General features: G+C 45.0%; 20 protein-coding genes and 2 long non-coding RNA genes across 37 annotated transcripts; 14 read left to right on the forward strand and 8 right to left on the reverse strand.

Annotated features, from left to right (window-relative positions):
* Window positions 1-27,667: 27,667 nt before the first annotated feature.
* LOC135387547 (endothelin-converting enzyme homolog) lies at window positions 27,668-36,120 on the forward strand. The gene is made up of 2 exons (XM_064616700.1): window positions 27,668-27,740; window positions 33,283-36,120. The coding sequence occupies exon 2, from the start codon at window positions 33,334-33,336 to the stop codon at window positions 35,380-35,382; it is 2,049 nt and encodes a 682-aa protein (XP_064472770.1). The 5' UTR covers window positions 27,668-27,740; window positions 33,283-33,333; the 3' UTR covers window positions 35,383-36,120.
* Window positions 36,121-39,039: 2,919 nt separating this feature from the next.
* On the forward strand, window positions 39,040-43,184 carry LOC135389768 (neprilysin-1-like). Its single transcript, XM_064619798.1, has 3 exons — window positions 39,040-39,582; window positions 40,281-40,421; window positions 40,749-43,184. The coding sequence occupies exons 1-3, from the start codon at window positions 39,040-39,042 to the stop codon at window positions 42,852-42,854; spliced, it is 2,790 nt and encodes a 929-aa protein (XP_064475868.1). The 3' UTR covers window positions 42,855-43,184.
* A 1,143-nt stretch (window positions 43,185-44,327) lies between these two features.
* Window positions 44,328-46,300, reverse strand: LOC135388984 (perilipin-5-like). The gene is made up of 6 exons (XM_064618877.1): window positions 46,195-46,300; window positions 45,493-45,883; window positions 45,281-45,430; window positions 44,885-45,187; window positions 44,571-44,825; window positions 44,328-44,512 (listed from the first exon to the last, which is right to left on the reverse strand). The coding sequence occupies exons 2-6, from the start codon at window positions 45,856-45,858 to the stop codon at window positions 44,405-44,407; spliced, it is 1,182 nt and encodes a 393-aa protein (XP_064474947.1). The 5' UTR covers window positions 45,859-45,883; window positions 46,195-46,300; the 3' UTR covers window positions 44,328-44,404.
* A 9,125-nt stretch (window positions 46,301-55,425) lies between these two features.
* LOC135388988 (uncharacterized) lies at window positions 55,426-57,188 on the reverse strand. Its single transcript, XR_010421554.1, has 2 exons — window positions 56,854-57,188; window positions 55,426-55,755 (listed from the first exon to the last, which is right to left on the reverse strand). It is a non-coding gene; the product is annotated as an uncharacterized LOC135388988 (long non-coding RNA).
* A 2,074-nt stretch (window positions 57,189-59,262) lies between these two features.
* Window positions 59,263-62,330, reverse strand: LOC135388986 (protein bric-a-brac 2-like). Its single transcript, XM_064618880.1, has 4 exons — window positions 62,223-62,330; window positions 60,906-61,717; window positions 60,718-60,847; window positions 59,263-60,652 (listed from the first exon to the last, which is right to left on the reverse strand). Exons 2-4 carry the CDS (start codon window positions 61,695-61,697, stop codon window positions 60,390-60,392), a joined length of 1,185 nt encoding a protein of 394 aa, XP_064474950.1. The 5' UTR covers window positions 61,698-61,717; window positions 62,223-62,330; the 3' UTR covers window positions 59,263-60,389.
* A 124-nt stretch (window positions 62,331-62,454) lies between these two features.
* Window positions 62,455-68,922, forward strand: LOC135388987 (uncharacterized protein C15orf61-like). Of its 4 annotated transcripts, none has more exons than XM_064618883.1 (3): window positions 62,455-63,520; window positions 65,638-65,988; window positions 68,726-68,922. In XM_064618883.1, exons 2-3 carry the CDS (start codon window positions 65,658-65,660, stop codon window positions 68,851-68,853), a joined length of 459 nt encoding a protein of 152 aa, XP_064474953.1. In that variant the 5' UTR covers window positions 62,455-63,520; window positions 65,638-65,657; the 3' UTR covers window positions 68,854-68,922. The 4 variants fall into 4 exon arrangements, with proteins under 4 accessions (XP_064474953.1, XP_064474952.1, XP_064474951.1 ...); XM_064618882.1 differs by lacking the exon at window positions 62,455-63,520 and adding an exon at window positions 63,694-63,773; XM_064618881.1 differs by lacking the exon at window positions 62,455-63,520 and adding an exon at window positions 63,725-63,807.
* Window positions 63,726-65,000, forward strand: LOC135388985 (threonine aspartase 1-like). Its single transcript, XM_064618878.1, has one exon. It carries the CDS (start codon window positions 63,726-63,728, stop codon window positions 64,959-64,961), a length of 1,236 nt encoding a protein of 411 aa, XP_064474948.1. The 3' UTR covers window positions 64,962-65,000.
* A 571-nt stretch (window positions 68,923-69,493) lies between the features above and the next one.
* On the forward strand, window positions 69,494-76,396 carry LOC135388989 (uncharacterized). Its single transcript, XM_064618885.1, has 8 exons — window positions 69,494-70,151; window positions 71,512-71,694; window positions 71,745-71,911; window positions 73,089-73,228; window positions 73,740-73,881; window positions 74,439-74,527; window positions 74,677-74,744; window positions 75,767-76,396. Exons 2-8 carry the CDS (start codon window positions 71,518-71,520, stop codon window positions 75,878-75,880), a joined length of 897 nt encoding a protein of 298 aa, XP_064474955.1. The 5' UTR covers window positions 69,494-70,151; window positions 71,512-71,517; the 3' UTR covers window positions 75,881-76,396.
* A 6,090-nt stretch (window positions 76,397-82,486) lies between these two features.
* LOC135388990 (focadhesin-like) lies at window positions 82,487-101,215 on the forward strand. Its single transcript, XM_064618886.1, has 35 exons — window positions 82,487-82,656; window positions 82,778-82,852; window positions 83,172-83,329; window positions 83,403-83,504; window positions 83,604-83,705; window positions 84,067-84,232; window positions 85,347-85,544; window positions 85,616-85,706; window positions 87,319-87,815; window positions 87,893-87,997; window positions 88,467-88,681; window positions 89,048-89,174; window positions 89,242-89,300; window positions 89,400-89,613; window positions 90,173-90,317; window positions 90,765-90,950; window positions 91,034-91,152; window positions 92,060-92,250; window positions 93,437-93,478; window positions 93,749-93,974; window positions 94,751-95,002; window positions 95,480-95,553; window positions 95,985-96,129; window positions 96,848-96,964; window positions 97,051-97,173; window positions 97,267-97,344; window positions 97,416-97,581; window positions 97,649-97,729; window positions 97,797-97,913; window positions 98,344-98,459; window positions 98,547-98,684; window positions 99,403-99,707; window positions 99,766-99,910; window positions 100,799-100,972; window positions 101,031-101,215. Exons 1-35 carry the CDS (start codon window positions 82,603-82,605, stop codon window positions 101,175-101,177), a joined length of 5,250 nt encoding a protein of 1,749 aa, XP_064474956.1. The 5' UTR covers window positions 82,487-82,602; the 3' UTR covers window positions 101,178-101,215.
* Window positions 101,216-101,308: 93 nt separating this feature from the next.
* Window positions 101,309-106,542, reverse strand: LOC135388996 (centrin-1-like). The gene is made up of 3 exons (XM_064618897.1): window positions 106,091-106,542; window positions 101,615-101,953; window positions 101,309-101,555 (listed from the first exon to the last, which is right to left on the reverse strand). The coding sequence occupies exons 1-3, from the start codon at window positions 106,487-106,489 to the stop codon at window positions 101,379-101,381; spliced, it is 915 nt and encodes a 304-aa protein (XP_064474967.1). The 5' UTR covers window positions 106,490-106,542; the 3' UTR covers window positions 101,309-101,378.
* A 219-nt stretch (window positions 106,543-106,761) lies between these two features.
* Window positions 106,762-114,058, forward strand: LOC135388994 (RAB6A-GEF complex partner protein 2-like). Of its 7 annotated transcripts, none has more exons than XR_010421555.1 (9): window positions 106,763-106,964; window positions 108,329-108,450; window positions 108,535-108,692; window positions 108,772-108,855; window positions 109,298-109,666; window positions 109,752-109,879; window positions 111,015-111,192; window positions 111,632-113,214; window positions 113,289-114,058. XR_010421555.1 is itself a non-coding variant. In XM_064618892.1 (9 exons), exons 3-9 carry the CDS (start codon window positions 108,329-108,331, stop codon window positions 111,847-111,849), a joined length of 1,257 nt encoding a protein of 418 aa, XP_064474962.1. In that variant the 5' UTR covers window positions 106,763-106,964; window positions 107,602-107,665; the 3' UTR covers window positions 111,850-114,058. The 7 variants fall into 7 exon arrangements, 5 of the variants coding, with proteins under 5 accessions (XP_064474965.1, XP_064474962.1, XP_064474963.1 ...); XR_010421556.1 differs by having other exon boundaries at window positions 111,632-111,969; window positions 113,134-114,058; XM_064618892.1 differs by adding an exon at window positions 107,602-107,665 and having other exon boundaries at window positions 111,632-114,058.
* A 628-nt stretch (window positions 114,059-114,686) lies between these two features.
* Window positions 114,687-116,104, reverse strand: LOC135388999 (alpha-ketoglutarate dehydrogenase component 4-like). 2 transcript variants are annotated; one of them, XM_064618900.1, is made up of 4 exons: window positions 116,027-116,104; window positions 115,693-115,759; window positions 114,896-115,056; window positions 114,687-114,827 (listed from the first exon to the last, which is right to left on the reverse strand). In XM_064618900.1, exons 1-4 carry the CDS (start codon window positions 116,054-116,056, stop codon window positions 114,810-114,812), a joined length of 276 nt encoding a protein of 91 aa, XP_064474970.1. In that variant the 5' UTR covers window positions 116,057-116,104; the 3' UTR covers window positions 114,687-114,809. The 2 variants fall into 2 exon arrangements, with proteins under 2 accessions (XP_064474970.1, XP_064474969.1); XM_064618899.1 differs by having other exon boundaries at window positions 114,896-115,083.
* A 48-nt stretch (window positions 116,105-116,152) lies between these two features.
* On the forward strand, window positions 116,153-118,564 carry LOC135388997 (nuclear receptor 2C2-associated protein-like). The gene is made up of 4 exons (XM_064618898.1): window positions 116,153-116,388; window positions 116,797-116,887; window positions 116,971-117,150; window positions 118,353-118,564. The coding sequence occupies exons 1-4, from the start codon at window positions 116,354-116,356 to the stop codon at window positions 118,461-118,463; spliced, it is 417 nt and encodes a 138-aa protein (XP_064474968.1). The 5' UTR covers window positions 116,153-116,353; the 3' UTR covers window positions 118,464-118,564.
* Window positions 118,565-119,118: 554 nt separating this feature from the next.
* On the forward strand, window positions 119,119-123,476 carry LOC135388995 (probable electron transfer flavoprotein subunit alpha, mitochondrial). The gene is made up of 10 exons (XM_064618896.1): window positions 119,119-119,290; window positions 119,986-120,132; window positions 120,206-120,287; window positions 120,423-120,505; window positions 121,487-121,586; window positions 121,656-121,766; window positions 122,526-122,630; window positions 122,711-122,862; window positions 123,019-123,221; window positions 123,284-123,476. The coding sequence occupies exons 1-9, from the start codon at window positions 119,249-119,251 to the stop codon at window positions 123,211-123,213; spliced, it is 1,017 nt and encodes a 338-aa protein (XP_064474966.1). The 5' UTR covers window positions 119,119-119,248; the 3' UTR covers window positions 123,214-123,221; window positions 123,284-123,476.
* Window positions 123,477-124,172: 696 nt separating this feature from the next.
* On the reverse strand, window positions 124,173-130,492 carry LOC135388993 (asparagine--tRNA ligase, cytoplasmic-like). 2 transcript variants are annotated; one of them, XM_064618889.1, is made up of 15 exons: window positions 130,471-130,492; window positions 128,625-128,707; window positions 128,493-128,555; window positions 128,206-128,388; window positions 127,341-127,490; window positions 127,169-127,255; window positions 126,972-127,058; window positions 126,830-126,886; window positions 126,610-126,765; window positions 126,434-126,555; window positions 125,368-125,503; window positions 125,115-125,276; window positions 124,846-124,929; window positions 124,460-124,591; window positions 124,173-124,397 (listed from the first exon to the last, which is right to left on the reverse strand). In XM_064618889.1, the coding sequence occupies exons 3-15, from the start codon at window positions 128,550-128,552 to the stop codon at window positions 124,266-124,268; spliced, it is 1,548 nt and encodes a 515-aa protein (XP_064474959.1). In that variant the 5' UTR covers window positions 128,553-128,555; window positions 128,625-128,707; window positions 130,471-130,492; the 3' UTR covers window positions 124,173-124,265. The 2 variants fall into 2 exon arrangements, with proteins under 2 accessions (XP_064474959.1, XP_064474958.1); XM_064618888.1 differs by lacking the exon at window positions 130,471-130,492 and adding an exon at window positions 129,213-129,353.
* On the forward strand, window positions 130,000-145,316 carry LOC135388992 (integrator complex subunit 3-like). Its single transcript, XM_064618887.1, has 29 exons — window positions 130,000-130,161; window positions 130,785-130,868; window positions 131,383-131,466; window positions 132,613-132,726; window positions 132,804-132,888; window positions 133,370-133,436; window positions 133,537-133,678; window positions 134,121-134,250; window positions 134,442-134,587; window positions 135,550-135,781; window positions 136,256-136,335; window positions 136,418-136,509; window positions 136,637-136,731; window positions 136,819-136,941; window positions 137,058-137,190; window positions 137,256-137,313; window positions 137,398-137,501; window positions 137,573-137,617; window positions 137,716-137,944; window positions 140,766-140,825; window positions 140,911-140,979; window positions 141,223-141,298; window positions 142,419-142,532; window positions 142,678-142,726; window positions 142,997-143,161; window positions 143,273-143,364; window positions 143,812-143,884; window positions 143,961-144,159; window positions 144,651-145,316. Exons 1-29 carry the CDS (start codon window positions 130,087-130,089, stop codon window positions 144,723-144,725), a joined length of 3,090 nt encoding a protein of 1,029 aa, XP_064474957.1. The 5' UTR covers window positions 130,000-130,086; the 3' UTR covers window positions 144,726-145,316.
* A 445-nt stretch (window positions 145,317-145,761) lies between these two features.
* LOC135389001 (sorting nexin-2-like) lies at window positions 145,762-153,388 on the forward strand. Of its 2 annotated transcripts, none has more exons than XM_064618903.1 (10): window positions 145,762-145,885; window positions 147,238-147,259; window positions 147,418-147,605; window positions 148,584-148,836; window positions 149,393-149,667; window positions 151,274-151,367; window positions 151,424-151,629; window positions 152,412-152,555; window positions 152,630-152,791; window positions 152,859-153,388. In XM_064618903.1, exons 1-10 carry the CDS (start codon window positions 145,799-145,801, stop codon window positions 152,907-152,909), a joined length of 1,482 nt encoding a protein of 493 aa, XP_064474973.1. In that variant the 5' UTR covers window positions 145,762-145,798; the 3' UTR covers window positions 152,910-153,388. The 2 variants fall into 2 exon arrangements, with proteins under 2 accessions (XP_064474973.1, XP_064474974.1); XM_064618904.1 differs by lacking the exon at window positions 145,762-145,885 and adding an exon at window positions 146,214-146,386.
* A 183-nt stretch (window positions 153,389-153,571) lies between these two features.
* On the forward strand, window positions 153,572-157,033 carry LOC135389000 (protein fem-1 homolog B-like). The gene has a single exon (XM_064618901.1). It carries the CDS (start codon window positions 153,696-153,698, stop codon window positions 155,583-155,585), a length of 1,890 nt encoding a protein of 629 aa, XP_064474971.1. The 5' UTR covers window positions 153,572-153,695; the 3' UTR covers window positions 155,586-157,033.
* An 824-nt stretch (window positions 157,034-157,857) lies between these two features.
* LOC135389003 (ubiquitin-conjugating enzyme E2 Q1-like) lies at window positions 157,858-171,003 on the forward strand. 2 transcript variants are annotated; one of them, XM_064618906.1, is made up of 10 exons: window positions 157,858-158,164; window positions 163,559-163,663; window positions 163,739-163,840; window positions 164,196-164,302; window positions 165,007-165,185; window positions 166,450-166,601; window positions 166,676-166,783; window positions 169,013-169,114; window positions 169,567-169,633; window positions 170,664-171,003. In XM_064618906.1, exons 1-10 carry the CDS (start codon window positions 158,003-158,005, stop codon window positions 170,693-170,695), a joined length of 1,116 nt encoding a protein of 371 aa, XP_064474976.1. In that variant the 5' UTR covers window positions 157,858-158,002; the 3' UTR covers window positions 170,696-171,003. The 2 variants fall into 2 exon arrangements, with proteins under 2 accessions (XP_064474976.1, XP_064474977.1); XM_064618907.1 differs by having other exon boundaries at window positions 169,013-169,108.
* Window positions 171,004-172,798: 1,795 nt separating this feature from the next.
* On the reverse strand, window positions 172,799-188,736 carry LOC135389004 (receptor expression-enhancing protein 5-like). 3 transcript variants are annotated; one of them, XM_064618909.1, is made up of 5 exons: window positions 188,461-188,736; window positions 176,562-176,655; window positions 176,343-176,481; window positions 174,326-174,491; window positions 172,799-173,099 (listed from the first exon to the last, which is right to left on the reverse strand). In XM_064618909.1, exons 1-5 carry the CDS (start codon window positions 188,585-188,587, stop codon window positions 173,071-173,073), a joined length of 555 nt encoding a protein of 184 aa, XP_064474979.1. In that variant the 5' UTR covers window positions 188,588-188,736; the 3' UTR covers window positions 172,799-173,070. The 3 variants fall into 3 exon arrangements, with proteins under 3 accessions (XP_064474979.1, XP_064474980.1, XP_064474978.1); XM_064618910.1 differs by lacking the exon at window positions 188,461-188,736 and adding an exon at window positions 183,287-183,414; XM_064618908.1 differs by lacking the exon at window positions 188,461-188,736 and adding an exon at window positions 176,838-177,477.
* A 1,135-nt stretch (window positions 188,737-189,871) lies between these two features.
* On the reverse strand, window positions 189,872-211,068 carry LOC135389002 (uncharacterized protein DDB_G0284459-like). Its single transcript, XM_064618905.1, has 7 exons — window positions 210,849-211,068; window positions 210,263-210,356; window positions 208,121-208,259; window positions 201,262-201,407; window positions 198,711-199,998; window positions 194,151-194,586; window positions 189,872-190,000 (listed from the first exon to the last, which is right to left on the reverse strand). The coding sequence occupies exons 1-7, from the start codon at window positions 210,985-210,987 to the stop codon at window positions 189,993-189,995; spliced, it is 2,250 nt and encodes a 749-aa protein (XP_064474975.1). The 5' UTR covers window positions 210,988-211,068; the 3' UTR covers window positions 189,872-189,992.
* A 45,370-nt stretch (window positions 211,069-256,438) lies between these two features.
* LOC135387548 (uncharacterized) lies at window positions 256,439-263,447 on the forward strand. Its single transcript, XR_010421185.1, has 3 exons — window positions 256,439-256,518; window positions 262,303-262,375; window positions 263,361-263,447. It is a non-coding gene; the product is annotated as an uncharacterized LOC135387548 (long non-coding RNA).
* Window positions 263,448-282,450: the final 19,003 nt, after the last annotated feature.

Below are 282,450 nucleotides of genomic sequence, written 5' to 3' on the forward strand. Positions count from 1 at the left end.
ACGAAGATGTGATTTTTTAGCAGTTTTCAATTTGAAATTCCGTATGGTTTTAGTGAAGATCCCCTGGCTCTTCACTCTCAAAAAAAAAAAAAAGAAAGAAAGAAAGCCTAGGGTGACGTAGTATTGCAAAGAAGACGGTCGTGAAAAATGCCGCCCAAGTCAACTGTATTTCCCCTTTGACCTTATGTTTCAAACGCGACGCGACGGCTATCTCAGCATCAAGGATCGAGCCCATGAGAAAACGATTCTGAGAAGTTGAAATTGCAGCGATCGGCTTACAGGCAGGTTTTTTTTTTCTTTTTCTTTTCGAGTCTTTTTTTAAACACTGCCGAAAGAAGACATCTAACGGCCAGAGCCGGATAGTTGATGCCTTGCCGGCTTCCTTCAGGAAATATGCATTCGGGAAGCAACCTTTCCACATACATTTTTATTTTATTTTCACTAACTCACTCTATATTTATAACGTAACCGAGCTGGTCAGGAAGAGGTCGGCGTGAGAACGCTCATGGGAATAAAGGGGCCTAGCAGCAGGCTGGTTTCAGAAATTCGTAAAGGTGAAAAAAGACGTAGCGTCTAGAATATATATTAAGAAAATTTCTTACATTACTGCGATGATAAGCAGAGAATAACAGTGGTATATAGAATGATTGCGTTGATTATGTGTAGATTGCGTCCTATTTCGTATTGAACATTGTGGTCGCGCATTAATGAAGCCACTGTACTCATATCCTAGGGGATCGTTGTGCTCTTCAATTTTTCTGCAGAGCTGAATTCCGACAACCATCCTAGCTAATTGTTGTGGCAAGATGCGATACGATATCACGAATACAAAATGTGCGGAATTGTACGGGATACAAAAAGATAATACCTGACCTTCCATAACTGATTATAACATTTCTTGTTATATTCAATTATTATTTTATTTGTTCAGCTCGTGTTATGACTAAGGGCTTTGTACACAGAATGTTTAACAGCAGGAGGCACCAACGTACGATTTCGAAAAGAAAAATTTCAGACGGGCGCACATGCTGCCGCATTATTACGACCTTAAGAAAATGCCAAGGCTGAAACACAGCCCCGGGAGGCTGACAGATGGTATCCGTGAAGGCGTTTTGCCGATGATGACTATAGCGATAAACACATCTGCGAACATTGAATGGAATATATTGAAATCACAATCAACCAAACAACCAATAATCAATATTTCTATGAGCACTCGGAAACAACGTTTGGTTGGCGCTCAGCAATGGCATACGTCAACAAACGAGATTTGTTTGAATGCTATGTTGTGCGCGCAAAGTTTTGGATGCCGATGACACAGAGCGCAGTGGTTCGAGGGTATCACTACTGACGAGATCGAATGAGGAGCAAAGTGCAAAAAAATAAAAATAAACATCCGAAAACCTCAAGGCGTTGAACGCGAAAATAGTTGGCAGGACATTACGTCTCATAAGAACATTTTATTTCGAATTGGAGGAAATCTGCGCCATCTTGTTCATGGAGTTTGGTGATGAGGCTTTCGCAGTTCCGAGGGAACGCCGTAAACTGTCTTGCGGGAAGTCCTTACATCTCAATTTCTTCGCAAAGGCCGTATGACTGCCCGTCTACCAAGAAGTCAATGACCGTATATGCACTTACGGCCGTAAACGTTTAGGTCGTAAGTGCGCCCGCCTGACAGGGGTATTAAATTGTCCGACAAAACCCTTTCAATGGCGCAGGATGGTCCAGAGAAACCAACAGCAAATTATTTCTTTTTGGTGCAGTGTTAGGTAACATTGATCTAAAAGTGTCAGGAGGAACAGAAATATATCTATCTGTATCTCAAGGAATTATGCTACCTTCATCTGTATCAGCCAACTGATTATATAATATAATCTAACAAGCTCACGGAGACGCACTGTACTGAGTACACGTTTGTCTACACAGCTACATATTTTACATGTTAGCTCGTGTACATTCGTTTGATCGATAATCACAGAGGAAGAAAGAAAGTATAATTGATATTAGAAATTCTGTGTTTCGCTAAGTGAACTCTTTCGAAAAGCACTACCCCACTGAGCAAAACGCAGACACGAATCAAACTTTCATTGCAGAATAGCTGAACCACCAGTTCCTCGAGAAGCTTGCAGAGAGCTCTTTCAGTGCAAAAGGGCTCCGTTATTCGGAATCGGAATGTGTGTTTGCCTTTTATCGAGAAGAAAACAAACGAGGTACTGCGACCATCCACGCTATTTCGCTATCGTTGCGGGGTACAGCCACCTCCTTCAAGCATCTACAAATAATGGTGACCACAAAAAGAGCCTTTCATTTTCAGTGAATCGCTTCTCTCTCTGATCTCTTGAACTGCTTCCTGTGTACACTGCATCGGAAAAAGGCAACAACGCAAGCGTAACAATGGTACGGGCCAGCCATAGAAAGTAAACGTATTGACCCTAAAGCAGTCGGAAATCTAAATAAAAAAATATGCATGCCTGTGAATACGCTACAATGGAGACTGTATCGACCTGAGTTCGGAAAGTCCGTAAGCGCGCCTTCACTGGTAAATGCATGAATACTCGCTCATGAATACTCATGAATGCATGTATGAATGACTCGCTCTGTCAAGACTTATCTTATCTGGTCGGTCGTGGATCACGTTGCGCCGATATCTCTAGCCTTCCTTTTTGTTACTGTCATTTGCGACACTACGGTGGTTGATGTTGATGTTGATGAAAAAATAATAATAGGGAAAGATTGAATTAGTCAGAAGACAAATTCTGCTACTTCCATAAACAGACCCGGTGGTGGTGGTGGTTGACTGGTTGACGGTGGCACACTAGTTTGACTACGGTAGTTGTTTGCGGAAGCGGCGGGACAGCAAAAAAGGAAACCAGAGCGAAAGAGGACAAATGAGTGATCATAGAATGATTTCATTGCAATTCGTGTCTCGCGCTGAGTGAAACATGTAGGGGCGTGCTACCTGAATGGTCGAGGTTTGGATAGGGTGCATAATAATCAAGCTGTGCAGTGGTTTTCTTCTACATAGCCGAAAGTCCTGCGCAACGGACCTTTTTCACATACGCGTCATGTCCTAGCGGGTCTCCAGAGAACCACGCTCGGCGCGGGCCAAAACTTATCCACGTGTGTAGCACAAAGGACCAAAACCGGTCCGGAGTGGGACCGACGAGATCGCGCCGTTCGTGCGGTCTGTCCACTGGTCCCCACTTCTGTCGTCCTCATACCGCGCCATCTAGTGACGGCGGAGATATCGCTCTCCGGCGCCTCAAGGTCATGCGCATAGAGCGTTGTGAAAAAGGTCCATTCAATAATCTGTGCAAGGAGAAGGCAAAAGGAAAATGCATGCATGCATGAAAGAACAATTGCAACAGACGTCACTGATAACTTTCGGGAACTTTTTCCTTTTGTGGAAGAACCGCATGAAATAAATAAAATACATATGAAGAATTGAAACTTAATTTCAGAGAACATGGGACACGCGGCGGGCACACAACACGTTCTTAGAGAAAGGACACAATGTGACATACACAGAGAGAAAAGTTGTCCTGGCTTGAGGCATACGGCATAGTTAATTTTAATCCCTCTCCGTCTAATCTAATCTCTTACATTTAATAAGCTAGCTAACATAAAAGGGCGCTGTAATTTAAGACAAGTACCGGTGCATGTTTGTCGATGACGATAACGCACAACACGGAGTATTGGTGAGCTTTAGTTGATCGGAAGGTGCTCACGATAACGGTTCGAAAACATAACATTTTTAAGTAGCTCACACGACGTTCATGATCTTTGATTTGACACTGACAGCGCCGTTTATGGTAGCGTTTTCGTTGAAAGCTTCCAAGGCGTCTCCGATTTACTAAAACTACTGCTTAAGTGACATACCGTCCACGTCGATAGGTTACGGTCAGCTCTTCCTGCCTCAAAGGCAAAGAGACATCGCGTGAATGAACTCTCAGAGCAGACGATTGACTCCGTTGTCTGCGTTGACACGATTCCTACGGGAGTCTGAACTCTTGGGCACACTCTGATACCTCCTATATGACTGTCTGCACAACGATTAGTGAAGGAGCTGTCTTTTCCTGTATTTCTTCATAATTTTCTGGGCCCCTGGGGGGGGGGGATATATATTTATTGAATGGGCCCCTGCTGTTTTTATCTTCGTTTTGTTTGTTTGTTTGCCTTTGGGAATAGCAAGCCTACATCATGGCTAACCTTCCTTTCTGTATTGTTTCTTATGAGCATTAGACATATCCCCCCCGTTATACAGCTTATTATTCGGTAATTAAGTGACCTGGAAGCCTTTTACGTCATACACATGTACAAGGGTGCAAGCGCCTCAAGTTCCGCGCCTGAACGTAAAAGCATTCTAAGCAACGTATCTGTGTAACACTTGCCCAGTCAGAGCTCGTAATGTTAATGGTTCTAAGTGTAAAGTGTGTGTGGGTTGGGGGGGGGATATATGTTTATTTAAAAAAAAGAAAGGAAAAGTTAGCCGGGCAAAGAGCCGGCTTGCTATTCCAAAGAAGAAAGAGTGGGCTTCGCCTAACAGTTGCGAGCATAAAAAGGAACCTACATTCTGCAACACCATTTTCTAAAGTCGGCTTCATCGAACGATTGGAAGCATTCCGTAAGCTAACCCAACCCGGACAAGTTCGCGGTAACCCGAGTTAACCTAACCTAAGTATGAGGTGAAGCCGACTTGTGAAATGACCACGCCGACCGAAAAGACACCAATGTGCATCATTAGAGATATTTACTTTCGACTGGGAGGTGGTGGGTTCGAATCCTACCACCGGTTGTGCTGTTTGAGGTTTTCCAGCAGAGTTTCCAAACGAATGTCGGCACAGTTCGGCCTAAACTTTGCCCAGGACGCATACTGATCCCCCTTGTACCACGTTCCTTCCTGCTGTCCTCTCTCCACACTTGTTTGTCGCACACAGCCACATGGGAGGGGGGGGGGGGATATGTTTATTAAAGAACAAGAAAAAAGGAAAGGTCAGCCACAGTAGCTTCGTGGCGCTAACACGGAATAAAAAAAATAATTTTCTCAAAACGTTCTTCCTTTTTAGAGACGTGCCAGCAGTGTAGCTAGCAGTAGATGTCATGGAATGTCAACTATTGCGTATTCAGAAGAAAGAAGATCCTAAATCTTCCGTAAGCTAACATAAGCCTTGTGAATTTCGGCTAAACATGAAATGAAGCCGATTTACCGAATAACGATCTGGACCGAAAAAAAATGTCTACGGGGAATATGACAGCAGCATTAGATATATCGCTTTCTTAAAGCGTTCTTCCTTTCAAAGAAGACACTGAATCTTCCGTAAGCTAACCTAAGCCTTGTGAATTTGGGCTAAACCGGCTTAACCTAACCGAAGTATGAGGTGAAGCCGATTTGCCGAATAATGATGCCGACCGAGAAAAATGTCCACGGGCAATACGACAGCAGCATTAGAGATATCGCTCTCTTAAAACGTTCTTCCTTTCTCCTGACGTAGTAGCAGTGCATCGTAGCTGTCGATATAATTGGAAGTCAGTTGATGGTGTCTTCACAGGGAGAGAGACACGGAACACGACGTCACGGACTCACTGCTAATATTGACAACAGGAAATAATGTAGCAGAGAATGTGAGCTGAGGCACCGCCGACATTGATATCACGATTCGAGAACGATGCTCGCTCCCCATTTTTTTCTTTATTCACATCACATCACATCACAACGATGCTCGCGGCGTCTTTTTCAAATGTCCTATGTTACCGAGCTACTGGAAGCGAAATTGCGCTTTCATGTCACGTTTCCTCCTCATTGCGTTAGACTTTCAATAGCAATCAACGTGTTGCTGTGGAAGCACCTTTGCTTCTTCAGGCTGAACTTGTCGCATCGGATTGCTATGGGCGCGTCAATTTTCCCCACCCTTCAAGGGATAATCACCGACTTCACCATGAGTTTGTTCCCGCCTTATCAGTAGCGAAAGCCTATACCGCGTGAGAAAGACTGACTTCTGTCAGATTGACAATACATCAAGCAACACCGCCATAGGAGCTTTCATGAGTGCATCCTCCACATGTTGTTGCTAGGGTGTCAAACGTGATATGGTCATTCGCAGCTGTGTAAAAAGATAAAACACTGAAAACTGCTGTTTATTAACGTACAAGCTTTCTTGCAGTAGGCGGCATTTCGTCAGGTACTGAACTCGGCAACTCTGATGAAGATAGAACGAGTGTTTACACAGCTAATAAAGAACCTCTCAAAGTCATCAACGCTTTGCGTGCGCCTAGCTATGTTTCAAATGGTCTTTTGCGCTAATGAGGAGTGAATAGATTCGTAATTACCTTGCGTTGACGGTTTGTGTGGCTGCTATAGGCCGGCCAACGCGTCCCAAAAGGACATAATTGAGCGTCATGTTGAGACACAGGAATTGGCATGCGTGCCTGCAGCTCGAGGTCGGCCTGATTTTGTAACCTAGGGGTACCAATAAAGGGAAGAAAGGAGACAAAAATGACGGATGAGGCGACATAGGGTCGGAAAAAAAAAAGCTGAATAGCCGTTTTAGGGCATGCATAGGATGGTGTCCAATCTACAACGCTTTTCGCAGAGACGAAGGAACCGCTATACGAACTCAGAAGTGCTGAATGTTATTATGGGAAACCTTATTCGTGGCGGGAAGTCCGTAGCTTTCGCGAACTCTCAATGCAACCATGCCACGCCTCGCCTCAATGGTGCTTTCACCCCGCAGTTCAGACACAGACAAGGGTACGCTTCAGCCAGCTCGTGTTCTAACTGCGTCATGGTGGCAAGCATTCAACACGTCCTCATCGACTGCCCTCTATACAGATCAGAGAGAGCAATGCTCCAGTCCCAACTGACCCGTATAAACAACAAGCCGCTCAAGCCTCGCCGCAATCTTGAGTCCTTGTTCTAACCCTGAGAAGCACCGTCAATGCCTGCACTCATTCTATCTGTTCTTGACGTCTACCATAGCCTGCTTGAACTCCTCTGACCTCAGAGCTTTTGCCACGAATGCGGAGATGTCATCTTCACAACACTACATCTCCGGTAGCCGACAGGATGAACTACTATATCCTCACCAGTTACGACGCACACGCGTGCGTGATATCTGATTTGCGTGTGTCATGTGTGTGTGCGAGTGTGTATGCCTCATCTTTTTCATAGTCATTCCACTCATATATTAACCCACATGCACTGAGGTATGGTACCGCAAATGTTGCGGCGAATCACCACATCCCTTCGTCATTCATGCAGTTGTTGTTGTTCTATATAACCACACACGCATACACACACATAAGTGGGATGATGATGTCGTGGGTCATTCTCCGCTGTTATGGCGGTACACTGCCCCATTGCGCTTGTGGAAGGGATGAGAAAGTGATGACGATGGAAAGGTGTCCTATTACAGTTCGTTCATTAGTCCAGTGCTGGAAAGGAACTCAGCAACAGCTCGTAGGCCCTGCATCAGATGTGCGGGGTCCGTCCATGGCCCGAGAATTTTGGCTAAGTGGAACTGGCTTTGATCGACGCGTTGGAGAGCAGTTTCCATGAGGGCGCGCTCGCGATCGTACTGTCCGCAGACCAGGAGGATGTGATGGAGGCCCCTGCGCACGTCACACCTGGAACAGAGGGTAGATGCACCGAGGAGTTGTTTGAAAGCCGGTGTAAAAGCCACATTAAGTCTCATGCGGTGGAAGACTGGTAAAGGAACGGGGCATTCGGCGAGGGAGAGTAAGGGGCAGTGCGGGGTCAACGGAGTAAAGCAGAGGGTGGGTGGTGATGTCACGCTGCCATTGAGACTGCATCATGGGGCCAGTGGGGCTTGAGACGAGGTAACCGCGATCCCTCCGAGACAAGATGATTGGACCACGCCGGGTGTACTGGTGCGCGCCTGCGGCTGTTGAATCTTCGTCCTCGTTTCCGTTGATGCCCACATGACCCGAAATCCAATGGAAAACGATAGAGTGGCTCTGCGAGCTTGCTTTCTTGATACTTGCAGAATTTCAATGACCACAAGACTGAGGAAGCCGCGAAGTCCCATAGTTGGCCACACACTGCAGCGCAGATCTGGAATCCGTAAAAAAAAAACACCCAGGAGCGAATGGGGCTGTCGGTGATTTTCCGCAAGGCGAAAAGAATAGCATAAAGCTCAGCGCATGTTGACGATGTCCCATGGTCTATATAACCAGAAAACAAGTTAGCAACGGAAAGATAACGCACAATGGCGGCTACAAACAGCAAATCGTTTTCAAGCTCTCCTCAGTCTGCACAAAAAACATAGTCGCATCCGGGTTCACTCCATTAAGCACTCTGAGAGCCAAAGAATCCTGGGCTTTCACGAAGGCGGCGTAGCTCCACGGCAGTCGCTTTGAATGGGCAGAGAGCAGAAAGAGTGGAAACGTGCACCTTTTCCCAGTGAGTTGCATTCTTTCCAGTAAAGAATGAAGGATTTTCTGTGTGTGTGCACGCGAACCTTCAACAAAGAATTCCTAGTAACAATGCGTCATCTCCACACTTGCGCTATTGTGAGAAACACAGAATGGATGCAGAGCAAATAAATCAGGAGTGTATATCTAATGTTTCCAAAGAAAAAAGGCCCTTTTGTTCGTCAAACTTTAATATAACAGACCGGTATTAAGGCGATGTTCAAACTATTTACGTATTCTTCAAATAATAGACGGACCACACTCCGAAGTCTGGGTGTATGTCGCGGCTGCGAGTTTTCAAGATCGCGAAGATTCGCGTCATTTGTGCAGCAGGATATTTAGCAGCATTCTTTCTCGTTATGCCCGCAGGAACAGTCACCTGCTGAAAAACGGCCATTACTTTGTGTAAACTTCCTCGTTACTTCTACCCTTGTGCCTCGTCTTTGAGTAGAAATGTTCAAATAAAACAGCCTGCCTTGGGCATAGGGGAAGAGCAAGGACGCACAATTTGGCAGCCTATTTTCATTTTTGCCGTGCTTAGAGGTGTCGGATTTTGGGTAAGGCATCAGGCAGAAGTCGTGGTCTTGGGTTCTCTTTAAAGCCTAGGCGTTAGCAGTTCAGAATCCTCGCGTTGTGTTTTGCCATTAATGGTCTTCCGGTTGTATAAACTGTCAGCTTGACAATCCGTAAGACATCTTTTGTCCGATCTCAACACCTCTGATCGGCATCCAAAAACCTTACACTAAGTTGGTAGTTGCTACTGTATAAAGGAGATCACGTCCGATCTGCACACAGAAGCGTTATCTTTTAAGATAATAGTGAGTTTTAGTATACCGTTGATAAGGTTATCGTGCCCATGGGAACCAATCGCAGTTGTGCGTGACTCAAAATCTTATCCAATGATTGGTTCCGGTTGATACGGTTCGACGCAAGTCACATTATCAACGGTCTGCTAAAACCCTCTATTATACCTCGTACTACCCCGAAATTCGTGCACCTATGCGCAAGAGTTTCGCAACTAGGAAGTAGACCAAAATATCCTCATAACTTCTCAAACCAGACATGTCGCAATGAAGTTGACACATAATGTTTGGCGTAATCATTACCACGCAAACGTGACATCCCAGAGGCACACCAATTTCAACCAAGTTCCCGTGACCTTTTGAATTATACGCAAATGATTATTTGAATATTTGGATCAAACAGAACAAGACATAGGCTGTCAGGGTTTTATAATCAACGCTTCTTGGCGTGTTCGCGAAGCCTTCTTTTTCATTTTCGTAACACTGTTGGGTTGTCACAGTTCAGTCCCCACAGTAATCATAAAGCTTTTGGATTTCTGCCATAATGTTTAATCACTTCGTCAGTTAGTAAGTACTTCCTACTGGGATGAGAACATATTTCCAGCGAGCAGGGATGCGACAGGGGCTGGATGAAGAAAAAATTGCCTTCTGCTGGAGTAGTAACTTTTTCGTGTCCGCCTTCTAAGACTCTGCAGTGAATTTTGATTAACGGTTAATATGAAGAATAACGTGTTCCCTCCGGGCAATACTCTTTCTAGCATGAACAGCCATATATTACAATGAAGGGATAGCGACAGTATTCTCAAGCATTGTAAACACTCAAAGAGGTCTCTTTCGACGGGAAGAGTGCTGTACTATATGGATGGTATACGCCAGAGTATGACAGGAAGAAAGACCAGAGACACGAAGAAAAAAAAAGAAGGAAAAGAAAAAAAAGGACGAATACCAACGCTATCTCAAACACAGCCTGTCATCGTGTACCAGGTAGTCTGCGCTCTCTGCCACCTATCGAAGCTAGAATATTTCTAGCACGCCATATAGCTGTGCGTTTGTGTTTCACTCCACACACTTCACAAGATGAGCACGCGAATATTTTCACAGCTTCTCCACGGATATAATATCCTCCTCCAGCAACAACAACTTTATTTAGGGTAATTGAATTAGGGCATCGACGCTCCGCTGTATGTATCTGTACCTCATCCCGTAATCATTCATGTAGTTGTTGTTGTTGTTGGTCCTGCAGTGTAAGTTCTGCACCATACGCGTGCTTGCGCAATCACTAATACAGGAACATAAAGTGAAGGATATGTTTCTTGATTAGCTTCACAGAATGTGTATATCGTACGGTATCGTTTCGAGTGTAAGCGGTTAGTGTGCTGCTCTCCAGTGGTGAATCACCCCAGGTCATGGTGACGATTTATTTGTTGTTGTTGTATATCGTAATGTCTGGCTATATGCAATACAAGCGCATTTAATGGCCTTTCTTCCTTCTTCCCCACTCTTCTCTTCTTCACTTGTTTTATGTACTAGATAGTGAGCCCTAATTAATGCGTCATTGAGTAGCAAGCCTGGAGTGTTTTGGGACTAACATCTCTGTTTCTTTTTTTTTTTCAGTCAATCAATCAACACAACTGATAGACGTCGGAGTGAGTCAGAGAAACACGTAAGAAAATGCTCACGCAGCCTTTGATTTGACAACGTGAATTGGACTATCCAGTCTAGGCCGTGTCGGAACTAACGCTATCCACTAACTAACTATCCATGCTTTTCTTCAATATCTAATCTATGCTTTTAATTTCCTCGCAGATCATGTGCGATATACCGATAATATTGCGCGGAAAGACAGTACCTCCACGAATGAAACGGTGGTGGTGGTGATGATGATGATGATGAACTGTTTGCCGTGGTCGGCCACGCTTAGGCGGGCAGCGTCACGACTATCGCAGGGGGGAGGGGGGAGGAGACCCATACGTCCTGGGCCGACTTCACAGGGAACTTCTGCGCCCACATTTGTCTCAAAGAAAACCTGCATGGAAAAAAAAACTCCCAGACAGCACAGGGGCGCCCGGATTCAAGCTCTCAAATGAAACGGTGGTGGAGTTAATGAAAAGGCTCGGCGTTTTTCGGCCTCACAGAACTGGGCAACGTCGCGACTAGCGTTCTGGAAGAATGTGCGTCCTGGGCCGATTTCTAAGGGAACTTTACCGACACATGTCTGGGGAAAACCCAGGAAGAACCGCAGACAGCACAGCCGGCACCGGGTACCTCCCAGTCTCGACGTGACATGGCCAGCACGCTAACCACACAGTCGAGCTCAGTATAGCTTGCGGAAGGCAAAACTACAAAAATCACCCAATAGGAAGAATGCCATTTTTTTTTTATCACACGTCACGTCGAGGATTCCAGCAACACGTGTCCCCAGATGTCGCTCCTCCAATCATCTTCACAGCAACATCCCCTAACGTTTGTCTCAATACCCTTTTTACCGTCTCTGGCGTCCACACAGCACGCAGCATAAGCGCGTTTCTTGCACGATTCCCTCCTAACAAAATTCCCTTCCGTGTTTTTTTTTTTGCTCCTGACCATTAGCTGGATCCTCGCCAGGATGTGTGCGTACGCTACACCTGAGGCGGCCAACTGAAGCGCGATCGACCGCCCTCCAGACCCTCCCGGTCGAAGAGGAGAGATCCTATTAAGGTTTCAGCTACACTCATGGAACAATATAAAGAAAGGCGTGCGTAGGGCCTGAATCGTAATGGGCTCATCACATCCAAGTTGATTATGCAGGTAGATGCCGAATGCGGAAAATGGTTGTGATCTTCTCCCTACACTCTTTAAAAAAAAGGGTGTACTTTAACTACTCTTTCTTGCCACATATATCGCTCCCTTTTGGAGAGTACAATTACTCTCAAAAAGGAGTCTCCTCACTCCCACAAGGGAGTAACATTACTCTCTTACTCCCTACCGGAGAGTAATATTACTCCTCAGGGAGCTAGAGCGTAACCCCACTCCCTAAAGGAAGTGAGGAGACTCCTTTTTGAGAGTAACTGTACTCTCCAAAAGGGAGCGATATATGTGGCACGAAAAGGAGTTAAAGTACACCCTTGTTTTAAGAGTGTAGGCTGGTCTGGCACCTCCACCAAAATGTCACCCAGTTATACTGTAAGAAAATTGGGTATAGTAAATTGGGGAGTAATTAAAATTTTTAGCCTCCTAGGTTGACCCCGAAGTTTACTCCCTTAGCCCTGCAAATAATCCACAAACTTCGCATAAACTTCGCATAAACTTGCGTCTCGTGTCTGGAAATTGACTAAATGGTTGTGGCGCTCCTTCTTTTCTTTTTTTTTTCTTAGTTTCTTAGAGTGCATACTTCTTCATCATTAGCTAGGGTTCGGGACTTTATGCACAGAAATCTTCCGAAATATGCACGCAAATATGCGCCGCGAAACGTCTAAATATGCACAAAATTTGCGAAACTATTATTATGATGAAATATTATGATGTCGCTCCTGAAACTTTTGTGTAGCTTGGAACTGTATAAACGGGTAAGTTGTCAAAAAAGAAAAAAAAAAGTTCTACAACTGAAAATGCACGTTCTTTATGGAAGTTTGAAGGTACGTTCACACACCCGTGCACACGCAGTCACACCTCGTTGGTAATTGCAGTATACCACTATATTCATACCCGGGTTTTCATGATTGCACACACACCCGTCCATTTGCATATTTTTATGCGTGGGATGATGAAAAGCTTCCTGTTTGGCCAGTTAAGAAAGCCACGTGCCGCAAAAATGTGTGCTGTATGTCGTTGGATGTTAACATGGGCCCATGACCTCCATTTCTGTAACAACGTGAGCAGTGAAAATGGAAACGACAAACGTTAAAAAAATTATTCAGATAATGAAATACTTGAAATATAATATAATATGCGACAAAATGGCGCCGAAATATGACACAATATATGCAGCCGTCATAGTATATGACAATAAGGAAGAAATATGTCGAAATATGCAATTACATGACACAAGGAACATTGCAGAGTGATGTCGTTGTGATCTGTAATGGGTGAAGAAACCTACTATAAAAATTATATTCATTTTGCGTGAACTTCCGGGCCGTAGTCATTATCGTCGGTGTCCTACGTTGTGTGCTGATAAAGCCAAACGGTGACCTCCATGTTGAAAAACCTTCCTCTCCCACGGCAAGACAAAGTGCCAAGGCGCTGTGACGTACAGTCTGACGGTGGCTGCTATTCGCGATACCAAGAAAACTCAGGCAAAAAGAATCCAGAAGGAAAGATGAAAAAAAAAGAAAAAGACACCGGGTCGATTTGAGGAAAAAAGGGCAGAGGGAGTTGCTTATTGATGGCACGCTGAGCTTTATATACCACAGGTGAGACGGCTCTGTACAGTCCAAGATTTGAATATGTTTCTCGGATTTAGAAGTTGAAATGTCTGGAGGAGCATTCTTCTTGTTTCTTCAGAATAAGGAAAAGGAAAGGGAAAGGGGAAAACGTACGCGTGTGTTGGGAAATAAAGTGCTGTTTATATGTGCTCGTCCTCTCAAGTCACCAAAAAATAGCTGTGCAAGGGGTAAGATGGCTTTGACTTTCACTAGGTAGTTTGGGCAGTACATTCGTCACCGTTTTGTCTGTATGTGCGTGTTCTTGTCTAATAGAAATGTAGTAGAAGTATGCACGAAATTTGCAGTGGGAACAAGTAGGAAGATGACTAGAAGAAGAAGAAGAGGGACGATTTTTGTTTTTCTTATTGGTTCGAGCGATAGGACGATAGCCTGATACTCGAACTTTACGTGTAACGTCACGGCACCACCATTATTCTTTCATTATTATTATTCGTAGAATAAATTTGTTGTTCTAGAGGTTGGAATACTTCTGTTAAGGTCTGGGTGTAACAAGGAAAAAAGTGGTGCAGAAATCCGGGACAAAGAGAGGCGAAGGATTCCTAACCACCTTCGAAGTATCAGTGTGTCAACGGCTTGAAGGTGGAACGGATGTAAGGCCTAAGGAGGCGTCGCTAAGGTCTATGAGGTGCGCCGACTCGAATTGTCAAAGAAGCTACAAAGAAGCTTGGCGACGTAAACATTATAGAACAGGACATCGAAGAACTTGTTGCTGGGATAAAGAAACAGACCGACAGCTTAGAGAAAGTGGACGCTCAGCTGGAGCCTCTGTGTTCAGAGGAGGTCGTCGACGCGGAGCAACAAGAGAGCCTCAGGTTTATCGACGGGGCAGCTGCACTGCTCGCACGGCTAGAGCTCGGGCAAGAGCGAAATTCTACAGCCGGAAGTCAGGCGTTAGATCTTCAGTCAGAGTCGTGACAGTCGGAGAAGGCTGGAAGGATGAACCAGCAAGGGAACCTGCCGAAGCTGGATCTCGTCAAATTTAACGGTCAACTGAGAGACTGGTTCGCGTTCTGGGAGCAGTTTCACGAAATGGTTCACGACCATCAATGACTAATCCAGTGGGACAAGTTCCACCATTTAAGAGCAGCGCTTACCAAGGAAGTGGTATCAGCTATCGTTGGGTTGTCACCAACGAAAAGATGCTACGACGATGCTCTGGAGGTCCTCAAACGGCGTTTTCGAAACGAGACGCTGAAGATCAGACTTACGAGCCTGCAACCGGTGAGGACACATCAGGATGTGAGAGGATTGAGAAAGTGCGAGAGCATTGAAGTCACTGGGTGTAAGCGAGGAGTCCTTCGCATCTATGCTGTACTCAATTCTGACTAGAACCTCAAGAGTTGGTTGTCTACTTCAACAAAATGGCATTGTAAACAGAAGTTGGGACGACGACCCAGAACAGGAACGGCAAAGAGGCAGACGACGACGACATCCCAAGCGCGTCCAAACAGTTAGCATGTGGTCAAACTGAATAACTTCATGATTTTCCTCAGGGTTAAAGTAGAGAGCCGCGAGAGCTCCATCATTTCTCGTAGGGGAGAATGGAAAGCGCCTGCGGGATCACACAAGGACAGAGAAGTTAAAGGACACGTGAGGAGGTCCAAGAGACCGTCATTCGACGTCAACGTTGCTGCACACGTCAGAGAAGTACTCAGAAACCTCCTTCTGCAAAGCAAAGGATCACGTGACGACGGATTGCCAAGCGACGTTTTCAGTAGAAGAAAATCTATACGCAAGCTCAAAGAAGGTGGGCGATGCTTCAGGTGCACCTTGCAAAACCACGTTTCCAGGAGGTGTTCGCTTAAAGTACATTGCAGCCAGTGTCAAGGAAGACACGCTGCTTCTGTGTGTAATCCCAGGGGAGACAGCTCGATCAGCACAGGCAAGCCGACGGCTGAATCGTCGCAGTTCAGTTTAGAGCTGATTCGACAGACCAAAGACCCATAAGCTATACTATAAACAGTTGTCACTTGGTGTAAAGCGCCGGTGGGAGCGATCAAAGGCAAGATAATGTTCACCACTTGGAGTCAGAAGGCCTTTGTTTCTCAACAAATCGCTCAAAAATGTGAGACAGTGGGCCATGAACGACTGAAAGTAGGAGTCTTTAGGGGAGGACAAGAAGAAAGAACGTTTCGGAGTGTATCCCTAAGGCTTCTCAGTCTACAGGGTGGCAATGAGTACAACATGGAAGCGCCAGTCAACGACGTCATCAGTGACCGAAACACACCAACGCCACGCTTTGTCATGATCGACCAAATGAGAGGGAAAAACCTTCCAGTCCAGCAGCTGGTGTGTCCAGAAAATGAAGCGCAAATACAGGTGCTTATAGGCATCGACCAGTACGGGAATCTAGTGACCTGCAGAATCGTGCGACTAGGCAGCAGCACGACAGCAGTGGAGACACGGATCGGCTGTATGATACATGGAGTGTCACCTAAATTGCAACACAATTCTAGGGACAATTGGGACTGTTCAGCATTGCAATCAAACTCTTGTACTCCAACTGTCAGTGGACGAAAATGGAGGAAATGCGATGCTAGAAAAGTTTTGGCAGCTCGAATCCATCAGCGTGGTACCAGACACCGGTAACGAACAAGGGAATCTGGTACTACGAAGGTTCATCCAAAGTGTAATACAAAAAGGGCAGGGGAGCTATGAAGTTGCGCTCCCATACAAGTAGATGCTGAATTTGTTAAACAATAAAGGAGTGGCGCTGAAGAAGATCACACAGTTGACTGGGTGATTGTCTCGCAAAGAAGAGCTGCTGAAGACGTATGACGAAGAGATCCGGATGTACGGTGACAACAGCATCGCGGAGAGAGTAGTTGACGAAGAAGAAAGCGTCGTGTACTATATAATATATGCCACATCAAGCCGTTTTAAAAGAATCGTGTAGTATTTCAGTAGTAATTTCATTTTAGTAAATTCAGAGTGGTGTTTGACTGCTCATCCAGTTGCGGCTCAGCATAATCACTTAACCAGTGTCTGGAAGCTGGACCAAATTTAAACCAGGATGTTGTGGGATTACTGCTGAATTTCCGGGACAACAAGATCGCCTTGGTGGCCGGTGTAGAAAAAGGCTCTTTTGCAAATAACAGTGAGAGAAGAGTACAGAAACGCCTCACGGTATCTGTCCAGATGCGGGAGTACCACTACATACGGTAGAAAGTTGGAGATTGACGAGGGTTCCCTTCGGCACGACGGCAAGCCCCTTTTTGCTCGCGGATACTTTGCGCAAGTATTTCAAGATGATGGAAAAGGGGTATCCAGCGACAGCAAGATTCCTTAGTAGCCACATGTACGTGGATGACCTCATAACCGGAGCGAATGACGAACAGGAAGCACAGAAGATAGCAAAAGAAGCGATGGCGATCTTGGAACGGGCGAACATGAGGTCGCATACGTGGGCAACAAATCATAGCGACGTGCGCGAATCCCTTCAAGTGGAGTCAGGCGAACGAGCGTTGGGTGATCCCAAGGATATGCAGAAAGTTCTAGGAACATCGTGTTTGCCGTGAACGACGTGTGGAATCTACAACATGAAGGTAGGACACGAAGCAACGGGTCTTGCAAATCATAGAATAGCACCCCTCAATGATCCACTGGGAATGTTGGCACCTTTTACGATACGTAGTAGAGTATTTTTCCAACTGTTGTGGAAGCGCAAGATTGGATGGGAAGACATTTTACCCACGGACCTTCAACCAATGCGTAGCCGGTGGGGCTCAGAACTACAAGAGCTACCAGATATAAGAACACCAAGGTACTACGCAAGGACAAAGACGTCGTGCAAGTTTTGTGACGCGAGTCCCACTGCTTACGGTGCGAGAGCGTGCAGTTATGGAAGTCTCGTTTGGCGCAAGAGCCGCAGCGATGTTGATGGCAAAGACACGGCTCGCCACCATAAAAGCGCTGACAATACCTAGTTTTTATGAGTAATATACATATAGAGTTTTTTTATTATTTATAATATTAAGTTTTTTATGAAAAATCTGTATCGAAAGAAAAAAAAAAGACACACCCTGTATATAGACTCCCTCAGTGGCCCACGGTCATTTTGGTGTGAAGAAGAAGAAGAAGAAGAGGGAGAAGGTGGTGCAGAGTCTGAGGAGTGCCCGTACTTCCTCTGCCGAGCGTGCGTTGCTGAAGAAACACATGCACGTGCTGAGGGATGTCTCAAACCTTTTATGAAGAACCTTTACCTCCGAGAACGGTATTACAAAATGTTTGGAGCTCTCTGTCAAATCTAAGACTCTGACGGGATGCAGGTCATCTTGAAAGGAAACGCCGTAATGCTGGGAGAGCTGGCACTGACGGGGGGGACGGTCACGTTTAGGAGAAGTCACGTGACACTGATCGAAGGAGGGGGAAAAATGGGAGAGATGTCTTCCACACCTCGTGTTTTCTCGACGGTCGGAGAAGTCGGAGGATCGGTCGGAGGATATGTCACGCGGGACATCACTAAACGGAGTGCAAAAAGTGAGCCCCGCGGAAGACGCGAAAGGCAACGACTGTGCCAGATGAGAGCCGGGCTCGCTGTCGGAACGTAACATGACGACACAGCTCTGAAAAGTAAAAATTAATTTTCTCTAACTTTCACGTCACGTAGAGCCCCAATACTTTGCAGGAATGAAAAGTGAGGCACGAAGATTTCAGTAGCATAACTTTGGTAGGATTCTGAAGACACCAGATTTAGTCCGTTTAGTCCGATTTAGTCCGTATTGTGTTTCAATGCGTTCGTCAGCGTAGCGTCCGTCCACGAACCGACGTAAGCACCTTCGAAAGTGACGGGACGCGTAGGACAAGAAATACCTGTCGTGGCCCGGTAACCGTGCCGCCGCCGCGCGCTCGTATCTTCTTTTACGTCACTTCACGTAGTCGGCTATAAGGTGTTTCTCGTAAAGCAGCCTCGCAAACGTGCGGACGTCAGTACGAAACCCATGCGTCCGTCACACAAAAACGGTAACGGACGGACGTATTGAAACGCAATAGTGCGGACCAGGCTTTACTCGTAGAACAAATTTGCTGCTCTAGAGGTCGGACTTCTGAATTAAGGTCCAGGTGTAAATTTACGAAGTAGATCGCAGTCCTGTATATGCAAGTAGCGCGAAGTCAGTCGAGGGGTTTATTCTTATTTCTTCCCAATATGTGTCGCTAGATTATTATTTCAATTTTTTCTCGTGCGCATTAACGTATTAACGTTGCGCCATTATTTGGACAGATCAGTATTTCCTAGAAACTGACGATACTGGCAGCAAGACAAGATATGCGTATTACCATTCGCACAGTTCAACTTTAGTTTGCTTCGAGCCGTTGCTTTGCTCGTGTGGACTTCACATCCCAGTCTTTATGCACAGTCCCACCTAGCTCTATCAGAGACCATTGTGCGAAGCTGCACGGTCGCGATATAAGCTTCTATATCATGTTTGTTTTCGAATGCCGCGGACCCTGTAAAGACTGGAAGTTTTGCTCAGATTCTACACAAATTTCCGTAGACACAGTCAGCCTATCTGAGCAATCTCCTATGCCATATCGGCACGCAAACTGCTCGGTGGATAACGGCATCACCGCGACAACACAAATTTAATTTCGAAAGAAATTCATGCTTTCCATGCAACGAGCCGACAATGAGCCCTTCCCAATGAGAATGGTTCGGAAGATACATTGCACACTGGGCTCCAAAAACTAAGAGAGAGTATATCCAGGAGACAGTTAAGAGAGAGCCAAGATGGGCTTCTGAGTGCTAGACCCGCGGTCACGTTTTCACATGACGAGGTCTTCGGCGGGGTCGATAAATAGCCGCCCGTCCCGGTGCATTACTTGAACGAAGAAATTGTTTAGCAATTTCGACTGGAAAATCGCCAATTTTCCGGATGAATTGGCGAGGCACAGTTTGTGATGTTTGTGGTTATAGTGCGTGCCCAAGTATGTGTCCATTGAAGAGTAATTTGTGTCACGTTTCGTTTGTGCTATCCATCTTTCGGTTCTACTGCCAGTCTTGTGAGTGCACGGAAAATCTATATAAATGACCACCTTCGATGTATTTCATCCCGAATACGTCTTTTTACAGATGGCTGCTTAGTGTACAGATCCCTCAAACTTTCACGGACTATTTTACTCTGCAGAAAGACGTCGACTTAATAAGCCAATGATGCACAAATTGGTGAATGAACAACAACAACAACAACAACAGATATATTCTGATGATGAAGTGGGGAGGTTTTCCACTCTAGGAGTGGAACGCTACCCCATATCTAGGGGGTCTAATATGAGTGGTGACAATGATCAGTGATGACGATGATAAGCGATGACGATGAGAGATGACGAGCATGATCGGAGCGGCGATGGCGATCCTGATCGTGATCGTGATGGGGGGGTTGTCCGAGAGCGCTGCTGGGGTCACAATGGGTCCTTTAGGTCTGTCGCCTCAAAAGAGCCAACTACATGACGTAAGGCCGGCCGCCCTGGAGTGGGCCGCGGTGTCCCAAGGGCCGAGGATGCTAAATTGAACTAAATGCAAACATATCCTGTATTCCTGATGACGATAGTCATCTCCCAATTCATACTCCGCATTGGCACACCTATCGAGAGAGTTCGATCTTACAAATAGGAAGGAGTTCACATTACATCAGATCTTTCTTGTACTGATCAACATCATATCTTTCTTGGAGCATACATATCATCAATATGGTTTCTAATGCCACATACTGCTACCAACGTTTAACGCATAGCTAATATTGTCTTCATTCGTTCCAAATTAGAATATGCCTGCTCTGTATGGGATCCACACCAACAATATATTTGAAATGACACCGAACACATTCAGAACTATGCTGCTCGTGTTATCCTCCGTGATTATTCGCTATGGGCCTCAATGCAAGCTCCCTCTGCAGAAGGAGCTAGTACGCAGGCACCCTATTATTCGCCATACTCAAGCGCCACTTTCCTGAAGCACCGAGCTGAGCCCCCGGAACAAAAAAAGAAAAGACGCGTCAAAAGCTGCAACGTTGGTCACTCTACCACCTTTTTTATCGCTCACATCTACCTCGTGGCATGTATGTTATCACCCCATCGTATGTATACCGGCCAGATGACCACGATTATAAAGTTAAGTCGCTCCAATGCCGTCCAACATCCTTCGTCAATTACCTCATCGGACTGGAAGTCTTCCACGCCACATTTAAAACAACTGTTGATCGCAAATAATTCATTGCCGCTATCACTTCACATTTCATGTCGACATATTAACTACGTACTTTGACCGTTACTCTGACCTGTAGTTTGACAACTCTTATTTCCTTTGTGTTTCCCAACCTTGGCTGTGCATATTTTGGGCAACAAGTATGTGTTCCACTCCCTTCTGTAATGGCCTTCTAAGGCCCCCTGAAGGAATAAATGAAATGAAAAGAAAGAATAAAAAAACAACTGATACAGCAATTCGTCATCATGAGAATCACAACAGTACTACTCCTTCGTACCTTCGACACAACTCTCACCATACGCATGGAGTAAGAAGTTGTTTTACTCCTCCACCTTTTTTTTTTTTCTTTTTGTAAATAACCCACCCATTTAAAAGCGACATAATTACGTTGATGACCATGGTAGCAAGGGAAAATATGCAGCCAAACCAATATCACAAGCGCAACACCCGACTCAACATGCAACTCGATTCTCAGGATGCCAAACTTGCTTTTCCCACCTACAATATTTCCTGAACGAGTGATGGTTGTGGCGACAAGATCGACTTGGTGTTGTTTGCGTGTACGAGTAAAATCGGTTCCCAAGACTGCAGCCCAACAGGAGAATGGTATGCAATGCATGGAATTGCTGACTGGATTGTGTGTGTAATGAGATGAATGGAATGCGATGCAATCTCGATGGCGCGCATATCAACAGAAAGTTACTGTCGTCCCTCAAGCAACGGACGGATGAAGCGCAGACCGTGTTGTAGATAAACTATCGGAGTCTTTACATTCTATCGAACGTATGAAGTTTACATATGCGTCACTTATCTGCTTGCAACACTGTAGTTTTTTTCTTCTGGTAATGAAATTAGACGTCATACAGTCTTGTACAACGTCCTACTGCATCTTTTAAGCGGCTTATCCGGACGTTTATCATCTGAAAATTGATAAAATAACGAATAATGGCTTCACGTCTGTTCAGCCTTTACGGCACTACATCTCATGTCGTATATGATTTGCGTGGTTGCATACTAATTTTAGGCCTTCCTTCTTCTTCTTCTTTTTTTTTTTTTTTTTTTTTGAAGTGGCTTCAATACTACTTTGTCCAAATACATGTAAGCCTGGCACGAACAATCGTGACTTCAACGTTAGAGCGATGTTCAGTATTTCACATTCTTCCGTAATAATTCGATATTTTAGGGCAACATTTCTCGCACGTGTCGCGCATGTTCCATTTGAATAACATGTGACGTAATTTTGAAGGCAAAGTTCTCGTGCCTAAATATCGGCAGCGTCGAGAGAGTTTCAAGAAATGTGCGTTGCTTTCGACCTCGTGTCGTTGTTTCGACATTTCAACGGCGAGCCACCATTTGACTCTGCATTTTTCATTCCTGAAGTGAGCCGTTCAACCTCTCCGCACATAAGCGGACGCAGGAACAAAAACAAGGAAGTGACATAAAATTTATTCCTCTGTCCCTCTGTTATTTCGGTGAAACGGACCTTGCCTGCTGTTCTGTGTCGCACAATTTCGCGGGCAACGGGGGCTGCGGAAATATGGAACGATACATCTTGCGTCCACGTGGGCCCGTGTATCGCGGAGAAAACAGGATATCGAGATTCTTGAAAAAAAAACTCATTTTACTGCACGGTACGCACTTTAGACGGCGCAGGCTTTATAATAACACTGTCATTTATAATACTGGTCGGTATTTCAAAGTTTGCGTTACGAAAGGCAGGAGCCAATCATATTTCGCGAAACGATGTAGCTCTGCTTTCGTCGTTTTCTCAGCTGATGAGCCTCTAGTCCCTTTTATGTGATGCCTTGATGCACTTTTCTGAGATTCATTGAACCGAAGATGGGCTGCGTTATTCCAGAATACTTGCCACAGAAGAAAGAACATTCAGACCACCACCCGTTATATCTTTATGTTGCACGTACTCCGACACTTTTATTCAGAACGTGCCAGCTGGACTCCCAACCCGTTCAATTTGTAAGGCAGGAGCTAACACATTCTGTCCTTTGTTATCGACTGCCAGCTATACGACGCACACCAGTGACACTCCAACACTGCCTGGCTGGTCTGGAGCTTTCCCCGCCGGCAACGCGCTGCCGATCTTTCAATGTGACACGGAATTTCTCTTAAAAACTTTGAACAGACATATGAGCAGTAACCAATGAACTTGTTGTGACGACGCCGATACACTAAATAACTCAAAAGTATGTTCTCTTCTGCTTCATTTTGAGGAGTAGCGGGTGGTCTGCCTAACCCAAGCAGCACAACATATTGGCCCAATATCGAACCAATATTGGGGAAAGATGTCGCGCTGCTTGGGCCCATCTCTTTTTGTAATACCTAAACATAAGCTCCGGCCCTTGTCGATTGGTACACTCCCTTCGGTAATCTGGTGCCTTCGATTTTCGGGACGCAGCTCCACGATAACGCGAAAGAAAGCGAAACACACCAAGTGCATTTCCTCGACGGATACGTGTGACATGTATACACAGCGTGAAAGCGCTATCGATAGACGTGCAGGGTACTGACCTGTGCCGAGAACAACAGCAGGAAAAACCTTACGGGATTATTGTGCGTTTGCTTCTGTTATAGTTCGCCATACTTGTGTTGCGTATACACTGTTAGCAAAATTTATACCTTTTGGGGTATAAACGGTTTGTCCCAGGGGGCATACCTGTTGAGGTATAAACGCTATACCTTCCTCAAGGTATACTATCTTTATACCTCCCTGAAGGTATATTATTTGCACCTCAGGGTATAAGCATATACCTCCTAGAGGGTATATTTTGAATACCTTGCGGTATAATTGATGAAAACGGTAATATTCGATTTGTTTCAGCGTCATATCCGAGTGGCGGCTCCCCAGCCGACCTTTCCCCAAATTAAAAAAAAAACAAAAAAGAACCAAAGGAACGATAACGAAACAAGAAAATACCCGGAGACGCTCGTGCACAAACTCACACAGGATGGATGTGAATAGGAGAGGAAAGAAATGAAGTAACAATTAGCATCAAATTGGAAACCAAGAAGTAACACCAACAGATATTAGGAAAAATATTTCCAGGAGCAGTTGGCATTAGCTGAAGAACAGAATCATATACAATTAACGCACCGCGGCTACGCAAGATTGGAGACCATCCTTCGCCCGGGAAGCAACTGAAGAAGTGAGGGCGTGTAACTTATTTATTTTGGGAACCAATAATAGGCTTTAGATGTCACTGCCCAACCTAATTAGAATGCTACTGTATCACTGGCTATGTTTTTAAATTAACTTATTGTTTAACTGAGCTGATATAATCGCCGTCACATATTAATGTGATCCCACATGTTGCGGAACAAAAGGTATGCAAAACACTGAAGTTACACAAAGTTAGTGAAGTTACATCGAACGGCAACGCCACCACTCTGTTTTATTAGCACCAGTTTAACATCACCAATATTGTCGCTTCTAGCCCACACGAGGCTGGGGTTACGCGTTACTCATAGACTTCCCGTTCAAAGTCGACCACCGATACCGGCGTCGAGTATATTACCCACATTCATCACACACAACCTCACACCGCATTGGTACGCCTCTGGAATCAATGCTGCAGCACATTCGTGTTCATCCTGTGCAAAAGTACCCTGTAGTACCTGCGCCGTACCCTGTATACCCAGCATACCCTGTAGCGTCGACTACCCTAAGCTCGATAGCTTAGAGAAATGTCAGAACTGGGCCTCAAAAAGTCAGCAGAAAGTGTTTAAAATGCGCTCCGCTTGTGGAAAGCACCTCAACGCACTGAGCATAAGCAGATATATAGAGAGAGTAGCTTACTGCGGGAGTAGTTGGGATATATACGCAGTGTTCTTTGGATATAAAATTCGCCCAACTAATCTTTCATCAAGTAACGGGAAAAAAAAACGTAGGACACATCAAACGACAAACACTGACGCTCTAGCGAGGAGAAAAATTGCTGCCAAAGGCAGAAATAAAACCAACTAAAAAAAGGGTGTACTGGCCGTCGAAACCTCATACCTACCCGAGTGGGTTACGGAAGTGAGCAGGTCCCTATAAGACGCTTCTTCTGCAACTTCTTATGGCCACCTCAATGTTGGAGGATTTTTAAAGGAAGACTTAGCAACCAAATGGAATTCAAGCTTGCGGTACTCCCACAATCATTTACACGAACTGAACGCGGTTGTGAAATGTCTCACTTGAAAACGAAGCTGGGATCATAAAAACTATTTTTGAAATTTGAAAAAGTCTGGCTCCCACCGAGCGTCCATGGAAGTACTTCTTTCTCTGGTCGGCCAACGTCACCGCGCATTAGTCATATTCCTGCGCTGTTTCTTGACTCTCAGGAAAGCACGCGACCGCTGTTTCTGTCCATCAGTGTCTGAGTAATCTGATCCCGAATTTTGGTCCATTGTCTAGTTTCGGGAATGTAACACAGCGGCTACGACCCGCGTGGTATACTACTTGTCCGCTCCATGCAGGGTGACGTAACGCGTTGGCCTTCGGAGGGGAAAGTTTCTGCGACTCCTCTCCCCGTTCCTGTTTCGGTTTGATTGTTCGCTTATTTGATGCATAATTCTTCACATGAGAAAGAAACAAAGTTGATGGCAGGTAAACTGTGGATATTATGCACCAACCGTGCTCCCACTGCGGAGGCAGTGTTCATACCTTATCCGGTGTTAAGGGAACTCCCTTTGGACCATAGCGAAGGAGGTCGTCAGGATAACATCTGCAGGTGATGGCCTGACCTCCCTTGGTGGTGTTGGTACAGCTACTGCAATGGGTGTCACGGTTACACCCCACAAATGGAGTAGCATGTTACTCTCCTTAGGGGGTGTGACTATTACTCCAAAAGGGAGTGTTCCTTGGAACAATCGTCGTTGTCCACGTCGTTCCACTTCGTCGTTGTCCACGGCCCGCTACACCTCGATATACGTCAGGAGTCAATGCAATCCTGTTCCCAAGGGAGGGACGCAGATGCTCATAACCAGGGCGAGGAGTACGATGCCAGGATAGCGGCAGGAACCGTCGATATCTGACTTGAGTGATATCAGCAAATATCCACACTGGGCAAGGCCTCAGGCGTGATCTAGCCAAGGCAGGCAAGTAGGTAAGACCTCAGGTAGGTAAGACTTCAATCATCTGTCCAGGCAGGGAAATCGTGGCCAGGCTGTCCGCTGCCTCACTGAGTGAAAGCCAGAAAGAGCAGATATAAGTCATATAACTGATAGCAAATCGAACAATATAAGTACCATGCTGAAGGCTACGGGAACTTTCTGGAGGGGGGGGGGGGTAGAATCATGGCAGGCAACTCACTTTTGCAAGAAGGTGTGTAATCTGGAAGGTGAACAGGAAACTGGTAGCCCAACTGAGGAATGAAAAGACAGGCACCAACCCGCTCCTCTGAGAGAGAAGCGTCTGTCGCGATGGCAAGGTGATCGGGAAAATGATGGAGATGTTCAGTCTGCATCGTCTGTGGGATCCGAAAGGAGCAGTTTTGAATGGTAAAGCGAAGCATGTCAGTGACGTTCACCGTGGTTGATGTTACTCGGGACACAAGTGGAGAAAAGTCCACGAGTGACACTTTCAGGGGTGTCTGTAGTTGTTGAGCGAAGACTTACTGAGGAATGTTTGATTTACGCCAACACGCTGTTAGCCAAACGGAAATTTCTCTGAAAGAAGCATTGCTTCCGGTGACAAGAGAGCTCTGACACTGGGAGAGAAACTCAGTGCGCAATTGAAAGCGGGCCTTAAGAGGTGGCGTACGGGCCTCGTATAACGCATTATTTGGAGTATGCTTGGGAAGGTCTACGCAAAGACGAAGTGTGTTTCTCTACATGATGGTACAACCAGGTACAAACAGATGGTACAACCAGATTGTACAAACAAGGTATAACCAGACTCCGGTATAAGTCGGATGTAGCATTTATGCAAGAAAAGTAGGGCAGTCTTACGCATTCCAACACGAACGCTGGAACAGCGACGTATATGATGCAGAGAGTCTTAGCAGCTTTTGTGGTCAGATAGTCAATATGATGGTCCCATCTCATCGTGTCATCATACCAGACGCCCAGTCTGACGAACAGACAACATGCCAATCTTCAGGTCGATATTCAGGGCTGAAGTGGTTGCGGGAAATGAAATCACTGCAGACTTCTGGGCATTCCATGAGAGGTGGACCTAAGACATCCATGTAATCAATATATCTAGGTACGCTTGGAGTTTTGCATGTAGCATATGTAGCAACGAGGAAGAGGCAAAGGACGCTATGTTGTAAGCATGCATAGGTAATGGTCAGAATGTCTGGGTCCAAGCGAAGGAAGCCCATTAAAATATTTAAAAAAAACAGTGGGGACAGAACACTGGGGAATGTGTCTGAGTTGCGATTGAGAGGAGGAAGCAAAATGGCCATCAGAACAATAACAAAAACCTATCCGAAAGAAAATTTCTGACCCACGAGAGTATGCACGGTGGAGTGTCAGCCATGCCCAACCGTTGTAACAGGACGCTGCACTCAATGCTGTCATCAGCATTTGCAACGTCTAGAGTAACGAGAGGAGAAATTATATCCCTGCGCCGGGCGAGACGAATCTAACTCTCGAGGTTTATATCAGCCATCCCGATAGAACATCGTGGACGAAACCCAATCTGACTATCGTTGAGAATTGCTGAGAACTCCACATGCGCAGACAATCCGCGGTGCATAATGTGCGCAACAATCTTGCTGAGGACAGACGTACCATCATCAATTTAGTATTTGCGAAAAAGAAAAAGAATTTGAATGCAGCGACCTTCTGCGCATGCTGTGGTGGGTGACGGGAGCACTCAGAAGAAGAAAAATGACAGCCGCGCTTGTCTCTTGCATTGTAAACAGCGCCGTGTAATTCCCTGTAAGTCTTGCACTTGCGCTTTTCGTGTACTCTTGTCTCATTCTGTCACTCGTCATGTTCTGTAACGGTAGCCCTCTCAAGGGCATTCTCCCGGAGTTGCCCCTTGAGGGGCTGTTCGCAACACGAATGATGGTCTGGTGGCCCTCGTCTCCTTTTGGCTCGCGTTAAATAATATAGAAAACTACCGGTGACGTCCGAGCCTTTACTCGGCATGATCGTTCGACTATCCCAGTCGCACTGCTTCCCTCCAACGATTCGCATGTGTCCTTTGCCAATCCGTGTTATATTCAGCGTGGGCTTGACTCACTGACGCGGACGCTGTTGATGTCCGTGGGGTCCTTATTCGAGGGGTGGTATACTTCATAGGATCTCCAATCCACTGATTGTTTTACATTTCATTATGTGCTCCAATTTCTGCTGTATCCCTGCGCGCAGCTTCACTCCTCCCCACCTCGCGTCTGTCAAGGGCATCCTTCGCGATGTGGACTTGTGCTTGTCGTCCGCGTACCTGATCGATTTAATGCTCCCTTGTGGTACAATTTCTGTGCAACGATATAGCAAGCTTTCCGAAGGCTCATCTGTTCCCGTTGATTCAGTCGCCGTGACATTTATGGGTCACGGTCGCCCTCTTGAAATAAAATCCCGCGTCGGCATGCCGTGCTCGCCAGTTACTCAGAGCAGGCAGCACATGGTGTTGTCTACTTATGAAGCTCACAAGGACACTGAGCACCGCCGCGCAAAGTTGTAATGCGAAACATTCGATTCTCGTAGTCAAAACAATCAACAATGGATCAAGCAATGTTGTGAAGAGCAGTTGAGACGCTGCTTCCAGGCGGCGACGTGTCGTAGCAGGTGCCAGCCGGATGTAACTGCGATTTTCATTTCACTTTCGTGTAACTGTCGCATTTTGCTCCCGGAAGGAGTAACGTGAGGAACGAAATTGCCGACGTAATTAGCGAACGGCAACCAAAAGGGACATCGTATGCTTACTGAAAGACAGTGAAATAACATAACGCGGAGGCGTCCTTGCCAAAGTGACACGCGGCACGTCGTCGTCTGGGGACGTGCGTCTCAGGCTCTCAGCTGCCCTTGGCAACGTCTTGGTTGTTGGGGTACGTGAAACGCACCTTTCGTGTTATAACTTTCCGTCGCGGTGCTGAATTACCATGAGCTTTATATGTAGACAACACAATGTGCCACCTGCATTAACTAATTGGGGGGGGGGGGGGGTATGCCGGGACGTGTAGACTTTTATAAGGTAAGTCCCTGTATATGGCCTTGTGTTCTCCGTGTTAATGAATTCATCAGGTATCCGCTCCAGTGCAAACAATGTTGGCGTTTTGGTCACGTTTTGGTGCAATAAATTTCCACAAGATCATGTGGACGCCTTCTGCCCCGCTTCACAACTCTTGTGTCGTCTCGGTAAGCAATCACATGTTGGTGATTCCGATGCCTGCCGAGCGAGGAAGGCGGAGGCCTCAGTATAAAGCACAACTAAGAGGCGTCAGTCATAGGGGTCAGTGAGCAAGCATCCGCAAATAAAGCACGGGTTGACTGACTGAATATGATGACTACGACTCGGACCACCCTACCCCTATACAGTGTCGGGAAGAAATGGACGACGCTGGTCAGCGACTCATAACGATAATCTACAAGAAATCCTGAAAGCCAGTCCGTTACGCTAAGGCCGCGTTCACACGGGCAAACTTTCTGCACCAGATCGAACCAACGTCTTGTGACCAACTTCAAGACGGTGCAATATCCGCGTTCGCACGTATAACCAACTCGGCTCCACCGACAAACAACCTTACGATAATCGGAGGCTGTGGGTGCGAATGCAACTGATGATGCCTCTTCGTAAACTGCTCACTGCGTACGTTTATTTAACCAAAAGAGTAGCGACGTATATCAGTGCTCCTCTTGTTGATTGGCTGGAACAACACCAACTTTCCGGTGCACGTGCACGAGCAACTTCTCAAGATTTCGGTCGGGGAGGTTTCCGGTGTCGGCCGACTAGCAGCGACTCTAAAACTGCTGATGGTTGCTGGAAAAGGTTGCCCCGTGTAAACGCTGCCTTATGATTCTACAGACCTTGTGGTCGCTCGACTTTTTCTCGGGTCCTGCGCGATTTGGTCTCCTTAGTCGACAGTCTGCAACGCACCTGTCAAGATTTTTATCACCTACGTCAGACCCATTTGGAATTTTCTTATTTCTCCTTCTCTGCGTATTGAAACGTCTCACACAAAGTGGTATATTTACATCTGATGCATTAAAGTATGTTTGTCAGTCAGTGCTTCGTGTTTGTGTCCCTACGCTGAGGTTTTATCGCTTTTAAAACTAACTCCCCGTCCCCCTCCGCTCTTAATTTTTCGTGCACGTGCGCAGCCGTCTCCTAGTTGCCCAGATTGCCCGTGTGATGACACAGTGAAACACTTCTTTCTCCGTTGTCCCTTTTATGGTATCTAACATGGCCAAAAACTGCTGTCATCTTGTAAAGCAGTATGTGAAAAGCATTCCCACAAAATATATCTGTTCAAAGTTGTTTCATCACGGTGCAATTAATTTGAAAAATCGCTGTCGCCGTGACAGGCCGGAGCGCTCCAGCTGCAGACCACACCCACTCTACTGTGGCGTAGGTGGTAGAGAGCCCCTCATTCGTTCGTAGGAAAAACCGTCTGCCACGAACATTGCGAGCTGTTTCTTGTTGACTTCTATTCTTTATATGATTTATATCACGTTTTCTAAAAAAAAACAAAGCACATATGCATCCTGAGGAAATAAGATTACGATCACAAGAGTAATATATCCGTGGCTTCTGTGCAATCTCAGAATTCACAGTAGCAGAAAGCAAGCGTTGGCGGCGGTATTGTGGCACCACCTATTAGCCACTGACCCAACTGCGCGGTGAAAACGGTCGGACAGGCTACACACTGCATGTCGGTAGGTAAGCACGGGGTTTTCGCTGTACAAGGTCAGTTAATTTCGGGCTGCACCACTCGTTCGTCCCGTGGTATCTGCGGTCCCAAAAAATCGTGGTGGTGTCGTGGACAGCCTTCAAACCCTCCGTTTCGGACATCACGTAGCCGGAGAACGCATGGCGTCTAGGAAGCGGTAGCAGACGCTCCGGCCTGCGCGATGTTGCTCACCTCGATCATGTGATCCCAGGTCCAATTAGGAGTGTCCTTTCCACTTGCGTCACATAGTGACGCGCGTAGTGGTGCTCATCACGTGCCAGGAGGGTGTTTCGCGCACTGGAGGTTCGGGGAGCTATTGCAGGCGTCCCAATTTCGCTACGGTTGCACTAATTGTGCGAAAACTGTTTTCGGCCGCCTAATATTCCATACTGACCAAAAATAGAAACAAAGTTGTGGGCCTTTAGACTGCTCCTCTAAACATTTTCCGTTCCCTCATCTCTACCTACTATTTTGTGTTTTGGTCACACCGCGGACACCACCACTCCATCAGCCGTCTTCCGTGCTATCCTGTCGTTCATCCCATCGTCTAATCGTTTTTAATCTTCAATCTCATTTCTCATTTTTGATCCTCTAATTCGTGCACCCATTGACCCTTGCGGCCTATTGCCTTCAGCTATGTGCCACACCTAGAAGTAGAAGGAGCAGTTCCCAAGAAATGGCCCCGCCAGATGGAGGAACTGGAGTGGAGGTTAGTTCAGTGTAAAACTCGGCTAGAGAATTTACTTTCAGTTCGTTTTCCTGCCATTCGAATCTCATGTTCTGTCACTGCGCTTTGCGGATGGACCTCGATATTCCCGATTGCGAGATCCCCGATATAGAAATTCCCGTTATGGTGTATTGTCATCAGGCAGGAGAGCTACCTATGGAGGTAGGCTCCAAGAAAAATGAAGGAGAATGCTCGATTGCTTCGTAAGATGTTATATGCCGTGTTTAAAACCCCCACCCATTTATAACCACCCAAGTTAACGGGTTTTCGAAGTCTGTTCAAGTCGTTTTTGCGAACGAAAGCCAAATTTTAGCGGCCGTTAGGCTTAGCGAGGCACACACCACGGAACACCACGTTGGTTAGTTCATTATTAGGTTAGTCCAAGTTTGGTGTTTGCATTTCTCTGTCCAGGTTAGTCCCTAAGTTCGCTGTTGACAGTACCCTGCGCGCGACTGTGCATTGTATAGTGAAATAACGTTTATTTCCAGTAGTTTATTGTGCAGCGGGGATTTCGAGGTACACCTCGCTTTACATGTGGAAATTACGTCATTCAAGATACTTTCTTCAGAGCACGTAGATGTTGTTAAAACTTGAAAATCATAGCTATCGAGGGATAAAGACAGGGATATAACCAGAAAAGTTGCCCTTGGGGGAGGGGGGGGGGGGCGAAGAAGCGCGGAGGGGGGCGTGATACTCCACTAGACGCAGGACACGCGAAATAGCTCGCTTAATTCCCGTTCGGCAAAGCTAACAAGATATTTCTGCATTGTTCTTGTTGAGACCTTGCGTGTGCTTTCCTATATAGCTTTGGTGCGATTCCAAAATCACGTCCTACGCCTACACAGTATCATGTCTATGTTTCCACGTATTACACCAGTCCAGAAAACTACACCATTCGTTCGCAGAGAGCCTCAGTCAAACATAGTTCCCTCATCTACTCTAAGGCGGTTTGTGACATGGCTCCAAACGGTAGAACGGTGAAAACGGTGATGACTCAAGACGTTTCTTGTATACCGTGTGGGGAATGTAAAAAGTATACTTCGGAAACCCGCCCCTAACAAAATCCACCAGGCTGGTGTTCTGGTGTTGGAACCTGCCGTTACTTGGAACCTTTGGTGTTGTGATGTTGCATCGTAATTAACTCGTGTGTCTCTGGTAGAAGAGTGGTCGTAATCACTGTAACATGGATTGGAACAGTTTCTTTTATTTTGATTTTGTTGTTGTTGTTGTTCATCGGCAGATCACTTGGCCAGCCCAAGACAGTGCCCAAAAATAATGGACTCCCGTGCAACTGGGCTCTAAAAGCGCTATTCTGTTGGCATCGCGCTCCACCTTATAGTCACGGCATGCATGGTCAGGCATAAATGGGAAGACGACGTTGCCTTCCCCCAGTTTGTTGATGGCCGGTGATTGTAAATGCGGTGATGCGAAGTGGCTCAGCGGCTGCATCCCTTTGTCGTCGTACCACGTTTTCATGTCTTTGCTTTGATGCCAAAGTGTTCTGGTTTCAACGGAGAAAGCAGCTTCCGTCTTACGGGCAACCACTCTCTGATCTCCTCGATCTTACAGGCAACCCTGATCTCTGATAATCCCCTGAATCTGATCGCAGGATATCGGGGCGATTCTGATGTATCTCCCAATCGTACGCGCAGCAACGCTTGTTTGCTTGCGATATTTTTCGGCCTTTGAGACTTCATCTCTCTGTACGCATCGGCCTAAATTTAATTGGCGTGAGCTTAAAATGTTATTCAATGTTTCGATTAATCGTTTAAATAAAACGTATTACCGTTCAAGAATTAGCGCAACAGTCGTCAACCTGTGTATTCAACTGGCCTCAACATGCCTTATTTTTCTTTTTCAGGTGAGACCAGGACACAGTGAATCGAAAACAAAGCTGCATGTTCTTCTTGGAATGATAGCCATCGCGTTTGCTCTGGCGCTGGCAGCCATCGCGTTGGCCGTGATGCTGAAGAAGGAAAGAAAACCAGAGGGCGACACAGTCTGCGATACTGAAGACTGTCAGTACATGCGTTGGCTCATTGACGTCTCAGTGGACACAAGCAAAGACCCTTGCGCAAACTTCTACCTCTTTACTTGTAGCGGGGCATTCAAGGAATTGTCTGCGCTGTACGATCGCTTGAAATCAAGCAACTTGGCTATCATACAGCATAATACCACATCCAATATTCTGGAAAGCCTGAAAAAAGTCAGCATCCCGACAACAGGACAAACAGCATACCAGAAATCGGCTGCATATTTTCGGCATTGTGCAGAGTATCATAACGCAACGGCCCTCAGCTCTATCAAAGCGTTTTTAACTCAGCACGGCATGGATGCTACAAAGACCATGAATTTCGACATCCTCGGCCTCACGTTGAAATTCATTTTTGTCTTCAGAATTCCTTTAATATTTGGAATGGGACTATCACTGAGTCCTCTTCCAGCTTCGGGATTTGTTAGAACCAAGCCCGGAATCGTTATGTTATTACGAGGAAGCTTCGTCGACTCCATGCACGAATATAAGCAAGAGAGCAAGGAGCAACGTGAGAAACGTGTCAGCACGGTTTTATCGGCGATATTTCCTGGAGAAGTCTCGTCAGCATTGGTGAATAGCATTATGCAAGCGGAAGACAACACTGCCAGTGAATATGGCCACCACTTCGATTTCAAACGCACGGGAATGGATGAAGCCAAGGCAACGTTCGATTTTGTCTTCCCGTTATCCAAATTAGGTCTCGAAAACAACGACACCGCCTTGGCGTCCAGGTGGCATGAAACCCTGAGGGACATGACGGGCTCAAGGCTTCCCCGGGACAAGGAAGTCGCCACGACGAAAGAACACGTTTCTTTTTTCTACGGCTTGTTCGGAAAAGCTGCAGTTATTTCAGAGGGCGATACCAGATTGTACTTTGCCTGGAGAACTGCGTTTTACCTTTATACAACGGCACTGTTCGATCCCGAGGGTAGCTACGAGAAAGCGTGTCTGAAGAATGTTCTTCAAACTTTTCCGAACGCAGCATCATCTGAAGTTCTGTTCAGCGTCGTCAATGCTTCTAGGATTAACTTCGTCGAAGAAATGGCCGACGTCATAACTGAAGAAGTTAAGGAGTCGCTCAAGACCTCCCAGTGGATCGACGACATAACCCGTCAAAAAGCACTGCAGAAGATTTCTAGTGTGGAGAAACTAATCGGCTACGTTCCAGGGTTCAACACTCCAGCAAACATCGACGCGTTCTTCAGGGACCTTGCGGACCTAAGCGGCCCTTATACTATGGATTACATCAATGTCTTGAAATTCGAGACGAAACTTTACTGGGACGCTGTGCTGGCTGACTCGCAATATTTGGATCGAAAACTTCGTCTGCCTCCAGTATATGCCGCTAGCGCTGTCAACGAGATCACCAAAATCACAATCCCCGCAGGCGTTATGCTCCCACCAGTCTTTGCATATGGTGCTCCTCCAGAAGTGAACTATGGTTCGCTTGGGCGTGTCATCACGAATGTGGTCATGGAAACGTTCGACGTGATGGGCATCTATGGGGACGCTTACACTGTCGATTCCCAATGGTTTACGAATAGAAGCATTCAAGAGTACAATAAGCGGATTCATTGCTACAACGAGAGCGTCGAGCATGCTCCAAAGGCGAGACAGTACAATCAGCATTCCGCACAAGAGTATCTGGCCGGTGTTCTGGGCTCTAACACGATCGTGAGGGCGTACCAGAAAGCTTCGAAAAACTCCACTGCGTCCCTGGGAAACTTGAAAGGATTCACGAAGGACCAGATATTCTACATTTCCTTCTGTCTGGCGTGGTGCGGGCGTGGCGAACCAGACGCACCTCATCCGCCGTTCGATGAGAGATGCAACGTGCCACTCATGAACTCTGAGCACTTCAGTGAGACTTTCTCATGTCATAAGGATTCGCCTATGAACCCGTCAAAGAAATGTTCTTTCTGGTAGACTTGTAGTGTAGATTGTATAAACCGAATTTTATTGTGCAGACCACCGCATATACAGAGCGTTGTGGTAAAGGCATGCTGTCAACGCAGTAAAGAAGTATATATAAAGAAGTAATACGACGTTACACGTAGTCAGAGAATGTGTGATTTTGTCATTTGATGCACTTTTCGTGCAATCGCGTTGAATTGGATTTCTATGAATCCCCTTGTGGACTGAACAGGCTTCAAGCAGCCAAAAACAACAAACAGCTAAAAATCTAACTTCGAACTGGTTGGAATCGGATCAGCCATTTTTGCGCTTCTTCAAAGAGAGAGGAATTGCCCGATGCGCTAGACCAGGAGAATACGCCTGCCTGCTTCTATCAGACATCACTGCGATCACTGTGTGATCAGTGATGTCTGAAGCATGGGAAGTTGGGTTGAAGCCATGTAGTTGGTTGACGTTAGGGATTGTTCTTGTTAGCCGGGATTCAACGATACTAGCGTAATAGGCATAGGCTCAGATAGAACTGTTCGTGTTCGTGAAATTCTAGAGGTGTTCCACATTAGTTTACATGGCAACACGTGCATAAGTGTACCATCACTTTCCTTAACTCATCTGGAAAGAGATTTCTGTGCTTGTTAAGATTACACATGGAAATGCATTTTGTTATCGCTCCAAGTGCTATTACTGTGTTGCAGTACGTTGTTTGCCTTGTGTATTGTATATATTTGTCCCCTTCCATTAAACTTCTGCTAGTTACGAGTCTGCAGGTCTCCTGCCGTTTATGTTTTAACCCGCTTGTCTGCGTCCTTTGCTGCAGTTCCACTCAAGTATGTTCAATGACTATACTTGCAGTCCTGAGGAGTAAATTGCGGGATCCGGGAACTAAAATGGGAGTAATTGCAATCTAGGGGACACGAACACTCTTCAAATACGCCCTAGTTTACTCTTTTTCTCTCTCTCTCTCTCTCTCTCTGTTTATCTTTTTCTTTTTCTTTTCTAAGGGTGTGTACCTTCCAGCATTTAGGAAGCGAGCCAGAACGGCAACAAATGTTCGTAATTGAAAGATAACGATTGATTAAAACAATAGATGTATTTTTTTTTTTTTTTTTTTTTTCGTATTTATTTCCGAAGGAAAAGGGAGGTACAGCAAAAAAGCTGCAGAGGCAGCTTGACAGCAACCGTACCCCCAGATACCAGGGTAACAGCAACAGAAAACACTCTATACAAATCAAGAGTATATCAATCTACGCAACAAGCATTAAAAATATTATGGCAATGCACCACATGCTGCGCGCGCACATTTTGTACACAGTTTTATTGAAACTGAACTGCATCTGTAAAAAAAAAAAAAAAAAAAAAAAAGAGAGAGAAATGTTTAAGCGTAACATCCTGACCTACTTCACCCCTGTGACAAAGTATTTCTTTAGTTCTCTCTGTGGCATTACAGATATGGCTGACCCGGCGTAAAAGTATGTATTTAATATGCGCGGAATATTGTAAAGTAACATCTGTTTTCCGTATTCAGTTCTGACTGTTGGGGTAACCCACCTGCATTCTTGTCGCGTGTTATATGGTGTAGATGTTTCTCGTACATCTGCTAACCTATTTTAGGGTGGCTGTCTCACTTACGTTGCATTCACTTCTAAGCACAGCATCGATGGGTTTACGCGTGATCGTCATTAACCGGCGAGGTGTTCGTGGAGGAGAGCATGCCCCAAGATGTCGTCGCAGGAAAAGAAGGGTATCCGAACGAGAATCCATTTTTATCTCCATTTTGTTTGCACTGTATTTGTTCAACAAAAATTTCACAAATTGTAACTTGATAGCAAATCTTGAAAGTACAATCACTTACCTTCTCGAGTGTTTAATATCCTGCTCAAATAATTTTGAGAGCGAGTGCTTAGTACTCTACTCAGTAACTTAACTTTACAAAATCGGCTAGTTTTCCTATAAGTAATGTAATGCATACATATACTAACTTTCCTCAGCGAATGCAATAGATAGTTGTGATGCCGTGTTAGCACCGCGAAGCAACTGTGGCTATAAGCGGGATACAGACGTGGACAGATGGAGAGAGGACAGCAGGAAAGAGAGGGGGTTAGTATGCGTCCTGGGCCGACTTCATGGGGAACTGTGACGACATTCGTCTGGAAAGTCTTCGGAAAACCCAGGGAAAATCTCAGACAGCACAGCCGGTGACAGGATTCGAACCCGTGTCCTCTCCCAGTCTCGGCGTGGAAAGCGATCATCCTAACCACTATGCCACGGGAGCTAGTAACAGATAGCTGTGCTCGCTACGTTGAATACAATTGCAAATTTAATTTTTTCAGTAACGATCTCTGCACTCCACTCTATACCGCATGCACTTGTTCCTTATACTTTAATGTCTTTGTCTTTTTTATGGCCCTACTTCCTGCTCACGTATTCGAGATCATCGACTGGCCCGACATCTTCTACCACTGACTGAATCATTACGTCGCACCGGATGTAAATGTAGAATGCAGTTGCTTGTGGCTGCGCTTGTGCAGGAATAAATGATGTTATATTACTGGCATATGGAACAGAAACAACGACTGCGAAAGCAGATTCAGAAATCAAGACGACGCGCAGAAGGTACGTCCACCAATGTTTGTTGTATACGTACATCATCTGTTTACGACATCTGTAAGGTAAGCTGTAGGCGAGGGTTAGATTGTTGCTTGATGAACATGAGCCGGACACATAGTCGGATAACAAAGGCTTTCGAATATCTCCAAACATCACAACGTTTTAGTCCAATATTGGCTGCATATTGGCAATACCGGCCCAATACTTGACCAGTATTTCGAAGACGTTGTGCTCCTTTGGTAATTAACGTAACGTCAATGCGGAGGCCGAATCGACAATGAGGACAATCATGACAGTTAAGCCTATCTCGGGGATTCGTCATGAACGTGAGTGTGCATGGAAGAAAATGCAAGAGAGGATGTGTGGCGAGAGTGATTATGTACCCGTGTCTTTCTGGGCGAGGACCTATGTTAAAGAGAGCGCAATGTCGTCGTATAGTGTAGTGGGAGACAGACCTGACCAGCAATCAAAGAGGTGTTGGTTCGATCCCTTGCATTCACAGACTTTTCATCAACTACCGTCCTCGAGAATGTAGGGCATGCTGGTGTACCAAAGCTGATGCAACACAGTTCAAAGCTGAGAAAGCTTGCAATAAAAGCTATGCAGTGCGAGCATGCTGAGGAACTCTGAATCGCAACATAGCAAAGAAACATACAAGTACCATAGATGTAATGACATGATGCGAAACATCTGACATTATACACAATCCAACACTTCAAAGAACTGGAACGTCTGGGATGTGCGCAGCTAATAAAGCGCAGCTCTTAAAGAGTCTAACATTCAATAACCATCCTTGTTTCAATTCATCAGTTTCAGCATTTTTTATGTCTTCAGGTCAGCGCAATCAACGCTACAGCAATGATACCCCTGAAACTCCACAAGAGCTCCGCCGAACCAACAAACACCTTTTCATTCACACATATGGTGCGGGTGCTTCTGCTTCTGCTCAGACTTCAAGGCTTAACACCGTTTGACGAAGAAGCGAGTGAACAGCCTCGTCACAACTACAAACACTGGCGCTGCGTGAAGCCTAGACACGTCCTCCTCGCTTCCATCAGCGTCTACATGGTCCACTTTGTAGCAGCATCTTGCACTGGAGCCACGAGGAACCGCGGCGGCGTCCTGAGTGTCTTCTCTGACCTGTCGTACGTGTTCCGTATCGTTATATCCGTCGCTACTACGTTCCACACCATGATGCACCGGCGAGTCATGTCCCACTTACTCAGGATGTCGACAGAGATATTTCCCCACGACGTTCCGGACCAATGCTTCCGGCAGGTTCGAAAATACTCTCTCGTTATGACCACTCTCGGCGTTACAAACCTCGCTGTGTTTCTTGGAAGCAAGGCGACGGAATTATACGCTCTGGGGTTTAAAAAATATGCAGAGTACAACCTTTACAACAGCTCTTTCACATCGGCGAGTCCCGTACTGGGATACACTGTACCCGTTATTGATATCCTCTTCTGCAGTGTCATATCCACTATGTCAATCTGGGTGATGGGATTTTATATCTGTTTCTGTAAATATATCAGTGGACTGTGTACAGCGTTTCACGCATTCGTCGAAGAGAACGTTTGCGGACGTGCTTTCATCGATGTAGCTTCGGTACGGAGATGCAGAGTTTACCACGCAAAGCTCTGCCACTTGATCTTCCAGTGTGATCAGATATACAACGCTATGCTATTTGTTTGGTACGCCGACATTGTACTGAGTTTCGTTTTATCGATGCCCACGATATTAGGGAAGATTGGCATAGAGTCACCCACGTCTTATGTGTTCGCAATAGCGGATGTGTTGTGTAGCATCGCGCTCTTGTTGATATTTAACGTTGCAGCCTCTGACCCGGGGCGCCTGATAAGGAATTCGATGGTCCATGTATTGAAGATCGGAACGGATAAAGATTCTGCGGATGTAAGGGCCGTGTATGAAGTTCAGTTGTTGGCAGACGCTGTTCAGTTCGCCAAAGTGGAAATGACCGGTTTCAGTTGTTTCGATGTTGATAGGAGGCTAACGATTACAATACTGTCCATGTTCACCACGTACGTCGTAATTGTTTATCAGTTTCTTCACCCATCTAGTTAGCTTGATTGTATAGCATGTAGCGTGTACATCTGTAGCACATGTTGTTAAGTTGAATCACAAATAAAGAAAATGCTTTAGCGTTGAATGTGACCATACGTCACATAATTCTTTTTTTTTTTTTTTGAAAGCACGCAGTACGTAGTCCGCAGACCCCAATGGCTTTAATGCTGACAGTGTACATGCAGAAGTCACTATATATGGTTAAATGACATCATGTGTAGGCAATAACAGCAACGGCATCGACATCAACCTCAACGGTGCAGTCCAGTGCCCTTTGTCTTCGTCAAGGCGTCACTGGCGTTCTATTTTGTTTCATCGGACCCTATGGAGTTAAGGCTGGTCCGGGGCTCAACGCTCTCATGGTAAGACCTGCCAACATTTATTAGTAGCGTAAAGCATTGTCGTGCTTACGTTTGTAGAGGTGTAATAAGTCCGCTATGCCCATCCCAGCTCTTACCGCTCGATCTTACCGCTGTCGTAGGCGACACCAACCTGCTAGTGCTTCCAATCGCGACTATAGTGCGATAGTCTAATTTGGATCATATGGTCCAAATTATAAACTCTCGCAGATATTCAAAAGCAAGCAAGTATAACGACGAGCAAGTATAACAAGGAAGTATCTCACGTTTCGAACCCAACACAGGTGACGACTATGGGTTTACACCTTTTCTGTTCCTTTTGTCCTGCAGATCTCTGTTCTACTGCCACAAGAGAGAATCATGCGCATGATGATGAGAGTTACCATTTGTGTACGGCTCACTCTTTTTGCTGGAGCATCCTTGTGGCTTCTCTCGCGTGTTCTGAGGTCGACTTCTTACGGTGACCACAGGAAACAAGAAAACGGAAAAAACATCGACACGCAAGCAGGCGGCGTTTGTGTTACGGAGGACTGCCAGTACATGCGGTGGCTCATCGACATCTCCGTGGACAATAGCAAAGAGCCTTGCGACAACTTCTACACCTACGTCTGCACTGGAGCACAGAAGAGGTTCTCAGAAGACTTTGACTTTATGAAAGGAGGCATGCTGAATGTAATGAGCTTAAACATGACGAGGAACATCTACAGGCACTTAAGGTTTACGGTACTTCCAAAGACGGGACAGACACAGTTTGAGAAAGCAGCTGCGTTTTTCCAACATTGTAGAAATGCAAACATGCGTGAAAACGTTAACGCTATCGTGCAGTTCCTGGAAGAGCACCGCATGTCGTTCGCTAAAGGTCTGAACTTCGATCCATTGGACGTTCAAGTAGAATTCTTGGTGAAGACAGACATTCCGCTGATATTCCATATGTCTTCATTACTTCTACCCGGTATGAACGAATTCATATTTGCAATGTTTCAACACGCAGATTTTAATGCTTCCAAGGCAATGCAGCTGCAAGAACGACACCAGCGAGGAAAACGTATTAGTGCTATCTTGAAGGCCGTTTTTTCTGCTACGATCGACGAATCTCTCCTAGCTTCTATCATAGACGCAGAAGATAAGCTAATAGAGATGTCCGAATACCCGAACTCTGCAACGAACACACAATTCGAATTCTTCGTTTCCAACTTAGGAGACATTATGGAAGACAGCGCTCTGTCACGAAATTGGATGACCGTTCTTCAACGCCACGCCAGGAATGGTCTACCTGGAGACAGAAGGCTCACCATGACCGCATCAGACATAGCCTTTTTTCACTCAGTGTATGGAAGCAAAATGGCGATACCGTCCAGTGATTTAAAGATATACATCGCTTGGAGGACAACACTCTACCTCTTCAGCACTGCTGGCTTGCTACACACCGAAAACGTTAACGATATCAGGTGTCTGCGAATCGTTTTCGAGACATTTCCAAATGTAGCAGCTTCCACGGTCGTCTCCTCTACACTCAACCAGACAAGAATCGCCTCGATTAATAAGATCGTCGCTAACATATTTGAGGAAGTTAAGGATTCGTTCTACAAATCGTCCTGGCTCGACGCTGACACTCGTAACGGAGCCCTGGTCAAGCTGTCCTTGCTGAAGAAGCGCGTTGGCTACGTTTTAGATCTCAATTCCTCCACGGCCGTTGATGCGTTCATCAAAGATGTCCCCGATTTGAACGGTCCGTTCGTCGCCGACCTCATTAAGGTGCAGACGGCGGCAACGCAATCGATATTGTCCAATGTACTTAACAATTCTGTAGATCATATTCTAACCCATCGACCTCCGATGCCTATCTATAGCGCCAATGCAGCTTACACAACGCAGCTCAATGCGATTTTTATTCCACCGGCTATAATGCACAGACCTGCTTTCGCGTATGGAGCTCCTCCCGAAGTAAACTACGGCGCTCTGGGGCACGTGTTGATGCACGAGATCATGCACGCCTACGACGAGAATGGTCGCTATTTTGACGGTTTCGGCGAGGGATCCGAGTGGTTGACGTGGAAAAGTTCAATAGCGTACGAGACACGTGTTCGCTGCCACAACGTAAGCATGCGGTGGGCTCTTAAAGGCAAGTTGTTGGTTGACTACCAGAACGAGTATCTCGCAGACATTATGGGCGAGATGTCTCTCTTGAATGCGTACAAGAAGGCCTCAAGAAAGACGGCCGGATCTCTAGGTCAAGTGAAGGACTTAACGAGGGATCAGATATTTTACGTTTCCTGGTGTCTCCTGTGGTGTGGGAAGAAGTTCCCGGATGCCAGTCACCCGCCATTGGACGAGCGGTGCAATGTTCCTCTTATGAACTCTGTTCACTTCAGTGAAGTTTTTTCTTGTGACAATCGTGCTCATATGAATCCAGCACTGAAGTGCCCCTTCTGGTAGAGCGTATAATAATGTGCTGCGTTGTAGTGCAACTACAATTTATTTATTTATTTACATACCCTCAAGGTCCAGAGGGGCAAGTAGAGGGGGTGGTGGAGTTACGGAAGAATTGGGCAAAAATATAGGATAAGATAAGTGGGTAGTACAAATCATAATATCTAAACATCAAACACAATCAACATACGACATAATCAAACTGTAACAGTCAAAAACATCACTTATAAACGTCCTGATCATTGGTTGTGAGCATAGTATGATGGTTACGGGGCACAGGCATGAACAACAAAGGGGAGAGTGCCAAGAACCAAAAGGAACACATCGAGAGAGATGCCGGCGTTGGTCACAGATTGAAATAATCTAATAGACCTAATAATAATAGATCAAATAATCTAATACTCTAATGGTAAGAGACCCAATGCAAAGCATTTTGACACGAGCGGCGTGTACAGTAGGTACCACCATATGCTCGTCACTTCCAACTACCCCGGGGTGGAATATTTGTAGTGATGGTTTACCTGCAATACATTCAATGTTCGTGAAAGAAAATATATTACTTATGCGCATAGGCATTTCTCTCGTGCTTCAAATTAGAGTCCGCGAACCAGCCTTGTTCATAATCGTGCCAGGGAACCATACTCTGGTGTGAACTAAAAATACTCTTAGCGAGCTGTAAGCACGCGCATTCTTATCTTAGGAGCGTCTAGACAAGGGGAGGCCAGAGTTCGCCTGCTTATCACCTTCGGCTATATCGAGTAGCCCGGCGTTCCTGGCCACATCCAACATTAGCATACCGGGCGCACTTTTCTACGTTAACCAACCCAAGCGCCACAATGCATTGAAAGTACATGAGGGTGGCTTGCAGTTGCTTTAAAGGTGTGGTGCCTTCTTCCGCCACGCTGCCCATGAAGAACAAAACCTCGACCTATTCGTTCGCTGGTCCTCTCAGTACATTGCGCTGCTCATGAAGTGTGATTAGTGCGCTTTAATGTATCGTACGCTATCGCCTTTGCGTACGTAAGGGATAGCGTGCTGGTTCTGCGCCCTGCGCGAAGCTCTTCATGGTTTGCGCGTGCGCAGCTACAACAAAAGCTATAGTTTCATTTGTCTTGAGCGCTAGCCTGACACGACAGAGCGAGCCGCAACAACGTCATTTTGTTTCCTGAACTCCCTTAGAAAGAGTTCGATAGCTTGCCTGTTGTCAAGGGTTACATCCCCGATACCTTTCCTGCTCACCGCAGTCATTTATATTTACGACTTGTGCAGGAGATGTGATAAGTTTTTGTGAATACACTACATAGTGAAGAAATGATAAGCCCAGAGTATCCGCCACCAAAGGACTCAATACATATGTACCGTTCACACAGAGGCTTTTCGATCACGAAGTTCATCTAGCAGCTTGTCTGAGACCTTTTGATCTGTGCAGTGAACGGGGATCATCATCATGAGTCATGATTTGTAACAGTGCGGAGTCAGTTTGTGGTGTAAAAAAGACAAGTTTAATGAAAACCAGTACACTGAACAAAAGGCGTTAAATAACAGGATAATAGAAGTTACTCTGAAGACTCCTCAGAATTCGTTTCGAAATCTGACACAGCATCGGTTGAGGTGTTCGGAGAAGGACTTTTGGAGGTAAACTTGTCCAGGATAGGCACGTACACCTGAAAATGTGAACAAAAAGTATCAGAACTGTCCAGAAAGCAAATGCGAAAAACTTACGAGGAAGCTGAACGCGAAGTCTGTGGCCTGAACGGTAACCTTGAGGACCTGGTCTACTTGTTGCTTCAACTTTGAAACCGCGGCGGTAGCAAGACTCGTAACATCGTCGTGAGGCGTATACTTCTGTATTACGACAGCGATGCGCGAAGATAGGTCATCCTGGAGCTTCTTGACGACTGGAAACTGGTTGCCGAGAGAAGCGTTGGTTTGGTTAACAATGTTAGACGCGACGACGTAGGCCTGACGGGAAAGGGTCTGTAAAAGAAACAGGCGTATATTTGAACTGTTCGAAGCAGCGATGTTTAGGTACAGACCTGGGGTGCATTAGGGTCGGGATCCGACAGAACAGTCTTAAGCCACGCATTGTTTTTGCCGAGTTCCCTCAAGACTTCCTGGAAGGACTTTTCCTTGTTTAGAAGACCTGCTTTCATCTGTTGAACGACTTCGATGGCTTGGCTTAATTTGGCGACGGAGTCGTTGAAGTGGACAACCTGTTGGTGGGCGTGTTCCGTCAAACAGACCTTGGCTTTTGAAGACAAAGATCCGAGACGGGACCGCAGATCCTTCGATGTTTGGTTGTTTTGTGTAGAGGAATCAATGCCCAAGTTTTGCATATGCTGAAAGATTTCACAACATTTTTTATAAATGATACGAGTGCATATACAAACGGTAGGCATCTGAAATGACTCAAAATAGTCACATGAACGCACCTTTGTGAGTCCATCCTCGACAGCTTGTAGAGCATTCTCTGTGTAGTCGAAGACCATGGTACTGTAGGCCGTGTAAGCAGTAGAGATTGTCTCACGTGGGTGACTCAGCACGTGCAGAGTTTGGGACGAGTACTGCTTCAAAGAGTCCAGCTAAGAAGAAGTAAACGTTATCGACGACATAGGAATGTGAGACTAACGCCGTAAGGACATACCTTCGCCGCCCCATACTCCACAGCATTATCGTATTTCTTGCGTCCGAAGTTCGCTGCCTCGGCGACAATCTTTTCAGGTGGGTTCTTCACAAGCGGGAAAGATTCCTCAACCTTGTCGAGGCCCTTACATGCGAGCCCGTCAACATACTGGAGAGGACCAGCGAACTTCTCTAGAAGTGGCTTCGACTGATCCACAGCGAAAGACGCAGAACGCTCGGCCGTATCAAGAGCGTAACCCAAAAGTCCGTTGAAGTCCTTCAGGTGGACATAGGACTGCTTCGCGGTATCCAAAGCGGACGTCACAGCCGGAAGGCTGGCAAGCCGGTTGACGAATTGGCTTTGAACAGCTGGTTTCGCCTCTGGCATCTTCGGGTTCCAGTGGGTTAAGTTTCTGAAAGAACGATCAGAGCGACAGGTGAAAGCCCAGGTCGTTTGTTCATTCAAGGTTCGAGAGAGATTTGTTGAAGTCGTGAAATACACCACCACTTAGGAAAACATGAATGAATTCATTACATGTTAAGAGTACCCTGCTCGTTGGAAAGTGTAAATGACCTACCTAGGTTAATATAAAACTGCGTAAACGTCAAGACTAGCATATCTAATTTATAATTGACCCGCTCACGTGCCTATACATAGCGTACACTATACCTCCGCACCAACACATACGGCACTTTCTTTCAAGAAACGAAAACACTCTCCTACCTGTAGAATGTAAACCACTGCAATCCAGCAAACACAACAAGAGTGAGGGCTCTGCCGCTGCCATCCCTTTATATAGGCAAGCGTCAACGGAAGAAACGTAACACAACGTATCACTTCCGTTTGCATATTCCAGCCAATGTGCTTCTTCCGTGCAGTGCGATATGAAATCGGAATTCCCTACCCCCAAAAAGCACGCGGGAAAGCAACGCTTATCTTCTTTTTCATAAGTTGCTCAGGTTCTTGAACGTCGGCCCCAAAGAAGATAGTGGTTGAGCTTTGATGAGTGAGCTCCTCTTATTTAGAAGGACGATAAGGTAATCTACTTAACATGACGGAAATAGCTGCAAGCCAGAGTGCAAGAGCTGACGCAATTACAGGAAAGCGTCTTCAAGCGCGCGATACAATTGTGATGGCATGCCTAATAGAAGTGGCATTAGACTTTGCATTCCAAACGAAAGCCCGCATTACTTCAAGATGCACCTACCGGAGCAGCGCAATGTACTGAAAGTCGGGTCAATCGGGGTGGGCGAATAGGTGGAAGGTCTTGAAGAGACCCGTAGAACTAAAGAACATTGATAAGACACATACCGTCTACCCCCTTGCACTCCACTTTCAGTGCATAGTGCTGCTTGGGTAAGGACATAAGTACAGCCATGAGCATTCGGGAGTTTTAGTATATGCCCCGACAGTGTGTTTCTACGGGTGAGGTGGTGGTGGGTGGTGGTGATGAAAGGGCTCGCCGTCGTCGGCCTCACAGAGGTGGGCAACGTCACGTCTGACGCCCTAGGGAATCCGCGTCCTGGGCCGACTTCTAAGAGAACTGTGCCGACGTATGTCTACGCGTGAGCGGAAGAGCGGTGATATATGACTGTCCAATGAGGGGGCAAGGCAATACAATACAATGTTAAAGCACCATAGTCGATCCGGTTTTACAATCCCGGAATTTCTGGATTTTTTAATGTGGATTCCAGGACGGAATCGGGATTTGTTCGCACCGATCCCCAGGATGTCATATAGGAGTACATCCAAATGCACATCCATGCTGTCATAAACTGCGATACAGTGCGCGTTTCCTGCCACCCCCACGGAACATTCTAGTGGAAAACGCAAGAAGAAAAAGAAAAACTGCTCACGCGGCAAAAATCTCGTCACGTATCATACTAAGCATTCGTGCCGTACTGGAATATCGACTTTGCATTGGAGTGCGTCTCTTCTTGTCGTCTGCTATGGAACTTTCTGTGTCTGCACCCCAGGATATTTCCTGGATATTTCAGCAGTTGTACAGCTAAAATCAACGACGCTTCTCGTATGTTCCACTGGAATATTCTGGGGGAGGGGGATATGTTTAATGGAAAGAAAAAAAGAGAAGGGAAAAGGGAAGGAAAAGGGAAAGGAATATTCTGGGGAATATCGCTTGTGTGAATACATTAAATGATGCGTTTTGCTCTTCTCCCTTTTTTTCATCCAGAGTATAACTGTTGCGTTCTGGGGAGCGGCCGGGTCTAGTTTTCTGAAAGGCTGTCTCCGTTTTCTCTTTTTACTTTCAGATATACGTTATTCCTAAGGGGTCAAAAGAACACAAACAGAGGTACTGGTACTGCAGACGCAGATAGAGACTCTGCAATATTTTTGTAGACTTTTGGATAGGAACATACACTACTCCGCTATGGCTATTGGCTTGCGTGGTTCACATGAGTCAGCAGCTGACGTCTTTGTCACGTGTTCTGGACGACGAGGTTCGTCCGGTTTCGAATTGCAAATGACATTTTTCCGAGAAGAGACGCTAACCAAAAGTTCGTAAGACAGCGTTCTTTCATTTTCACTCGTTCCACCGAAGAAAGCCGAAATTTATTCTCCTGAAGCCACCGGATTTCGGGACATGAAATTATGCCGAAATCCCGGGATCAGAACTCTAGTCTGAATAATACCACAATGGTACACTTTATTGGGCTACTAAAGCATCTTTTTGGTATTGTCGGTATCTGGCTTCCATAGGGCTGAGAGTACTAAAACCACGACCACGACGCGAACACGTACACACGTATACCGTGTTCGTCTCGTTTTAGCGCTCTAGTCCTATATGGAACTTTATTGAGCTGGGTAGTGCATTCGGTTTACCAGGGACATGCGCACAGGAGGACAACTATACAGGAACGAACCGGTGCGCTTGTTCGGTTTACCTCTTCTCCGTAGCTGTCGTCGTCTGCGTTGGGTTACGTTTTAGGTGACTTACTATCTAGGTACATTAAGTAAGGAGCTCCTCGTGATTAGTTGAGGCAGAGCGCGCACCTTCTGAACAACATCAACGTCCAGAGTTGTGCCTAACTCGTTACAAGTAACTCGTTACTTGGTAACGGTTACTTTTTTTGGTAACGAAGTAACGATTCAGTTACTTTTTAAAAAATTGTAATAGTAACGGAATCAGTTACAAAAATTGGTAACTCGTTACTGACGTTACTCGTTCCTTTTCATGAGCACGGGGAGCACATTTCGGCATTCCGTGCGGCGCAATGCCTGCAGATTTTACCTGCGTGACGTGTGACTCAAAGTATTATTGCAGTCCCTCACTGGATGTGTTGTTGTCCTTTCTCTTGTTTCCGTAATCTCCGACCATCACTCCTTCCCAAGAATGGCCACCAATTGTACTATGGCTAGAAGAAACGCGTTTCGACTTTCGTTATCTTTGCTAAGCTTCTGAGCGCTCTAAATTATGACGCAGCTTCTCGTCTGTTTTGGGGAACCGTTGGTGATCTGTGGCACGAAAACCAGTGTTTTTTTCTTGTGTTTTCGTAATCTCCGATCACCCCCACTTCAGAAACAAGGGAGAAGGTCCAGGCAAACTGATATAGATTAATGGTAACGGCCCGAGAGACACGGAACACGAAGGACGGACGACAAATTTCGAGTATCAGCTCCTCCTCAAGTGCAATTCCTCATTAATAAAGAGTTGAAGGAAAGTGACGGCGTGTTTGTTGGCTCCTTTAACTATGCTGCGGTAACGTAAAAGTAACTCGTTACCTGTGAGTAACGAGAACTAGTTACTTTTGTATGTTGGTAACGAGTAACGTATTTAGTTACTTTTTTCTGAAGTAACGGGTAACGGTATTTAGTTCCTTTTTTTCGGTAACGGGCACAAGTCTGTCAACGTCACTACTCCAACATTCTTGTCTCTCTGAAACCTTCCAGTCCGTCGACGGAACTCCACCCCGATTACGCCCTGTGCATACCAACATGATATATCTCTGTATGTCCCACTGTAAGTTTTAACAACCATTAGACGTAATGGTTCTACAATCACGGAACAAAAGAAGAGCGTCCAATGTTCGATGCGCCAGCAATATTAGCAGTGACAGGATCGCTGGACTCTGTTCACATGATAAGATTATTCACATCCTGAATTTGGAGTAGCCGTTATCTATGACGCACGTGATCAATGAGCGCATGTGCATGTGTATGCGCGTATGCACTGGCTTGGAGAGACAAGCCAACAGAGCGGTTTGCTATTTTGCGTTGAACTGCCACCTTCTTTCTGTCCGCGCGATAACAATAGCAGTAATAAAGCTCTCGAATGTTGCCCAACACATGGCAAGTTACATAGGTGTTGATAACGGTAGGACACCTACGTAAAGGAAGTGAACGTGTCACCCCATACAATGAGTACAGGTGCACGCGTACCCAGTATCGCGTGCCACACTTTATATCAGACAATGGGTGCGGAAAGTCGACTATGATCATGGTGAGAGATTACATAAGTGATTGAATATGTCATTGTAAAGATGAATGAAAACAGTAGTGTATTATTATATTCGTCATTTCGACGTGCTCTGGTTGAGTGAGGTGATCGTGCCATTATAAAAGTCCCTATGTTGCGCCCCATTCCTGTATACATTAAAGTAAATTGCATCATAGACTGCAATAGACCTCTCCCTGTTTGCAAACAAATGACGTCATAGTCTTCGACAGCGCCACCAATTTGGTAGAGTTGAACTACGCTCGAGGCGAGGGGCGAACAAGGTCGCGCCCGAAAGCCACGGTCTTGAGGGGGTTACGACGGCCCCTGAAAGGGACGCGCGACCCTCGGTCCTACTTTTCTTTCAATAGGAGGCAGCGAACAAGTGCCCATTCGTGGAACCCAGCCCTCCCCTTCCGATTTGTTTCGGTTTCAGTCTGTCTACCAACGTCATGATGACGTTTCTCGGATAGAGATCCATAATCTCGTGCACACGTGTGAGCGTGCATGGAGGAAAAGCAAGACTGAACGTGCAATGGACGTTCAATGTTGACCGATACTTTTATTTCTTTAAATATAATGGGAAATCCGGGAAACACCAAGCTACGTCAGTTTTTCACCGTGCGCATACCGCTGCCTCGCTGGGGAAACTCTCTGATGGATTTTGTGTGGGAAGAAGAAGTGGGCTGTTGCCGTAGCCACTGCAGGACATTTTTTTTTTTTTTAAGTGCTTCATCGGTTTGGAAGGTTTTATTTTTATTTGTTTTTTTTTTTTTTCCGCTTCGGGCTAAATCTGGGCTGTGTATGGAGCAAAACTTCCCAGCGCATTTCGGCCACGGTTGCTATCCTCAAACTAGCCGTGTGAGGCCGGGCATTGTCTTGAAGAAGAATGACCTTTCCGGACAACGTTCCAGCGCTGGGCCGGCCATGTCCCGAACTTTTACTCGCCGGTTCTCGAGGATGGCTCGCTCAACGCCCGCGAAGTTCAACTGCGAGACTGCAGTCGAACGAACGTGTCCATGTGGTTCATTCGTCGCCACATCCCGTCCTTTATATGGCCAAACTTTCTGCACCTTTCTTACACTCTTCCCCTTTCAGACATCCGTCTGCCTCATATATTGCAAAATCTCAGCTGAGAGAAGCGGAAGCCAAAGAAAATCGTGGGGAAAACGCCGCTCGAGGTGTACGGAGCACACAAGGCGGAAATTAGACCAGATAAAATTTTTGATAACACTAGATGAAGCGCAATGCTGTTTGAGACCAGAGCGGGAATGCTACGAACAAAATCCGATGTAGCCTGAACATTGCGTTCCCTTTATTCACAGGTCATCATAACACCATGATCCTCTGAACACCCGCACAGTCGGCAGCGTCCGTCTGCAGGAGAAGTAGTGAGGGGGAAGCACGCTTTGCCCTCTCCCCTCGATTCCATGCCATTATATCCAACCAGTGATTTATCCATAATCCCCCTAAACCCCCCTCCCCCAAATGTTCAGTGACTCCCCCCTAACTTTTTCACCTGTGTACCCCCTACAGGGGGTGCCCTAGCGATTTCAGCTTTACACACATGTCGCTAATGATATGTTAAGCTGTAATGACGTAACTATAATAATGACCCCCCCCCCCCCATTTTTTCCGTGCTTGGGATTCTGGATAAACCTCTGCATCCAACACGCCATTACCTACCATAAGATGCAGTTCCTTTATTTTTCTTTACAACAACGCAACTGAGAAGGTTTATGCGCAGGATGTTATTGCGATACCTTCTTCTAAGAAATTTGGGTAGTCCCATAAAGCATCCGAGGTTCCCTCAGCACCTTTCCATTGAGAAGAAGGGGTGTGCTAACCTTCTTGCTCTGGGATTTGGATAGTCCAAGAGAACTACCCACCACAGAAAACATGCGTGCATCACTCAGTATAGCCTTCATTGGGATGCTCCATGTACCACGGCAACCACCAGAATTATTGGCGAAGTTACCCCATCGGTATAGGGCCCAAGAGTGTATCACAAGGTCGCATGTCAGGATATATCTTCACGTAAGGTTGAGAACTTCACCAACTGAGACTCATTTATGCAAAACTATGGAATACATATCAAAACTGGGCCAGCATATGCACGGCTGCAGTGTAGTACACAAGTTTCACAACTCAAAAGTCACCGTACGAGGAGGAGGTGATGTCACGTATAACTTGTTGATTAGAATTTGGACGGCAAGAGGGAGTAATTCTTTGCACTGATGGAGTTACACGGCAAATGCAGATAGAAAGAGGGAGTAAGCGACTGAGAGGGGGAGTACAGGTTATGCCCTGGACGGTGTTGTATACAAGAGCATACTGTGGAATAATAAATTGAAAATGCTCAATTGAAGTGTGAAATTTCTCATTAGAATTCGGATTTCATGTTCGAAATTCCAAATTGCAGAGCCAAATTCTAATTGAAAATTCTCAGTTTACATTCTAAATTTCAATTCTAAATTGAAGTGTGCAATTCTACATTGCAAGCTACCTTGTCCACACCGATTGTTTATATTTTATGAAAATTCTGTGGACAAGCGGAACAATGACTGTCCACAAAGGTCCCAGCTCTCTGCAAGCAGGAAGTGGTGTCCTGATCTATAGCATGTGGCCCAAAAGGGTTGGTTCTTTTTTTTTTTTTTTTTTGAAGATTATACCATGGACTGTGTTGTACAAGAGCATACTGTGGAATTATACACTAAAAATTCTCATTTTGCATTCTAAATTTAAGTGTGAAATTCATCAGTAGAATTATGATTTCATATTCAAAATTCAAAATTGCAGTAACATTCTGAACCAAAAATTATCATTAAATACAACGAAATTATCATTTTTGTTCTAAGTTCCATTTCCAAAAGAAAGTGTGAAATCCCCAATTAAAAACTCTCATTTTGTGTTTGTATAATGTGCAACGGGTAAGAAGGTCCCCTCCCCTTACCAAGTCCAAGTTGCATTATTTGTTCCTTATTTGTGCCTTCAACAGACCCCATGCCATCTGCACAAAAGTGAGCGGCACAAACGTGCACATGTTTTCATTGTGGGTGTAAGCTGCTGCCAGTCCACAGGCCTGCACGTGTGTGAAAACGACACCTCCTTTGTTGGGCAGGCACAAACATTGCCTGCCGTGCTCCAGTGAGTGCCTGTTGAAGCAACGTTTCACTAGCAATTTCACCTCGAGGCATCAAAATGCAAATTCGTACACAGGCCGCCAGGCATCAAGAAGGCACTGCCCTTGTTCACACTGATGGTCAATATTTCACCTAAATTCGTGGTCAAGTAAAAACAATGTGACCCTACGCAAGCAGGAGAAAGAGCTCTTCAGTAGAGAAGCACAATGTGTATTGTCCATTGTTCACTTCACTGAAGAGCAGGAACCTCCTCCCATTCACTTTTCACAGACCACTGCAACACATGCAATGGACTGATTGCGGCCTGGAAAGTGTTCGATGGCACACTGTCAAATTTGAAATTGAAAATTCTTATTTGACATTCTAAATTCTCATCATAAATTCAAATGTGAAATTTGTAAGTAGTTTTATGATTTTATATTCAAAATTCAATGCTGCAGTGAAATTCTGAATTGAAAACTCTCATTTTACATTCCAAATTCCAACTCTAAATTTAAGAGTGAAATTTCTCATTAGAATTCTGATTTCATGTTCAAAATTTCAAATTGCAAAAAATTCTAAATCGACAATCCTCAATTTACGTTCTCATGAAAGTCTACAATCAAGTACGATGAAATTCTCATTTTTTGTTCCAAATTCAAATTTGAGATTTCTGGCAATAGACCTATCCCTGTTTATAAACAAATGATGTCAGATGGTACAACAGCTCCACCAACTTGGTAGAGTGGAACTACTACAGCAAAAAATAAGTCACAAGAAAGCCACGTTTTAACGTGGCCTCTCATACTGTAAGATTTTTCGCAATTCTTTACATATCATTAGTTGCATGGCCTTGTTCTGCTCCATTCTTCCGGTAGCCCTATCTTTTCGGTAGCCCTTCCTAAAGGTGGCTACCGGGCTCTTCCATCTTCTGGAGCTTGAAGGGCACAAGTTTTTCTCGGAGTTCACATGGCGTCTCAGTACAAAGCAAGCGCAAACTAAGTCCCAATAACAAACCACATTCCGCACAGGATTACAACGCTGACATGCAGACGACGCAACTCTTGGATGAAGCCTTCGTTTCCTTCCGCGTTGGACCGGGAACGCAAATGAAGACACGAAAGCCACTAAAAACGTCACCTCATTTGTGTTTTCCACCAATACAAAGAAGCCACCCGTGACCTTTGTGAAGGAATATGGCTTTGTAAAGCGACGGTGTTCTCCGCCAGCACTGTTTCGGTTTCACTATGTCTACCGACGTCACGGTGACGTTTCTTCGGTAGAGGTCTATTTGCATTTTTACATTGTGCTCTTTGTACGCTTTCCACCTTACTTGGTGCTCCACTTTTGGGATCAAATATTGCCATATGAAACATGTACTTCAAATCCTAGAATTGAAGTTCAGAATTCTATATTCCATTTCTTCATCTTCTCTCCATCCACCTTTCAATTCCTTTGATCAGGGATCAGAACCGAAACTGAACCCGAACCGAAAACCGCTAAAACCTGTATTTTTTTCTGAGCCGAACCAAAATATTGCGGTTGCTGGTTCGCGAAACGGTTCAGACATAATGAGCGTCGTGAGAGATCAGAACTACGATTTACACAGCAGATTGAGCCACATTGAAAACAAATTCAAAACCGAAACAAAACTACAATGCAAGTGTAATCCTTATACGTGCTTCTTGTCGTCCAGCAACCCCCAAGTTTCCATTTTGGGCTGTGAAAATAACGGCCAGTCCCTGAGCAGGATGTAACAGGGCGTATAAGATGAGTGAACGTAGAGGGTACAGTATGCTACCTTAACGTTGCACCTGAAATGCAGATCTGTAACATGCGGTTTTGCTCTGAACATTCATCATCATTCACCACCTTCTTCCCCTCAAGCAATGGGATAGGGTGCAGCCTCAGCGGCGAAACATTCCACTACATAATCATCACTTATTTGTTGTTGGTGTTGTCGCTCTGAACCACTGCTGTGTCGGCAACAACAACAACAAAAGTACATTTGTGTTGTTTGAGAATCGTAAGGATGTGCTCGCTTTTAATCCATTTCAATCTGCTCAAAATTCACTTTCCTGAACTGGTTCGAACCGATATTTTGCGCTGCTGCGGAGCTGAACCCCAACCGAACCAGAAAAAATAACGGTTCCAATCCCTGCCTTTGATGAGGTCCTTGACCAGTTGCAATTGTTTCTATTTCTACATATTAATATTGGTTTCATTGTGTCCTGTCGCTATATTTTGTTCTCACGATTGTGTGTGGTTGTTATACACCCATAGCTTCTGGTTGTGCATGTTCATTTGTGCTTTGTTGTTGTGCTTGATATTTATTTTGTTTTTGCTGCGGGTGTCCCAGGGCTATTTACATAGCTCCAATATTGATTATAAATTTAATAAAAGAGTAATATACGTTACAGGCGCACTAATATGTACATAAATATGTGATATTGCTGTCCTAAGCAATTACAAGCCGCAGTACCTCTGGGCTTTTGTTAGGAAGGTTGATCTCCCCTGCCTGGAGTCTTTTCCACAAGGCAGAGGATCGAGGGGCCTCCTTCTTCTGCCACTTCTTTTCCCGCTTGCGTTGAACAGCGCCATTTGCTGCTTGGAGATACCCCACACGTTGTGCTGATTCGATCCAGTGCAGCGCTTCCAAGCAGGCGTAGATATTTGGGTGGGGGCCCGCCCACCACTCTCTTGAGTTTCCTGCAATAAGCCGTAGCGTGTTAGGCAATGGATATTGCAGTGTGAGGGGATTCCCCAACAGCCATGAGCCAGTAAGAATGTACGGTCTGTTTATTATTATGCTTTTGTTTACACCTCCATGTTGCATGCATTATATTATGGCACGTGCTGTATTGCACTGGAACCTTGTACTCAAACAATCAGTGGCTTCGCTGGGGGATGCCTAGAATCCCTCACCCAGAAAGCATGGCCAGAAGGCTGGGCCAAGAGACACTTTCCAAAGCTTTAGAACCCCAGCATAGGCTATTAGTGAAGGAAGGGAGACCAGAGGATCAGACTGCATGTATCGCTATGGGCTTGACCCAGGTACCCTCTGTGTCTTGCTTCTGACAATACAATGTGCACACCAGATAGAGCGTATACGTGATAGTCAACATGTCTTCGTTTCAAATTGCTAACTTCTCTTATGACAGGCTATTTCCGTAATTAATTTAATTGTAGGTATCATTACTACATGCTATCACTTTTCTTATGCCCACAATGGGCTAATAATAAAACATTAAAATGGGTTGCCTAATGAGGTGTCATTTAAAGGTCAGCAGTATTAGGTAAAAATGCAGTGCCACCTGTGCCACAGTCCAAAACTTTGCCACAAGTTAGTGGTAATCACAACTGTGATAAGAACAGTGATGGCCATAGGATCCAGTGTTAATCCTTCCACTGGCCATCCCTCCCGGACCTTTCCTGTCAAAATAAATAGATCCCCCCTTTCCACTTTTCTGCAATCACGTGTCATATTTTCTTGTGTCGAATTCCAGTAGAAATCTCACAAAATACCACGCAATTTCCATTTCGAAACGGTATGTTGTGACCATGACATGAAAGTTTTGTGTACAAAATTATCACGTTTGTATGCAAATGATCTTGTTCAATTAATGTCACTATGGTAATTAGTATAAGACTTAAACACAAACAACCAATGTGTTCTGGAATTGTATATATTATGCAGGTGATCTTGAATTTTTATCTCGAGCTGCTGCTTTCAGAATTGCCACACCTTCGATCAGGCACCCTTTGTGTCCGTGTTGCTATAATGTGGAAAGAGTAAGAAGTTCATACCTGTGCCACGATTCTGTTGCATTATTTGTCCGTGCACCCCGACTTTCTCACCAACACACGCACATTTTCGTTTTGTGTGTAGGCTACCACTAGTCCACAGGCCTCACGTTGTGCCAAATGGCCTGCCCAAATTGAAAATGGCAACGCCTATGCCGTGCAGGCATCGCAGGCATGGACACAGCCTGCACCGCACCAATGAGTTCCTGTTCAAAATCACTACTCGTAAAATCCAAAGATGATGCCATTTCCTGCAGAAGCCGTCGAAATGCAAATTCGTAGGCTGCCCCGCTTCCTCTCGGCATCAAGAAAGCCGGCGCGCCCGGCGGGGGCGCGCATGCGCCAGAGCATGGATTGGCGTGGATGGATGGATACTGTGACATTTCCCTTTAGAACGGGCGGTAGCTTTCGCCACCTATCCTAGAATTGACACATTACTGAGATGAAATTACTTCGAATGATCCTAACTATTCACACTGCCGGTGTTAGCATTGGGGACAAAACAAGTATTTAAAGAGATTGAAACATTTATTTTATTGAAGAACGAGCTTTCGGACGGAGTCCGTCCTCCATCAGGTGCGATACATTGAACACTTGGTAGAGATATTTATACTAATGTACATCAGAGAAAGGGGACAGCGAAGGTATATATATATATAAATATATAGTATAAGTATAAATACCAAGTGTGCAATGTATCGCACCTGATGAAGGACGGACTCCGTCCGAAAGCTTGTTCTTCAATAAAATAAATGTTTCAATCTCTTTAAATACTTATTTTATTCACTTGCGAGTGCTAGACTTCTCCCATTTTTGCCTGTTAATTTCCATTGGAGACAACTATATTATTCCTATGCCACCAATCACTTAGTCGGTCCTTTATTTATTAAGAAAAAAAAAAATGAAGGAAAGCCAGAGACGGCTTAGTTGTTATTCAAAAAAAAGTGAAAGGGGGAAGACAAAAGAGGCAAAGAAAAACGGAAGCAAACGAAAACAAAAATGAAAGAAAAGGAACAGAAAAATGAAGAACACAAAACTAAAGCTGAAGAATCACACACTCTGGTGGGATCCTATGATGTATGCAGAACTGGTATAGAAATAAGAGGAAGGAAGAACAGAAAAAAAAAAAAAAAGAAGGAACAGAGAGAACGTAAACATGTGCACAACAGAAGGCATTACGCCATTGAAAACTGAGTGCAAAAAGAATGCATTGAATCCTCGGTGTTTGACCCGAAATGCGCGCAATATAATGAATATGGTCAATGAAATGGAGCAGCTGGAGTTGAACCCGCTCCCAACGGATATGCGTTGTGAAGATCCTACCGTTACACCTCACTGGTAGCCGCTGGTACCTTTCCGACGGCTTCGTTTCATTGATCTGATTGCTTTGGGCGAAATTCAGGGCTATGTGTTGTGTAATTCTCTGTTTCTTCGCCTCACTTTCTACTGTGATAATGAGTATGAGTATGGTGGGCGGATGCATCTTTTACAAATTGCAAGATGCATTTTTGGGGTTGGTGCCTCTTCGCTGTTTTGACCCGGGCGCGCCGAGTCCCAAAGGTTGGTGTCAGTCTCTTAGCGGGACTTCCCGGGGGAGGCGGCGCCCCCCCCCCCCCAGTTCATGTTCCTGCGGGGTTCCTAGTCCCTGTTCTTGCTCACTGCGGAGCTCCCAGAGGATGGCACACGACGAATTTTCCAGCGCGATCAGTCAGTCAGACGAGAGGTTGGAAATGGTAGAAAGAGATAACAGACATAGCTAATCGCGTCCGGCTTCGGCCGTACATTCTCTCCCGATTTCTGTCATTCTGTGGGCTGGGTTCCCAAGCTCCTTTCGTGGGACTGAGACTGATAGTGACTGCTCTCAAAAAGTGGTCTACTCAAGTGCTCCGAGAAGCATGATGTTCGGTCATTTCCAAGGATAGGATAGATCCTGAAAATCACCAAATTAGGAATTTGAGACGTCGACACGTTCATGTTGGTGGGTTAAAAAGTTACCACCTCTACTTTCCGTTCAGTTCACCTAGTAATCAATGCCGTTGATCGCATGATTGTTTATCAAAATGCAGCTGGTGGAAATTTTTATATTTGTCCCTGTCGCCACGGCAGACTTCACCGTCGCACGTTACCCGCCAGTTGCGGTCTAGTTCGTCCGCGGCGTACATCTATCGCATTTAAAGTATATTAGACTTATTGTTTATTAGAAAATGTAGCGTTAAGTCTCGAATGTCAAACGTGCCTCTGTTTCGGTTCTTCCTACCTCGAAAAAGTTTCTTCTGAAATTATGTTCATTCCATCGAACCCAGTTGTTCATGAATGGAATTAGGAGATACCCTCAGAGTCCATCCATTGCTGAATCATTCCCCCTCCCAACACAGGCCCAGAACCTCTAGTAGCAGCAAGACTGAACACATCTTAGGGCAAAGGGACGTTTATTGCACGCGCCAAATGATAATGGAGGAAGTCGAGGAAGTACAGCAGAGTAACTTCAGAATTACACAATACTACTCTTGCCACGAAGCTGGACACAGATGCCAAGGCAGCTGCAAAGAAGTACAAAAAGCAAACACTCCTGACCTAGTGGGGAAATTTAAGTGTCCTGTAACGTTGTCTTGTGAACTATGTTCCAAAGAACTTAATCTGAAGCAATATACAGTGAAATATCAGCCATGCTGGTTAGTGTACTTGGACGAAGAAAATTCATGTCAAGCTAATCTAAGCATCAATGTCATGTACATGAACAATGCAAGCCCCATGTCCATGTGAACGCTTTCACTCTCACATGCATTCAATCACTCAAAGCTCACTCGCTGCTTGCATCATTGCACACACCAGAAATAAGACAAATGCCGTCCCACTCAAACCCAGATTTAATTGAAAATCCAAAATACAGTGCATTACAGACAATAGCATTCCTAACGGTCCCTAACACACCCTAACCAACAGGACAACACCAAACAAAAATGGGGGAGGGGTGGAAATTATACTCACCAAATACTGTGAAAAATCCAACGACGGAGGAAGACAGACCATGAATGCCGGACGGGCTTGGAAGTGATCGCAGGTCGCGAACTTTTCCAAAGCCGAGACGCGAATTCTTGAGGGACGCACGAAACGCGAAGTCTTGGATGATGGCCCAGGCTTGCAGAGGAACCAGGAAAAAAAACCGCGCGGAATCGAACGCATCCTCTTGAGACTTGCTGCGCTCGCGTACCGATGAGTAACTCACACAAGACACGTGAACAAGTGACTGGTTCGATAATTATTAAAGGGGGAGAAATATCCTTTACTTCCGGTGTATTACAAGAGGTGACATTACAATTACATCGAAACCCTAACCTTAGACGAAAATTACGTGAAAATGAACACTGCAACCTCGCCGCTGTCAAGCGAAATTTAGATTTCGAACCTGCACTCGTCAAATATACCTAATAAACAGAGGCAAGGAGCAGAGTTCAGGACAACATATTACCCTATCTCAAACCGGATACGGGTTTGAAAAGTTGGGAACGCAAAAGCACGAGTACAATTGCGCTCACAACTTACCATGACAAACTAAAAAAAACGCACAAAGTGGAAACGCGGTGGGTATGCTTACCATGAGAGGGCGTGGAAGGCTGCTTGTCCGAGTGATACGTACTCGGGCCAGCGATGGCAGCTACACCGGAGGAATCCATGAAGAAGGAACCACCCGAACTTCCGTCCGCTGACGTAGACGCTTGTTGAGAAGGAACTACAGGCGTTGGAACCACGGTGGTTGTGGTATCGTTGTAAGGTACTAAACTAGATGGATTTGGTTTGATGTCTGAAAAGGAGAAAAACGAAACTTTCAGAATCAACCCTACCAAAAGGTTCTATATACGGGTATACCTTGTGTTTGAGATATGGAGATGTCTGAAGGCAATGAGGCAGGAATGACTGAGGTGGCGTCTTGCGATGACCCTGTATGATGTGGTGCGTCAGGTATTGTAGATGACTGGATTTCAGAGAACACTCGAACCTGCAAAAAAGGGCAATATGATAACACTGCCACACCCACACAAGATGGCAAAACCCACGTTTTCCGTCGTCATGGACTGTTCCATGAGGTTGGAGGCGTCGACTTCGAACTCTACGTCGTCCGGAGACCCCGTCGCATCGTCCACCGTCATGGAGTCCTCCCTTACGGTGTCCTTTGCCGCCGAGGGTTCGGACGGCGCCGCGGGTAACGACCTACTACTCGTCGCAGCCACCTTCGCTGGAGAAGGCACCGCCAGGCGATCACTAGACAAACTTCCATCCTCGATGATTTCCGGACTTTCCGGAGCCCCCTTTACCCTCGTCGCTGCACTACATTGGTCCTCAGAGTCACTTCGGTTAGAGTCACTCGCCGATCGTCTCCGCGGTCGACCCCTTTTTCGTTTACCTAAGGGCGGACTACTTGCTCGAGGCGTTAGCGTCCCTTGCGTCTCACCGTTCGTCGACCCCACGGGAACTACGCCCTGCTTGTTCTCGCCCGTCACTTCCGCGAGTCCTTTCACTTTAAGAGTCTCTGCCGTCTTGAGCAGTGCTGAGAGTTGATCTTGCGACACATTCACTTCTCCCCTGTACATGAACTCGACGATCGCCTTCAGATCCATGTACCGCGTGTCCTTAAGGATGACGATGGGATGCTTGCAAGGGTTTTCCACGAAGAGCGCCTGGAAGAACGGACTGCACGCGGAGAGCACCATCTTGTGCGCTTTCAAGCTCAGACCCTCGCAGGCTAACGTGACGTCCACAAATGCTTCATTCGATAGCAGCTGCTCGAACACCGCCAGCATATTCGACTGGTGGTTGTTCCATTTTAAGCAGAACTGCTGCGAACCCATCTTGCTATGGAGTGGGCTACCTGAATCAAAAGAAACAAAATTAGTTAAGCCTATGCAAATGTTGAACCTCTGACAAAGACCCCAACACCCGACCAAAAAAAAACCTAATTACACAAGCTAACAAATGAACGTACTGAAAGTATGATACCCAGGACAAGTCGAGATAAAGAAAAATCGACGATGTGGCAACCAGCCAATATGGCGGCCATTCAACAAAGGACAATGGCGGACCGTGCAGACGGCAGTAAGGGGAGGGCGAATACCAGATTACTAAATCGCTCAAACAAAATTTGGACCTTCATTGCACACTAAAACTGCAAACATGATTCCGCACTTCGATACGATGATTATCAGTAGTCGTTGACGTAGACCCAAAGCAACAGAGGTGAAACGACCCCGCCATTTTGTTTGTTCCAAGACCGGAATTTCACTTACTAAATGCCAGTTACCAACTTCTAACGTTGGCCTTACAACTAACACGCGCTAAATTCACCAGTTCGCAACATGAAAAAATGCCATACGTACCTATTCAGGATGAGTATCTGGCGTTACGTTGCCCCGCATGGAGACGTGCGACCTGTCGCCTTCGCTTCTCCAGCACTAATGAACATCCTGAGGGGTAGCGGGAGAAGGAAAGGCGACGAATCTGTGTCTGTGCGCATGCGCCACTTTTTTGTACGCATGCGTAGTAAATTTTGCGCCGAAAACTTGAGAGAGGGCGACTGTTTTTGCGGGGAGGAAGGGGAGGAACAAGGAACCCTCGGGGAAGCCGATCTCAATGGTGGGGCTGGGGCAATGGCGATTTAGGCGGACATGAAGCGGCGCACTTTTTTCTTTTTTGTTCCTGTATGCCTTCAATTATGTGTCTACTGATCAGCGTTGATATCAGAACAGACGTCATTAAAAAAGAACTTTGTTGTTGCCTGAAAGAAATATTTCGTTAAAATCTACATGAAGTGTAGGGAAATTGACAGTTTGAGTAGCACGCATTTCAACAAAAGGCCAACGTTTGTCCACCTTCAACCGTTTAGGTTCAGACGAATGTACCGAATTCACAAACTAGAAGCTAGAATACTACAAGTTATGTCCTGTACGGAGTAGAAATACGTATTCATGTAATCTCAGGTCGGCTACTTCCCCCCTAGCCGTCGTGCCGCCATGTTCATCTGTAGCGGGAAGGGTACCGCGTACCGCCATGTTCTTTGTATCGCTTAGGAAATGTTCATGCGGAAAAGGTGTGCCTCGGAATGGTCACAAATGTTGTACTTCGATGTGGCATTTCATAAGCTTGGCAATGGATCGTTGTAAAGTAATAGGAAAGTGCGACATGGATCGTAATCGGTGCGGTTAGTCGTGTTGGGCAACGCCTTCGAATGGGATCGAATGTTTTTATGGTTCAAACCCGTTCAAACTGCACTGCAACGTCGTGTACCCTCATTTACCTAATTGGGTATCCTAAGAAACACGTAATTTGTGTTCTTGTGTAACCTCACAGCGGTCAGCATGATCTTGTTAAGCAACTAACAATTTCGAATTAATGATATTCCTCTCCTTTTCTGTTCGCCTGCAAGTGGTTTACGCTGTCTTCAAAGAGCGTTCTAATTCGCTGCACATTGGTAAAGCGTACACATGCGAAGAACTTCGCATTTGCGTAATCTCCAAAATCCACTGCAAAATCTGAATCCTCAGTGTTCCGTGGCTCTGAACCCCTGTGTTCAAAACACAACGTATTAAAACTTTTAAACTTTGGATTTGAAAGCGCATCTTTTGTTTGAGATGCACCTGCCAGCCCAGCTGCACGATGAGGTGAAAGAATACATTACGTAAGTGAAAAAATAAAAATAAAAAGTTAGCGCCATTTGTGGCGGCGGCTGGAACATATCCGGCGTCTTCAAAGCCGCCGCCGCCTGTCCTAAACGATTGCTCCAAACGATTCCTTTCTTTTTTCATGTTTTAGACGATAATAAATTTGCTCTGACGCTTTGGTGTTCAACTGGTTTAGCTAGCGTCCGCTGCAGACAACATGAAATGCATAACCCACGTGGGCGCACCCCACCAAACGCTCCTTGTTTCGAGGTACAGACAGATTTGTTACTTCGTCGCGTCGACGGTATGTCAGCAGTAGCGCATTATAATACAGATTACGTCTATACCGTACGTCATTGCCTGTTGTACTGTTCTGTGATACGACACATGATGAAAGCGGTTATTGCTGTACATGTCGGCGCTGGGTATCACTCGGAATTGAAGTTGCCCCAGTACAAACGGGTATGCAAAACTGCTTGTCAGAAAGCGACCGCCATGCTCGAAAACAGCGAGTGTACAGCAGTCGACGCAGTGACAGCCGCAGTGACAGTTTTAGAGAATGACCCCATCACAAACGCGGGATTTGGCTCGAACCTAACCTTGAAAGGAACTGTCGAATGCGATGCTTCAGTTATGGACGGTCGTTCCTTGAATTTTGGAGCAGTTGGTGCCCTGTCAGGGTACAGCAATCCCATCTTGGTAGCAAGAGAGATCTGTAATCAGCAGGTTAGGAATAACTTGACGTTTGGCAGGTTACCGCCATGCTTTCTTGTTGGGAATGGAGCAGCTGAGTGGGCTAGAGAAAACGTCTTGACTTCGGAAAAACAACAACATTTAGTTTCAGAAGAAGCAAAGAGAAGTTATCTGAAGTACAAGCGAAAGATTGAGAGACACGAAGAAGGAGGCAGCGCAGGAGGAGAGGTAGAAAGACTGGATACAGTCGGTGCCGTCTGCTTGGACAAAAGTGGAAATGTGGCGTCTGCTGTTTCCAGCGGAGGAGTCCTTTTGAAACACCCAGGCAGAGTTGGACAAGCTGCAGTGTATGGCTGTGGTTGCTGGTCGGAGTTGTTCGATTCATCCTCTGCAGTTGCAGTGTCAACTTCGGGTGGTGGCGAACACTTGATCAAGACTATGCTGGCACGTAGGTGTGCAGAAGCTTTGCGGACTAGTGACAATGCAGTGCCTGCACTGAGCGACTGTTTGAAGGAACACTTTTTACAATCTCGCTACTTGAAAGGTGTCGATCAAAAGCTTGGAGGAGTTCTTGCTCTCAGCGTAGATCACCAAGATGCAGCCTGTGATGTCATCTGGGCTCACAGCACAAAGAGTTTGTGTTATGGGTACATGGAAACTGGCGGAAGGACCGCAAAGTTTGGTTGTTCTCGGCTCGAAGAAGTAGACGTGGGACGAAACGTAGTCGTTGGGGGAGTTACGTTGCGACTTTCATCTCTGACTTAATTGCATTATATCTGCCTGCAATAAAGAAATGTTGACAGATTTGACAATTCGTTCCTACAGATTCTAGGGAATATAATAGTCTTCGACTCGAAGACAACAAAAAAAAGGGTTAAATTTACTCTCCGTGTTTGGGAAAGCCATGGGGCACAAGCTAATCATGTGACAACAAAAAGCTGAAGTGCCCGCCATGCAAGAGAAATTTCTAGCGTTTTACAGCATACTCTAGAGCAAAAAGCTAGAAAAGCTGCAACCTGAACAGGACTGAACTCAACTCTTCGACAAGGCAAATAAGAGAAATCTCTGCTCTTGTTCAAATGCTCAGGAAGGATTGTAATTTGGATGTTAGTTTAGTACTATCGACACACGCTTCGAAGTTACATTTTGGGCTCGCGTGTCTAAGTAAAAAAATATGTTCCGCTACGCAAAGTTTCCAGGATGCGCCTCAATTAATTAATCTGGTTGTCATTAACGCTAGGGTACATCTTAAAGGAAGGAGGAAACTTTGCCTCTGCGAGGGCATTGGTTTGTAGGAGCCTGACATCCCTCAAAGGCATTCTCCGAAAGTTGCAGAACACGTCATAATCACCTTCACCACATCTTTGGCTTTCTGTGCCGTTCCACCCGATAAGCCTGCCAGTACAACATGCATTAATTAGCACCACAACTCTTTCTTCAGGTTCCCCCGCTTGAAAACTGATGCCCAAACCCAGATTTGGCCCAGTCACACACGTCAGGAAATTGCTTGGGTCTGGGAAGCTGCACAAGAGGCCTGCTGTGTCCGAAGTTCTCACAAACCACCTCAGGCAGCGACGAAAACCGCCATGGACGTCGTTCTTTGTAAAATATTCTTCAGTGACGAACGACCAGTTTGGGTTGTCCCACTTCAACTGGGTGGTGGATGATGCAAACTACCACATTCTCCGAACGGGATGCTACCCTTACATGAAGTACCACTGTTCACAGAGGCCCCATCAAGACCTTTCATTTGAGGATGCATTCTTTCGTGTTCTCAAGGTCATGAACTTGGGTAAGAAATTCATTATATTGAAGAAAATTGCGCGCAGGAAACACAATATATTTATCCGGTACCATGTAACGAGAATCAATACATAACTATAGAAAAATGACATTTGTTATGTGACAGTACAGAAGAGCCCGTTTATGATGATCTTCGATATAACGGTAACCCCCCCCTCGGGAAAATCCTAGATCCGCCCCTGATGGTATCGGCGATTATCTCGTTCTCGGGAAAAGGTGTTGACACAACGATGTGTCAATTTACAGCTAGATAAAATGCTTTTGCGCTCTCAAGAAACGTACACGTTCAGCCGCGTTCTATTAGTGTCGTTCTATTTCTACAGACCAGAGAGCATGTGAAAGCTCGTACATAACGCCAACTGTGGTATTCCGATCGGATTTCGCATTCCCTTTCAATATCGTTTTAAACAGGCTCGACTGTATATTGCCTGTTTCACCAAACACGTTGAAAAAATCATGATGAAAAGTATATTTGACAAAATAATGTGCAGTCAACCCTGGTTGCCTTGTTACGAGGGGTGTTTCAGCTGTTCCAGCTTTATTTTTGGAGTTGAACTCAAGATATCTCTCAAGGGATCCTTCAATTAGGCAATTCTACAAGTTGACTTCCACAACATAATTACCCCCAATGTAGACACGCGCAATATAAAATATGCATCAGGTGATACACAAAAGAAATCCTTTGCTTCCTCACGTATGCAGACTGTATTTTGTCACATATTTGCAATGGTGTCACAGAAATGCCAGCGAAATGTTGGTGTTCTTACTTCACATGATTTGTAGATCGTCTTGAGGGTGTTTGGGATTAAAGGAGTGTGTAAAATACAGGGGGGGGGCACAAGCTACAACTACGCGGCTCTGTAACAAGGTTGTCCCAAACCGCTGTTTTTCTTTGTGGGATCCACCGCCAATTTCTTTGAGTAGAAATAGAGTAAAGAACTTCATGAACAACACCATCACCAGTAGGTGGCCGGCTTGACACACCCTTTGGCCTCAGATTGTTGGGAATCGTTCAGAACCTGCTATGCACCTTCACAAGAGGATTTTTCATAGAGGAGTTTTCATGACATTTCATCTTACGAGAGGTGAAAGAAGTTGTAATCCGGTTGTAATAGTGTGCCTTGCCTTCTTTCCGTGTGGGTCTCTTTCTTAGCGAGTTGAAAGCCTTCCAACTAGCCTGCTCCAATAATGGACTTTTTAAACATTGATTTCCATTTCCACATACAAAGATGGTGGTAGCCCTGGACAAAAGCCTACCACAATGTAGCTTGTGTAATTTCTGTTCAATTCAATTCATTTATTTTCCCATTCAGCGAGGGGTAGGGCTGCAAAATGCAGCTTGATGAGCCCACCAACCCCTACAACAGTAGGTGGCAGCAACAAGGGAGCATATACTAATACTATAGAACTATACTATAAGTAGAGCCTGAAGTTTTAGGGTTTATCCCGATTCTTCCCCGAATTGAAGGTTGTATCTTTAGGGTGACACCCGATTTTTACCCCTCGAATTTAGAAAAAAAAAAAAAAAAATCCTGAAAACCTCAGGCTCTAACTGTACGGGGGGCGTGGGGGGGACTCACCTTACATGTAAATCTACTACTAATTAAATTATACTATAAGGGAACACTACCATACATAACTTGTGCGGTCCAATCTGAGTAGTCGCACTTAAAGGAGTTGCGATACACATCATCTCATGTATTTCCGGATGCAAAAGTGCAATGCAATTATTCACATTCATGTGAACCTGTACTCCAAGTTTTACAACATAGGCAAGTAATAGACGCGTAGAAGACTGGCATCACGAATATCGAAACTCGGTGTGTCTGTGATGTCACAGCAGGCGGTCCCGTGCTATATTGACTACCAATGGGAATGACCGGAGCTGTGATGTCAGAGCTGGACGAGTACATGTCTTTAAGGGCTTACGTCTTGCCAAGTACGGCCTGCGGAGAAATAATTCTTTTTTCCCCTCAATACTCTACTGTGCAATACAATGTGTGCATGATGTAATGAACCACATCTATCAAAGTGTCTGGTGACTAGCATGACTTTTGGGAACTCTATAAGAGGGTGGTGTGGATTCCTGATAGTAGTGGCAATAAGGAAGTCCAGTAATGACCACACACCTAGTACAGCACATATCACCACAACCTTTCACTATATAATACGAACTGTGGGTCCCTGTCAGTGCAAAAAGCTGTTGAAAATGCATGACCTGCGGTGGTCTGAATTAAGTGTTTCCACCTTAGCTGAGGTTAACACCTCGAACGATACACTACACTTAGAGTGAAAGAAGGGAACAGATCTCTATGCGGGATATGCTTCACATGAGCAGAACCTGGGAAGCAACAGTCACTCGCGGTGTCTGGGGTGTACTGAGAGTTTAGTAAAAATATCTCTGAAGTCATAGAAAGTGTCCCATATCAAATGTCAGAGCTGGGTACGATGTACGGTGTATCTCAAGGCTGTGACGCTAAACACAAAATTTGATCGTGTTTGAAAGGAACATTACTATATATCTCTCGAAGAGCTATCTGATCTCTTCCTACAGGAAACGATGCAGAAAGTGTGCTTTAAGTTACGGGAACTTGGATAGTTTCAGCACTAGTGTGGATAGCTGGAGTGCTGTGGATAGCTGGAGTACTACACGTTGCACGACACGTTGCATGCACGACACAATAAGTGAGCTTAGGTACTGAATAGGAAATGTTCCTTTTTCGCAGGACTTCCTACCCTGGCATATGGACTGTGTTCTGTTTCAATGATTAAGCACCGAGAAATTGTTCGCACGGAACAAGGTCCCGTTACACTGTACTTTCTCCTGAAGGAAGATGAGGGTGCCATGTACTGACGCCCTGATATTTGCCAGTGTCCGCGTTTTAGAAATAGAATTATAGGAAAATAAATTATTTACGACCGATTTTGATGTCACATGGCTGAACGTAAAATTTGTTTGACACCGCAGGAAAGTTGTATCTGTCTCTAGGGGTTACTTGGTATTTCCCGTCGATTGCTCAGATCTGCGCATGCCGCTTCTTTTATTTTTTTATTTTTCGGATGGACTTTATGAAGCGTGCGATTGTGTTTCGTTTTTTCGAAGATCTGCGTGAGCAGTCGTAAAAAAAAAGAAAAGAAGCAGTAAATTAATTATTTGTATGGTCATCAGAAAGAAAAACGTGTAGCTGTACGAAATTTAGTGGGAAAATACGCCGGTATAGGTAACAGAGTCGATAGTGCCCGTTTCGTGCCTGGAAAGTTCGCTTCGTCACAGTGTGACGCATACGACGGTGAAGTGAGCTTTACAGGTTGTACCGTTGTTTCGGATGCGGAAGATGATAGTCCCGATCTTCCGATGTTGAGTCGAATACACGCGTATCTGTTTGTGTAAATATTCAATACGGATTTTCCACGCATTCATATTTGCCAATTTGTACTCACACTCTTCTCCGCAATGTTTGAAATTAATACAACTCATGGTAACACTGATTATCTGAGTGCTTTCAGGATGGATTACAAATGATGCCCACTAATTAAAACCCCTCACCACCGGAAAAAAAGAAAAGAAAAAAAAGAATTTTCGAAAAGGCCCCGTTTCAATCAGCCTAGCAACCTTGTGCAAATGTTTATATGCGACTGTGATTATTGTACCTTTGCCGTGCGATGCATTAATTTCACCAGTTTAGCAAAAGGCTGCCGGAAATAATAACTCCCCCATCCAGTATGAGTATAAAAGCTGGATTTGGACACCGTAATTGGCAGGATATCCGCGCCTAACAACCTAAGCCTCGCAGAGAAGCGGACACGGCGGTGTGCGACCTTCGGTCGGGGTCTGGTCGGGACCGCAGCGAGAACCATGTAGGCAGGGGTTTACGAAAGTGGTGCGTCAACTGGTACGCGATTAGGCTTTTACGTGTTCGCCGTGACGGAACCGCCTACCGTATTTTGATGTGCGCGAAGAGTCTATCTTATCGTGACCGAGTCTCGGGTGGCCTCTGGTATTTAGGAAGTGCGGTCGAGGTAGCTTGAAGAATCACGCGCGAGCTGAAAGATCAAACGTTGATAAATGAAAAGAAGAAGACATCTGCTTCTTGTAAGCCAAGTTCTATGGCCTCTTGCATTGTGTCCAGCGCGTGAGGACAGTTTCAAAGGGTAAGCTTGCATACTTGATTTAGCATGTCTGTTGAAATGTTGGGAAGCATGCTCATATTAATTTCGTGAAACAAGCGATGAATTTGGTGGATTGGAAGCGACACATTTCAGTGGAGAACATGGGTTTCAGCCTGTAATGAGAGACTTCCTGTTTCTCCTGGATCATATGCATCAGTGCTTTAGTGTATAATAATGTGTTCCAATATATGCTTCATGCAATAGGTTTGTATTGAGTTAAGAATGACATTGTAAGCAATTGTCATTTGAATTTGCAAAATAAGCCCGTTGGTGTACCTTTCGGTTGGAAGGCATAGTACTGCGAACTGATAATGCTGATTAAAAAAATATAGCTTTTCCCGACGACCTACCTTTATTTTCATTTATTAATTGATTGGAATGCAAGAGTTATTACGTAGCTCAATAAACAGGTCACAAATAAGACGCAGTTCCCATATATAATTTGATGCAACAGAATTATAATAATGGGGTATTAATAGTGTATTCGTGTGAACCTCATTCATTCAATTGACGACTAAGGTCAAATTAAAAAAAAACTGGAGCTGTACGAGTATGAAGGGAAGTACCTCAGGATAAGAGCCACCAACATTTTGATCAAAGGCTGTTCTTCTTCGGGGCGAGTAGGGAAGGCCCAGAAAAAGAACAGCCTCTGTTTGAAATATATCGGCGGCTCTTATCCTGAGGCACTTCCCTTCCTAGTTCCTTACCGGCTTGCTGGATTTCTACCCATCTACGTGGAGGTATACAAATTTACTTGTGCAGCTGGCATGACTATTGCAAGTCCTGCAGGTATCGAAGCAACCCCCACATTTGCAATGTACATAACAGGGCAGTGTTGACCAGGGATTGGAACTGGTATTTTTTCGGTTCGGGTTTCACTCCGCTGAACCGAAATTACCAGCTTGGACCCGGTGCAGGTATATCGATTCGGTTCAGGTTCGGCTCAGAGAGAACCCCCCTCCCCGCACACACACAGACAAAAAAAAATATCGGTCAGCGGTCGGGACATTTACAGGGATTCGAACCGTTACTTTTTTCGGTCCCGGTTTAACCGGTTCATGGGCAGTAATTTTGTAATTAAGAGAAAGGTGTGAGATAACCGTTACTGGTGATTGAAAGAAAGGTCGGTCAGTAGTACAACTATTTCACCTCTGAACCAATTCCCGAACCGGTAACCGTATGAATTTTTTTTCGGTTCAGTTCCGGTTCGGTTCAGGAGAAGCAAAAAAAATTTTCGGGTTCGTCAGAAAATAACGTTTTCTTCCGGTTTTTGGTTCGGGTTCAGTTCCGGTTCTGATCCCTGGTTTTGACTTGAGTGCTTCTCTCTATATTGTATTTGCAGGAAGCCATGAGTAATAGTCAGGACATGCTGATCACCTCATCCTGCCATCGGTGTTTCTTGGTCAAGTCTTCCCGGGACCACGTAGTCGTGGTGCCATCTGGCTCAGGTTCACAAGACTATCACCGACTCCTTCCCTCACTCTTCAGAGACGTCTCCACCATCTCTACAAAGTCACTCTTGAAGGTTGGTCACCGTGCAGTTGAAAACGATCGTTAACCCGGTCTCTTCCGCAGCTTGTTCACGAGCTGTCGAGCATGTTGACCGAGCATTCGTTGCTGATGAGGTCTCTGGGAACTCCAAAGGACGGCCTCCTGCACAGGAGCCGAATGGGTTGCCTACAAAGCCGCGCCTGTCAGATGATCCACTGCATGAAGGTGCACTTTACAGACACCTTCAGGAGGTACAACGAGTCATACTTTGCAGGGTGCTGCTTGCAAAGGGAAATGTTGTGGTCAGGGATATTCCCAGCATACCCACACACACACCATTGACAGCCCCTCAAATTACAAAATTACAATAACTGCCCCAGCCAAAAAAAAATAGGTATGGCTGTCACGTACCCAGGGGCAGATGCCTTGACGTCCCCCCTGCCTCAATTTCTGTCGTCATCGTGTGCTTTAATTGAGCTTAGGCATGCTGTCCTGGACTGGACCCCACCCTCAGAAAAATACTGGATCTGCCCTGCATACAGAACCTGCAGAATTCCAACACCTCCCCGAGATGAAACAAGAACTACTTGATTTTATGACTATCGTTGGGGTCTTTTATTGCCAGGGGTGATACAGTAGATAGATTATAAGGAAGAAGAAAAAAAGGGGTAAAGGTTGCAACTCTGAGCAGTCATTAAAGGTGATATAGTACACCATTGATAGTGGTAATGGTAATTGATTGGTAATGTGGTGAAATCCTACAGATTCATCCCGAGATGAATACCCTACAGAAATGTCTGCTTAGTGGTGCATAAACCACTTTTTCTACACACTAGACATGTTACTATAAATTGTTTTCTAGATGCTATCGTAATAAGGAATTTTAATAACTTTTCACGTTGAAACACAGGGCTCAGAAGCAGGTTATTGGAAAGACGAGCTTTGGGTGTTCCACCACCTGTACTCTTGCCTTAAGTAGTGTACCTTCCTTGGACTCTTGCCTCTGGTAGTGTACTTGTAAAAAATAAATATTCCTCCCTTACGATGAGTTAAATAAACATTCCTCCAGATGACGACCGCCAAAACTGTATTGGCATTTGTTCTAGGTACTGCAAATAGCTCTGTAGCAGGGAGCATTCAGATAAATGCTGCTTCTGGAAGAGTTGAACTAGGACAACAAGGACTTGCCTGGCAGTCCTGCACCTCTCTTATTCACTAACATAAAGATATGCACACAAATTTCATGCCAGCACCTCTCGAACTAAGTTGTAGCCCGCACGTAGGATGTGCACCAAATTTTCAGGTCATCCTCCCCACCCCATACACACACACATTCACAGGGTCTGCATAAACCTGTGTGCACATTTATTTTGTCCCATGTTTTATTGAATAAATAACAGTAAGATTTGTTTTCTCCGTCTCGTCCAGCATGGAAGTTCTCTCAAGAGCGGACTTGGCGGACCTCGGGAAAGCATTCCGAATATACTTGGCTTGTCTCCACTCTCTAGAACAAGATCTGCGACAGGCCTTTAGCCTCTTCCAGCTTTTCCCCCTCCATCCAACTCCAGGTACAGTATCAACTACTGTGACAGTTCTTTTTAATCGCGACCGATGGCCATCTAGCCGAGTCCAGCCGAGTCTAGCGATGGCCATCTAGTTCTGTTGAGTTCATTGGCTAAGGCCACCGTTTGTACCAAACCATCACCGTTTGTACCAAACAAGTACAGTTCATTTGAGTAACTGAGCCCGATTTCTCCCCAAATTTAGCGTACTGGAAGTTTTCCCCCCTGAATTTGCATGAATTTAGAGCAGATGTTTATTTACCCGATTTTTACTCCCCGAATTTAGAAAAAAATATTTCCCGAAAACTTCATGCTCTATGTATACATAAGTCGACCTAGCTTCACTTTGCAAGCCCCCATTGTTTCAGGATGTAAAGGGTAGTTATTACCCCCTTCCCCCAATAGATCTAAATTTCTTTTCTTAGCCAACTGTGTACCTCCACGTTATGTCTGCATCAGAGTCCAAGGTGTTTTCGCAGATAACTAAAGATAATATTATCTTGATTTGTGCACCAAGATGGCACCGTAAAGCCGCAGTTCGTCCATACGGGAGCCACAGGAGGGATGGAACAGATGTTCAGCGCCGTCTGCGAGTCGTTGCTCCTTTCAACAACCGAGCAATTTAGGCAAGAACGGGAGAGCTGGAAGCAACTGGAGAAGTGAGCTCCGTTTTGGCACTGCATCTCCTCATGTGTCGTTTTTCTTCGGCAAACATACTATTTTGTTACCGCACGGTCTGTGAATATGATTAAAGCCCGAAATTTTAGGGTTTAACCCGATTCTTCCCCAAATTTGCACCCCGAATTAAAGGTTGCCACTTCAGGGTGAAACCCGATTTTTACCTGGCAAATTGCTCTCACTTAAACATCTGTAGGAATGAACACTAGTTTGTTTGGCATTAAACATAATTACATCACCGTTTGTACGAAACCATTCGTTTGAGTAATAGATTTCTCTCCAAATTTAGCACACTGGAAGTTTTGCCACCTGAATTTACATGAATTTAGAGCACATGTTTACTTCCCCAATTTTTACTCCCCAAATTTAGAAAAAATATTTCCCGAAAATTTCAGGCTCTAAATATGATGTCATCTTGACCTGCGATGCAATGCATGGATTCTGCTTGCTGAGAAAATACCGTAAATTAATTTGCAAAACCATGCGTTGCTTGCGATATCAACTCACAATTATTTTTCTTTTTTCCCATAAACCACAGGCTTATTAAGGACATAAAGCTTCTGGACTTGTCTCTTCACATGGACTCTGTACTGGGGCCTATCGTTGACTATGTAATATTCCACCCAGGTAGGTAGTTTCGTGCGCAGCAAATAATGATGGCTTGTTTAACTGTCTGCATGTACCTTCATGTAGCCTAACCACAGGGCCTTATTCGCTTTATGCTTTTTCTAGCTGGTTGCTTTGAGCTTTGTGTAACGCCTTTAATTGGATTCCAGAAATAGCAGAATCAAGCAATTTGAGACTGTTAAACCCAATGTCAACAGCATCATCACAAGAAAGCATTGTAAGTTCCACACGTATTTAGCTCTAAATAGAATATGACATCAATTTGCACAGTGAACTTTTTAGATATTTGAATACTGTTTTGTAACGTGTACCCGAAGCGTCTGTAAAGGTCTCGGAGAACTTTTCAAATCAGTTATAATTTCTAAAACCTGAGTACCAGCGACTGGGCCGAGCAAGGTAAGGCGTCCCACTCGTTGGTGGTAGCCAAGGTCGTGTCGAAGACTGGGAGGTGGTGGGTTCGAACCCTACCACCGGATGTGCTGTCCGAGATTTTCCCTGGGTTTTCCGAAGACTTTCCAGACGAATGTCGGTCCAGTTCCCCCTGAAGTCTGCCCTGGATGCATACTAACCCACCTGTCCCCCATTCCTTCCGCCTTCTGTCCTCTCTTCATCTGTCCACGTCTGTGCGCTGCTCATAGCCACCAGTTGCTTCGTGGCGCTAATACAGAATCAGATAAATAGATAAAGTTAGGTAACTTATCGATCTCACGACATGCATAATCGGGTAAGTTGTTGAAAGCTGGAACACAAAGAAAGGAAAAGATAAATGTGCGAGCTTGCCTACCGTGATGTTAACAAAAAAAAATCGGGAAGACCCGATAAATAAAGGCACACACACACGCAGGTTTGGATGAAAGGGGAGATGGGGGCAACCTGGCAGGGTGTAGACCTGCCCGGCCTCGTTACAAATAAATAAAACCGGAATGCTCCTGCTAGGATTGCCGCAGTTTGATTGGACTAGCGCAAAGCAAGCTTGCTACGAGAGTGAAGGACTGACAATTCATTGTTTTGCAGCTACAGTTGATCTTTTCTGTTCTCAACCATGTTCAGCCCATTTGATGCATGCTACTGCAATTTTCAGTGGTGCAGTTAGTAGTACTTCCTTTGCCCCGTTGTAGTCCTTGCAACTTCTGTCAAGATTTACCGTAGCAATATTTTTGCTGCAGTGAACAGCGTGTTTTCTTTTTCTTTTTATTTTTAGTAGCTTGTGTGGAATCAAATGCACTTTCAATTCTGCAGGCCATCAAGGAAAAGCCAGCCTGCCGACTCCTCTGCCTGGTCTTCTCCATTTTCCTGGTGGTGTGCATCGGCGCTGGGGTCATGATGGCTGTGTTCTTTCTAATTTTCTCTTAAAGTCAGTACTGTTTTATCGCCTGCGGAAATGGCAGGACATTGCCTCAATGCTCAAGCCGAAAGTGATAAAGGTTTTTCGTCTTCTCCTTCGTTTTACTGCTCTCACGATGGCCTTTCTCTCGACTCTGCTGCATTGGAAGTTCACAGCACTGGTGTCCTTTCATAGTGGTTCCAATAGGATGACTCTGAATGCGACGGTAGCAAACCTGAGTCGTGGTGAACGTTACTTGTAGCCAGTGAGTCATAACCGTAGACCGCAAACTTTTTAGGAGCCCTTGCCTGCAGTTAGGATGCAACAGTACACATTTCAGTGCCTCCGTTGAAGCATTCATTGCTTTGAATAAGGAGAGGGTGTATTTTGAAGAAGTTTTTTTTTTTTTTAGAGGAAGCGAAACCTCAAGAAACACAGTCCTAAATGTCTGCTGTGTGGGCAGGACTTTACTACCGTTATTCTTTGTCATTTGGAAAGTACACCAGTTTTTTGTCGTCCTACATAAAGATAGTATTATAGTTTTACACCTCTAGTGCTCGTAGCTTTCATGACATACTTCCTGAATGACTATGTGAGACAGCCCTCATGATTCTGTTGCTTTGCGTGTTCTCGAAAATTGCTCGCTTTAATAATTTCCAAGTTTGACTCGAGCAAAATTTCAAGACCAAATACTTGGCCACATAACATCACCAAGATTCAGGAAGACGTGCATCAAAGAGAGTATCTTAATCTTTTTTTTTTTCGGGAGTCCTGCCGGAATGCTGCAGCAACATTTTTGGGGCAACTGGTACATGGCGATGATGTATTGCTCTTGGCACCTGTAGACTCTTCATTGCAGGACCCTTTCCTTTTAGAGGGTGCATCACTATTATTAGTATTTACAACATAATGGTTGGCATTCACAAGTAGTACATTTTCATAGCAGTTGCTGGCTGACAACGAAAGTACCATTGCCGCATATTTTGAGCTTTGATATAGTTATGATTTTTTTTTGTTGTACTCAGGCTAATGGATGCCGTATTACAATATATTACTAGGGGCACTGACAGGTGCCATGCCTGTAGCAAACACTAGTCGAGTTTCTATAGTACCTTACGATAGTAATTCTCAAACCTCATTGTGGTTGGTTCATATATGAGGCACAGGTTTCTGTAAGACGCTATTGTGATAGCATGATTGTGATCTTAAGTTTTGTTTTCTAGTCATTCTGGTATCTTGCTGAAGTAATACCTCCTTTACAGATAAATACCTTTTTTAAGTATCTCTCAGGTATTTTACGTGAAAAAGGTATGTCCCATAAAGTATAGTACTCTATGTGTAACGTGTACACTTATAGCTTCCATTTCAATAATTACATTATAGCTTCCTAATTGTAAACAAAGAGTTTTGCAAGTGATGCTGGAAGTCTTCCCAAGACCAGTACGTATAGATCATTATACACAGAGAAGAGGTTTGAAATGTTACAAGGTCGCCGGGATGCTATAATGCCTGTGTACATATGCATAATAGGATAATGTAATGCGTGTTTCATTGCAGATACTTGCTTTTTTTTTTTAAAGAAAAGTAGTAGGCATTATTACCTCTTCATTTTTTAGAATGCATGCTCCCTACAGTTTCCTCGCACATCATGTGTATTACGGGATGAAAATTTATGTCCTCTGCTTCGATCTCGTACTATTTGTTGAAAAAATTTTGACATTATTATGGCTTGATGGAAAAGTGATAAGGAAACAAAATACATTAAAGCAGTCTTGGGTAGTAACTAAGATACTTCTAACTTGTAACTGTAACTAGTTACTTTTGGGGTTAACTAGTTACAGTAACTAGTTACATTTCCAGAAAAGTAGCTTTTAACTGTAACTAGTTACTGTTTCTGTAAATGTAACTGCAAAATGTAACTAGCTACTCGAATAAATGTCGATCCTTTTTTACGTACGTACACACGTCGTATTTTTCCCTGCGGGAGAGCCATATATTGACTTATACAGCTTCCGGTTAAGTGCAATAATACTTTTATTGCACTTAAGTAAATGTAAATAAATGTACGTTTTTAACGATTGTATCACCCTCTCATGGTCATTTTTATAAAAAGTAACTGTAATGTAACTAAGTTACTTTCTCTCAGTCACTGTAACTGTAACTAGTTACTTGACCATGAAAGTAACTATAACTGTAACTTATATACTTAACCAAGAAAGTAACTATAACTGCAACTCAGTTACTTTTTAGAAGTAACTTACCCAGGACTGCATTAAAGCACTGTATTTAGCAGCACAAGAAATAAATACTTAACGGCCATAGCCACCACCATTCACGTGCAGGTGCTTGCAGTATCGCAAAGTATTCTTTCAAGCCCTACTTTGTCATGAGTTACTGCTCGATACCAAATTTCTGTTGCAGGACCCCTAACTTGTGTCCACCAATGCGTAAAATGCACACACCCACCTCTGATATGGTAGCATTTCACTGACCCCTAATTTCTTGCATATGTGTAACTATTGATGAAGCAAAGTATGTAATCTTCAGAATAGATGAATAGTGATTATATAACTGCCCGATCTCAGTGAGCGATCTGGAATTGTAAATATTTTACACTAGAAGGGTGAATGCTGTATTGCTCGTACTTGTATAGTTTGACGACCCGCGCACATTTTTGTGCCGCGGACATTGCGTTGTTTCTCTTTTTGTTACATGTTTAACATGATCTCCGAGGTAACGTTGCTACTTAGAACAGTTTTAGAAATGAAGTGTGAGACCATTTTCTGAGTACCTGAGCCAGGGGTCTGCATGAGTGACGCAAAAGGCAAGCTGGGCCTTTCGCGTCTGTGCTGGAATTTGGCTACCGTTGTTGCTTAGCTCCTAACATTCCCCACAGTGAACCCCATGCAGACCTCTATAAATACGCAAGCCTGTTCAAAGTTTATGTTCAGAATGTGAATATTTTCCATTGTATAGGTAACATTGTCATAATGTATTATTGTAAAGTGATGTAGACAGCCTTAATATTGCTTTTCAAGTGTCCACTCCATGCCTGCGCAGCATTTGGGAAATGTCACCATTCTTTAGCTATTAGCATGTCTAGGACGACGCCATAAAATAAGCTGTGTCTCCGTAGGCTATGGCATGTCATATTCGTGTGACTGTGTTGCAGGGATTAGGATGACGCAGGAATTGCGAACTGGGTCAATAGAAACTAGCGTTCCAATTCCTATTGAAAGGCATACCTTCGATAGTCGCACCAGCCGTAGGGAGCTGCAGACAAGTGCCAACGCCACCTAAATACAGAAGGCCTGCTTATTGCCTCCTCTCCCTCCTTCGCTACGTGGACATATATATAGTCAGAATTTGTCTGCAACTGCGATTCGCGCTTCTACGAATTCAAGAACCCGCAAATGATTGCAGCTCACTTGGAACCTGCAGACCTAAATATTTAGACAAAAAGTGCAGGATGTTTTCAAGAAAATCCGTTTTGAGAAAGATTGGGACTGTTTTGCGCATTATTTCCGAGTTTTTTCCCATTTAGTACGTGGGAACGTTCAATCACCACTCGCAGACGACGGTGGTTCGTCTTCATGGCTACGACCGGTAAAAGCACGTTCGTGATTGGCTGCCACCGTCGAAAACATGATCCTGATTGGCTGACCATGAGCAGGCTTTCTCTACCTAGGTGGTGTTGTCAGTGCACATGGCATGTCCTTTCCAATGGGAGCTTCACGTAAACACATTCCACCCAGTCGGCAGCTTCGCGACACTGTCGTAGTCGGAAACATGTCTTACTGCGCAAGTATCACCCGTGGCCCCTTGCCATGGCTTCTTCTGAGCAGAAAATGATGCATCATAGCCCGTGGATTTATAATAAGATGTACAGGTGTTAACATATGAAGAAATAATGCATATATATATATATATTTAGGAAAAAGTCAGAAATGTTACATAGTGAGTTCCCGTTTACAAAAAGATCTCGTATAACTTAAGTTAGGAACGGAGGGTTACAATGGATGCCTGTCGCAACAGGGTTGTATTATGTGACAGAATGCGATCCCATAGAAGTTGAGTGTTGTCAATGGGCTGTTGTGATTTTCCTCCTCTCTCTCTCTTCAAAGTTGCTGTACGTGTCAGTGATCAGTGTGTAACCGTACTGTATGACAGAGTATGTGCCTTACTTCAAAGTTGAGCATTAATAAGTGAAGCAATTCAGACAAGTGTTCAGAGTTATGTTCTTGTTGAGTTGAGTGGGCAACCTTGTGGAAAATGCAAGAGGGTCTCAATACACTAATATAGTTCTAATGTGACACAGTTTGCTTTGACACTTAATTCTTGAGACAAGGAGTACAATAGGCAAAAATAAATTAGAAAAGGACACCTGGGAGTTTTGTGGATGTAGATTGAGTATTTTGGGGAACATATGCGTGCAGTTTATTGGCCAGCCGCAAGCCTGTCTACGATCGTTCTTCTACACGGTGCACACTTTTCAACTGTTAGTTTCTCAACATCTACAGAGCACGTGCACCATAGTTAATAAAAAGAGCAGGTGTTGACTTCTATCTTGTTGACAGTTTGCTAAGTACAACACTGCGAAATCACAAAAGCGTAATACTTGCTGAAATTTCACTTAACTAGAAATGTGATACAGGGTTGACCCGTTGCAGTAAACAGTAAAAAAAAGTGTCATCAACAAATGCCGGTAAAAACTCCTCTTCACATGTCTGCTTGCAAGTCTGTGACTGACATCTTAACGTTAATGTAACACTTTGTTTCAAAATCAACATCAAAGGGACCAAAGATCAATGTGCTCATGAAAATACTGTACATTACTGTAAGATCCCATGTATATGGTAGCCCTCAGAATATTCCCTCTTGGCTTGCTTTGGAAAACAATTTCTCCTGTAGTTAAAACCATAAATTACTGTCACGTTTCATTTTCAGTTAAATGGTCTTGTCAAAGTTAGTTAGTTCTCCTTCCAGAAGGTTGTCAACTTGAATTTATGCAAGCTTTTACATGGGACTTTACAGTTTGTAAAATACGGAAAGGAAATTGAACGATGAGAAAAGGTGGGAGTATAGTCACTAGATCACCCTCCCGCAATTCAAATTATAGAGTAATTTACCATAGGCAGGCAACCAGCTTCTCCACGCATAGCAATGTATTTATAGTGCAGACTCATTGTATGAGGCAGAATTGCATAGAGTTCTATCTTTTCAAAGCAGTACGAACAAATGGTCTTGCTTTTATTGTGGTTTCGTTTCATGTATACTTAACTGTACCTCTCTGAAGTGCTGATGTATAGAATGCATGTATGATGTCTAGATCAGACTTTATGCATGACCCTAGGTGATTTCAGGAAAAAAAAATGTAATCACTTTTTTAATGGTTATGATTGTTAATAAAAGTTTTATCGAATCAAATTAGTACTGCTCATTTGTGATACTTTTAATGTCAGTCATTGCTTTTGCAAAGTTACTTATGGAAAGGAAAACATGGAAAACTGTTTCTTTCTTTCTGTCACAGTGCTCTACATTCACTTTTTGTTTTCTAAAATTTTCTAAATTTGCACACAGGATACCAACATCTACTTGAATTCCTTCAATCAAACGTGAAGAACATTTGTTCGGACAAAAACACTCTTTGTACACAGTATGGTTCGTACTGGTTTGCACACAGTACAGTCCGTTTGCTATGAGGGGGCAAATGTGGAAATTTAAGGCATGTTTCAGTGGCATAGCCAGAGTGGGGTTTTGGGGGTTCAACCCCCCTGAGCTTTGTAGTCCATTTGGGAAATCAAAAGTGAGCATAAAATCCTCTTCTCTCGTGTAAAGTGCCAAAACCCTCCCGAAATATTCTTGCTATGCTGCACTTTGATCACATGCTTGTTCAAAAAATGTGGTAGCAGATCAGCTAAAAGATGACTGGTTCTTCATGAGCTTCTCCAATGAACCATTCTTTCCAAGGGGGTCGTAAGATTTGAAATCTTAAGTGCATGCAAATAAATTATCTAAAAAAAAACGCGCACGCACACACAAAGTAAAGCTTGAAAAGTTGGCCAAATTGCCTTTCAGGAGAGTCATATCACAAAACACTTACTTGGCTTCTGAATTATTAGCATAGCTCAAAGAAAAAGAAAAGCAGAAGAAGAAACTACGAGATGCATAAAATTTCTCATGCATGCCTCTGAAACTGAGAGCGCGTGTCAATTGCTAGCTGAAAATTCTTGCAGACGGTGACAGCGGTGACGGATCTGCTTGTCGTAGCCGGCTATGCTTAGGCGGGCAACGAGGATCGTGTGCCCTGGGCCGACTTCACAGGAAGCTGTGCCGACATTTACACATCTGACATCTGAGGAAAACGCAGGGAGAACACCCAGAACGCACAGCCGACGCCCGGATTTGAATCCGGGTCACCTCAATAGCAATAAGGTGATAGCAATGTTGAGTCGTTGAGAATTGGTCGAATAGATGTCTGTCTGTTTGCCATTGCCTGCAGCATGCTGCTCAGCGCTCAGCTGCTCAGACTTTGCGTCCTGGTGAATATTCTTGCATCAGTCTAAAATATTTTCGAGATTTGTGATATCGAAACTGGCATGGCAAATGCGCTGTTGTCTGGCAACACTGGACACCGGTGTCAAGAAAAAATAATCATGGCGGCTGTGTTTCGTTGCGAGTGATGAACTGTAGGAATAAACGAGATAATTTCTGAGCATGTTACTGAAGTAGTAGCGAGAACTTTTCAGATATGGAGGACCTGAAGGCTATGCTGAACTTCGACAACACTTCAGTTCAGTTTAAAGTTAGTGTCACGTCTCTCTTTACTAAAACTCCTTATTTGAAAGATCGCAGTGCCGAATCTTTCATTAGACATCACCTGATAGTGGAAGAACCATTATAAACTACTTGTTATTCCTGCTCAGGTGGTGAAAAAACTTGTACAGAAGATAGCGGAGTCAACTTCAAAAGGCCAGCCCATTTCTGCAGAAAATTCAAAGGTACTCCCTCTTACCATGATGAAGACGCCTATTTTATTTATTATCTTATTCTGGGAAGCTATTTTAGAAGTTAATCCCCAGCTACGTACTGTGTGCACGTTGTTCACGCTAACCAAAAAGTACATGTCAATTATATATGGGGTGTGTTACACCCGTATCTTCTGGCCTTTCGGGATTTTTTTGCCTTCCTGTAAGTATTTTGGGAGTGTTAACGCATGGTTAGGGGTGGTGGTGATTCTGGCGAAATCCCTGGAAAGTACCAGTCATTTGCCGAAAATGTGTAAACCTAGATCTGTCATTGCTTTCTGCCCCCATACAGAAACCACTGGAATTAGACTTTCTGTTGGAAAATTGTTGCAGCAGCAATGCAGCCATTAGTCACAACTCTTGCGAAGCTGTGCATTACCTCGTTGTCCATGGACACATCGATTGGAAGTTTGCCGTGACGCAGCTCTTAGGAGTGCTGTATTCATCAGAGTGAGTTTCTTTTGGTATCACTGCGTTAACACGGAACCTAATGCCCTTCCTTATACTGTTTATCCATTGGCAGACATGTCAGTGCCATCATACTAATCATTGGTAAATTGCTGTTCACTCAAATGCGTGGAGAAATTCAGGCAGGAGCCAAATACAAATGCCCCTTTGGACTAAGGTTAGTAAGAGGCAGTGTTATAAACGTGAACACATTTACAGGTTTAACAGCGGGGCTATGGAAGATATTCGTGACCATTTTGTCATATATCCTCTGCAGGAATCCTACCCATCCTTTTGTGCTGATACTGAGAGAGAAGCCAGACTCCTGGATCTTCCTGCTTGAGTCAATGGAATTGTGCTTTAAGGATCACCAAGGATGGTATGTGACTTACACATAATGCTCTGTGCTAAATAGCTAGCACAGTACCACCAATGTATGACACATGATGCAATAGAAATTTCTGCATTGGATCAAATAGAAACAAATTCAAGTCATACTGAGGGAGGTGATATAGTCATATGAAAAACAGGGTGACCTTCTGTAGAATTTATTGATTTCTTGCTTTATCATCTCGCTATCATTAGTGGTTTCTACCACTCTCTTAAGTGCTTGACTTTAAAGGAGGATGCAGGGGATGTTTTTTTTTTTTTTTTACACTTGCAAAGAAAAAGATGTTTACTCAATAGCATATGATACATGCTTGCAGAATATTTGAAACACCTACCTTACTTTTTTGCAGGGAGACATTTGAGATGTTTTCTCCTGTGTTCACGTACGCAATCTTAAACCCAGGATGGTCCACAAAGCACGCAATGCTCAGAAGTAAACTTTTTCATAAAGTTTCAAACCTACCTACTTGCCCTCGTCATGTACATTTTCTCAAGTGTGCTCTCCAGTGGTTGCCAGTAAGTATCATCCTATGGGTTACAATTGCTGCAAAACACTAAATATGGAACTGCAAAGATGTGGCTTGATGCAGAGGTTATCTTTGAATAGTTGGAACTGCCGTCGCAGACCGATTTTTCGGACTTAAGGAGCCACAAAATCAGTCGGAATTTTTAGACAAAAGGCTTAAATCTGCAATATTTAAAAAAAACTGAATTGAGCACTCACACTGGTTCGAAATAACTGTCGAGACGAGTTTCCTCCGCCGCGCAGACATGGGATAGCGCATTGCGGCAAATTTCTGCTAGCCTACCTTGCCATGATACCCACTGTCGTCTGACCTTTCCGGCGCCAGATCAAGAGCCTGGCCGACTATGCACACGTGTGCAGTGCTGGGTCGGCGCGCTTCCCTTCGTGGCACTGTCCGAGATATCGACTCCCAAAACACACTGTAACGCGCCTGTTTTGGCTCTTGGAAGACGAAGAGTACGAAAAAATAGGCATGCTCCGAAACGTGTATGAAAAACCGGGCAGTCCGTTCGAAGCACGGTTTGAAATATTGTAAGCAGAAATACATTGATTCTATGGGAAGTTTGACGGTCAGTTTTGTCAGAAAAATTGGAAAGTCCAGATTTTTAGAGTACGAAATATCAGTCGGTGACTGTATATAAAATTTACGTATGTACAATAAAAATGATTGAGATTACCACGTGTAGAGGTGACGGATTGCTTTGCCTCTTATCATCACCTGAAACTCGCAGTCAAGCAATCTATCATTGCAATAAATGGCAGTTAAATGCAGTCGCAGCTGGGAGGGGAAGCTCCTTCCCACCGTAGGAACCATGTAAGATAAGATAAGGTACACACACTTGTGTGTCTGCCTTTCAAATGAGCAGAGTAGCAGATTTGGGTCCTATAACCCTGGGGCAAGATTCTCAAGGCACCAGACCGTGCATTGTCCTGAGCCTTGTGATGTCCTGATGTCCTCAGATATTGGCAACGTTACAGTGTCGTTCACCGCAACATGTTTTGCAGTCTTCCACTAGCCTCACACGATCTCATATCTTATCCAGATAGAATTTAAACTTCCTTCCTTCTGATAACAGCAATCAATACATTCTATTCTCATTGCAGCTGCAAACTGAACAAGAGCTCTCCCATGTTGTTCTAGTTTTAGAAGAATGTCTTCCGACCTTAGTCGGTCATAACACGGCGTTACAAAGCTGGGTGTGTGCTCTCGGAATATCCGTTGCTTACGAAGCGTGGAAGCTGCAGGTGAATTCCCTGCCTCTTCTCCAGATTCTCAGCAAAGTGTTCGGTGGTCTCAAGGAAGTAAGTTGCTTGCTGTATGGATACTACCATGCATTACGTGCGTGTTATGTAATCTTAGTAAACTCGTGCAGTGTGATTTCCTGACTGACGTGTGCTTCGTCGAGCTAGCCGTCTGCCTTACCAGAGTGCCTTCTACCTACCTAAGCAAGTTGTTTGATATCTGTGAGTACCACAACGGCGTATTCGGGACTGCTATTGTGAGACTGGCTTCACAGAGCGAGAAATACAGAGGCGGCGGCTTCAGATTTGGGACGGGAACTAGAGCCCTGCACGGGCCCGTGCCCCCGACCCGGCCCGTGGGCCGAGCCGGGCTTGTTATTGTCTGTGTGCTCCGGGCCGACAAAATACGCTAGCACCACGGGCCGGGCCCGGGCCGTTAAAATACGCTACCACTGCGGGCCGGCCGGGCTCTATTTGCTTAGATTCCGGGCCGGGCCGGGCTCTATTTGCTTAGGTTCCGGGCCGGGCCGGGGTGGGCTCTATTTGCTTAGATTCCGGGCCGGGCTTGGCTCTATTTTCTTAGATTCCGGGCCGGGCTGGGCTCTATTTGCTTAGATTCCGGGCCGGGCTCTAGTCACTGGGTCACCGGGCCGGGTCGGGCCGCGTAAAAATATGAAGGCCCGGGTCGGGCCTGGCCATTTTTCCATGCACCCGGGCCGGGTCGGGCCCGGAAAAGTTGGCCCGTGCAGGGCTCTAACGGGAACTGTGAGGGACACAAGCACTTTTACGCAACAGTGTTTTGTGACACCCTCTGTGTGCGCTACCGCCAGTCGATTCAGGAAGGCCAATGATGATGCAAAACGGTTGCTACATGCCAGCTCATCTGAAAGTGATCGAAGGTTTTTCAGAAAGGTTATCGGTTAGAACGTGTCCAAGTACAGTAAAAATAGCTGAGCATCTTCTGAAGTAGCTTGTAAACTACCGAAATTTCACGCGTATAAGCTGCAGGACCCGTCTCTAGGAATGTTTAAAAAATTTTTGCCAGATAAGCCGCGGGCAATACGACGCAACTGATTTGGGCGACAAAAGAGACCATAGAGAAGGCCATAAACCCTTTTTTCCATACTAGGGGGTCGGCATGGTGTACAAGAAAGGAGGTCAGTTCTAGTGTTCTACCCAGATTGGATTGTGCCCTTGTTATGCCCAATCCCCGATTCAAATCAACAAAAAACAGGGCTTAACCCAATGTTTCCCCGAAAACTGCTGAACCAGGGGGAATCCAAAGTCATCACAACTAGTAACACAGAACTTTGCAAACTGTGTTGTAAATGAATAAATATGCTCATACAAACTGTCTATACAGAGACCCCACTGCCTCTTAGATGCATGGACTAAATGTTGATACTCTTGTGTCTACTGGTGTGTCTTGTGGATTATGCTGAATAGACCGAAGGTTTACACCTGATTCAATCCAATTCAATCGTAACTGGATCGAATCAGGTTTAGTTCAACCCGGTTACACCCAAATTATTGAAGCAAAATATAACCTGATATTTAACCTCCAATGCTGCTGAAAAATATGACCCGAAAAAGTCAGGCCCTATCTATCTGTCATCATATTGTCACGTTTGCTCCTGTAATGTGGGCTGTACGAAGGAAAGAAAAGTAGAGTTATATATTGATCTTGTGGATGAGCTGTGCTCATATCTCTTGTGTGAAAACATCATGTAGTAAATTTCACAACAATGAAAAACTAGTTTTCTTTTTAGGCTTTTGCACTTCTCATTTTGCACTGTAATGTCCCCTACACATGTACATAACTTTAATATTTCAGGTGATACATTACTGGACAATGCAAGGCCATCTCCAACGGTCGCATCAATCTTGCTGCTCCCACTTGTCCAGATTTTTACGCATCCACCCGACTCCTTCGATCCTAAGAACCAGCAGACCAAACTCCAAGCGTCTGCCGTCAAGCTTTTAGGCAAGGTTGAAAGCATATGTTACAATTCCGCTTCTGGCGGAAGCGCGAGACTCTCACTAAAGAAACACATCATTGAAGCAGCCATCAGTATCGCAACTTTATCAGGAGCTACGTACGATGCTGTTCTGGTGGCAAAAGTCTTGCATGAGTTTGATAACATTCAGAGCATCACAGATAAGCACCGTTATATAGAAGCAATCGGCAGTGGTGTAGCGTCCAAGAAACAGAAGCCTGAGCTCTTGGTGGTGTTATTGGCCTCGGCTCTGATCGCCACTGCAGACGACATGAATATTCTGCAAAGTGCGTTAGACATTGCCATGAACACTGCAACTAGGACAAAAGATTTGGTGAGCAAAAAATTCTACTTCATTTCATGTCAAGAGGAACCTGCACTATGATGCAATACGGGACATTTACACTACAGGGTCCTTTGCTCTTCTCTGTGGTCCTGTACAAGCTGAGCAAAAGCACAAACCCAGATTTCATCATGGCCCTGCTTTATGCCCTTCCACAAACAGCTGTTCACAAGGTAAGTACGCTAGAATAGGATATAGGACAAGGTTGGGTCGGTATATATGCATTTGGCAAAGTCTGACGTTTCAGACTTTCAAGTTTTCAAAGTTGCCGTTAGGTCATGCCATGCTTTGTGGATTTCTTTTTTTATAACTTTATCGATTTTTGGTGGGTGCACCAGCCATGGGGAAGCCCTCCCAAGAAATTCTTTACCACAGTGGCGTAGCTTACCTATATGCGTAATGTAAAAACCCCAAGGCTAGGGAACACGAAGTGGGGAACACTAGGGGGGCTCGTGTTGTGTCTGTCCCTTCGTGTTCCCTAGTCTCGGGGTTTTTACATTATGCATCATCTTCACCAGCTCGCTTGCTTCCTAGCCATTTTTTCATTAGCTTACCTAATTCTGTAATTTTCGTACAATCTAGTGAGCGGCTTTAAAAAATCTGTAACTTGGAACTGCCTGACTGCTTGCATTTTCATTTCAGTACTGTATTCCACCACTTCACAACACCCTGCAAGCCCTTTCCGTCAATCCCACCTTGAAGGCGTGCTGCATCGTGTGCTTTACCGAGTTGTACAAGAGGCAGCCTCAGTGTTTCCCATTACTGCTGAAAGCAATAGGAGAAGAAGAGATTGATGGATATTGTGATGATGTCTTGCTTTCTAAAGCTTCTGCTATCCTAAATGTGATTAAGCACGAGTAGGTGTTATATTGCAACATTTGATGAACGTATGGGTAGACAAATTTGCCATATAGCTATTTGTAATACTCTTATTTAGATGCAGTGGCGTATCTAGAGCTACCTGCGCCCATGGCAACATGGTTAACATGATGTCCTTGGGGATGCGTTTTCGTATGATCCGCACTAGGTTTCACACTACAACTTCTCTAATGGCAGGTGCTTTAGATCATTTATGAATGTGCCAGGTTGAGTGCCCGACCTGGCACATTCACACCCGACCACATAATGGCGCCCCTGTTCACCTGGTGCCCATGGCACCTGTCCACACCTGCCACACCCTAGATACGCCACTGTTTAGATGTACTTTATTTCTTCTTCTGCAGCTGCTCTCTTCATGGAGTTGATGTTCTACCTTTTCTGTCTGCCATAATCAACAAGTACAAAAATCATCATCAAACAGCTGCAGTAGTTTTAGCTCTACGGGGAATCTCTGAGCTTTGCAAGGCTGAGGTAAGGCAGGCTGCTCCTGCTTTTTGCGACAGTATACCTGTAAGCACAAAAATAACTTTCTTTTCAGGTGATTGACATAAGGTCAACACTCGATGCCGTCATGCCGAAGTTATGGAGAGATGAAAGGCATGTGTCTACCAAATGTTCTGGGCTCAGTGCACTACAGAGTACAACTTGTTTGTCTTGTCACGTACATTTTGCTTAAAGCAAGCGTATTTGTTACAGACCGCTTGTTCTAACTGCTTTATACCAGCTGATATCAGTAGTGCCTCAGTTGTCAGTGCCTTCACTTGAGTATGAAAAGTACGAGAAAGAGCTTCTATCAAAGCTGTGGAAAGTTGTGATAAGAGGCAGCAATGATGTTACTACTGGAGGTGCTTACAGAGCATTGGCAGAATTTCCAACCAATTACCACTCCTTGAAGGTCATACCACCTGAGGTAACTTTACCTTGTCATTATCATTCTCACTTTATTTATTTTTTTTGTATTTTATTTGTCTATATCCCGCTCGGGACTCTGAAGACCACAGTTTTGAAACAAGCATGTCTCTTCTGTCGGCAATAAGTACTACAGGTTTTCCCGGCGATTTTAATCCAAGTGCCAGCTAAATTAATCCATGCCCCATAAAGTTTGCATGGCATTTGGATTAATTTAGCTGGCACTTGGATTAAAATCGCCGGGAAAACCTGTAGTACTGTATTTACATGCATTAAACATAAGATGAAAAAAATTGGGACTCTGTACTCAATAAACACTGAACTTTGGTTTTGTCACTAAATTACAGAGTTGGTGCCCTGTCATGAACAGGCATTTTCTTGTCACGGCTCGAATTATGCTCTTTTCATGCGAGGTCATTTTCTGTCGGAGGCTTAAGATATTCCAGTTATTTTGGAGCTTTGCATAGTATCACGGTAGTTAAAAATCACTCCGCACCAGAACAGTCCACTCACAAACAGCCTAGTGGCTGCCGTCATGCTAAATTACTTTCCCACCACAGGCCAAAAAGAACCTGAAGATTCCGATCTCAAAAGCCTCCACTCCTCTAGAGCTGGCTCAAAACCCTGAAGACGTGCTACCATACACGCCAGGCTATTGCTTCATCGATCTGCTTCAGAGCATTGAGAGTGAAGACGTCTTAGATGGTATTTATCACTCTCTAGACACGTCGAATGATGTACATGTAGAGCCTGAAGTTTCAGGGTTCTACCTGATTATTCCCCGAATTTGCACCCCGAATTGAAGGTTGCCTTCTTAGGGTGAAACCCGATTTTCAACCGGCAAATTGCCGTCCCTTATGTCTGTAGGAATGCACTAACTTACTCGTTTGGCAGCAAATCCAGTTACATCACCGTTTGTACCAAACCAGTACAGTGAGTTTGAGTAACTGAGCCCGATTTCTCCCCGAATTTAGCATACTCGAAGTTTTTTCACGCCGAATTTGCATGAATTTAGTGCACACGTTTATTTACCCGATTTTTCCCCCCGGATTTAGAAAAAAAAATTCCTGAAAACTTCAGGCTCTGCGTATTCGGCAGCTTGAAAGCGGGCCGTCTTAAGATGCCGTCCTTTTTTTCCGCTCTCCGTTTCAGACTACACTTACTTCCTGTCACAGCTGTTGGTGAAAGAAGTGAAGGAGATGCCACGATCTGCATATTCCCTCTCTCAAATGAAGTACAGGGACACGTCGAAAGACCAACAGCGGAGAGTCGTGCCTCAGTTGCTGCAGACATTGTATGAGACAAATAAGTACCCGGGGGTGCAGAGCAGTATCGCAGGTGCGGAGAAAGTCGTATTGTTAGCCTAGTGTATGAAAATGCTCTTTCCTGGCAAGGTTGGTGAATGCGTAAATTGTTTGTAGTTGGAGTCCTCCTGACGTCCGAACCCCCGGTGCAGTTAGACCGCGAGGGCAAACCTCTGAAAAAGTCTCTGGCAGAACAGTGCAAGTTCTACGAACGGCTCATCTCAACCCTCCTTCAGGTACAAATAGAGCCCGGTGTTTTACGGTTGGACACGGTAAAAACCGTTTTTATTCCCCCTATTTTATAGCTCCTGAAATGGACACAATAGAGCCACTGCAAGAAGTATGATTAGGGCCCTGTGTTTTCGGGTTTTATATTTTTTCAGAATTTGGGTGGGGTAACAATCGGGGTTTTATCCTGGAAGCTATAAGACGGGTGAAATCGGGCTATATCGGGTGAAAAAAAAACAGAATTTTGGGTGAAAAAAAAGGAAACACGCATCTCGCATTTTGTATGAACACCAAATGCCCAGCGGCTGTGCTGAGTGGGAAGTGTTGTATGTGTGGCCTTATTGAATCTTTGGCGATTCACGTTTCCGGGTTTTACCCGAATTGATGATGATGCCAATTGGGGGTAAAAACAGGTTTAACCAGGTTTAACCCTAAAACACAAGGCCCTAATTATAATTAGGGCCTGAAGTTTTTGGGAAATATTTTTTTCAAAATTCCGGGGGTAAAAATCGGGTAAATAAACATGTGCTCCAAGTTCATGTGAATTAGGGTGAAAAAACTTACATGTCACATGGGAAAGTGAGCCCCCGGAAGACGCGCAGGGCAACAGCGTTGCCAGATGCCTCTCTTCTCCTCTACGCTGTAAAACCTTCAACCTGCAGGTTCACATTAGCGCAGAAAACCGTCTTTTATGTTTATCTTGGATAATTTGAAACGACCTGTCGCAACACCTTTAATCTCCCTTGGCTAAATCAAAGAGTGATATTAAATGGTGGGACCGTTTAATATCACTACTGTTTAATATCGCTCGTTGATTTACTCACCACCGGCAACTTGACATCGCCTATTTTTTTGCCTTCGCATCTCCCTTGGCTACCTAAAATTTACAGCTGATTCTTTGCCGCGTCCTTTCAGGATGTGCCCCTAGATGCAAACGACTGGTATCGCACGCTGCTTGCTACCAGTGCTTGGAGCATGTTCATGAGGCGAGCTTTCCATGCGGCAGAAGAGAGCCGCAGAGTGGAGCTGGAGCATCTGCGTTCCCACGGGAAGTTACCAGGAAGCGCGGAAGATGTCACTAGGCAATTCAACAGGTCATGGCTTTGGTAGGTGGGCTCCTGACTTTGTACAAAGCAAATGTCACTGTATAATAACGTGTTTCAGGTATGCTCTTGTTCGTGCTAGACTTACATAGCTCTCAATGGGCTTGTATGGCTTACAGAACCAGTGGGTAATTTGAGATGGGACATATACTCAAATCGAGGTTTATGGGAAAATATCAGTGAAGGGTACAGAGCTATGTGGATATATTTGAATTGGTTTCGAAATTGGGATAAAGAATTCATTTTGCAGTGTCTGTGAGATATTTGTATTAGTAGATTTGGTTTGGAAATTTTGCCATTCATACAGCATTCACGGGGCATACATGCTTATCTGTGGATGTACAGTAAAAATTATTTTTACAATGAAACAATGTGTTGTCTCATGGAGCTCATCATTCACAAGAGTGTTGTTTCTTATGGTAATGCATAGTTTGGAACAGCGCCCTTAATTGGTGCTGTAAAACTGCTATAATCAATGATGACGTATGTCTGTGCTTATCACGCGCAGTCGTTTACGCGATCTATTTATCGTGCACGGTGGTATCGTGTTTCGCTTGCCATCGAAGGAACGGACTTTAATGGAGGCCGTACACAGCTGTGTGCTAGTTTCAGTTTCAGTTGGTGAGTGCGTAGCGATGTATTCGTAGATTAACATAACCTAAAAAAATCTGTGTGTCAGTTTGTACTTGTTGTACTATGCATGTTCGTCACTGTTCCCGCAACGTACAGATTGAACCGCACAACCCGCAACGTCTCGGTAGTAAACCGGTACGATATTCAAAAAAAGTTCGAATCGATTTTTGAATATGAATCCAATATGGAAAATATTCTATTTGTATTCAAAGTTTAGAATATTCGCACAACCCTACATTAAATCACATGCCACAGCTTCATGAACCCCTGCATTGTACAAAAGTCAATAGTGCCACCACTGTATCGTATCTGCATATAAACGGTGCACTGCTGTGCAGGCGTACGCTGTTTGTGGGCACAATTATAAATAAAGTATTATTATTATTATTATTATTACCATCATTATTATTATCTTCTTCTTCTGCTCCTCCTCCTCCTTCTCCTTCTTCTTCTTTTTCTTCTTCTTGTTGTTGTTGTTGTTGATGTTGATGATGATGATTACTTAGTGTATGATTTTACTGGTCTCACTGCTCGAGCGTTAATTTCTTTCTTTCAGGGCAAGAGATTCATTGACAGAAGCAATCAAAAAGAATTGTTTGTAAGTCGTCAACTTTATTGCGATTCTGAGCAACACAAACAAAATGAAACATGGCAGTCGTCAAAAAAGTTACTATTTGTCGAAAAAGGTCTTTGTTGAAAAAGTTTCACTTGTTCATGTTCTTGGACACCTTGAGGCTTGTGTTGTGTTTGTTTGTTGTGTGTGTCGGCCTCAGCAGCTTTCATCACAAACAAAAACATGCAGACAAAGGATTTTTTGTTTGCTTTCGTCCCCTGGTCTTATGTCTGTGATAAATTCCATGTTGTCTAGTGGACGGGCAACTCAACAGGCCAACGCTCTGCTTGCTCTCTCGGCATTATTGGTAACAGTGTCGGAATACCACAGTGGGCTGGATATTGCGCTGAAACAGAGTGCCGCAGACGATACAACACATATTCCACCTTCGGAATGGACCAAAGCTGTACTGGATCTTATCATCTCGTGCATCGACAGTGATTATGGTCATGCTGTCAAGATGTTTGACTGGATATTCAAGGTAGGGAAAAGTACCGTTATGACTCTTATCATGCTTGGCTCCCTATGCTCCCTGTTTGCTGGTGATCATTCAGCTGATAGCACTGCTTAGTGCCAAAGTTGTTACTGTTTTACTTTTCTGCATTTCCGAAGTGACTCGCAGTCCCCTGTCAAAACCATTGAAGGACATAATTGTTGCAACATTCGCCATGAAATATTCGCCCTGAAGCGCATAACATTTAACAAGGTGTTGTTGCGATTCCCCTTCAAAGTAAAGACAATGGAGCAGGTTTTACCAGAGCTCTGGACGTTTTTTTAATGAAGATAAAAAGATAAAAGAAAAGGAGGGCCAAGCATGTGCTTCTGGATGATAGAACAGATAAGGCCTCGTGCAGCCTGGTTTTGTCCCCTCAAATGCCATTCTGACTTTGGCACCGAACTACCATATCACCGCGCATTTCTCGGCACGACAGATTTTGTGACGTGGACCAGATTTTCGAAATCGCACCACTGATCTCGTACCTCGGCATGCTTCGAAATACGAGTTTTTCCGGCATGCTGGTCTGGTGCAGCAATATGGTGATTCTGACATTTGTACTAAGTCATTAAGAGCTTCATTACAATTTTGTGGTATATCTCACTCCCAAAAGTGGCTGTGAGAGTCTTACAGACAACTCCGAAGGTATTCATTTCTAAGATAAATGTCAATAATGAAACACAAATGAATGATTGAAACACCGCATCAGCACCAATCTGAGTTGCTAAGTTACAGTACCAGGTGTGTCTGCCCTTATACAGAGCTCTACAAAGTCCACCTCGGGTGGCTCAACGCTACTGCGCAGTTGTGCGTCTGTCAGTGCCAGCTGGGTGGTTCCATACCTGCATCAAAAGGACCCTAAGCTGGTTCCCAGTCTCCTGGAGAAGCTGATGAATCAGCTGGCACTTGAATCATCTAAGCCAGCCCAGCTGTTGCTCGGCATTGGGCTGGGGTTCTTTATCCAGGCTACATCGAGGGAAGGTCTGCTTGAAAGTACCAGGGAATCGGGAGGCGTAAGTACTTCGCCCGTAAACGGTTGAATGTTGCTAGTGTTGGGTACATGACTAGACCCTGAAGTTTTCGGGTTTTATTTTTTCCAAATTCGCGGGTGGGTGGGGGGGTAAAATTCGGGTCAATCGCTCGATGTCGAAAATTCATGCAAATTCGGGCGGAAAAATTACCATCAGACTGAATTTGGGGATAAATCGGGCTCTGTTGTTGAATAAACGTTCGTCGTCCAGCCTATCCAGAGTATCAGACGTTGAGGTCAACCGCGAATTTTGTGAAAAATTAGTATGTCATTGCTGTGAGGTGCCTACCTTAGGTGCAGTCTTGTGGGTAGAAATCGGGTTTAACCCTAAACCGGCGAACCTCGATTCGGGGTGCAAATTCGGGGAAAAACCGGGTTTAACCCTTAAACTTCAGGGTCTATACATGGCATAGGGATCGTGGAGAAACACTCTTTGAAGATTTCTTTCATCTTTTCTCAGACGAAGGGGTTGGTCAAGTACATTGTGAAGAACTTGATGTCTTCCTGCTTTGACAATGGAGACACTGAACCAAAGTATGTCTTATTTTGCTGGATGTTTTTTTTTTTATTGGGTTATCCGCACAATTTTTAACCACAGTCCTAGAGTTGGCCCAAGAATACTGCAGGTATTTAGTGCCGGAAAATTTCAGCTCTGCACAGAGATGCGCTTCTGTTTGAAGAGGTGTCATTTTCTCATTCTAAACAGTCGAGATGATCTCAGAATATATCTGCTTCCTCAAAAAGTTGTGAGTAAAATGTTCAGGATTCGTTAAAACATTGTGGTAATCAGCATGCGATATTTCAGTATAAACAGGCTCCCCAAGGTTTCCTAGGTCAAGGGAACATCTACCTTAGATATGCAACTATTAGTCTGAGCATCCAAAATACACACAAAAATTACACACAGAATCACCACCAAAACAGAGGACTGACTAGGAGAAGTCAGGACTTATTAATGCTTGCAGGGCTGGGGACCTCCTATGTCTCACGCTCTGCTTATCAGGCCTCAGCCAAAGCAGGGACGAAGAGATGAGGAACCTTGTGCTTGTGGCATGTGCTAAGTTCTGTGAAGTGCTTCATGCAATGGACTCCAGGATGTGTTCGTTTGAGGTAAGCTCTGCATATCCCACGCCCTGCGTAGGGTTTTCCAAAGAGATGAGACCTTATGTATCATTGTATCATATGTATCATTACATGTATATATTACATTACATTACATTACATTACCTTGTATATTTTATATACAGGGTGTTGTTTTTTTTATATTGAAAAATTTTTGCAGTTGCGTTATATGGCCAGGCGAACATTCTCTGGAAAAAAGTATGTAACTACAAGATCGCTAATTACCTAAACTTCATTAATTAACTTCAAGTTAACCTCAAAACGTGCGTACCGTAGTTCTTGTTTCGGCTCATTTACGGAGCGATATTAAGCGATGTATATTTCAACACATGTGCGCATTTAATCGTTTTTTAAACATGGAATGTCTTTCAACGAGGAATATCTCCTGTTCTGCTATATCGCTTTTGCATGAAATCCCTTAATTAAAGAGTTAATGAATTTTAGGCAGTTAGCGATCTTGTAGATACATACTTTCTTCAAGAGAATGTTCGCCTGGCCATATAACTCAACTTCAAAAATGGCATCTATTTTGCTCTGCTAGTTTATTTTATAAAAATTCTGTAACAAATAAAAAAAATACACCGTATACTATTACATTATTATTACATATATATTATTACATTACATTACATATTATTATATTACATAACATTACATTTATTACATGACTACATACATACATGGGACCTTTTACTCGTTTATTTAGGTACACTGCGTGTGCACCGCTGTTTTGATTTGCAATGCTGCTTCTACGTTGTTGACGATGGATAATGTCGAAGAGCTTCTTCTCTGGTTTGAGAAACGGCGCCAAGAAAACGCACAGGTACTTTCTCTACTGCTAATAAATCGTAGAGCTTTTTTGATTAAATGAATATCTACAATTAGACAATGCTTTTTCTTTTTTTTCAGTGCGTTGGCACTTCAGTTTCTCTGGGAATTCTGGTTTGTATGTTGCAAGAAATGAACCACCCAAAAGCGGAGATACTCTACAGATCTCTGCATAGTCATTGGATATCCATTTTAGGATCAGAGGTAACACTTTCCACTTGCCCATTTATAACAATAAGTAGCATATTGTAGTTTTAGATAAACCTTAAAAAAGAAATGCCATTGACATTCTTCCAGAGCCAGCCAACCCTATCTCGTCTTGCCGCAATAAAGGGTCTCTGCATCATGTCGAGTGGTGGGCGACTTTTGCTCATGGTATGCTTTGTATATTATCAACATTTTCTTCGGCGAAACAATATTTTTTTAAGCATCCACTTTTCTTGAAGGTGAATGCTAAGGAACAATCTTCTGAAAGAGGGCTAAAAGAAGTTTTTGACCTGCTCTTGAACATGATGAAGGTGTCGAAGGATACTGGCTTACTGAGTTGTACGGCATGGCTACTTGGGGAATTGCACATTGTTAACAGCGGCCAATCGCAGAACACCTCTTCGGGTCTGTTAATCTGCTTCTCTCTTTTGTGGCTGGAGGACTGGACGTTGACAACAGCTTTCTCCTGCAGTTCCTTCAAGTTATGCCTACCTTGGAGAACAGAGCATACTCTGGCCCCTAACAAATTTTGTAGCCACATCCATCAAATCTGGTAATATGGTATTATACGTTGCAGTTTATGACATCGTAAGGCTCGTGGAATGTTGTATGATTTACAGGCAGCATGGATGTTCACCTGCAAGCTTGTATCAAGGCTCTGAAACATGAGTTTCCACGTGCGCTTCCACCATTCAACTGGACTGCGTTGCTCACGCCCCTGATGACAGCTGAGGACGGTGAATACAATATCGATTAACATCATGGTTAACAATAGTTAACAATAATGTCGGGTTATTAGAAATTGTCAACTAAAAATTGTTATTAAAAATAGTTAACAATCACATCAGGTCATTAAAAATTTTTAACTAAAAATTGTTATTCAAAAAAAGTTAATCATTATTTTAAAATCATCAGGTTCTTAAAAATAACATCGTTAACCATGACATCAGTTACAATATCAATTAACATTTTGGTAAATGCAATATAAATCAACAATACTATCAATTAACATCTGCGATCAATGGCTTCATTTTTAGACTGCCTTGACCCTGAGCAGGTCGTATGCCTCAGAACACTTAGTGCAGCCGGATTGAGAGAATGATATTTCTATGAGACAGCTGGCTCAGTTCACAGGTGCTCAAAGTTCATGAAGTATCTTTTCTTCAGCACCAGCACTTCCTCCACTAGTGATCAGTGTTGCACTACAGAACAGCTCATCATCAGCATCTATGTGCGCTTTCCTGACTACGTGCGTGTCGGAGCCCCTTCTACACAGCCTTACTGTATGCAGCAAATACTTTTCTTTGCTTTGGCTTTGTGTAATGGAACTCTGCTCTCATTGGACAAATATGTGCATTTCATATCAACAGCCTGAATGTGTGAACATGCTGCTGTCATCGATACCCATGGTCGCAAAAGTTGTTCCTCCTGCGAACTTGAAGCCATTCTTGAAGCTGGTGACCATAAGGGGTAAAGCATCTACGACAGACATGGAAGCTATTGTTAAGGTATCGTGATTGAAAGGAGCAGTAGGGTGTTGACATGCTGATGCAAGGCTACAAAAGAATCAGGTATCAAGACAAGGAAAGAGAAATTTCTGTGCGTTGTCTCTTTCCTTGTCTCGAGTACAGTCGTTTTGTAGTTAAAGGGGTTGTGAAACCATTTCCAAACATTTGAAACAGTAACGTTTTAAATGTTGATTTACGTGAACTATACATGCACATGGAAATGCTATGTTTCTGCAATCCCGCGTTACGAAGCTACTGCACTCTTAAGGCCGCGCTTGCTCAGTGAGCTCCTGCGTCACTCTGAGCTCTTCATCTCCTTTTCCGTTTCTATGGCAACGTAGGTGGTTGCAAGAGTGGGCCGGCCACCAGAGAACTGCCTTCGGTATGGGTGACATTGGGGCACTTTGCACTAGCTTGCACTACAGTTACTATACAAGACGTCACTTCCCATTTGTCTGCCGACCTCTCTTGGCGCTGTTTGGCACCACTGTCCACGGTGGCTTGAAAAGATAGTAGTTTTAAAAACATAATAGTTAAAAAGCCATTCAAAGGAGGGGTGTCGAATCCACGGACTGCAACATATGAAAGTGAGCCATACACTTAGTGGGCTGCTTGTGGTTTCTCAACCTCTTTAAGGTGCATTTGATGTATTGATGAAACAAATAGGGATAGGCAGCAGAATAGAGTAGTAATCTTCTTGCCTTTCGTTCACACATAGGGGATGATCAAAGTCCTCAACATTGCTGACCTTCCCTCAGCCACAACCTCTCTCGTCAACGCAGCCATAGTAGAAATCTTTGGGAAGGCTCAGCAGCTTTTCAGCGCTTGTCTGGAATCCGGACTGATGTCAGTTTTGTGCGAATGCTTCCTGCTACTTTCCGAAATGTGCCAAGATGGTATATTGGACAGCTTGACAAACATCCCCATGGTAATCTACCTCCACACCCGCTTGTGTGTGAAGGGCAGGAGACCCATCAATGCCACGTGCAATCCATTTAAGGCAGCATGTAGCATACCACAAGGGTAGGTAGTGTACTCTCTTGTCATCGTGCGAAGTCAACATTGCCAACATTGTGCGCAGGGAACGGCTTGACATATTGAAGTTGCTACTGCGGTGCCTGGAATTCGACGATGGTGAAAACTGTACGCAGGAAGTGATCAGATGGTTTGTGGACTGTTTGATGATGGTGAAAGAAACTGCAGAACAAACTGCCCCAAACATCCTGGTAAGAAAGAGTTCCATATTGAGGTGTTCCTATGAAAGACTCAAGGAATGAAGTTAGTTCTCAGTCCTGGTCTACTCCCATTCCGCCCCCCATCCAGTAAAGTATAATGACACACTACAGTCGCCGTCCGATTTTTCGGACTCTGCGGGGATCGCGCAAGAGTCCGAATAATCGAGCCGTCCGAAAAAACGAATTTTGCTTCAAAATAAACTTTACAAAGCCCTAGTAGGCTGGAAAAATTTGTCGATGCTTAGCTAACGCGCTTCCAGCTCTGCCTGATAACATCAGCTTCTATTTCCCGAAGCGACATTTCGTCACTGTAAGTACACTGACAGAGGCACCGCCGTCATCAAGTCCGCAAGTCGGCTTCACCTAACGCATGCGTGCATTAGGTGAAGCTCGCTTTACAGCGCTGTCGCGCGACTCGCGGGCGAACAGCACGTGCTGGGCCGTTGGCCAAAAACGAAGACGCAAAAGCGCTACGACAGACCTCTTCTACTCAGGGGAATGGAAAATCAACAATCATCACTGCCTCTTTTTTTTTCTTCAATATTCTAGTTGGTTGATTTCTTTTGATACGAATTTCAGATGATACCTATGTTTTCCTTCACCCCATGAGACAAATTCGCGGGTTGGGCAAACAGAGTCCGAAATATCGAGCGACGGAGCTGCACGACGTCCGAAATTTTGGACGTTCTTATACATCATCTCTATGGGACCCGCGGCCGTTCCGCGAACGAGTCCGAATAATCGAGCATGTCCAAAAAATCAGAGTCCGAAAAATCGGTCGGTGACTGTAGTTCCAAAGGAATGCTCATTTTACAAATGACCCTTTTGGGCCACTACTACTAAGAAATAATCTCACTGTATGTCTTGTTCCTAATCTAGTTTCTACAGTACCAGTTGCAGCTGGTGTCTCTGGTGGCAACAGCACTTAGCCGGCTACACATTCAGCACAACCTCATACATCACCATGACCTACCGAGCACCCTTTTATTGTTGTTGCCAAAAGCACTAGTCTCTCTGCTGAGTTCACCTAAGTGGAACGGCATCGTGCAAGTGGTGAGCATTGACATTAACCGGTAGTAAAACACGAATGTACCAAGCCTTCCCATCCCAGGTATTCGACTGGCTGTTGCATCTTCTCGACAAGCCACGGCTGCACGATCTTAAGCCACAGCTCCTAGGATGTATATGCAATTTGAGATCTACTGAAGAGTACAAATCATCCATGTGGGTGCAGTCAGTGTCGCATATAACGCAATAAGCTTTGTTTCATAAAAACTTTCTAGAACAACTTGACTTGATCAAAGTGTCAGAGAAATGACGTCTTGCATGCCTTGCCCAGGATAGCATTATGATTTTCTAGGGCACCAAACTAACATGATTGTTGGAAAGAACATGTAAAGGACTTTATTTCTGTGCTGTCTAATTTCCATGGGAAAAAGGCAAGCAGATAAAACGTCTCTTATGTTGAGGTCATCAATGCAACAAACTCCTCGTAGTTGATTTGTCCGTCCCCGTCAATGTCTGCCTCTCTGATCATTTCATCCACTTCCTCCGTAGTGAGCTTTTCACCCAACGATGTCATGACGTGTCTCAGCTCGGCGGCCGTAATGAAGCCGTTGCCGTCCCGATCAAACACCTGCGTGGAGAGACACTACGCTGGACGGTACGTCTTCGGCTGAAAAGTTATCGACCCACCTTAAAGGCATCTCGTATTTCTTCCTCCGTGTCGGTACTATGAGCCTTTTTACTCATCATCGCAAGGAATTCTGGGAAGTCGACGGCTCCAGAGCCGTCCACGTCTACCTCAGCAATCATGTCCCTCAGTTCGGCCTCCGTGGGATTTTGTCCGAGGGCGCGCATCACCGTTCCAAGTTCCTTAGTGGTGATGACGCCATCACCATCCTTGTCAAATAAGGCGAATGCTTCCCGATATTCTGCTATCATCTCCTCGCTTAGCTGCATGGTGCCTTTTTTTGAAGTAGCAGCAGCAGCAGCAGCCTGCTTGGGTGCAGCTTCAGGATGTGACTCTGAGGCCTGTTTTAAGGTTTTGACACATGCTGACATCAAGTTATACGAGAATCCTAGTGGGGCCCCCCGGGGCTGTGGAAAGGCTGTAATACGTATCACCGTAGCACTCGCATTTCCTGCATGCGTATAGTATTGCTATACCACGTACGGCATATATATGGCAAACGGGGGGAGTGGGAACTGTGCACGTCATGCCGCATGCTTTTGTAGCAGACTATGTACGGCATGTTAAGGTACTTGCTCAGTGTTGCTGGACAAGAGATGGACCTTGAAAAACGAAATACCTAGCAGAAAATATGGGGTAAATTTTTGGTTAGTTTTCTCAGATTTACTACTCAGATACTACTCTGGTTTAGTGTATGACTGTCGAGGCAGTGAGGATGACTGTTGGCAGGAACGGAGTTTATTCCGTACCATGCGCGTTGTATAAGCAAGCGTGAGAACTCTCTCGCGCACTTCCCACAATGCCAGTGCGTCGTCTGACACAGAGCCCATCAAACCGGCATATAACATAGTGTCATTGGTCTTTCCTGGGGTCGTAAGACACTGTACCTTAGGCTGTAGTACGTAGCGTAGCCAAGAAAATATTTCAGGACGGTTTCTATGGGAACTTTATATGGGGGAGGTGGATTTCACCTCCCCCATGTACCCTCTCAAGATGCACTATCAAGGGTACAGTTTCTATACCCACATCCATAGGCGGAGAGTTTTCAATCTGCTGGAGGGGGCCGGGGCACAACGTCTCCCCCTTTTTTCATGCACAGAGGTCGAGCAGGGTGTCCGGAATTCCGTGTTGCGACGTTCAGAGGCAAATTTTCACAGGATTTCCATGATCACTCGCATGAAACACGCAATTCTTAGGATATCCTTCGACATTTTCATCTTGAGTGTCATCTGGGTAGACAGACTGGGGGAAAGTTCTGGGGGGGCTCAGGCCCCCAAGCCCCCCCACAATCGGCGCCTATGCCCACATCTATACTGTTCTCATAGCGTTTTTATTTAAAAATCTGGAAAGGATAAAAATAAACACTAGGGGTGTGCGAATATTCGAATTCTCCAATTCGAATCGAATATCAAACGCTCGAACTATTCGATTCGCGAATCGAATATCCAATATTTGATTTTTCGAATATTCGACTATTCTACGAATGTGAACGACACAACCCGAAAGTGGGCTTCACCTGATGTTTCTGTGCATGAGGAGGAGCCTGCTTTACGAAATTGCTCTTGCTGCTGGACCAACACAGGCGGGACGGTGTGTTATCCAAAGTTAGTTTTGTAGACATCGTCTGTGGAAGGGGTGGCGCCCCTCCAACATGCAGTTTAGCGGTGCCGACGAGGGGCTTTGATTTGATGTCTGTGAGGTTGCCTTTAAAAAGTTAGGAATCTTGAATAATGACTACAGCCTACGAACAAGAAGGGTGTCTTAAAGATGTCCTTTATGTCCAAAAATTTCAGTAGTGCAACTTCCTAGGGCGAGTGCAAAGAAACTAAAGGGTGTTCATGGCAAGGCTGAGGCAGGATGCCGATTCGTTTGTTTCACAAATGGCCTGTGGTTGTCTGAAACAATTACAGCCTCATCCGTATAACATGCTACTGCCTGACATAAAATTTTGAAATGAAGGTAACCACTCCAGTACTGCAGTAAGTGTAGGCTCACCTGAAAAGCAGGAAGCACTCTCATGTGAAATTAAAGAGTAGGGGCTTTAAACAGAAGAATTGCATGTCTCTCTTGTGGCAGGCCAGGAAAATTACACTAAAGCCATGGGCTACAAAATGGAAACTTTTAGTGCGAAAGTCACATATTGTAAATTTTGCACGAATATTCGATTCGGTATTCCGAATTTTTTCCCTCATTCGATTCGATGTTCGATTCGACTTAAAATATTCGGATTCGCACACCCCTAATAAACACCCTGTAATTTCTTATCAATAATACCAGTTTCTATAGCACTTGCAAGGCATATGAGTAAACGTATAAGGGCAGAAGGCAACTGTTAGTGCTGTTCACATATGTGTTAATTGGTGGGCTCCTTCTCAAGCTGTCGTTGAGAGTCTAACAAAACATAGATGTTGCTGGACACTAGACATGCACCGCTATGAGCATTTGCCTTTGGTCCCACTCTTCTGTAGCACTGCTCATTGGTCCTATCAATCAACTTCATCCAGTCAGTGATTTATACGACCTTCCCCCACCCCTTCCCCGCTACGCCCTTCAAAAATGTTGGCTACACCCCCTCCCTTTCTTTCCTGTGCACCCTCTGCAGGGGGCCATTTGTCATTTCAGCTTTAGACACGTTTGGGCTGTGTTATACATAAAGCAGCTTGTTACAGCATAACTGTACAAGCTTTATTTTTTTAATTTTTATAAATAAAATTATTGGAGCTGCCAAGTCGTGGTCTTCACAGGCGGATCATGAGACCAGGCGGACATCCCGTAGGACAGTGACGGCTAATTACCTAAACTCATTAATTTGTTAATTACATGTTCCTGGCGAAATGCGGGATAGCAGAAGTGGAGCCAGCCCAACCTCTTTGTAAAATATCCTGAAACAAGCACGTGCTTTGAGACATAAAACAATCTTTTGTAGCGATGGAGCTGGAGATGGAGTAGGGGCTGATCTTATGGCCAGATAGACCGCTTTCAGGACCAGATAAGCCGAAAGTCTTGTCGTTTCCATGCTCGAGAAATGCGTATAGTTCTGGTTTCGACGGATCTGCATATCAAAATTTGGCACCTCAAAGTTTGTGCTAGTTTCAGGATTTTCAATCAAATTATGATTGCCTCCAATTCTGCTATCTCGCATTTTCCTGGAAACATTTAATCTGAAATTTGAGATTGTGTTTATTGTGTCAAGTTATGAAGTTTTAGGTAAGGAGTCGTCCAGGAGTTGCGTGCGACTTCTCACAGAATGTCCTCCTGGCCGCGGTACCGGTCTGCAAAAATGTCATCAGTGCTACTCTCAGCTTTGAAAAGAAAATCCGTACAAAGCACCCTGTATTAATCCATGACGAACCCCCCCCCCCCCGAGCACATAATGCACATAAACACATAATGCACACAAAACTATATTGACTTGTTCATGTGTCTCACATCACATATGTGACTCAACTGACTTTGATTGTATTGAAATCTAAGCTAAATACATAAAGCACACAAGCTATATTCACTTGTACATGCATCTGACCTGAAACGTCTATCATGTATCTGACTCAACTGAAAGTCCGAAACTAACGGGCTTACAGCGAACACATTTTAGTGTAGAGAGCCTATGCTCACAGTAGAAAAACATTTCTGCTACATTGGTAATAGAAAAAGCTGGCTCTCGGTGCCCTTTTAAGAGATCGCTTAATTGAAAATAGCCGCTCCACATCTCCTCAACCGCCCTCTCAAAATTTTTTCGTCACCTCACCTCACCTCACCTCAATCTCAATTTCGGAAAATTTTCCTCACTCACCTCACCTCAACCTCCTTGTCAAAAAATTCTCCTCACCTCACATCAACCTCCTCCTCAAAAATTTTCCTCACCTCACCTCAATATCCCTCTTGAAACATTTCCTCACCTCACCTCAATCTTTCTTTTGAGAAGTTTTCCTCACCTCAATGTGCGTGAGGTGAGGGTGAAGGCACCCTCACCCTCATTTGCCCTCGTGAGGATGCCCACCTCTGGTTGTCACTAGCATCAAGGTCAAAGCAAGGGAAAGAAAGATAAAACAAGAGGTGGGAACACCTCCTCCTCTCCGCGCATCTTCCGTGCGCTCTTCTTTGCAACAATCATGCGGGCTAGGCTAAAGCGGAAATTTTACTAATTTTTTTCGACTATTTATGTTGCGGTACTGTGCATAGTTTTTATTGGGTCTGTGGTTATCCGTGGAGGACTTCATATTTCTGTTTAAAAAAAAACAGGTTCGCTCCGCAATTTTCAACGTTCAATTGCAAAAATAAATTTCCCGCAGTTAAAAATTGTCCAAAGCCTACCTCAATGGTGGCAAAAGTTTCCAGGAGGTAGCCGAAAGTCACACAATCCTTCGGCGAGTACGTCGCCAGTTAGAATTTTTATCGCGTTAGGTGAAACATCCTGTATATGCCTCCAGCTCGCTTACTTTTTATCTATATTTTATCATTACCCTTGGCATACGTACCTTAGGTTTGAGTGAACTTTTCTCTGCCTTAACAGCGGCTACTGCTGGTGCAACTGGACCACCTCCAGGGCTTTCCTTTGATTTGACTTTAGTCGGTTCTTTTGGAGTTTCTTTTGGTGCTTCCTCTTTAACTTCTCTTTGGGCTTCCGTCGGTGCCTCCTGTTGAGCTTCTTTTGGTGCTTCTTTCGGTGCTTCTTTCGACTGATCTTTTACTTTGGACTTTGATGATTTTCCTTTTGACTTATGACGTCCTGCGTGATGTGAAGTTGGTGGTTGGTCGTGTGAACCAGGAGGATCTTGCGCTGCAGACGACTGTCCTGCCGACGCTGGTTGTCCTTGTGCCGTTTGAGCAGGTGGCACGGGCTGCCCAACAGACTTATTGCTCGAGGACGGCTTCATGGACAACCACGCGACAGACAATCACTGCATTCTGCGAACTTCCACTTTCTCGGACCTTTTGAATACAGCGCGCTTTCGCTTTGCTCAATTGAGGGTCACCACAAAAGCGAAGTCTTCGGTTCCTATGTTGCTCCCTGAAGGAAGATGGTGTCCTACATTGCATTATTCAAGCTTGAACTCAAGGAAATAGAGTTGTTTTCGTTGCAAGCTGTATTATCATAATTGTAACAAACTTTTACAATGTAGCCTTCTCTTGTCTGGCAACGCCGGAGAACTTCCGGGTGTGACGTTCCCAACGTCGCTCGGAAAGTAATGGAAGTTGCTAGCGTACAAAATCAGCTAAGCGGAGTGGCCGACGTATTTTACAATGTTTGCGATAAGTTAAGATAGCTTTTAACAGCACAGGATACATGGGACACGACTGCGGTGCACGTTTGAATCGGTGGTTGCCCAGAAGGCATCTTGAGGGCGTACTGTAAGTGGAAAATTGATGCCTTTCTATTTGGTCATTTGTGCTCTTCCCTCGGCTTTTCTAACGCAATTGACACGCCGTCTGACAATATCGTGTCTTGCATAAACGTCATTTGAACTGCATTTATATACTGTCAGTGATAACGTCGAATGGAGCAAAATGTTTTGGAGACCTCCGAGTGCGTAGGACGGAGTGGCAGTTAATTAAATGACACTTAATACTTTATAAACCATCTTGGGTGTTCGTGAGTTTTTCAATACGACTAGATACTGGGAGCAAGGCATCAAAAGAACTAGTCAGCCTGTACAACGCGTATGGCCGTAGTGCACCCAAGCGTTAATGTTGGGTTCAACATTGGCCCGCCTCGGGCGAAACGCATGCTGTCACGAATCGCCTACGTCTTATTCAAGGTTGCATGGCCTGGTTTTTCTTATCAATGCCAATGCTATCAGAGCGGCACGTTTGTGTAGTATGAACATTTCCAGTTACATCAAATGACAAACATGTCTAACTAACAAGGTGCATTACTGATGTTGTAATATCGAGTTCAAAAGCTGTCCTTGATACCATTGATACCATAGCTGATAACTATATTTGCTATCCACCATAAGTGGCATTGATGTATTCTTTGTATGGACAGATAACATTGTCTTTGCTGTGGATAGAGGAGCAAAAGCAAAGCAAAGGAGTGTCACAAATACCAGGCATGTAGTTTTTGTTAGTGCATAAAATGTAATGATGTGTGAGTGGAATTTATATCGAGATGGTAAAAATGCTCAGGATAAAGGTTCATAATCAGGATTTGTGTCTAAATCCTATCTGGTCTTGCTGTATGTGTGTGCTTAGGCCCACAGCAGTAAGATATTTCTTTCTAAGAACTAATCGGAACGCACGAACCATTCCCATCATTAGAATGGAACAGGGGGGTAGCCATCAGTGACTCTGGAAGAGTTGAGGGTATACCATCTTAATTTGATTACAATCTTCTCTACAGTTAGAAAAAGTTGGTGCATCAATTCTGTGGCAATTTTGGAATGCTGGAGGCAGTTTTGTTGATTCAGAATTATTGAGAAATACAGAGGTTGGGGTTCACAGTGTTTACATAGCATCCCTATACAAGCACAAAGCTCAAAAGTACAAGGTTCCTAGGTGCTCAACTGACCCTTTGTGGTATTGTTGACCTGACACATTCAGCGCCAAAAATTTGGCTCGAAGCATATCCATGTACAGGGGCATTCCTTGCTGTATGTACACAGTGTAGCGAATTTTGAACAATATTTTTGTGTGTAAAAAAAAAATCATAAATTTCAACTGAATACAAAGACACAAATCCAGTTGTTTGGTCACCCGATGTCTCGTGTTCGCAGATGATCGAGGTGAACGCCAGACTCCTCCGCAGTGTTGTGTATGTGGCCGGTGACTGTGTCGACTGCCTTGTCACATTCAAGAACACCGCGACCGAGAGCAATCATGAGCAGAATAGAAACTGGTAAAAGCAGACGTACCTTCGGGTTTTTTTTAACGAGAGCTTTCCAGCGCAATTGACTCTTTCGCATTTTGTTGCACCGTTTAGTCTCAAGAAAAGTTCTGCCATCGAAAATTTGGCATGGGCAAGTGCTCAGATCCATTGCCACTGTGCGGTGGATGAAGCCAAAGTTCTCTTCCCAAAGTCTCCTTCGCAAGAACAGATAGCTACGGGGTCAACCGACACATCGTTCATTCCCTGCCGAGGTGAGTCGTTGCTTCGGGTTCGATTGCTTGAGAAGTGCATCACTCCTACAATGCTGCTTCCACTGTTCACCACTCCTAGGTGAGAAGGGACACGTCGTATTTTCGTCCAAGCCAAAAATCTTGTTCTGCGATTTATGTCTAATGCCTGGGGAGAGTAAAACATGTAAGAATTTTCTGCCGACTTTTTTGTCTGAACTTAAACACAGTACTGCTGGCACTTTCACACGTTAATGGGCTTGTGACGCTTCTATTCAAATTATCCCGGATAAGAGTAAGGGACGGCGGGCATCTCTGCCAATGAGGCAGCCGGAGGGGAGGTCATGTACTTACGAGAACCAATAGGATTGGCCGGGACTGTCCCTCCTCTAGTGTCTGAGCTGGATGCGGAAGATTTCTATCTTCCCAACGATTCCCCTTCTCAGTACCATAGGGGGGGGGGGGGGGGGTACAATATGCACATGATGTAATGAAGCAGAAATATGAAAGTGTCACAGTCTACCTTAAGCTTTTTAACTTTCTTGTCCGCGGTGCTTTATGTTTGTCTGCCGTTATCACGTCTCGTCAGAATCATAACCCTGTCTGTCCCCCTCTGTCGTCTCTCCTAGTTGTATATAAAGAAATGATACCCACGTCAGTGCCTCCTTCGTACAAGGGACAAGCAGTGCGATACGCTTACAAAATCACCATTGGAGCTCAAAAGGTGAACGCACTCACCAAGCTTCTACGAATACCCATTAAAGTATTTGTAGTCAAAGGTAATCAACTCAACCGTAATCTGTGCGCTGTCACCTCGTGGAACAGCTGCGCTACATACGAGCTGTTTCCGTGCATTTCCGCAGATCTGACTGAAGTGCTAAAAAGGCGTTTGGCGAAGTCTGTACCCCACAATCCATTTCTTCCTCAAGCTAGCAAGCAATCTGTCCTAGAAATTGCCTTTGATTATCTCGAAGATCTCACCTCAAGGAGAAGGCCCAGTGAGTGCAACTCCTTTCGACATCGTACATTCCGTATACGTCTAGTTCGCTCCCAGCGTGATTCCGTGCCTGCGCTCTGTTTCAGATTATTATAACATAACCCATCAGAATGGCAAAGTGGTAAGGTTTTGTCTTCTCAAGAGCTCCTTCAGGCTCGGGGAGGACATAGTCGGGACGTTCGACTTTGCTGAAGCGACCATACCGTGTGTACAGGTAGGTTTGAGAACCATTCCGGATGAGTTGCGCTTTTATCCGCGTCATGTTGTGCTGTGCAGGATCGATGCTGACTAGAGAAAGTACTATAAATTAATCTGCACTGCTGAACTCGGTTGTGAATCAGTTGAGCTGTTGAGAGCACGGGTGGTGGTCAGATCCCACCACCTTTGTGTCTTTAGCATGGGATTTGAGTTAGAGCCCTGCACCATCCGCGGATGGAAGCGGATATCCGCGGATATCCGCAAGATACTTGCGGATTCGGATGAAAATTTAGCACTTTCTGCGGTGTGCGGATCGCATGCGGATGGCGCGAGGTCGGATGCGGATACGAAGGCAGCGGATCGGTAGCGGATCGGATGCGGATATACCGCGTGCTGTCATTTTTCCACCAGCAATTTATTTGTATTGCGCGCCGACAGCGAGCGCATGCTCGGGTTCACCTTTGTCCATGCACGGCGCCAAGACGGGAGAGGAGGCATTCTGGCGTCTCGAACCGCGCGAGCACCGACGAGGTAGCGTTCCACGCGTTCCAGAAGTCTCTCCATATCGCGTTTGTTGAAAGGTTTACCTTTGCTTGTCGTCATGAGTCCTTCCGTGACAGCATGGAGGCATCCGAAATTATACCAACGTGCTTCCGGTGGTCTTTACGCGTCTTTCGAAACGTGCAGATTTTGCGGATCGGATGCGGATGGTGCGTTTTGCTCAGCGGATCGGATGCGGATGTAAACTGTTGTGTATGGTGCGGATGCGGATCGGATGCTGTAATGTGTGCGCGGATGCGGGTCGGATGCGGATGCCAAAAATCTCATCCGCGCAGGGCTCTAATTTGAGTTACAGGCATCGAGGGGATGCTGCATTTACTTGACTTTGCTACTGTTAAAATAGAAAAGCCGCAGCTAAACATTGCCTTTGTTTCTCTCCCTTTTATTTTTTTGATTTTTTCGCTATCATCAACATCGTTTCATAAAAATAAAAAGTTTAGGCAGAGAAGGTATCTGCAAAGAACTGCAGATAGCTATGCAGCTGTGGGAGTGTCTCGCAAAAGTTCACTTTTACGATGAGTCCTGTCGCTGTACGTTCGAAACTTGCCAGTAGTGTACCCAAAGTGTGAAGCCCCCTTGATTACTTGCAGTACTCAGTGACACTTCAGAGTGAGGAAGAGGTGTTGGGAGAGTCCTCAGCGAACGGAGAGTCTCGTGTGACAACGTTAGGCTACTGCAAGCAGCACGAATTTTGCCTGCACCTACGCACTACCCACCTGGCTCTTCCTGTGCCCGTTCACATCACGCCTTCCTTCCGCTCTGATATTGGTGAGTCCTGAAAGTGTGTTCGACATACTGTAATTTCACGAGTATTAGCCGCGGTTGATGCACAAATTATTATTATTATTTATATATATATTATTTATTATTTTTTATTTATTATTTTATTTTTTATTATTTTTATACATATTATTATATATATTATTTTATATATATATATTTATTATATTATTTGTTCTTGTTTTTTTTTTTTCTTGGGCGCTCTGTGGCTTATCTGATAACTATTTTTCCTGGGTATTTTCCCCATACTATGGTGACATTAATTCAGTGTCATTTAATTAAAAAATATTTATTGATTCACAAGTAGTATACTTAGGGCTAGCAAGACTGTGATATTGTACTAGTACTTGTTGCTATCAGCCAGAGGCGAAAGGAAATGTCTTGCATCTCGCAGTACCGCTCAGTTTCTACCCCTCCACCATTGCAGTGGAACTACGGTGGAAGCTTCACTTCGAATTCGTCGTCACGACGACGCCCGTCCCCCTCCCCGCTGCTAGAACGCCATCTGGTAATTGGCACGCGCCCGAACTGCTGGAGGTTCAGACTATGGTGTGGGATCTCCCCATATCTCTGTACCCAACGCATCCGAGTCACGTTGCCAATGCGATTAAGGCGCCGTCTCAGGGTACACTCTACCTCTGCTGACACGTGGCTCCTCCACTTTTTCGTGCAAGCCTTCATGGGGGTACCAGAGTGACTGGGACAAGTCCTCACATTCCCTGTCACGAAGGTACTGCAAAGTCGGACGAGGTGCTGCCATGACAGGTATTACCGGTACCATACCAGGTGCGCGTGACACTGCTGAGTGCTTGACAGAGGAAGGTGGAGCCTGCGTGGATTCCTTTTTTATATAATTGTACAGCTGTCAGTGTAAATGACGTCACCCCCGTCTTATTTTGTATATTGAGGAATGGATGCAGTGATGTCTTATGCAGCTTGGTTTAACTTACTGGAATAAGTAACCTGTTTTTGTGAGCTATCCATAGGGCATCTGACTGATGTCTACTATTGACAGTTGAATTATGGAAAATTGCAACAGGATACCACATTTACTCACGTATACGACACACATTTTTTTTACCCGAAAACATTGCGCCACTGAGGGGGCCACTTGAGGCACTTCCACTCCATTCCGAGATATCCGCGACGGTCTCTCCGGAACCGAAAGGCACGATTCTCCCACACCGAACGGCCATTCGTGCTATAAAGCGTAAACAAAAAATACTCCTCGATATCCCTCGCATTCATCACTCTAGCACACTCTGGTGCTGCGAGAGACGATCTGGCCGTGCTAATAAAGTCTGGCTGAGTTTAATGTGCAGGGAACAAAAAGTACCAGCATTTTGGCGTCCAATGCGCGAGTAAATGCGGTATATTTGAGAACATATATGATGACCCGTCCTCCCAATGTAGTTGAGATTTTCGTTAAAGGTAATAATGCTTTTGACGCTTTTCGTTGTAAGAACAACAAATCTGCTCAATTCCCCATAGCAAAGCACCACAGCTATAATGCAGTGTTTCCATTCTCACCAAAGTGTGAATTTGACTGCCTTTACATCCCAACACGTAGATGCCAAGGTCCACGAAAATAGGCAATGACATTGCTCACACAATATAGTATGACGAATATACATAGTCGCATGAAGTATGTGCAGTCTGGCTGCTGCTGTTCCGATTTTATGAATACATGCGCGACGTATATGCTTTCTGCAGTAGAAATCGTGTTTTACTGTTTTATTATTAAGCTATCATGATTTTTACTGAAATGTATGATGAAATGTATGTACATAAAATGGCAATAGATGCATGGATGAATGTGTTTGACAGAGCAATACATACTGGCATTAATAACTGGGTTTTAAAAGAAAAATAGATACAAATATGTGCTGTCTTCTCTCTCATTTTTTTTTAATTTTTTTTCTTCAATAGCCTGTGACTGTGCAGAAGCCTCTTCAGTCATTTGATCTAGGGGAAATAAGTACTTGGGCTGTGCAAATAATTAATTTTACAGTAAGTGAATTGAAATTTTCGATTTGAATAGAGATTTTTGATAATACGTACATATATTTTGATTATTTTCCCAGTGTTCAGATACCTACACCAGCAACAGCATGAAATGTCAGCAACCAGGCCCAATCCCAGCAAGTTATATTTATTGTTGTAGTCGTACAAATGCACACATGTTCTGGAAGTCTTGCTTTGCCAGAGCAGCGTCGATATTCTTTGCACAGGCCTACTCAGTTTGTTTCAAATATACATCTTTGCAGCTGAAGCACGAGCCTGTGCTTACAGATATAAGGACAGAAAATGAACAATGAAGCGTTAAATATATTATGTTGGATGTGTAGGTTTATAGGACTGGTGTCTGCATTTGATAAGAAGACTAGAAAATTCTTAATTCTTTTCTGCACAGCTTTAATGAGCATGTAGACCAGGTTTGGTAATATGTTTACACTTAATGAATGTGGCATATTTACACACATAATCTATTATTAGATGTCCAAGATCTGAGTGTGTACGCTAACAAATACTATATCGTTGTGGAACTTTATGTTCATTTTGTGAGCCGTAGTAGAAGATATGTTTACACCAGTATTCCTGTTTTCAGGCTGCACGAGGCAGCACAGATAACTTGTGCCAATGGTCGAGATTTTGCTTACATCGTTTCTCTCTTTTTAACACGTTTATATTGCACCACTGGGAACCAGTTTTGAATGTTGTAGAGTGATGTGCAGGATATGCAGCTGCATGGAGCTAAGATGTGCATGTTTCTAGCATTTTGCCCACAAATGTACATAAAAAATCGCATTTACAAGCAGTGATTAAAACGAGTCATGTAATGGTGCCGCTTTCACAGGAGAGTTTACTTTCTTTCTGGTTAGAGTGTGGTAAAAGTAAAAAGGGCAGTCTTTTCACAACCAAAGAGGACAACTACCTTCTAACAGGAATTTCGGTGACAAGTGTGTCTGCAGTGTAATGACAGCTGTGCATAAAACCTCCCGTGCACGGGTTCTGAATGTGCTGACCCACCTTTTGATGGACCTTCTGATTCTACATACGTTTAGCCAGTGACAGATATCGACCTGTGCAAATCTGGTATCACGAGCGCCTCAGTTAGAATTACTGTGTGTCTCTAAACAAGCAGCCCTTGAGATATCTCGTGCTTGCAGGATGAAAGTAACAACTATCCAGAACATTAACATCATTTTTGTACGTTTTTGCTATGTACTAGATCTTCAAACAAGAATAAACCGACCCACAGACCACGTAACAATGCTGTACGCCTGGAAAAAACCTGCTGGAAGCCAGTTTTGTTGTAGAGTCCTTTATTATTATTTTTTAGTTAAAATAGAGCTTTCTTAACAAAATTCTCAACTCGAAGCACAGATGCGCACAAAAAATTAAAATCTTGCACCACTCAAATAGAAAATAAGAGATAACATATGAGCACACTCAAAGCAGTTTCTCTGCTAGAAAGAATGCATACTTAAAATGCTTTTTTACTTTTTAACCATATGTACAAATGTGTTTTCTTTCCAATTGAGCTAAAAAGTTGCTTGTAGTTGAACAGCAGCTCTTATGTACACATTCCTAAGTCATTTTTGTTATTCTGGGCCACCTCTCTGCAAAGCAAAAAGAGAAACACCACAGGTCAACATCAACAAAGTCACTGTGCAATGGGCACCTCTACCTGAATGTATTCTCCTTCATACGTGGACATTGGCTTGCGCCCGTAGCGAGCAGGCAGTTCAAATTCCTCAATGCCGCTTCCCCTCGGCAAGCACCCTACTGGCTTTGAAGATGGCGCTGGCGCATTTTCAGATTTTGAGACGGCTGCAGCGCTGGATGCCACTGAAGGGCCCGTCGATACTGTATTAGCTATGGGAGGATTAGACCTCAAGAAACTGCTCGTTGACCATCAAATCTGTGTTTAGCATTTTTTCACGTATTTTTCTTTGGGCAGGTGCTACAATGCAGACATGATCTCGGCATGCTGCAGCACTGTAGGCTGTTCAGTAATGCACTTAAATTTTCTAGTCATTTCTTACAAAACCCAAGGCGCTATATAGAAGTAGATCGAAATCTACCTGATCACATCCTTAGAAAGGGTTGTAAAACATTCCTCTACTATGAACCCGAATTTTTTCACAACACGACGCCAAATATGAAATGCGGAAACACGATCTCCCAGCGATGTGCAGTTTGGATTATTAGATCAGTGATATAAAAATATATAGTGATTATTACATCCGTTACTACGGAATACAACCAAGTACACCGCTACCAACACAGGTACACACCAACGAACCTCGTCATTACTCGGAGCCCGAAAGAAATTGGAAAAATGAAGTACTCTCCGTAGACCAAGAACAATAAAAACATCCTATCTTGAATCTTTCTCGCAATACCACTCAATGTTTTCAAGGCGATCTCCTCCTATCCAGCGCAGCACACAGATTTGGTGACCTACACGGGGAATTTTATTACCTTGTTCCCGTCCAAGGCCACCACCTTTCCGGAACTTGATTAAAGGGACATGGGGTCTGATTGAGGCCTACGAAACGAAACAGTTGCAATGGAAGCCGTATCTTGAACACAAATCATATTTTTCTCAATCTTTAAAGTCAACGGAAGAAGCGCGGACAACCCGTAACTAGGTCTCCGCCAAGATAAACCGTTAAACGAGCTACAATAGCAATACATAACTGCAACGAATGTATATTTTAAAATGTGGTAACATATTGAGCGGAAACTTTAAGTACAAATCCTCAGTTAAAAGCTATGGCAAACACAAAAAGAAAATTAAGCAATGAATGGTGACCTTCGCCAGCCTTGCCGTGGAGGATGCCATTTTAAAAGCAGAAGTGACGAAACCAGAGCCGTCGTTTCCGGCTTCCGTCACCGAAACCGAAACCCGCCCGAAACCTCTCAGTGCCATCTCTCGAAGCAATTTGGAACTATCCTCTATCCTTATGTGAAACATCATGCTGTGAAAGCAGTGTGCGGCATTTGGTTCTTCTGATTGCATGTGATCAACGGAGGTTTCTACAACGAATATGTAATTTGCATCACTCTACGGACCATCCTATTACATTCCACCATTTCTTTGGAGTGTTATATCGACTAGTAGAAACTATCTAAACTCAGAATGGCAAGTTTAATAACACCAGACTGCAGAATTAGGTAAACCTTGCTGCAATCATTGCTTTGTCACACATTCTTTCTTTTCTGTCTTTAAATTATGTGGTTTTCCAATTTGGACAGTTGTTAGACCATTACATTTGTCAGTAAGAAGAATTTAGCCTTCATTCTTTCTTCAGCACACTTTCTACCTTGCATTAATTCTCTGCAGTGATCTTCGATCAGCTGATGATCTCAGCTTCGTGATCATCCGTTATGATCATTGGCAAAGATCAACGCCGCTTTCTTGAGCTTCTTGCTCAAGTATTGTTAAAACAAGAAGGGGGATATTTAAATTCTTTTTTTTTTTTTTTCACATTGGGGTATGCGCGAAACACTCTCCCTGAGGCATCAGCTCATCACACGTCTGTCACAGTGAAGATGTGAAAGTCCGTCATTCCTATTTTCCAGAGTGAGCTCCGTACTCAACAAGGACGCCAAACAGTTCGGAAAGAAGCACCTCACAGACGGGGTTGATGACACATGTTGGAACTCTGATCAGGTTGGAATAATACAGTGCTTGCTCTTACAGCATACTGCAAACCCCAATGGAAAGGTATACAGAGCACATGTTTATTTTGGCAGGGCACACCACAATGGATACACATAGAGTTTCCATCTCCTGTGCTACCTACGGAGCTTCAAATGCAGTTTCAGGGTGGATTTGTGGGCAAAGACGTCCATTTGGAGTCGGTGGATTCAACAGTTTCAAACAGCTTTGTCCGAGTTTGTGATATCTACCCCAGTGATGACAACTCTACTCAAATATCCTTTACACAGAGATGCGTAGCGGCCATATTACTCCATATTTACTTATTTATTTTTCTCAATCAGCACGATAATTTGGCACAGAGCATTATATTGATATTGAGACCAGGGATTTTGCTGGGGGATGTGTCTAGTCGAGAACAACATGCTGGTGAGTTTAGCTCTCGGTGAGTCCAGAAATTGAGGCGGGTTCAGGGTGCCCGGACCACCCCCCTAAGTCCACTCCTGGTTAGGACAACAAAGTGCTGTGGTAGCAACTATGCAGCAAGCATTGTTGATCTGTTTGCAGTGCTGAAACTACTGGCTATGCCACAAGTGGCTGTTTATATAGCAGTATCATCTACATAATCTATTGCACTATTGACACTTAATCTATCACACTAGTGATGTTGCTAGAAATCACATCGTTATATCAATGAGACTTAGCTGACATTTGGCTGTCAGTGTGGTTACTTCTGTGAATCAACATCATTGCAGGTTCGAGCGATAGTTTTTGTATCTGACAGTGCCAGTGTCAGTTGTCTAGTATAGTATTTCCTGTCCCGTGCATAATTTTTTAAGCACCAATACCTCTCTTATGAATATGGAACACTTGGATGAGAGCTGTGGAGGAAGTGAAAGGAACGATAGTAAATCCATCTTCCTTGTAGCAGCGTGTCCCAAAGAACTAGCCAAGGACAAGGGCTGCACTTTCCACCTTACATCTGTGTAGAAATTTCCAATGACATTAGAATGTCCAAGGACTTCATAGGGCGCTAGTTCCATGCAGTTGCCTTTGGTTTCAAGGGCCCTGATGACAGGAAAAAAAACAAAAGAAAAACGTGTCGTCGTGAGTCCATAAGTTCTCTGTTACTGAATCTTGTCACTACGAGATTTGACACTGTTTATTGTCAGCAAACGTCCTTTGATTCACAAGCTGAGATATCCAAGTAGGCAATTCATGGGTTAATTCTTGATATGTCAGTCACCTACATTTAGAATGGTCATCTTCAAGGATTAAAAGAACTTCTTTGTGCTGGCAGTTCGTCCGAAAGCTCAAGCTGCACATACTGCAAACACTTAAATCCCGAAGAATTGTATGAGCTCTTCAAAAATTATGTTGGATACCACCTTGTCTTTGCTGAAAAAGTTATGGTAGATTTGATGTTAACCATTGTGTTCTTAACAGTGCGACCTTTATGATCCTTAATTCACATTACAGTTTTCCAGTGAAACTGCAAAATCCAGTGGTGGCACTACGAATTCTGTTTGGGTCGAGCACCGACATGTTCGGAAGAATTGTGTTGTATAAGCTAGATTGCCTAGGATGATATCTGTGAATGTTGTTATAATCTTAATTAAAATGTATGTTTAGATAGTGATGTTTATACTGTGTTGAGCATGTAATAAAATAACCTCTCCTTCCAGTTTAGTATGCCTTTGTGGGTTATTTTATTTAGTTATTTATTAATTAACAAAATCCTACTGATCCAGCAAAGTGGCAGATGTGTTTAGTGTTGTAATAATTTCAGATTGCTTGAACCTGAGATGATATTTATAAGCACAACTACTTCTAATCTTTTGTTGGCATGATGCATCTGAGATCTGACAGGATTACACTAGCAAATCTTCTTGGCAAGTTAATTTCGCTTCGTTGTCAAGTCGTTCAACAGGGTCTGCTGTGCGCGTGCATTTTTTTCCCTCCGTGCCGCCGCCGCGAAACAACTATGGCTGTGAGGGGCGCAGAGACATGGACAGATGGAGAGAGTAGAGCAGGAAGAAAAAAAAAAAGCTCATGCTATGCGTGAAGATTTTGTTTGTGAGGAAGTGGAACGCGCAGGTCTAGCAGACAAACCTACAATATACTTAAAATTAAAAAATCTTAGCAAAAAAAAATAGCTTACATTTTGCTTTATAATCACGTTTCTAATTCTTTAGGTGGCGACACTGTCGACTAGTCTCGACTCGACTCGACTCGACTTCTACCTTGATATTGCCCGCATCGCCGTCTGTGTGTGTGTGCCGCTGATCGGGCTGATCGCTGTTATTCCGCCTTCGGGGCTGATGCAAATTTTTTAATTGTACTATAGGTAACACATTTTATTTTTGTCCGAAAATGTTATCGCTCACACGACTTGGTCGACGAGGTATCGCTCAGGTAAATGTTTCACACTCTCGCACAGAATTAGCCTGACGGTTCTCGCAAGAGTGTTCATTTTTGCTTTTACTATTGCATTCACGACAGACGATGTTAACATTTTTGTACTTTTCATTTATTCGGAGTGTATACGATATGTTGTACTCTCACTTGTCATATCAGCCGGCTAGAAATGCTCACGGATAAGCTGTGTCTGCCATTGTCGCTTCAGTCGACTCTTCACGTTCACACACATTTACGTAATCGACATCTTGATAAGTAATTAATAATCCTGATAAGTAATGTTGACGCGTGAATGGAAAGAGCGTTCCTATCCCCTGCTGCAGCAAATTTGGCGAAGACCTCTCGAAATTCGGTGCGAAACGTCAATATTTATAATAAATGAATGACATGCTGATCCTGCTGTATCGTGTCCAATAATTTATCAACGACATTTGTATCAGCATTGGCAGGGTTGCAGGAAGGACAAGTCATGAGGCTTCTGGCCTTCAAGATGCTTATTTAATACCTGCAAATTGAGGTGCTTAGAGGTTCAAGGTCACTGAATAGAAATGTGTGTCGCTGCACTGAAAAGCCAGAACGCTGATTTGCATGATTTGCTGATGCACTTTATGCCATAGTATGCACAATCGATGCACATACACCTTTAGAACCCCGATGTGCTACTTCTACAAATTCGTGCATCCATCTTACAGAGTCTACATGGGCGTTTCAGTAGCACGCTAGTCTTGGTGGACCACAATGAAGGAAAACTCCTTCCGTCGACACTCAGTGCTATTACCGCTGCCAAGAAGATTGGTGGTGATGTTACCTGCCTTGTGCTCGGCAAGAACGTGGGAGGGGTGAGCCCGTTTCCTCGTTGCTTTTGATCAAGTTTTGTATAAAAATGTATTTTCGACTGTTTCCTCCTGGCAGGTGGCAGCAGAAGTGAGCAAAGCCGATGGTCTGAAAAAGCTGTTGGTGGCTGACAATGAAGCATTCGAAGGTCTACTGCCTGGTAAGAAGAAAAAAAAAGGAAATAAAGTGTACATGCCCATTGCTGCCGACTGCTAATTTTAATTTTTCACATGCTGCAACATTTTTTTTTATATATGCGATGTGGTCCTCAAATACACTGTACCTGGTTTTGCAGAGCGGTTGACGCCTGTTGTACTTGCAACCCACAATCAGTTCAAGTTCACTCATATCGTTGCAGCTGCTACAGCTTTCGCAAAGGTGAGCCATCTTTTAACAACAACGACAACTTATAGATTAGGAACGAAAAGGATTATGAGACTGGTTTGGTATCTGGCCAAACAAACCCATATTGCCCAAACAAGCACACTTTTTTTCCATGGTACTTTCTATAGTCATGCTCAACTTAAGAAGGAAAAGAAATCTAGTTCGTCGGCTCACAAAATGTTACTAAGCCGCAGTTAGGATGACCGGACGCAGAGAGGCGACCCTCCCTCTTTGCGCCAGATAATGTAATCCCTCATACTCACTCTTCTTCCGTATTGGCTGTTAAGACTGGCCACGCGACACTACGCTGCAGCAGAAAGTGTGCTTCCCTGCTGATGGCGCATGGTGGCGCTGCAGTATTTCTCCTGACATGCTATTGCGTCTCCTTATCTCCAGCGGCGTATGTAGTTGACGGACTAGATTTCTTTTCTTTCTTAAGTTGAACACGACTGTAGGTATGTTTCATCGGTACTACGCTAATTAGACGGAAATACGCAACAAAGCACACATTGAGCTTTGTTGTGTTTTTTTTTGGGGGGGGGGGGTTCTTCGTTTTTGGGTTAAACCCAATTTTTCACGATAGTTCCCCCCCAAACAGGTTTCCAAGAATTCGGGTAAAACCCGGTATCTACCCGAAATATCTTGCGGTCCTTCAATCTGTCGTTCTAGGTAAACCGTCGGAAAAGCGAATAATAATATCGGCCAAGAGAGCTACTTGTGACGACCTATTTGTCCTCCTTTTATTTATTATTACTATTATTATTTTATTTATTATTATTATTCTCGTGTGTAAATAGCCAGAGATTCCCCCCCTTCCCCGAAATTGAAAAATCATAAAACCCCAAAACGAACAACCCTATGTATCTTCTTCGTCTCTGTCGTAGCTCATGCTCAGGCTTGTTTCGTCGTGGATTTTTGGTCCATCAGCTAGCCTGCGTCTTATCAGTAGCTTATCAGTAGTACCTTACTCCATAGGCTCTGCTGCCACGGGTAGCCTCTAAACTCGACGTCTCTCCCGTGTCCGACGTCTTGGACGTGAAGGGACCAGACACGTTTGTCCGGTCTATATACGCGGGTGAGACAGCGGCTCCACGCACAGGCCTTTGTTAAATCCGGGTGCTAAGAAATGGTGACTCTGCCACAGGTAATGCCATCCAAACATTGAAAGCAAAGGATCCTGTCAAGGTGCTCATAATTCGAGGTACAAGTTTTGAGGCAGCCGGCCTGTCTGGAGCGGGAGCTGCCCCCGAAAATGGTAGGTGGCGTGTCGGATTTGATGCTGAAGCCCCGTGTGCCGTAATTTCACGCGTATTAGCCGCGGCTCACGCGCGATTTTTTGTTCGCACGAGTGCTCTGCGGCTTATCCACCGGTGCAGCTTATCTGATGACTATTTTCCCCCATGTGCCGGTGTTAATGAAAGGTCAGACAGTGTCTCTGGAACAGCACCGCCCTGCCAATGCACGTACAATGCGTAACAGGGGCACATCCACGTTCGAGGCGACGGACCCTCCTGGTGCCTTCCCCCCAAGCGGATGTAACGAAAGTGGTGACAGTGATTCGTGTCTTCTGGAAGGCCGCTGACCCGTCGATCCATGAGAAACACACAAGGGCACAATCCGATCTTGGTAGAACACTACAGGTTTTCCCACCGATTTTAATCCAAGCAGCATCGAAATTATTCCATGTGCCATGCAAACTTTATGGGGCATGGATTAATTTAGCTGGCACTTGGATTAAAATCGTCGGGAAAACCTGTAGAACTGATCTCCTTTGTTGTACACCTTGACGACCCCGGTGTATGGACAACACGGTTTATGGCCTTCTCTATGGTCTCCTTTATCGCACAAATCAGTCGTGTCATATTGCCTTATCGGCTTATCTGCCCGAAAACGTTCAAAACGTTCCTAAAAATGGGTCCTGCGGCTTATATGCATGAAATTACGGTACTCGCAGCTTGTTACAGATATTCTTCCTGATCAAGTAATTAACAATTTTCCGCATTGATGTTTACAGCACCCACAGCAGATTTCAACAAAGACTCCTCCACATTCCTAAGCCAGGAGCTGAGTAAGAGTGAACGGCCAGATCTTACAAGCGCAAAGAAGGTCATTTCTGGAGGTGTGCTGTTATCATATCCTGATAAATACTGTCATTTTCCGCATCGTGGACTGCATTCCCGTATTGAATGCTGTTTGCAGGTCGGGGAATGAAGAGCGGTGAGAACTTCAAGATGCTGTACGACCTCGCGGACAAGATCGGCGCTGCTGTTGGCGCATCGCGTGCCGCCGTGGATGCAGGTTTTGTTCCCAACGACATGCAGGTCGGCCAGACTGGGAAGATCGTAGCACCGGTGAGTCAATTTTATTTGTGAGGGCAGTAAAGCAGATGCACAGTAGATTGCTGGGAGATCCTAGGGCACTGTATGCAGCATAGTTACTGTTACTGAGGAACCTAACAAGTCCAAGAAACTGGCTAAAGCCCAGAAAAAATGTACGCCTTCTCGCAGGAGTTGTACATTGCAATCGGTATCTCTGGAGCAATCCAGCACCTGGCTGGAATGAAGGACTCCAAGACCATCGTGGCCATCAACAAGGATCCGGAAGCACCGATCTTCCAGGTGGCCGACGTCGGACTTGTGGCCGATCTCTTCAAGGCCGTTCCAGAGATGCTCGAGAAGATAGACTCGTACAAGTCAAAGTGATCAAAAAGGTGTGTCGCTAAAAAGATTTAATAAATGTGACTTATGAGTAACATATCTGTGGCTTGCATAGGCACCAAGAGTTGTCCTGGAAGCTTCAAGCAGGAACAACTGTTGGGATTCCATCTAAGCCTTCCTAAGGAAGCAACATCTTCCTCGGTAGCCAGACTATTGTAGGTCTGGGTGATGTACCAGTTCTCTGCCGATCACTGTACATATGCTATCCAACTAGGGGTCATATTAAAAGGAACTCTATTTAGTGAACAGTAAGTTTGTTGGCTACAGCTTTTGTAAGTGGAGATTTTCTGGAAGAGCATAGGTAACTTTCAGATGACCTAAAATTCATTAACTTTTGGATATGGGTTTTGGGGGAAGTGAAGGAAGATAGGGTGGCTTTAAGTGATGACTGGTTCCTATTCTCCTTTTTTTTTCTTCAAAAATCCTGAAATACTATTCAATGATGGAGGGCCACATTTTCTGAAGTGATGGAGCCGACCTGCTGACCAGATAAATCACGTTGTGGCACTGATAGGTAGACCCTGAAGTTTTCGGGTTTTATATTCTTCCAAATTCGGGCTGTAGAAAAATTACCATCAGACTGAGTTCGCGGAGAAATCGGGCATTATTGTAGAATAAACGTTCACTGTACCGTTTATCCAGGGTGCCAGAAGGAAGGGGCAGTCGCATATTTTGTGAGAAACTAGTACATCGATGCCTTGAGGTGCCTAGCCTAGGTGCAGTTTTGCAGGTAGAAATCGGGTTTAACCCTAGATGGGTGAACCTCAATTTAGGGTGCAAATTCGGGGAAAAATCGGGTTTAGCCCTAAAACATCAGGGTCTACTGATAGGCCATCAACGCCAAAGATAAGTGTCCTTCCTGCGCGCTGTTGACATGCTTGGTTTCAGTTGTTTGTGCACAAACATCCTGTAATAGGACCATGAAATGAACATGTACCACTATGAACCCTTCCTGTTTACATTTATTTTAATAGCAGCAGAAACCAAGCCCTTGTGTGTGCGGATAGGACGTGCCGTTATTCTTTGGTGTGAACCTGTCACGGCGTGCATCTGCCGACAAAACGCGGATAGAGGCAGACGTCTCGAATGTGGTATCGGTTGAGGATCCATGTCAGGAACCGGTCGAATCCCAACCCGTATCCGCCATGGGGACATGTCCCGTATCGGCGCTGGGGGAGAAAATTTTCTTAGTTTCGGAAGAACTAAAAGATGAAGTTTGCTGCATCTGTACCTGGTCCGTATACCAGTAGTACTTTGTGGGGTCAATCCCTTGTTGCTGGTAACCTTTCATGAGCTCGTCGTAGTCCCACATCCTCATAGACCCTCCTACGATCTCTCCGACTCCGGGCATGAGCACGTCGACCTAATTAGATGGAAAAAATTGACAGTCAAAAAAGTGCATCTGCAGAGCAGTAATTACGTTTTGAACAATACTCTTACATTAAAAAATCTGTCACCGAATTATGAGCGTACAAGCATGTTCCGTAAACTTTTGTCTGCATGATGCAGTGAATGACACCTATGAAAGTGTGGCCCCTTTAAACTCGAAATATTTGAAATTAAACATTCACAGGATCTTCAGGGCATGCACCACTTTGATGACAATTTTTGCCGTACCGATTCTGTGATGCTGTTGTCATCTTTGCACCTCTGCATATAGAAAGACTTTATTTCCTTCGGAAAGCAACAGAGAAATATTGGCTGAAAGGAAAAAAGAACTCATTAGTTAAACCAATCTTGCGACACGCTCCCACTAATCCAATACTACACGGGACGAACCATCAAAAATTAGGCAAATATCTTTCCAGGAATCGGAACAAGCTTTCATAGCAGTATTTTTTGCACACCGAAAATTTGCCGATCGAAAAGGAGCACCTGGTACGCACCTTGTTGATCTGGTCCGTCATTTTGCGCTCTGGCATCTCTGGAATATCGTCTCCGAATTCGTAGAACGTCCCATCCTCTTTCGTAATGTTGTTTTTCTTGAGGTACTCAATTGCATCACTGTACTTCATACGCAAGAAGGGCCTCTCTGGCGGCTTGAAGTCCTACGTGACATTTCCAGAAAAGTGGGGGATGCGTAAGTCGTAACTCATAACGCAAAGGCACACTAAGGCTGGAACCACCCGCTCTACTCACAGGGTTAAAGTGCCTGACGATAGGACCTGCGGGGGACTCCATGACTCGCTCGCACACGCTAACTATCATATCTTCTACTCGATCCAGGAATTCTTCAAAGGTCAGGAATGCAAACTCTACCTCGATGTGAGTGTACCTACGATCATGTACACGAGATTTAATGATTTACAAACAGACCCGCCCCCACATAAGCCCATTGTACAGCTAATTTTGTAGGAGACAACAAGGAAATCCTGAGCTTGGGCAACGCACAGAGGACAACAAGTCATTTTTTCCTCATTGTTTATCTTGACTATCAATTGGCCTTGCAAAACAATGGAATGTGTGTCATGACCCATGACACGATACCTCTGAGCAAAACACGTGATGGAAGACGTGTTTTTTCCTAGCAACATACATGCTTCAGGCCTTGCCTACAAAAGAAGTCTGCCAATATCACTGGTACATTATGTATTCTCAATCAGAGCATCAAACCGAACAGAAAACCAGAATTGACCATTATTTTTAGCTGGAACTGAGATGGACCTGAACCGTAATTACTAGCGCCACCTTGGAGCTGAACCGGAACCGAACCGGAACTGTTCTAAAAACTTTGGTTACTGGTTCGGGGTGATGTGGGGATTCGAGCGGTCTGCCTGCCTACATTGGCGGCACGTTGCTCGAGGAAGGTATGAAAGGGAGTCCTGTTGGTTGAAAAACAGAAATTAAATGCACAAAAAAATGTAACCAAGAGATATAGTGTAATTTTTAGTGGTGCCTGTAATTTTGTAGCATACTGGAACCGGTTCCGACCGGTTTACAGCCTCTGAACCGATATATGTGAACTCCGGAGCTAAACCGGAACCGAAACCTTTATGGCTGAACCCGAAACAAACCGAAAAATGTTTTCGTTTGACGCTCTGTTTTCAATAATGTAATAAAACCAGTCCTGCGGTTGCAGATTATGCTTACACCCGCAGGTAGAAGTAAGAACAAATAAATGAAAGTGTACATAGCTTGCGGATATGGTGAACCTTTTTGCACAAACCCTCCTTGATAACTGCCGCGCACACAAACAGTAACTCACTCTGCAACATGACGCCTCGTCCGCGACTGTTCCGCGCGGTACGACTGCGCGACACAGAAGACGTCGCCTAGGGATGGAAGCACAGTTTCCAAGTACAGTTGAGATGACTGAGTTAGGTAAGCCTGCAGAAAATTAGGTTTGCTTAGGCACACGTTGCACGATGATGTTTGGCATACCTCTTCACCGAAATAGTCCATCTTAAATAGTGTTGATCCCCCTTCGACCTGGGTCTGCACCAACGTTGGCGGTGTCACTTCGACGAGGTGTTTGCTGAAGAAGTAGTCGCGGAAGCACTGCATGATCGCTGATCGTGCGAACATGATCTGTGACAGCTGCGAAGAATTGTGGCCTTCAGTTCCCTCACTTGGGGCCGTACACATTTTGAATTTCTGTTACCGTTTCTCCTCTGAGAGCAAGGTGCCTGTTATCCAGCATGATGTCTACGTGAGATTCCTGGGATGGAAATCAAAATGTGTCAAATTTCAATTGAAATTGGGCTGAATATTTATATTTGTCCATTATATAAATGCAATGGCACCTCGTTTAGCACGTTGTCGATACCACCTGCTGGAGCATCGCCCACCAGCTCCCAGTAGTCTGCATGCAGTTCGTGGCCACCTGGAGCCTGTATGGAATGCATATGAAAGTAGAGCCTCCAGAACCAATACACTGCCAGAAGGTACAACTGCAACCATGTTTCACGTAATCATGCAGAATGAGGTTCAAATGGGGTACCGATTTGCCTTCGGGTACTTCCTTCAGGGTGCCATAAATACAGACAGTTGACTCCGTCGACAAAACGAGAGCATTGTAGGTGTGACACTAAGAATGGAAAGACAGCGTTGTAAGAGAGACATTGCGAGACCCAAACAAAGAAGAAAGCGGTGATGGATGTGTGATATCTCACAAGAACATCGTTGAGGACACATTGCAGAAATCCTGAGCCATCCCTGAGGTTTATAAAAATCAACGATTTCCCTTGTCTCCGCAAGTGATGAACCCAGCCGTACACCTTGACACGTTCGTTACGGTGGGCTTTTGCGTCTCTGATCTTGATCTGAAAAATGAATGATGAAGCAATTGCACGTAGTGTACAATGGCATTTTTCTTTTAAAAGTGCCGCAGTGCAAAGTCCTCAACAAAAGACATGTCTTTAAAAAAAAATGCCAAAGAAGTGCAAAAGGAGACGTTACCTGTGAGCTTTGAGGACAGGAAACAAACGAACAAAAAATAGTAAGAAATCAGATTTTGGAAGTACATTCTTTCTTACATGACTGGATCTGAAATAATATCCTTGAGCCTAGACCTCCGTAATTTTGTTCTATACATCTGAGTCTCTGAACTCATAAACTTGCATTTTGCCACCTTATGTAAGGTGAAAATATAAGAATAGCTCCTATTCCATTGTGTAAACCTAGTTAATATGACGCACAAAACTGGATGTGCAGTTATCAGGTGTTGTGTCATGTTATGTATTTGGGATGGGTGTTTCATACCATGGATTGTGGGGTTGTCCTATACAGGGTGCATTTTCACAGGGTGTACCAGATTTTTAAAGCTATGAGAGAAGGATAGATATCATTTTTGCAGGTGGGTTTAACGACCAGGCAGACATTCTCTCGAAGAGAGCTGGTAACTGCTAGACGATTAATTGCCTAAAACTTACGAACTTAAAAGCAACTGCACTGGGACCTTTTTTGTGTGTTAGTCAGTACCTGAGGCTGCTACAAAATGTTACCTATACTGTACTCATGTATTCAATATTTTTTCACCTGCACTGGAGCAGGCAAAGACGGATCCAACTGAATGACAATCTTCTTGGCATCTTCCAAGTTCTTCTCCCTCCTTTCAACATCTTCTGCCTCCTTCTTGGTTTTGTCGGCAGCCTTGTACTGTTCCCGAACCCAGATTTTTTTCACTTTTTTTATCTGTGACTGCGACACAACAACCCATTTCTGCAATTTAAAGAGCACCACTGTGAATAGGTGTTATAAAATTGGGAGCCAAACAACATGGTTGATGTTGATGTGATTATTTTATGTTGTACGATATGTCTTACCTCACCATCTTTTCCATCCACGTACATGGTGGGAAAGGGTTCTGATCCAGCTAGCCTCATGGCCTGGAGAAAATGTTACGTTAGTTTCAGTACTCTAGAGCTCTCCTTATGACCGTGTTTCTGACTACACACCTGTAAAATGGTTTTAACGGGTTTGCCCTCCGAGCCATCGCCAGTTTCATCGCTTCCAAAGCTCTCTGACGAGTATATTTCTTCTAAAAAATCAGTAGTTGCAATTAAGTTTTCCAAAACTAGACATAAATATCCATAAACATAAACAACAGCAAAATCATACGTCTGATGCAATCTTTGCAGTTTTTGCAAGCAGTGTGTGCAGACAACAAAAACCTCAACCTGTATGTCGTGACAAAAACAACGAAGTGACACAGCCAAATGAAATCAGAGATGCAAGGGCAACACCATGTCCGTAAGCATTTCTTACAACACGGTATGCGAAGAGGCGCAATGCTGAGCATGCACGATTGCAACCAGAAGTGTCTCTCGGATGTTACTTCTACTACTACTACTACCCGGCGAAAACATTTTTTTCGGTGATTTGCACATACGATTCATCTGCTTTGTCCACGTGAAAGTGTAACCGAGTTTAAGCAACCCATCATCGAGACCAAAACGTGTAATAAAATGCCATGCCGCAACATTACCCAATTACAATTCCTGTTGCTTGACGGAAGTGCAAAACAACAAGGCGTGACTACTTACTTAAAGTCAAGTTCTTTACTTCGTCGCCCATCTCAATAAAAATATGGAGTAAACAGACACGAATATTACACTATTACAATAAATTAGCACGGCGCTTGACACGGCACACTCGCTCACTCCGGATCGCCGGATGTGTTCTAGATACTCTACAGAACACCCATATACCCAGGCCGATTATATGATGTAGTTCACAGTTGACATCTCAGAACTAAAAACAGTGCACATGAGCAAACTAATAGGACTAATTAAAGTACAGAAAACACATCAATGGATAGAAAACCACAAGATTTAGTAGTAAGCGTATATTTGTGCGTATTTTGTTTATTTGTAAACTCATGATAGAACTAGATTATGTATCGGATGTAGGAAATTACTTCGTGATGGACGTCTGTTTACGCGGTTTCTATGACTTCCTCGCGACTACCGTGACCACCGTGACTACTTGTAGTTTCGCGTGTGTCATAAACAACCATATGACACACTGTTATGGGAGTTTGTGTCAACAAAAATGAGTTTCATCCTATGCTCGCGAATATTTACCGAAAAACATAAACATGTGGCGTACTGCTGTGTTTATTAATTTATTTTTACTTTTCAACAATATAATCAGCATCTACTGGGTTCATAACAGAAAAAAGAGCGTGTAGTATCTCAAGTAATTGATATGTTTACAGTGTGAATTGTTGCAACCCAGGAAAGCTGACCAAGCCCTAGAGCTATTTCTTTGTAATGTGCGCTCATTACGTAACACATAAAATGTAGTGCGCTCTGATGTGCACTGAAGTATTATACCGCAAATATGGCGCTGCCCGTATAGAGGGTTGGGGTATCGCGGTCGGCTGGATGAGCCTATTCCAGTTTAACCGAGTGTAGGATGGATTCTAATAAAGGGACCTCTTCAAGATTATTCGCGCTATCTCCTATAGAAGCAAAAGAAGAAATAGACGAGGTAATGCCGCTGGGGCTAGTTTCATTTAATAAAGCATGTCTCCCACTTCCCCTGTATACGTGCACAAAGGCGGGAAGTTTCTATTACGAGCACCGGGTGTCGCCACCGTAGTTGTTTGCAGTAAAAAAACAATTTCGTCTGTTCACGGTTCATGTTGTACAGAATCTATACTTGCTGCAGCTTTTGCGTACATCCAACTTGCAGAAAAATTGCGCACGTGTGATCTGCGACTGTCATTAATTTATTGTGCAGTTCAAACATTGGTTTGCTGAAATGCGCTTTCAATGTTGGTGATCTAAAAGTACTTACGATCCGTCAGTTATTGCATAAATGATGATCGGAACTGATCCCTTTCGTTCTTGGGACGCTCAGTTAATCAGCACTGTGACCTTAAGTGTTTACTCCTGAGCCATGCTCTTGTGCAAGCCTTGGCTTACACAAACAGTAATTGAGTGAGTCTGGGGACCCGACTATTTGTTTTTATTCATAAAAATCGGCAATTCGCGCACTATGCGCAACACTGTTCATGTGATCTTCCTCAACGGGCGGTGTACAACTTCGTTTTCATGCAGTAATGCACCACTCTGAAAATGTTTAAGCAATTTGTGCTGCTTTATTTTCAGAAATTTGAACGCTGTTTTACCTTTTTGCAAGGCATCATCAGTGGGGTGTCAGAAAAGGAAGCACATGATGCACTTAATGCAGCAGTAAGTAATGTTCACATACATTAATCTCATCAACAACAACAACTCAATAAAAGAAACCACCTGCACTGCCTGCAGCGACTTGCAACATGACACAGTGCAAAACAAATTGCATGTTGGCAGGGGATTCCTTGATCCTGCCTCTAATCCTGTTCTGAACCTTTTCCATTTGGAATAGATTCTCATTTTTGCTGTTATGGCATTTGCGTACAATCAGCTAATGGATTTCTGAAAAATCGATGAAGATATGTTTTGTAGAGTGGAAAAACTGTTTGAGCACACTAGGACTTCAGCTGGAAACCGTCTGTAATAATAATGGCAGACGGCACCATGACAGTGAAGGCTGATCCAAGACGCGACAGCGCTTCTAATAATACAAAACCGCGACAAGCTACCCAACATACCTTGCTCTTGTCATCTTTGACCTTAATAACACATACATTGAACTAAAATAATGAAAGAGAGTTTATGTTTGATGCAGATGGCTAATTAGCTGAATTTTGTTTTCTCTTTTAAGGTTTGTAAAGCTGCTCAGGCACACGATGACATCAACACAGGGTTTCTCTATGGCATTCTCACAGATTCTTCGAATGGCGCAAGGGTATGGAAAGTTTGTTGCGCTAATATGTAAAATTGCTTAATCACATCTTTGTTACACTGCTGTATTACAGTCAGTGGGGGATCCAGGGGGGGGGGGGGGGGTAATCGCCTCTCCAAAACACTAGGTTACACATAATTTTTCCTCCTCTCCCCTCCCTAATTAGCCCTCCCTAAAAAGAAAAAAAAAACGCTCGTAATGCTCACAAAAAATTCCAACAAAACTTCTGACACATGGCTATCAGTCTAGGAAGTTGGGGGTTGGCTAAACCCCGTCTTCTATTTTTACGATGCAGTCTATATGTATAATGTTTGCTAGACTGACCCAGTATATTTTTTGTGTATTATGATCTTTTATGAAGCTGTGACATTGGAAAAAATGCTTCTGGCATTGTCAGTGGTATATTCAGGCTGCTTGATAAATGAAGTAGGGTTTTGAGACAGCAAAATGTAAGTTCATTGCTTCCTTAATGTTTGTTCCCATTACTGTCAGCAACCTCAGTCAGTCAACAGCAATCTCAATCGGGGGCGGGGGGTGTAACACATTCGGTGTAACACATTTCTTTGGTGTAACACATTGGGTCCGTTGTTGTTCAACGTGTATATAAATGACTTAGTAAGCATTGACCCTGCGGCAGAATATGTAATGTATACGGACAACACTAGTCTCTTTTTGTCAGGAATGTCTGTCAATGCTCTCGTTACGTTGCAAGACATTTTATTATAGCTTTGATATACAAAAGCTAGACCAACGTCTGATATGACAAAAGAGGCCTACCTTTATGCGCTTCTCTAGTAAGGGATTGGATTATTTTGATCTCGTAATAAGGTTCTTCAACGGAGCACAAAGCATGCACTGATGAGAACTGCCTGTCGTTGATGTTGCCTGGTTGTGCAGAAGATGTTCAGATGGAAGATGAAAGTGAAAGATGTGTCAAGCTGTTACACCCAGCCTTTTTTTCCCACTTTTTCGTACAAACCTTACAAGGCTTGTACAATGTATGCCACCTGAAATCCATCCTGAAAGACAGCAACACAAGTCTCACATTGGGAAGAAGTTGTCCTTTCCCTTTCCTTTCTTCCCACCCTTGCACATAATTTAATTTCATACTTTCACACATTTCTTCCCTTTTATTTATTTTTTCTACAGTACTACCGTGACGTGACATTTATTGCACGTGATGGGCTGCAACATCTCATCAATCAGCTGAGCTTGCTCATACTCGAAAAGTACCCCAAGTTACACGACAGTTGTCGATCGCAGGTACGTTGCCGAAGTGCACGCTCGATTAATCGTCCTCACATGTACCAGTTTTTACATTCCTACATATTTTTTTTCAGTTGATCTGGCTTATCAAAGAGCTCATAAAAAATTCAGTTATTAATGTGGATACGTTGTGTCAGAACCTGTTGAGGCAGATAGCAGGTGAGTGGAAGTGGTTGGACACTAGAAGGTGTTTGTTTCTCTCATGGTTGTTTTGTTGTCTGAGCCTCTTTAGCATGTGCAGTTTCTTTCCTCTCTCTCTCTCTCTTACATCACATTTTTTCTCACTTATACATCACATTTTTGTCTTTCATTTTACGATATCAAACATATTGCCTTGTTTTGTGGGTTTTCATTTTGAGAAGCAGTGTTGTCTAGTCACTGTCAGCGTTAAGGGAAAATTCATGCACGTGCTGGTTTTGAAACTAGGCAACGTTAGGTAAAATAATGACACCCCCTTTCCAGAAAAAAAAGAGAGAGAGAGAGAGTCTCATTGTCCTAATTCGGCCTCATAATCAAACCCTTATAAGACAGGGACATTAAAACAAATGGAGTATTTTGCATAAATTTGTCTATTTGATAATCGCAGCATATCGTGTTATTCGAAATTATTTCTAATGACACCTGTCATTAATTTTGCCAGGAGGAGATGTGTCACCAAAAAATGTCTTTCTGGTGGAAGCCATGCTGGACATCTTCAACGAGCACAGGTACGAATCGGCTTCTGTCTCTTTCAAACCACCCTGAACAGCATGAATACATGAATGTTAAATAAAATGTACATAATGTGCCTCTGACTACCTCTCGCAGTGCTTGGCTAGCTGGTCTACCCGTACTGACTGCCACAGCCGTGTACACATATCTCCGGCTAATCGTCGATCATGGCAGCCAGCCGTTTTTAACACTGAGGCAAAGGGAAGTTGACTTTTGCATCGGCATGTTGAGGGAAAAGGTGAGCGCTGGATATTGATCCCAGATACCAACTTTGATCTGTGAAAGTGTTTTTTTTTATTTTTTTGCGCAGAACGAATTTTTATTTTTCATTTTTTTTCCAATTTTTATTTTATAAATTTTTTTTCGCGCAGTACGAAAAAAGAAAAACGAAGAAATAATTTTTCACGTTTGTTGCGAGCGCCAAAAATTCACGAAGTTCAAGTATCTGCAAAGTAGATACACTGACGTTACCGACAAGCATGAGGCTGCATTTTCTGCCAATTTAAGTTCTTGCAAATTTTTTTCTGAACTATGGCCTCCACCAAAATGCGAAAATATGTTCCACGCAAAATCAATGATTTTTACAGTACTAGTTGTAATAAGCATCACATGTTTCTTACCTGAGGAGCTCTTGTGCTGTTGAGTACCATCCACATCATCCTTTCCACATTTCTCTGCAGTTCACGGAATGTGCCATAATTGGGCGAGACCTGGTGCGTCTGCTACAGAACGTGGCACGCTTACCAGAGTTTGAGAAGCTATGGAAGGACATCTTGCATAATCCCTCTTCTCTGTCTCCCACATTTACTGGTACGTTTAAGAACCGTGAAAATGGCATGGACGCATCGTGTGACCATTTAGCAAAGATTTTTGCTGTTTATCGATATCTTTTTTTTTTTTTTGTTAATAGTATCAGGCCACTGGTACAACATTGGTACAACTATACAACACTGGTACACATCAACGTTGTATGTCGGTGCATAATAAGACGTCTTCCGCAGGTGCACAGCAGCTGCTCACGCAGCGGACTTCTCGGAGGTTTCTTCAGTGCCGTCTGACGCCCGATATGGAGCGCAAGATCATCTTCCTCACGTCCCAGGTGAAATTCGGCAACCAGAAACGGTACCAGGATTGGTTTCAGAAACAGGTGAATTCATTAATTTGATTGGTTTTTTGAATTCCTTTTTATTCAAAAAAAGAAACACATATGTAAAATTTTGACTGTATAGTCAGAGCCTGAAGTTTTCGGGAAATATTTTTTTTTTCCCGATTGGGGGAGTAAAAATTGGGTAAATAATCACGTGCTCTAAATCCATGCAAATTCGGGTGGGAAAACTTCCAGTGCGCAAAATTTGGGGAGAAATCGGGCTCAGTTTACCCAGACTAACTGAACTGGTTCGGTACAAATGGTGATGTAACAGCGTTTGCTGCCAAACATGTTAGTGTGCATTCCTACAGGTGTCTCGGTGAGGGGAATTTACTGGGTAAAAATCAGGTTTCACCCTAAGGAGGCAACCTTCAATTCGGGGTGTAAATTCGGGGAAGAATCGGGTTAAACCCTAAAACTTCAGGCACTAGTGCTCAGGCTGTGAAACGTTTTCTAAAGAATGCTTTCTCAGTAGAAACATCATATGTGTCATCTGAATAAAATGGGCATTTTTTGTAAGCTGTACACCATACCGAAAAACATGAGAAAAGTTTTTCATGTTTTTTTTTATATTATTGTCATTACAATATTAGCTTTGTGAGGTATACGTTTTGATTGCCGTTCAAGCCACATGCTGTTTCGGTACCACTCAGATGAAAGCTAACTTCTTTTGGTACGCTGAACAAGAATATTCTCCTTTTCAACACCATTGTGAAAATTTATCCCAGCATCTATTGTGCAGCCCTTGAAAGTTTTATGACATTGGGTAAAAGTTGACAGAAGTTTGTATCTCTAGGTAAAAGGAGACTGATGCTATATTGGGTCACAAAACTTTCTACATGAACTTGAGCAACACTGATTGTGTTTCCTTACCTCTGTAATCATACCCCTTGTTTTGATACCATCCAGGTATAATGCTATCAATCTATTATAACATCACATTTTCTCCCATGTCTTTGCAGTACCTGAGCACACCTGAGAGTCAATCGTTGCGCTGTGACATCATCCGATTCATCTGTGGAGTGATTCATCCATCCAACGAACTACTCTGTTCTGACATTATTCCACGGTGGGCAGTGATCGGCTGGCTGCTAACAACGTGCACATCCAATGTGGCGGCTTCCAATGCCAAGCTCGCTCTTTTCTACGATTGGCTATTCTTCAACCCCGAACGGGACAATATTATGAACATTGGTGAGTGAAAAGTTTGCTCATCCCTGATTAATGTATTAACTTGGCACAAGTACAGTTCTGGTAAAGCACATACACCTTGGAAGATGTCCATTAGCAGGGTGTCTTCCAACCTGAAAAACCTGAAATGATCAGGGAATTCCTTGTATCCATCGGAAATAATCTATCTATTGGGGGCTGCATTGGAAACAACACCCACTTTTTACAGTGTACTAAGCGCGGGTTATACACCAGAAAAAAAATTGTGCATTTATATAATTGCAGTTCTATGTTTAGTAAACTCATTTGCCGCTCTGACATGTCTGGCATTCTCAGTTTTACTTGTTGCTCTTCCCATTGTGGGGCATGTCACACACACTTGCCTGAGTTTATGTGATCTTTTATGATCTTGACAAAGTGACGGTGAAACTTGTCCTCTCTTTCATTATCATAAATATGATTTTACTCGTATGATATTACTGCTCTCTTCTCTCTCAGAGCCAGCTATTCTGGTGATGTACCATTCCATGAGGCCTCACCCTGCAATCACTGCCACACTGCTGGATTTCCTCTGCAGGGTAAAAAATTATCTTCTCTTACTATATTAGCTTGCCTTTTTTGTTGTTCTTGCTCGTGTTTATAATCTTCGTCAATGCGCAGATAATGCCAAACTTCTGCAAGAACTTAGCAGCACAGGTCAAGCAAGGCATATACACGTCACTACGGCAGATACTTGAGAAACGTGTGCTAGCGTAAGACTGATTCGTTTATACGCTTTTTCATTAGATTGATTTTTGTACTGCTGTTGTGCTGATTCATTGACCAGACATGATCTGTGTTGTTGCAAATTGTACAGCCGCTTGTTTTTGTCCAACACAGTTCTCTGTCTCCGTTGTTTGACAATCCCAAGTTGGACAAAGAGCTTCGGTCGATGATTCGAGAACAGTTTGCGGAGTTCTGCTCTCCCGTTGATGGTGAGATGTGCTGTGAGATCAGCACTTGATGATTTGTGTTGGCTACTTCTCGATTACTTCTTACATTGTGACTATTAATTGTAACAGGCAAGGTAGAAGACCCAGTTCCGTTACCGCCAGGAGCCATGATTCTTGATGGCAACCACAATTCCGTCATGAACTGTGAAGGTGAAGCGCAGTTTAGTGAAGATGAAGACGACATACCATTAGGTGACTTACTCGATGGATTTTTTTTTTCTCAACATTGCAAATACATTTTAAGAACGTTGTGACCCAGTTTTTTAATGTTATTTAATTTTAATATAACATATTCTCTAATTTAACAGGAAAACTTCGGTCAAAAGACATCAAATTTCAGCCTATTCGAGAGTCAAAAGTTGAACAAATTGATATTAGTGAACATCTGGCACAGCTGAATGGCAATATCAAGAAAAATATCCTGGAATTGCAAAATGAAAAGTGAGCTGGATACACGTGCATGTGTTGCCTACCTTATTGTCAACCTATCTATCTTGCATTGCTAGGGACAGTGAATCCCAATGTGAAATTGTGGAGCGATTATTACAAGCAATACTTCGGGAGGTAAGACAAATCATCTGGTCTGCTTCGATTAGGTCTAATTATTATTTGTCGTAACTTGAACTGGATTTTGACGTACTTTTTCAGGAGGACTTCGATCAGGACACAGCAACATCTATAGGCACATGCTTAGCACAGATTCTGGACAATGAATTTACAAGGAGATTGCTTCCGCAAGAACCGGACGATGAGTGAGTTAATTAACATCTTTAACTCACCACTGACGTGAATTTAATAATGCTGCGGTGTATCCGTTATCCAGGTCTATAGAGGAGTCCATAGGAACGCCTCTGTTTGTACTATTCAGGTGAATACTTTGTTACGCTTAGTTAGCTAATTAATTAAGTTGCTGTCCTGCCAAGTTTGAGCCCATATCTGTAAGCAATTACGTTGAAATTCTCACAGAAACCTGTGCCAGACCCCCGAAGAGGACCCTAGTCGGCAAGCCCAGCTCACCATTCTTTGGGAAGTGGGAGCCCTTCAGCCTCGTCTTGGCTATCGGCTGCTCTACTTTTTGAGGACCTCCTCCCCACCAGGGGGCGGAGGATCTTCGCCGTCTGCTGGGTACTCTTCCTACAGGGACTACGCTCGAAGTCATAGTGCGCTGTCGGCGTGCCTCTTGCAAGATCTCAGGGTACGTTGAAGTGTACTTGATGGATGCCAGTTAGGTTTTAATGCTCCAGCTTTTCACGACTGGGATTCAGTTCACAGTTATGTCCAGCTTAGCATTGTAAACCTGATTTTCGTCTCGCCATTGAAACACAAACAAAAATGTATTAATGCACGCTTTGGTTATGTTCACACAGTTTGTCAAGATCATCTTAATTTCAGTTTTCTATACGTCATTCCAGTTTTTGTTTCATAAAAATATTTCACTGCAAAAAAGTACTGATATCAGGGTGTCTACCAACCTGGAAAACCTGGAAAACGGGGAATAGTCAGGGAATTTTGATGTCACTGGAAAAGTCAGGCAATTGTCAGGGAATTTGGCTAAAAAGCAGCTGAAGTCAGGGAAAATCGCAGACAAGTGCAGTGATGATCGCGGCGAATTGCGAGTGCCGACCGGTGGTTGAGAGGCGATGCCGCAGCAACGTTACTGCGAGTAGCAGTTCACCAGTATGACAAGCTCTGACGCAGAAAAGTAGGGTAGCCCCACTAATACTTAATAAATGGTTCGTTTTATGTTGGATCTGGTATTAAAACGTATGAGCAGGCACCAAGTTCCCTTTTGTTTTTGTCAGGGAATTCGCTTGAAATAGTCAGTGAAAACCTGGAAAAGTCAGGGAATTTGAAGGCTGCAGTTTGGTAGACACCCTGTGATATACATAGATGTGCTCTTTGGCAATTCATTCATTACATTAAGTTTTGCCACTGTGAGACTAAATGAAAGCAGGTTACAGGCACCAATTATCTGCACTCATTTGATACTTCGGACTCCCACGGGGAACCGTGACCTCCGCCGTAGGATTAATAGATTTTTCACTACCGTTTTTCTGGTCAGGTCGATGTACGAAAGCACAAAATTTTCTGGACTGAAACGCTTGCAGACACGCACAAATACGACTATTTTGGGCACTATGGGTGCAACTTCGAAACCGTAATTTTTGATTGTGCGCTTGGATTGGATTGGCAACTGGAATTCTAGGCAAGACTGCTCTAAAGCTTTCGAACCGTGCCGCTAGGTGACGTAACGGTGGCGGCGAGCGCAGAGGCACCAGTACACCTCTGTATGCAATAAGGGGATAAGTAAAAAAATCTCAAACCGAGAAAAGGGGCCTGATCTGATTGTCCGTACCATTGACACACATGCATTTCCCGTTTCTTACCCTCCTGTAGCGCGCCAATAAATTGCGATACGGTCCTAAATTTTCTTGGGCAGGTACATGTACTGGTATGTAGATGTCATTGCAGCAAAAATAGTAAAAAGGGGATAAGGCGACTTATCCCCTTATTGCATACAGAGGTTCAATTACAGACTTCTGGCTGCTGTATCATTCAGATTTTTTTTTCCAGTCACCTCCAAGTCTGGAAAATCTGTCACCTACTATATTTCAAAAATTTACTTTCCCAACAATTTCATGTTGTACCATTACTGAGAGTAATGCAGCTTGCCGTGTTACAGTCGCCGACCGATAATTCGGACTCGAGAAATTCTGACTTCCCAGTTTTTCGGACAAAACTGTTGGCACCGTCAAACGCCCCATAGGACCAACGTATATTTCCGCGTTCCCAATAACTCGGGCCGTTCCTCGGAATATGGGCTCGATCATTCGTACTCATCTCTCTTCAAACCTGCATGGCTTTTGAGATTTATGGTCTCCCAAGCGCCAGAAATATGGCAGAAAAATGTACTCCTGTACGACATGGAGGCCATTCGCCATTCCCGACATGACGTAGAAGCGGACGCGTGCGGGAAGGCGGAGCGTATTTTGCGCGCTACCAAAACCGAATGCACTGATTCGGATGCATTATAACAACTTATCTGCATGTCTTCGACTACGAGTGTCAGAAATACAGAAATGGCGACCTCAACTTCGAGCGAGGATGTCTATGATGTTACTACGATAGACGTGTTTAGTAGAGGCGAAGGCGTAAATTCATCAACGATTGAGAGTGACGTGACGTTGCCGTTTGACGCTTCAGCAGCGTTAGCATCAACGTCGTCTTCGGCACCGACACCATAAAGAAAGCAATCCTTACTGTGGTGACTATAGTGTAGTCATCACACGCCTACAGTGTAGCCACACCTACAGTGTAACCACAAATTTGGCCGAGCGGACTGTCGCCCAGTGGAGCAAAGATGTAAAGTTTTGTTTTTTAAGTGACAGTTTTTTGAAATAAAGTGGATTTATGCAATTCACTAAAAATTCGGACAGCCCGATAATTCCGACTAATTTCGTGACCCCTAGAAGTCCGCAAAATCAGTCGACGACTGTTTAGCAGCATTAGCGTTGAATATGATGTTGCATGTTTTGTGTTAAATCTTTGGAACCTTTGATATGCCATCATGTATCAGATCGTTTAGAAAGCCTTTAAGCCCACGATGTGTTTCTTTTCACACGACTTTGTGTGCCTTAAACATGGGCGTCGGCAGGGGGGTGCTAAAGGGGTGCGACCTTGTTTGAAAGACGCGTCAGAGCTTATACAAGTAAATATCGCCGGTACCGTGGCATGCTGTGTAACAGTCAGGAGTGTTGAACATGTACATTAAACTGCAGTCGTTCAGTTGTAGTGTTTCTGAATTTTCTCGCTCAAAACGCCCTCTCTCAAAACCCTCTCCCTCCTTTACTCAGTTCTCGCACTCCCCCCCCCTTCAAGACAAAATCTTTCCGACGCCCATCGCCTTAAATGCAAAATATTGTACAGTACGCTTGTGCACATTTAAAAAGAGGCATGCTAGCATCCAGGAAGAACAAGCGAAATTTTATATAATTTCAAACACTTATTTCCCTTAGTTGTGTCAAGAAGACGACGTCCGGTTATTCTGCTACTTAATACCAGAAATATATACGCAGGTATGTATAACAACTTTCTGTTACATGCATGCACGGTTTCTTATTTGTAGTTTGCATGCAACTTACCCACTGCCTCTCTTTGCAGTTTCCAAACGTTGCTATAGGCAATACGGATATCTTGAACATGGTAGTGTCATGCATTGATGCATCACAGGTAGGCACACATGCTGCACTTTTAAACTGTGAGCCTTCATGTGCTTAGTCCTCCGTTCATTCAACTTCACATGCATGGTGTACACACATGATATGTGAATGTGCACACTAGCTCGTGTCAAATTTAGTGGCAGAGGAGTGATTTGTGGTTCTATGTTGTACGCTGTCAAGCCCACAGCACTATTGGATGTGTTTGAGAGGGACTCGCTTGATTTTGCTTCAGTTGTATTTCTAATCATTTCAGTTGCAAGACCTTGTCTGCCAAATTCTCCAAGGAAACATGGTGATGTTCCGGAAGGACTCCTTCATATCCATCTTGAGTGAGCACACATTAGATTTTACGAGTCATTTGAGTACAAAAAAAAGAAGAAAAAGGGAAAATATGATGTCGGCTAGTTTGAAGTACAAGTCCATGGGTTGACTCGATGTAGATCTAAGGTTGCTGTGCCCCCTGGCCTTGTTTTTTCATGTGGCGATTGCTGTCTGGATGGCCAGCAAGATCATGCCCATGCATGACTCTGAAGGATACCTCTCCAGCCATTGCCGAGGTGTTCACCTTACAAACCTTACTTGTGTTTCCGAATACCTTATGCTTCGTCATTGCAGCGATTGTTTCCTACGTTCAATAAGTTGTGTTTGCTGTACCGTGAGACAGTTGGGAGTTTACAGATCATTTTGCTGTGTGTGATACGGGGTCACAAAATCCACACACTCTCTCTGTGGAATACGAGGTATTGTTTAAAACAACGTAACACAAGGAAACCTCTGACCTAATAAAATTGATTAAGGTGTTGTAACCTCGTACGAAATAGCTGCTGAGGATAGCTATGGTGTCAAGCGTCTGCACGGGCAATGGGACTTATTTAAAGGGGCACTAAAATACAAAGACAAGTTCACTTCAAATTACGTTATAATATATGTTAATTTCGTACTTGTTACCATAATGTCAAACTTTGATTCCGTTACGAAGCTACAGTCAAAATTATACCAGACTCTTTTGTGCTTCAGAGCTAAGCCGTGAACGACGCTTTAGCTCTTGCATCGGTGTTTTTAGTCCAAGATGCGCGTACCATGCCATGGAGCGTCAAAGACAGCTCCGTTTTCATTGCGTTTTTTTCCTAACCGGTAGCGTTGTCTGAACTAATTTTGTTTGAATTGAACCAATTGGAACACGGACTTTCATTCGAGATCAAGTTTTTTTTTTTTTTTTTATTGCCTCTTTAATGTAACGTTCTTCAGTGTGGCACACGACCTTGTTGGGCACACAACCACTTGATGACACATGGCTTGACCGTGTTTCTTTTTCTTTTTTGTCTCTACAAATATATACAAAAAATTGCAGGAATGTGCAGGAGACGACTCTTAATAAGTGGCTGAAATCTTTACAAGGCTCGCACCTACCTATAAGTTGGTAACAAGTACTTTTTCGTTTGTACACAGATGCCAGCCTTGAGTGGGAGACCTTTGAGCAGTTCTGCTTGTGGCAGCTCATCGCGGCACACAACATTCCTGTCGACTACATCTTGCCCATTCTGCCCAAATTGGAATTTCAAGGTGAGTTCGCGGACATATATGATTGCTAGGCTTTTACATCTTTTTTTTTTTTTGTTAGCTGTAAAGTAATGTAATACTCGTTGTCACAACACACACAAAAAAAGAAAAAAAATTGGGTGTTGAATATTTTCTGGGAACATTTCAGCACATGCAGAGGCCCTGACAAGTATACTGCTGTTGCTTAAACAAGAAATGTAAGTATCTCCGCTGCACTGTTCCCTGTTGACAATAAGTTGTGAATACAGCCAAAGCTCCTTTCCAACAAAACTCGGGGGGGGCAGCGAAAAAAATTTGCAGTAAAAGATATTTTCATTAAAAAGGACGTCCATTATTGGACCTATAGGGCTCCAGCAGGACCGCAAAAAAAATTCGCCGTAGTGGTATTTTCGTTAAAAAGGTGTTCGCTATAAAGGAGTTTGACTGTATTACTAAGTTACATCGATTACATCAATTTGTTTGGCCAGGCCATCAGCGGAACTCCTGAAGCACATATTGTGTCGGGACGCAAAGAGCAACGACTTTTTTGTCGTCTCAATCCTCAAGTACTGGACACAGGAGCACGAAGAAAAATTATCTGAACTTGTCGGGTCTTTATTTAGCAAGACGGGAGCAGCTGCCAAAAGAAAAAGGTTTGGGATTGTCGGCATCTATCGGCATGCTTGATGAGATCTTCGTTGTATACAGTTGAACGATACAGCGTGATAAAAAGTTTCGTGAAACCATTGTTTAAACCTTCACAGGCCGCAAATGGGAAACAAAAGCCAAGGTCCCGCTGTGGAACAGACATTGGCTCACCTCGATCAGCTGCGGCAACATTGCAAACAAACATCCTGTGAGTTTCTAGCCCGTGCAGGACATTTTGATGTACAGTATATGTAGGGCCTGACTTTTTAGGGTTAAACCCGTATCCGCCCGATATTTACCCCCCGAACGAAATCTGTAAAATTCGGGTTTAACCCGAATCTACCCGAAAACATCCGGGTCGTGTGGCACACTCGTAAGCGTGCATTAAAATAAAGTTTGATAACATTGCTAAACATTAGTTCCATGTTAAGACACATTTTTATTAAACAAAAAAAATCACCCGAATACACCCGAATTCCTGGCGACAGAATATGCCGTAACGGGATTTAACCCGAATACACCCGAATTTTCAAATAAAAAATATCACCCGATATTTACCCCCCGAATTTGGCCAAAAATAAAACCCGAAAAAGTCAGGCCCTAAGTATATGATACTTCAGGAATACGACGTTAGATTGTATTGTATATTTTCCAGTTTTTAGTCAACCAGCTATTCAGGCAGCCCTTTCTCAAGTACAGGCAACTGCAGCAGAATCACAAAAGACAAAGTACGGCAAAATTTTGTTACTTTGCTACCGTGAGTAGGGAGCACTTTAACCGATGGTCCTCTCGCCTCCACTCTAGGTACAGCGATCTCTTTGCCCTCTCGGAAGACACAGACGACATGAAAACGCCATCATCTGGAACTACGGGGACAAAAAGCTCGTCTGGAAGGAGTTCTGGCGGCAGTGGGCGGGGGGGTGGCAAGTCAGGTGGCGGGAAGGGGGCAGCACGTTCCAAGATGGCACTGGCTGACACAGACAGCAGCACAGAATCTAGTGATGTATGCAGCGTAATATTTCTCGTCTTAAAATTTTGAAATGTACATCTTTAGCTCCTTTGATCAACGCACTCTGCACAGATGGAAGGCCTGCACAATGCTCTCCTTCCCTTGCAATGTGGACATGTAGAGTTATTGTTATGGGGGGGCCATAGTGTCGTCTGCTTCAGGCAATCACTACAGACGATCTGAAATACATAAAGCCAGTGGCTCGTGCGGCTGATGGCATTTTTTTCTTTTCTGTGGCTACGACTACTGTAAAGGCGTTGGTATTAGCGTTAGTCCTAACGTCTATGCCACGTCAATGAGCCTTGATTGGCCTAGACTGTGTACTTTTCATGCTGTCATTGCTGCATCCAGAGTAGCAGCTTTGCTTTCATATACTCTGCACAAAGGAATATAAGCATACATAGGAGGTACGCACAGTAAGTGTAATATTTCTCCCATTTTGCAACCCACTTTGAACTAACTTTATTTCTTTTCCTCGTTCATAGGATGAAGAAACAGCCAAACCAAAGCCACCGCGAAAGAAAAAGAAAACACAAATGGTGACTTCGGACAGCGACTGATGTGGAAAAAAAAAATCATGATAGGTTAATAACTCAAAACAACATGTGTGAACAGAGTGACCTGTACAGTATTCTGCTCATTGTGCATCCGTTCTCTTCACACAGCCGTGATTGTGCTTGCAGCAGACTGTCAGCCTTGCACGTGATGACAGATTGTGACCCAAGTGATCATTCGTCAGTGATCTGTGCTGTGACGTGACTCGACACAGAAGCCGCCACAAGACTGTGAATGAAATGTTTTTTTTTTTTTCGGGTTTTACCGTTTTTGTATATTGTCGAGACTGTTGCTGACTGAATCGTGTGATAGGTAGTGCATATAGAGAGTGCATAATGTAAATAGCTAAAAGAAAAACTTTGTAAAGGTAACACATGTGAAGAAGAAAAAAAAAAGAAAAGGAGTGAAAGGTGACAGAAAGCGGCCCAGTGGCCATGCCTTTAGCTGTCATTTTAAACGGAGAAATAAATCACTGAGACAAAAAGGAGCACCGTTGACCTGTAAGTACAACCATGCTCCACCATTATTATAAAAAGGCTTGTGTTTGTAGAAGTGTGTGCTCAAATATTATGATAAAATCATCCCATGGAAGTCGAGCCTTATTGATGTGGTGCATTAGCAGTCTGGTCGTAGTAAAAGGTGATGGCTATCGGATGAGGACTGCTCCTATCGTGAAAAAGGAGCAAGGCTTGAAGAATTTCACTAACAATGGCTTCCTGGCACATGTAATTCACCAGCTCGCTTGCTTCCTAGCCATTTTTTCATGTAATCTGTTTACTAATCACAATCCAGTGATCCATTTTATATCTGGTACATCAGCTTGTAGTAAAATGACTGTTGCAGGTAGGGGAGGGGGTCATAAAAGTCCTTCATGAACCATTACATGTGCAAAACTAAAATCAGTGAAATAACAAAGGTCTTTCTGTAGTGCACAGGAAAGAAAGGGAGGGGAGTGTCATTGTAGAGGAGCAAATTGCATGCACGTGTCTCTCCCAGATGGCTCTGAAGTCGCAGTGATCGCAAATGCGATCGCGCCGCCAGCAGCGCCACTGTAAAAATTAGAATCGACGAAGCAGACATGTCGGCTGGCGCGGAACCGCCTCCACTTTTTACTGCAGACACAAATTCGAAAGACGACGACGACATATTCGCTTCAGCAGTAGAGGTGAGACGAATATTACATTCCATACATGTCTGGAACACAATCGTACCGCAAGCGGTCTGCCCTCGCGTCGCAGCCTTGTCAGCGGCCGACTCGCCGTAACACCCTGTCTACCTGTGAAACCCTGCGGCATTTGTCTTGAAGGGTGTTTTGCAGAGTGCTAGTTTTTTTCCCACCACTCGCAGGACAGACGGGTCTCAATTACAAGAACTTCGCTTTTCCAGTGCACCGAGTCACATGAATAGGAATCGCGGAAGACACGCCGGTCGTGACGTTGGTGCTGTTCTTTCAGGAAGCGATATGCAATATTCTTACTATGCACATATTTGTTTTGTTATTCACGAATTACAAAGCGACTTGACGGCAACGTATGTCACCCGTAGCTAATTGTCTCAAAACAGCGCTATCTCTGATGCGTACACTCCTACGTGAAACCCGCCCCCAAAGTGAAACCGAGTAGCTTACTCGTCACTCCTCCGCAGATGCCAAAGAAAGCAGCAACTGGTAAACATAACAGCCACGCCACACTCCGTCTCATATGCCTTTGCTCCAATTATACGAATCCCATTTGACGATCGCAAACCGATTTGACAAAATTGGGACGCCGAATTGGGAGGCAAAAGGTGTTGTGATTTTGTCATACGCCTGTTGCATATGGAATCGAGGACTGTGATGCGAGCTTGCACATGCCTGTTGCGGAAGCTGTTACCTCATCACATGAGCTAACTCGCATGAAAGTGACACACACATCATGCGTGCGTACATGTAAAGGAAGCTCTGACGCAATGCGATGTACACGGCCCTTGCAGAGTGAAGTCGTGTAGTCAAAATTAGAGACGCCTTGGCCATTTCTCCTTGTTTCCTGTAGTCTGTTTTAATGGACTATTCGTGCGCGAGTATGGGGATTTTTTTGGCATAATAAAATGTATTTTGGAGAGTATACAGAGAAAGCAGGAAATGTAAGTATAAGCTGTAGAAAAGCTGCTGATTGCCATTACCAGTCAGTCAGTATCATTCTTTAGGAATACTACATGCACTACTCTCAGTGCAGGTAATAATCTGCTTCTGGAAGGTCTTTGTAAACCATAGCAGCTGTTAAAATGTCACATAGCATATATCACTAGTACAGTTGATGAGCAGTGATCGCTGAGAAGAAACATGGCAAACATAAATGAGCAGTTTTACAAGCCTGCCTTAGGCACAGATGGGTATTTCTCATTTAAGTTTTGTAGAAATATGGTTATGTTGACATTGTTGGGCTTGTAACGTCTATGGAGCGCACCTTTTTTATTCTTGCTGGGTTGATAGCGCTGTTCTCTAATATGCGTTCCACATTTTCTTTGTCTCTGTTCCAGCACCAGAATAACATGAAGGACGGTGAGTGATGATCAGTTTATCTCGCGTTTGTGGATCTCAGAGTGCTGTCCTGAAATGCTGTCTAGCAAAGTTGTGGGCTTACCGCTTGGTCTTGCAGGGCTGCAGTTAGTAAACTAGTTTGTGTGCATTCAAGGTGATAGATCTGTCTTTCGTCTCAGGCCTGATTGAGGACGGGGACGACGGGGAAGAGGTTAACCTCGACGATGAGCCGCCTAGCCAAGTTCCGCTTTTGAGTCAGGGAAAGCTGGAGTTCCAAGATGAAGAGGAGCCTCGTCCAGAACCACCAAGTGCTACGTCTACAAAGACACCCTTTTCCCCCGATGTAGCTACGGTGAAAGAAAAAGAGGTTTGTCTCATACTCTCTGCTTAACGATGGAAGTATTAGCTGTATGGTGGAAAGAACAGTGAAAAAAATCCGCCCGTTGAATTCCATCAGCTTAGGCACAGCGTCCTCCTCGAGAAAATGAATTCATGAATGTCACTGCTATCTTTTGACATAAAACCCTGAGAGACTAATTAAAAAGCAAACAGATCATATTAGTGGCATCACTAGGGTGTGCCAGCCAGTGCAGAAGCTCTTTACATCAACCCCCTCCTCGAAATAATGGACCCCCTTTCCCTACGAGACAATATATGATACATGAAAATCTCGTACCACATGCAAAAAGAAGAAAGAAACATGAGCTCGCCGAGGGGTCCTCATGTTGTTTTGGCATCTTTGCGCCGCGGATGAAGAGAGGAAGTGGCGGTACTGGTGTGGCGCGTCACACCCTTCCGTTGAGTCACCCGGTGTTAACCCCCCCTCACGCCCCCCAGTAACGCCACTCGATCATATCTAGAGCCTGAAGTTTTCGGGAAATATTTTTTTCTAAATTGGGGGGTAAAAATCTGGTAAATAAACGTATGCTCTAAATTCGTGCAAATTCGGGTGAAAAAACTTCCAGTGCTAAATTCGGGGAGAAATTGGGCTCAGTTATTCAAACTAATTGTAGTGGTTTGGTACAAACGGTGACATAACTGCATTTGCTGCCAAATAAGTTAGTGTGCATTCCTACAGACTTCTCAACGAGAGCAATTTACTGGGTAAAAATCAGTTTTCACCCTAAAGAGGCAACCTTCAATTCGGGGTGCAAATTTTGGGAAGAATTGGGTTAAGCCCTAAAACTTCAAGCTCTAATCATATAATTTCTGCCCGACCAACATAAGATGCCCGAGTGACAGTTGATGCGTAGTTATTTCAGCATCGATAACTTCTGCTTAGAAATAAAACACGAATACTTAGTGTGCCACATCATGTCCTTGTCTGACATGTTTCCCTACACAGAAAGGTGGAGGACAGCAAGCAGAGGACGAGTTCTTCGAGATCACTGTGCGAGAGCCTCAAAAGGTCGGGGAAGGCATGGGGGCGTTTGTTTCCTACCGAGTCGTTACTCGGACCAATGCCCCCTACTTCCGCAAGCAGAGCTTATCTGTCAGCCGTCGTTTCAGCGACTTCCTTGGCCTGCATGACAAGTTGGTTGAGAAGCACCTTCATCTTGGACGCATTGTCCCACCTGCTCCAGAGAAAAGCGTTCTTGGTGTGTATCGTGTCTGTACCCCTTTGTTCGTTAGTTAAACGTGTCTGCCTACTGACACCAAGGTTGTGGGCTCAAACCTGGCCGAGCATGGTAACAGTTCAGTAGCGTGTCACAAACGCTTAGGCATGTCATCCTTCCTGAACTTTGAACAAACTGAAGGGTGGCTTTTATCGTGCTGGGAAATGAGACCGAATTTTTTTCAGTGTTATTATTAAGGTTGACCGGAGCTGTACCACATTGCAACGGCAACAGCACGGAGTGAGCTCCGCTTTTTTTCGCATAATTAGTACGCACACTCTCTACGGCACCATGTTTTTGACTGTTGAAAAGTGGGGTTGTTATTAGGGTAAATATGCTAATTCAGTTTTAAAAATTGGTGTTGATTCAAAACCAACGTTAACGGTTGCATAATGAATTAGCAGTTTCTCCTTCATGGCTTCGAAGGGTCATATTTTAAATACATTTCCTGTACTGAGCTGTCTTTCACTAAAACCGTTTCACTTTTGCTATTTCTTCTACTTATTTTTATTTTTAATTTTTATTTTATTTTTTTCAGGAATGACCAAGATTAAAATGTCCAAGGATGAGCTGGTGACATCCGAAGACTTTGTTGAGCGTCGGAGAGCTGCGTTAGAGCGTTTCTTGCAGCGTACTGCCACGCACCCGTCGTTACGGGTAGACCCAGATTTTCGAGAGTTTCTGGAGCTGGAGGCGGAGCTCCCGAGGGCATCGAACACTGCCACCCTCAGCGGAGCAGGCGTGTTCAGGCTCATCTCGCGTGTGGGCGACTCAGTGTCCAAAATTACGTACAAGATGGATGAATCTGATCCGGTGAGTTTCGCATATAATGTTTTGACGTTGTCACTTGCCTGGGCACACAAAACAGGATTGTATTTTCAGGATATGCTGTGCAGCCTATTTAAGTTGGAACAGCCTATTTTTTGGTATCTTGTTCACAAAGAGCTAATGCCAGTGATGTGCTAGTGTTGTGCAACGAGCAGAAATGTGTAATGCGGATGGAATTTTCCCCTCGGGAAAATACTGCATGAGTTAGTGTGCGAGGTTTTTGCATGCGGTAAATATTGAATAGAGTCAAACTCCTCTATAGCGAACACCTTTTTAACGAAAATACCAGTACAGCAAATCTTTTTGTGGTCCCGCTGGTGCCCTATAGGTCCAATAATGGACATCCTTTTTAACGAAAATGCCTTTACTGCAAATTTTTTTTGCTGTCCCCTGAGTTTCGTTGTAAAGGAGTTTGATTGTATTTGACGAAATTATTTTAAACGAATGCCACAAATATATAATTATCAAATCGAACAGGAATACTGAAAGCACATTAGGTCTGTGTTCGAAATGTCGACTATTCACACAACCCTAGTTAATTGACGTTTCCAACATTTCGTAAGTTGCCTTAACTTCTTTGCGGTGTGGAACACTTGGTGTATATGTGCATACATGACCTCTGCCGCCTCTCTTGTGGCTGAGCACCTCTATCTTTGTATCTGAGATCCTTTTCCTCATGTCTGACGTGACAACGAAGACGGGGACAGAAGACACACAAGACCAGTTGCAACGCTGTCCCCCGTCTGTGCTGTCACCTCAGACATGAATATGTATCAGCCAGCTCAGATATTGCTTCATTGCCTGTTGCTTGTAAGCCTCTTCTATGCTCTCTGTTTTCTGAACTGCCTGTTCTACTGATTATCTTTGCACTGTCAGGTCTTGCTGGCTCATCCTTCATTTGCCATTCAGGTAAAACAGCGATACACAGAAAAACAATTTTCGCACAAACTTATATAGAGATCCTACCCAGGATTGTTGCATGATACAACGCCTAGGACAGTTTCTTGTCTTGTCTTGTCAATGTCTTTTGACTGGCCTTCGTTCTTAGATTGCAGCAGAGCCACACATTCACTGCAGTTGACATTGTCATCGTGGAAAAAACTAGCTGTTGTTGCAGAGCTACACATAGCAATACATTTAGAACCTTGTGTTTTGGGGTTTTTATGTTTTGCAAAAATTGGAGGGGGGGGGGGGGTAAAAACAAGGTTTTATTCCACGAGCTGTAAAATAGGGTAAAATTTTGCTATTGTATATGGCTATAGTATGTCAGGTGGGAAAATGAATTTAACAGATTTTAACGGGAAAGCAGATTTTACCGCGTTCAACACTGAAACGCAAGTGCGTAAATACATTGCAATGTAGCACAATGCCCTATGCTCATGACAAATTCTGTGGAGAGGTGTCACCTTTGCAAATAGGGATATATTATGCTTTGTTTCGAAAAGCTGAATTGGTTAAGAACTGGGGATCTGACCACAATGACAGCCCTGCCTACATTAATTTCTCTAGTGCCACGTTTCCAGTGTTCGTACGATAGTACGCCTGCCAGTGTGAACCGTGAGACTGATAATACCTACACACACACTTCCAGTGGTTTGAAGAGAAGCAACAGCAAATTGAGAACTTGGACTTGCAGCTGAAGAGGCTGCATGGCAGTTTGGAACACATGGTGCTGCAACGTAAAGGTTAGTGTGGGCGGAGAAGCGATGGCCTGAATGAGAGGGATGTGTTTGCACCTCAGAGCTGTCAGCAAGCACGGGTGCATTTGCGAAGAGCGCAGCAATGCTGGGCAACTGCGAGGAGCACACAGGGCTGTCCCGAGCCCTCTCCAAGCTGGCAGAAGTGGAGGAACGTGTGGAGCAGCTGCATGCGCGCCAAGCAAACCAGGACTTTTACACTCTGGCAGAGCTCCTCAAGGACTATCTGGCATTAGTAGGGACCATCAAGGTATTTTATACACATTCGTTGCCATGTTTGCATGAGGGATCCAGTGCCCCCAATTGTTATTGAGATTATCTTTGCACCAGAAAATTGCAAATCAAACTCAGACCCAATTGTTATTCCACTATGTACTCACAGTCATCATTCTATTGCTATGTTGTCCGTATCTGGGTGAATCCATCTCGACTTGGGCAATGTCTTCGGGATGTTGTCACAGATACACGTTCCAGAGAATAAAAAAAAAGTATTTTGTAGCCTAACACCACACTCTTAGAACAGAACTTCACTGCATAGCACTATCCTAGCCAACCGTAATACCGAATGACATTGTTCGCTCCCACCATTTGTTGAAAACGAGTGGCATACGCCTTTTTCTGACACTTTAGCAGTTATGATAATTGTCACAAAACGCCCCATGCGTTCCTCAAATCAGGAGTGATAACAGTATCATTTGGCCTTCAGTGTGCTATGCAGTCAAGTCCTGCTTTCAGAGTGCAACTGATAATGGAAGCGCATCTATTTTGCATCTGGTTGCCATAATACTCGAGGAAAAAAGAAAAAAATTGACAGAAAAATGATCTTCATTATTGGTCTTGATGGTTCATTCATGACTCTGATTCGTTCTTCTCAATTGGTAAGCAGCAGCATGGGAGGTTTTTGTTGAATTGCGGGAGGTTGATTGAAACACGATGAAGCAACGTGATGGAGACACAGACAGAGGATACACACGGTAGCACAATGTTTTAGTGTACCAACCAACATGCTCTACACCTTCTCGCGCATTCCAGGAGGTGTTCCACCAGAGGGTAAAGGTGTACCAGACCTGGCAACATGCACAGCAGTCACTAACAAAGAAGCGAGAATCTAAGGCTCGCCTAGAGCTTGCAGGAAACAGCGGCAAGGGTGACCGTCTTAACCAGGCGAGAGAGGAGGTAAATGGATCTTCCTTTTTTTTTTTTGTGCCGTCCGGTCTTTTCTAACATTTTTAACGATGCATGTCGCCCAGGTCCTAGACTGGGAATCTAAAGTGGAACGTGGCCAAGAGGAATTTGAAAACGTTTCCCGCGTGGTGCGAGTCGAAGTGGAACGCTTTGAACGCACGCGCGTCGTAGACTTCAGGACGGCCGTCATAAAGTACCTCGAATCCTTGCTGGACACGCAGCAGCAGGTGAGGTGTTATTTTTTCGTTCACGTCTCCTCTTTGAAGCTGTCTAAAAAGGGTCAAATTCTTCCAGCTGATCAAGTACTGGGAATCCTTTCTGCCAGAAGCCAAGGCGGTCGCATGAACAAGTTGACAGGGTTTTGTAACAGGAGTGCTCCAGCCACATTCCAACATGTGCCAGTGATGTCACTATGGCAGTGCTTAAACAGGCCAAGATGTTTCTCTTTTTTTTTCTTTTCTCTATAATAGAGGGCGGTAGGGTGACCACACGAAAGGGGGGAACCAAAATTCTGTTTTCTGTTTCCTGCTGTCAACAACAAAGTATCAGCCTGGTGCTTATAGCAGCTAAAGCGAGAGGTTACAGTGTTTTGACAAAATTGCTTACACCAGAAAGGTTGGTGCTTAAAGCACCACACTTTCCTGTTTTTGACCTTTCCTGCTCTGGAGTGTGTGGAGAATCGGTGGACCGTGGGTGTATTGAGTATGGTCGGTGCATACGCGATTAAAGAGACTTGTATATTCCTTTATAGGGATTGTTGTTTTTGAGAGTTTGTAATTTAATATGTATTAAACGTTTACAAAAATAAAAGCTACCCAACCGTATCGTCGGTACACCTGCTTCTAATGAATATGCCACGCAAGACTCGCGTCCGCATTGCAGACGCAAAATGCACGTATGTATTGTTTGCTTCGGAATAACTGACGACATTGTTTCGCATGGTCGCAGGTAAGGCCGTTTGCAAATTTGCTGAGCTACGTCATTGTAAAAAGTGTGACGTGGATACGAAACTGCGTCACCGCTTGTTCAGTGCCTCGCTGTGTTTATGTATGAACTGTTGACAGGAGAACGTGCACTGGGAAGACTCGCGACAACGCATCCGTCGTTCCAACCTCATTGTGGGGCGAAGTAATGATGTCTAAAGAATCACTGCAACAAAAGATCTTCGGTGCAGCACGTGATGGCTTGGCGATTACTCTCTTTGCACTGCTGAATAGTAAGCCTAAATGCGAGTACCCGGAATATCTGGACAGCTCGGTCTCTCTCGACGGCCAAAAATGCACCCCGTTTATTATCGCCGCTCGGAACGGCCACCTCAACGTGATTCGAATGCTGCTAGATCTAAACGGATACAAGGTGAACTTGGAACAAGAAGGCACGGTGCAGTTCGACGGTTACGTGATCGAAGGAGCCACCCCGCTTTGGTGTGCCGCAGGAGCGGGTCACAAATGTATCGTCCAGACCCTCGTCCTGCACGGTGCAGATGTGAATCATCCTACACGGACGATATCGACGCCACTGCGCGCAGCATGCTTCGAAGGCCGCCTCGACATCGTGCAGTTCCTTGTCGAGCACGGCGCGGATTTGCACATCGCTAACAAATACAACAATACGTGCCTTATGATAGCAGCGTATAAAGGGCATCTCAGTGTTGTGCGTTACTTGCTTTCCAAAGGTGCTGATCCCAACGTGCAGGCCCACTGCGGCGCCTCAGCGCTTCAGTTCGCTGCGGAGCACGGCCACTTAGAGATAGTTAAAGAACTCTTGCAACAAAACGCGCACGTGATGAGGAACGGTATAGGTATGACCCCACTATTAGCAGCTGCTGAACGTACAAAATGTGAGATGGTGGAGTACCTGATAGAGCAGCCGTGGTGCACGAGGGAGGCCAAAATTGAAGCATTCGAGCTGCTCGGAGCCTCGTATGCGAACGACAAGGACAATTACAGCCTGGAGAAAGCTTACCACTTTTTGCATTGTGCTATGGTGGAACGATATCGCCCACCACTGCTACCCAAGCAACTTGCGCCACCGATTCCGGCATACGACAGCAGGGTCGAGTGTTTGACGCCGGAGGAACTCGAAGCCATTCGAGATGACGCGCATGCTTTACACATGGAATCGCTGGTCATCCGAGAGCGAATACTGGGACCGCAGAACCCCGAGGTCCCGCACCCCGTAATCTTCCGCGGCGCCGTCTTTGCCGACAGCGCGGCGTTCGACCGCTGCCTGCAGCTGTGGCTCCACGCGCTGCGACTGAGAGCCGGGTCGAGACTGCCGTTACGCAAGGACCTGTTGAGGTTCGCGCAGGTCTTCAGCCAGATGTTGCACGTCGGCGTCGAGGTACCGCCGTTTGCGGTGATCCAGATCGTATCCGCGGCCGTCAAGGAGCTGGAAGCCGGCGGAGAAGACCTCGAAGCCAACCTCTACACGGCGCTCTACCTCCTGGTCATCGTAACGAAGCTCCGCTTCTCGTCTCCGGAGGAAGAACACGAGCTGCACAGACTCGTTTACAGGCTGGCCCGGTTGAAGAGAACCACGAAAGACGGTTCGACGCTGCTGCACCTCTGCGTCAACTCGGAGACCCCCGTCGACGACTTCCACACGAAGAACGTGTGCAGATTTCCGTGCGCCAGCACGGCAAAATTGCTGCTGCAGTGTGGCGCCGACGCGAACGCCATCGACAGTGAACGTAACACGCCGCTTCACGTCATCGTGGGATATCAGAAACCGATCAGTGATTTCCTAACTCTTCACGCCATCATCACGGGCCTCGTCGAATCGGGGGCACACTGTGACGTGACGAATGCCCGCGGCGAGACGGCCTTGGAAGCGTCTACCACGGGAGTAGCCGAAATTATCCTTCGCACGCAGACCCAGATCAGTTTGAAGTGTCTGGCGGCGAGGGCAGTGTCCCGATTTGAACTTCCATTTCGGGATGGCGAGGTACCGAAAAGCCTCGTCGGCTTTATCGAAATGCACGGGGGAAGATGTCGAGAGCTACATATCGGAGCTGACTGAAAAAAAAGTACCATAGAAGGACAAATGGATGAATGTGTGGGTGTGCCGATGTACTGCCGATGTACTGTGTATTGTGTGTTTTCTGCATTTATACGGTGGCAAGAAGCATTTTCTGGCTCGTTCTTGTTCTGTATTGTAAAAGTTTAAACAATCCATTCCAAAGGGTGCTACATTTTTCATCGGGCATGCAAAAAATGGCAGTTAATTTAAAGTGACGAGGCGGCCTCTGTGAGGACGTGTCGAGGAAGTTAAATTTGAATTATGTGAGTCACGTGCGTAGATTGGTTTTGGTTAAACCACATCACCTTGCAATGTGTCGACATCTTATATCCGTGCAAGATAATATTATGCGGGGCAATGCAAAAAGGAAAAAGCAGTATAAGTGCCCATTGGAGCTTCAATAAAATTAAAAGACAGTTGATATGCTGCTATGTCCCCACTATACAACTACTTTGCCCTCATCCTGAACTCTCACACCATCCCCTGGATACTGCTGTACCCTTGCCTGAGAAGCATTGGCCCTGCTGACATGCTAAATTTCCTGCTAAATACTGCATCTTTGGGGCCCTGAGATGATGCCGTGCACGTTAATAATCTGTCCCACTTCTGTATGACGAGCTTAATAGAATTCCTGTTGACCACGGGACACTGAATTCACCGCAACCTTTTCATTTGTCTTCTGTGGTTCGTCGAAAGTAATCAAGGGCTGCATACGTCATATTTGTCGGTTGCCAGTAGCCTACCTTATACGAGACTGAGTTTGTCGGTGATGCTAGTCAATGCTTTTACTTGCGGGTGGTTATAAAAATGTAGACAGAGTTGAACGAAGGATTTGTAAGGCACGAGGTTTGGGACCCAAGCGCTGATGTCGGTTCTTGAATGAAGCCATATCCTATCTTATCTCACGAATCTCAGAAAGTTAGTTTTGCACCATAAAGAGCAACGTAACTTCACTACATGTCTAGTTCCGAATGTTTGTAGCCTTGTAATAGGGGAAGAATACTAGAATAACAGAATCTTTTTGAAAAAAAAATCTCATTTTGTTTCCTCACATTATTGTCCGACATTCTGATGAGTATGTTACCATTTGTTTACTCTCCGTCGGCGTATCATTTTGTCTTGCTGACTTAGTTTTTGTGATGTACCCACAACGTTATGTTCTCCCAGGATGTGCTATTGGTACTGCTATTTATCTTTTAAGTACGAAATCAATCTTTATCCTTTCAAATTTTTTTTTTTTTTTATGACTGAGCGTGAGAAGTTATGTAAGAAAATGTGTTTTATGTGAGCGCAGCTCACCCCTTTCCAGTGACAACCATAGTGGCCTCTTGACACACAAAGTACAATAACAGAGAAATACTAGATGCCACATACCTGCTGATATTTATGTGAAAATACCTAATATATACACATATAAGAGCTGACTATTAAAGTTGTTGCGAAATTTATTTTTCGTTGTCTTCGTTCATGTTCAGGATAGCTCACTAGCTGTCTTCATACTAGCGTGGACAGTGATCTGCTGATGCAATATGGTACAAAAGCTTTGCTCATGATTAATGCTTTGATCTGCTAATCATGGTAATCAGTACAGTTAAATGAACAGCCCTAAGGTTAATGCATTTGCTTTCACCATGGCTGAGAGTAAGGACATGGGTCTGATATACGGAAAGGTGTAGAAATGATAGAGAAATGATATAGGAAAGGTGTAGAAATGCGCAATGTCATAATAAACCTGCACTGGCAGGAGGTACATGGGCCTCCATCCTGGTACATAAGGTAAATTTCTTTATGCATTACTGCATCACGTTGCAATCAGTGGCATTGACTTAACATGATCTCCCAAATCAAATATCAGTGTGCACACAAGGCTTCACTTATGTGTGTTGACATGTGTTCAATTGTGTGTTCTTAACAGACTTTACACATTGCACGTGATGCGTTCACGCCCCCTCCCTGCAAAAAAAAAAAAAAAAAAGAAAAACTACAAATAAAGAACACCGCCACACTACTTCAAGACAATTTCGCGAAGGCGAAGAGTTGCTCGACTTTGTGAGAGCAGTGTCGTACTCTCATCTGTTTAAAGAGGCACAGAAGATGTATTGCTTGGCCCAGGCGCCAAATCATGCAAGCTATGATGCAAGCCAACAGCAAGAACACAGGAAGAAAGCGAAAACGCGAAAAGTTATCAAATTTTGCTAGAGAAACGGCCAGAGGGCCGAGAGGCCGAGACGAGAGCATGGCTCAGAGCCCAGAATCGCTGCGGCGAGAGTAGCCAAGTGCGCATGCGCATTTCTTTTCACAAGAGTATCCGCCATATTATGTCTACCGATAGAATGTGTCAAATTTGTGTGTCCTAAAATTCCCTTCTGTGCGTGTTTCCTGCATCGTTGTAGCTGCCATGTACCATAGGTGATAAAATGGCTTGTTTGAACACACTGAAGCAGGACATAAAGGTGCTCGAAGCGTCCTTTCCAAGAAACCACGAACGATTCCAAGTGGTGGCTGCGTCAGTGGACGAGCTAACTTGTCGATTTATTGGTCGCAGTGGGAAAAAATATGAAATCCACGCCAACATTACAGTAAGTGCAAGTTATGCTGTTTTCATTTCTACTCTCAATCACCAAGGCACATCGTACTGGAGCGCCTACCACAAACGCAGTTTCGGTAACAGCTGAGTCGCATTTTTTTACGTAAGTGGGCCAAGGCCCTGAATAACGGTATTCTGTGTTGAAGATCACATAAAACGTGCGATACAATTCCTAATACACTTCCTTGCGACACCAAGGTGTAATTGTTAAATATGAGCGTATATTTGACGTATAGCCTTTCCATTGTTTTGGTTTCGGAGGAAGGCATCACATGCTTGCTGTATTGTTGCTGGGCTGAAGTAAGGACATATTAGCGTCTTGCACAAGTCCAAGTAGCACGTGTGACAGATTATCTCTGACCACAAGCCCGATAGGAATGGAAATGTAAGGTAAATAACGCCCTCGGAGTCATCTTCGAATGGTGCAACCTGCGCACTAAACAATGACCTCACAAACCAATCGTGTGTTGAGAAGTCTTCTTTATTATTCTTCACAATTAGTTTTGGGGCTCTTCTGATCACGTTCTTACTGTTTGAATGCGAAGGAGATACATCTGCACGTAACCTGAAGAAGACCCTATTTTTGAGCCATCGGCACCACAAAGGCTGTTGATAGTGTGTTCGCGGGGTGGCATGCGCCCTAGTCACACAGATTACACAAGTGGAATGGCTCTTGTCTGTTTTTCTCGATACCCTTATGTTGCTGGGAGTTCCAGTGATCAGTGCAAATAAAGGGAAACTCTGCTACTTTGTCTCACTTTACACCGGTGCTTCTCGGATGTTGTCTGTTAGTGCAAGATGAGCTTACAAGGGAACGCAAGGCCGTGTGGAATGGTGCAGAAACATCCTGGCGCAGATTGACGCAAGCCGATATGCTTTGTGAAAATCACTCAACAACCCGACGATAGCGCCTTGAAGAAATTCCTCAAGCGTTACGTGTGTGAATTTACATATGCGAAATGTTCATTTTTTCTTTTCCTTTTGTTAGTGATGTGATATTGCGACTTCCACTGGTCCTTGTTGAGCAGCAAATCTTACACTGGCTTGAGTGTAATGTGTGATGCATTTCATGTGTTTGTTTTTGCACTCAACCCGCACAGGCACACGCGCTAATATTTTATATTATAATACATATGCATACTACATGCCAGATATCAGTATTATAATACAAATATGTGGCACCTTGGTTCAAGGTTGTTATACATACTACTAATCTGTGATCTTTATTTTGATTTGTGCCCACCAACGGCTCATGCCTTAGACAGTGGTGCACAGGTACGGTATACACAAATACTCCTGCACTTACAAATAATGTCACATTTGGTCAAACTACATCATCAAAGCTACATTGAAACAATATAGTTGCTAGTACTTTAATACTACTCTAATACTAATACTTCTGTGTTATCAAGAAATAAAAAACTCAAATATACACAATTTGTGTGCTACTTGAGGATTTGGGACTTCTCAGTAAGTATAATAATAATAATGATAATAACAACAACAACAACAGTTCCTATACCAACGATTCAGTGGGAGGTCAGGCAGAAAGCTGTTTTGGAAAGCAACTTGACTAGGCCTGACCCCCATATACATATTGTATATAACATATTAGAATACATGTAATACACATTCATTTTTGTGCGTCGCAATACAGACACCCTTGCTGCTGTTGCACCAAAAAGACACAGAATCAATCAGTCAACAATACACATACAAATGCTTTGAGAGTGAGCTGTGCTCATTACATTGAGTATGCTCAAAAGTGTTACAGAAGTCGTATTATAATAAATAAATAACACGAAGTATTACTATTATGGTAGGTTACTGTCTGCTTTGTTCTAATTGTCTTTTCACTGTGCTGCAAAGACAGTGATGAATTGCCTGTGCTGAAAGCAAAATGTACACAGTGCTGCATATGTCTGCTGTCACAATCATGACTTGGATTAATATTTTTTCTTTCTTCATTGCTATGCTTTGGCAGAATGGTACTGCTGCCTTGCTGTAAACATGTTAGGTTTCGGTGAGCATAGCATTGAACGGGGAACTTTTTCTCTTATTATGTTACATTTGTGTACAATCTCTGAGCAACTGTCATGGGTAATTTACTTATAGTAGTAATAACAGCAGCAAAAGTGACTACTTTGCAGTAATGTAACCACACGTTTTACCAGAAACGTAACTCTTTTCCAGGGTTGTTAGTTACTTTTAAAAAAGTATCTGAGTTAAGGCTACGGACACAGAAAATACACTGACACTGTTACAGATACTTCCAAAAATATACTCAGTACTTTTACAGTTACTTTTTCCGCTAAATTGATCGGGTTGATTTAGCGAGCTTTTGTTAGTTAAAGTACAATCAATACAGCAGATCACCTTGGCCCACACGATGTGATAATGCATAATGTTTCACATTCTTTCTCCTCTTACGTATTCTCCGCACACTTAAAGCAGTGCGTAGGGCCATCCCAAAAATTTTCAGATTAGGACGTCTGGTGAAAGTGTGTGTTGCCAATTTACCGAGTAGCGCGAAAGGTTTTGATGCGTGTAATTTTTTTTTCCCAGAAAGAGACTCACATAAACGTGGCTCCTTGCATTCACCCTTAATTATTACATACCCGTCATTATATACCCGTATTCCCTACTTTTTTCAATAGCGGAGTAGCAGTCGCACTACATTTTAAATTGGTAATTGAAAAAGTATTTCCGCTACAAATACGGGTAGTGGCAGCATCTTTCTCCGCTACCACTACTTTTCGTGGAACACAGAGAGAAAAAGTGAGGTATCGATGAAACACAATTTTTTTTCTTGTCATTCTTTTTAGTTAGTTGTTAATCAGGCAGACTGATGTGATAACCTTACTCAGCTTCAGTAACTCTCATAAGCTGAGCACGATAGAATATCGAGGAATGTAGTTTGTGTTATTTCTTTTATGTGCATTTCTTTTTTTTTTGTTTACAAGGCACAAACAGGGATGTATAACATTGCATAATATGGGGTACGAGCTAGCTTCCGTCATGCAATCAATTGCAAAACTAAAGTGTGGATAGCACATTTCAAGTTGTGTTTTGCAACTTCATTGTTCAGAGCACATTAAGTGTTGTGTCCTTTGGAACAGGAATACGAAAATATGTTGGAAACACAATGTGATATTGCTAGTCATTCATTCCACCCCGAACGTACCGCCGACTTTGCTTCGAGGTGTCGTGCCTCAGGTGAAGCATTTCTGGCGAGATAGAATTGCCTAAGCCTACACAGGTTGTCGAATGCAGGGTAGTTCTTTTCTCGCATTACATACGTTACACTGTGGGCATATGAGCCACACAAAATAAATAAGTAATAATATTATCCAGGAATCCGCGTACGCCAACATGCTTATTAATGCTCTTTGCACATTTGCTTGGTGGCGGTACACAGGCGATTAACCTTACAGCAATTGATTGTTTGCAGCGTTGGGCATGTTAAGGGAAATGTACATGACGTTCTTCTCTCTCTCTAAATGTTTCATTACGGAGGTGATCTCACACAGGTGGACTCTTACTGGGGAACTCATAACTCCCGGAAAAATTGTACTAGACATCGATTTTCATGTAGTCAAACTCTTTGTAAGGGAAGCCGTCGTGCAGCTGGTGAGAAGGGAAGCAGGGGGCAGAAAACAACGTTAACTCCTAATTTCTGTGAGACCTAAACTTTCGTGGAGTGTGGCGACAGCACTGCGTTGGCCACTTATTAATGACTCGATGTGTGGTCGCTCATCATGGCAGTTCTGCCACCTGATCACACTGGTCAATCCGTTGACAGGAAGCAGACGGAAGAGTTTGAAGTTTGGACCCGTGGATATCTCAGACAAGATACTATCACTGCAGAAAAATCGTCTTGTGCTTCAGACGTTCTGACGGGAGAATTATTAAATGCACGCATGCGCTATGTGCATTAAATTATGTCTTAAATGTGCATCATCTCAAGGTCGAGATCAGTGTGAAATATACAGGGTGTTTGCTCTAACGTGTCCAGAAATTATATTTAAAGTGAGCGATAAAAGAAAAGAAAGTGGTACTTTTTTGCTATTTGAGTAAGAAACAGGTACTGCTTCACTAGTAGCACCTGTTTCTTAGTCCAAGTAGCTGAAAAGTAGCGCTCGTTTCTCTTTTATCGGACTTTAAAATCTTTGGATACGTTAGAGCAAACACCCTGTATATTGGCTGTAGGTAGTGGTATACTTTATACTGGATGCCAGCTATGTGAGGTAACTTAAATATTGCACCATCTTTAGACACATTTGACAACGATATGCCTACGGTGAGGTGTTGCATAGTGAAGGGTACGGTAGCGGATAAGTGGCGGCATAGTATTTACGTTACTTTTATTTGGTAGCAGTACCTCGTTACTTTTTCAAATTTGTAGGGACGCTAGTATTGCGTTACTTTTCTGTGAAGTAGTGGTATTTCGTTACTTAGTTTTGGTAGCGGATGCAACACTGTTCGGGGGTCAGCGCCCTGTCCCTTTGCCGCTGTAAACCAGTTTTGTCAGTTCCCCCGGAGAATTGGTGATAGAAGGAGAGACTGAATCGTGACCGAGCCACGAGCAGTGCTTTTTCACAGCCATGAACAACCGAGTAGCAGACGACATTTCTCTGAACCAATCAGAGAGCGTTCTCCTTATTGCGTCAGCGCGAGGTCACAGGCAGATCACAGGCTGGTTCTGCTCTCCGCTACCGTTACGCACAGTTGTTTTTTGTGGCGTACTTTAAGTTCAATTTCTGCGATAATTATGACTCTGTTATTACTTCTCGTGGTGCACCTTACTGGCCTACTTAACAGTTTGACAGAAAGAAAACAGGGTGTTAAAAATGACTTCTGTGCCCCTTTAAGATATGAGCCATTACATGTGTTGATTCCAAGAAATTAGATTGCGCACCGACCTGATATCACACATTAACAACCAGCGTCTTATCTCAGCTGTTTGCTTCCCTTACTGGGAATGATTGCAAAGCACTCAGGTCAGGTTGCCTTAGAGTCGCTGTAGGTTGCCTAGCCGAATTGCGCCACCTGTTGATGACGGTTGTCGCTCATGTTTTTTTTTAATGAGGAAAAATACTTCGAAAAAGAGTAAATGTTACCAAACAAAGCAACTGAGTTTCAGATAAAAGTACTGCCATGAAAGTGTATCTAAATGTATCGTCAGGGCTCAGTTACTTCACAACCCTGCTCTTATCTGTAAAATACATGGGTGCAGCATGAAGTCATCACGCAGCACGAAGTTTGTTCATAAAATATAAAGAAACAAAATATTCTTCACCACTTTCCATGTAGCCATGTTTTTACCTATCAAGAGCTGATGGCACTTTTTAATTATCTTTTATTTGCCTTCTTCCACTCCCTTCAGGAGACATATCCATCTACACCACCAGTGTGGTTTTCGGAGACAGAGGAACCCAGCATCACAAATATTGTCCAGATGTTAACCAATACCACCGGAAGGGATAACCAGGTACTCTACAGCCCTGTACGGCGTATATGGTATAATTCTCGGGGTACCTTACATGCCATTACTTGTCTCTCGCAGATCTTACAACAAGTAAAGATCTTAGTCAGGGAACTGTGCAAGGTTCACAGTGTTTCGGAACCAGGGGAACTGGACAGCCTAGATATAACTGCTGCCGTGCTTGTAAGTTCGCTTCTCTTTGTACACTCCCACACTGTACATAGACGTAAGCTGTGGAACTATTTTATGCAATCTGTGTACTGCATGGTGATTTGAAAAAAAAAAACAAGAATTGAAGAAAAACTTCACTAGAAGCAGTCCAAATGATCTAGTTGCAGCTGAACTTGCCCTTTTTACACATATATTCTATGCTGTTGATACAAAATCTCTTTTTAAGTATTGATCGCATTCAAAATTCATAGTCTTAGTTGAATGTTTGCATGTGGTGACTGGACATACAGCGCAGTAGCTCATCAGGAGGAGAGCAAAAATAATTTTTGTAGTGGAGTTTTACATGGAATATTATTGTATCCCATAGCCCAGTGATATCCCAAATGGAAGCTGTTCCCACGAACAAGAGTCTGACGAGGACGGAGACACAGATATGGACGAAGACATTCATATTGAGATGGAAGAAGACAATAAGTACTGACTGCTTTTTGTGCTGACTGACTGCCCTTTCTGCATGCCTGGCCTTGTCTGCCACAAACTATTGTTTGTTGTTAACCTCCACGTAACAACCTTAAGTACTGCAAGGAACTTGAAATGCAAGAAAACTCTTTGAACACAGCATAGAGGCCATCATGGCTGCTTACTCCTTTGTGCTGTTTGCTATCTGTGATAAAAAATATTGTTGCTAGGATTTTACTGCCAAAGACAGTACTTACAAAACAAGGCTTAGCAAACAAAAGGAGATACCAGACGACAACCACGTATTTGAGTAGTCACCTCCCCCCCTACAGTACAACCAATAGTGGTTTCTCTTTTGTTCACCTCCTGTCATGCGCAAAGGCACATGTTGATTGATTTGATTGATTGTCATTGATTATGTAACGCCACCGCGTGAGGCATGCTGGTTTGCACTATCAGCTTATCAGCCGACACACTTTTCCTGCTTCTTGCCAACCAGAGCAAAATATAACCTCGAACCAGTCTTCTAGGAGCTCCACGGGTTTGTAAACAGAAAGTCGTCTATAACGACACTTTTTTTCACACATAAAAGTAGCACTGCAGCTTCCCCGCAGATAGCTGTCTATTCTAAGTGCAGATTTCCTATTGAGTAGCGGTGCACTATTGTTCCGTTACTCCGTCTGCAGTATTGTTTCATTAATTACTTGTTTTTTACACAGTTCATCTGGTAAAGGCAAAGAAGATGGCCTAAGTCTGGAGCACCATGCCACATTGGAGCGGCTTCGGCAAAACCAACGCAAGGACTATCTTCGAGGGTCCGTCTCTGGGTCCGTGCAAGCAACCGACCGCCTCATGAAGGAGCTTCGTGAGGTCTACCGTTCGGAGAGTTACCGAAGAGGTGTGGTTTAAAAATTTGTTGATCCGTGTTTGCCTTTCATTGGTACGAAATGCCCGCAGGCTGTTGTACTGGAGCCATCTACATGGATTGCATGTTTCTGAACAAAAAGTTTCTCGTACGGCTTTTTTTAGTGACAGTATATCTTCTCCATTCTTAATCCAGGTACTAGCTCCTCTCCAACCTTTACCAGTTGTATAGCGAAATGTTTTCAAGTAAATTATACCAACAGTACATTAGTGGAGCTAGCTCGCAAAATACATGTACAGTGAACCGTCGTTAATACGACCACCGCCGTTGCCGCGGATTTTGGCCACATTAAGCGAATTGTCATATTAACGAGAAACGCACCCTCCGCGGACCGGACACGCCGCTACGCGCAACAAAAGCCCGCGTAATTACAATTTATTTTCTGAAAAATCTGTTAACAATGACTACGTCAAACAGTTTTCAGTCATTCATTTTTCTAAGTGGACAATAGCACCATCAATTGCGGACACGTTATCGACCTTTACCTGCTAAAAAAAATAACGAGGCAACCTGTAGGGCTTCGCTTGCCTCCTTCGAGAGTAACGCCGCTCTTCATTCCGACTGCCAAATCAGACCTGTTCCGCTTTATTCCGACCATCCTTACGTGAAAACAGCAGCGCAGTGTGACCTGGTCCCCGCCTTTTTAAGCACTTCGGTGGCGCGAAAAGCGATATGGGTATAACCCTGAGGTCAGCGATTTCAGGGGACATCTCAAACGTTTTAACGCCCTACTTTAACACGTGTCACCCCTCTGAGCGAGGTACGAGATAGCCTCTCCCGGGGGGCGGGCTACTGAGGATCATGTGACGGGTCATAATGGCGGGAAGATAATGCCCGTGTTTGATCCTACTTGTGACAAAAATCCTGGTCATTGTCCGATAAACGGATTGTCATATTAACGAGGGGGTTTCACGTGCCGGTGGAATGGTTCCAGAGAGAAACGGTCATAAACCGAGCATGTCAGATTAACGGGGGTCACATTAACGAGGGTCATATTAACGAGGGTTCACTGTACACACGTTTAGTATGTTGACTACTACCACATTATCTAAGAGCATGGTCAGCAGTTTAACTTTTCTGTAATATGTACTGCAATAAAAGTAGTTGCATGTGTCCTATGATCTGTATGACCACACTTGTGGAACACTTTTAAACTCTACTGGGGTTACGTGGCATAAGAGCACGACGAACCCTTTATGTGCTACCAGGATGTGACAATTTTTTGTTTCTTTTGTAGGTGTGTTTACAGTAGACTTAGTAAACGACAGTCTATACGAGTGGAATGTGAAGCTACTAATCGTTGACTCTGATTCGCCGCTGTACAACGACCTCAACCTGCTCAAGGAAAAGGAGGGGAAAGACCACATACTTCTCAACATACTTTTTCGGGTACTCTACAATTTCTTTCCAACATCTCCGGAAGGAGCGTAACAAGATTGCTTACGTTCATTGTTCGACCACAGGAAAACTACCCGTTTGATCCCCCCTTCATCCGAGTAGTCAATCCAATGATCTCGGGCGGCTACGTGCTAGGTGGTGGCGCCATCTGTATGGAGCTGCTCACGAGACAGGTGCTTCACTCTGATCATCCTCAGTGCATTGCCCGAGTGTTATACTAGTGTCACACAGGGTCATTTCGTGTCATTTTCGTGAAGTGTGCATCCCAGCTGAGGGAATGGCACTTTCACTACATGCTTGCTACGTGGCTTAAGTAAGTGTCACTAAGCGATGGTGGCAATTACGATAATTATAAGAATAAACTGCAGCAAAATTTTTAGGTGTGCGGTGCGTCAGAATACCTTCAACTTAGAAACGCTTCCTGCAAATCTTCTTCCATCATTAAACAAATTGTCCTCAAACATGGGCGCCACAACAAAAATGGCCACTGCCGATCGCCCAGACTCGGAAGTTTTCACAGGCTGTTAAACGGGTATCTACCAACCTGGAAGACCTGGAAAACAGGGAGTTAACATGGTACTTTGATGTGACTGGAAAAGTCAGGGGATTCTAAGGGAATTTGCCAAAAGGGCAACTGAGGTCAGGGAAAGCCACAAGCAAGTGCCGTCACGATTCTCCAATAGCAGTTCTCCAATACGACAAGCCAGAACAGTAGGGCAGTTTTACTAATTTCTCAATAAATGATCCGTTTTATGAAGGATCTGTAACAAAATGTACCAGCAGGCACCAAGTTCCTCTTTGCTTTCGTGAGGAAATTCGCTCGAGATAGTCAGTGAAAACCTGGGAAAGTCTGGGAATTTGAAGGCTACAGCTTAGTAGACACCCTGTTAAAGAGGGTAATGACTTTTTTTTTTTTTTTGCAATACCAACTGTACAGTTATCAGATAAACATGCTGTTTAGAATCCTCGTTTAAAAATATTGTGGTTGTCAGGGTCTTTCCCTTTTTCTCAATATTTTTACCTGTACCTCAAAGCCTGCCGTCGAGGCTACACACTCGGTCCACCGAAGAGAAGGGAAGTGAGTTTGGGGAACCCACTAAATTGCTAGTGCTCCTTCTGCAAAGATGCCGTATGACAGCACGCAAAGGACACTAAGTGCAAGTGTCACTGGTTGAAAGTGACACTAAATTAGTCAGTGTGACGGGGTATTAGGGTCTATTCTTACATGCCGTACGCCACGGTTGCACACAATTACGGTTGCACGAAGTTGGTTCCTTTCACACACTGCGCAACTCAGGCGATTGCAACTGCAGGTTTGCGTGCTGCTACACTGTTGTGTTGTGCATGTGTTGTGACGACCTTTATTCTCACTCTTTGTTCTCGTCAAACATATCTATAATTGAAACGCCATTTCAACGTAAGTTGTTTATTCGCATAGTGTATCACTTTGCATTACAGATGCTTGCTTTCACAAAACCAGCACGTATGTCATTGTTACGGTAAGCCTCTGTAAAGCAGCTGGCAGGTAGAGGCTGGCCAATTCTTGTTGTTTACTGTCGGCAGTGTCATGAACCGCCGATCTCCCTGATCCTGTGATTTTCGCTTTCATCCACTTCCGCACGAATTCGCGAAATTTAAGGTCCCGCAAAATATTCCTGAAACGGGTTCCCACACAAACTCTCGAATTTTCAAGACCGCAAAATCGACCACATTTAGACTATCTGTTGTTTTCTGATGCAAGAGATCCGTCTTTCAGAACATCCTTTTTAATTCAGCTTCATCATTCCCTATTCTGGCTCATAATAGCAGTCCTTCATTGAGTACCACAAAGGGAGGGACCAGAAGGAAGAGCCAAGGATTGCGTCGTTTATGTATCATCCCATTAGTAGCGCTACTGTTCACTGTGGGGGGAGCTCTCCAATCATGATCATGAAATAAAGTTGTTGTTGTTGATTACTGTTCCCACATAACTATTCACTAAATAATCTTCACTTCAGAGTATGGACACAGAGTTCCAAGAGCGAGAATGCATCATCTTGTTACCGCGCCACGTGCGCGGGTGAAATGTTCCGTTCACCTAATCAAGTTTGCCGGCGTTGAGCTCACCCTGACATCCTCGGGACGTTCTGGTGGACAACACGTGGATTATCGCACAGAAATCATGCACGCTTCTCTATACCACAGGGAGTATTATGTTGGCCGTCATTGATCCTCAACTGGGGACGGTACCGGTGTGCTGCGGGAACAAGATGGCACTCCTGCTCTCCCTTGGACCTCAACATCGATACTCTGAAGCGAAGCTTATCTAGTGACTCTCTGATTGACATAACAAACGTGGCACACTGTGCATATCAGTTGTGGTGGTACCACTACTCCTAATCGGTTGTTAAATCTTGCAACAGGGTTGGAGCAGTGCGTACACAGTGGAAGCCATTATATTGCAGATAGCAGCAACACTGGTGAAAGGAAAAGCACGCATCCAGTTTGGTGGAAACAAGGTAACGGTGAGGAAACTGCTTTATCTTGCTCTTTCTTTTTCATCAGGTATGGTTTTTCTGTTTTCGTTGCTGAGACCGGTGATGCCGTTACCATATTTGCCTGCATGGTTACTACACTTCCTTCATCCGAAGACCTAGCATCATAGAGGGACCAATTATGCAAGCAAAGAAAAAGGGAAAATGGCTGCGTGCCATCGTGAGAAAGCACACACCACCACCTTTCTGGAAAACCTGGATTAGTGTCATCAGGACAGCCAGTCCTTTCATTTGTGACACCCGATACGTGACCCTCTCGTGCTGTGGTCTTCATGGTTTATTAATTACTTGTTTTGTACTCATCATAAGTTGATGCATAGGGCAATGATGTACCTGTGCCAGATAGCCCTTGAGGCTGCTGACAAGCATACTTACTGTGCGAAGTCATCACTATAGTTTTTTTTTTTCTGTTGACACTCTAGGGGCAGTACAGCTTGGCAAGAGCACAGCAATCCTTCAAATCCTTGGTGCAGATTCACGAGAAGAATGGTGAGTAGACATTTTTGTCTGTAGATAATGTACAGCAAAGCTCTTTTATAATTGCTGAGGTAAAACCTTGACGGCAACTTTACGTACCTGTATCAGTATCGCGAGCACTCTGGTTTCGTTCATGAACAACTCCTTTGTTTTTCATCTGCACACCAATTGTGTACGTGTACGGCATTCATCTGTGCGTGTTGCCAGCAGAGGCGTGTTGCCATGTTGTCAGCACTTATGACTGTCGCTTACTCATGGTCACTCACTCTGAGCTCAGCTCTCTGTTTGATCTCTCATGCTCGCTCATGCCATGCTCAGCCATTCATTTTGCTCACTCACTCTCCGCTCAGCTCTCTCATTTGAGCATCATTTCAAATAGCACATGCTCAACTCATTCGCAAGACTGAGCATGAACGAGCGTCCTCATGAGTGAGTTTTGCTCATGCTCATCTTGTTCGCTCATTCATGCTCACGAGTGAGTTTTGGTCATGCTCATATTCACATTCTCGTTTGCTCACTCATCTGCTGCTCAGCCCCTTGTTTGCTCACTCACCCCCTGCTTAGCTCCCTTGCTTAGCTTATCCACCACATTGAGCGTGAGCGAGTTTCGCTGAGGTGTGGTTGCCATAGTACTGATAATGTCAGTTGCATTTCTACCGTATAAGTTGGGATTTACGGCAAAGCAAAAAAAGCTGGATGGATTCACGAGCAAAATAAAAAACTGCCAGAAACTGTTTGTTTGCATGCGCTAGTTCGATCTAATCTGTGTGCCACAAGGTAATCCTTTACGATTTACCTACATCCTTTACCATTAGTTTTCTCTTACAACAACATGTAATCATATCACTATGTGTCTTACGGTGAACATGGAAGTGAAAATTATTTTAAAATGACTTTTGGAAATGGTATCCGATGGGCGCCGGATGTCGTGCACTTTGTTTGCAGTCCCTTACGCTGCCCCATGCACTTTTTTTGACGAATGCCGACATCAAGCGCTCCGTTTTGCCGCACTTCCGATAAACAAACGCCGTTCTCCTTCCAGGTTGGTTCACACCACCGAAAGAAGACGGATGAAAGTGGTGTCGCCTGCGGAGGGTTCTCGGAACTGTCCGCAGCTACACTTTTGTGTTTGTGCTTCTCCCATAGTTTGCGTGCGGAACGACACTCGTAACGGTAGCCAATGTTCCGGAAGTTCCTCTCCCAGTGTTTCCTTTTTTTTTTTTCTTTCTTTTACCCTCCTCCTACCCCACTCTACTAGAAAGTCGAGTTCCTGTCGTTGGTCGAATGCGGATGTACGATCTGATCTGTGGTGGTCAGAAGCGGTGTTGTTTTTAGTTTATACCCACGAAGTGTACGAGGATTAAAGAACAGTTGTCACCAAGTGCCCTTTTTTTTTTTTTACTCATGTTACGGGTGTCTTGACGTGTGCCTGCGGTGGTCCTTGAAGACCTAGAGGCCCAGGAGGCATTTTGCAGGTCCCCCAAGGTCACCATTTTCCCATGTATTTGTTCCTATCCCGATGCGTGCAATGCCGGAGGCCGCCCTTAGATATCCCACTGTTACCAGATGTTGGCTTGCGTTGGATTGTAGTGTGCTAAAGATCCAGTTGAAGCACAATCCAAGCCAGGCCAAGTCACCGAAGGAGAAATGGACGACTGCGCCTGGTACGACAGGTACGCTATGTGGTGCCTGCAGCCGTGCACTAGATATCCTTCCGATCGCTCAACAAGTTTAAAAACTGGACCGAAAAGTGAAACACGACAAAGAAAGTTGTTATACGCGTTTTATTTGGACATATAAAGACTAGATTCATTCGCAGAAACAACAAAAACATTTTGCCGCTAAACTTAGCGCACTGAAGTGATCCGGAACGGCAACAGTGGGGTATCTAGTGGCGGCCTTCTTCGTTGCACGCTTTTCCGAGGTGAGTTTGGGGGACCTGGCATTTTGGACCGTGGAACTCTGCGATCATTGAAACAATGTCTCGTCCCGACTTGTGGGGTAATGGTATGCACCTCTTGCGAAGCTGTGCTTGTGCGTTCACACACACACTGCGGATTAGAGCAGTACGTTGAGTTTCGGTATTCCGATTTTTATCAGATACAAAGTATTCCACTATTGCGATCCAGCGAGGAATCCAGATTATCCACTTCCGTGCATTAAATTGAAACCCTTCTCGTAACTCTAGCACGCCTTGATCTTTACGGAACAGTGTTCACCATGATGCTTACGAAGCAAATTCATGAGAAACGTACTCGAACATGCAGGGTGTTTCACCTAAAGTGATAAAAAAATTCTAACTGGCTACGTACTCGCCGGAGGATTGTGGGACTTTTCATCGGCTACGTTTGCGGACTTCGGCTTCTGGAAACTTTTGCCACCATTGAGGAAGGCTTTGGACAATGTTTAATTGTGGAAAATTTATTTCTGTCAATTGAACTTTGAAAATTGCCAAGCGAACCTCACTTTTTTTTTCTTTTGACAGAAATATGCAGTCTTCCACGGATAACCACAGACCCAACAAAAACTTTGCACAGTATCGCAACAGGAGCAGCCGAAAAAAATTTGTAAAAATAACGCTTCAGCCCTGCCTGCTTGATTTTTGCAAAGAAGCGCGCACGGAAGATGCGGGGAGAGGAGGAAGTGTTCTCGCCTTGTTTTACCTTTCTTTCCCCCGGTTTGACCTTGATGCTGGTGACAACAGTTTTATTACAAAGAAACAAAACAACAGTCTTATCACAAAGGCAAAACAAATGAAGGCAGTGACACTTCCTCCTCTAGTCACGCATATCGCGTGCGCTTCTTTGCGCAAATCAAGCAGGCAGGGCTAAAGTGTAATTTTTACTAATTTTTTTGACTATTTCTGTTGCTATACTGTGCATAGTTTTTGTTGGGTCTGTGGTTATCCATGGAGGCAGTGATATGCCATGCATGTATAGTTCTTGTGATAAGGGCATGAGGCCTAGGTGATGCAGCTCTACTTTGAGTACTGGAGAGAAGCCTTAGGTGAGGCCTTGACAGACCCAGGTCTGCTAGCTGTGCCACCCTCATTAGCTTCGGCATACAGTTCAGCAGCATGGCATGGGTCAATCCTGAAGCAGGGTAACACAAACAGTTTGCAGAACAAACTAGGTTATTGCTCGAGCTTTCAGGCAAGAAATGGACGAACAACAACAGTTACAAACAGGCCCTTTTATTTTGCTGCAGTACTGTGAGTGACAAGATTGCTTCGGGTATTAGGGGAGCAACTTCTTGCTCGACAAGCTATGCTCCCAATTGATTAGGTCTTATCTAAAAACTCTCTTTAAAAAAAGGAGTAAACAGAAGGGTGGTAGTACAACTGTACAAAACGATACAACAGGCTAGTGAAGTGTGTTTAGAGTCCAAAGCATTCACACGGTACTGGAGTCTGGCTGGCGCGCTTGGAATGAGGTCTGTGGAAGGGGGTGTTATTCAGACTTGGATGCTCCTGCCAGTTCTGAAACAGAGATGCAAAACATGATTAACATGTCACCTCATAACATTTTTTTTTGTGTGATACTGAGAGCATCGTGGGAGTCTACAAGTCGTGGTACTCTTTGAATGGATTCAAAGCAACCGAGCTGGTGACTAGAATACACAGTGAACCACAAGGGAGGCGATGACTAGACTTTGTCGGCTCCCCAGTGTTTTCTTTTTTTGTGTCGTGTATGGTAGACTTGTGCTCAGCATAATGGCAGCTGCAGGGGCATCCCGTTATCTATTTATAGCACGTGCCCTTTACAGATAAAACTTGACTAAAACAAGCTGCGTTCCCTATATGGACACGTGTATCTTATCACATAAAAGGAATATACATACTAGGGAATTTAACATGCAACTACAGTGACATAATACAAGTTCTGAATTTTTGCTAAAAGCACAAAAGGAAAGGGAATCATTACTGTCATCAACATTGCACACGTGAGGACTGCACAAATAGCTTTGAATCAGGCGATTCGATGTGAAAAGTATTGCATATGAGAGGACTATAGCTTAGTAGACAGCATAGGAAATGGAACTGCAAACAGGGCTAAAACCAAGTGTGCTAAGCTCCGTATCCCAGCCACCTTTGTAACTGCAAAGTGACTTTGAACCCTATACTCAGAGACAGCTCCAGAGCTGCGGGAACGCAGGCAGAGACTGGCGTCCGCACATTGAGCATATGGTTTTTTTAAGAGTTTGCTTTGAAAGCATGGAAACGTAGGTCTTCTCAGACAGGTGTTTTCGCAGCATGATCAGTGCATAAGCAATACTTTGAAGCACCTGAGTGCACAACGTTGCGACTCAGATGTTGTGCGCCCGCCTAAGCCTATCACAGACATCTCAAGATTTGTGGACAGAATTGACTTTTAGGAGCTTATCGATCCCAGAATATAGTAGTAAATTGCAATGTCGCTGGTCATGTGCTAGCATTCAAGAGGCCCTTTGGGTCAAACAATAATTCATTATTTTATGCACCGTGACCTAGGTCAAAATATGCCATTGTTTACTAAATGTCACCCTTCGGTCGAAGTTTACCCAATAGTTTACTGTAACGGCCCTGGCAAATACTTCCTTGTTGCAAGAACTCTGATCAATTTGTTACTTATAAGCAAGAAAACAAGCACAAAGCACAGAATCATAATGTATTGAGGAAGCTGCGCAGCACTGATGCTTTCTGATTTTGATTGCCCTGAGACCCACTCGATGCAACGTCGACGCCCGCTGCATGAACACCGGCGGCAGCCCTCTGATAGGCACTGTCAACGGCTCCTTGGTGCTTCAGGAAGTACGGCCGGATGATACGGTGGTAGATTACGTAGGACCCGTTCTGTCGCGCAGGGAAGAAGCAGTAGACCAGGAAGACTATCTGAAAAGGAAATGATTTAGAGCGTTCAGAGTTATCAATCGCAACAATACAGTTTTTTATTCTGATCGCCGCTCCGTATTTTGTGACACTGTTCTAGGAACCGCGATAATTAGGGCCCGGAAATTTAGGCACTAAAAACAACGAAAATAGGCAGGCATTTAAACCCCGAAAATACCAAAGTAGGCAATAAAAAGCAAAAATAGGCACGTTAATCTGGTATGCTCTTTGGCTTTCCTGATGTTTCAGAATGCTCCATCGAGGGAAACTTGCTTGTTTAAAGGCTACGGTACCATACAATCTTTGACATCTGGTACATGAATGCTGAGTCAGCCGGGAAACAAGCTATATTGAATAATACTTTGTTTTCCCACCCTCGAAGATCTTGAAAGGCCCAGAGTGGCCAAATCTTTGGATCAAATATACACAAAAAGGAACAAAAGGTGCAAACATGCTGTAATAAAAACAAAATGCAGTACTCAGCACGAAGCCGCGCTCGCACTTAAACCTCTGAAAAAGGCTCTTATGGCATCTAAAAATGCTAAAAATGCTCTAAAAAAGGCTACAATGCAATGGAGTTGATAAAAAGGCAGGTAACCCCGAAAATGTTGCATTAAGGCGTTTCTGGGCATTTATAGGCAAATGCCTAAAAATCTGGGCCCTAGTGATGTGTTAAGTGAAGTTAAGTGACATTTAGCATAGTTCAAAACCCTGCTTCATACACAAGAGCAGTCTCAGGGTGGCTACCAACATGGAATTTTCGGGGAAGTTGCCAAAAAAGCAGCTGAAGCCGCAGACAAGTGCAGACGACTACATGCAGCGAATCACGAGTGCCAATCGGCGGTTGAGCGGCAACGCTGCAGCAACGTTGCTGCGAGAAACTGTTTCCGATATGATGAGCTCAGAGGCAGAAAGTAGCGCAGCCTTGCTAATAACCAACTTTTAACAAAAAAGGACAAGTTACAAATGAAGCACAGTACTAGCTCTCTTTACTGCAGGAAGGGGAAGAAAAAAAATTCTAACACGGTGAGGAGAAATATATCTGTTTGTTTGAATTTGATAAATGATCTGTATTATCCATTTATTTAATACATGATCTGTTTTATGAGCGAGAGGGGATTCTAGAGAGCGTGCGGATTATGGACCGCCTGCTCTCAGCTACGATCACCATTCTTATGCAAGTGCACGTTACTTGTTGCATAATACGCTGCAGCCAAAACTCAAATTTATGGAGGAGTGCGTTCACTGCTCCTTTAACGCTCCACATGGATGATGCACGCACGAACAACACATACCATGCTATCAAATTATTGGCACCCACGTCAGTGTCTGAACCCGCAAGCTTGGCGTCAGTGCAGACCAGGACCTAGTAGATTATAGCGACCATGTCATAATGGGCAAACCCAATGACGAGCCCGTGTGCACAATCCGCTAGGGGCGCCACTCGTCGGCCCGTGAGACCTGCATCGTGATTGGACGATGGAAATTTGAATTTTGAACGCGCAGAAGCGGTAGCACCATTACCGTAGCACTGCAGGCGACAGCAACGGTTCCTACGAAAACGGGTAGAATGATGCTAATCAACTTTAGAAAGAAGCATCTCCCATGGGACATATACCGCTTGTACAAAAATACTAAGGTAAGCTAAAGTACAGAGTACCGTAGAAATCGAAAAAGCAATAACCGAGCCGAAAAGTAGCGCCACCGCTAGCCTCCAAATGCGGCGCTGGGAAGGCATCCATATGACATAGTCACTAATCTAGTAGGTTGCGTTGCGGACAGATTACCAACTGAATCCACAAGCTTTCAGGCTTATGGATTTTCACGACTTGTTTCGGCTTAGTGCAAGCTTACCTTCGCGAGCCAGTAGAACGGGAAATACCGGAGAATTCCGTCGGCAAAGAAGTCCACAACTGAGAAAAGAGCAAAGACTACCCAATACGTTAACCACTTCGTGTCATCCTCCTTTGTGGTACTCTCGATGGCGCGCATGCTGCAAAAAAAAGAAAAAAATGCCTACGCTTTCATAACTTGTCACAAACATGTGCCGTAAGGAATAACGTCCACACTTACGAGGCGTATGCGGGGATGACAAACCCGACAAAGTTACAGATGAACTGTGCAAAGTAGCCGATGATCATGTACAATGCGAAGAATGCACTAAGGCCTGAAAAGGAGAATTACAAAAATTACAATTCCATACACGTGAGACATTCCTCTGTTGTTTACAGCTGTAAGTCGAGAGGAGTTTAATCGAGTCAACACACTAAGGTTCTGATGAGCATTTCAAACATGCATTGGTGCGTGTGTACGTAGAAAATGTGCAGAGACAATGTGTAACTTTCCCACCTAGTATAAGGGACAATCGAGGCAACCCAGTGTAAGTTTCAACAATGACGAAGATGGCTTTCAGAAACGCAGGACCGTGGTCAACAGCAGCCTCGGCTGATTTTGCACAACCCACAAGCCTTTGTAACAATGTCAGTCGAACACCGACCTGTTCAACTTCTACATTTGGATTGTATATTGAAGCTTCGAACAGTGGACCTGATGTTGGTAGGGGCGGTGCTTGTACATGAGGAACAAAGGCCAGAGACGTTTCTATCGGATTATGGGTAGCCAGCGCGGAAGGCTCGGCAGCAAGGCCTTGTGGAGGTCTGGCTTGCGGAGGCACTTGGGGTACTTTTGTGATTGCAGAAGTTTGGGAAAGTGCAGATCCGGCGAATTGTGCTGAAGGCATCTGGTCTGCGGGTTTCCCGAGACTGGAGTCGGATGCAGGTGGGGGTATGGATGGTACTGGTGGGGGTCCTATCGACGATGGTGCCCCAATGCTGCTCCCACTAGCGGTTGCAGACGCGTTCACATTTTGTATAAACCCGGACGGTGGTGGTGGCGGGTCCATATTTATTTGAATTTAGCCTATATTGTCCCCTCCAGCTTGGCAATCCCGCTACACACCAGCCCCGCAGGTCCAAACCAACCGCGCGCGCAAACGTCGTTTTCATCATGCAATCAAGCACAGCAGTCTCCTGTTTGGTGAATCCGGCATGACCAACTCAAATTGGCCGTAAATTCTAAAACAGGTATGGTGACTCGAACAACACCTACGAAATAACTTATAATTATAACAAATAAGTTCTAACTACGGTGAACCGGCGGAAGAACGAGCCTGGCGGCTATCACGTGGAAGATATCACGTGGTTAGGCCTACGCGTCTCATTGGTTCAACGGGGGCAGTTGACTTTTCAACAGTGTTGTTACGCGAAAGTTACGATGGCTTTTGATATGTGTACAGAATGATTTGAAAGTGTTATGTGCTGGACAAAAACCGCATATTATATCCCCAACTGTTTGCGAAACAAAACAGTGAAAGACTTGGAACTTTGCTGTCTGTTGATGTGAGCGGCGACGCCGCAACGTAAGCTACGATTCTACCTTTTTGCACACCAATGGAACAATTCTTCATCAACGTACGTAGTCCTACGGTATCTTCAGCGTGCTCTATGACAACAACCGCTTGTACATAGGCGGAAAGTTTTTGATCTGCCGGAGGGGGCCGGGGCACAATGCCCCCCCATACAGAGAGGTCTGGCAAGGCAACGTTGGCAAGGTATCAGGAATTCCGTGTGACGTTATGAGACGAACTTTTACAGGATTTTCATCATCACTCGCATGCAATCATGCAATACGTGATCGATTCTTAGGATATCCCTCGAAACGTCATCTGGAGTGTCAGCTGGGTAGTCTTCCCGGAGCGGGCCTGCCCCGCCTCCCCCCCCCCCCCCCCAAGGAAAGTTCCGGGGAGGCTCAGGCCCCCCCCCCCGTTCCCCAGTCGGCGTCTATACGCTGGTAGGCAGAGCATGTACCGTAGCAGGTACTAAAACACTTGTAACCAGGGCCGCCGAGAGAAATTACGGACCCTGGGACCAGTGCTGCCCGGGTCCCCCACCTCACGTCTCGGTAACAACATTTCTTTTTTTCAAAGCTGAGGCGGTGACAAGAATATTCACTGTGTCGCCTATCAGCTCATGTATGACCAAGCTCATATGTCGTGTGCGCGCCAGTGTCTTCAGCTCGTTCCGCAGTTTGAGATAAGCGGTGCCACCCGATAAACAGCACTGGCGAAAGCGACGTTGAAAGAGTTGAGCGCGGCTGTTTGTCATTTTCTTGTGTCGCTTTACTTTTCGCACATCACGCTATGTTATGTATGTGTATGTATGGTACTATCTTTGTCAAATTGCACGTCCATAACGGTTGGAGAGCGCAGCGATTGGGGTGGCTTATTGCAAGGGCGTTTGTATGCTGTTGCCTGTTGCTTCCTGGTTGCCGGTGCTGAGGATATGGCGAGTTCGCGAAGCGGAAATTCGTCATCCGTTTAAGCAACCAAAAGGAGGGGAGTCCTTGAAGTTCGCCTGCGAGACCTTATTGGAGAGCCTCAAAAGAATCTCCATTGTCTGAGAACTTTTTCATGGAGGGGAGAACTTGTTTTCTTCTCGCTCGTTCTTAACTGTGACCTTGAAAACGGTAAAGTCGTTCAACTATAGGTAAATAGCAAGGTTGTGACCCCAACCGCCGAAGTTGGGGGTTGGAGAGAGATACATGGACGTGCTAGAAAAAACTAGTGCAAACGGTGCAAGTTCATGCATTCGATTCAGCGGGAGTGCAAGCCTTTGCAACACGAGTTCACGAAAATGCTGCACCGATGATACTGTGTGACTTGATTTTGATTTGATTTGACTTTACTGGCGCAAGGATATCAAAGATCATGCTGCGTCGAATAATTTTGTTGAGTTACTCTACATTAGGTCCAGTTCAGTCAGGTATTTGCATTATCAGAGACTATGAATTTCCTATGCCCATTGTCAGATCTTTCCGGGGGCATGTTTTCCTGGACCCGTGTAACGTTTCGTGCACCGTGAGGCAGACTGCGTGGATCGACGCAGGGGCGGGTCGAGACACTCGATTTGGGGGGGGGGGGGATTTCTTTGTCGGAACGCGTAGTGGGGGGAGGGAAGAGAGGTAATTCCAATGTATAAACTGACTTTTTTTTTGTGTGTGTGTGTGGGGTGATCGCCCAACCGCCCTCCCCTTGGATCCGCCACTGAATCGACGTGAAAGACGACGATGGTAGCGGTCGTTTTTGACAATGTTTTATCATGGATGTGGAGCATACTGGCAATCAGTTTTGTTAAGATGGGCCTGTTTTTACTCCTCGAGTCAACTTATAGACAATAATCCATCAGAAATTTGCGATGCGAGGCAGTGCAGACCAGTGGTTTATCCAGAATCTCAAGCACGGAGGGGTGTTGGAAAATTGGGGGGGGGGGGGGGGAGGGTCATTATTATAGTTAGGTCATGACAGCTGAACATATCATTACCGACATGTGCCTAAACCAGAAATCACAAACTCACCCCCTGTAGATGGTACACGGGTGAAAAAGTTTGCGGGGTGTCTCTGAACATTTTTTTTTTTGGGGGGGGGGGGGGTTCTGGATAAATCATTGGTGCGGACGTCTGTGAGAAACCATCTGAGGCTTACACCTTTCCATTCGATTTGGCACAGTGTACTTCGCACGAGACCAGGACCTGTCGCGCACTTCGTCTGCACTCCTTTACACTGCCTCTTTCACTTTTTCGCGAGTCGAAGAAAGCTACTGCGTCTTTCGCGTCAACTCTGTTCGAGCAACATGTCGCTATTCCGAAAGGACTGTGTGTGACAAGGCCGGGCACTGGCACCGCGTTCGATGCCACCACCGCTCTTCCACTGCATGGCGAGCGAGGTTGCTCGGAGCAGCCAAGTTCCAAGAAGCCGACACTCTTATCTGACGACCTCGCGACGGCCAATTAAAAATAAACCCCAGTCGCAGGCAGCCCTATACAGGTATGCGGTCACCTATTTCGGGTACACACATCAAGCGGTCCGGCTTGCCACGAGACTTGCTCGTCATGCTTTACAGTGTGCGCTGAGCGTCCCTTTTGTTACTACAGTTGGTTCGAGATGCTATAGGTGTCTTTGGCAACAGCATTCACCATCTGGAGCGAAAGTGCGGAACACACATGATTTTTGTTGTTGTTGTTGACCTACAGTAAAGTAGCTCTTAAAACAAAGCTTCACCACACATAGCACGGTGAAGACCAACCATTGTGCAGAGTGGTACCTCTATCAGTCTTGATCTGTGCAACGTGCGGGGCGTACGCCTTTTTGTGACAGTTAACATTTCCGCATAAGTGTCACAAAAAGGCGTACGCCTCCAGTTTTAAACAAATCAGGGGTGGGAACGATGTCACTCGGGCTGATGGTTGGCTAGGAGCGTGCTATGTGGTGAAGTTCATTTTTAAGAGAGTAGTGCCTAAAAGGAGACAGAAAAGCACTGCTGACAGTACCCGGCCAGCAGTTCCTAATACTCGACTCCCGACAGTGTAGATGTCCCCTAAACAACTCGATTAATAAGCGATCCATTACGTGAGGATATTGTCAGCTTATACGAGTGTATTTGAATATTTTATTGTAACAGGAAAACTCGTCAAATTAACGGCGCAAGGTCACAAGACAAATGAATCGCCGACCGGCTCGCTTTCCATTCCGTATGCAGTACCGACTGGTGTCTTGGTGCTTTACGGCACAAGGGCAGCTACGGCCAAATTGTGCCAAGACCACGTGATGTGTCCGTACGCTGTGCGCTGACTTGAGACAAATAGGGTCCTATGTATCATTGATTTGAAGAGAGCAGTACTGTTGTTGTTGGTACTGCTGGTAGGGTGGCCACCAGGCCGGTTATTTGCTCGCTCTGCCGGTTGCCGGTAAGAAGGTGATACCGGCAGCCATTTTGCCGGTGTTTGTCGCCCAAGACCTTTCATATGGGCTTTTGCGGGGTTTTCTCTTCAACATTCCACTACAGGTTGAATAAATCTGGAGCATAGATCCAACTCCGCAGTCATCAGTTCTTTCCTTAGTTATTCATTATTTTTATTATTACACACAGGAACATATGTTTCCTCGTATTATCTCTCTCTCTCTCTCTCTCTCGTTTTCTGTGTGTTCTCTTCCACCCCTCACCCACTTCCCTTTCCCGCGGCCCTTTCCTCCTTTCCCTATATTCCACCTCCTCTCCCTCAGCCGGTATTTTTCACTACGAAAGGTGGCAACCCTAACTGCTGGCAGTGGTTTCGAAAACGAAGACTGGCAGTCGATTTTCAAGCTTTGTGCGAAGGGTTGCGGTTCTGATAACCCACAGTACATGCAATTAGACTGCCTTTGGAGCTCAATTCGGGACATCTTCTGGACGACAACACATTTCCTCTGCAAGAAGCGTGCCGTTCCGTCGCAACAACAACTTTGAATACCCGTGAGCGCCATTGGTGAATCGAAAAGAAAATCCTGCGCTTAGTTCTCGTCGCTGGAGAGGCGGCACCCCGGAATCGTGCGAAAATCATGCTCTATACGGAGCTCGCAGAGGATAGCGCGCGACGAATTTTTCAGCGAAATCGTTATCGGTCCGACGAAAGGAGGTTGGAAACCCAGCCCACACCGGCATCGTGGAACGGATGGGACCATATACCTTCCCTCTCCCAATTTCAGGAACTGTCACTTTTTCTACTATCACTCTGTAGGCTGGGTTTCCAGCCTCCTTTCGTCGGACAGACAGCGATTGCGCTCAAAAAGTCCTCGCGCGTCATACTCAAGTGCCCCGAGAAGCATGATGTTCGGCTATTTTTCCCCGATAGGATAAATCCTGAATATCACTGTCAATTATCATGAATTTGAGTAAATTCGGCACGCTCTTCATGTTGGTGGGGTAAAAAAAGTCACCTTTACTTGGCAAATTTACGAGTTCAGTTCGCAAAAATTTACATAATTAAACTTAGGTTACACGACATGCACATTAGGAGGTGGCAAAAACCTAGTAACAACAAATGCCGTTGACCGTATGATTCTAGGTGGCGTAGTTTTTTTTTAATTAGAATTCAATGACACGTTCTCTGGGACACCCTGTATGTACCTGTTTGCGGTAAGGCGCGCTTCGACGTAATATTGTTTTAGTAGCCAGCTCCACTCTTAATGAGCTTTCATAATTTCATTTAATTAATAAAAATGGGTCGGCGGTCTTCATTAGAAAGTTGCAGAGCCCCGAGGTCTCAACGCGCAAAAATGGAAACTGCGACGAGCTCACGTGGTGCGCTGCACGTTTCTTGCTGAGTGCTATAGGTACATTCTGAATTAAAAGTTCAATTCAATTAAAAGTTACAGAAATCAAGTGACGAGAAATATATCTGAATGACATATTGTCAAGCAGTATCTTTAGCACGATGTATCTGACATACTATAGGTTCCTACCTGTATCCTGGCCGAAGTGCAAGAGATTTAGAGCAGTTAATACGTGTAATATAGTACACATATTAACTGCTGGGAATACTACGTAGCATATGAAAAAAAAAGTGACCATGAACTATGCGGCGTCAGTGGGTCAGCGACATGAATGCTACTAAATATCATAAAAGCATTTAGTGTTTATATAAGAAATTGTCCCAATAATGCGAGTACTCCGTGCGGCATTTCTAGTCACCTAAATCGTCTTGCGTCATCTATCGCCTTGCATTCGCAGTCGAGCAAATCGTTTTTACAGAAACCAGCTGGAAAGGGGGAAAAAGTCCTATCCCACTACAAACATTATAGCGCGCGACGCAAACATACCAATCATACGTCACAAGACAAAGAAAATGGAAGACTTTCGAAACCAAGATGAAAACAGTAACGTTCAGGGGAAATGCATCCTAACTGAATAAAAAGGTTCATTTACCGAGACAGTACTGTACGGTCTGTGTGTCGAATATGGGACGACTGGATGACATTCCATCCGTTATAAGTGCAGCAAGGCCGCTGCTATACTACACTGCAAATAATACGCTTTCTTTTACCGACGGCACCACTGCAAAAGCTGCGCGGAATCATGTCTACGTCTGGACTAGGGCGCAGCTGTTTTTGTCGATGTGGCTTTGAGATCCGTTAAACGCACGTACGTTCTATTGTGTACAGTTTAACGACGATTCGCCAATGTGCGCTTGGTTGAGTCACCCGCGGAAGTATGTCCATGCTTGGATTGATTGAGTACTCTCGTTTAAAAGTGCGTGCATTGTCTAAAATGAGGTTCTCGTATGGGTACCAGTTGCTGGTTTGAGCTGAGGATGTTTCGTTGACGAGCGACGCGAGATATGAAAGGGTCTCGCAGCAGTGAAAGCTTGAGCATAGAAGTAAAATGCAAGTGAACTGGTGTATACTTAGGGAGTGACTTTTCGGGTTAAATGAATTTCTCAGATTCGGGGGGTAAAAATCGGGCGCTATGTTTTAAAATCTAATTCATGGAGAAATCGGGCGATAATTGTGCCTTCGGGTATTATCGGGCTCTTTTTTGCTCTTTCGTTGTTCTTTATGCGAGATCGTGACCTTCCAGCGGTAATCCCCGAAGGCATAGACAGTGTTGACATGCCTGGGTGTATTGCTTGGAAAGTAAGTGACCCATCCTTACATGTGTTACATGTGGCGGCCTTTGTTCGTCTTCAGTGGAAACGTCACTTGAGGATTTCATAGTGACTGGAATTCGGGGAGAAATCGGGTTTAATCCGAAAAAGTCACTCCCTATAGTATTATTTGCAGTGTAGTAGCAACGTCGACTATATAGTATACTCGACGTTGGTATCATCATCCCTCTGCTTGGGGGGGGGGGGGGGGGGCACTTGTCTTGTGCTGTTCGTTTTTATCCGTCCCCCAAGCTCAGCGACATGTTGCCAACGTGAATGAAAGCTTCTCACGGTTCAGTCCGAGAAGTTTATATCGTGATTCCTTCCCCGTTAGCACCGCGTACCAACTGTGGCTGTGATCGGTGTACAAACGTGAACAGACGATGGGAGTGGGGTTAGCGTGGGTGATGTTGGCAGCATGCCCCGCTATGTTTGCGGAAAAGACAAATGGACGGAACACTAAGACGAACAGTACAAGACAAGTCTTGTCTGTTTGTTTCCGTGTTCTAGCCAATTATCTTTTCCCCAACGTCAATCGAAGATATGTTGCCGACGTTGCGTATGCACCAGCACGCTTGCACATACAGCTTCGATGTTTGTCATTACTCCTGGGCAGACTTCAGGGCGAACTGTGCCGATTCGCCTGGAAATTTGTAAAAAAAAAAAAAAAAGTAAGAAAACGGCATAGCACAGTGGGATTTGTGAGATTCACCACGTGATCTGTGCGTGCAAAGCGTATTAAAAAAAAACAAACTATTCATGTAATTTTGATCCTGTAGCACACGGTTTACCGATTGTGCTTTCTAACGGAGCCGCCGGCATCCATGACTGCATCATTGTCACTGGTCGCGTAACACCTGTTCACGTTTCCCCGACACGTTTTTCCCCGATGCAGAATTTTCGCCGCAGTTCGACATCGCCTCGCAGCGCCCCACAAGTTTGAGCGTCTGCGGCGTTACGCATCATTTCTACGGCAAATATATTCCGTTTTGGGGTAGGCCGTACGTCGTAGAACGTATTGGATTAGACACGACATCATGCAGTTACGGCGATCGTGTGAAGGGCACTCCAACGGGGAATACACACTGGATGGCGCCAGCTGTGCCTTCGAGTTCACGGATTGAATAGCGGTTCCTCTGGAATGCGTATAGTAAGCTATGGCCGGTTTCACTGGGCGTGGATAGTCTGCCCAGGACGCTTACTAACCCCCACTCCTTCCTGCTGTCCTCTCTCCATCTGTCCACATCTGTACGCCGCCCATAGCCACAGTTGCTTCGCGGCGCTAACACGGAATAAATAAATAAGTAAACTGGGCATGGGTACCAAAGAAACTGATGACTGACGTCGGTAAATGCGCATTACGCCAGCCATTATGATAAGGACACCGGATCGAAGTCTCGAACGCACACATAACGAGCATTATCGTCAGGTTTCAAAGTTGGCGCGCTCCAAATGTCGCGTGACGACACGTGAAAAAACATTTTGGTTGGCCGGGATTTCAAAGTTGCGATTGGGCACCGGGCGGGAGCTCGTGGCGAATCACGGGAGAAGACTACGGCAAGCAGTTTCCATCATCATCACGTGGGAAGAGGTACATCTGCCGCTTACTACAGACGGTAATAATAATAATTCGGGGCTTTACGTCGTGATGCCGCAGTGGTCTGGCTGTGGATTAATTTTTGCCCACCTGAGGATTCTTTCACGTGCGCCGAAATCTCGACACACTGTACACCACATTTAACGTACCTCGCGGAAGACGGCGTGTCTGAGCAACTTGTATACCCTTCCATCAAGTTGCCACCGTCCTCGGCGGGGTTCGAACCCGCGATCTTGGGATCAGCAGGCGAACACGCTACCCACTGAGCCTCCGAGGGCGGCCACTACAGATGGGATTGATTGATTGATTGATTGATTATTGGACGCTAAATGGCGCAACAAGAACTGAGGTCATACTGCGCCAAGTAAATCTAGTTAGTGGTAGTACTAGGTAGTTAATAGTTAACTAACTAACAGAAGTTCGACCGTAATGACATGTTACCGCGACAGTATAGTGAAGTTGACCGACTGCGCCAAGCAGCACCACCACCAATAAGAATAATAAACATTTCAAAAGCAGCTTGTGGTGCTTTGATGTTGCCAGGCTTTGGTGGTGTTTGCTAGGCCAACAAAAGTGCGGATTAATCCAGAGTGAGGTCAAGTGAACCAACTATTACGCCACGACTGACAAGTAGAGTGAGGTGATACTACATCCTGCGTGCATGAAAATCCTGAGCAAATCCCTGTTCCCCAGCAAAGCCACAACGACGTGGTAGAATTAGGAGATACCATATCGTTTTGGCATTACGGGGGAGATTTCCATCTCAGGGATGTGATAGTCCTGTCTGTTTTGGGCGTTTTTGGTAGGTATTTTGCGGGATGTGTGGGGTGGTGCAATATCTTCGGGGGGAGTAGTTAGGAGGGGTGAGGATGCTGGGAAAACCCCTGCTGAGGAGAGGCGAGTAAGGAGGATCGTAGCTGCATCACGTACCGGAAGCAGGTGAAAATAACTTTTAGGTGAATAAGCGAAACTGACGTGGCGGTATATCAGGGCCTCACGCATATATCACCTCTACGCTATCGCGGAAACTCCACAGGAAATATTACCTCCAATGTGTGTAACGCACAAAAGTGCTCCGTGTTTACCGTCTCGGAGAGTAGATAAAACTATCCGTCAGTACTTCGCAAGCACGTGCAGGATGAACGGTTTCACCAGCGCTGAACGTTACAAGAAGAAAGAAAGAAAGAAAATATCAATTGCTACTTGTTTCCGGAAATGTGCGGGACTCCCACCTGGCGGTATATTTCTTTCGCTGCGCGCTGCTTGAACATTTTCGTACCAAGCAAAATCATGTATATATCGAAAATTGGAAAATCCAGACATCCGGTGAAGGTAGAGTTTGAGGAGAACGAAAACACGGGACGAGAAGGACATACGACAGCCTTTCCTTCTCGTCCCGTGTTTTCGTTCCCCTCGAACTTGAGGCGGTTGCGGTCGGTACTTTTTGCTACTACTAATGCTGTGATACAGGCACCGGGATCTTTATTTGGACAAAGACAAAGTGCGGTTTACGTTAGCTACGGTAGGGAAAGCTGTCTCCAAGCGTACAGCAACGTTTACGAGAAACGTCGCATGGGAAAAATAGGAAAAGCCTTGAGCGTCTAGTTCAAGGCCATCTTTTTGGAAGGAACGGTATGTGCGTGCCAACGGCCTGGACGTGAAATGCGAAAGCCGTGCCGGGCATGCGAATACGGAAAACAATATTTGTATTTGTCCTCTGACTCAAGGTCATCTTCCCATCTTGGAATATTTATACAACTGCGTCAAGAACGGACACGAGGGTAGATGTTCCATAAAATACGGACGTCGAGAGAGTACGGCTTAACAGAAAAATAAAAGCAAAATCATCTTCCGGTTCCCCCGATGTACTGCCACCGTGGTGGGCAAATAAAAAAGAAAATAAAAAAACACGAATATGCCCCGTTTGTCGTCTCTGCTACGAAACGAGGTCAGGAGATCATTCTGCCGAATGCAGTGCAAGCTCATTGGGAGGGCGAGGCAACACAACTAATATTTTACGCACTGACGTTGAAGCAAGGGGGGGAACCTAATGACTGTGACGTTGGAAGTAATGGGCAGCGTACCTGTAACCGGTCCGACTATTTACATCGGGAGCACAAGGTCAAATTGCCGGTTACCCGCCACCATGTTCTTCCTCCACGCGGCTTTTTATCCGTGTACGGAGCTCCTAAAAAAGCGTTACGGCCTAACAGTACTGTTCAACGCCGGTATCAGTGACAGGCGGATGAAATTCGCCGGTGACGAACTGGATGCACATACTAATCTGCTGTCTTCTATTCGCAGTCACAGCAGGGCACATTGTTCCCTCTGGGTGGTATCTGATACGAAGACCGGTGTTGTAATAAAAAAAATACAATATAAAAAGTTGTCTCAGAGACGTCTATGCCCGTGCACGCACAGCCGGCGACACCTATACATGAGTCATATATTGCCTTCCCGTTTCATTATGTGACGTTCTGTACAATCAGCGACATTGCAACGTGCCTTTTAGAGTGCACGTATGTTTACGCAGGATCCGGTTATACACTGCAACCGCATAATGCATGTCAGTGCTCAATAAACAATATGCCGTCAAGCCACCTTACGGTTATCTATCGATCTCAAGAGGGAACGAAGCAAAAATATGCTGGGATATTTCGTGTTTGTAATACATGTATGCCAGCCGTACCAATGTATGTTTCAAACAGCGGTGCTGACAGAGGAGACATGCAACTGATGAAAGAGCAGCGGTAATTCATATGCGAAGCTTTGTAAGCATATACACGTGGAATAGATGCGGCCAGCGTGGAACCGTCCCTTATCGAATGCGTTGAAATGACGCAGTTTGTCACAACGTACCGAGTCCGATGTAAGCTCGCTTGACACCAGTCTTCGCTTGGACAAGGTTGAGGACGTCTTGAACCTTGGGCGGGAGTCCAGCTATGGCGGCTTCGACCCTATCCACGATTTCCTTTGTATTCACCATTTTGGCTGCTAGCTTTGAAAACTTCACTATATGTTGCCCGCTTGAGGTGCTCCTTCGATGAAGGGGGGACACAATGCAGGTGGGACTGGTGTCTCGAAAGTTTGGCGCGCGACGCACTCCCTCGTCCCAGCAAATAGTTTAATGAAAAGAAAAGGTAAGGGAAAAGGAGGCGGAAAGCGACAGGAGGTCGTCGCTAGATGTCGACACACGAAAGAGGAAGGGGGATTGAGAGAGTAGCGACAACTTTTGCTTAGAGCGCCGCTGACCACGTTGGAATAAATATGGCGGAACAGGGAGGTTTCGGTTTGCTTCGTCTATCAAAAATGATTTTCGAAAATATGTAGAGCAATAGTCCCTCCAGTTTTCGATAGGTTCAGACCGCTCTGTGCTGCTTCTGTGCCCGTGCACAAAGATTTGGAAGTACTAGGGTATTGCTCGACGAGCTCAAGCGTTTTTCTGTATCGTCGATGCGAAGCATGTGTGGACGCCGATGGTGATGTGCACCTTCGGGTAGGGTACATACAGGAGCAGGAGGAGGGAGGACTATTTAAGCGAAGCACACGACCGTGGCGATCCATTTATTTAAGGGCCACTAAATTACACCACAGCAAATGAGGACGGACGGAATAGTACGACAAACGACGACGAATGTACGGCAACGGCAAAGCCGATTAGCTGACCAATCTACGCGAATTTGAGTAGTCGAACCTCGTTAAAATTCGTGATAGAGCGAATTGTCAAATAATGTATACTATGTGTACGCACCAATGAAAACCTTGTGCGTAACACAAGGCTGTGCGATGACATAGTAATACAAAAACAAGAGTTGGCCCACTGTTTGTGCAACAATCGTTCATTTTACACGAGGTTTACGGGAAAAATCGTCACAAAGCAAGGATGTCAGATCAGAGAGGTCAATGATTTATCCAGACCCATCTAACACCCCCGAAATGTTCAGTGACACCCCCCTAACTTTTTCACCTGTGTACCCCTTACAGGGGGTGCCCTTGCGATTTCAGCTTTAGACACATATCGGTAATGTTATGTTAGGCTGTAATGACGTAACTATAATAATGCCCCCCCACCCCCACACCTCCTCCGTGCTTGGGATTCTGGTAAACCACTGAACGAGGTTTTACTCTATTTACTGAATGCGCTAGGCTGGTTCACATTCTTGCAAGGCCTTGCACATTCAAGACCTTGTATGCATTCAACTACTTACTGTGTGTGTTGAGTTGTAAAGCAGGTTCGTCCGTTCAGAGAATACTTTTTACTGTTGCAACGTAACTGTTGTCGTAATTTATTGTTGGAATGAGCTAAAAAAATATAGACGATATATAGGCGTTCCAGGGCATATAATTTCTTCTCATCAGACTTCGGTGATTGGTATGCAGAGGTGGAATCCCTATTTTCCTGAAACAAAGGACGAGGCAGCGAATGTTAGCGTGGAGCAAGCAGTATTTGTGCAGGTCATGCCCAGGGGCATATCCAGACCCTCGGTTTGGGGGCGGATTCATTGTCGGAGCGCGTTGGGGGGGGGGGGGGGAGAAGGAAATTCCAGGTATAAACTGACACTTTTTTTGGAGGGGGCGATCGCCCAACCGCCTCCCCCCCCCCCCCTTGATCCGCACCTGGGTCATGCCATAGCTAGATGACGTTCAATGATGCAATGACTAAAATCGTGCTGGTTGTTAGTGCGCTATGCATCGCAACCTGCAGATCCTTCGGATGCTATACAGGGTGTTGCAACAGGGTGCTACAGGGTGTTGCACAAGACGGTGACCCCTAAGTATTGAAAAAAAAAATCCACGTGAGATGAAAGCTGGAAACCTCCTTCATGACACTTCTGAAGGTTTTTCCTCCAAAACAAGCTGCTGGTTGTTGAGTGTACTTCATTAATTAGTCTAATTAACTGAATTGAACTCGAAATTTTGCCAAGGATTGGTTAGATGCGTTAAGTTGAAAGTCTGTGGCCACAACATGCTATTCCGATTGTAATTTAAAGTTTTTTTTTCAGCTATTCCCCAATAATATTTGACGCCCGAAAACTTGCCATCTCTGCAAGCACGTTTTCGGATTTCATCAGTGCCGGCACTATCGGCAAGGCCGTAAGAAACTCCCACTGCGCATGGAGAAAACACGAAAAAAATAAAAAAAATAAAAATAAAATAACGGAGGTCGGGGGGGAGTGTCGTTGGGAGGAACCGAGAGGTTTGCCTGCCTGATTAGGCCTGCCTGAGGATAGCTGCGTCCATGGGCCGACTTCAGGGGAACTGTGCCGGCATACGCCTATTACACATCTGAGGGAAACCCAGGAAAAACCCCAGACGACACAACCGGCCCGCGGATTCGAACCGCGGACCTCCCAGTCTCCAAGCGCACGCGTTACCGCTGCGCTACCGGAGCTGGTACGGAGGTCGGGGACCGGCCCAATCACGCATTTTGTCTTTGCAAGCTTATCTGTTCGCAGCCATCAATTGCTGATAATCACCGACATCGGACGTTCTCTGCTTTCTTGTGTGTTGTCCTTTCTCCTCCCCATACTTTAGGCGCGGCAACTTGGTCGAGCGCGCCTTGATGAGCGACGGTTTTCCTGGCGATTGTTATGTGTTTTCGGGTGTCAAACTTTTGTGGAAAAGTGAATAAATTTATTAAATAAGTTAATAAAAAAGTTAAAAATATCCTGCATTTGTGACTGAAATGGTGTGTTGTGGCCATGGGCTTTCTAATTAACGCAAAAAAAAGAAAAAGTTACATTTCTGTGGCAAATTCTTGAGTTCAATTAAACTAATTAGACTAATTAATGAGGTACACTCCCAGGGAACACCTGTTTGGGCGCAAAAAAATCTTCACAAGTATCGTGCACGACGTTCCAAACTTTCGTCTCACGTAGAGTTTCGTGCAACACCCTGCATGCACCGACTGAAGTGCTGTACAAGGAGAAAGTGCTTTCGTGACGGATTTGAGGGACATGTAGATATTCTACGTAGCTACACTTCTTTCAGGTGACCCTTTATGTCACTTACATGACCAATGTGATACTTTTACGTGCATAATTATTTTACGTAGTCCACAATTTATCAGCTTCCGTGGCACAGTGTAGCGCGGTCGCTCTCCATCACGCCGAGACTGGGAGGTGACACGGGTTCGAATCCTGTCACCGACTGTGTTGTCTGAGGTTTTCCCCGAGTTTTCCGAAGACCTTCCAGACGAATGTCGGCTCAGTTCCCTCTGAAGTCGGCCCAGGACGCACACTTAACCCCCTTGTCCCGCACTCCTTCTTGCTGTCCTCTCATCATCTGTACGCCGCTCATAGCTACAATTGCCCGCAAGGGCCCTTGAGGTATTATTAATAAATAAATAAATAAATTGCTTCGCGGCGCTAACACGGAACTTCAAAAATTCTAAATTTCTTGTTTAATTTTTGTCTTTATTTTTATTTATTTTTGTTTATTTTTATTATTGATGTATTTTATTATCAAACAATGCGCTCAAACGTCGCTGCAAAGAGCACGGGATACTACCACGCTATAATTGTGTCGAGATCTTTCAATCGACTGACTGTCGGGAGTTTAAACTGAAAATATCACCCGCACTTATAGGGTTCGCTATGATCGTGAAAGCTGTACACCTTCACACCGTATCTTACTCAGCTTACAATGCATTCCGGTGTCTCACTGGCACCACCTGTACCTCGTGGTCTCGGTTCAACGGCCGGCGCTCAGTATAAATCGCTTCATCACGCGCGCTGCACAGTTTTGGTTTTCCTTCGTTTTTTTTTTAAAGCACGTTGCGTGCATTCTTTCGTTTGTTTGCAACTATCACGGTGTTGCGTGTTCCAACTGGCTCATGGAGTGGGAACATTAAACTAGTAGGGGTATAGGCAAAGACGGTAACGACGAGGTCACGGGATGATGTTTTCTTTTGGAAGATTTAAAGGTACTGTAAAGCAGCAAACAAGCTGTTAATATTGGCAGCGGCATTTAAAAACTTATAAAAAAACTCACGCTGCAAATTTTATGCGCGGCATTTTTATCACGACTGTAATTGCGGTGAAAAGACGCGGGGCGACGCCTGGTGGGAAAGAATCGCCTCTCTACACCTGTGAAGCTCTTACACGAGCTCTACCCTGATCCAAAAGGGATAAAACGACCCTGATCCTGATCCTCCTGATCCTATTCGTCGAACAATATGTCCCCGACACTCTGTCGGCTAAGTCAGAGTCTAAGTAGCCGACTTCTGAAACTTGCTATGAAAAGTTTGTTCAAACGAGATAAGTAGTTCCTGGCATACATCATTTAAATGAGTAACAAACTGTCAGCAGAATCACCATGAGAGTCACCTACGCAAAAATGCACCACGTCCTGCAAGCCGACGGGGTAGTAGACTTATCCCATCCCTTTTCTAACACGGTCCACAGATGTCGCTGTACGCTCCCATTGTTATTGGCATGCTTGCGTTCGCCGCCTTACATGGCGGGAACTGCGGAATTGTGCCGGGTCTTATACGCAGGGTTGCCCGTAATATTAAATCTCGAGCATTAATTCTCCTTGATTTTCCTCGTTTCCAGATTGTGAATTACGAGCTCCGGGATTTCGCAGCCGGGAATATCGCGGTCCCTCAAAGCGTTTCTAATAGTTCCACAATAGCTTCGGTGTTGTCGCAAATTAGCGAATTCTATAGCAGAAGGTGTTCAAGATAACGGTTCTGAAAACACGATGAGCCAGTCGCCTTCACGTTGCAGGTTTGACAGCTTTCTTTATACCGTACCGTTTTCGCAGTGCGCATCCGATCTGCTCAAATTGCTCACTAAATCCGAATCTGTTGGAATTAGCACGGTCCTGAATGGCCGAATAGAGTTCTATGGCGAATCCGCCGGTTGTTTTCGTGCAGCGCCCAGCGGCGTGCCGGTGTGGAACGGAAAGCAGAAGCAACGACCAATGAAACGCGACTGCACGTTGCACTACAGCGACCAGTGTGAGCACTCAAGTCAGTGTGAGCATCCCTGCACTACAGCGGCTAGTGGAATAGACGACCCTCTGTTGACAAACACGTGACATCACGGGAAGTGAGTCACGTGAGTCACTAAATAGGGAGCAGAGTAGCGACACAGAACCACGCCGACGAGCGAGTCAGCCATCTTGGGTCCGGCGCGGCTGCGTCGCCTAGCAACGGGACGCCAATCTCCTCATTCTCCGCCGTAGAACAGCGCGTAGTCGAGCCAGCTCGCAAACAAGGAAACCGGTTTTGGATGGAGGGGACCCAACAGGGAAGGCGCGTTCTTGGAAGGAGAAACCACGTGACACAACAGGCCCAATCGCGGATACCGAACGGCGGCTCAGACGCGGAAAAGGAATGCGATACTCTGTACCCCTATTTAGTGACTCTAGGGCAGACCGGCTCGAGGATATATTTTGCTGTGGTGGGCAAGAAGCGCAACGCGTCGGTTGATAGGCTGATAAAGCTGATAGTGCCCACCAGCATGCTTTGCATGTCGGCGTTACGTAATGAATGACGTAGGGGTGCGGGTCATCTATTCACCATTACATATTTTTTTTTTTACCTTTGCCCCCATCTTTTTCGTCTTTAGTTGCATTCTTATCGTCCTTGTCGGCGGGTTCTTTTTCCTTTGTTTTGGCTTCTTGTGTGCTGGTCTTTTCTGCCGTCTTATCCTTGCCTTTGTCGCCTTTCTTATCAGCAGCATCTCCAGCTACCTTATCAGCATTATCATCACCGCCAGTATCTTTCTTCTCTGCACCTTCTTTTTGTTCTTTCTCCGCTTTCTTCTTATCTTCATCTTTACCCTTCTGCTTCTTATCTGCTTTATCCCCCTTCTTGGACTTTGCCTTCTCATCTTTCGCCTTCTCATCCTTCGCCTTCTCGTCTTTCGCCTTCTCGTCTTTCGCCTTCTCCTCTTTCGCCTTCTCCTCTTTCGCCTCTTCCTTCTTTCCTTTGCTGCTCTTTTTCTTGCTCTTGGACTCTCTCGATGCTGTAGGCTCCTGAAAAATGGATTACACCACATCAGTCGTCGAAGTTCAAGGAACGTGGAGGTGGTAAAAGTCTACGGGGCGAATGAATTCGTGTCCTCCTCCGAACCGTTTCAGTTCAGTATGTTGAGTGGTGTCTTTGGTGACTCAGTCGACTCTCATTTAAGCAGCCGTTCTTCATGATTAGTCGACCAGGGACTTTTAGTTTTAGTTGGCATACCGGCCTGTGTCAATGCCGTTACAATCACGGCGCATGATCGGGTTCCCTTCCCAAAGTTCCCTTTCACTGATGACGATGATGACTTTCATAGCGCATGGGCGACTATGACCATGATGATCACATTAGGGTGCTTTGCCGGGGTCGGGTCGAGCTCCACTGGCTCAACATGTCAAGCATGAGATATCATCCTTTTTTTTTTTCGTTAAGGAACGTTGTAGTTCATTAGGACAAAAACAACACATGGCTGACGATGGAATTTGATGTTCTGAGGCTGGAGCACAGAAGAAAGGACAAACACACAAGTGCCTAAGAACAATGAACGAAGAAAGAAGGAAGTCACTGAAAAGGTTAGCCAGCTGTAGGACTCGAACCCACATCTTCTGGATTGCCGGTGCAGGGCTCTACCAATTGAGCTAAGCTAACACGCCTCTCCAGTCGCCAATCCAGAAGATGTGGGTTCGAGCCCTGTTCGAGCTAACGTTTTCAGTGACTTCCTTCTTTCTTCATACATGGCTCATGTTAACTAATGCAACGGACATATTACCATCATCATCATCAGTAGTGAATAATTGATGGCACGTCTCGTACACCGCGTCTTGCCTATCCTCCGTCACGAGTGCTATGCCTTCGGGAAATAAACATCGTCGTAACCAGTCACGTCTCTTTTCGACTTGGGATCACCAGAATTTAGTGCCGTGACCAGAATACCCAAGGCTAAGAGAACGAAGGATACATGGATTCCTGCTCTGATTCCCACATTGTTGGCCACGGTGAGTTCTGCAGTTTGATCTACTCCCGCGGGTATTCGAATCGAGTCGGCCATGGTCAAGTTGAAGAGAGACCGGAAATTTTTACGCTCCCAAGCAACAAGACTGAGGAACGATATCGACGAGAAATTGGGAACTGACGGTACAACCGGTCAAGATATTGCGATTCTAAGAGAGAAGCTCCAAGATATTTCCAGAGACTTAAAGGCTGTTGACAGCGAGCTGAAGGATAAATTCTCTGACGGAGAATATGGACGCGAGATGACTGCCATTACCGAACGCCGTCATCAGATTGTGGGGACCCTCACTCGAACAGACCTGCGCCCACAATTAGCATCGACGCCGATGGCTTCGAACCCTAGCCCTAGCCCCGTTGTTCCATCTGCTTCTGTCAATAGTGCCCCATCGAAAAAAAATATCCGAACATCATGCTTCCGAACACCAAGGGCATGGCGCGTGATGACCTTTTGAGCGCAATGCTTGTCAGTCTGACAAAAGGAGGTCGCAAACCCAGCCGACAAAGTGACAGTAAAAAAAGCCACAGTTGCTGAAATTGGGAAAGGGCGGAAGCCGGATGCGATAAGCCGTGCCTGTGTTATCTCTTTCTACTATCACTCTGTGGGCTGGGTTTGCCATCTCCTTTTGTCCGACTGACAACGATTGCGCTCAAACAGTCATCAAGGGCTATGGTCAAGTATGCGCAAGTATGACGTTCGGCTGTTTTTTCCGAAGGGATAGCTCCTCAATATCCCCGTCAATTATCACGAATTTCAGTAAATTCGCTCTTCACATTGGTGGCGTAAAAAATGACATTTACTTTGCAAATTTCCGAGTTCAGTTCGCAAAAATTTACATAACAAAACTTACGTTACATGACATTCACATCACGAGGTGGCAAAAGCCTAGTAAGAAGAACTGCCGTTGACCCAATGATTCTGCCGTTGACCACGTAGTTTTTTTTAATTATAATTCAATGTCACGTTTTGTGGGACACCCTGTATAATGAAATTCAATCCCGGGCACTCAGTCTCCGGGTTTCGGTCGTCTCAACAGACGCCTAGAGCGCACTACTTAGACACATCATTTTAAGAAAGCTGCCCGTGTACGACGTGCTGTGTACGATGACCCACACGAGGTTCTTCGGCTAACACCAGTGGAGTTTATCACAGGGAGGCGTCTTACCATAATTCCTCCCGATATGACAACTGAAGACACGGACCCCATGGCACATGGCAGAAACGCGAAACATTGCTCCAGGAAGCATGGTGGGTGGTGGTGGTGATGGTGAAAGGGCTCGCCGTTGTCGGCTTCACAAGTGTGGGCAACGTCACGACCGACGCCCTGGGGAGTGTGCGTCTTGGGCCGACTTCTAAGGGAACTGTGCCGACATATGTCTGAAAGCGTCTGAGGAAAACCCAAGAAGAACCCCAGACAGCACAGCTGGCACCGGTCTCGACGTGACATGGCCAGCACGCTAACCACTGATGCCACGCGAGCATGGCGAAGGTGGCAGAGGTATTACCTCATGGAGCTCCGCTCAGCCAACCAGTGCAGAGACGGCAGGGAAAGAACGATGTTGCCAGGCGACGTCGTGATCTCAGAAGAAAGAAAGCCAGGCCTCTGGTCCGCATTCAATCCAGACACAAGGGGCAAGATGGGACGCGCATATATTGTGCGAACGCCTACGTGCTAGCAAGTCGCCTTTGGCGAAATGCCAAACGTCGTATTTTACCCCCAAATAAACATGGCGACGATTTTCGGACCTGCAGGTCGCGTGGGAAAGTAGCAAGAAGAATACGGAAAGAGCAAAAGCGCATTCATTCATTCACTTCAGTTCGGTTCAGTAAATCGTTCAGAAGAACCGTTCATTCATTCACCTCTCCGTGACGTCATAACTAGTCAACAGTTCCCTATAACCAACAGTTCGCGGTGCTGCGCGCGTGCAGGCTCCACGTCGGTCCCAAACCACAGCTTATCAGTTATCACAAACGTCACAAACGCGTCCAAACTCGTTATATTCAGAAACTTTCCAGCAGACTCCGTGTTGGCGAGTGCAAACCCCGACGGACGCGCACTGGGACCGTTTACGTCTCTCCGCGTTCCCGAACTTTCCGGAGCTTCTCGGCTTCGTGTCATCTGTTTTGCGTTCCCACACTGTTGAGTCATGTTATCTTCGAGCAGCCAATGCCCGTTGGGTTGCTGCTTCGTTTGATGCGCTACGCCGTTCGCGTGCTGTAGTGGCGCGGTGAGCAGGGACTGAAACTGCGGAACTGAACCGAAAACTCTTTGGGAATTTTATTGTTTTGGGAACCGTAACATGACTGAATATTTCTAGTGTCCATTAACTGAAATCGTCAGCTGAACCGCAGAACATAATAGTGAATATTAATATATCGTACGCTATCGCATCTGCGTACGTAAGGTATGGTCGGCGTAGTGCTTCTGCGCACTGCGCAAAGCTCTCTTTGTTGTTCGCACGTGCGCAGAATTACCAATGCTATCCCTTACGTGCACAAAGGCAATAAACAGTCTGATGCACTGAAACTATACCCCTACCGGTTCATAGCAGTCGGTTCAAGCGCGGGGGTGACGAGCGAAAATGGCGAGCAGAAAAGAGGAGAACGGGTTTACAAGCACTGATGAAGAAACGCCAGAAGAGAATGCTGACGACCTGGACATGCTCCTCCAGGAACGGGAGAGTAGGACTCTTCAAAGCAGATACACTTCAGAGGCCCAGACCACTATTGGACAGCTTTTGGAAACATTCAGCAGCGAACCACGGGCAGAGAACAGAATGTACTGGGGAAGGAATATACTCGTAATGACGGAATTGTATGAACTTGTCAGCATTGGCTCAGCTGAGCGAGGAATGCAGGTAATCGTTGGAAGGCTCTTCTCTATAGAGCGTAAAGTTAATTTCGTTCCCACGAAGGACAGACACATGTGAAGATAGATTAGAAGACGTTATGACGGTCCGCCGCAACATGCCGCACATCGATGGCATTGACCACACTACTTAGTTCGCGCAGCGGCCGCGTGAGGGGCGCCGCAGTTCGCGCTGCCTCCATATCCTGGAGTCGGCACCCTTCCCTGGGTTATTTGACTCCTACAGAAAACATTCCTGTACACTTCCGCTTAAAGCAACTTACCACCGATTGTCTGTCAATGTCTGTGCTGTCTGCGAGGAATGAATACTCGTATATGTCATCCTCGCTGCCAAGATCTGACTCCCTCGGGTGCTTCTTAGGCGCTCCTGGAGGCACGTATCCTCTGGAACTCTTGGCTCCTTTCGCAGGGAGACGTGGTTCTGAAGAACTGCGTTCCGGTGCCGCTGGTGACCTTGCCTGTGTCGCGTAGAGACTCGGGAACTCAGTCGTTGAAGGCTGTGCGTTTATAGATCCTCCGGAGTAACTATACGGCGGCATGGGAGACGGCGTAGGAATCTGGTAGGAACTCGGATATGGGTACGGATAGGGGTAAGGGTACGGTATGTATCCAGTGTAACTAGGTGAAGGTAACAACACGTAAGAAGGCTGATTGTTCATGGAGTTGAGATAGTTCCAGTAGGCTGTAGCGTTTGCGAGACTATAAAAGGGCTGCAGCATAGTTTGCAGAAGGGAAAGGCTGTTCTTGTTGCCACCTTGAAGGTCGTAGTAGCTGGATGAAGTCTTGGGGGAAGGATAGCTATAGCCTGGATATCTCTGTTGGTAATAGCTGCCTTCTGTTGGGTTTGGTTGTGAGGGTGGTGTTGGTGGTCGTACGTGTATGTCAGTTAAGCTGCTCTGGGTTTCCTTATGAGCACACATGGGTGTGTGGCGTATGTTAGTGGGGTTGACACCGGACGGTCCTGGTGCAGGTTCTGCGAAGTCACATTGAGAAGCTTTCCCTTCTGGTGCAGCAAGTAAGCCTTGAAGCACAACTGGATTAAGTATTGCCTCGGCATTTTCGATCGGGCTCTGTGCCTGTGAGAGAAGCTTCATGAGAGCGGCGGGGCTACTTGATTTTGATCCTAGGACATGTTTCGAAGACGGTGGCGCCGTCGTGGTTTGGAGGACATCATCCGATTTGGATTTCGTTGTACCATCTGCCTTTTCCTGTCCTTGAGGCTGGTCCGCTTGCTGTTTCTTTTTGTTGTTGTCTTTTCCAGCAGGTTTGGTGCCGGAAGGTATGATGGGGGCTCCGTTGCCAGGTTTGCCGCTAGCTTGAGTGTCAGGCTTGTTGTCAGATTTATTGTCCGATTTGTTGTCAGATGGGTCGGACGCCGGTTTCTTGTCTGCCATTTCAAATCCTGCGGGTTTATTTCCTTGGTCGATGAAGCTCTGCTGCACATTAGGCAAGCTGCCAAGCTGCTCTTCGTCTGCCGGGGATGGCAGTATGGACGACCTGCGACTTCCAGTATGACGTCTGGTCTTGCGCCTGCTGATCACTGAAGCGTCCCTGCAAGGACAGGGCGAAGCTTATGCGAGGCGTCCTGCACATTACAGCTACAACGTCCGCGATAGAACCTCACTTTGTTATACTACTAGTAATGACCATTGTGACTAATGCCTCATCCCAGGGGAAGGATTTTGAACTCGGCTACATCAGGATCGAGGCTCTCTATTGCACGATCTTGAATCGATAACCAATGGGCGCATTAAGTCGCGGCTCTTGCGCTTCAAAGGGAGTGACTGTCTATAGCCCCACAAGGAGCCTCTGCGTGACGCTCCAAATCAGAGCACCAAATTCTCTCACGCATTGCGAGGATACACGCTTCCGCTCAGAGCTATTTGAGCTTCGGGGTTTGACAGACACTGCAGGCGCGCGATTTTTGAAAGCGGAGCATCGAATAAGTTAATTTTGCTGAAGGCTGAGTCGTTTCGTTCTGCAATGTCGCTCACACTAGCGCTGACGCAGCTGTGAGCATGCAGTGTAAGTTTCCAGAGCAATGGTAAGTGATGGTAACAGCGTCCTCGATAAACTGCACTGGTGCGCACTGAACATCCTTGATTAAACGAGTGCACCCGTTCAGTGCAGCACTGGGTTGCCCTGAACCCACACCGAGAAAACCGGCCAGAGTACAATCCCAAGAGACATCGCGACTGCCGGAAGCATGGTGGAACGTGGAAGTGGCAAGTAAAGCAGGGCAAGCACCAGCAGACAGCCAGCGTCAGCATGGAATTCGATCGGTGCCGCTCGCCAGGTGCCGCTCGCTACAGGTTGCAGATCACTAGGTGGCGCACGCTAACATGCACCAGATCCACAAGTGCGGTGCAGTTTCATATTCGATAATGCCTCCTCCCGGGGCACCGCGAGTGTAGAGCTCCACGCACCTATGCGGTTTCGGGGCAATTTCGGTGCAAGTTTAGCGAGGACGATATAAGTTCCCTGACCTGGATGGACTACTCATATTTGTAGCGCAGCCCGAAAGCCCCCCCCCCCCCCCCCCATCACTAATATTCCCAGAAGACAACTGCGTACTCTCAAGTGAAAAGCTTTAATGAGCATTGAGCAACTACCTCGATCATTCGATAGATCAATTGCTTCTTGATTGATTCTTTTGAGCATCCTTCATCGTTCAAAATACGTGCGGGTCGAACGAGGTGTTGCCGTGCAGCGCGCTTTTGATTCGGGGAATGTGAACTGAAGTAAAGGATCGATGCTACTCATAGTTTTCAGTTCGTAATCCCGTTAATGTCTCTGGTGGGACGTTGTGCATACCTTAGAAGAGTATCTTCTCTGTCGTCACGCTCCTGAGACCAACCATCGCCTCTGGTACGCAGGAAGATAGGTTGAAGTATTTTGAAGTACACGAGTGTGACTCCGTTTTCGGGCGTCGGTAGGATGCACCACAGTAGGAAAGCAAACTGCACAGGATGTCGTGGTGAGTCGCTTTCGAAAGCGTTGATTCCTTATTACGAGGGCTGCATGCGTCTGTGTCAAGAAGCTATACAGGATGTTCCAGAAAACGTGCCATTAACTTATAATAAACCACGCCACCTAGAATAACGCGGCCAACGGCTGTTCTTACTAGGTTTTTGCCACCTCCTCATGTAACTTAAGTTTTATTATGTCAGTTTTTACAAACTGAACTGGGAAATTTGCCAAGTAAAGGTCGCTTTTACAGCGTCAGCTGTATAACGGAGGCTTTCTCCAGATCACGTCGTCGTCGTCGGCATTCGTATGTCCTCACAAAACCCTTATCGCGTGTGCGCTCAGCACTGAGAGTAAGGAGGAGAATCCCGCCAGTCTACAACCGCTATCGACGGAAAGTGAGATTAAAAGTGATATGTTCGAACAACTGGACCCTACGCTGTGCACCGACATCCGCCAACCCACAACTAGACACGGCCCACGCATAGAATTGGTGTCCCAGAACAGCCCCCTCGTTCAGGACACCACTCACCTCGCCAACCATTTCAGCGACTACAAGTCAATCAACTCATCACCCTTAAATAAATTTTCATCCTCCCTCATTTCACCACACGCACAGCTGACGCTGAATTTCGCGTTACGCGAGTCGTAACCGCGCTGTAATATTTTTTATACCCCCAATGTGAAGCGCGTGCTGGATTTCATCAAGTTCATGATAATTGACACGGATATCGATGACGTATCCAATTGAAAAAAAAAAAAAAGGCCGAACGTCGTGTATGGCTCCAACAGTCCAGCGCTTGACCACTTTTTGTGCGCCCTCGCTCTCAGTCCGACGAAGAGAGTTTGCTGAACCCAGCCCACACAGGGATAGTAGCAAAAGGGAGCCGAAACTTGCCGCAAATGGACGTTTTTATTTTCTTGCCTCCGTACCAGATAAGACAGGCATTGCTGATCGCATCCGGCTTCCGTTGGGATCATGCCTTCCCTCTCCCAGTTTCAAGGACTACTACCCCTTTTTTCTTCTATCTCCGTGTGGGCTGGGTAGGCTGGGGTTATAGCTAGGGTTTAGCAACCTCCTTCCGCCGGGCTAAGATAGAAAGAGAGAGAGAGAGAGAGAGAGGACGCGCCAAAAGTTGTCAAGCCCTACACTCTTAAAAATAAACTTCACCGCATAGCACGCTCCTAGCCAACCATTGCCACGAATGATATCGTTATCTGCCCTGATTTGTTGAAAACGGGAGGTGTACGCCTTTTTCTGTGACACTTATGCTGTTCATAATTGTCACAAAAAAGGCGTACGCCTCCCGCTTTCAACAAATCAGGGTAGATAACGATATCATTCGAGATGATGTTTGGCTAGGAGCGTGCTATGTGGTAAAGTTCATTTTTAAGAGTGTACACTGTTAAAACAGAACTTCACCACATAGCACGCTCCTAGCCAACCATCATACCAAATGATATCATTCTGTGTCATGATTTGTTCAAAACAGGGGGGAGGCGCCTATCTGGGACAAGGCGCCTCCTCCCATTTTCAACAAATCAATGCACAGAATGATATCATTCGGTGTGATGGTTGGCTAGGAGCGCGCTATGTGGTGAAGTTCATTTTTAAGAGTGTAGACTGTTCCTGGCGATCTGAAATGGATGATGTTCGGCTATTTTCTTCCTGTTGTATAGATCCTCAATATCCGTGCCAATAACAATGAACTTGAGTATTCAGGACGCGCCCCACATTGGTGTGGAAAAAAAGGCGTGCCTTACTTTGCAAATTGCCGTGAACACATCAGGAGGTGTCACAATTCTATAGTAATAGCAAATGTCGTTCACCACGTGATTCTAAGCGGTGTAGTTTTCTATTATAATTTAATGACTTTTTCTGGGACACCCTGTATAAGGATCATAACTGCCTTATTCTCGCTCTGCCCTGAGGGATCCCTGCGCTTCGAGGGACCCTTCCGGTAGCTTTAGCAATGCTTTGGGCGCTCGCTCTCTGTGCGTGCACAACGCATTGCCAAAGCAACTGGAAAGGTCCCTCGAATCGCAGGTATTCATCAGGGCTGAGCGAAAATACGCTTACGCATACCAAACGGATGAACAATTTACATATCTAAACTGAAAGCGGCAGGGCTACACTCTTAAAAATGAACTTCACCGCATAGCACGCTCCTAGCCAAGCATCATCTCGAATGATATCGTTATCTGCCGTGATTTGTTGAAAACGGGAACCGTACGCCTTTTTTATGTCAATTATGAACAGCATAAGCGTCACAAAAAAGCGTACGCCTCCCGTTTTGAACAAATCAGGGCAGATAACGATATCATTCGAGATGATGCTTGGCTAGGAGTGTGCTATGCGGTGAAGTTCATTTTTAAGAGTGTAGCTTGTACGTCGGTCTGATACGTCGGTCCTCTTTCTTTAATAAATTCACAGTGCCCGTACAGTGCTGGACAAAGGTTTTTCGGAACACGATCCGGCGCATTCCTTCCTCAGGGTGACACGCTACAGGCGCATGGGACCGTACGGATTTATAGACGTGTGCCTAGGTAACCCAGGCCACCTGTTTGCAAGTCCGTACTGCGTGTCACCCCGAGGAAGAAATGTGCGGGAGCGCGTATTTTGCCCAGCACTGTACAAGACATCTTTTTTATGTAACACTTATTATACTGATGGTCAAAACAGAATTGAAGGGCATGGCTAGGCTTCAGAAAGCACCTTTGTGATGTAACCCTTCATATTATCACTTTTTTGTTGCTATATTGATGCGTAGAAATACTGTACAAATGGACATATAGTCACGTCTCGCTTATCCGTTAACTCAGCTTCTCGGAAAACTCGCTATCGGGCCTGCATTATAGGGAACGAACTTGTTTTTTTATCCAGTTATCTGGAATTCGTTATTCATACCCGGACGGGAGCACTGGAAACAGAGCTTTAGTGTACCATACGCTGTCGCCTTTGCGTACGCGAGGGATAGCGTTGGTGGTTCTGCGCGCGCGAAAGAGACAGACCTTTACGCATTGCGCAGAACCGCAACGCTATGCCTTACGTACGCAAAGGCGACAGTGTACGATACACTAAAACTGACTAATGTTCCAGAACCAGTGTTGTTCTAATTCACTTATATGGAAACGTGTGAACGGCCTCTGTGTTTGGCATCGTTCTGTTCTACTCCTTGACATCTTTATGGCCAGTGGTCGTAGGTCAGTTACTGGAGGCTGGTGTGGGCAGGCAGTATAGTGACAGCTACCTAGAAGCCTAAGACATGCCCTATTTCTACTCGCCACAAAAAGTCCATATGAGGATTGGCTATCCAGAGCACGCGAAAGTATTACCTACTTTAAAATCCGGGTTAAAAAGGCGCTGGGCGTTGATGCAGGAGAGCCCACGATCTAGGACGTTCTGCGGGATAAATCTATAAATTTCTGATTTTCTTCAACGAAAATTAAAATAAGTAACGTGTGCTAGAACTCTGCTTTTCCTGTCTGGAATAAACCGGTCTAATGAAACTACGCGCGTCTCTGCAGTTTACTCGCTTATCTGGATGTTCGCTATGCGGACGGTAGAGCGTGGGTACCGAGGTGCCCAGGCGAATAAAAGCTATGAAAGTTGCGTAGATGTCGTTTTTGCATGTGGGTTCTACGGCCAGGCAGGCATCCTGTCGGAAAGCGAGTTTAACTAATGGACAACTGATTAACTAAAATTCATTAACTAACTTTTTAATGAGATGCATGTTTTCGGGAAAGTGCCAGATAGCAGAATTGGAGCCAGTCGTTGTTTAAATCCAACCTCTTTTTAAATATCCTGAAGCGAGGACGTACCTTGAGATATAAATCGATAAATTTTGCTATTCAAATGAGCCTAAACCGAAACCACGCACTTCTCGAGCGCAAAAGGAGCGACGTGCGTTCGCCACGCGTTATGTAGGGACGGTACTGACTGGAGTGTGCGCTGATCTGATGGCCAAATCCCTGCACTGTGGGGCGCTCCCTTTTTTCGTCGTGAAAGGTTAACAGGCGCGCCAGTAGATGGCGCCACCAGCCCAAGGAAAGTGCGAGTGGAAAGAGCAGTGCACTACGGGCACTCTTTTTAGCGGGTCCCTGTCGAGTGGGGACGTATTTGTTACTGCCATATAACGTGCATGCGATAAAAGGTTTCGACGATACTTCGTCGAGTCCGTCCTATACCGACTACGACACTTTTTACTAAACGGGACATTTCCTTTCACGGAGTGTGGCGCTCCCACGCTCATACCCACAAGTCAGAGTGCTAAGCCGGCGTTCACACGGGGCAACTTTTCCCAGCAACTCGAAGCAACTCAAACCAACGTCTTTTGAGCAATTTCGAGTCCGCGTTCACACGCAGCAACTCTGTAGCTGCACCCACAAGCAACCTTATGGCGACCGGACAATGTGGGTTCGAATCGAACTGGCGGAATCTTTTCTTTAGCTGCTGTTTATCAAATTTCAGTCAGTTTTATTACTCCAATAGATCATTATTGCCGTCCAGAAGTGGCAACTGATATGTTTCCGTGAAGTTCGTAAAAAAAAAAGAAGTTATTTTTTAGCTGCACCTCCAGGATTTGAACCTATGAACCCACGAATGAAATCCACAACGCCATCGGGAAGTTGCTCAAAGACGTTGGTTTGAGTTGCTTCGAGTTGCTGGGAAAAGTTGCCCCGTGTGAACGCCGGCTGTTTAGCCGATGCACGAGCAACTTCTCGAGTTTTCGGTTCGGGAGCGATTCGCAGCAACTCGGAGCAACTCGAGTTGCTGGAGGTTGCCGGCTGACAGCAACTCCAAAGTTGCTCATAGTTGCTGCAAAAAGTTGCCCCGTGTGAACGCTGCCTTATCGCGCTCTCCACCCGTCTCTCTGGTTGGACCCACCTGCACATTTTTTTTTTCTTTTTAAGGCTTCAGACAGCTGGACCGGAAGACGGAAAAGAACAGATAAAGACAACAAAGATTCCACAGGAAAAGAACATTCGGTGACGCTTAGAGGCGCTTTGCACACGATCGTCGTGGGATCGAACAGTGTCGCCACCATGCGGCTGTTCCCTGAAACTGTCCCTAGTGGGGACAAGCGGCCTCACCCGGTGCCTTTCGTTGTGGTCATCGTGCTCGAAAACGTGATTGGAAGGCTCAGTTTTTCGAACCGCTTCAAAATGAGTGGAAATGACTTCGTGGACAACTTTTTGAATGCTTGCAAATTTGACATACTTTGAACATTTGAGATACAGCGAGAGCTGTCGCTACGCGTCATCATACAGACGACCCTTCATTTCTGTTTAGAAGGGTTCTTAACATACATGTTACTATACCAAAATTATCTCTTAAAACTGCGTTGCAACTCGAACCCTGTTCCGACGTGTAGGATTCTTTACACTCTTTTCTGAACGATTTCGTGTTGCAAGGACACAAGACGGAAACCTCCACTAGGAACTTTCCTCGGCGGAGCCATTCTTGCGATAGGCCTGGCGTCTTGTACCAGAGCCGTTTATGAGGAGAGTTTGGTCATTGTTTAATCGTTTGCCGCGCGGAGATGAGGAGCCGCCGTGACGCCAGAGGCGTCATTGCTCCGCCCTTTTGACCGGAGTAGAAATAGTATGATGATGACTTTATGAAGTTCGCCAGCCGGAGTCCCCGACGATGATAAACCTGGAGGAGTCGTTGACGATCTCTTCCCAATCGTCGTTCCCGGGTCCGGTTGATACTGGACCTGTTACCTGTCTTCACTGCACTGGAGCCGAGACTGAAGTTCCCGTGATGTACGAGGGATTTATTCACAACTTATATTTACAAGAGTCAAATATAACACATGACGGAGGAAAGTCGAGTAACCTGACTTTCCGACTCCGTTGTCCAGCTCAGGTTCCCTTCTCACCCTCTGACTCCCCTTAAAAGGGTGACAACTTGGGCCACAACCTTAACTGGGATGGCCAATCGGGCAGCCCTGGTTCAAACTTCATCAGCCCCTGGTTGGACTGGTTTAAATTTTGACAGCAGCAGTTCCTCGGAATTCTCCGCCCTTCATTCTCAATTTACGAGTAACGGTCTCGGCTGTCAAGTCGTGCACATCGTAGTTTTGAGCAGTGCAAGACGCGGGAGCCTCTTCCCTGATTTAGTGTCGGGGAAAACAATTGTCCCCTGTCGCCCCCGCTGCAGCTGCGTAGCCTCCGTGGTAGCCAGCGAGTGGCGTCCACCCTGAGCTTTCTAACGACCTCTACAACCGGGATGAAAACTTAGCTCTGATCCAAAATAGTACCACTGGCCTTGACGCCGTCCGTCATGTGACGTCAATTGGCGCGCTTTGGGCAGGCTCCTTCCAATAGCCAAACTCTCCTAATAAACGGCTCTGTCTTGTACTTTCCACTCCAGCCACCTGCATCACCACACCTCACGTGATACCCAACGTTGCTTCACCCCACCTTCGCAGGGCGCCTCTTCCGTGACTCACCGCGCCGCGATGTCTCGGACACACGACGCACGCATTCTATCCAATGCTTAACTCCGTATATACAGGTGTCACTGTAAAAGTATGGATTACTTAATACTTTACTTTAATAAATGGAAGAAACTTTACGAAGAGGCTTTCACTTGGGTCTGCAGCGCACTGTACAAGCACAATACGCGCAGTTCGCGTTACGGTACGGTACGGTTCACATCAGTTCAGTGTATATTTTAACGAACACTTTGAAAAGTTACCTTGCACAGCCAAAATATTTTGAAGCGCCGACGTAAAAAGTCACCGTAGAATTCGGGCAAACCTAGAAGGCCATACAGGAGCCAGTAGACGAGGTAACGAGAGTCCTCGTTTTTTGTGCTCACTTCGATGTTACGGAATCTGGTAAACGAAAATTTCCATATTAACGATGCATCCGGACGACTTGAGCTAGTTACGCGGGCTCTGTATATGATGTCTACGGGATCTTTAGGAGTAACTAAGTTACAAGTAACAACTGTTACCCGTTGCTTTTTCAGTAACTCTATAGGTAGTTACTTTTCTAGGAAAATAACTAACTGTAACTGTTTGTAACTGTAAAATAGCTGCAATTTTTAGTGAAAGTAGCTGTTGACTGCAATTATGTTACTCGGACTATATATTTTTGCTCGCGTCATCTTCCAAATATCGTTATAACGAAAAATCATGAGCCAAGTGAAGTTTGAATTTACTCGCCTTGCGTTTTGACCGGTAACTGTAAGGTAACTAAGGTACTATTAATACACTCCTTTGGTCTTGTTGGTATACTTGGACAACACACGACACGACGCAACGAAGGGTGCTCAATACTCAACAAATCTGATTGACGCTTGAGCAGCAGCGTTTAAGCGCGAAGGCAAACTTCTTCCTTTGTTGTCAGACAGAAAGAAGCGACAAGAAGACAAAGAAGTGATATGGAATCCACTTTAAAACCGCTGTCACACTGCAATGTCACTGAATGTCATTCCCAGCGAATGACCTTTCGCACTGAATGGCATTCGTTCACCGCCACACGGTGGCACTCTTTATTCACAGCATGCCACGGTTTGTCTCACATGTTATAGTATAATATGATCATCCGAACTCCCGCACAAATGCACGCAGCAGATGACCCACACGCCGACCGTTATGCTCGGCGGCGGTTCGCGTAAGCCACGTTCCCACTGGCGTGCGTGCGCTCTTGCAGCGGGGAGCGGCGAACGGCGAGAGTGTCTCCACCACAGGGGTGGCATCCAATGTATTGCTCCGTAGACGAAAGCGTGCTGGGCGAACGCAATGCATCCTGGACAGGTCCTGGTCGCACGTCACAGCAAGCGTCGAGGCACACGTGACATTAAAGATGGCGGCGCCCGTGATCGGCGGCCAAACCGTTTGTAAACAATGCGGTTGTTGTTTCTGCGCGACGTTTTGGATGTTTTTCGATCACGGTAATTATTTTTATGCGATAATCTCGCAGTAAAACGCGCAGTTTTGCACATAAGGCCTCGTACTGTTCACGACTTCCAAAGATGTGATGACGACCGCGTGTTAAAACTCACTGAGCCGATGCAATGTACTTAAACTAAGGAGGAATAGGCTACCATGTTGCGGAAGAAGCACCGCATAATTGACGCTGGCAAAATACGTTCATCTCTTCTCGCTATGACGACGGGAATATGTCGGTAAGCGGCAAAACGACCTCACAAAAAGTCACATGACCTCAAAATGACGTTTTCTATGACGTGCGACCAGGACAAGATGGCAGTTTTGCCAAAAGCACCCGCTTGAGGGTAGTTACAACAATGGCGGGTTCGTGTCACCCCTGTGCATGGTCTCCACCGAGGTTCGCCGTACTCTCGAGATAAACAGATGAGGGCGAAGGAAGCGAGACCACCACGGCGCGCTACGAGGCAGTCGTTTGTTTTCACACGCATGGGACCCTCGTTCTGTTTTACGCTTTGATTGGTGTTTGGATGGCGCCAGAGAACGGGAATGGGCCTCCGGCGTCCTCCAAGTGACGTTTCTGCCGTTGCGGGCGCCGTTGCGGGCCAGGTAGCGGGAACGTCGCGGCTGCTCCTCGGCGCGGCGCCGTACACCTCTAGCTTCAGGTGAAAACTTCTTCGGATATGCAAAGCGCATTAAAGCTATGCGAGTGTCTCATCTCTATTCTATGATTGTTCTATGGAGAGAGCTTCGCACACGGGTGATTAATCCTTTCTAACTTGGTAACTGTAGCAGTAACAATAACAATATTTCGAACCAAAGTAACGACAACTGTAAATGAGTTACTGTTTTCACACGCTAGCTGTAACTGTAACTTGGTCACTTTTAAAAGTAACTTACCGATTACTGGTTTACGGTGCGTACTCACGTGCTGCAATACTCACGATATATAGGCAGGCACAAAGAACATGATAGAGTTGCATACGATGGGAGCGTGTGCACCGACGATCATGTACAAAGCAATTAGCAGCACCACCCCTGACAAAAAGAAGCAAAAGATACATGCTTTGGCCTAATCAAATGTTCGAAATGATCACTGAATACAGGCGAATACCGTTCGTTCTAATATCGTGCGTTAACTTATCGGCAAGAAAATAATATCGTGGTAAGACTACAAACCCAGCACACTTATCACAGTAGTGTTCTAAAAACAGGCACGTTACTTGGATTAGATAATCGTTGGACAGTTTTCAAAGTAACTTAAACTACACCTGGTCTCAGAATAATTTTACCGTGCCGATTTAGAAGAAAGAAATAGCCACGTGCGGTGGCTTTTTGTTGCTGGTTCCAGCCTCTTATGTATAGGCTAAAAGAAATATATATATATATAAAACATAGCACGTTAACAAAATCTCACAAGAAAAACAAACTAAAATGCGAACAGCTTTGATGCACCACAGACTGCGCCATTTCTAACTACAAGCTGATGATTAACCCTGGGAGAACACTGGACAAGTGCAAGCAGCTTACCGATGAAGATGCTTACACGGCGCTGCCCAGTTTTCCACTCTATGAAGTTGATCCATCTGTTGACGAAGGGCCCGCAGTGGTGCAGTGCATATTCCAGGGTCGGGTATAAACCTACATCCGTGGCACGCGGCTGTTCCATGCTTTTTCAACGGAATTTAGACAGCAATTTCAGTGTGTTCCACAAAGCCTCTCCGCTGCCGGACGGCTTGCGCGGAGGCGCTTCTTCTTCTCCTTCATCATCACCTGCTATATGCGACAGGATAGTGATAGCGGAATTCGTTTCGAAGTCTTTTCGTTATTTGGGTAATGGTTCCTGCAACAACAACAACAACAACTTTGTTTAAAGATGATGAATGGGGAGTTTTATCCTGTACCCGCTGTCAAGGGTGTACCTGCTTCTTTGCTAATACTTATACAATACAGCTTACACAAGAAAGATACCCCAAAACAACTTTATTTGTCGCGAAATCAATATTAACCGAGGAGTATTAGTTTCATTCTCCACTAGATATGGTATTCTGTATCGTCCGGAATTTCAGACTTGCACACGTTAGTCTCTTCGTGCTCTCCCGGTGTAATACCATTGCCAGAAACTTGGTTAACTCCGCATCGACCATTTTCTTTTGTCAGTTTTCAGTCGTATCGGTTGGGCAGATCTGCTGGTCGATGTCTGGTAGCTGGCCTGTTAAATATTGGTGTCTTCAAGCTACTTTATTCGACCTTGTGTTATATTAGAATATGTCTCCAGCTTGCAGAGTGTTGAAGGTGCAACTACAGTCTCAGAAAAAAAGGTGGAGCAGCTACAACTTTTAGGCGGCAATAATTGCCGCATATGTTATGCCTAAAAGGTTGCAAAGTTCTACCTGCTACCTACGAATGATAGGGTTACCGCTTCTGATTCCTCCTTCATCGTCATTGATCGTCTTTCCGTACCCCATCTGCAACAGGTTCCTTCGAATTATGTGCGCTTAAACATGCCTCTAAATGCATAAAGCGTTCGTAAATAAGACGGAGCGTGAAAGAGCGTAGGAGAGAGTGCTATGAAGGCCGTGTGTCTTCGTTTTCTACCGTGACTCCGCAGCAGTGTGAAGGTGATGAGTGTGATGTAATGCAGAGACGGCTGGTGCGTAAAGGTCGCACCTTTATAGAGCACAGGAAAAACAGCTTCATCGCATAGCACACTGTGCATCAACCATTGCCACGAATGATAGGGCTCACTTTTGATGGGAGGACAGAGTAGAGCGTACACCTTTTTGTGCCAATGGTGTGTGTGTGTGTGTGTGTGTGTGTGTATGGTACACTCTTAAAAATGAACTTCACCGCATTGCACACTCTTAGCCAACCATAAACTCGAATGATATCGTTATCTGCCCTGATTTGTTGAAAACGGGAGGCATACGCCTTTTTTGTGACAATTATGAACAGCATAAGTGCTTGCTTCTTTTCTTCTTTTTTTCTAAAGTCGTGACGACGCCCACTTTTGTGTGAGAAACAACAGCGAGCCGATCTTGCCATAACCCGCCCTCCCTCCCCTCTCCCTTGCGTCAATTCGGATAAGTGACACAAAAAAACGTCCGCCCTCCTCTCTCTTCGAATCAGAAACGATGACCCTATCTCTCGTGGCCATGGTTGGCGCATAGCCTGCTATGTCCTGAAGTTCAGTTTTTAGAGTGCAGAAATGGGATGGTTCAGGTACGAACCCCTCCTCTGGGAGCTTCCAATTCCTGCGTTTATTCATTGCTTTAGGCGTTGGACAGGCCATGTTTTTGTGTCTAGTGCCTTCATACACTACTCATTGCAGTATAAACGTTCATCACATATACCGACGGCATAGCGAGGTAGTGTTCACCACCATGAACCCGCACCGTTGGTCGAGCAATTATAACGGCAGAAGAACCTCTCTTGGAAATGATCCTCTCCCACTCAAACAACCCTTATGATCTTTCCTGATCTTTTCTTTTTTGGGGGTGGGGGGTGGTGGTGGGCTGGATGGGTGGGGTGGTGGTACGTTACTGTCCCATCCATACATATAATTATGGAACAAAACGAAATTTACGAATTCGCACTTTTTGCATATCGCGCTGTATAAGAAGCTACCCCAGTGAATAATTACCAAATAATGCTATGCCAAAGCGAATATATATATAACGTAAGTTCGTCAATATGTTGCATTTTTAACACTAGCTTTATCCAGATTTAAAACACGTTACTTTGAAGCGCTGTGAACGTTCCCACAGTTTGTGGCCGCGATGGATGGCAAACACGCAAAAATAGTGAAACCGAGGAAAACAGGCTCCGTTTATTACAACTGTTCGTCCTCGTTGATGCTTGTAAGGACGCAATGTATGCACACAGTGGCCTCCTGCGAGCACACTGCAAGGCGTGATGGTGAACTCAGGGTGATACCTCCGCAGTGGCCGGCTCGTGGATTAAATTTTGAGCCCCTTTGGCTTACATGGCGTGCGACATACTGCTCACACATTTTCTTGTTTTTAAACGAAACTGCCAGCATCCTGAGCCGATACCTTGTGGTTTGGAATGCAAGCATGCAGCCAACTCGTTATTAATAATTCACGCGTTCTTGACTGATACAACGACTACGCCGTGAATATTGGGACCCAAAAAGTGCTTTTGTGTACATACACACCGTTGCTTCGACATCCAGGTGTCTCTTTTTCATTTCAAAAACGATCTGTTCTTACATGGTATGTTTCCATGGTACAGTTCGGTATTATTCATCGGCAAGTTCCCACAAAATCGGGTGTTGCTCTACCAGGTGTATTAGAAAACGACCCAACTTCATCATCAGAATATATATGTTGTTCTTGTTGGTGTTGCATTAGATAAAAACAAAAGCGCTTGTCACATTGGCAACAGAAGGTGGCTTTTCTTTTCTTTCTTGTTTCGTCCTCCCGGAAGGCTCTGCCCGTCAGTCGTCAGATTCTGTGACCCGCGAACAAACTATTCGTGTGGCTCTTTCTGACGGACGGAGCTGCCGAGCGCAGTGATGTTGCACAAGGCCCTTTCATATCTCGCCGAAAATAAGATAAGAACGTGCGCGCTTCCTAGATTCTGCTGTACGATAAGCCCCGCCCGCGACCGAATGGTTGGATGATTGGGTGATTACGCTCCTTCTTCTCCTTCAGTCGCTGCGCGGTCAGAAAAGGCGCTCGTGTGAATGCACGGTTAGGAACAGAATGGGGCTCATGTGCAGTGCTGCAGTACACTCTTAAAAATGAACTTCACCGCATAGCACGCTCCTAGCCAACCATAATCTCGAATGATATCGTTATCTGCCCTGATTTGTTCAGAACGGGAGGCGTACGCCTTTTTTGTGACACTTATGCTGCTCATAATTGTCACAAAAAAGGCGTACTCCTCCCTTTTCCAACAAATCAGGGCAGATAACGATATCATTCGAGATTATGGTTGGCTAGGAGCGTGCTATGCGGTGAAGTTCATTTCTAAGAGTGTAGGATTGGATAGGATTGGAAAAAGAAAGAAAAATATGGAGCGGTTAGTCCCGATCCAGTCAGAACTGTCTACTCCAAAACGCGTTTGTGGGTGGAAAAAAAGAAATAGAAGAAAACAGACAGACAGACAGACAGACAAAAAAAAAAAAAAAACAGGAAAGGGGTAGGGTGTAGGGTGTGCAGTAGGACATTGGTGCGGTTTGCATTCCTCTTCCTCTTTGCCCTTTTTTTGATCACCGCACATTCCCTCCCTGGCGCAGTACACTCCAGAAAAAAACAACAACAAAAAGCTCTCCTTATTTCTACTATTTCACCATATTTTCAAAGTACAAATTTTGACTTGCACCACGGTTGCAAGAGAGCCCTTCAGTTGTTGTTGACATTCTAGTCGTTCACATAAAGATTGATCATTCTTCATTCTGTAACTTCTCTTGTAACGCCTTGCCCTTTCATAAATTATTACCGGGAAATCAACATACGATATTGTTATACGATGGATTATTCGACCATCTGGCCGCCACATGATTTCTTCGGACACTCTATTTGAACAATGGCAAAGTCTGGAGCGCGCATAAGTGCTGTTATGATCGATTGCCACATTTTCAGCAGCGATTGTCGACGCCCAGTCATACCTGACGTGCAACTAAAATAAGCCTAACAAGACAAAATTCACAAACCTCTGCGTTAGCGACTTATATAAATTGCGCTATATATTGTGTTGGTTGTTTTGGTTAATCGACCCAGCGATGACGGTGCTTAGCGGCTTCATGGAAATATACCCACCACACCAAGTCTTAACTTTAGCTTGCCCTTCTGCACCGCTTCCGGTTTGTTGTCAAAACGTCATCCGGTTTCGCAGCAAACACGGTCTGCGTCAACCGCTATGTCGACTGATACTGTTACCGCTTCTGATTTGAGGAGAGAGAGGACTGTGTACGCCTTCTTATGACAATTCAAATTGCCACAAAGAGGCGTACGCCTCCCACTTTCAACAAATCAAGAAAGTGAAAGCTACCATTCTGCATGGTGGCTGGTTCCGAGTGCCCTTGGTCGCGGAAGGATCGGAAGTCTTCGAGGCACCGAAAGTTGTGGCGCGGCCTTGTTTATGTTTAGCCGAGAATGTCATGTATAGATGCAGCAGGGCGTAGCAGCCTTAATTGCGCTGTGAGGTATAACGCCGTACGCTCTTAGAAATGAATTTCACAGCATAGCACGCTCCTAGCCAACCATCATCTCGAATGATATCGTTATCTGTCCTGATTTGCTGAAAACGGGAGGCGTACGCCATTTTTGTGACAATTATGAACAGCATAAGTGTCACAAAAAAGGCGTACGCCTACAGTTTTGAACAAATCAGGGCACATAGCGATATCATTCGAGTTGATAGTTGGCTAGGAGCGTGCTATGCGGTGAAGTTCATTTTTAAGAGTGTACACTCTTCAAAATGAACTTCACCGCATAGCACGCTCCTAGCCAACCATCGTCTCGAATGATGTCGTTATCTGCCCTGATTTGTTGAAAACGGGGGGCGTACGCCTTTTCTGTGACAATTATGACCGGCATAAGTGTCACAAAAAAGGCGTACGCCTCCCGTTTTCAACAAATCGGGGCAGATAACGATATCATTCGAGATTATGGTTAGCTAGGAGCGTGCTATGCGGTGAGGTTCATTTTTAAGAGTGTAGCTCCTCTACAGGGCTTCCACACTCTCAGAAGAAAGGTTGGAGCAGTTACACCTTTTAGGACGCAATAGTTGTCTCATATGTTGTGCCTAAAAGGTTGCAAAGTTTTAGCTGCTACCTACGAATGATATACCTGACATTCTCGAGTAAACATAAACAAGCCTCCACCAAAACTTCCGGTGCCACGAAGACTTCCGGTCGTTCCGCGACTATACAGCAGAAAATCCACTCGAGTTTTATAAAGGGACTATTTAGCTATATAAGTTTGTGCAAGATCACTTTCCGGATATAGATGTAGAGAAAGTCCAAGCATCCCGAATGCTCTGAAGGAGGGAGTACCAGTGTTACGTTCTCGCACAATGGTAGAAGGGACATGGTTGGAGATGCGGGTTTTCACAGGAAAGCCTGCTGGGGTATACTTCCAACAAAAGATTGGCTGGTCAAATGAAGAACTACAAGAAAGTTTACTTGCCCTAACCATGGTGCAAATGAAACAAATACATATGTTTTACATGAGTGTGTTGTAGTGTCGACATTGTGTTTGGACTTTAGTGCGCCGCCGCTGTAAGGCGTAACGTTGATATGCGTGAAGTATGGCCGCGTTGCTCTGAGGAACCTCGTTTTCTAACAAAGTATGTAGGCTATGTAAATAGTATAAATTAATCACAACAAATTTTTCAGTCGAATTTTGCCTGATACGTGTACATACGAATTGTAGATTATACATATTTTTAGCAGTTTGACATGCTTGTAACAATCGTTTGCACATAGAACATCTACTGCGTTACAGTGTTAGTGAAAAGAAAAATGTAATAGCGGCAGTTGCTTGTGTAATTAGATCGTTATGTTCATAAAATATTCTGAACAGCATAAAAATTACAAGTAGAAGCAACACGCTGAGCTGTTTAACAAAGTATTCATAATTTGAAGAAAAATTTCACTAACTTCAATCAATTCGCATGGCAAGTTGTAAGATGCACTGACAGAATACCAGCTTATCAGCCTTTCCGGAAGACTGTTCCACTTCTCCAGAGATCGTAAAAAGAATGAGAATTTGAAAGTAATCATTTTTGAAGAAATAGAACTATATCTGCTTGCTGTGTTGTGAGTAGGTGTATTCATTTACGGTTTCGTAATGTTTTTGTATTTGCATTTTGTAATAGTTGTGTGACTGATTGCTGTTTGTTATACCTCGAATAAATGAACGTGACAGTTTTGCATGTCAGTTTTCATGCGGGTGTTCCACAGCTGGCTGGCGTATTCCAATGACCGCAATACCACGACTTATAAGCTAGGGAGGCCATTAATTTTACCTTTCAAATATCTTCACGTGTACAACTGTGTATGTATGTCTATTACTTGCATGTGTGGACTGGGAGATGATGAAATAAGCCGTTACTTAATTTAAAAAAACGGGTTCCCGTCAAGGGGGATTCGCGGTACGTAGAACTATACCGTGGTATCTAATTGACCCCTGTATCTAACGCGCCGTGGTGTCCAAACTACATTCTATCCCCACTACTAAAAGAAAAAAATGGTCAAGCGATATGCTAAAAGGGGAAGTACACCCTGAACATGATGGGTATCGATCGAGTGCTTAACCTAGACGGTGTTTCGTAAACCTTGCTCTCCGGAGCAGTAACACCGAAGAGGAATTGTGACGTAAGCGGATAGGAAATGGAGTAATATCATGGTCTTTATAGGGCGTCTTCACCTTCGGAATGTCCCACGTTGCGTACGATACGGCAATTACCATACAATCTTAATTGCAGCTTAATGACCTCCCGCACAGTTTATCTGGCGAAATGCACTGAATGTAAAAGTTGTTACATCCCACCAGACGCCTTCATTCGGCAGTAGAGAGAAAGAGTTTCGTTATGTTTTCCCCTCCAGCATTCGCGTCGACAAAGCCTTCCCGTCCTAATGTGCTGTTGCACGAACCACAAGCGTCACAAAAATCAAGCTAATTCTAATTGATACCTATTTCAAACTGCACATTTTCAAATGACTGGGGCCACGTAGAACACGCGGAAGCTGGGTATCCAGGAATAGCGCTGGTAGCCAGTTTACAACACCTGGCCTTCTGCGACAAGTCATCGTGTAAACTGGTGAACCGCGTGCGGAAAACCTGCTATGTGAACCAAATTCCTTCATTGTTCGTGTATAATTTCAGTGTAACTCAATTTCTCGTATAGTTGTGTAATCATGTTAAGGTCAGCTGAACGTCAATGTCAGCTGAACGTTAAATGTGGCGGCCCGTGGACAACGATGATGCCGCGCCTCTGCTGCTGCGCGCCCCGGCAGCCAGTTCTACCGGTGCCGTCCTAGCGTGAGGCCACCACCATCTGCCATAGAACCCTCATAATAACTAGGAACCAGGCCACTGAAGGGGGCATCTCAACATGGGAGCCGCCATGATTGATACGGTAGGCCTAGCGCGTCACGAACAGTGTCTCATACGAGTTCCGTGCGCCGTTGTTTCATGTCGCAGAACAAGGCTTAAACCGTACGATACTCGTTCTCTAAGGAATCCAAGCGCACAGGTGATTGCAGACAAAACAAACACACTTCACGCACGGCATGGCGCACGGAGCCATGCGGAAGCGGAAGCGACATGCATTGGATTGGATACCATTGCGCCGAACGGACCTGGTCTTCACACGTGGTCTTCACACGTGGAAAGGCTGTGGCAGAATCCGGCCGAATCCACAATATCGATCATGGCGTCCCCCGGACTCGGACATTGGGAGAGGGTCTTTCCTCCGTACAACTCCCTGCTCTCCCCCTTCACTCTCTCTCTCAGCTTTTCTTCTAGCCTCTCTCCTTATGATTTCTATGCCATCTGCCCTCTGGGACATTCCATCATTGCCGGTCAGGACTCATGTGGAGGAGCACCATCTCCTCTACAGCCACACAAGTATTTCTAGGCGATTCAGTAAGCTTTGCCGCGTGCGTTTCGCTGAACAGTTTGAAAGAACACAAGAATGCTGGAGTGCATACACAGTTGCCAAGGGGAATTGCTAACATTTAATACTTCTGTCGCGTCACGCACCCGGGCCCAAGGGGGCTGAACAGAAAGCACATACAGTCTGGTCCACACTGGTCGTGATTCGAGCACTGTAAGAAAGAAACAGTGTCAAGCATAACATCCATGGGGTACATGAACTCAGCTGTGCACCATAATAACTAAAGTGCCAAGAATAAAAACTTCCCGCCTATAAAAAAAAAGTCAATCGAATAATAATATGATACAAAACCTCTCCTACATGTATTAATCTACCAACTAGATAAGGTGTGTGGACGCAGAGGAGCCCCTGATTAGGATGGCACTGTCATCTCCTTTTCTGTGTAATTTGATTGTCTTCCTTTCAAGGGGAGTGCGTACAAAATGATAATAATAGGAACTTTATGATAACACTGTCGTAACTATAGAGGGTGTTTCACGAAAATCCCCTGGCTTAATAATTCGTGAACAGGTGGCCCCATCGAAGAAATTTCTTTTTGGTAAAGATCCTTGGGACATCGGTCATGAACTGAGTACACTCTTAAAAATGAACTTCACCACATAGCACGCTCCTAGCCAACCATCATCCCGATTGACATCGTTCTCTCCCCTGATTTGTTGAAAACGGGAGGCGTCCGCCTTTTTGTGACAATTAACATTTATACATAAGTGTCACAAAAAGGCGTACGCCCCCAGTTTTCAACAAATCAGGGGAGAGAACGATGTCACTCGGGATGATTGTTGGCTAGGAGCGTGCTATGTGGTGAAGTTCATTTTTAAGAGTGTAGTGCGCGGCTCATTTGCATACGCTCACTAATTAAATAAACATGCTAACTTTTAACTTTTACTTTGCACGCTTACGGAACCTCTGCATTACGTATCGGGGCCTTCAGTGAAGAGTATTACGAGAAAGAAAACGCATCGACACTTCGTTATTTTTCCGAGTAATTAATTGGTCTCGGCTTATATATTTCTTGCGCGGAGCAGTGCACCAATGCGTTCTTTGGATCAGATATCTGGTTGTCAATTTCGTGTTCCTCCGCCTGGTTCGCGCACGGGGTCGACGGAAGATAAGGAACAGCCGCAAGAGGCGCCCTGGTATTTGTTCTCAACGCGACGGGTAAACAGCGCTGGCGGTACTGTCGTTCCGTAGGTGAGATAGCGTGCCCTTATCATGGATGATGAGGAATGCGCCACGAGCGCTGTGAACTAGTGGGGTACACTATTAAAAATTAGCTACACCACATAGGACCCTCGTAGCCAACCATCATCATAAATGACAACGTTCTATCCCTCGATTTGAGACAAACGGGGGGCGTACGCTTTTGCTGTTGTTGTTGTTGTACCAATTACGCCGAACCTCCCGTTTTCAACAAATCGTGCAAGAACGTTGTCATCCGAGATGATGGTTGGTTAGGAGCGTGCTATGTGGTGTAGCTAATTTTTAATAGTGTACCCCACTAGTTCACAGCGCTCGTGGCGCATTCCTCATCATCCATGATAAGAGCACGCTATCTCACCTACGGAACGACAGTACCGCCAGCGCTGTTTACCAGTCGCGTTGAGAATGAATACCAAAGCGCCTCTTGCGGCTGTTCCTTATCTTCCGTCGCCCTCGTGCGCGAACCATGCGGAGGAACACGAAATTGACAGCCGGATAGCTGATCCAAAGAGCGCATTGGTACACTGCTCCGCGCAAGAAATATGTAAACCGAAACCGATTAATTATTCGGAAAAATCACTAGGTGTCGATGCGTTTTTTTCCTTTGAATACTTTTCACTGAAGGTCCCGATGCGCAAAACAGAAGTTCCGTAAGCCTGCGAAAGTTAGCCTGTTTATTTAATTAGTGAGCGTATGCAAATGAGCCGCTCACTACTCAGTTCATAGCCGATGTCCCCCAAGGATCTTTACCAAAAAGAAATTTATTCGATGGCGTCACCTGTTCACGAATTATTCGGCCAGGGGATTTTCGTGAAACGCCCTGTATATACGCCTGTCGACGAACCCCTACAAGAACAACGAAAGCTTGGTGAAGAGAGAAATGAAAAATATAGAAGGAATAGGAACGTTGTACATAATAATCGCTGGCGTAGGACAAACCCTGAGGGATGTACAAGGAAAGAGGAAAGTCACCAAATGTCCTATTTGACATTCATCACACCATGCTTCTCCGGTGCGTGTAGGAAGTAGTAGGATACTTGTCGAATATGCAACTTCGTTCGTTCAGGGACACTCCACCGGCCTTTATTTTGATGTGAAATATAGCTGTGCGTTCTTCTTGCGTAAAACATACATACACCAACGAAAGACAAATAAGAGACGACATACAATGAATCTTACCCACACATTCCCGCATGGGTCGCTTGTTCTTCTTCTTCTTAGGGGGTGAGTGAGGTTAGCCAAAGTTCTTTCTTCCAACATAGGTTCCTCGACTGCGGCTGCCTGTGTACCACCCCTGTAGGGATAAAGTAAGATCTTCAGAAATGTACCCCTTAACCCATCGCTGAGAAGAACGTGTTATTCAACGTGGGCGCGGAAAATGTGATATTAAATGCGTTAAGCGCATCACTTTTAATGTCACTTGTGCAGTGCCACGCGGACTGTTTCAATGGCATTTGCCATGCACAACTCAGTTACTCGTGAAGTAGCTATTCACGGTTTTATTGTTTGCGAAGAGTAACAATATTAGCTGGCTTTTTAAACCTAGTCTACGCAAGTGCCTTCCGGCCCACCAGAGCAACATTCAAGTTAGTAGGAATTTCCACTGTAAAAGAAGCACGAGTTGGCAACCTATGTTGAAATCACCACGTTACTCAAAAACATATCAGAACGCATCAAAATCAGCTTTTAATAATGTTACATTTCAAAGTACTAAGTGAATTTTCAACCTGTTAATTACGTTTACTTTTTGAGAGTACCGTCACACATGTTATGGCACTAGATAGGCGCCAGGCCAAAAACAGAAAAGTCTATATTACGAAACTTTATCATACTAAAAAATGGCATACCTACCTGTTGACCGCGGAGGCAAACAAAAGCCCAATAATCTGTCGACTTTATTTGGTTCAGGTACCCCATCACATAACAAATTTAGCGGTCCCTCGCCTCCAATTTCCTAGCACTCAACGAAGTTTGCCAGACAATGACAAAATAGTCATAGATTCAGACGAGCTGGTGAATGAACTCCACACTGAAGAAGCCTGACCATTGGGGAAGCACGAAGCAGAAACATCGTGCCGTGTCCTCTCTGTCTCTGGCCATAGCTGGGGTAGTATAGCTTCTACAGTATTTCGTGCTATTATCAAACAACTTATTTGTGATATTCTTCGGCCTCAAACCTCTACATCTCACAGCAGATTCGATGCACGGTATCACCACGGCAGAAACGTCGGTAATATTCCGGAAAACAAATCAGTCCTAATGAAATAAGGCATAACACAATAATAATTATAATCATAATAATAATAATAACAACAACACTATCGAAATATATTCAACAAGCATGATGCAATCGTCTCTGTAATTCTCCTTTTAAATCCATCCTTTCAATCCTCGCACGTCTATCCGACAGAGTAGGCATTATCACTTTTATGGAAAATAACTGCTTACCCGTATATGTGTACCACGGTTACCAGCGCTATCAGCGTGCCAATCAAGAACAGCTTCATATTGGAGAGGACTTTGTCAACGTTGCCAGCATGCACGTACATCGAATGTAGGGGTCTATACCTGAGCTGCCCATATATATACCTCGCTTACAAACGCAAAGCTGCCCGCTTCGACATTTCATTAAAAATGTACGGATAAGGTAATTAAGACATTGAATTTTAATTGATCGCATTTCCGGTATTGTATTGCCTTTCAAAGGTCATGCTTCACAATACCAATCTCGGCTTTTCCGTAGATAATTCCCTGGTATGGCCAAACGACGTCCGTAAGTCAATTACAACAACGACAACAACAACAACGCTACGACGTTCATTATGCATTACACGTTACTGAAGGTATACGCCCATATTAATTGGCTTTTGTCCTCATAAGTTCTGAACAGTGTCGACAATGCTGCATCCATCAATGTTTGCATTGCCCGCAGATTAGTGCAAATAACAGCACCCGTCTGGCCGATGAGCTACAGGAGGAATCGAATAGGCTTTCTTTCATACAACGCGAAATCTTCCACGTGAAAAGTTCACCCACCTGGTATACCACGGAACCGTCAAACGATACTTCCGTAAACAAGCCTCGGTCACTGCTTCCCATTACCTTTCTTTTCATTATTTGCTTTCACGCTTTTCCATTTCTGTTTTCTCTGTAAAGTTACGAAAAGCGTGGCCACATGGATACATAAATCAAGCAGAATGCATATACGGATCGGAAACTGCTTTCGGTATGAAATCCCGGGCAAGTACCTTTGAGTACCCAGTCGGGAGGTCCCTAGAACGTCGCACTGGACCTGTTGGTATTCCATCGAGTACTAAAAGCGGAGACATGCAGGTCGTTTTAATGTTGTCCCGATCATTCAAAGTCCATGTGGATCGCTCCCATCCTCGCTGGAATTAAGACGAAGGAACACGTGACACACAGCTTGGTAAAATGAAAAAAAAAAAAAAAAAAGACCGGGTATCTGGACTAGGTGAGCATATAGGTATCAAGAAATAGACTCGTAGGTCCCCGTCCTATCTCCATGTGAAACACAGTGGTTCATGTTGACTTCACACAGAGCTTACATAAATGAGGACGGGTTCTGTGTTAGACACACACACACACAAAATGTGTTGATTAATGAAAATGGTCCATGTAAGCCGATACATTCTATGCCCTACGTAAGGCCATGTAGACGAAAGAAAGCCTACTCGATTCCTCCTGTACTTCATCGGCCAGACGGGCATGTAGGTGGTGGTGACGACATACACTCTTAAAAATGAACTTCACCTCATAGCACGCTCCTAGCCAACCATCATCCCGAGTGACATCGTTCTCTCCCCTGATTTTTTGAAAACGGGAGGCGTACGCCTTTTTGTGACAATTAACATTTCTGTATAAGTGTCACAAAAAGGCGTACTCCTTCCGTTTTCAACAAATCACGGCAGGTAACGATATCATTCGAGATAATGGTTGGCCAAGAGCGTGCTCAACTCCCATTTCTCCCACTTTCTTTTCCTTTTTTTTGGCTATAGTCGTGACGATGCCCACTTGAGTGCGGCCAACAACGGCAAGCTACCTCGACCCCCCCCCCCCCCTCATTTTTAAGAGTGTAGGTTGTGGTGGTCGGGATTGAAACCCAGGTGCCCTATTCTCGTCAAAGTAATCGACCTCGATTACTTTGCTTTACTGTTTCGCCTGTCATTGGTCGTTATGTGAAGAAGGCGTGAAGAACAGAATAGTCGAGCCAATAGTCGAGCATTGGATCCTGCACTCCTCATGCTTTATCTATCACGAAGCTTGCAGGATAAAGAGCTCGACTATTGGTTAAGGGCACGTGACATTCATTCCTGTTCTTCACGCCTTGTTCACGTAACGACCAATGACAGGCAAGACACAAAGTAATCAAGGTCGATTACCTTGACGAGAATAGGGCCCCTGGTCGCCGGATGAAAGACATTCATCCTAGCCACTAAGCCATTGGAGCTAGCTAGTTTCAAGAGTCAGCACAAAAAGAGCATTTATTTGATATTAACCTATAGTTCAGTCCGGTCATATTTTAGCCTTTGACTGCGATTCTCGAAGTACGTGAGCCCGCATCCCATCTACGCCCGTGATCTAACGCAGCTTTATGAACGGCAACACAATGAGTCTTTTCCGTTCAACGTGTTACGTTAGCACGAATGGAACGCTCCCGAACGACGCTCTTAGAAATGAACTTCATGGCATAGCTCGCTCCTAGCGAACCATCATTTGGAATGATATCTTTATCTGCCCCTATTTGTTGAAAACTGGAGGCGAACGCCTTTTTGTGACAATGGTGAACAGCATAAGTGTCACAAAAAAGGCGTACGCCTCCAGTTTTCAACAAATAGGGGCAGATAACGATATCATTCCAAATGATGGTTCGCTAGGAGCGTGCTATGCAGTGAAGTTCATTTTTAAGAGTGCACAGTTGCAATTTTTTCGTGCACTCTAAGAAAAAAAAGGTGTGAAAATGGTCCACTGTTAAAACAGAACTTCACCACATAGCACGCTCACAGCCAAACGTCATTCCGAATGATAACTCATTCTGTGTATCAATTTGTTGAAAACGGGAGGACGCGCCTATCTGGGACATATTATGCATGTCCCAGATAGGCTCCTCCCCCGTTTTGAACAAATCGGGACACAGAATGATTCGGAATTATGGTTGGCTAGGAACGTGCTATGTGGTGAAGTTCTGTTTTAACAGCGTTAAAACAGAACTTCACCAATTAAAGGTGTAAATTCAATTGCGGTGTAACTTCACCACATCACTTCAATTAAAGGTGTAAAAGTTGTGTATTCTCATGTATTACACCTATTTTACACCCTAGAACCTTGGCTTGAAAATTTTCGAGGGTGTAACTATGGTGAATTACACCCTTTTACCTTTTTATACACCAACAGAGGGTGTATTTGGAGGTGGGACAGGCTCCATTACACAGGCTAAATATATTCCTGTTCCTGTGCAGTGTTGGAGTGTTTGTGGTACTCAGAACTTAAGCTTGTGATACAAGTTGTGATATCAAGACCAAATGCACAGTTACTCAACATTTGGTACACTGTCATCTAACCCCTCAAGGTTAGATGACTGGAAAATATAAAATTACTACTATGTGATAAAGCTGTATTAAGTGATACGTTTGAATACCTTCATGCCTACGTAATGTAGGATATGTATGCTGCATGGCATAATGTCAACCTAATAAAAGCATAACTATTCAGTTCCTGTGATTGTGTCTGATATGTATGATGCCCGCATATACCCACATCAATCACCTATAACATGTGTGTGCTGTGCAACACGTGTCTGCAATGTCCTATTTTTGCTTCACACAGGGTACAGCTGAGTAGTATACCTACAAATTCAGTGTGAGAAAAGTATATTCTTGACTTTTTAAAGAATATTTTGCATGGCTGTGATCGAAGAGTGATGCCAAGATAGCCACAATGACACTCGAAAGTACCAAGCATGTGCCTTCTGTAAAAACTAGAAACACTATATTTTCGCAGTGAAGCTGTAATAATTTACAGCTGCCTCTTCTATGGTTTGCAGGTTGCATTACACCCTCCCATACAATTACACACTTGATTTCTTGATGGTGTTCCGTTACACCTTAAAAGGTGTGCGCCATGCACATGTTCTTTTACACCCTTTAAGGTGTAAAATTATTTAGAGTGCACCAAACCGGAAGCGGTGAAAACGGCATGTATAGAGTTCTGGTTTGGTGGGCGAGGGGGAGGGGGGCGTACGCCTTTCTCTAGAGATTTGGATATATGGTAATTCCTTTTATCACCCTTTTACGTCCTTTATCAGAAGCTATGTTGACCTAGGTGGTAACTATACACTCTAAATAATTTTACACCTTAACGGATGTAAAAGAACATGTGCATGCCGCACACCTTTTAAGGTGTAACGGAACACCATCAAGAAATCAAGGGTGTAATTGTATGGGAGGGTGTAATGCAACCTGCAAACCATAGAAGAGGCAGCTGGAAATTATTACAGCTTCACTGCGAAGATATAGTGTTTCTAGTTTTTACAGAAGGCACATGCTTGGTACTTTCGAGTGTCATTGTGGCTATCTTGGCATCACTCTTCGATCACGGCCAGGCAAAATATTCTTTAAAAAGTCAAGAATATACTTTTCTCACACTGAATTTGTAGGTATACTACTCAGCTGTACCCTGTGTGAAGCAAAAATAGGACATTGCAGACACGTGTTGCACAGCACACACATGTTATAGGTGATTGATGTGGGTATATGCGGGCATCATACATATCAGACACAATCACAGGAACTGAATAGTTATGCTTTCATTAGGTTGACATTATGCCATGCAGCATACATATCCTACATTACGTAGCCATGAAGGTATTCAAACGTATCACTTAATACAGCTTTATCACATAGTAGTAATTTTATATTTTCCAGTCATCTAACCTTGAGGGGTTAGATGACAGTGTACCAAATGTTGAGTAACAGTGCATTTGGTCTTTATATCACAACTTGTATCACAAGCTTAAGTTCTGAGTACCACAAACACTCCAACACTGCACAGGAACAGGAATATATTTAGCCTGTGTAATGGAGCCTGTCCCACCTCCAAATACACCCTCTGTTGCACCTTCATCACACCCTCCTCACAATGTCTCATAAAAGGGTGTAATTCACCATAGTTACACCCTCGAAAATTTTCAAGCCAAGGTTCTAGGGTGTAAAATAGGTGTAATACATGAGAATACACAACTTTTACACCTTTAATTGAAGTGTTGTGTTTGTTTTGTTCTGATGAAGTTAAGTTCTGTTTTAACGCTGTTAAAACAGAACTTCACCACATAGCACGTTCCTAGCCAACCATAATTCCGAATCATTCTGTGTCCTGATTTGTTCAAAACGGGGGAGGAGCCTATCTGGGACATGCATAATGTGTCCCAGATAGGCGCCTCCTCCCATTTTCACCAAATCAATACACAGAATGATATCATTCGGAATGATGGTTGGCTATGAGCGTGCTATGTGGTGAAGTTCTGTTTTAACAGTGCACCATTTTCACACATTTTTTTTCTTAGAGTGCACGAAAAAATTGCAAGGGTGCACCCTTAAAAATGAACTTCACTGCATAGCACGCTCCTATAGCGAACCGTCAATTGGAATGATATCGTTATCTGCCCCTATTTGTTGAAAACTGGAGGCGTACGCCTTTTTTGTGACACTTATGCTGTTCACCATTGTCACAAAAAGGCATTCGCCTCCAGTTTTCAACAAATAGGGGCAGATAAAGATATCATTCAAAATGATGGTTCGCTAGGAGCGTGCTATGCAGTGAAGTTCATTTCTAAGAGCGTCGTTCGGGAGCGTTCCATTGGTGCTAACGTAACACGTTGAACAGAAATGACTCCTTGTGTTGCCGTTCATAAAGCTTCGTTAGATCACGGGCGTAGATGAGATGCGGGCTCACGTACTTCGAGAATCGCAGTCAAAGGCTTAAATATGACCGGACTGAACCATAAGTTAATGTCAAATAAATGCTCTTTTTGTGCTTACTCTTGAAACTACCTAGCTCCAATGGCTTAGTGGCTAGGATGAATGTCTTTCATCCGGCGACCAGGGGCCCTATTCTCGTCAAGGTAATCGACCTTGATTACTTTGTGTCTTGCCTGTCATTGGTCGTTACGTGAACAAGGCGTGAAGAACAGGAATGAATGTCACGTGCCCTTAACCAATAGTCGAGCTCTTTATCCTGCAAGCTTCGTGATAGATAAAGCATGAGGAGTGCAGGATCAAGTGCTCGACTATTGGCTCGGCATTAATCTTCTCTTCTTCACGCCTTCTTCACAAAACGACCAATGACAGACGAAGCACAAAGTAATCGAGGTCGATTACTTTGACGAGAATACACTCTAAGAACAGAACTTCACCGCATAGCACGCCGTGCGCCGACCATTGCCAAGAATGATAGCGTTATCGCTTCTCATTCGAAGAGACAGCGGGGCGTACGCCTTTTGGTATCAATTATCATATATCCTAACTGACACAAAAAGGCGTACGCCCCACGCCCGCTTTCGAATCAGAAGCGATAACCTTATCATTCGTGGCAATGGTTGGTGCAGGGCGTGCTATGCGGTGAAGCTCTGTTTTTAGAGTGTACGGCACCTGGGTTTGAATCCCGACCACCACAACCTATGTCGTCACCACCACCTATATGCCCGTCTGGCCGATGAAGTACAGGAGGAATCGAGTAGGCTTTCTTTCGTCTACATGGCCTTACGTAGGGTATAGAATGCACCGGTTTACATGAACACCTTTTCATTAATCAACACATTTTGTGTGTGTGTGTCTAACACAGAACCCGTCCTCATTTATGTAAGCTCTGTGTGAAGTCAACACGAACCACTGTGTTTCACATGGAGATAGGACGGGGACCTACGAGTCTATTTCTTGATACATATATGCTCACCTAGTCGAGATACCCGGTCATTTTTTTTCATTTTACCAAGCTGTGTGTCACGTGTTCCTTCGTCTTAATTCCAGCGAGGATGGGAGCGATCCACATGGACTTTGAATGATCGGGACAACATTAAAACGACCTGCATGTCTCCGCTTTTAGTACTCGATGGAATACCAACAGGTCCAGTGCGACGTTCTAGGGACCTCCCGACTGGGTACTCAAAGATACTTGCCCGGGATTTGATACCGAAAGCAGTTTCCGATCCGTATATGCATTCTGCTTGATTTATGTATCCACGTGGCCACGCTTTTCGTAACTTTACAGAGAAAACAGAAAAGGAAAAGCGTGAAAGTAAATAATGAAAGAAAGGTAATGGGGAGCAGTGACCGAGGCTTGTTTACGGAAGTATCGTTTGACGATTTCGTTGTATACCAGGTTGGTGAACTTTTCACGTGGAAGATTTCGCGTTGTATGAAAGAAAGCCTACTCGATTCCTCCTGTACCTCATCGGCCAGACGGGCGCTGTCATTTGCACTAATCTGCGGGCAATGCAAACATTGATGGATGCAGCATTGTCGACACTGTTCAGAACTTACGAGGACAAAAGCCAATTTATATGGGCGTATACCTTTAGTAACGTGTAAGGCTTAATGAACGTCGTAGCGTTGTTGTTGTTGTTGTTGTTGTAATTGACTTACGGACGTCGTTTGGCCATACCAGGGAATTATCTACGGAAAAGCCGAGATTGGTATTGTGAAGCATGACCTTTGAAAGGCAATAGAATACCGGAAATGCGATCAATTAAAATTCAATGTCTTAATTACCTTATCCGTACATTTTAATGAAATGTCGAAGCGGGCAGCTTTGCGTTTGTAAGCGAGGTATATATATGGGCAGCTCAGGTATAGACCCCTACATTCGATGTACGTGCATGCTGGCAACGTTGACAAAGTCCTCTCCAATATGAAGCTGTTCTTGATTGGCACGCTGATAGCGCTGGTAACCGTCGTACACATATACGGGTAAGCAGTTATTTTCCATAAAAGTGATAATGCCTACTCTGTCGGATAGACGTGCGAGGATTGAAAGGATGGATTTAAAAGGAGAATTACAGAGACGATTGCATCATGCTTGTTGAATATATTTCGATAGTGTTGTTATTATTATTATTATTATTATTATTATTATTATTATTATTATTATTATTATTATTATTATTATTATTATTATTATTATTATTATTGTGTTATGCCTTATTTCATTAGGACTGATTTGTTTTTCGGAATATTACCGACGTTTCTGCCGTGGTGATACCGTGCATCGAATCTGCTGTGAGATGTAGAGGTTTGAGGCCGAAGAATATCACAAATTAGTTGTTTGATAATAGCACGAAATACTGTAGAAGCTATACTACCCCAGCTATGGCCAGAGACAGAGAGGACACGGCACGATGTTTCTCCTTCGTGCTTCCCCAATGGTCAGGCTTCTTCAGTGTGGAGTTCGTCCACCAGCTCGTCTGAATCTATGACTATTTTGTCATTGTGTGGCAAACTTCGTTGAGTGCTAGGAAATTGGAGGCGAGGGACCGCTAAATTTGCTATGTAGTGGGGTACGTGAACCAAATAAAGTCGATAGATTATTGGGCTTTTGTTTGCCTCCGCGGTCAACAGGTAGGTATGCCATTTTTTAGTATGATAAAGTTTCGTAATATAGACTTTTCTGTTTGTGGCCTGGCGTCTATCTAGTGCCATAACATGTGTGACGGTACTCTAAAAAAGGAAACGTAATTTACAGGTTGAAAATTCACTTAGTACTTTGAAATGTAACATTATTAAAAGCTGATTTTGATGCGTCCTGATATGTTTTTGAGTAACGTGGTGATTTCAACATAGGTTGCTAACTCCTGCTTCTTTTACAGTGGAAATTCCTACTAACTTGAATGTTGCTTTGGTGGGCCGGAAGGCACTTGCGTAGACTAGGTTTAAAAAGCCAGCTAATATTGTTACTCTTCGCAAACAATAAAACCGTGAACAGGTACTTCACGAGTAACTGAGTTGTGCATGGCAAATGCAATTGAAACAGTCCACGTGGCACTGCACAAGTGACATTAAAAGTGATGCGCTTAACGCATTTAATATCACATTTTTCGCGCCCACGTGAAATGACACGTTCTTCTCAGCGATGGGTTAAGGGGTACATTTCTGGAGATCTTACTTTATCCCCACAGGGGTGGTACACAGGGAGCCGCAGTCGAGGAACCTATGTTGGAAGAAAGAACTTTGGCTAACCTCACTCACCCCCTAAGAAGAAGAAGAAGAACAAGCGACCCATGCGGAAATGTGCTGGTAAGATTCATTGTATGTCGTCTCTTAGGCCCGGATTCTCGCTTCGCCCTGAGTGTTAAGCGCACGTGAAGGGGCCCTTCTGTCCATGCTTCGTGAATGGACGAAGGGCCCCTGCGCGTGCACTTAACCCACCACTGTCTTTCGTTGGTGTATGTATGTTTTACGCAAGAAGAACTGAAGAAGAAGAAAAACGCATCGACACTTAGTGATTTTTCCGAGTAATTAATCGGTTTCGGTTTACATATTTCTTGCGCGGAGCAGTGTACTAATGCGCTCTTTGGATAAGCTATCCGGCTGTCAATTTCGTGTTCCTCCGCATGGTTCGCGCACGAGGGCGACGGAAGATAAGGAACAGCCGCAAGAGGCGCTTTGGTATTCATTCTCAACGCGACTGGTAAACAGCGCTGGCGGTACTGTCGTTCCGTAGGTGAGATAGCGTGCTCTTATCATGGATGATGACGAATGCGCCACGAGCGCTGTGAACTAGTGGGGCACGCTCCTAACCAACCATCATCTCGAATGACAACGTTCTCGCACGATTTGTTGAAAACGGGAGGTTCGGCATAATTGGTACAACAACAACAACAGCAAAAGCGTACGTCCCCCGTTTGCCTCAAATCGAGGGATAGAACGTTGTCATTTGGGATGATGGTTGGCTAGGAGGGTCCTATGTGGTGTAGCTAATTTTTAATAGTGTACCCCACTAGTTCACAGCGCTCGTGGCGCATTCCTCATCATCCATGATAAGAGCACGCTATCTCACCTACGGAACAACAGTACCGCCAGCGCTGTTTACCAGTCGCGTTGAGAACAAATACCAAAGCGCCTCTTGCGGCTGTTCCTTATCTTCCGTCGACCCCGTGCGCGAACCAGGCGGAGGAACACGAAATTGACAACCAGATATCTGATCCAAAGAACGCATTGGTGCACTGCTCCGCGCAAGAAATATATAAGCCGAGACCAATTAATTACTCGGAAAAATAACGAAGTGTCGATGCGTTTTTTTTTTCTTGTAATATTCTTCACTGAAGGCCCCGATACGTAATGCAGAGGTTCCGTAAGCGTGCAAAGTAAAAGTTAAAAGTTAGCATGTTTATTTAATTAGTGAGCGTATGCAAATGAGCCGCGCAATACTCAGTTCATGACCGATGTCCCAAGGATCTTTACCAAAAAGAAATTTCTTCGATGGGGTCACCTGTTCACGAATTATTATGCCAGGGGATTTTCGTGAAACACCCTCTATAGTTACGACAGTGTTATCATAAAGTTCCTATTATTCTCATTATGTACGCACTCCCCTTGAAAGGAAGACAATCAAATTACACAGAAAAGGAGATGACAGTGCCATCCTAATCAGGGGCTCCTCTGCGTCCACACACCTTATCTAGTTGGTAGATTAATACATGTAGGAGAGGTTTTGTATCATATTATTATTCGATTGACTTTTTTTCTTATAGGCGGGAAGTTTTTATTCTTTGCACTTTAGTTATTATGGTGCACAGCTGAGTTCATGTACCCCATGGATGTTATGCATGACACTGTTTCTTTCTTACAGTGCTGGAATCACAAGGAGTGTGGTCCAAACTGTATATGCGTGATGAGCAGATCCCTTCCCCTTGTGCCCGGGTGCGAGACGCCAAAGGAGAAATATTAATAAATAAATGTTAGCAATTCCCCATGGCAACTGTGTATGCACTCCAGCATTCTGGTGTTCTTTCAAACTGTTCAGCGAAACGCACGCGGCAAAGCTTACTGAATCGCCTAGAAATATTTGTGTGGCTGTAGAGGAGATGGTGCTCCTCCACATGAGTCCTGACCGGCAATGATGGAATGTCCCAGAGGGCAGATGGCATAGAAATCATAAGGAGAGAGGCTAGAAGAAAAGCTGGGAGAGAGAGTGAAGAGGGAGAGCAGGGAGTTGTACGGAGGGAAGACCCTCTCCCAATGTCCGAGCCCGGGGGACGCCATGATCGATATTGTGGATTCGGCCGAACTCTGCCACAGCCTTTCCACGTGTGAAGACCACGACCTACTCTATACTAGAGACCTGGACAGCTGGCGATCCCATATGGGAGAGACGGGTCACGGGTTAGTTACGTTAGTGACCGCTGTAAGCGCCACATAGCATTATTGGGGAGAGGGAATCACCCTTGCCACCGCCTTTAGTCTGCTACGCTGGGATACACAGGCTGTTGCTAAGCACGCGCTATTATCTCTCTTATACTGCTTCGTCGTTGTCAACACAGCCTACCATACATCGCCGCGGTTTCGACAAGTCACGTGGTAACGAATAGTTCTCCATTTCCTAGATTGTCTTGGCGCATTATGGCCTTCGTTGCTTATGCGCCAAGAAAACTTGAATCATCATCATCACGAATAGTGCGAGCTAGCGCCAAATTCCATAGCCAAGCGGCGATTGCCAGAACTACTACCCCGGTGCTGGGAGCATTGCGGATGTCCAGGTCTCTAGTATAGTAGTAGGTCATGGTGAAGACGTTCGGTGCAATGGTATCGAATCCAATGCATGTCGCTTCCGCTTCCGCATGGCCCCGTGCGCCATGCCGTGCGCGAAGTGTGTTTGTTTTGTCTGCAATCACCTGTGCGCTTGGATTCCTTAGGGAAGGAGTATCGTACGGTTTAAACCTTGTTCTGCGACATGAAACAACGGCGCACGGAACTCGTATGAGACACTGTTCGTAACGCGCTAGGCCTACCGTATCAATCATGGCGGCTCCCATGTTGAGATGCCCCCCTCCAGTGGCCTGGTTCCTAGTTATTATGAGAGTTCTATGGCAGATGGTGGTGGCCTCACGCTAGGACGGCACCGGTAGAACTGGCTGCCGGGGCGCGCAGCAGCAGAGGGGCGGCATCATCGTTGTGCACGGGTCGCCACATTTAATATATTTACTGATATTGATATTGACACTGATATATTGATACTGATATTGACGTTAAGCTGACTTTAACATGATTACACAACTATACGACAAATTGAGTTACACTGAAATTATACACCAAAAATGAAGGAATGTGGTTCATATAGCAGGTTTTCCGCACGTGGTTCACCAGTTTACACGATGACTTGTCGCAGAAGGCCAGGTGTTGTAAACTGGCTACCAGCGCTATTCCTGGATACCCTGCTTCCGCGTGTTCTACGTGACCCGAGTCATTAGAAAGTGTGCAGTTTAAAATAGGTATCAATTACAATTAGCTTGATTTTTGTGACGCTTGTGGTTCGTGCAACAGCACATTAGGACGAGAAGGCTTCGTCGACACGAATGCTGGAGGGGAAACCATAACGAAACACTTTCGCTCTACTGCCGAATGAAGGCGTCTGGTGGGATGTAACAACTTTTACATTCAATGCATTTCGCCAGATAAACTGCGCGGGAAGTCATTAACCTGCAATTAAGATCGTATGGTAATTGCCGTACCGTACGCAACGTGGGGCGTTCCGAAAGTGAAGACGCCCTAAAGACCATATTACTCCATTTCCTATCCGCTTACGTGACAATTCCTCTTCGCTATTACTGCTCCGGAGGGCAGGGTTTACGAAGCACCGTCTAGGTTAAGCACTCGATCGATACCCATCATGCTCAGGGTGTACTTCCCCTTTTAGCATATCGCTTGACCATTTTTTCTTTTAGTAGTGGGGATAGAATGTAGTTTGGACACCACAGCGCGTTAGATACAGGGGTCAATTAGATATAACGGTATAGTTCTACGTACCGCGAATCCCCCCCGACGGGAACCCGTTTTTTAAAATTAAGTAACGGCTTATTTCATCATCTTCCAGTCCACACATGCAAGTAATAGACATACATTCACAGTTGTACACGTGAATATATTTTGAAACGTAAAATTAATGGCCTCCCTAGCCTATAAGTCGTGGTATTGCGGTCATTGGAATACGCCAGCCAGATGTGGAACACGCGCAAGAAAACCGACATGCAAAACTGTCACGTCCATTTATTCGAGGTATAACAAACAGCAATCAGTCACACAACTATTACAAAATGCAAATACAAAAACATTACGAAACCGTAGATGAATACACCTACTCACAACACAGTGCAAGCAGATATAGCCTGCCCACTCTGCAGGCCGGACGTATATACTTCATGTTTTTGTTTGGAATCTAGTGTTTGTGTGCCTCACGTTCAAATGACAAGTGTCCGTACATATTCTCCTGGAAACGTATGTGACACTTGGAGGAGCGCCTTCACAAGTGGAACTGGTAACGTACCCATAGAGGAAGTAATATGCCTGAAAGCCAAAATCTATTCCATCAAATTAGCCATGGAAAAACAAACTGCAAGAGCTAAAGGGGTCAGAAAGAACATTGTGTGCAAATACCTCCTCCATGATACATACCACGATACCCCCTTCAAGCACACTAGCATATCTCATGAACAGGTGTCAATAGTTGGAAAGAACAACAACAACAAAAACTGAAGAAGTGATGATGACATGGGATGTTTCCCCATGGTAGCCACAGGACCCTACGCCACTTCACAGTGGTTAATATGAGAGGATGAATTATGGTGAAAGTGAAGCGACGACAGGTCGGAGTTCTGTTTAGAGCTCTTTGAGGAGTCCAGTGGCATGCATGGAAGCGAAAAGGGAGCGAAGAGCCTGGCACTGATACGCAGGGGAGCTCCATGGGCCAAGTACTTTGGACAAGCTGAATGGTCTATGGTCAAGGAGTTCAAGTTGGAGGATCGTAGCTGGGGTGTGGCAAGCTAGGCACAGTGCCGTGTTACTGTAACCCAGCTTAACACGGAGCACAGGGGAAAGAAACATTGCACATACACCAGAAATGTGAAAAGAAGTCTCATGGTGTACGACGACAAACGATACCTCTACAATGATGTTGACTCCTACCCGTACGGAAGTTGCGAATATGGTAAGCTGGAGTGGATGACCTAGATAGTGGAATTTCAGCAGGCGTTCTTTCTCCCCTCAGATAATGGAGGGGATGAGGAGGCGTAGTGTCATTTGGACTGTGTAACTGGGAAGATGTGGTAGCTTGTTCTCTTCTCGCTTGTCTCATGCACGATGGCGCTGGACGCCAGCGACTGAACTGCAAGCATCAAACTGGAGACGGGTAAGCACATCCACGCACACGAATGCCCAGGCGATATTTTGGCCATCGGAGAGTGGTATGTGGTACCTATGCGGTTCGGCATTAACCTGGATAGACGCTACTGTATCGCTGCGCACATGCCTTCAATTGCTGGATGTGAGCAACAGCTACGAAGATATCTAGTGCATGTGGAAGTGTCAACTCACGAAGGACAAAATTTTTCTAAGCCGCTCTCCCGGAGCCGTCTACATCATGCCACACATTCGAGGAACCACATCCAAGGACCACATTAAAGGAATCAATCTCTCCAAGATTGCGACGATTTTTCTCAAACATGAACTCAATAAACGCTGAAATGTACTTCTCTTGTCTGTCTAAGACAGAAGACGCCAGCGGGGTGGTGGTGACGAAAACCGGCTTGTCATTGTTGACGTCACGTATGTGGGCTGCGTCACGACCGTAGCCAGGATGAGATGGTGGTGGTGGTGGTGATGGTGAAAGGGCTTGCCGTTGTCGGCCTCACATATGTGGGCAACGTCACGACTGACGCCCTGAGATGAGATGGTGTGATAACACCAGGGAGGCCAATCAGCTTTTTAGAAGGAGCCAATCAGCGCGAAGTGGATGGAGCCAACCAATCGGCGATCTGTAGGTTTAAAGGGGTGGAGCTATGACTAACAATCAGCATGCCAGCCAATTAGTGGGCTTATAATCGACCAATCAACGTGAAGGGGCGGAGCGAAGCTAGCTAATTATCCTAAAGGGGTGGAGTCACGACCAGTAAGCTTGCAGTAGACCAATCAGTGTGAAGCGCCTGCAGCCAAGCCAGCTCATTACCACAAGGTGTGGAGCTATGGCCAACCAATCGGCGATCAGTAGGTTCGGAGCGGACCAATCAGCGTTTGGGGCGGAGACAAGCCGCCTCATTCGCATAAAGGGGTCGAGCGATGGTGGACCAATCGGCATTGGCTTTTGTTGGGTCAGAATTGGATTATGTTGGATTAGAATTGGCTTCTGTTGGATAAGAGAAAGCTCTTGGCTATAGGACTTGTATTCATACTACTTGCGCATCGTTCGGACCTCTCTACACTCAGGAACTTATCTTATTCTTTTGACATCACTCTTCAAAAAAAACTAAAAAGGGGGGTCAACCCAGTGGTCGTTTAAGGGCGCATTACATTCATCTATGTTCTTCACCCCTTTCTTCACGTAACGACCAATGACAGCCGAGACACAAAGACTGTGTTTGTGATCGTCTGTGTTTTTTTTTTTTGTCTCGAGGTTCAGTCAAATTTCATCATGTATCACCAGTTAGCCTGTATTTTGACTCTTATCACGTAATTGAGGTCGTCTACTTTAACGAGAATGGGGTTCCTGGGTTCGAATCTCGATAACCACCACTTATATTCCTGTTTGACCGATGAGGTACAGGAGGAACCGAGTAGACTTTCTTTCGGCTTCATGACCTTATGTAGCATTGTACAGAATGCACTCTTCGTCTTTGAGATAAAATTTATGTGAAGTCAGCATGTACCTCTGTGCTTCACATGGAGATAGGACGGGGACCTAAGAGTCGTTCTTTCCATTTTCCCAAGCTGTGTCTTACATGTTCTTTCGTCTTTGAGCGAAGTCGGGGGCGGTCCACCATGACTTTGAATGGACGGGACAATATTAACGATGTAATGAACGTCTTCGCTCTTAGTACCCCATGGAATACCAACACGAACAGGCCCAGAGCGACGGTTTAGGGGCCTCCCTCCTCTCGACGGGCTACTCAACGGTACTTGCCTGGGATAGCATACCGAAAGCAGTTTCCGATCCGTATAAGCATGTTGCTTGCATTATGTGTCCACATGGCAACGCTCTTCGTAATTTTACAGTGAAAACGGAAAATGAGAAGCGTGGAAGCAAAGTGTTGGCTCAGCTAGAATAAACACGGACAACAACCGTTCTCGTTGGTAGCTAGAGCTGAACTGGCTGAGCTGCCGCTTAATATCGCGCGCCGCGCTTCTGGATGCGCTGTCGATGGCGGTAATGGTGCCGCTACAGATGCCCCCCTCCTAAGGAGTCGCCATAAAGCGACGACTGGTGACTAGGCGCTTGGACCATGTTACGTGTGGACGGGAAGGGCTCGAAGGGGCTGGCGGCGGGTTCCCAGGCTGGCTAGTGGGAAGCGGGGCGGAGGGACCAAGCGATGCGACGGCCGGCGAGGTGGAGGCGTCGATGAAGGCAGGTTTTAGACGGTGGAAGGAAACAGTTGTCTTCCTTGCCATTGACGAGGAGCGTGAAGTAGGCTGGGGTCCACCGCACGATGGGATAGGGCATGAAGTCGGGTGGCTGTAACGGTTTTTTTCACACCGTCGCAGCGGACGAAGACATGTGAGCAGCGGTCGAGGTCGGGGTGTTGGAAGGAGTTTGAGACGCGACTGGAACGAGGAGGGGTTGGGCGGAGAGCGTCCATGGTGTGCCGGAGCCGGGACAGGTAGTCGGCAGGAGACAGGACCGGCTGGTTAGGCGAGGCTTCAAGGAGGTCAGCGGGAAGGTGTAGGGTGGCACCATACACAAGATGTATGGTGATATGTGGTGCAGCCGAGGTCGGGCTTGAAAGATGTTCGGATGCCCAGGAGGACGACGCCTCTGGCCAGGGGGTGTGCTCGGCGGCGCGGAGGGCGACCTTCAGAAGCCGATGGACTCGCTCAACGAGTGCGTTGGATGCGGGATGATATGCAGTTGTGCGGGAACGCTTTGCATGAGGTTGGTAAAGAGGGCTGACTCGAACTCAGGACCTCTGTCAGTGGTGATGACAGAGGGTACTCCGAATCGTGAGATCCACGCACTGATGAGCGCTTTGGCGATGGTGGGGGCGGTAGCATCAATGATGGTGACGGCTTCCGGCCAGCGCGTGTATCGGTCGGCGATTGTAAGAATGGAACGGAAACTGTTGGTCAATGGCAGTGAGCCAACAAGGTCTATATCTATGTGGTCGAAGCGGCTCGACGGGAGTGGGAAAATAGAAGGAGCCAGGCGAGTGTGGCGATGGACCTTGTTCCGCTGGTAGGATAGGCAGGTCTGTACCCATCGTGTGATGTCCCTCTTCATGTGGGGCCAGACATAACGCTGGGTAATGAACCGCTGAGTAGCGAGGATGCCTGGATAACAAAGGCGGTGGAACGAGGCGAAGACGGCACGTCGAAGGGGAACGGGGACTAAAGGACGTGGGCGGCCATGGGGCGTGTCGAAGGCAACAGCCGTCGTGGAACCAGGGAGGTGGACGTCCTGGATCTTCAAGGAGATTGAGTTTGAAGCGCGGAAGGTGGCGAGCTCAGTGTCAACGAGCTGGGCCTGAGCCAGGGTGTCCAGCGAGAGCGGTTTATGGGCGCAAGTGCGCTGGACCTGCATGAGCGAGCTGAGGCGACTGCGGGCGTCGGCAACAGTGTTGGCGTCGGCGCTGATATGCTGAATGTCGGTGGTAAACTCTGGTATGAAGGAGAGATGCCGGACTTCATGGGATGTGTACCCAGAACCAGAGGACAAAAAGGCGTACGTCAGGGGCTTATGATCCGTTAAGAATGTAAATGGGCGGCCTGCAAGAAAATGGCGAAATTGTTTGATTGCGAGATAGATGGCAAGTAATTCTCGGCCGAATGTGCTGTAGCGAGTTTCGTGTGACTTGAGTTTTCCGGAGAAGAATGCGAGTGGGCGCCACGACCCTGAAACTTGCTGTTGGAGTACCGCGCCGACTGCAACGCTGGAAGCATCCACCATGATGCATGTGGGTGCATCGTACCGCGGGTGGATCAATAGCGTTGCGGAGGCAATAGCTTCTTTGATGGACTGGAAGGCTTCTGAGGCGTCGGAAGTCCACTGAAACGTTGCGGAAGAGCGTTTAGAAGTGGAGAGCAGGGCTTCCAAAGGGTGAAGCATAGCGGCACACGATGGAACGAAACGGCGATAGAAATTTACCAGCCCGAGGAATTGTTGGAGCTTGGTGATAGAAGAGGCTTGGAAACTCCCGTACGGCAGTAACTTTAGATGGTAAAGGCAGTATGCCTTGGCTCTGATGGCCGGGGAAGTCTAGTTCCTGGACGCCCAATTCGCTCTTGGAAGCGTTAATCACAATGCCGTTCTCTCAAAGACGGGTGAAGACGGCGTGAAGGTGTTGCTCGTGCTCCTCAGGTGAAGAGCTCGCCACTATGAGATCATCGATGTAGGCGTCGACGAAGGGAAGGCCTCGAATGATGTTATCGATGTATCTTTGGAAGGTCTGTGACGAATTACGTTGGCCGAATGGCATTCTCAAGAACTCAAACAAACCGAATGGTGTTGTCATGGCTGTTTTAGGGATGGCCTCTTCCGCCATCGGGATCTGATGATAGGCCCGTACCAAATCGATGTTAGAAGAGGTGGTGGCACCTTCCATGTTAGCTGCAAAATCCAAGATGTGAGGAATGGGATATCTATCGGGGACTGTGGCATGATTGAATGCACGATAGTCTCCACATGGTCGCCTGTGTTCTTCGGCACCACGTGGAGCGGCGACGCCCATGTACTCGAGGAAGGGCAGATGATGCCGAGTTGAAGCATATGATCAAACTCCGCTTTGGCTACCTTGTACTTCTCGGGTGCGAGTCTGCGTGGGCGGAAATGAACAGGCGGGCCCTGGGTGATTACATGGTGCGCAACTTCATGCTGCGCCGGCTTCGTCCAGTCAGGTGGGCGAGAACGGGCGGGGTACCCCTTAAGGATAGACGCTGGAGAAAAGTCAGGGTCAGTGAAGGACAATAGCCGCGATGGGGGGGGGGGCAGGTAGCCGAAGAGCATGGACAGTGAGAGATGTGGTGCTGTCTATGAGACGCTTCCAGGACACATCAACAAGGATTTGAATTGAATTGAAACTTTATTTTACATTGTAGCATGTACAATGTGGGAGGCCCAGTGCAAAAAGCTGCAAGAAGCAGCTTGACAAGGCTCTGGGTTCCCACTCTGACCGTGACAGTTGTCAACGATAAACACACACAAGGCAATGTTCACTGTGTCACATATCAAATCATTCTATCAATACTAATGACCAACGCAAGTGGAACATAATCAGACACACTTAGACAAGTAACATTTGACGAATCTGCTTGTTGGAAGTGTTTGCATAGATTTGAAATTTATTTAAAATTACAGGCGCTTGAAAGGATAGTTTTTGATCACCATAGTTCGTTCTTGAGAACGGAATTTTCCAGGTGTCTTTGTGACGTGTGTTAGCACTGGAGGAGGGGGCTGTGAGCTTTAATAAGTTAAGAAAAGTGCTATTATGAGTTTTCACAGCATTTTTATATATTGTAAGTAGTCGATAATGGTATAACTTTGGAGCAGGTATGATATCAAACTTGGTGAAGAGACGGTCTACAGGGTCTAGAGACGATAATTGAGCTATACTCCTCAGGCTCTTTTTCTGTAACCTTAATATAGAGTGTAAATTACCATGTGTCGTTGTCCCCCAAATTAGAGTGCAGTAATTTAAGTACGAATGAATTAAAGCATTATAGACCATTAACTTTATTCTAGTAGGTAATATGTAGCGATTTCGGCAGAGGACTCCTACAGATTTAGATATTTTACGTTTTATGTGCTCAACGTGATCGTCCCAGGTGACGTTGCTCTGAAAATAAACACCGAGTAACTTTTGACTATTAACAAATTCAATTTTATCACCACCAATTTTTAGCGACATAGTTAAGGAGACCTGCTTATTTTTTGGCCTAAATAGAATTGCCTTGGTTTTACCTGCGTTAATCTTAAGTGAATTGTTTGTCGTCCATCGGTAAAGATTATGCAGATCCTCGTTTGCCATAGTTATAAGGGAGTCAGCATTTTGGCCAGAGAACAACAGAGTGGTGTCATCTGCATAAATAACCAGTTTAGCATATTTACAAGTATGAACTATGTCATTTAAATACACGTTAAATAACAGTGGCCGAAGGATACTACCCTGGGGGACGCCAGTTTTGATATCCGTAGGGTCGGAAATAAATTGCCCTATAGCTACATTTTGTTTCCTGCATTGGAGATATGATATAATGAGCTGTAATGGAGTTCCACGTATACCATAATTCTGAAGTTTACAAGAAAGTGTGTCATGGTTCAGCATGTCAAAAGCCTTACTTAGATCAAGAAAGATACCTAATGTTATATTCTTACACTCAAAATCCAACAGGATTTGCTCCTTAATAGTTGATAGCGCAGTTTCTGTAGATCGCATTTTACGAAAACCGTGTTGGGAATTAGATATTATGTTGTGTTTATCAAAAAATGATATTAGCCTATTAAATATGATGCTTTCCAGACCTTTTGATAATACGGGAAGCACTGATATCGGCCGATAATTAGATAAGATATTTCTGTCACCTCCTTTAAAAACTGCGACCACCTTCGCATTCTTCAGCGGCGCGCAAAAATCACAGCATAAAGCTCCGACATTAAAAATAACACGGTTTTGTTTTTGATCGTTTCTTAGCCTTATGAAAAGAATTCAGACTCAAGAGCCTATGTAGTTCCTGTAGTCGATGAACAACACGTTAAACTACATTTAAGAAGCAGTATATGGCTGAAAGTGAACTGCAATTTAATTTGTTTTTCATCACTCTTAGAAATGAACTTCACAGCATAGCACGCTCCTAGCCAACCACCATATCGAATGATATCGTTATCTGCTCTGATTTGTTGAAAACGGGAGGCGTACGCCTTTTCTGTGACAATTATGAACAGCATAAGTGTCACAGTGAAGAGCAAGATTGCTCTTCAGTTGTTGTTGACCTTCTGGTCGTGCACATAAAGATTGATTATTCTTTATTCTGTAGCTTCTCAGTAACACCTTGCCCTTTTATAAATTATTACCGGGAAACCAACATATGGTATTGTTATACGATGAATTATTCGACCATCTGCCCGACACATGATTTCTTCGGACACTCGATTTGGAGAATGGGAAAGTCTGGAGCGCGCATATAAGTGCTGATAAGATCGATTGCCACATTTTAAGCAGCGATTGACGTCGCTCAGTGATGCCCGACGTGCAACTGAAATAAGCCTAACAAGACAAAATTCACGAGCCTCTGCGTTTGCGATACAAATGGCGCTATGTACTGTGTTGGTTGTTTTTGTTAATCGACCCAGCGATGATGGTATTTACCGGCTTCATGGAGATATATCGACCAGTCCGAGTCTCAACTTTACCTTGCCCTTCTGCGCACCTCTTCCTGTTTGTTGCCAAAACGACATCCGGTTTCGCAGCAAACACGGTCTGCGCCAATCGCTATGTCGACTGGTACTGTTATCGCTTCTGATTTGAAGAGAGAGAGGGCCGTATACGCCTTCTTATGACAATTCAAATTGCCACAATGAGGCGTACGCCTCCCACTTTCAACAAATCAGGAAAGTGAAAGCTATCATTCTGCATGGTGGCTGGTTCCGAGCGCCTTTGGTCGCTGAAGGATTGGAAGTCTTCGAGGCAACGAAAGTTGTGACGCGGCCTTGTTTATGTTTACCCGAGAATGTCATGTATAGATGCAGCAGGGCGTAGCAGCCTTACTGCGCTGTGAGGTATAACGTCGTAGCTCCTCTACAGGTCTTCCACACTCTCAGAAAAAAGGTAGAGCAGTTACACCTTTTATGAGGCAATAGTTGTCTCATAATATGTTGTGCCTAAAAGGTTGCAAAGTTCTACCTGCTACCTACGAATGATGTACATGACATTCTCGAGTAAACACAAACAAGCCTCAGCGAAAACTTGCGGTGCCACGAAGACTTCCGGTCCGTCCGCGACTAAGGACGCTCGGAATCAGCCGCCATGCAGAACTATATCTTTCACGTTCCTGATTTGTTGAAAACGGGAAGCGTACGCCTTTTTTGGCCAACTTGAATTGCCACAAAAAGGCGTATACGATGCTCTCTCTCCTCAAATCACAAGCGATAACTGTATCAATCGGCACAGTCGTTGGCGCAGAGCGTGTCTGCTGTCAAACCGGATGTCGTTTTGGCACCAAACCGGAAGCGGTGAAAACGGCATGTATAGAGTTCTTCTGGTTTGGTGGGCGAGGGGGGCATACGCCTTTTTGTAGCGATTTGGATATAGGATAATTCCTTTTATCACCCTTTGACATCCTTTATCAGAGGTTATGTTGACCTAAGTGGTAACTATAGAAGTTATCTGGGACATGCATAATGTGTCCGAGATAGGCGCGTCCTCCCATTTTCAACAAATTGATACACAGAATGAGTTATCATTCGGAATGATGTTTGGCTTTGAGCGTACTATGTGGTGAAGTTCTGTTTTAAGAGTGCACCTCTTCAAACATTTTTTTCTTAGAGTGCGCGAAAAAATTGCAAGGGTGGTTTGGGGGCGTTCCATTTGTGTTAACGCAACACGTTGAACAGAAATGACTCCTTGTGTTGCCGTTCATAAAGCTCCGTTAGATCACGGGCGTAGATGAGATGCGGGCTCACGCACTTCGAGAATCGCAGTCAAAGGCTAAAATATGACCGGACTGTTAATGTCAAATAAATGCTGCTTTTGTGCTTACTCTTGAAACTAGCTAGCTCCAATGGCTTAGTGGCCAGGATGAATGTCTTTCACCCGGCGACTAGGGGCCCTATTCTCGTCAAGGTAATCGACCTCGATTAATTTTGTTTGTTTCCTGTCACTGGTCGTTGACTGTTCGTCACTGGATCTTTGACGAGGATTGGGCACCTCGGTTTGAATCTCGACCATCACAACCTATGTCGTCACTACCACCTACGAGGGTGGTTCCATAAGTTTCTGGCCCGACCAACTTTTAATAGTCATAGAGGCGAAACAAGTGTATCCCTTTTCGACATAGTCACCCTTAACTTCGATGCACTTTTGACACCTTTCAACCAGCATTCTTATACCCTTGAAAAAATAGTCCGAAGTTTTGTCCGCAAAATGCTGGAAAACTGCCTCTTGCACCTCACTATCGTTTTGAAATCTCCGTCCTCTGAGATCCCTCTTCAAGTTTGAGAACAGGAAGTAGTCACTCGGTGCCAAGTCTGGACTGTAGGGTGGGTGGTGGATTTCTTCGAAGCCGCACTCCTTCAGTGCAGCCTTGGTAACAGAAGGCGTGTGGACAGGGGCATTGTCCTGGAGCAACCGGACACCTCGACACCACCTGCCGCGCCTCTTTTCCTTGATGACGTCTCGCAGTCGGGGCAGTAGCGAAGCATAATAAGTCGCATTCACTGTGGTGTTCCTCTCTTTGAAGTCGATGAGGAAGATCCCGTGACAACCCCAAAATATTGTTGCCATGATCTTCTTTGTGGATTGTGTGACTTTGGCTTTTCTTGGGGGTGCTTCTCCTGGTTTGCGCCATTCCATCGACTCCTTTTTGGAAAGGGGATCATAGTAGAGCACCATAGTCTCATCCCCTGTGACAATTGACTTCAATATTTCTTCTTCGTTCTCACAGAGGTCCAAAAACTCTTTGGCACAGACGACGCGCTGTTGCTTTTGAACTGACGAGAGAAGTGGTGGCAGCCATCTCGCACTGACCTTTTTCATGTGAAGGCCCTCGCCGATGATGCGAAAAACGGTTGTTTTGGAAAGCCCCAGCGTTTCTGAGATTTCCTTCACCCTCAGACGCCTGTCGCTCACCACTTCCTCCTCGACAAGAGACAAATTTTCTTGTGTTACCACTTTCACTGGACGACCACCGCGTGGATCATCTTCAATGGACTCTCGCCCCAGTCGAAACTGCTTAGCCCAGTCTTTTACCGTTGTGTACGACGGAGATGCTTCCCTGTACACGTTGTCCAGTCGCCCTTTAATTTCTTTAGGCGAAAGTCCCTCTTTTGTCAAGAATTTTATCACAGCGCGGTACTCGATTTTTTTCCATTTTAACTGAAGAGTGCACCCTGGCTGTTTGAAATGCCGCTCTCCAACCGACAAAAGCATGGAGAGGGTTGAGGGTCGTGCTCCGGCCCTCCAACAGATGGCGCCACGCGTCCTTAATCGCATTTTGAAATTCGCGCGCATTTTCTACCTCGGGCCGGAAACTTATGGAACCACCCTCGTATATGCTCTTCTGGCCGATGCAGTACAGGAGGAATCGAGTAGGCTTTCTTTCGTCTACATGACCTTACGTAGGGCATAGAATGCACCGGTTTACATGGACCATTTTGATTAATCAACACATTTTGTGTGTGTGTGTGTCTAACACAGAACCCGTCCTCATTTATGTAAGCTCTGTGTGAAGTCAACATGTACCACTGTGCTTCACATGGAGATAGGACGGGGACCTACGAGTCTATTTCTTGATACCTAATACTCACCGAGACCCCCGGTCATTCTTTTCATTTTACCAAGCTGTGTGTCACGTCGTGTTCCTTCGTCTTAATTCCAGCGACGATGGGAGCGATCCACCTGGACTTTGAATGGTCGACACAATATAAAACGACATGTATGTCTCCGCTTTTAGTACTCGATGGAATACCAACAGGCCCAGTGCGACGTTCTAGGGACCTCCCGACGGGGTACTCAAAGCTACTTGCCCGGGATTTCATACAGGAAGCAGTTTCTGATCCGTATAACCATTCTGCTTGCTTTATGTATCCACGTGGCCACGCTTTTCGTACTTTTCCAACTTTACAGTGAAAACAGAAAAGGAAAAGCATGAAAGCAAATAATGAAAGAAAGGTAATGAGAAGCAGTGACCGAGGCTTGTTTACGGAACTATCGTTAGACGATTCCGTGGTATACCAGTTGGGCCAACTTTTCACGTGGAAGATTTCGCGTTGTACGAACAGTATCGCTGTTATTTGCACTAATTATCGGGCAATGCAAGCAATGATGGATGCAGCATTGTCGACACTGTTCAGAACTTCCGGCGACAAAAGCCACTTAATATGGGCGTACCATTCAGTAACGTGTAATGCTTAATGAACGTAGTAGCGTTGTTGTTGTTGTCGTTGTTGTAATTGATTTACGGACGTCGTTTGGCAATCCCAGGGAATTATATATATGCAGAATCTACGGAAAAGCCGAGACTGTTGAGTGATTGGTATTGTGAAGCATGACCTTTGAAAGGCAATACAATAGCGGAAATGCGATCACGTTAAATTCAATGTCTTAATTACTTTATCCGTACATTTTTAATGAAACGTCGAAGCGGGCAGCTTTGCGTTTGTAAGCGAGGTATATATATGGGCAGCTCAGGTATAGACCCCTACGTTCGATGTAGATGCATGCTGGCAACGTTGACAAAGTCCTCTCCAATATGAAGCTGTTCTTGATTGGCACGCTGATAGCGCTGGTAACCGTCGTACACATATACGGGTAAGCAGTTATTTTCCATAAAAGTGATAATGCCTACTCTGTCGGATAGACGTGCTAGGATTGAAAGGATGGATTTAAAAGAAGAATGACACAGACGTTTGCGTCGTGCTTGAACATATTTCGACAATGGTGCTATTCTATTATTATTATTATTATTATATTCTGCCTTATTTCATTAGGACAGATTTGTTTGCCCGAATATTACCGACGTTTCTCTCTTGGTGGTACCGTGCACCAAATCTGCTGTGAGCTGTAGACGTTTCAGGCCGAAGAATATAAAAAATTAGTTCTCTGATACTAGCCCGAAACAAGCTTGACAGTCAAACTCCGTGGTGCACATGCGTGGTCAACAAGCTTGACGGACAAGCTCCATACTGTAGGAGCCCGAGCTACGGTCAGACACAGATAGGACACGACACGATGCCCCTGCTTCGTTATTATTATTATTATTGTGTGCCTTATTTCATTAGGACTGATATTTGTTTTCCCGGATATTACCGACGTTTCTGTCGTGGTGATTCCGTGCACAAGGTGAGATGTAGAGATTTCAGGCCGAAGAATATCACAAATTAGTTGTTTGATAATAGCACGAAGATTGACGGACAAACTCCATACTGTAGAAGTGCAAGCTATGGTCCGACACAAAGAGGACGCGGCAAGATACCCCTTCTTCGTGCCTGCCCATTGGTCAGGCTTCTTCAGTATGGAGTTCATTCACCAGCTCGCCAGAATCTATGACCATTTTGTTACTGTCTGGCAAACTTCGTTGAGTGCTGGGGAACTCGAGGCGAGAGAACCGCTAAATTTGCTAGGGATGGGGTACCTGCACCAAATCACGTCGATAAATTATTGGGCTTTTGTCTACCTCCGCGGTCAACCGGCAGGTATTTCAGTTTTTTAATATGCTAACGTTTCGTAATATAGACTTCTCTGTTTTGATCTAGGATGTATCTAGTACTTTAATATGTGCGATGGTAAACTAAACGTAACTTACAGGTTGAAAATTCACTTAATACTTTGAAACGTAATATTATAATATATATATATATATATATATATATATATATATACTGGAAGAAAGGGGTTCGGGCGACCGCGAAATTAAATGTAGGAAGTAGAAAAAGGGGGAGTTATTTATTTACTAGTGGACTTCCCCCTTAACTTTCCACTAGTAAATAAATAACTCCCCCTTTTTCTACTTCCTACATCTTCGTTGTCTGCCTCATATTTTGTTAGTACATATATATATATATATATATATAAGGTGATCTTGATGCGTTCTTATATGTCTTTGAATAGCCTGGTGATTTCAACATAGGTTGCCAGCCTCTTCTTCTTTTGACAGCGAAAATTCCTAACAACTTGAATGTTGCTTTGATGGGCCGAAAGGCACTTGCGTAGACTAGGTTTAAAAAGCCAGCTAATATTGGTACTCATCGCAAACAATAAGACCGTGAGTAGGCACATCATGAGTAACTGAGCTGTGCATGGCAAATGCCATTGGAACAGTCCGCGTGGCACTGCTCAAATGGCATTAAAACTGATGCGCTCCACACATTTAATGTCACATTTTTCGCGCCAGCGTGGCACGCGTATTATTCCTGCCTTAAGTGTAGCACACATGAAAACTGGCATGACGCGTTCTTCCCAGCGATGGGTAAGAGGGTACACTTCAGGAGATCTTACGTTATCTCAACAGGGGTGGCACCCAGGGAGCCGCAGTCGAGGAGCCTATATTGGAAGAAAGAAGCAGGCCATGCGGTTCACATAAGATGGTAAGATTCACTGTATGTCGTCTCTTATTTGTCTTTCGTTGGTGTACGTATGTTTTACGCAAGAAGAACGGACAGCTATATTTCATATCAATATAAAGGCCGGTAGAACGTCCTTGAGCGAACACAGTTGCATATTGGACAAGTAGCCTAGTACTTACATGCACCGGAAAAGTATGGTGTGATGAGTGTCAAATAGAACATTTGGTGACTTTCCTTTTTTTCATGTGCATCCCCCGCCTTGTGTTCTACACCAGTGATTATTACTACAACGCTCCTATCCGCCTTCTATTGTTTTAATTTCTCTCTTCACCAAGCTTTCGTTGTTCTTGTAGGGTTCGTCGACAGGGGCATATATAGTTACGACAATGTTGTCATAAAGTTGCTATTGCTATCATTATGTACTCACTCCCCTTGAAAGGAAGACAATCAAATTACACAGAAAAGGAGAGACAGTGTCATCCTAATCAGGGGCTCCTCTGCGTCCACTCACCTTATCTAGTTGGTAGATTAGTACCTGTAGGAGAGGTTGGGTATCATATTATTATTAGATTGACTTTTTTTTATAGACGGGAAGTTTTTTATACTTTACACTTTAGTTATTGTGGTGCACAGCTGAGTTCATGTACCCCATGGATGTTATGGATGACGCTGTTTCTTTCTTACAGTGCACGAATGACCAACAGTGTGGTCCAAACTGTTTCTGCAGGATGGACGGTGGCTATCCCAATGTGCCCAGGTGCTGGACGTCATAGAAGAAATAAATGTTTGTAATTGCCCATGGCAACTGTGTGTGCACTCCAGCATTCTTGTGTTCTTTCAAACTGTTCAGCGAAACGCACGCGGCAAAGCTTACTGAATCGCCTAGAAATATTTGTATGGCTGTAGAGGAGATGGTGTTCCCCCACATGAGTCCTGACCGGCAATGATGGAATGTCTCAGAGGGCAGATGGTTGTGGCCTCACGCAAGGACGGCGCCGGTAGAACTGGCTGCCTAGGCGCGTAGCAGCAGACGCGCGCCGTCATCGTTGTCCACGGGACGCCATATTTAACGTTCAGCTGACATTGACGTTAAGCTGACCTTAACATGATTACAAAACTGCGACGAATTGAGTTACACTGAAATTATACACGAAAAATGGAGGGAATTTCGGTTCACATAGCAGGATTTCCCGCACGCGGTTCACCAGTTTACACGATGACTTGCCGTAGAAGGCCAGGTGTTGTAAACTGGCTACCAGCGCTATTCCTGGATACCCTGCTTCCGCGTGTTCTACGTGTCCCCGGTCATTTGAAAATGTGCAGTTTGAAATAGGTATCAATTACAATTAGCTTGATTTTTGTGACGCCTGTGGTTCATGTAACAGCAGGAGAATCACTTCTTCAGAAATCTATGGGCGATTTTCGTTCGCACAAGACACGTGAGCGCTCTAAACTAGCATCTCAATCGCATTGGTACTGGCGTGTTCTCTTAGCTTTTCTCTAGTCAATGACGTATTTTTTAGGGGACAAGGTTGAGCCGTTGATTTTTAATAAATTAAAGTATGGTGCGTCTCGAACATGTGCTGCCATCTCGATAGAGTGTCGCACACTAAAATACTTGCGAATTCGGGCTCAATGCAAATCAACGGATAGTCCTGGAATTCTACAAAATGTGTCATTGAGAAGGGCAAAGCAAGGAGAACACGCCAGTACTTCTGTTTTTACGATATTTTACGCCGTTTCTGAGCGGTGTGCGAAGAAAAAACTTTCTCTATTGTCTTGCGCAGAAGTGATTCCGCCATAAGGCGGGAAGGCTTCGTCGACACGAATGCTGGAGGGGAAAACATAACACAACTCTTTCTCTCTACTGCCGAAGGAAGACGTCTGGTGGGATGTAACAGCTTTTACGTTCAGAGCATTTCGCCAGATAAAGCGTGCGGGAAGTCATTATGCTGCAATTGAAATTGTATGGTAATCGCCGTATCGTACGCAACGTAGGACGTTCCGAAAGTGAAGACGCCCTAAAGACCATATTACTCCATTTCCAATCCGCCACGTCACAATTTCTCTTCGCTATTATTACTCCGGAGAGCAGGGTTTACGAAACACCGTCCAGGTTAAGCACTCGATCGATACCCATCATGTTCAGGGTGTACTTCCCCTTTTAGCATATCGCTTGATCATTTTTTCTTTTAGTAGTGGGGATAAAATGTAGTTTGGACACCACGGCGCGTTAGATACAGGGGTCAATTAGATACCACGGTATAGTTCTACGTACCGCGAATCCCCCTCGACGGGAACCTGTTTTTTTTAAATTGAGTAACGACTTATTTCATCATCTCCCAGTCCACACATGCAAGTAATAGATATACATACACAGTTGTACACGTGAAGATATTTTGAAACGTAAAATTAATGGCCTCCCTAGCCTATAAGTCGTGGTATTGCAGTCATTGGAATACGCCAGCCAGGTGTGGAACACGTGCAAGAAAACTGACATGCAAAACTGTCACGTTCATTTATTCGAGGTATAACAAACAGCAATCAGTCACACAACTATTACAAAATGCAAATACAAAAACATTACAAAACAGTAGATGAATACACCTACTCACAACACAGTGCAAGCAGATATAGTTCTATTTCTTCAAAAATGATTACTTTCAAATTCTCATTCTTTTTACGATCTCTGGAGAAGTGGAACAGTCTTCCGGAAAGGCTGATAAACTGGTATTCTACCAGTGCATCTTACAACTTGCCATGTGAATTGATTGAAGTTAGTGAAATTTTTCTTCAAATTATGAATACTTCGTTAAACAGCTCAGCGTGTTGCTTCTAGTTGTAATTTTTATGCTGTTCAGAATATCTTATGAACATAATGATCTAATTACACAAGCAACTGCCGCTATTACATTTTTCTTTTCACTAACACTCTAACACAGTAGATGTTCTATGTGCAAACGATTGTTACAAGCATGTCAAACTGCTAAAAATATGTATAATCTACAATTCGTATGTACACGTACAGGCAAAATTCGACTGAAGAATTTGTTGTGATTAATTTATACTATTTACATAGCCTAAATACTTTGTTAGAAAACGAGGTTCCTCAAAGCAACGCGGCTATACTTCACGCATATCAACGTTACGCCTTACAGCGGCGGCGCACTAAAGTCCAAACACAATGTCGACACTACAACACACTCATGTAGAACATATGTATTTGTTTCATTTGCACCATAGTTAGGGCAAGTAAAATTTCTTGTAGTTCCCCATTTGACCAGCCAATCTTTTGTTGGAAGTATACCCCAGCAGGCTTTCCTGTGAAAACCCGCATCTCCTGCGGCACTGCAACCGTGTCCCTTCTACCAGTGTGCGAGAACGTAGCACTGGTACTCCCTCCTTTGGAGCATTCGGGATACTTGGACTTTCTCTGCATATATATCCGGAAAGTGATCGTGCACAAACTTATATTGCTAAATAGTCTCTTTATAAAACTCGAGTGGATTTTCTGCTGTAGGATACATGTTGCCAAGACCCTTGGGTACAAGTGTCCTGGATCCTTCTCCCAGCCAGTACATGACTAGAGGGTGCCAGATGAATCGACATGGTTTAATATGCCTAAGGTGTTCCTCAGAGCAAACAACGACCTGTGCGTTTTCACACATGGAGGGCTCGACCCACCCTCTGCTTTTGGCCTCCTCAACACGTGACGGGACAATAGGTGTTTCTTGTCCTTCCAGAAGAAGTTAAAGATTAACGTGTTCACCTTCGCAATGATCTTCGCCAGAGGAGTTATTATCCTTGTGGCATACCACAGTTGACTGCAAAACACGAGTTTAATTAGATACCGTGACTGAAAGCAATGACATGCCAATCGCCTGATTCCTTTGGAGTGGCTGATATTAGGTTGAGTGACAGCGCTATGGAGTCGGAATAAAAGGACACTTATGATTCCCTAAAACTCCATGAGGCGATACTTACGCATTTCCTGTCAGTCATGCACAACAACTTGCATTTTTGCCTTTTTCATTATGCAAACAGTGCAGTCGTCTTCACAGCGCTCGCGTTCAAGCGTATATACTTCATGTTTTTGTTTGGAATCTATAGTGTTTGTGTGCCTCACGTTCAAATGACAAGTGTCCATACATATTCTCCTGGAAACGTATGTGACACTTGGAGGAGCGCCTTCACAAGTGGAACTGGTAGCATACCCATATAGAGGAAGTAATATGCCTGAAAGCCAAAATGTACTCCATCAAATTGGCCATGGAAAAACAAACTGCAAGAGCTAAAGGGCCGGGTCACAAAGAACATTGTGTGCAAATACCTCCTCCATGATACATACCACGATACCCTCTTCAAGCACACTAGCACATCTCACGAACAGGTGTCAATAGTTGGAAAGAACAACAACAACAATAAATGAAGAAGTGATGATGATATGGGATGTTTCCCCGTGGTAGCCACAGGACCCTACCCCACTTCACAGTGGTTAATACGAGAGCATGAATTATGGTGAAAGTGAAGCGACGACAGGTCGGAGTTCTGTTTAGAGCTGTTCGAGGAGTCCAGTGGCTTGCATGAAAGCAAAAAGGGAGCGAAGAGCCTGGCACTGATGTGCAGGGGAGCTCCATGGGCCAAGTACTTTGGACAAGCTGAATGGTCTATGGTCAAGGAGTTCAAGCTGGAAGATCGTAGCTGGGGTGTGGCAAGCTAGGCACAGTGCTGTGTTACTGTAACCCAGCTTAACACAGAGCACAGGGGAAAGAAACATTGCATGTACACCAGAAATGTGAAAAGAAGTGTCATGGTGTACGACGGCAAACGATACCTCTACAATGATGTTGGCTCCTACCCGTACGGAAGCTGCGAATATGGTAAGCTGGAGTGGATGACCTAGATAGCGGGATTTCAGCAGGCGTTCTTTCTCCCCTCAGATAACGCAGGGGATGAGGAGGCGTAGTGTCATTTGGACTGTGTAACTGGAAAGATGTGGTACCTTGTTCTCTTCTCGCTCGTCTCGTGCACGATGGCGCTGGACACCGGCGACTGAACTGCAAGCATCAAGGTGGAGACGGGTAAGCACACCCACGCACACGAATGCCCAGGCGATATTTTGGCCATCAGAGAGTGGTATGTGATACCTATGCGGTTCGGCATTAACCTGGATAAACGCAACTGTATCGCTGTGCACATGCCTTCAGTCGCTGGATGTGAGCGACAGCTACGAAGATATCTAGTGCATGCGGAAGTGTCAACTCACGAAGGACAAAATTTTTCTTAGCCGCTCTCCTTGAGCCGTCTACATCATGCGATACATTCGAGGAACCACACCCAGCATTAAAGGAATCAACCTCTCGAAGATTGCGACGATTTTTCTCAAACATGAACTCAATAAACGCTGAAATGTACTTCACTTGTCTTTCTAAGACAGAAGACGCCAGCGGGGTGGTGGTGACGAAAACCGGCTTGTCATTGTTGGCGTCACATATGTGGGCTGCGTCACGACTGTAGCCAGGATGAGATGAGATGGTGTGATAACACCAGGGAGGCGAATCAGCTTTTTAGAAGGAGCCAATCAGCGCGAAGTGGATGGAGCCGACCAATCGGCGATCTGTAGGTTTAAAGGGGTGGAGCTATTGGCTTGTGTTGGGTCAGAATTGGATTATGTTAGATTAGAACTGTATTTTGCCTTGGAATTGGATTAGAATTGGCTTCTGTTGGATAAGAGAAAGCTCTTGGCTATAGGACTTGTATTCATACTACTCGCGCATCGTTCGGACTTCTCTACACTCAGGAACTTATCCTATTCTTGTCAGAACACTCTTCACGAAAAAAAACTAAAAAGGGGGGGTCACCCTAGTGGTCGTTTAAGGGCGCATGACATTCATCTATGTTCTTCACCCCTTTCTTCACGTAACGACAAATGACAGCCGAGACACAAAGATTGTGTTTGTGATCGTCTGTGTTTTTTTTTTTGTCTCGAGGTTCAGTCAAATTTCATCATGTACACTCTTAAAAATGAACTTCACCACATAGCACGCTCCTAGCCAACCATCATCCCGAGTGACATCGTTCTCTCCCCTGATTTGTTGAAAACGGGAGGCGTCCGCATTTTTGTGACGATTAACATTTCTACATAAGTGTCACAAAAAGGCGTACGCCTCCCGTTTTCAACAAATCAGGGGAGAGAACGATGTCACTCGGGATTATGGTTGGCAGTAACTTCAGATGGTAAAGGCAGTATGCCTTGGCTGCTGATCTGATGGCCGGGGAAGTCTAGTTCTAGGACGCCGAATTCGCTCTTGGAAGCGTTAATCACAATGCCATTCTCTCAAAGACGGGTGAAGATGACGTGAAGGTGTTGCTCGTGCTCCTCAGGTTAAGAGCTCGCCACTAGGAGGTCATCGATGTAGGCGTAGACGAAGGGAAGGCCTCGAATGATGTTATCGATGTATCTTTGGAAGGTATGTGCCGAATTACGTTGTCCGAATGGCATTCTCAAGAACTCAAACAAACCGAATGGTGTTGTCATGGCTGTTTTAGGGATGGCCTCTTCCGCCATCGGGATCTGATGATAGGCCCGTACCAAATCGATCTTAGAAGAGGTGGTGGCACCTTCCATGTTAGCTGCAAAATCCAACATGTGAGGAATGGGATATCTATCGGGGACTGTGGCATGGTTGAGAGCACCATAGTCTCCACATGGTCGCCAGTCGCCTGTCTTCTTCGGCACCATGTGGAGCGGCGACGCCCATGTACTCGAGGAAGTGCGGATGATGCCGGGTTGAAGCATATGATCAAACTCCGCTTTGGCTACCTTGGCGCACAAATACGCCATCGTACGCCTCCGGAAGTTCCTCGGGTAAGTAGGCAACGAGTCACATGTAAAAGTGCGGGTTACGTCTTTCTGCACACACCCTGTACGTCACGAAAAATCTCAACCAACCGGGCGCTTGTCGTCTGCTTCCGTGCACCGAAATGAAACGGGAGCTCGAAAAACGGCACGTCTTTCGTCTTACACTCTGGGGTGCGCGAGGGGCGCTGGTGTCGCGTTAAGTGAGTGGATGAAACACTCTCGCCCAGGGGCTCCGCACCCAATTTCCAACACGCCACGCGGAGGCATAAAGGTGCACGTGCACAGGGGCATGAAAATGGAGACGGTCGTGAACGGTCGATTCTAACGGTTACTCGAAAGGTGGTCCCTAGTTGAGCTCTCTATTACATTGACCAATGGAGTTGCGTACAGCGCGCTTAGAAGGGTTATCATAAATATTGTAATTGTATTGGTCCTCTTCCTTAACTGAAATTTTGTGTATTCCGCCCCTCATTATGCAGGTACTTGTCAATTGTAAAACGTTTAGTACTCTTAGATTAATAATATTCTTGGGAGTTGTTATGCTTGAAGTTGACTTGGCATGAACTTCCTTCTACGTGTTACTGAAATTTAGAGACAGACTTGACTCTTGAATCCTAAGGGATTCGAGATTCGCGAATCCGAATCCAAGTATTCAAAACGGCGAGTCGAATCATTCGAATCCACCAACCACATTTGTTCGATTCTTTTTTAAAATTGGCGCCTCCGGAGTCCACCGAAAGACTGATTCACCGGCCCCGGGGCGCGCAAAAATCACAGCATAAAGCTCCGACATTAAAAATAACACGGTTTTGTTTTTGATCGTTTCTTAGCCTTATGAAAAGAATTCAGACTCGGGAGTCTATGTAGTTCCTGTAGTCGATGAACAACACGTTAAACTACATTTAAGAAGCAGTATATGGCTGAAGGTGAACTGCAATTTAATTTGTTTTTCATCACACTTAGAAATGAACTACACAGCATAGCACGCTCCTAGCCAACCACCATCTCGAATGATATCGTTATCTGCTCTGATTTGTTGAAAACGGGAGGCGTACGCCTTTTCTGTGACAATTATGAACAGCATAAGTGTCACAGTGAAGAGCAAGATTGCTCTTCAGTTGTTGTTGACCTTCTGGTCGTGCACATAAAGATTGATTATTCTTTATTCTGTAGCTTCTCAGTAACATCTTGCCCTTTTATAAATTATTACCGGGAAACCAACATATGGTATTGTTATACGATGAATTATTCGACCATCTGCCTGACACATGATTTCTTCGGACGCTCGATTTGGAGAATGGGAAAGTCTGGAGCGCGCATAAGTGTTGATAAGATCGATTGCCGCATTTTAAGCACCGATTGACGTCGCTCAGTGATGCCCGACGTGCAACTGAAATAAGCCTAACAAGACAAAATTCACGAGCCTCTGCGTTTGCGATACAAATGGCGCTATGTACTGTGTTGGTTGTTTTTGTTAATCGACCCAGCGATGACGGTGTTTAGCGGCTTCATGGAGATATACCGACCAGCCCCAGCCCGAGTCTCAACTTTAGCTTGCCCTTCCGGTTTGTTGCCAAAACGACATCTGGTTTCGCAGCAAACACAGTCTGCGCAAACCGCTATGTCGACTGATACTGTTATCGCTTCTGATTTGAAGAGAGAGAGAGGGCCGTATACGCCTTCTTATGACAATTCAAATTGCCACAAAGAGGCGTACGCCTCCCACTTTCAACAAATCAGGAAAGTGAAAGCTATCATTCTGCATCGTGGCTGGTTCTGAACGCCCTTGGTCGCGGAAGGATCGGAAGTCTTCGAGGCAACGAAAGTTGTGACGCGGCCTTGTTTATGTTTACCCGAGAATGTCATGATGCAGCAGAGCGTAGCAGCCTTATTGCGCTGTGAGGTATAACGTCGTAGCTCCTCCACAGGTCTTCCACACTCTCAGAAAAAAGGTAGAGCAGTTACACCTTTTAAGAGGCAATAGTTGTCTCATAATATGTTGTGCCTAAAAGGTTGCAAAGTTCTACCTGCTACCTACGAATTATATACATGACATTCTCGAGTAAACACAAACAAGCCTCAGCGAAAACTTGCGGTGCCACGAAGATTTCCGGTCCTTCCGCGACTAAGGACGCTCGGAATCAGCCGCCATGCAGAATTATATCTTTCACGTTCCTGATTTGTTGAAAACGGGAAGCGCACGCCTTTTTTTGCCAACTTGAATTGCCACAAAAAGGCGTATACGATGCTCTCTCTCCTCAAATCACAAGCGATAACTGTATCAATCGGCACAGTCGTTGGCGCAGAGCGTGTTTGCTGTCAAACCGGATGTCGTTTTGGCATCAAACCGGAAGCTATGAAAACGGCATGTATAGGGTTCTTCTGGTTTGGTGGGCGAGGGGGGGCATACGTCTTTTTGTAGTGATTTGGATATATGATAATTCCTTTTATCACCCTTTGACATCCTTTATCAGAGGTTATGTTGACCTAAGTGGTAACTATAGAAGTTACCACACTGTGAAAACAGAACTTCACCACATAGCACGTTCCTAGCCAACCATCATTCCGAATGACATCATTCTGGGTCCTGATTTGTTCAAAACAGGGGGGAGGCGCCTATCTGGGACATGCATAATGTGTCCCAGATAGGCGCGCCCTCCCATTTTCAACAAGTTGATACACAGAATGAGTTATCTTTCGGAATGATGTTTGGCTATGAGCGTGCTATGTGGTGAAGTTCTGTTTTAACAGTGCACCTCTTCAAACATTGTTTTCTTAGAGTGCACGAAAAAATTGCAAGGGTGGTTCGGGGGCGTTCCATTGGTGTTAACGCAACAGGTTGAACAGAAATGACTCCTTGTGTTGCCGTGCATAAAGCTCCGTTAGATCACGGGCGTAGATGAGACGCGGGCTCACGCACTTCGAGAATCGCAGTCAAAGGCTAAAATATGACCGGACTGTTAATGTCAAATAAATGCTGCTTTTGTGCTTACTCTTGAAACTAGCTAGCTCCAATGGCTTAGTGGCTAGGATGAATGTCTTTGATCCGGCGACCAGGGGCACTATTTGGCTTCTTTCCTGCCACTGGTCGTTGACTGGTCGTCACTAGATCTTTGACGAGGATTGGGCAGCTCGGTTTGAATCTCGACCATCACAACCTATGTCGTCACTACCACCTATACGCTCTTCTGGCCGATGCAGTACAGGGGGAATCGAGTAGGCTTTCTTTCGTCTACATGACCTTACGTAGGGTATAGAATGCACCGGTTTACATGAACACCTTTTCATTAATCAACACATTTTGTGTGTGTGTGTCTAACACAGAACCCGTCCTCATTTATGTAAGCTCAGTGTGAAGCCAACGTGTACTACTGTGTTTCACATGGAGATAGGACGTGGACCTACGAGTCTATTTCTTGATGCCTCTATACTCACCTAGAGACCCCCGGTCATTTTTTTCATTTTACCAAGCTGTGTGTCACGTGTTCCTTCGTCTTAATTCCAGCGAGGATGGGAGTGATCCACCTGGACTTTGAATGGTCGACACAATATAAAACGACATGTATGTCTCCGCTTTTAGTACCCGATGGAATACCAACAGGCCCAGTGCGACGTTTTAGGGACCTCCCGACGGGGTACTCAAAGCTACTTGCCCGAGATTTCATACCGAAAGAAGTTTCTCATCCGTATAACCATTCCTCTTGCTTTATGTATCCACGTAGCCACGCTTTTCGTAACTTTACAGAGAAAACAGAAAAGGAAAAGCGTGAAAGCAAATAATGAAAGAAAGGTAATGGGGAGCAGTGACCGAGGCTTGTTTACGGAACTATCGTTTGACGATTCCGTGGTATACCAGGTGGGCGAACTTTTCAAGTGGAAGATTTCGCGTTGTACGAACAGTATTGCTGTTGTTTGCACTAATTTGCGGGCAATGCAAACAATGATGGATGCCCCAGCATTGTCGACACTGTTCAGAACTTCCGGGGACAAAAGCCAATTAATATGGGCGTATACCTTCAGTAACGTGTAATGCTTAATGAACGTCGTAGCGTTGTTGTTGTCGTTGTTGTCATTGACTTACGGACGTCGTTTGGCCATACCAGGGAATTATTTATATGCAGAATCTACGGAAAAGCCGAGACTGTTGAGTGATTGGTATTGTGAAGCATGACCTTTGAAAGGCAATACAATACCGGAAATGCGATCAATTAAAATTCAATGTCTTAATTACCTTATCCGCACATTTTTAATGAAATGTCGAAGCGGGCAGCTTTGCGGTTGTAAGCGAGGTATATATATGGGCAGCTCAGGTATAGACCCCTACATTCGACGTACGTGCATGCTGGCAACGTTGACAAAGTCCTCTCCAATATGAAGCTGTTCTTGATTGGCACGCTGATAGCGCTGGTAACCGTCGTACACATATACGGGTAAGCAGTTATTTTCCATAAAAGTGATAATGCCTACTCTGTCGGATAGACGTGCGAGGATTGAAAGGATGGATTTAAAAGAAGAATGACACAGACGTTTGCGTCGTGCTTGAACATATTTCGACAATGGTGCTATTCTATTATTATTATTATTATATTCTGCCTTATTTCATTAGGACAGATTTGTTTGCCCGAATATTACCGACGTTTCTCTCTTGGTGGTACCGTGCACCAAATCTGCTGTGAGCTGTAGACGTTTCAGGCCGAAGAATATAAAAAAATAGTTCTCTGATACTAGCCCGAAACAAGCTTGACGGACAAACTCCGTGGTGCACATGCGTGGTCAACAAGCTTGACGGACAAGCTCCATACTGTAGGAGCCGAATATTACCCGAATATTACCGACGTTTCTGTCGTGGTGATACCGTGCACCGAATCTGCTGTGAGATGTAGAGGTTTCAGGCCGAAGAATATCACAAATTAGTTGTTTGATAATAGCACGAAATACTGTAGAAGCTATACTACCCGAGCTATGGTCAGAGACAGAGAGGACATGGCACGATGTTTCTCCTTCGTGCTTCCCCAATGGTCAGGCTTCTTCAGTGTGGAGTTCATCCACCAGCTCGCCTGAATCTATGACTATTTTGTCATTGTCTGGCAAACTTCGTTGAGTGCTAGGAAATTGGAGGCAGGGAAACACAATATTTTCTATGTGATGGGGTACCTGAACCAAATAAAGTCGATAGATTATTGGGCTTTTGTTTGCCTCCGCGGTCAACAGGTAGGTATGCCATTTTTTAGTATGCTAAAGTTTCGTAATATAGACTTTTCTGTTTTTGGCCTGGCGTCTATCTAGTGCCATAACATGTGTGACGGTACTCTAAAAAACTAAACGTAATTTACAGGTGGAAAATTCACTTAGTACTTATTTATTTACTTAGTACTTACTTAGTATTTATTATTATTAAAAGCGGATTTTGATGCGTTCTGATATGTTTTTGAGTAACGTGGTAATTTCAACATAGGTTGCCAACTCGTGCTTCTTTTACAGTGGAAATTCCTAATAACTTGAATGTTGCTTCGGTGGGCTGGAAGGCACTTGCGTAGACTAGGTTTAAAAAGCCAGCTAATATTGTTAGTCTTCGCAAACAATAAAACCGTGAATAGGTACTTCATGAGTAACTGAGTTGTGCATGGCAAATGCAACTGAAACAGTCCACGTGGCACTGCACAAGTGACATTAAAAGTGATGCGCTTAACGCATTTAATATCACATTTTTCGCGCCCACGTGGAATGACACGTTCTTCTCAGCGATGGGTTAAGGGGTACATTTCTGGAGATCTTACTTTATCCCCACAGGAGTGGTACACAGGGAGCCGCAGTCGAGGAACCTATGTTGGAAGAAAGAAGCAGGTCATGCCCAAGTAGGGTGGTAAGATTCATTTTATGTCGTCTCTTATTTGTCTTTCGTTGGTGTATGTATGTTTTACGCAAGAAGAACGGACAGCTATATTTCGAAATATCGGGATTCAATATTCGGGATGATGGTTGGCTAGGAGCGTCCTATGTGGTGTAGCTAATTTTTAATGGTGTAACCCACTAGTTCACAGCGCTCGTGGCGCATTCGTCATCATCCATGATAAGAGCACGCTATCTCACCTACGGAAGGACAGAACTGCCAGCGCTGTTTACCAGTCGCTTTGAGAACGAATATACCAAAGCGTCTCTTGCGACTGTTCCTAATCTTCCGTCACCCCCGTGTGTCAACCAGGCGGATGAACACGAAATTGACAACCAGATATCTGATCCAAAGAACGCATTGGTGCACTGCTCCCGCAAGAAATATGTAAACCGAGACCAATTAATTACTCGGAAAAATCACGAAGTGTCGATGCGTTTTTTTCTCTTGTAATACTCTTCACTGAAGGCCCCGATACGTAATGCAAGGGTTCCGTAAGCGTGCGAAGTAAATGTTAAAAGTTAGCATGTTTATTTAATTAGTGAGCGTATGCAAATGAACCGCGCACTACTCAGTTCATGACCGATGTCCCAAGGATCTTTACCAAAAAGAAATTTCTTCGATGGCGCCACCTGTTCACGAATTATTAAGCCAGGGGATTTTCGTGAAACACCCTATTATTATCATTATGCACTCACTGCCCTTGAAAAGAAGACAATCAAATTACACAGAAAAGGAGATGACAGTGCCATCCTAATCAGGGGCTCCTCTGCGTCCACACACCTTATCTAGTTGGTAGATTAATACATGTAGGAGAGGTTGGGTATCATATTATTATTAGATTGACTTTTTTTTATAGACGGGAAGTTTTTTATACTTTACACTTTAGTTATTGTGGTGCACAGCTGAGTTTATGTACCCCATGGATGTTATGCATGACGCTGTTTCTTTCTTACAGTGCACGAATAGCAAACAGTGTGGTCCAAACTGTGTCTGCAAGATGTCCAGTGGCTTTCCCCGTTTTCCCATGTGCCGGAAGGCATAGAAGAAATAAATGTTAGCAATTCCCCATGGGAACTGTGTATGCACTCCAGCATTCTTGTGTTCTTTCAAACTGTTCAGCGAAACGCACGCGGCAAAGCTTACTGAATCGCCTAGAAATATTTGTGTGGCTGTAGAGGAGATGGTGCTCCTCCACATGAGTCCTGACCGGCAATGATGGAATGTCCCAGAGGGCAGATGGTGTAGAAATCATAAGGAGAGAGGCTAGAAGAAAAACTGGGAGAGAGAGTGAAGAGGGAGAGCAGGGAGTTGTACGGAGGGAAGACCCTCTCCCAATGTGCGAGCCCGGGGGACGCCATGATCGATATTGTGGATTCGGCCGGATTCTGCCACAGCCTTTCCACGTGTGAAGACCACGTGTGAAGACCGTTCGGCGCAATGGTATCCAATCCAATGCATGTCGCTTCCGCTTCCGCATGGCTCCGTGCGCCATGCCGTGCGCGAAGTGTGTTTGTCTTGTCTGCAATCACCTGTGCGCTTGGATTCCTTAGAGAACGAGTATCGTACGGTTTAAACCTTCTTCTGCGACATGAAACAACGGTGCTCGGAACTCGTATGAGACACTGTTCGTAACGCGCTAGGCCTACCGTATCAATCATGGCGGCTCCCATGTTGAGATGCCCCCCTTCAGTGGCCTGGTTCCTAGTTATTATGAGAGTTCTATGGCAGATGGTGGTGGCCTCACGCTAGGACGGCACCGGTAGAACTGGCTGCCGTGGCGCGCAGCAGCAGAGGCGCGGCATCATCGTTGTCCACGGGCCGCCACATTTAACGTTCAGCTGACCTTAACATGATTACACAACTATACGACAAATTGAGTTACACTGAAATTATACACGAAAAATGAAGGAATTTGGTTCACATAGCAGGTTTTCCGCACGCGGTTCATCAGTTTACACGATGACTTGTCGCAGAAGGCCTAGATAAACTGGCTACCAGTAAAGTGGCTACCAGCGCTATTCCTGGATACCATGCTTCTGCGTGTTCTACGTGGCCCCAGTCATTTGAAAATGTGCAGTTTGAAATTGGTATCAATTAGAATTAGCTTGATTTTTGTGACGCTTGTGGTTCGTGCAACAGCACATTAGGTCGGGAAGGCTTCGTCGACACGAATGCTGGAGGGGAAAACATAACGAAACTCTTTCTCAATACTGCCGAGGGAAGGCGTCTGGTGGGATGTAACAACTTTTACATTCCGTGCATTTCGCCAGATAAACTGTGCGGGAAGTCATTAAGCTGCAATTAAGATTGTATGGTTATTGCCGTATCGTACGCAACGTGGGACATTCCGAAGGTGAAGACGCCCTAAAGACCATATTACTCCATTTCCTATCCGCTTACGTGACAATTCCTCTTCGCTATTACTGCTCCGGAGAGCAGGGTTTACGAAACACCGTCTAGGTTAAGCACTCGATCGATACCCATCATGTTCAGGGTGTACTTGCCCTTTTAGCATATCGCTTGACCATTTTTTCTTTTAGTAGTGGGGATAGAATGTAGTTTGGACACCACGGCGCGTTAGATACAGGGGTCAATTAGATACCACGGTATAGATATACGTACCGCGAATCCCCCACGACGGGAACCTGTTTTTTTTTAAATCAAGTAACGGCTTATTTCATCATCTCCCAGTCCACACATGCAAGTAGTAGACATACATACACAGTTGTACACGTGAATATATTTTGAAACGTAAAATTAATGGCCTCCCTAGCCTATAAGTCGTGGTATTGCGGTCATTGGACTACGCCAGCCAGGTGTGGAAAACGCGCAAGAAAACTGACATGCAAAACTGTCACGTTCATTTATTCGAGGTATAACAAACAGCAATCAGTCACACAACTATTACAAAATGCAAATACAAAAACATTACGAAACCGTAGATGAATACACCTACTCACAACACTGTGCAAGCAGATATAGTTATATTTCTTCAAAAATGACTACTTTCAAATTCTCATTCTTTTTACGATCTCTGGAGAAGTGGAACAGTCTTCCGGAAAGGCTGATAAGCTGGTATTCTGCCAGTGCATCTTACAACTTGCCATGCGAATTGATTGAAGTTAGTGAAATTTTTCTTCAAATTATGAATACTTTGTTAAACAGCTCAGCGTGTTGCTTCTACTTGTAATTTTTATGCTGTTCAGAATATTTTATGAACATAATGATCTAATTACACAAGCAGCTGCCGCTATTACATTTTTCTTTTCACTAACACTGTAACACAGTAGATGTTCTATGTGCAAACGATTGTTACAAGCATGTCAAACTGCTAAAAATATGTATAATCTACAATTGGTATGTACACGTATCAGGCAAAATTCGACTGAAAAATTTGCTGTGATTAATTTATACTATTTACATAGCCTAAATACTTTGTTAGAAAACGTGGTTCCTCAGATCAACGCGGCCATACTTCACGCATATCAACGTTACGCCTTACAGCGGCGGCGCACTAAAGTCCACAATGTCGACACTACAACACACTCATGTAGAACATGTGTATTTGTTTCATTTGCACCATGGTTAGGGCAAGTAAAATTTCTTGTAGTTCCCCATTTGACCAGCCAATCTTTTGTTGGAAGTATACCCCTTCCTGTGAAAACCGGCATCTCCAACCGTGTCCCTTCTACCATTGTGCGAGAACGTAGCACTGGTACTCCCTCCTTCGGAGCATTCGGGATGTTATCGGTATGTTATCAGAGGAGTTATTATCCTTATGGCATACCCCAGTTCACTGCAAAACACGAATTTAATTAGATACGCGTGATCGTGTAGCAACTCTGTAGTCTGTAGCAAGTCTGCAAATTTTAGTAATGACAATTGTCAACAGTACTGGGAGGCATGACAATCACAATCGAGTGAAGGGGAAACCCAGAAAGAACAGCGGCGCATGGTGAAACCATAATCGTTGTACCATCGTCGTAATATAAGAGTAACAAGTGTCTGGATGTTTCTGCTTAAATGCGGTTTGCAGCACAATGCATTTATACATAGAGTGAATGTTGTCGCGGCTGCACAATAGGGATTTACAGGGACGCTAATAGCATCGCTTGCGAATCCTTGCTGCTTATTTAGGATCTTTGTAACACTGATGTATGAGCAGGGTTGTCAATCGTGATATCCCGAAATCCCAGGATCCCGGCCGATTTTTGACGTTCCGAAGTTCCGGGATTTATTCTGGAAAATACCGGGATTTCGTGAGAGCAAATATGACAGGAAAATCAAACACCTGCAGGCCATCAGGCATAGGCTCACTCGTTCGTAAGGAAATAACACTTTTTATGACTGGAGGTAGCCGAGGACAGCTGCCTACACGTTCGTGCAGATACTTGCTGACTGTCGAAGTGTCGTTTCCTCTAGCACAGAAGCTAAACGAGCCTTCAGTGTGGCAGCCAGAATTTTCCCAAAAGTTCACTCTGAACTGGGGGACACCATCCTCGACGCTCTGTGCTTTCTCAGTTGGTGTGTTAATCATTGTACAATGCGATCAGCACCCAGCGACGGTGTTGTAAACTGTTTAGTGTTTCGTTTCCTCTTCTTTTTTGTTGTTTTTGTTGTTGTTGCTGTTGCTGTTCCTCGTTCAAGTGGAATGTTACACCGTTTGAGGAAATTTTAAAGTAATATTTCCTGTATTTCTTCCGTAGCGGGACTCGCCTCCTTTTCACGTGCAACCCTTGCAACGTGAAACCCAAAACCTCTTTTGACAACCCTATATATGAGTAACTAGCGTACGGGGCTCTCACGGCACCCTCTGCACTCACGGAGTTCGTATGGTGGATACAATCATGAGTTTTAGGAGAGCGTGGAACTTTCAGGATACCGTGTCTGAAAGCATGACAAGCCAATCGCCTGATTCCTTTGGAGTGACTGATGTGACTTTGCTGATATTAGGTTGACTGACAGCGCTATGGAGTCGGAATAAAAGGACGCTTATGATTCCCTAAAACTCCATGAGGCGATACTTACGTATTTCCTGTCAGTCATGCACAACAACTTGCATTTTTGCCTTTATCATTATGCAAACAGTGCAGTCGTCTTCACAGCGCTCGCGTTTAAGCGTATATACTTCATGTTTTTGTTTGGAATCTATAGTGTTTGTGTGCCTCACGTTCAAATGACAAGTGCCCGTACATATTCTCCTGGAAACGTATGTGACACTTGGAGGAGCGCCTTCGCAAGTGGTGCTGGTAGCGTACCCATAGAGGAAGTAATATGCCTGAAAGCCAAAATGTATTCCATCAAATTGGCCATGGAAAAACAAACTGCAAGAGCTAAAGGGGTCAGAAAGAACAACATTGTGTGCAAATACCTCCTCCATGATACATACCACGATACCCTCTTCAAGCACACTAGCATATCTCATCAACAGGTGTCAATAGTTGGAAAGAACAACAACAACAAAAAGTGAAGAAGTGATGATGACATGGGATGTTTTCCCGTGGTAGCCACAGGACCCTACCCCACTTCACAGTGGTTAATATGAGAGTATGAATTATGGTGAAAGTGAAGCGACGACAGGTCGGAGTTCTGTTTAGAGCTCTTCGAGGAGTCCAGTGGCTTGCATGAAAGCAAAAAGGGAGCGAAGAGCCTGGCACTGATGCGCAGGGGAGCTCCATGGGCCTAGTACTTTGGACAAGCTGAATGGTCTATGGTCAAGGAGTTGAAGTTGGAGGATCGTAGCTGGGGTGTGGCAAGCTAGGCACAGTGCCGTGTTACTGTAACCCAGCTTAACACGGAGCACAGGGGAAAGAAACATTGCATGTACACCAGAAATGTGAAAAGAAGTCTCATGGTGTACGACGGCAAACGATACCTCTACAATGATGTTGACTCCTACCCGTACGGAAGCTGCGAATATGGTAAGCTGGAGTGGATGACCTAGATAGCGGGGTTTCAGCAGGCGTTCTTTCTGCCCTCAGATAATGTAGGGGATGAGGAGGCGTAGTGTCATTTGGACTGTGTAACTGGAAAGATGTGGTACCTTGTTCTCTTCTCGCTCGTCTCGTGCACGATGGCGCTGGACGCCGGCGACTGAACCGCAAGCATCAAGCTGGAGACGGGTAAGCACACCCACGCACACGAATGCCCAGGCGATATTTTGGCCATCAGAGAGTGGTATGTGCCCAGGCAGCACAAACCCTCGGGAAAAGAATGGGAACGCAATGGGGGCTTCGGCTCCTGAACGGGCGATAGTGCCCGACTGGTTCCCAGCAGTGTGGGAACTGAGGAGGTAGAACATAAGAGAAGATAAGGTAGTCCCCCGACGGTGCCCTGATCGTTTCCCGCTCTGGTCTCCTTTTGGTCATGTAAACAATAATATAGGATCGCTCCCCGATGCTGATCTGATCACTTCACGATAATCAGTCACATGACCGGGGTGCAGCAACGGATTTCTCTTCCCAGACTGTCAGGCGCCGAGTGATGCAATCACGTAACCGACAGTTTCGAATCTGGCCAATGGTGTTCGTCGATCATCCAGCCGTGTTTGCACTCTCGGAGTCCCCGTCGCTCTCGCTGCGAGAAACGAATGTATCCGGCCGTGCTCCCGAAACTTTCGAGGAATTCCAACATTTTTAAGCGATTCATCGAGTGGTAAGTGCTATTTCTTTTTGTGGTATTCCTCGCATTGATAAACGTTACTCATAGATGCTTTTCAACATGAGTGACACCGTTCTAGAAGGCTTCTCTCGAAACTTAGCAGCGCAGCATCGCACTTCGATTTCAGTGATCCATTGTGGTTTATGCGTTGCTTTTAGGATAATGAACTCCGTTTTGGTGAAAATATGGTTCAGTAAAGTGTGGAATCGTATGTACTGTGTATTTGACATTAAACGAAATATAACCATTTCTCAGGATGACTGCGTGCACACTAAAAAATTTCACACCTCTTTAGGTGTTAAAAGGGCGTATTGCACAATTTACACCCCACAGTTAACTGTCTAACACCCATTTCAGTGTAAAGTGGGTGTATCTTGCTGTTTACGCCCTTCTACCTGCTTTTTACACCCTTCCGTGAGAAGGTCATCAGACCCATAGGGTGTAAAAGGCGGGTCAGCTGCACACAGCATTTTTGTAATTTTAGCAGCGATGGGACTTAGCACCTTAGCTTCTGTTCGGTCTGTGCTGTGAGGATGGTCCATGCACTCCAGTGTTTTTAAGTGTCGCACTGAACATCATGCACAGCACTTAGAACTGCACAGAATTAAATGATATGCAAATTATGCCCGCCGACTCTTTACCCAGGCCAACTACCAAGACCCTATATATATAGTGTGGCGCAGGAAAAGTTGACCAGTGCCTAAGAGAGCGATACACAGTAACCTGACGCGATATATTTATGGTACCAGAGTTAAACAGGTGTTACTATTGACGTGCACCTGTATGTAACTCAAGTACCACAAGTATAGCCTCAGGTTTCCGTTGATTGCCCATTGGGATCTGCCACTTTCCTTGGGAAACCCTGTCTAGTACGTTCCCAGTGGTCATTAATGGGACGAACCAGGTGCACCGTTCTAGAGGGTGTAACTGCTTACACCCTACAGACTTTACACCCAAATAGGTGTGAGTTATCAAACACCATTTTTACACTGGAAAGGGTGTAAAAATGTTTAGTGTGATGCTGCAGCTGTGCTTTCCATCTCCTGCGTGCGTACAAAACTGGAATGCTGGAGGACTTCAGCTCAAGGTTCGTTTTTGTAGTGATTCTAAATAAAAAGAAAATAAAAAAGGAACCTCCGAAGTGAATAAATTATTCCGCTTTAATCCGTTTGCGTAATGTGATCGACCCATGATATGTCAATTTGTTTGAAACTGTGAGTGAATGAAAGCAATCCTGATCTTTCATTCAGAATGTCATGCTGGGCCACTACCAGTGCGTGCTTAAAGAAATCAATGCCTTGATGAAGGTATCACCGAAGTGCCCACCACCAGATCTCTGCCTCAGAGTCAGTGATGATGATCAAGATTTTTCTAGCGGATCTTGTCATGTCATGCTGAAAACTGTAAGTTTAGCTATTTGGTCTGTATTCAATAACGTGTGCATCTTGTGGTACACACTTGTGTGTGTGGTGTGGTGTACTTTTCTCAGTGTAACCCTGACCTCAAGCGATCTTCCACTTTCAGAATCCACCCCGCACTTCAGTTACAACACTATCAACCTATCGCGCTGTGATGCTTGCTTGAAAGGAATACAATCTGGTATGATGTGTTGTTTTTCTTTTAAAAGGACTTCAGGTATCCATAATAAGAGCTAGGCCTTCGTAGCAAGAAAGCCATAAGAAAAGGCATCTTCTTGATACATTAATATTTCTCCTAAAGACAAGGGTACGAGTCACATGTGCCATACTGCACTCTCAGAAAAAAGGGTGGAGCAATTAGACCGTTTAGGAGGTAATAGTTGTCGCATATGTTGTGCCTAAAAGGTTGCAAAGTTCTACCTACTACCTCACTCTCTGACACGAATAATAGGGTTACCGCTTCTGATTCGGTGAGCGAGGGGGGCGTACACCTTTCTGTTGTAATTTGGATAGATGATAATTTCTTTTTACATCAGACGCTATGTTGGCTTAGAAGGTAACTAAGGAAGTTACCACCTTCTCACACCTTTTTTCTTAGATTGTGGTTCCCAAACTGTGTGTATGTTATTAGCAAAGGTGCGCAAATATTTCTTCTATTTTCTTAAAGAAGGTATAGAACGATCACGACACATGTAGTACGGACTCTCAAGTTGTTCCTGTGTTCTATGTTGTTGGGCGTAACTCGTTATGAGTAACTCGATATTGTAACTAGGCTACTCGGCTTAGCTATTTTCAGTAACTTTTTGCATAGCTCTTTGCTTTTGAGCGCCAGTAACTTCTTGAGGAGCTTGTTCCTTTCTCTTTTTCTTTTGTTTCGGGGGTGGGGGGTTAAGTTCGTCGAAGTAACTTGAAGAAAGTTCAAAGTTCCTTTTGTCCGAATCTGGTCTATAAACATCGCAGGCTGAGTTCTCCCCTATGACTTGAGATGAAAGATGGCACGTGCACGGCGCGAGTAACTGCCGTTGTTACACGGTGAATGTTGCAAATTATGTTTTAGCCGAGCATTAGGAAGCTCAGGTATCGCGCATCTTAACGATAAGCAGTGTATTGATAATGATAGAGGGCATTGAGTAGCAGGATTAAAACTTGGCACAGTTCTAGGATATGTATGTAGGGGACAACTCGTAGAGCATATAAACTTGCTTTGTGCTCCTTTTTCATGTGCCTTATTACGAGATAAAAACCATCAAATCCCTCCCTAAAGAAGCCTACAAATGTAGGCTTGTTTTGTCGTAGCAGATATTGATATCATTTTTGTATATCAAGACTATTTTGAAACGTCTTGAATCGCACATTGTGACAGCAAGGTCTGAATTAAGCATATAGACAGGTCAGGAGCTGAAAAGTATATATATTAAGTAGAAAATAACTTGAAGGTAACCTGTTACATTTCTAAAGTACCTTAGGAACATCACGTAAATTCTCATTACGTTTTATTACGTGTAACTGAGTTTGAAATTTTGTTACAGGCCGGTTTCACGTCAGTTCAGGCAGGGAGGTCCCTTCGACCTCCTGGGTCTTCAGTATTTTTTATGTTTACAAGCTCATCGTATATTATGATCAACATTTTTGCCGAGTAGCTTTCGTGCAAAAAAATCGAGAAAATCCGGTCCTGAATTCGGATGTTTCAGTTTTGCCATGTTTGCACGCGTATACCTCCCGAGTGTTAAGAGATATTGTTGTGAAATTTTTTGATGCCGCTTTATTATGCCTACAGGCCAGCTGTCAGAGAGCCAATTTTAGCGCGCAGGTGCAACGCTGTGTGCTATAAAAAATGGCGAACATGCCCTCTAGCGGCATTTGCTGAAATAGGCAAATGTTTAGGTATATCTCGAAATAAACATGGATTTTGCGTGTGTATTTCTCAAAAAGGTCCCACTTGATTTCGTATATATTTTGCCAGGATATGGCCCGATGTTAGGGCTTTCATCTAACGCAAAAACTTCTTCTCCAAAGGCGTATACTGCTGATTAGCGCGTTAAAACGCGGCGCCACTGCGTACGAACGTGTCAGAGATATCTACAGCCAGAGCAAGAAGCGTCGAAGTTTGAACAAAACTGCGCGACAGAGCATGTTCGCCGCTTTTTATACGATACAGTGTTGCACCTGTGCGCCTGAATTTGCACTCAGGATGCTGACAGGTAGGTACACTAAAACACAAAAAAAATTGCACTACGATATCTTTTAAAACTCAGGATGTATACACGTGCAAACACGGCAAAATTGCAACAATCGAATTGAGGGCTGGATTTCTCGATTTTTTGCACGGAAAGTATTCGAATGATTAATTTTACCAATGTTGATCATCATCTGCGATGAGCGTCTAAATATATATAAAGAATAATGAAAATTCAGGAGGTCCATGGGACCTCCCTGTCTGAGCTAACGTGGAACCGGCCTACAATTATGTTCTGGCTAGCCTTTTTAGTGACTTCCATCTTTCAACAGTCTAACTTAACTGACAACCAGTTCCAACTTCTATCTCTGTTCCATATAACCTGTGTTAAGTGAATATTTGTGAAGTAAATAGTACATATGCGGGACTGGTGGTTAGATACTTTCAATGTAACACTTTTTTTTTCATTGCTGGTGAAGTGATGCATTAAAGAACCCATGTATCTTGTGACTGTGACGCAGTAAAGAGTTTTCTGCAATGACATATTGATTTTGTTTTTAAAATCGCGCAAATTAACTCTTGTTTGGGGGTAGGAGGTACCCGTAAGTGTGCATTGGCTGCACCTCGGGAAATTGTTGGGGTACGATACAGGCTGCCGATAACGGACCATCAACATCCCCGTGTTGCAAACCGTATGCCGGACCATGGTCGGGAGCCGACCCGGTCGGGTCGGTCGCCGCCGGCGCACCAACGTTGGGTCGTCGCGCTGTGCTGCCTGGGTGGTACCTATGCGGATCGGCATTAACCTGGATAAATGCTACTGTATCGCTGCGCACATGCCTTCAATCGCTGGATGTGAGGGACAGCTACGAAGATATCTAGTGCATGTGGAAGTGTCAACTCACGAAAAACAAAATTTTTCTTAGCCGCTCTCCCGGAGCCGTCTACATCATGCGACACATTTGAGGAACCACACCGAGCATTAGAGGAATCAATCTCTCCAAGATTGCGACGATTTTTCTCAAACATGAACTCAATAAACGCTGAAATGTACTTCGCTTGTCTGTCTAAGACAGAAGACCCAGCAGGGTTGTGGTGACGAAAACCGGCTTGTCATTGTTTGCGTCACATATGTGGGCTGCGTCACGACTGTAGCCAGGATGAGATGAGATGGTGTGATAACACCAGGGAGGCCAATCAGCTTTTTAGAAGGAGCCAACCAGCGCGAAGTGGATGGAGCCGACCAATCGGCGATCTGTAGGTTTAAAGGGGTGGAGCTATGGCTAATCAATCAGCATGCCAACCAATTAGTGGGCTTATAATCGACCAATCAACGTGAAGGAGCGGAGCGAAGCTAGCTATTTATCATAAAGGGGTGGAGTCCCGACCAGTAGGCTTGCAGTAGACCAATCAGTGTGAAGCGCCTGCAGCCAAGCCAGCTCATTACCACAAGGTGTGGAGCTGTAGCCAACCAATCGGCGATCAGTAGGTTCGGAGCGGACCAATCAGCGTTTGGGGCGGGGACAAGCCGCCTCATTCGCATGAAGAGGTCGAGCGATGGTGGACCAATCGGAATTGGCTTCTGTTGGGTCAGAATTGGATTATGTTGGATTAGAACTGTATTTTGCCTTGGAATTCGGATTAGAATTGGCTTCTGTTGGATAAGAGAAAGCTCTTGGCTATAGCACTTGTATTCATACTACTCGCGCATCGTTCGGACCTCTCTACACTGAGGAAGTTATCTTATGCTTTTAAGAACACTCTTCACAACAAAAAAAAAAACTAAAAAGGGGCGGTCACCCCAGTGGTCGTTTAAGGGCGCATGACATTCATCTATGTTCTTCACCCCTTTCTTCACGTAACGACCGATGACAGCCGAGACACAAAGATTGTGTTTGTGATCGTCTGTGTTTCTTTTTTGTCTTTGAGGTTCAGTCAAATTTCATCAATCACCAGTTAGCCTGTATTTTGTCTCTTATCACGTAATTGAGGTCGTCTACTTTAACGAGAATGGGGTTCCTGGGTTTGAATCTCGAGAACCACCACTTATATGCCCGTTTGACCGATGAGGTACAGGAGGAACCGAGTAGACTTTCTTTCGCCTTCATGACCTTATGTAGCATTCTACAGAATGCACTCTTCGTCTTTGAGATAAACTCTATGTGAAGCCAACATGTACCTCTTTGCTTCACATGGAGGTAGGACGGGGACCTAAGAGTCGTATTTCTTGATAGCTACTCAACTAGTTTAAATGTCGTTCTTTCCATTTTCCCAAGCCGTGTCTTACACGTTCCTTCGTCTTTGAGCGAAGTCGGGGATGGTCCACCTTGACTTTGAATGGACGGGACAATATTAACGATGTAATGAATGTCTTCGCTCTTAGTACTCCACGGAATGCCAACACGAACAGGCCCAGAGCGACGGTTTAGGGGCCTCCCTCCTCTCTACGGGTTACTCAACGGTACTTGCCTGGGATAGCATACCGAAAGCAGTTTCCGATCCGTATAAGCATGTTGCTTGCTTTATGTGTCCACATGGCAACACTCTTCGTAATTTTACAGTGAAAACGGAAAATGAGAAGCGTGGAAGCAAACTGTTGGCTCAGCTAGAATAAACACGGACAACAACCGTTCTCTTTACTAGCTAGAGCTGAACTAGCTGAGCTCCCGTTTAATATCGCGCGCCGCGATTCTGGATGCGCTGTCGATGGCGGTAGTGGTGCCGCTACAGCTGCCCCCCTCCTAGGGAGTCGCCGTAAAGCGACGACTGGTGACTAGGCGCTTGGACCATGTTACGTGTGGACGGGAAGGGCTCGAAGGGGCTGGCGACTGGTCCCCAGGCTGGCTAGTGGGAAGCGGGACGGAGGGACCAAGCGATGCGACGGCCGGCGAGGTGGAGGCGTCGATAAAGGCAGGTTTGAGACGGTGGAGGGAAACAGTTGTCTTCCTTGCCATTGACGAGGAGCGTGAAGTAGGCTGGGGTCCTCCGCACGATGGGATAGGGCCCGGAGTAGGGTGGCTGTAACGGTTTTTTTCACACCGTCGCAGCGGATGAAGACATGCGAGCAGCGGTCGAGGTCGGAGTGTTGGAATGAGTTTGAGACCCGACTGGAACGAGGAGGGGTTGGGCGGAGAGCGTCCATGGTGTGCCGGAGCCTGGACAGGTAGTCGGCAGGAGACAGGAGCGGCAGGTTAGGCGAGGCTTCAAGGAGGTCAGCGGGAAGGTGTAGGGTGGCACCATACACAAGATCTGCAGTGGTGCAGCCGAGGTCGGGCTTGAAAGATGTTCGGATGCCCAGGAGGACGACGGGCAGAGCTTCTGGCCAGGGGGTGTGCTCGGCGGCGCGGAGGGCGACCTTCAGCAGCCGATGGAGTAGCTCAACGAATCCGTTAGACGCGGGATGATAGACAGTTATGCGGAAACGCTTCGCATAAGGTTGGTAAAGAGGGCTGACTCGAACTGAGGACCTCCTGCAGTGGTGATGACAGAGGGTACTCCGAGTCGTGAGATCCACGCACTGATGAGCGCTTGGGCGATGGTGGGGGCGGTAGCATCAGTGATGGGGACGGCTTCCGGCCAGCGCGTGTATCGGTCGGCAATTGTAAGAATGTAACGGAAACTGTTGGTCAATGGCACTTGGCCAACAAGGTCTATATGTATGTGGTCGAAGCGGCTCGACGGGAGTAAGAAAGCAGAAGGAGCCAGGCGAGTGTGGCGATGGACCTTGTTCCGCTGGCAGGATAGGCAGGTCTGTACCCAGCGTGTGATGTCCCTCTTCATGTGGGGCCAGACATAACGCTGGGTAATGAACCGCTGAGTAGCGAGGATGCCTGGATGACAAAGGTGGTGGAACGAGGCGAAGACGGCACGTCGAAGGGGAACGGGGACTAAAGGACGTGGGCGGCCATGGGACGTGTCGCAGGCAACAGCCGTCGTGGAACCACGGAGGTGGACGTCCTCCATCTTCAAGGAGATTGAGTTTGAGGCGCGGAAGGTGGCGAGCTCAGTGTCAACGAGCTGGGCCTGAGCCAGATTGTCCAGCGAAAGTGATTCATGGGCGCAAGTGCGCTGGACCTGCATGAGCGAGCTCAGGCGACTGAGGGCGTCGGCAACAGTGTTGACGTCGGCGCTGATATGCTGGATGTCGGTGGTAAACTCTGGTATGAAGGAGAGATGCCGGACTTCACGGGATGTGTACCCAGAACCAGAGGACGACAAGGCGTACGTCAGGGGCTTATGATCCGTGAAGAATGTAAATGGGCGGCCTTCAAGAAAATGGCGAAAGTGTTTGATTGCGAGATAGATGGCAAGTAATTCTCGGCCGAATGTGCTGTAGCGAGTTTCGTGAGACTTGAGTTTTCCGGAGAAGAATGCGAGTGGGCGCCACGACCCTGAAACTTGCTGTTGGAGTACCGCGCCGACTGCAACGCTGGAAGCATCCACCATGATGCATGTGGGTGCATCGTACCGCGGGTGGATCAATAGCGTTGCGGAGGCAATAGCTTCTTTGATGGACTGGAAGGCTTCTGAGGCGTCGGGAGTCCACTGAAGCGTTGCGGAAGAGCGTTTAGAGGTGGAGAAAAGGGCTTCCAAAGGGTGAAGCATAGCAGCACACGATGGAACGAAACGGCGATAGAAATTTACCAGCCTGAGGAATTGTCGGAGTTTGGTGATAGAAGAGGCTGTGGATCTCCCATTCCCATCTAAAGTTACTGTCACAGTAACTTTAGATGGTAAAGGCAGTATGCCTTGGCTGCTGCTCTGATGGCCGAGCAAGTCTAGTTCTTGGACGCGTTAATCACAATGCCGTTCTCTCAAAGACGGGTGAAGACGGCGTGAAGGTGTTGCTCGTGCTCCACAGGTGAAGAGCTCGGCACTAGGAGATCATCGATGTAGGCGTAGACGAAGGGAAGGCCTCGAATGATGTTATCGATGTATCTTTGGAAGGTCTGTGCCGAATTACGTTGGCCGAATGGCATTCTCAAGAACTCAAACAAACCGAATGGTGTTGTTATGGCTGTTTTAGGGATGGCTTCTTCCGCCATCGAGATCTGATGATAGGCCCGTACCAAATCGATCTTAGAAGAGGTGGTGGCACCTTCCACGTTAGCTGCAAAATCCAAGATGTGAGGAATGGGATATCTATCGGGGACTGTGGCATGGTTGAGAGCACGATAGTCTCCACATGGTCGCCAGTCTTCTTCCGCACCATGTGGAGCGGCGACGCCCATGTACTCGAGGAAGGGCGGATGATGCCGAGTTGAAGCATATGATCAAACTCCGCTTTGGCTACCTTGTACTTGTAGTTACACCCTTTAGGAGGCATTAGTTGTCTCATAATATGTTGTGCCTAAAAGGTTGCAAAGTTCTACCTGCTAGCTACGAATGATATACATGACATTCTCGAGTAAACACAAGCAAGCCTCAGCGAAAACTTGCGGTGCCACAAAGACTTCCGGTCCTTCCGCGACTAAGGACGCTCGGAATCAGCCGCCATGCAGAATTATATCTTTCACGTTCCCGATTTGTTGAAAACGGGAAGCGTACGCCTTTTTTGCCAACTTGAATTGCCACAAAAAGGCGTATACGATGCTCTCTCTCCTGAAATCACAAGCGATAACTGTATCAATCGGCACAGTCGTTGGCGCAGAGCGTGTTTGCTGTCAAACCGGATATCGTTTTGGCATCAAACCGGAAGCTATGAAAACGGCATGTGTAGGGTTCTTCCTGCTTGGTGGGCGAGGGGGGCATACGCCTTTTTGTAGCGATTTGGATATATGATAATTCGTTTTATCATCCTTTTACATCCTTTATCAGAGGTTATGTTGACCTAAGTGGTAACTATAGAAGTTACCACATTCAAATTCACCACACCCCCTCCCCTCCCCTTGTTATTTTACCAACCAACCAACCAACTTCACCACATAGCACGTTCCTAGCCAACCATCATTCCGAATGACATCATTCTGTGTTCTGATTTGTTCAAAACAGGGGGGAGGCGCCTATCTGGGACATGCATAATGTGTCCCAGATAGGCGCGTCCTCCCATTTTCAACAAATTGATACACAGAATGAGTTACAATTCGGAATGATGTTTGGCTATGAGCGTGCTATGTGGTGAAGTTCTGTTTTAACAGTGCACCTCTTCAAACATTTTTTTCTTAGAGTGCGCGAAAAAATTGCAAGGGTGGTTTGGGGGCGTTCCATTGGTGCTAACGTAACACGTTGAACAGAAATGAGTCCTTGTGTTGCCGTTCATAAAGCTCCGTTAGATCACGGGCGTAGATGAGATGCGGGCTCACGCACTTCGAGAATCGCAGTCAAAGGCTAAAATATGACCGGACTGTTAATGTCAAATAAATGCTGCTTTTGTGCTTACTCTTGAAACTAGCTAGCTCCAATGGCTTAGTGGCCAGGATGAATGTCTTTCATCCGGCGACCAGGGGCCCTATTCTCGTCAAGGTAATCGACCCCGATTAATTTTGTTTCTTTCCTGTCACTGGTCGTTGACTGGTCGTCACTGGATCTTTGACGAGGATTGGGCACCTCGGTTTGAATCTCGACCATCACAACCTATGTCGTCACTATCACCTATATGCTCTTCTGGCCGATGCAGTACAGGAGGAATCGAGTAGGCTTTCTTTCGTCTACATGACCTTACGTATAGGGTATAGGATGCACCGGTTTACATGAACACCTTTTCATTAATCAACACATTTTGTGTGTGTGTGTGTGTCTAACACAGAACCCGTCCTCATTTATGTAAGCTCAGTGTGAAGCTAACGTGTACTACTGTATTTCACATGGAGATAGGACGTGGACCTACGAGTCTATTTCTTGATGCCTCTATACTCACCTAGTCGAGATACCCGGTCATTTTTTCATTTTACCAAGCTGCGTGTCATGTGTTCCTTCGTCTTAATTCCAGCGATAATGGGAGCGATCCACCTGGACTTTGAATGATCGTGAAAATATAAAACGACATGTATGTCTCCGCTTTTAGTACTCGATGGAATACCAACAGGCCCAGTGCAACGTTCTAGGGACCTCCCGACGGGGTACTCCAAGCTACTTGCCCGGGATTTCATACAGAAAAAAGTTTCTGAGCCGTATAACCATTCTGCTTGCTTTATGTATCCACGTGGCCACGCTTTTCGTAACTTTACAGAGAAAACAGAAAAGGAAAAGCGTGAAAGCAAATAATGAAAGAAAGGTAATGGGAAGCAGTGACCGAGGCTTGTTTACGGAACTATCGTTTGACGATTCAGTGGTATACCAGGTGGGCCAACTTTTCACGTGGAAGATTTCGCGTTGTACGAACAGTATTGCTGTTGTTTGCACTAATTTGCGGGCAATGCAAACAATGATGGATGCCCCAGCATTGTCGACACTGTTCAGAACTTCCGGGGACAAAAGCCAATTAATATGGGCGTATACCTTCAGTAACGTGTAATGCTTAATGAACGTCGTAGCGGAGTTGTTGTTGTTGTCGTTGTTGTAATTGACTTACGGACGTCGTTTGGCCATACCAGGGAATTATTTATATGCAGAATCTACGGAAAAGCCGAGACTGTTGAGTGATTGGTATTGTGAAGCATGACATTTGAAAGGCAATACAATACCGGAAATGCGATCAGTGTCTTAATTACCTTATCCGCACATTTTTAATGAAATGTCGAAGCGGGCAGCTTTGCGGTTGTAAGCGAGGTATATATATGGGCAACTCAGGTATAAACCCCTACATTCGATGTACCTGCATGCTGGCAACGTTGACAAAGTCCTCTCCAATATGAAGCTGTTCTTGATTGGCACGCTGATAGCGCTGGTAACCGTCGTACACATATACGGGTAAGCAGTTATTTTCCATAAAAGTGATAATGCCTACTCTGTCGGATAGACGTGCGAGGATTGAAAGGATGGATTTAAAAGGAGAATTACAGAGACGATTGCATCGTTCTTGTTGAACATATTTCGATAGTGTCGTTATTCTATTATTATTATTATTATTATTGTGTTATGCCTTATTTCAGTAGGTCTGATTTGTTTTCCCGAATATTACCGACGTTTCTGTCGTGGTGATACCGTGCACCGAATCTGCTGTGAGATGTAGAGGTTTCAGGCCGAAGAATATCACAAATTAGTTGTTTGATAATAGCACGAAATACTGTAGAAGCTATACTACCCGAGCTATGGTCAGAGACAGAGAGGACACGGCACGATGTTTCTCCTTCGTGCTTCCCCAATGGTCAGGCTTCTTCAGTGTGGAGTTCATCCACCAGCTCGCCTGAATCTATGACTATTTTGTCATTGTCTGGCAAACTTCGTTGAGTGCTAGGAAATTGGAGGCAGGGAAACACAATATTTTCTATGTGATGGGGTACCTGAACCAAATAAAGTCGATAGATTATTGGGCTTTTGTTTGCCTCCGCGGTCAACAGGTAGGTATGCCATTTTTTAGTATGCTAAAGTTTCGTAATATAGACTTTTCTGTTTTTGGCCTGGCGTCTATCTAGTGCCATAACATGTGTGACGGTACTCTAAAAAACTAAACGTAATTTACAGGTTGAAAATTCACTTAGTACTTATTTATTTACTTAGTACTTACTTAGTATTTATTATTATTAAAAGCGGATTTTGATGCGTTCTGATATGTTTTTGAGTAACGTGGTAATTTCAACATAGGTTGCCAACTCGTGCTTCTTTTACAGTGGAAATTCCTAATAACTTGAATGTTGCTTCGGTGGGCTGGAAGGCACTTGCGTAGACTAGGTTTAAAAAGCCAGCTAATATTGTTACTCTTCGCAAACAATAAAACCGTGAATAGGTACTTCATGAGTAACTGAGTTGTGCATGGCAAATGCAACTGAAACAGTCCACGTGGCACTGCACAAGTGACATTAAAAGTGATGCGCTTAACGCATTTAATATCACATTTTTCGCGCCCACGTGGAATGACACGTTCTTCTCAGCGATGGGTTAAGGGGTACATTTCTGGAGATCTTACTTTATCCCCACAGGAGTGGTACACAGGGAGCCGCAGTCGAGGAACCTATGTTGGAAGAAAGAAGCAGGTCATGCCCAAGTAGGGTGGTAAGATTCATTTTATGTCGTCTCTTATTTGTCTTTCGTTGGTGTATGTATGTTTTACGCAAGAAGAACGGACAGCTATATTTCGAAATATCGGGATTCAATATTCGGGATGATGGTTGGCTAGGAGCGTCCTATGTGGTGTAGCTAATTTTTAATGGTGTAACCCACTAGTTCACAGCGCTCGTGGCGCATTCGTCATCATCCATGATAAGAGCACGCTATCTCACCTACGGAATGACAGAACTGCCAGCGCTGTTTACCAGTCGCTTTGAGAACGAATATACCAAAGCGTCTCTTGCGACTGTTCCTAATCTTCCGTCACTCCCGCGTGTCAACCAGGCGGATGAACACGAAATTGACAACCAGATATCTGATCCAAAGAACGCATTGGTGCACTACTCCGCGCAAGAAATATGTAAACCGAGACCAATTAATTACTCGGAAAAATCACGAAGTGTCGATGCGTTTTTTTCTCTTGTAATACTCTTCTACTGAAGGCCCCGATACGTAATGCAAGGGTTCCGTAAGCGTGCGAAGTAAATGTTAAAAGTTAGCATGTTTATTTAATTAGTGAGCGTATGCAAATGAACCGCGCACTACTCAGTTCATGACCGATGTCCCAAGGATCTTTACCAAAAAGAAATTTCTTCGATGGCGCCACCTGTTCACGAATTATTAAGCCAGGGGATTTTCGTGAAACA

Source organism: Ornithodoros turicata, chromosome 3, assembly GCF_037126465.1.
Source record: "Ornithodoros turicata isolate Travis chromosome 3, ASM3712646v1, whole genome shotgun sequence".
Classification (NCBI taxonomy): domain Eukaryota; kingdom Metazoa; phylum Arthropoda; class Arachnida; order Ixodida; family Argasidae; genus Ornithodoros; species Ornithodoros turicata.

What these genes read in the sequence shown, in the direction of transcription:
- LOC135387547 (XM_064616700.1), top strand. Translation starts at nt 33,334, where the DNA reads ATGATAGCCATCGCGTTTGCTCTGGCGCTGGCAGCCATCGCGTTGGCC.
- LOC135389768 (XM_064619798.1), top strand. Translation starts at nt 39,040, where the DNA reads ATGGTCCACTTTGTAGCAGCATCTTGCACTGGAGCCACGAGGAACCGC. An exon ending in CTTTCATCGATGTAGCTTCG is followed by an intron (nt 39,583 to 40,280) that starts GTACGGAGATGC and finishes CATCATGTGTAG; the next exon opens with GCAATAACAGCAACGGCATC. An exon ending in CGGGGCTCAACGCTCTCATG is followed by an intron (nt 40,422 to 40,748) that starts GTAAGACCTGCC and finishes TTTGTCCTGCAG; the next exon opens with ATCTCTGTTCTACTGCCACA.
- LOC135388984 (XM_064618877.1), bottom strand. Translation starts at nt 45,858, where the DNA reads ATGCCAGAGGCGAAACCAGCTGTTCAAAGCCAATTCGTCAACCGGCTT. An exon ending in TCGAGGATGGACTCACAAAG is followed by an intron (nt 45,188 to 45,280) that starts GTGCGTTCATGT and finishes GAAATCTTTCAG; the next exon opens with CATATGCAAAACTTGGGCAT. An exon ending in ACTTCGCGTTCAGCTTCCTC is followed by an intron (nt 44,513 to 44,570) that starts GTAAGTTTTTCG and finishes TCACATTTTCAG; the next exon opens with GTGTACGTGCCTATCCTGGA.
- LOC135388986 (XM_064618880.1), bottom strand. Translation starts at nt 61,697, where the DNA reads ATGGGTTCGCAGCAGTTCTGCTTAAAATGGAACAACCACCAGTCGAAT. An exon ending in AGTCCATGACGACGGAAAAC is followed by an intron (nt 60,848 to 60,905) that starts GTGGGTTTTGCC and finishes CCTTTTTTGCAG; the next exon opens with GTTCGAGTGTTCTCTGAAAT. An exon ending in CTCCATATCTCAAACACAAG is followed by an intron (nt 60,653 to 60,717) that starts GTATACCCGTAT and finishes TCTCCTTTTCAG; the next exon opens with ACATCAAACCAAATCCATCT.
- LOC135388985 (XM_064618878.1), top strand. Translation starts at nt 63,726, where the DNA reads ATGCATAACCCACGTGGGCGCACCCCACCAAACGCTCCTTGTTTCGAG.
- LOC135388987 (XM_064618883.1), top strand. Translation starts at nt 65,658, where the DNA reads ATGCCCAAACCCAGATTTGGCCCAGTCACACACGTCAGGAAATTGCTT. An exon ending in TCTCAAGGTCATGAACTTGG is followed by an intron (nt 65,989 to 68,725) that starts GTAAGAAATTCA and finishes CCTTTTTCGCAG; the next exon opens with GACTTCCTACCCTGGCATAT.
- LOC135388989 (XM_064618885.1), top strand. Translation starts at nt 71,518, where the DNA reads ATGAGTAATAGTCAGGACATGCTGATCACCTCATCCTGCCATCGGTGT. An exon ending in TTTACAGACACCTTCAGGAG is followed by an intron (nt 71,912 to 73,088) that starts GTACAACGAGTC and finishes CGTCTCGTCCAG; the next exon opens with CATGGAAGTTCTCTCAAGAG. An exon ending in AGCTGGAAGCAACTGGAGAA is followed by an intron (nt 73,882 to 74,438) that starts GTGAGCTCCGTT and finishes CATAAACCACAG; the next exon opens with GCTTATTAAGGACATAAAGC.
- LOC135388990 (XM_064618886.1), top strand. Translation starts at nt 82,603, where the DNA reads ATGGAGGACCTGAAGGCTATGCTGAACTTCGACAACACTTCAGTTCAG. An exon ending in ACATGGAAGCTATTGTTAAG is followed by an intron (nt 98,685 to 99,402) that starts GTATCGTGATTG and finishes GTTCACACATAG; the next exon opens with GGGATGATCAAAGTCCTCAA. An exon ending in GCATGTAGCATACCACAAGG is followed by an intron (nt 99,708 to 99,765) that starts GTAGGTAGTGTA and finishes CATTGTGCGCAG; the next exon opens with GGAACGGCTTGACATATTGA.
- LOC135388996 (XM_064618897.1), bottom strand. Translation starts at nt 106,489, where the DNA reads ATGAAGCCGTCCTCGAGCAATAAGTCTGTTGGGCAGCCCGTGCCACCT. An exon ending in AAAGTTCACTCAAACCTAAG is followed by an intron (nt 101,954 to 106,090) that starts GTACGTATGCCA and finishes ACCTTAAAACAG; the next exon opens with GCCTCAGAGTCACATCCTGA. An exon ending in AAATACGAGATGCCTTTAAG is followed by an intron (nt 101,556 to 101,614) that starts GTGGGTCGATAA and finishes CTCTCCACGCAG; the next exon opens with GTGTTTGATCGGGACGGCAA.
- LOC135388994 (XM_064618892.1), top strand. Translation starts at nt 108,329, where the DNA reads ATGATCGAGGTGAACGCCAGACTCCTCCGCAGTGTTGTGTATGTGGCC. An exon ending in CACCTCAAGGAGAAGGCCCA is followed by an intron (nt 109,667 to 109,751) that starts GTGAGTGCAACT and finishes GCTCTGTTTCAG; the next exon opens with ATTATTATAACATAACCCAT. An exon ending in CGACCATACCGTGTGTACAG is followed by an intron (nt 109,880 to 111,014) that starts GTAGGTTTGAGA and finishes GATTACTTGCAG; the next exon opens with TACTCAGTGACACTTCAGAG.
- LOC135388999 (XM_064618899.1), bottom strand. Translation starts at nt 116,056, where the DNA reads ATGGCATCCTCCACGGCAAGGCTGGCGAAG. An exon ending in CCACGGCAAGGCTGGCGAAG is followed by an intron (nt 115,760 to 116,026) that starts GTCACCATTCAT and finishes TTCGTTTCGTAG; the next exon opens with GCCTCAATCAGACCCCATGT. An exon ending in TGGCCTTGGACGGGAACAAG is followed by an intron (nt 115,084 to 115,692) that starts GTAATAAAATTC and finishes ATCCTCCCATAG; the next exon opens with CTAATACAGTATCGACGGGC.
- LOC135388997 (XM_064618898.1), top strand. Translation starts at nt 116,354, where the DNA reads ATGGCAAGTTTAATAACACCAGACTGCAGAATTAG. An exon ending in CATGTTGGAACTCTGATCAG is followed by an intron (nt 116,888 to 116,970) that starts GTTGGAATAATA and finishes TTATTTTGGCAG; the next exon opens with GGCACACCACAATGGATACA. An exon ending in GTGATGACAACTCTACTCAA is followed by an intron (nt 117,151 to 118,352) that starts ATATCCTTTACA and finishes AATTCACATTAC; the next exon opens with AGTTTTCCAGTGAAACTGCA.
- LOC135388995 (XM_064618896.1), top strand. Translation starts at nt 119,249, where the DNA reads ATGTTATCGCTCACACGACTTGGTCGACGAGGTATCGCTCAG. An exon ending in CTGCTACAGCTTTCGCAAAG is followed by an intron (nt 120,506 to 121,486) that starts GTGAGCCATCTT and finishes CTTACTCCATAG; the next exon opens with GCTCTGCTGCCACGGGTAGC. An exon ending in GGGAGCTGCCCCCGAAAATG is followed by an intron (nt 121,767 to 122,525) that starts GTAGGTGGCGTG and finishes TGATGTTTACAG; the next exon opens with CACCCACAGCAGATTTCAAC.
- LOC135388993 (XM_064618888.1), bottom strand. Translation starts at nt 129,243, where the DNA reads ATGGGCGACGAAGTAAAGAACTTGACTTTAA. An exon ending in TTGCTCTCAGAGGAGAAACG is followed by an intron (nt 126,766 to 126,829) that starts GTAACAGAAATT and finishes AATTCTTCGCAG; the next exon opens with CTGTCACAGATCATGTTCGC. An exon ending in ACAACAGCATCACAGAATCG is followed by an intron (nt 124,592 to 124,845) that starts GTACGGCAAAAA and finishes CCATCTAATTAG; the next exon opens with GTCGACGTGCTCATGCCCGG.
- LOC135388992 (XM_064618887.1), top strand. Translation starts at nt 130,087, where the DNA reads ATGGATTCTAATAAAGGGACCTCTTCAAGATTATTCGCGCTATCTCCT. An exon ending in CAAAAGAAGAAATAGACGAG is followed by an intron (nt 130,162 to 130,784) that starts GTAATGCCGCTG and finishes CTTTATTTTCAG; the next exon opens with AAATTTGAACGCTGTTTTAC. An exon ending in CCTGTTGAGGCAGATAGCAG is followed by an intron (nt 132,889 to 133,369) that starts GTGAGTGGAAGT and finishes TAATTTTGCCAG; the next exon opens with GAGGAGATGTGTCACCAAAA.
- LOC135389001 (XM_064618903.1), top strand. Translation starts at nt 145,799, where the DNA reads ATGTCGGCTGGCGCGGAACCGCCTCCACTTTTTACTGCAGACACAAAT. An exon ending in TATTCGCTTCAGCAGTAGAG is followed by an intron (nt 145,886 to 147,237) that starts GTGAGACGAATA and finishes TCTCTGTTCCAG; the next exon opens with CACCAGAATAACATGAAGGA. An exon ending in CATTAGTAGGGACCATCAAG is followed by an intron (nt 151,630 to 152,411) that starts GTATTTTATACA and finishes CGCGCATTCCAG; the next exon opens with GAGGTGTTCCACCAGAGGGT.
- LOC135389000 (XM_064618901.1), top strand. Translation starts at nt 153,696, where the DNA reads ATGATGTCTAAAGAATCACTGCAACAAAAGATCTTCGGTGCAGCACGT.
- LOC135389003 (XM_064618906.1), top strand. Translation starts at nt 158,003, where the DNA reads ATGGCTTGTTTGAACACACTGAAGCAGGACATAAAGGTGCTCGAAGCG. An exon ending in TTCTCAACATACTTTTTCGG is followed by an intron (nt 166,602 to 166,675) that starts GTACTCTACAAT and finishes GTTCGACCACAG; the next exon opens with GAAAACTACCCGTTTGATCC. An exon ending in GCAGATTCACGAGAAGAATG is followed by an intron (nt 169,634 to 170,663) that starts GTGAGTAGACAT and finishes TTCTCCTTCCAG; the next exon opens with GTTGGTTCACACCACCGAAA.
- LOC135389004 (XM_064618908.1), bottom strand. Translation starts at nt 177,390, where the DNA reads ATGGACCCGCCACCACCACCGTCCGGGTTTATACAAAATGTGAACGCG. An exon ending in CGTTCTACTGGCTCGCGAAG is followed by an intron (nt 174,492 to 176,342) that starts GTAAGCTTGCAC and finishes TTTCCTTTTCAG; the next exon opens with ATAGTCTTCCTGGTCTACTG. An exon ending in GGGCGTCGACGTTGCATCGA is followed by an intron (nt 173,100 to 174,325) that starts GTGGGTCTCAGG and finishes TCTCTGTTTCAG; the next exon opens with AACTGGCAGGAGCATCCAAG.
- LOC135389002 (XM_064618905.1), bottom strand. Translation starts at nt 210,987, where the DNA reads ATGGAACAGCCGCGTGCCACGGATGTAGGTTTATACCCGACCCTGGAA. An exon ending in CCGTGTAAGCATCTTCATCG is followed by an intron (nt 210,357 to 210,848) that starts GTAAGCTGCTTG and finishes TCTTTTTGTCAG; the next exon opens with GGGTGGTGCTGCTAATTGCT. An exon ending in ACATTGACAGACAATCGGTG is followed by an intron (nt 194,587 to 198,710) that starts GTAAGTTGCTTT and finishes TCCATTTTTCAG; the next exon opens with GAGCCTACAGCATCGAGAGA.